Source organism: Leptinotarsa decemlineata, unplaced genomic scaffold (assembly GCF_025532065.1).
Source record: "Leptinotarsa decemlineata unplaced genomic scaffold, Ldec_3_MD MMD2_tig00026307_RagTag_RagTag, whole genome shotgun sequence".
NCBI classification, from domain to species: domain Eukaryota; kingdom Metazoa; phylum Arthropoda; class Insecta; order Coleoptera; family Chrysomelidae; genus Leptinotarsa; species Leptinotarsa decemlineata.
Window position 1 is genome coordinate 9482341 of NW_027412681.1, and position 288358 is coordinate 9770698.

Below are 288358 nucleotides of genomic sequence, written 5' to 3' on the forward strand. Positions count from 1 at the left end.
AAAAATAATTGCCTTAGATTTATTGATATTCAATTTGAGTTTAATCACTTGTAGATATGATTCGATGTTCTTCAAAGAAATAATGATATTTTGTATAGCTTCTTTCAAATCACAGTTTTTTGTATATACAAGGGTATCATCAGCAAATAAATTAATATTGTGGGAACCTCGTATATAGATGATATCATTTATATAAATATTGAATAGCAGTGGCCTCAAAACACTGTCTTGTGGTACACCTATATCATTTATAATTTGATCTGACATTACATTACAAATTTAAGTCCTTTGACTACTTTGCTCAAGATAACTATCTAACCAGTTCAAAGCTTTTCCACTAAAATCATAATACTTCAGTTTGTTGATTGAAGTTTTCCTATTGATTGTGATAATTATATAATATTTCCGTGCCTTTTTTTTCAGAATTTTATAACCTTTGCCAGCAATAGAACAGACCGAAAAGAGTATTTATCGACCAATTATTTTTTACAGATACTCTTTTCATAATTGTGTTTGTTTTATCTTATGTTTATTATTTTTCGAATATTATTTCAAATTCTCTTCGTTCAAATCTTCTGAATCCATCTAATAGTATCCATCCACACTACCTAATATGAAGAGAGAACCGAGTTTTTTAAACTCTGCCTGGCAAATTAGAAATAAGAAATAAAAATACAAACGCATTCAGAGTGCAACTACACCGATCACTCAACCACGAAGCAAAAAACTTTCACTCATTCAACTACTTACCTAATAACGAGGTCAACTCTTAATAAACTCAAGTGTGCATCTGCAATAAAGAGCCCCGAAGGCACCATATGCATCCCAAGCATGACGCCAAATATCATCGAAGTACCCCTATCTCGGCTAGGACATCAAGTCGCACTCATACATAATAAGTGAAAGAGCCGCATAAGACAGCAGCCCACTTGAAAATTAAATTAACTGCCTCAATGGAACGAGTTCACCAGAGGTGGCTATGACACGCAGTCGTTCTCTTGTTCTTAAGCGGCATTGTCAGGGCCTCCTACTCTTCAGCAAGCATACCTGGTGGAATTCCACGATGACTTCCACCGCTTCATGACTCAGAGATATCGGCTTTTCATTTGGCAGTCGTTCGGTAAATACCATCAAGTTCTAGCGTTTGTTTAGCGCGTTTATCGTCAGTGGCTACCGTGTTTGTTTACTGTGAAACCACAAAAAATGAATAATGTTTACAATGGCAGTTTTTACCCGGCTAGGAGCGACATGTGCTTCGTGAGTATTGTTTTTGTTCCTTCTATCGAAATGGTGTTATGTTTTGATTTCCATAAAATGTTTATTGGTCCTTTGATGCGTTCCGGAAGTCGATTAAACTGGGCCAGTCAGTGAGTACATAAACTCGCTCATTATTACTTGATTGTAATTTATTCCCCTGCTGTTTACATTTTTGATTCGTGGGTACGAGCCAATGCACTCTGGATTGTTTTGCCCTGATGTAAATGTTAGTAGTACCTTTTCAAACAGTACCTACAGTTTCTAGTTTCAGTCGTTCTAATCTAGGCAATTTACTGTACTTGGTGTTTGTGCAATCATTTAAATTATGGCAATTGGCAATTGAACGTGAACCAGACCATTTATTAGTAGGTATAATGTGTTCAAACGAACTTTTGGCTCAGTCTGATTGAGGCAGGTGAGAAATTGACTGGACAACACGAAAATATTTCTGGTACATACCATGGCTGCCTGATTACAATCATTAGTATGCCCTCTTCAGGACATCATGTGAGGTTTGTCCTTCGGGTAAGTCTTAAGAGATTCACTCAGTCCTTGAAGGAGGACCACATTGTATTATTGATTTATTGTGTGTTGACTCATCAAATTCAAGAAATCAATTTGGTACAATGATAAACTTTTGTACTTCGAAAATATCTATATTATCACAGTAAAAAACGATGAAAATAAGCGTTTGTCCCACGGGTTAAAGTTAAAGTTAAATTATGGGAAAATATATAATAAAGAATTCTCTGAAATGAGTATCATCTGGGTGAAATCTGTACAAGATTTGAAAAATTTGAAAAAACTAGATTTGAGAGTGAATTAATAGGACTGAACGGACTTAAGAACTAGAATTTCAAATTAAATAATAAAGATTCAAGTACTCAAAAACCAGTCAATACAAACATTAACCGATACGCTCGATATAATCCATCATAGTTATTAGTTTCCCAAAAATGGAAATAACGTCAGTCAGATAAGAAGTTGAAAATTACGTCAACACATGAATAAAGTAACTATAATAACCGCAGCCTTTTCATACATAGTCGTTTGATCACAGAGATTTGAAGGCTACCTTGGGGGATTCACTAAAGAAATTTAATGTTTCAAAAATTCGAATCCAAGTCTCGAAAACTGACACATGATTTGAAGGCACAAAATGAGAGTTTCAAGATCCAATTTGAAGATGTAAAGCCTGAATGACTCAAACGGCAGTTTCAAAGATTAGAAACAAGGATTCAAGAGATCAAAATATAACTGAAAATATTTGGAGATTTAAGGAATATATTTCTCAGTTGAAACAAAATTGGGAATTTCAAGGAATTTCAAAATGCTTTTCAAGCGACCCTCAGTACCACTTCAAAATTTTAGGGTGTTTATCACCTCCACTAAAAGGTTGAAGTGGTAGAATCAGAAGTGCTGAAAAAAGTATCAGCTACCCTGTATGTTCACCTACACTATATGATTTTCGAAAAAAAATGAAGGTACCCTAAATTAACGATTTAACGAAAATTGATCAATATCGTGTAGTATAATTTGGAATCAAGTCAATAAATTATAACCTCCATAGCACAAAAATGTAGAATACTCAGAGCAGATGAATTTCAAACCAAATATCACTCATCTCACAGTGGTAATTGGAAACACAATATATTTGCCTACATTTTTTTCTGCTATAGTGTCATATCAGCTTGCTCATGAAGAAAATTTCCGTTTTAACTTTCAGGGCGTGCTTATGAAGACATAAGAGCTGGAAGTTTCGCTATCTAGAAAGTTCTAGAATAGCACAGAACGTTCGAGGGTATCTGAAAACAGTTTACAACATTCCAAAAAATCCCGGAATAGTCCTTAAATTTGTGGAATGGTCTGGAATTTTTGGGAACGACCTGGAAATTTTCAGATCATTGTGGAACGATCAAGGGAGTTAAACGGTGTGGTAACCCTCTAATCCTCACCTAAAAAGAAGATTTTCTTTTTTACTTGAAGGACGTCCTTTAAATGATATAGAGTTTGGATGCTTTGCCCTCTAGACATTTCCAGAACAATCCAAAACATTCGAGAGTATTTCAGGGCATACCACAATATATCAGAAAAAAGCGGATTATTGCGGAATGCTCGGCAATAGTTTGTCAGGTTCAACAACATATCTGAATATCCGTGGAACATTCCAGAATAATCTGGATCGCTGTGGAATATTCCGAAATATTGCAGCAGAATATTTGAAGTATTTTCTTATGGGTAGAGGTATACTAAGCAAGTTCTGCCGATCTCTTATAAGTTGAAGTTTACCCTTTCATTCCAACTTCAATAAAATCTCATAAAATGTTCCTGTGCGAAACCGGGTATCTAGCTTGTAACCAATAATAGTGATATTGTATAAAATGCATTCAAACACAGCAATAAAAACGTGAAGAAAACAAAATATACGACCGTGTTGCATCGGTTTGTCAGGCCGGACGGAATTTATTTTTGCTATAACTCTTATAATTTGAATTGTGAAGTGAGGGCATAAAATGTTGAGGTACTAATGTAGGTACTTATATGATAAAGATAAATATCGTATCCGTCTAATCAACTTTCCAATTACCATCATTTGAACTTTATAAACGGTGTAGTGAGCTATCCTTCAAATATTGACATATGCAATTGCGATAGTCTTTGTAAATTTACGAAAGGAGAACAATGTATACCTAATGAATTGTTTTGTTCTATTTCAAAATCGTTTTTGATTAAAGCTCGCAGCCTAGAACCACCGCCTCGACTTCTTACAGATAACATCGTCATTTTCAACCTATTCACACAGATAATATACGTACACTTTTCATTGGTGAAAACCATATGAAAATCCGTTCAGTAGTTTTTGAGCTTATCGTGCTCAAACAGATACAGATAAGGCGGGGAACTGTATATTGGTGAATATTGATAACCGACTTAAAAAATGACATTGAGCGCTCAAAGACACTTGGAATGTTGACAGTGGCATATGGTGATTGTACTCTGAGTCATAAGAATGTTTACAAGTGGTATAAGCTTTTCCCAGAAGGTCGAGAAAATGTGGACGACGACGCTCGCCCTGGACGTCCCAACACATCAACAACCGATGAAAATGTTGTGAAAGTGAAGGAAATTGTTATAAAGAATCGTCAAATCACTACTAGAGAAGTTGCTGCGGAAAGTTTGGGCATCAAACATATGGCAGCGAAGTTTGTTCCGATGAAATTACTGAATTTTCACAAAAAAAAAACGTCGTATAAGCATCGCTCAGGAATTCGTCAATGACGTCAACGGAGGTTCAGATTTGCTTGAAAGGGTCATAACTGGTGATGAATAATCAGTATGTGGTTATGATATTGAAACCAAAGTCCAATCGGCCCAATGGAGAAGTCCGGGAGGGCCAAGACAAAAAAACCACGATGAGTTCGATCAAATGTCAAGGTTTTGTTGAATGTTTTCTTCGATTATCGATTACAGGAGTTCTTGCCACTTGGTGGTGCGGTCAATAAGGAGTATTATCTTTAAGTTATACGCAGCTTGAGAGAAGCAGTGTGAAGAAAACGTCCGGTATTGTGGAAAAACAAATCATGGCTTTTGCATCATGATAATACACCTGCTCACCCGTTATTGCTTGTTCGTAATTTTTTGAGCAGAAACTACACCGTGATCAGGCCCAGCCACCGTGTTCACCAGATTTGCCCCCGTGCGACTTTTTTTTCTGTTTCCAAGATTGAAGAAGCTTAGAAAGGACGGCGTTTTGCGACGATTGAAGACAACTGAATCACTGAGAGAGCTCAAGGACATACCAAAAAGTGCATTTAATTTGAAAGTATGATTTTATGGAGCTATTTACCGAAAAACGGACCTTGATAATACATTTCATATAGTGTTTTATTAGGTGCAGAAGAATTTCAAACTGTAAATATTTTTTGGGGACATTAGTTTTAAAGAAAAAACATGTTTAGCTTTCCTCTTCTACATTTTTGAATCTATTATTATTAATATAGTGATGGACTTCCCAAGAATGGAAAAAATCAAATGTATCAACAAAACCTCCATACAGAGATGTGTAGATCAAGCACTCCGGAAACAACTGAAAATATTTTTTACATTCTCTATCTCTCATGTATCACCCACTTCAACAATAAGTTGAAAAAAATCCTTCCATCTTTTGAAACCCGAGAAATTATCTAATAACCTTTCCTCAGCCTAAGGCAGCTGTTAATTAACCAACTTCCTGATACAATGCACTAGTATTGAAATAGATTAGGATCGCAGACAATTACATTTTTGAAATGTTTCGTCGTTCCACTTTAGCATGTCTGGCGTTTAAATTCTCTCCACATTTCCAATGATGAATGGCTAAGTACGTTACTAACTGAAGAAATATTTATGACAATCCCTCGCTTTATGCAATATACATCAGCCTGACTCATATAAAATAATTACCAATTAAATGAGTCGTTCCATTGTTATATTGAAAAGGAAGTGTTGAGGTTCGGTTCACGGACGGAGGTAAAGCTTACCATACACGTGCAGGTGTCACTTTTGCGAAATACAAAGACACTACAATACCTTTTGCAGACTACAGTAGCCTCAGCCCAGAAGTATGTAATTTTCATTCATGCGATATAGGTGACAAATATAGAGTTTGTGACAAACAAAGGAAGCTGTGTAATTCTTTTGTTCTATAGTTGATTTCTTCAAAACCTCAGATTCTAAAAGTCATAAAGAAATTATGAAGCTGTAACCGACATATATGAACATCTTTCATCTGTAATAAATCTATCTAAAGTGAAAAATTACTAGGGAAGTGATGAACGCATTGATAACAAATCAATGGGTCTTTAGTAAAATCCACTATAAAAATATTCTCTTTTTCGGATCTGTTTAGATAAAAAAATATCGAATTACCAAGTATTTATTAAGTAAAAATTTTGTTGTTTTGATATGACATAAATTCATTGTATTTCTTTAAAAATATCCTTTTAGGACGAAACTGCAGTAGCGTTAGTTACAAACACAAGTGATATAAAAACATAGGATGTTTCAATTCTAATCTATCCATCCATCAACATATATAATTTCCTAGAAAATAATCGTTTATAGAGCTATATATTATTTTATGTATACAGGGTGTTCATTAAACATGAGGCAAAAAATTAAGGGGCTATTCCTTGGACTATTCTAAGGAAATTTTTTTCCTAGATGATTTTTAATAGGGCGCTTTGTTTTGAAGATACGAGGCGAAAAATAATTTCGACAATATCAAATTTGGCAATTTTGAAATTGTTAATGTAGCCGAAATGGAAGTATAGCATAATGCACTGGATCTACCAAGTAATGCAAAATCTAACAATTCCCTTAGTACCTGTCAACAACATTCCGAATACTACAAACGGCTGCGCAGACATTCAATTTACTGTATAATGCTTTGATAAAATATCAGAATCAATAGAGTGTTATTTCAAGGTGATAGTTTACTTGAGTATGATTTCGAAAATAACTGAATTCAAGAAGTATTTTTTTTGTGAAAATGCATTGATATACGTTGTGAAATTCTGGTCATGTTAACAATGAACATGATTTTTTAATTTATCGTAAACCAGCACATACAGATATTAACATTCATAATTCGTCCACACACCCATATCAGCATAAAGTAGCAGCATTCAATAGTATGATCCCCAGACTGATAAATGTTCCCTTGTTATATGCGGATTTCAATAAAAAAATTAACATAATGAATTAAATAGCCGTCAACAATGATTACGATAGCATTCTCTATTATCAAAAAAGTTACACAGACAAGCTTTGAAGGAAGTTTTCCCAATTCGAATAGATGAGGATAAAAGTTATAGAAACATAATCTACTTAGGCCAATCCACTGCGAATATTTGAAATTTTCTGCACAACAAGGTGTAACTATTGCTTTGAAAACGAACCACAACTTCAGCATGCACATTATAATATATAACAAAGAATATAAATAATAAAAATGAAAGTTCAGTTTCAGAAATATCATGTGGATCAAGGCCAATGTTTCATATATGTCAAACTAAAAGGACGTTCAAAGCTCGCATAAAGGAACACAGAAATATTTTCCAGAATTAAAAAATAAATTCCTCATGCGCTACATATTTGATAACAGAGGGACATGAGTACAACCACGTAATCAAGCCCCTCCATTTCAAAAGAAAGGTTTGAAACCTAATCTGTTTATATATATCTGTCTATTTCCAGGTAAGAAAAGTTAAGTATATTCAAGGTACTTTTGAAAATTCAATTTATTAATTAGTTACTGAATTCATACCTGACTTTTTCATTAGAAAGTTGGCATACAAGTAGGTAATATGCTAGGTAATATGTTGGAGTATAAAATAGTTGTAATTTAGAAGTAACTTTTATTTTACACTTGATAAAGTTATTGTATAGCGAGACATGTGTCGAGGTTTTTGTAAAACCCTTCATAGTGAAAATACATACAATAAAGTATATTAGTTAGTTTGAATCTACAGTGCGGTCCATATGTATGGAATAACCGAGGCGATATTGGAATTCTCCTACAACATTTTGTATGACCTCGGGGTTATTTTGTTGATTTCTTTCGTTATCCTAACTATTAAATCAGCAATATTGTTTGGTCTATTAAAATATACTTCAGATTTTAAATAACCCCATAAGAAGTAATCAAGAGGAGTCAAATAGGGGGATCTAGCCGGCCATTCAATCGTTCCACGTCTTCCAATCCACCTATTCGGAAAAACCTCGTTTAAATGATTTCTAACTGTACGTACAAAATGCGGTGGAGCTCCGTCTTGTTGGTAGTAAATAGTTCGATCTATCTCTTTTGGATGATTAACATCAGGAAAATATTTGTAATGTGGGCACTAAAAAGTTAATAAGAAATCTAGATAAACCTTACCATTAACAGTGCCCTCAAAAAAATAAGGGCCAATAATTTCATTGTCTGATCCAATTTCTACAGTTCTGTCTGTTAACTGTTCCGTTTAAATGAAACGCCACTTCATCAGAAAACACTATTTTTTTATGAACTGCAAATCTGCGTTCATTCTGTCCATCATCAATTCACAGAATTCTTGCCTTCTATCAGGGTCATCTTCATTCAACTCCTGAACCAACTGAACTTTGTCAGGGTGGTATTTTTCTTTATGCCAAACTCTCAAAATAGATGATTTACTTACATCATTGTCGGCGGCAAGTTCTCGAGTTGTCTTATGCGGATTTTCCTCAATCTCTAGAAGTACATCTACATCATCAGTAAATTGAACATTTCTACCTGTTTTTCAATATTTTTTACATGTCCAGTTTCACGAAACTTTTTTTCAATGTTGCTAACTGTAGACTGCGACACGTGTTGACCAGGGTATTAAAAATTTCACAAACCTCCTTTTGAGTTCTTGTTTTATTACCACAACCAATCATAATCAAAATGTCCATTCTTTGAGTCTCGGACAAATGAGTCATAATTAAATTTATTACGCCCACAAATAAGTCTGATGTCTTTTAGTAACTTTAAATACCTAAATGACAGCAGCCTACTAGATTCATTTCAATTGTTCATTCGGCTTTTTGTCTAATATTTTAGTATCTTCAGAGATTTTTTACAGGATTCAAGGTTAGAAAGGAGCGTGTTACAGGGATGGTCTGTTTAATAGATCAGGTTATTGTCAAGAAGTGAATAATGGTGGTCATTTTGAACATTTAATTTAATTGTAAAAATTAATTTTCTCAGTTATGATCGCACCAAACTCAAAAAACTTCATATTGCTGAACAAAAGACTAAAATCCCTTTCCAACAAGGTGCCACACGACCCCCTTTGCTATTTAAAATTTTCGAGGGGGTGCTTATAATTCAGAAGGGATGCTGAAGGAGGATAATATTTTTATACTATGAATTGTCAATTCAAGAATAAAAATCGACCTATTTCAGGTTTTTTTCACATAGTACATAATAACGCTAAAACTGAATTTATTCCATACATATGGACCGCACTGTATATTTGTTTGGGTTATTCATTTCATCCATTAACACACGAATCTCACACACACAAAATTTTTGTTCTCAAGAAGAATTTTATTGAGGATAGAGATTATCGGAATAGAAATTGAGATGTTGAGACAGATTGTATCCCCATAATGAACCCATTTCTAATAATTTCCATCCAATTTTACGACAACCAAGTAATTTTAATGAATTGATGTTTTTCAGCTTCATGTTTGATTGAATGTTTTCTCCATATTGGCAAAGATAAGATGAATTATTCAAGAAACACTTTATTGTGAGATTTCATTCAAAAGCTTTACAAAACTGCAACAGGTTTTTCGCTTCTTCAGGCGTGTCTATACTAACTGGAGTTAGTACAGACGTACTTTTTCCAACACTAGTTTTTATTTTATCCTTTGATGGAAGGTCAATAGAAACTTTGATTTCTCTAGCATGGCAACATAACTGCAGTTTCTTGAGATCAGATTTGATGTTCATTCACCCTATGTCTTGAGAGAGCAATATTAAAAAACGAGCAGCCGCTTCAACTCAAAACATAGTTTGGAATTATATGGTATACACCACGAATATTTTTGCATTTCATATTTTATTGACTATTTATGGGTTGTTCTTGTGTGTACGGACACCTTAAGGTAAACATTGGAAAAAGTCAGATGGAAGGATGGCAGGTGTATAAGAAGTTTTCACACAGGTATTGTTGCCAGGTAATTTTAAAGCTATTTCGTCAGGGCTTCAGTGTCTTGAAGGGTATTCCGCAGGTAGATTCCCATGAATCCTTCATAACGACAAAATAATGGAACCACTGAAAAGTTTTTGTCCCGTGGCAACAATATCTATTTGAGAAATATTGGATAACTGTATCAATGAGAATTCGTCAGTGACTTCATGAATAATTCTTTATATATGATGAGATATATAGTGGAAAAAGATATATTCTTAGTCCGAGACAAACATATCATGTACAGCGCCGAAAACTAAACTGATCGAATATCTTTAAGATACATTTGTTGAATAAAAAAAAACAAAACTAGGTCGATATTTGATTCAAGGTGGATATCTTTCTATCATAATCTCAACTGTCATAGCTTCCTCCTTTAGAACGTGAATGGTGAAAGTACTAAGTGTGACGCATCATTAAGACAATAATTTTATAAGGAATTAATCTATGTGACTGTTTACTTTTGTTGTCCTTTTCGGTCAAAAGCAACTGTTCCGCATTTCAAATTATTATACTTTATTTGAAATACAGGGCTTTTCATGATGAGCGTTAATTTTAGACGAAGCGGCGTTGTCGCTTCTACTATAAAGTAGCGGCTTCTTTGATTTTTCAAATGGAACACCCCGTATATAATATCATATTATGATTCATTATCACTTTGTCAACAAATTCATATACTATTTTTCTATACCTATCTATTACCGTTTAGAAGATATAAATTAATTTCGATATTTTTTTTACCGAACATGAACTTTTATAAATGCTGATAATCTTGAACTCTCTTGCACTAAAACGATCAAATTTGAAATGGAGTGGAGTGATACAATGAGGATCTTCACTTCGAGTCGTATTTTCATTTGCCTCATACAGGGTCTTCAAAAAATGCAGATACTTTGATCTCATGAAAAAATGAGTGGAACTCAATTTTTTCAAATGGAACACCCTGTATATTTCAACATTTTTGAGCTCTACATCCAATTTTAGATTAACTTTGTTCAAATAATACTATTTCTATTTTGAACCGTTTTCGAGATAAATTGTTTCTAACGGAAACTGACGTGGTTTTCTTGATCGTTTTTTTGAATTCATCACTTATTTTGGATATTCAACATTTTTTTATACTCAGTAATATTTCTTTTTGATCCAGTTTTTTAACTGTCTCAGATCAGTCAATTCGAAATTGGTATATACCTACCTTAGAAAAAGTTACAATTTGTATATATTGAGGTATTGGTCTCTAACGTACAACAGTACACATTAATATTTTTTAATAGTATGTTTTGGAAAAATAAATAAACCAATTATTTAACGTCAGACTTTCATTGGTGGTTTCGACTAATTGTGATAGCTACCAATTATAATAGATCAATGTCAATGATCTATGAAATGTCAATGAAAATTTCTTGAATTTATTAATAATTTGTGGTGAGTGATGAATAGTGATAAATCAACTACTGAAAAACTGTAGGTTGAATGGAACCTTCCATCCAAAAATCATTCGTGAGAAGACTGAAGTGGATGATGATGACAATGGCATAACAGTTTTGGGATACTTTCATGCATTTCCAAATGCTTCTCCGCACGAGGCTGAAAGGGAGATAGGTATACCCTACGTAACAATTTGTCGAATTCCTTATAAGCATAAATGGCATCCCTATAAGTTTTACTGTGTCCAACATTTGAAAGAGACTGATTTACCTCGTAGAGTGGAATTCTTTGAATGGTTACTTGTCAAGACTCAAGAGGATGAACATTTCCTTGACAATATCATATGTACAGATGAGGCCAAGTTCACAAAAAATGGAGTTTTCAATAGACACAACAGTCATTATTGGGCGCCAGAAAATCCCCATGTTGTCCGCCAAAGGGGTTTTCAAGAAAGATGGCAATTCAATGTATTTTGTGCCATAAAGAATGAGTCAATTTTTTATATCGAGTTTTATGATGATAATTTGAATACACCAAAATATGAAGATTTACTGAGGAATGGAATTCAAATGATTTTAAATAATAGACCAGGAAGAGAACGTGTATGGTACCAAATGGATGGTGCTCTACCCCATAATCCTCATTCAGTCAACGAAGCTTTAACCGAAATCTTCGAAGACATATGGATGGGTAATAATGGACCTTTTCGTTGGCCTCCTAGAACACCAGATGGCAATCCATTAGATTATTCCGTGTGGGGTTTCATTAAAAATATGGTTTACTCTACTCCAATAACAACAATGGAAGATATGAAATCGAGAGTTACAACTGCTTTCAATAGTTTGACTCCAGACTTGATCAGAAGCGCTACACATGACAATCTTTTGAAGAGATCACATGTTTGTTTAAGTAGAGGTGGAGATGTGTTTGAACATATTCTGAAATACACTGACGGTTAAATTAACTCATTAATTTATGGATTTATTATTTTCAGCGTTAATAAAACTATTGTTTGAAGATATGTTTCATTCGATGGTTGAGGAGTATTTTAATAATTATCTTTTCATTGTATTATCTGTGACTAATTGAGAAACATCAAACGAAATCTGTTTTAGAAAAAATGAGTGATGAAAAAGGAAACCCTGTCAATATCCGTTTGAAACAGTTTATCTCGAAAACGGTTCAAAATAGAAATAGTATTATCTGAACAAAGTTAATCTAAAATTGGATGTAGAGCTCAAAAATGTTGAAATATATAGGGTGTTCGATTTGAAAAAATTGAGTTCCACTCATTTTTTCATGAGATCAAAGTATCTGCATTTTTTGAAGACCCTGTATGAGGCAAATCAAAATATGACTCGGAGTGAAGATTCTCATAGTATCACTCCACTCCATTTCAAATTTGATCGTTTTTGTGCAAGAGAGTTCAAGATTATCAGCATTTATAAAAGTTCATGTTTGGTAAAAAGACTTCCCCTTTCCCGTGACCTATAGTCATATCTTTTGATGCACTATGCCACGGTATGTCGTGACTCATCACCAGTTATGACCTTTTTGAACAAATAGAAACACAGTGTAAGGAACACTGACAATAAATACAACCGTTAATATTAGTAAATAATACAGTTGGAATATTTCAATATTTTCTGCTCAAAAGATAACTCCAAAAAACCTAAAAGGTACCAACTACATAAGATAAGAAATGACAAAACCGAAACGAAAAGTTCTACCAACAGACGAATTGACGACGATACCTCGAATTATGTTAACATTACGAATGAAGGTATGTAAAATCATTTCTATAATACATAATGCGAACCATATAATATTAAATGAAATGGGGCTTTTTTGCCGATTCCAGCCAAGACGAATGTAAAATAGTCATCAAAATGTGAAACATGTATTGAATTTAATATTCTCATGCCTTTTATCCGCGAAATTATCCTATATCCTATGGATAGGTATCTATTGTTCGACGAATTCACAAGCTTGCCTTTCACAGATATATTTAGAATATCCATTTCAATGCAAGGATATCCCGGCATTAAACGGATATCCATGGGATATCTGTTTGTTTGGAATAAAATCTCGGTAATATTTGTATAACACAAATCGACAATGATGTTTTGATTAATATATCTCTAATGCTTGATAAACCGCTGAGGAAATAATACTACCGCGATAAACAATGTCCGCAGGAAATGCGTTTTGAGTTTATTATTCGGGGTACTACTGAAATATTTATGGAAAAATGGAAAATTTAAATTACCCAAATATGATATTTAATGCTTGGCAGGATGACATTTCAACTCTGTAGCCATTTTACGTAGAATGGAATCCCCAGTATTGATCTTGAATAAGCACATACAGTCACAGTGATGGAAATAAAAAAAGAAACTGTTCATTTGAATTGAAGAGTTATATTTTTAGGAGTGACTAATTTTTGGGAAAGAAAGTTTTTGGCTCTCTACTACTCCATCTTGAAAAACAATGTGGGAATCTTCCAAAGAAAGGAAGGAAGTAACCAATTTGAAAATAAGTAACTCTATACATGGATGTGCAGATCATGCAAATAAGTAACTTTCAGACACAAACTGGAAGCAAGCCCTTCTGATACAACTACTTTCATATAAACATTGAATTACACGAAAGAAACAAATTCTTTCGAAACAAATACTTTTATATGAACACTGAATTATACGGAAGATACTTTTCTCTACTCAGTTTGTATTCCAAACATTCATTTTGAAATAAAATCAGATATCATTCATAGGAGTTCTACTTTAAATGAATGGTAACAAATTGCACTTACATGGAACACTGCCATCCTCACTGGTAGACATCGAAGTTTCGCCGTAAGACACTTGCCTTAAGACTCGTCAGTACCCAATTGGATAACATTATAGAAAATACACACAATTCATTCATGAATTACGTTTTTTCAATGTCACGGAATAAGTTTGATCTACTTATATCATCGATGATATCGTAATGGCATTCATTCACCTATTTGACATTAAAAAATCGTAATTGAAAAGTAGTTTATTTGAAGGTCGTTGACTTTGTTTTATGGTGCTTTTAATAATAAGTTCGGACTTCCATTGTGATTTGATTTGAAATCTCTGAAATAACAAGTGAAATTAAAAATTAAAATAAATTGCTGAAAAACTTAATTATATTGAGCGATGAAACGTGAAATGAAATAACAATAATGATATTTGTAAAAGATGCCCTATAAATTAAAAGGGTTATATTTTTAGGAGTGAATTATTTTTGTGAAAGAAAGTTTTTTACTTTCTAACACTCCATCTTGACGAAGTAGCCAAAAACTTCCCCTTTTCCGTGACCTATAGTCATTTCTTTTGATACACTACGCCACGGTATGGCGTGATTCATCATCAGTTATTACCTTTTTGAACTAATAGAAACATAGTGTAAGGAACACTCACTGTCGATCAATCCCAATAAGAATGAGATAGCCCTTTTCACCATAAAAAGAAGTTTATCGTGCTTGAAACCAGAAAACTTCAAAAGCAAATTAAACTTTTTTGAAGAGGTGAAATACTTTGGAACTATCCTCGACAGGAAGCTAACATGAAACTCTCACCTACAGAGTAGAGCAAAAAGAGCATATATGGCTTATGTGCAATGTCGGAGGACAGTGGGACGCGCATGGGGTCTTTCACCCCGTATGGTCACCTGGATCTACACTGCAATAATAAAACTTAAGTTCACGTACGGAGCCATTGTATGGGGACCAAAAGTTCATAGGCTTTGCCTATGGCGAGAAGCGCTTACTGCGTAACCTCTGCTGCAGGCAACCAGGGATGCAATTGAATCCAGGTTTGTGTTTAATAAACCCGTCAAAATACAAATGAAACAAAACACAAATGCAATACGCATATACAGGGTGTAACATAAGTACGTTAAAATATTCAAGTGACGTATTCCTGAGACAATTTTAAGAGAAAAGTCTATATGAACGCCATTTCGGAGATACGGGGTGTTGAAATTGAATTTTTTGTTCGCTTTTAGAAAATAACTCTTGCAAAAAATTAATTATCTGCACGAAATTCGGTACCCGGGGTTTTCATAATTTCGTATTAATTTTCATGTAACATGTAGAGGGCGCTGCGTACGCTGTCAATATTTATTTCTAATTGCCCTAACTTTTTTGACAGTGAACTTTTGGTACTTCTCATGAAAAAACCTAATTCCCACACTTTTTCCAAGTAAATAAGGTACACCTACCTCCTCAACAACATTGGAGGTGATCGTTTTCGAGATATTTACAATTTTCTATATCGATGCATATTACTTTATAGCTGAATTTGATTTCAATAATTTTTGTCACTCTCCGCTTGCAAATTAAGTTAATTGAATCGAGTAGGCTATGAAAGTTTGTTCATAAAAATAGAAGTTAGCTGTTACATTTTAACTATTAATTGACAAATTCACAGTTCGGAGTTTATAAAGTGATTTTTTGGTACCATGCATACGGCTTGGCTGACGGAAATTCAAGCGAGGCCAGACGCATCTATCAGGAAAGGTATCCCCAACGCGTGACTCCTTGTGCAGCGACATTTGCGAATATTTTCCGGCGACTTTCTGAATCTGGAAGCTTCGAAACAAATTCTGCAGTAGGCCAGCCACAAGAACTATAGAATTGGAAGAGGCGGTTCTCGAAGAAATTAGTGAACATCCAGAGACAAGTACAAGAAAAATTAGTCAAACTATAAATGGGAGTCACATGACAGTTTAAAGAATTTTAAAGAAACAGCAAATATATCCTTATCATATTCAGCGTGTCCAGGCACTTATGCTATGTGATTCCCAACCACGTATCGAAAGAAAAGAAAAGTCTAACAACATCCGCAAATTTTATCGAAAATCCTCTTCACAGATGAGACTTATTTTTCTAGAAAAAGGTATCATGAACTTCCATAACAACCATATCTGGGCGAAAGATAACCCACATGCGATAACGCAAACTCATTTCCAAGACAGATTACCTTAAAACGTATGGGTAGGCATAATTGAGGATTATTTAATTGAGCCCTATTTTCTCCCCTTACGTTTGAATGGAGACGCTTATCTACATTTTTTGGAACACGAGCTTCACCAATTTATGGAAGATGTCCCCATTGGTCTCCGAAATCACTCTTGGTTTATACACGATGGAGCTCCTGCTCATTTTAGTATGATAGCAAGAAAGTTTTTAGACGTAGCATATCCCCAACGATGTATAGGAAGAGGAGGCACTGAGCAATGGCCCCCGACGTCACCGGACCTCTGTCCCGTCGATTTTTTCTTTTGGTGACACCTAAAATCACTAGTTTATGCTAGCCCCATTGAAAACAAGGAAATGTTGAGGGATCGCATCATAGCTTGCTGCGAAACGACAAGAAACACTCCGGGCATTTTTCAACGGGTGCGGAATTCTTTGATGAGAAGCAGAAGCTTGTATTACTGTTGGGGTCGTCACTTTGGACAGTTGTTGTAATAGTTGTTTCGTTCAATTTTTATATGTTTATTTTACTAATAAATAACATAGTACTTCTCCGTATTTTTTTTTCAAACTCCGAAATGTAGCACTTTCTAATAGAATAATTAAACCTGACAAATTTTTTTAATTTTGATTGTTCGATAATGCTCAGTTTAGAAGAAGTCTGTAAGGGTATACTGCGTATAAAGTTTGATAAAAATAACTAAAATTGCAAAAAACTGTATTTCGAAAACGAATCATTCTTCTTTAAACATTTTAAAGAAAAATGTTGTTTATTTTGACAAGATCCACCACATACTTAGTTTTTGTAATGTTTTCCGCAACTTCACTTAGCGCCCTAGGAGCTAAGTAATATGCATCGATATAGAAAATTGTAAATATCTCGAAAACGATCACCTCCAGCGTTGTTAGGGCGTGGATTTTTGTTCTTGGCTCTTTCTGGGGCTCTTTCATTCGAATCTGCTTCGGCCCAGTGTCTGTACAGAACAGAGGAATATTTGTCTTGTACTTATTAGCCTTCGGAAATTACTACTGCATCCGGTGTTGAAATTGTTAGAGACAACAATGATTCTCTGGTTATCTTGTTTGTAGTATTAGCAATTAACAACCAGGATTTTTTATCTATCATGATTTTATATAGGTAGATAGACGGCATCCTGAGATAGACATGAGCGGATCATAAAGATAATCATAATTATTTTCCAGTAATTATCACACCAAATTCAGTGAGTGTTGTTGCATATTTATCTTTATGAAGTATACTAATAATTTCAATTTAATTCTCGTTTAATTTCCGGTGATTCAACCGTCCCTGCCAATCGTCAAGGTAAAGAATCTCATTAAAGTTACCAGAGTAAAACCGGTCCAAAACTGAATCGGTCAAAACGACCTTCCGATGCTAGTCAAGGCGAATCATCGGAATTCGAAGAATCCAATCTTAAGAAGCTTGTCGATACAGTATTGCTAGCTGAAGGTCCAGTTAGATTTTTCTGAATCGAAAACATCAAGTATTTCATCATTTTACTCAAACAATTTTCTTAGAAGGTATTTTGAAAAATTCAAGGCATCTACTACTCTCTAGGAATACCCAGTTATTTCATTGTATTCATTGACAATTTTTTCTATATTTTTCCACTATTTTCGGTTGGAACATTTTTCAAAGCGTATTACTGATCTAATCAACCGTTCCCATTTTCGAAGAATAAAGTTGGACAGTCTGTTTCATTAGGAAAAAGACCACACACACAATGTATAAGTATTTGAATGACCGTCAAATTTTCCGAAACAGTAGATGATGAGTAGAATGAAAAGTTCGATGATTGTGAAGCTCAAAAATGAACCGGTTTCCTATTAAAGTATTCAAACATTTCCATGGCCAATTTTTGAATATTCCTGACAAATGGCTTGAACTTGTAACTGGTGGTTTTTGAGAGCACTGATAACGAATCTGAGGTCAGATTATTGATATGGTGACCCAAAATCTGTATCTGTAGATTAGGGAGCACAGTACTTAGGCCACACCTGACCCATTGTACATCCTCCCAAGGAGTTGTCCTCCTAGGTCATCATCCATCCTGTCCTTTCCAGGAAATTAGACAGGTCTCTGGGAGACGTATTCTTCATGTCGGCAGGTGTAGGCCAAGACTCGCCGAACACATACTCTCTTATTGACGGTTACTCCAGATATTTGTATAGGACATGCCTGACAGTTTTCCTGTTCACACATCCTGCATAGAGGTGTGTCCACTAGTCCCCTATTGTGGATGTATTTCCTTAGTTGACAGTGGCCAGTCAGAAATCCTACTGTGGAGCCTGAATTTTTCCTGGGTCGCCCAAGGTGATCCTGGCAAGATTGCATCGTTTCATTTCATTTCATTTCTTTAGGGATTGAACATGGGTGTGACATTTGGCTAATTCCGCAATTATCGAAGTCATCAGGCCGTAAGTGCCACTGGGTCCTAAAATTCTCAGACCAGCAGCTTCCTTGGCTAAAGAGTCGGCAATGCGATTACCTTCACTCCTGTTGTGCCCTTTATTATTTGGTTATTTCTTTTGTGGTGATTGAGATACCAGCCTGTTCTGTTTGGACCACGCTGGTATTTCTTCCCATTCCCCACTTAATTCTTAGGCTTAGTGATCTGGAGTACACTCCACATCCTGAGCCATCTTTGGTTTTTGAGCCGTCTGTATATATGCGTATTGCATTTGTAGCACCCGACTCAGTGTTCTGCTTTATTTATATTTTGTGAGGTTTATTAAACACAGACCGGGGTTCAATTGCATCACTGGTTGCCTGCAGCAGAGGTTGCGCAGTAAGCACTTCTCGCCATAGGCTCAACCTCAATTGACGCATTCCTATTTCGAGGTTTACATCAGCCGTGCGCAATCGTAACATGGTCATTAACGCAACCTCCTTAACGTACAGGTCCAGAGGGGTCAGACCAGTAATTCATTCCATTGCCACCTCTGATGTTGTTCTCATGGCTCCTTTGATGTTTAAACAAGCCAGTCGCTCTATTTGATATAATATTAGTTAGTTTTATAAGTTACCGAATATCGTCTGTCTGTTGGAAAATTGAGGTAAATTTTCATGTTTTTCAAAAAATGTTTATTTTTTCGTCAATTTCTATTTTGTCCTCTGTGTGCGGCAATGCGTATTGCCGCATTGTCGAGCACAAGAAATACACCTAGCAAGGAGAAACCAGTAGATCACGAATAGGAGAGCATGTTTGGACTTATCAACATAACATCAAGTAATCCCAAGCTGAGATCTTCCACAAAGAGGAACACTGGTTCAGAAGGAAATTCAGCCAAGCTAGCATAGAAATACACAATATATAAAATCCGATAATCAAGCGGAAAACGGCCGTCAAACGGTCAGCTCCCGCTAAACCGATGAAACGTCAAGAAAGGGGATAGGTGAAAGCACTAGAATGACGTATAAATAGTCATCTTTGAGATTGTGGATACTAACAGTCGAAACGTCGTGAAGTATATAACTTGACTTGAAATTTTTTATTCCAATTTCTTTTTCATTGTTCAGTTTTCAATTGTTGCTTGTATTTCATTTTAGGGTTTTTTTGCTCAATATAATTGTTATCTTCAGCTATTCATTTCAATTTCATGAATTCTTTCAGGTATTTCAAAATATTTCATATCATATTAGACAATGGAAGTCCAAACAAATTCATCATGAAACATTGTTAACCATCCTCAAACAATACCTAGTGGTTTTTTTCGTATAACATAAAATAGTACCAAAAATATATATTTTCCAGCACAAACTCCATCCGGCATTTCTGGGCTATATAAATTCGATAAAATCAATACTCTCAGGTAAACAACAATCTTGCTGAATGAGAAGCCAAGATTTTTGTGATAATAGCTTGTTCAAGACAGTCTTTCACCATGGGAGTGTGGACTGTTTAAAAAAAACTCAATGAAATGTATTCAGTACTCATAAGGTAAAATAATCTACTCATCGTCAAATTGGTTCATTCGCCATCGATAGAAGTAGGTCATTATTGTATCAATAGGATAACTATTCAGCAACCTGTACAAAGTGGCACTACTGCGGTTGTTGCAGAATTTAGTTAGCTATTTTTGAACGACCTAATCCGTATGAATAACATAATATAAATATAAATGATATGGGGCTAGTGGACACACCTCTATGTCCACTCTATGGACGATGACCTAGGAGGACAACTCCTCGGGAGTATGTACAATGGGTCACATGTGGCCTAAGTGCTGTGGGCTTACACTCACCCTCCCTACTCTACAGATACAGAACATAATATAAATAATCCACCCGCGCAGAACCCGATCCCATGGGGATATCTGGATCTGACCCTTTCCCCTAGGTAAAAAGATGAAGTACTACTTCATTCGGATAAATACAATACAGCAATGCCTTATACCAAACATTTTTGTAGTGAAAATCATTACCAGTAACTCTATAGCTAGTCAGGTGTGATGAGGTTATTTTACCAGAATAATATTCTACTCTGCTCTTAAGTAGCACAAAATTGAAGCTTTTTTGTGAACAATAATTCATGTCTTGTGCTGGGAATCGCACATTAAAAGGCGATGCTCTGTTAATCTATATCACGCACAAGTTTCGATTTTTGTGGGCTGTCGTTCATGAGGAGCGATATGTGGTTAACTAAAAGACGGATTTCAACAGAACGGATGTCGGAACTACCAAAAATCAACATATTTTGCTATATACCACAAATTATTTGGATCAAAGTAACTTCCACAGTAGCGGTGGTTTCATTAATTCATCCCAGTAACCAACCGGCTACAGTGTGACCTTTCGAATACATTGATTGAAACTGAACGAATTGTTTTTAGCGACCTTCCCCGAATGTAAATGAAGTTTTTCATTATCATGAGATATTTTTAAACCTTGAGTATTGTTCTTTAAACCATTCACACTGTTTGCTTGAAAATATGTTCGCTACTTACAACCACAAACGTGGCGTTACAGCTTTCACTAATATAACGTAAACCGAATCATCTCGTCGACTTATCTTAGTGTATTTATTATAAAGATGAATGTATGTTTCTCATGAAGCTATGATGCAACGTTCAATCTCGTGTTCAATCGTGAGTTGTATTGTAGTGTGATCTGATTCATCAATGGATAAAGATATTCACTCATGTTTACGTATATACAAGCGGATTCCACACATTCGTACAAAATTTCTTGGTACCTGTTTGTATGCGGAAATCTCGATTGATGATTCATCTCTTTTTTTTTATTCACGGTAATTACCGGTAACCGTGACTTTCGGTGATGTTTTATCAAGGTGAGTCAACCATTATTACTTATAACCCGAAAATATTTTTGGAATTGCTAGCTACGAGGAAACCTCTATTATACAGGGCGTTCCAACGAAAACTTGACGCCCCTGTAAGTCAGAAACGGGTAATGGAAAATTTCAAAGAACACGTCATTGTCCATTTCCAAGGGGACTAATTCTAATATGGAAATCATACCCGAAACTTCACCCCCCTGCGGTCAGCAACTACCCCCCTATTTTTTTCAACGGCATGGGTGGTCGAGTGATACATCATTTGAAAGCTATTTTGTACCACTATTACTTCTGTAATTTTTTTCGAAATTGGTTCATTCGTTATTGAGAAATTAATATTGAACGTTTCATTTAAGAAAAAACAGAAAATTCGCTGTCGATCATTTTATCGATGAAATCAACAAGAGTATCATCAATGGCAACATAATCAATGGATAAATTGTTCAAAATGACCTCCAATGATACAATCTACTTTCGAAAGCGTTCCTTACATTGAAGATGTCCGGAGTCAGAAATTGGCATTCCCGAATAATTATCTGTCGCAGGTCTTCTAGATTTATAGAATTCATTTGATGAGTAGTAAACGTTTTGAAATGGACGACACTGTAAGTTTTTTCGGCACTGGTAGTTTTTGTTGAATATAGTCGCAGGACAAAAAGTAGATAGATAGTTGGCCACTGTCACTTCTTCACGAATTATTATTCAGTCATCCTTGGTCACTGTGTTCCAACATGATTCTTTCTACCAAAAAAAGAATAGAAATTGTTGCAACCTATCACCCAAATAATAAATGAGCTAAAGCTGTTGCAATAGTCATCTAGCTAGACCACAACGTGAGCCATCAATACGTTGAACAGTTAATGGATAAGTTTCGAACTTCAGGTTTTGTTCACAACAGAAAACATGAAGTATCCCGTCCTGTCACAAATGACGGAGTTGAAGTTGCAGTTTCAAGACATGTACGAATGAATAATAGCCAATCTATCAGAAAAGTAGCTAGAGCGTTTGGTGTATCAGCTACTAGTGTTTTTCGGATTTTGAAAGCCTACAAATTCCATCCTTTCAAAATAAGACTAGTTCAGGAATTAAACGAAGATGATCCTGATGGTCGACTTCAGTTTTGTGAGGTGTTCAGCGATCAATACATGTTTTTCAGACAAAAGTTCTTTCATGTTGAATGCTGAAGTGAATAGACATAATTGTCGTTACTGGAGCGATGTCAATCCTCATTTGGTCATGAAAACTCATTAACAAATTCCACAAAAATTGAATGTCTGGGCCGGTATTCTTGGTAATCATATTGTTGGACCATTCTTCATTGAAGGTAATCTCATTGAAGACACATACTTAAATCTATTACAAGACTATGTAGATCCTATGGTTAGGTAACAAATTTTGGAAAATGATGACAATATAGTAAAAAATAAAATAACATTCTAGCAGGATGGTGCACCCCCATATTTTGATGTTCGGGTGAGTTTCTGGACGAACGTTTTCCAATGAATTGGATCGGCAGAAGGGGTTCAGTGGAGTGACCAGCTAGATCACCTGATCCCACACCGATGGACTTCTTTCTGTGGGGGACACCTGGAGTCGAAAGTGTACTCTACTAAGCCTACAAATTTAGAAGATCTGCGACAGAGAATTGTTCGGGAATGCCGATTGCTGACTCCGGACATCTTGAATAATGTACCGAACGCTTTCGAGACTAGACTGTATTATTGTATGTAACTAGGTGGAGGTCGTATTGGTCAATTCATCTGTTGATTTTATTTCCACTGATATTATTTGTTGTTGATTTCCTCATTAAAATGAACGACAGCGAATTTTCTGTGAGACAGAGAGGGACAAAGGACCTTTCAAATGATGTGTCACTCGACCCCCCATATCATTGACAAAAATAGGGGGGTAGTTGCTGTCCACAGAGGAGTGAAGTTTCGGGTATGATTTCCATATCAGAATTAGTTCCCCTAGAAATAAAAATTGACGCATCAATTGACATTTTCGAAAACACGTCTATTTCTGACTTACAAGGGAGGTCAAGTTTTGAATAATGAGAAATACACATTTCAAAATTGCTATATGGAGAATAATTGTTGGTCAAATTAAATTTTCATACGAATCGAACAAATGAAATTATCAGTATCCTACAATTGAATATTCATTTCAGTGAAATAAATATTATTAATAACTATGGACTATGAATTTTGAATAGAAATATAGTCGTCTAAATAACCTGGATTTCTGGGAAAGAATGGTTTTTGCTTTCTACTCCTCCATCTCTATACAAAAAATTTGGAAAACTTCAAAGGTCTTGCAAAAGAGTAACTTTCAGACATAAACTGGCAGAAAAAGTTCTCTCGAAATAATTACTTTCATATAAACATGAATCACACTAAATAAATAATAATGATAATAAAATAAAATGAGAAAAGATATATTCATAGTAAAAACATGTATGTTCATAAAAAAATCGTTTAAAAATATAGGCATTCATTAAAATCAGGATGAGAGGTGAATAATTACGAAAAAAACACTGAAGTAACTGTGAAAGCTACTTGTATATGGATATGAAGTAACAAAATAAGTTCAATATAAGAGTACAAATATCCAATATGAATTCTGAATAATAAGTATAGTGAAATCTAGAGTTTGACATAATCGATACATTTTTTTCAGTATCTAACACCTTAATATTTTTGTATCAGAGCAACCGCGATACTGTCACATTGTAATTCTAAGGTTCTCTCTCAAATCAGTTATATTTTATTCACAATCCGGTTAATTTTACATTTTCGGGGTGACGTCGTTCAATACTCGATAACACGACATATAGACATAGATCCTTGTGAATTTATCCTAATCAACTGTAATATCTGTTATTAATTTTTTTCTTCATGGTTTTTGCTTGAAAGTGGTATTAATTATTTATTGGTCTATTACTGACAATTCATTTTTTTATTTTCGATTTGAATAACTCATAAACGAATAAGTTCTTTATCTCATTTGGTAACAAAATGTATATTTTGGAGGTAATTTGCACTTGTCCACTTTATCTTTGACATTGAGAAGGAAATCGGATAACCTGGCATGTGGTCTGAATGCCACTTCCATATTGTTTTTTCTGAAGAAACCCGCAATCATCTCTGTTCTTTTACCAAAATATGTTAGAGTTACCCATTTCTTGATTTCTGATTGTTTCATCTGGGGATATATTAATCTGTAAATAAATTGAAGGCTTTGTTTTCTGAATAACTTCTGGATTGTATCTGCGTTGAAACCATTATTATGGCCTGTCTGTGTAATTATATCAATTTCCCTAGCTAGATTGTTAGCAGACAAAGGCAGTGAGAATACTCTATGCAACATTGAATTGTAGGCTGCTAATTTATGACTGTCTGGATGAAAAGAATCACTTGGTATGGTAATGTCTGTATAGCTAGGTTTTCTGATAACATTGAACTCAAATTTATTCTGATTTTGGTGTGAGAAATTCATCTGTCTCTCTATCTCTGTTTCGAATGTGAACTAAATGAAGCTATTGAGATTATTCATGAATGTCATGAATTAGTTCAGCTGTCGTGTAGTACCCCTGAAATAGGCAAAAATATCGTCTACATATCAAAAATGAATGTTTTTCACCCAGGCCGGAATTTACTGTAGTGGTCTCCAAGCTGTTCAAGACTGTGTCTGCTAAAAGTGGACTGAGGGCTAAGCCCATTGGTAAACCTGAATCCAGTTTAAAACATTTGTTGTTGAACTGTAGGTAACTCTGATTTAGGCACACATCGAAAGTTTTGAAATTTCAAAGGAAGTGATATGGTCTACTTTGGATTGATCTAATATATCTAAAATGGGGGTCTTATATTCGTTTTACGATATGTTGGAGAACATGAAACTGAAATTGAATTATGTGGCGTGGTTTGGTTCCTAATGTTTTCCACTAAGTTAGTGAAGTTTAAATGCTGTGCCGGTAAGAAAACTAGGAATACGTCTTAACAAGCTGTTCAAAAAGATTACCAATTTCGTACCACCTCCCTTGGAAATTCACAAGAATAAAAATTGCGGGTGCAACCTGTTGAATGATCAAATCTAGTTAGTTTACTCACCAGTTTTCAAATTAGCATATCCACATTGTCACTAGTATACACAATTCAGGTACTCCTACAGTGGTATTATATGAGGGCTAATGTAATCAATCATTGTTAGTTCAATGTATGAGTTTGGAAATGTCTTTATAGGAAGTATAGGAAGTTTCAATTCTCTTTTCATCATTATGATTTCCTACCACGTAGTAACGGCCACATTCATCGATGTATTGTCTTCAATTTTTTTTTTCATTCAAATACATTGGCATTCCATTAACCCCATAATTTTTTTGCATTCTTTTCTCCTTTAATAAAACTTCCCAGGACTAAACACAATAATTCAAACCTCATACAATGAATACTTTACTTTATAACAGTGCATACATGGTTTAGACGCTGTACGGATAATCGCACATACATGATGTTATAGTATCAGCTTTTGAAAAACGCGCATTTTTAAAGTGGCGTATTGTATTCTGAATGAAAAGTACCTATAAGATTTATTGAAAAACCACAAAATGAAATTTGACTGAACGACCTCATTCAATTATTCGTTCAAATTCATTCTTTCAGTTCATCAACTTACTTGTAATGACATTTCATTTTCAATAAATTATAATTTTGGTATTGTTTCCCAGCATGTACCAACTGGAAGTAATTTTCAATATTATTTTTGGAATCAGCTTATCTAGGTAACTTTGGAAATTGAAGAAATAGACTGTTCTTTTTAAAAAGTCGGTAGTGACGTCATCAATGCTTGTTTTTAGTCATTGTTTTCGAAGACAGTAAATCAAAATCAGGGAATGTTGCTCATTCAGATACTGATGAGTTTACTGGTTGTACTTAATAAAAACAATTGAAGCAATAAATGACGTCGATACAGGTGTAAAACTTTTGAAATTCCAATAATGATCGACTTGACAAACATATGATTCAACCACTCCGTATCTTATTGCGTACAAATTATATTATTTGTTTCCACATTCGCGATTTCGAAAGGACTGAAAATATTCATTGAATACTCCATTGTATAGGTACATTTACTATTCCAGTTGCTACTTCCACTTTGTGAAGTGGATATTTTTTGAATTATCGTTTTCGAATCAAATTAACGAAAAAGCATTCCACTCTGTAAGTCTTTAAACTGATACTGACTGATTTAAATGGCCATTTTAAGTCGGAGAGAGGCCATTAGATTACACTAGTGTACCATTTAGGTGAAACATGATAATTTTTAAAATTCTTCCCATCTTATCACAGACTAAATGAAAATATTTCGTTGTGATAAAAATTAATTGAAAACCATTAACACAGACGTTTATACCACCATAATGAACGATAAAAAATCGACATTCATACAGCCTGCGATAAATTGAACTACTGTTATCTTAAAAATGAATGGTGTACTTCAGTGCAATTTACGAAGAATATACAGGGTGTTTCCTAAATACAGTACAAAACTTCAGGGGGTGATTCGATAGGTCGTTTTAAAAAAGTTCCAATGAACATATGTCTAGCGTTGCGTTGTTTCTGAGATACAGGGTGTTTATGAAGTGTTATCAATACCCTCACATTGATTCGGTTGAAATTTACTACAGTTATTTAAGGTAATGGGGCGCTTATTTACCCCGAACTAGATTGAAATTATTAGGTCCATTGGCGTGTCAGTTGGCACCAGAGCCAATAGTTTGAGAAAAAAAAAAGCCACTTTTTTGTAGTTTTCTATTTTTTCTGATTAGGCAACTGAAAATACGACTTTTACGTCACTTGCGTTTTCTTCATATCAAGCTCTGTTTTCGAGAAAAATAATCACTTCTAACAACTATCTATGGACAACATAAAATAAAAACCAAAATTGAATAATAAACAATATTGATCTTGAAGTAAATGAAAAAAATGTCCACCTTCTGATAAAATACACGACTGCAATGAACTTGTCATCGATTGTCTGACACGTTCAAAAATACCTGGTGTATTTCTTCTGACATTGCAATTGTCAATTATGCGATTCGTCAAGTCATCTACATCTATTTGATTTGAAAGGGTTATATTTTTTTTTTTTTTTTTTTTTTTGTGAATGAATGTCATTACGATGTCATCGATGACATAAGCAGATCAAGCTTATTCCGTGACATTCAAAATCGTAATTCATGAATGAAGTGTGTGTATTTTCTATAATGTTATCCAATTTGGTACTGAAGAGCCTTAGGGCAAGTGTCTTAAGGCGAAACACGTGTATACCAGTTAGGGTGACAGTGTTCCATGTGAGTACAATTTATTACCATTCATTCAAAGTAGAACTCATGTGAATGATATCTGATTCTTATTCCTCCACGAATGTTCGATATACAAACTGAATAGAGAAAAGTATCTTCTGTATAATTCAGTGTTCATATAGAAGTATTTGTTTCGAAAGAATTTTTTCTTTCGTGTAATTCAATGTTTATATGAAAGTAGCTGTTTCAGGAGGACTTTCTTTCAGTTTGTGTCTGAAAGTTACTTCTTTGCATGATCTACACATCCATGTATAGAGTTACTCATTTTCAAATTGATTAATCCTTCCTTTCTTTGGAAGATTCTCTCATCCATTTTTTTGTATCAGATGGAGTAGTAGAAAGCCAAAAACTTTCTTTCCCAAAAAATCTACATCTAGTTTAGGAGTTTCATAAACGAGAGCCTTCAGATGACCACATAAATAGAAATCTAGAGGATTCATATCAGGACTCCTAACTGGCCAATTTTGAGGTCCTGCACATCAAATCCAGCAATTATAGTAAGTGATGTCGAGATGCTGACGAGCAAGAACACTAAATGGAGCTGAAGAGTCCCGTTGTGCATCAACCACATGATTCCTACCACAAGTACCGACACTTCTAACAAAATGAGTGAATGACTTCGCAAAAAGTCCATTTAGGATTCACCTGTCAATCTTGCTGGTAGAAAAAATCGGCTAATTAGGTAGTCACCAATCATTTCTACCCAAACGTTCATCAAAAATTGTAACTGAAAATAACGTGGGAAATTTCGTCGGCCCAAAAATGGTCATTGTGAAAGTTCATAATAGCACCTGGTGAAAAATTTGCTGCCTCCGTAAATGAAATATTTGGTGAAAAATTATTACTGTGTGCCATTGTATGAATGAACCACCTGCAAAACATCAATCTTAGGTGGAAATCCTGAGGAAGTATAGCTTGGACCCGCTGTAGGTGCCATGGGTATGGAAGGTTTCTTTTTAGAACTGTCCATACGATTTTTGGGCTGACCTCCAGCTGCAGTACTACTTGAAGGACCTCCACTGGATCTAATGATTTCAATCTAGTTAGGGCTGAACAATTGCCTTTTACTTCAAATAACTGTAGCAAATTCTAACCAAATCGGTGTAAGGATATTTACGATTTTATAAATACCGTTTTTTTAAACATCAACCCCTATTTGTTAGAAACGAAGCAACCTAATAAAGCACCCTGTGAAGTTTCGTACCGTAGTTAGGAAACACATTGTATTTCCGTTTCTCGGGTAACTCGTGGGTGGAGTTTGTTGTCGTTGGATGGATCTTTGTAGTTGGGAGACGAAATAATCGTTTTCGTGAAAGGCGGCTGTGAGTTCGTATAGTTCCCTGGATTTATTGTGGTTGTCAGTGAGCCTTATAGAACGATGTATGAGGGAATTCAGAACGTAAAGACAGTATTCACAGCCAACAACTAAATCTCCACTGTGTTAAGAACCCCCAAGGACACGACACGCAATGGAGTATAGGGCATATACGAAATACCATGTTCTAAGTGTCACAGAAGTTACATCGGCCAGACCGATGAAAGAATTACCAACAGAGCCTATGAACGTGAACTAGCTGTTCGAAAATCTGATCCAGTATTATCTCTCTTCAAACACCACCAGGAAACAGTCCACACAATAAGCTCCGAAAACACCATGAACATTGCTATGAAAAAAAATATCCAGGAAAGGATAATTCGGGAAGCAATCGAAATTGAAAAACATTTCAACTGCCTCAATAAGCGAGATGATTCGCAAAGACTACCACAAACATGGAGGACATGGGACGACCTCGCCCTCGAGTCATGTAAATACAAATCTAAGTGATTCTTAAACACATTAACAATTCCGGAAACAGTGACCAAAATCAACCAAATTTTGCGTGCAGATCATCGAATGGGCATCCGGATGATTTTCCAGGCTGTAAACGCCGATAAAGAAACGGTTTGAAAAATTTTACACGAACAATTACACATGACAAAAGTCTGCGAAGTTGGTGCAAATAAAACTGACTCCAGATCAAAAGCTCGTGCGTCAACAGGTCTGCTCGGATTTCCTTGAAAGGTTAGAAGAATATCCCGGACTGATGAAAAACATTATTACTTGCGACGAAACGTGGATTTTTCAACACGATGTTGAAACGAAGCGACAGTCGATGCGTTGAAAGACGCTTGAATCGCCCAGAATCAGAACAGCAAGGATGTCTAAATCGAAATTCAAGGCAATGTTGATCGTTTTTTCTACATTAGCAGTAGGTATCGTGATAACTGAATGGGTTCCGGAGGGTCAGACTGTCGACCAGACTGAGTATTTGTCAGTTTTGGCAACACTGCGAGAACGAGTTCGTAAGAAACGGTCCGAGTTTTGGAAGAACATCTCGGACCAAACAACTGAAGTTAAAATGAACGAATATCCAAAATTTTCAACACCATGTAGTTCAAAAGTCAAACCGTTTAGGATATACGTTGCTGCTTGCAGATTTTCAAAATTTTCCTTGTACAGTATGTTCTGAAGTAATATGTATGCAAAAATACCTATATAGTTCAGTGAACAAAATACAGGGGAGTTCAATATGAAATATTTTCATTTTCTCTCAACCCATTCTCATGTTCGTCATAAATGAAATCAGTTCACAATGATGTCCTTTTTTCAACTGAAACTTGAATCAAATACAGTATTTAACAATGGGAAAGTAAGTCACATAATATTCATTCTAATTCAAAGAAACCAATACCACTCACGAAATGTTACTCAAAACATACTTCTAACGTCAAACTTCTTGATGAAAATTCCACTTTACAAATATCACCGTAATCATTCGTCGAATTATCTTCAGGTTAGGCGCCATAGTGTAACGACTAACAACGCTACATAGATTCCCCAATTAACAAATATTTCCATTTGCAAGAGTTGACCACAGATCAATCATGAGTAACGGTCTTATCAGAAGCAACAGCTTTATAATGTTTATTCAGACACACCTACTTAGTGTTCAAGAAGATATTTGAGTGACAACTAGTGAAAATGAGAAATTCGTTAGAAATAACAGTGAGGAATCTTTTACTGTGCCCTTTTGATTTTACGGATACGAACAACTATTTGGTGAGTTTTCTGTATTACATTTCGATAATTGAAGGTTTTTTCCAGTAAATAAATTCAAATTCACTTTGCCATTAGAGAAAGAATGAATTTGAGAAATATAAATACGACTGTTTGGCAACCAACTAAATACTGAGCCAAACACTACTGAGACTAGTGTAGAATAGTGCAAAAATATTTTCCTACTATTTGGTTGATGGGCAGAAATAGCAAGCTTAAGTAAGACAGGAAAAAATTTGTTTTGACATTCTCTGTTGGATATATTGTAAATGATGAAAGTGTCAACGAATGAATTTGATACTAATTTCCTTCCAGACTACATAAAATTCTTTTTTTCATAAGGAATCGACTGATTAGTTAGACATTAGAGAAAATTTTGAAAATATGGTTACAGTTTTCTTCAGCTTCAATAATTTGTTGAGGATCTGATGAAATAATTTCGATTGTAAGGGCTTGAAAACTTTGCAAGAGAATATCATTCATTTCATTTCTCATGTATCCAAATAGAAAAAAAGTTGAAAATAACAGTGCATTTCAGTTTGAAAATTTGGACTTTTTTTTTCTAATTCATATTTTGGTAGTGGAAATGAAAATAGTATATCATATCGAAATATTTGATAATTAACAAACTCATGGTTTCACTAGTCGAAACAAATATAACGTGACTGTTTGAATGTTGAGAGTTGTTGTTTTGAGAGTGTTGAAGAATATCATATCTTGTAGATCATCGAGAAGAAATATGAAATATTATGTAGTTATATCAAACATCAATTTATTGTTTATGAGAAAAAATGAGAGAGAATTGATGAACTATATGACCCAGGTTTCTCAAATTTATATTGCAATCATGTAAGATTGATTGTATTTGATTTCATAGTGCAGGCAGTAACAATAATCTTCAATAAAATACTCTATTTTCTAAACTAGAATATTTTTTTCAAAAGATCCTATCTCTATCTTACAATTGGTGAATAAGGTTACAATTATGCAAGATTAACTGTATTTAATCTCATAAAACAGGCAGTAACAATAATCTAAAATAAAGTACCCTATTGTCTGAACTGGATTAGATTCGAGATATAAACTTCGTTTCAGTAATCAATGAATATGCCACTGAAGGTTTCTGTTGAAGAAGCAGACGAACGTTTGGTGGTAGAAGTTTCATTTGACCACAACCTATAAGCCCGGTTCCTAATTTCTCTAATTATCAGTCTTTATCTCTTTTTGACGCCAAAAAGGCGAGTGAAATGATATCGACAAAATAATTCCATAGTTTTGGAGTTGAAATAACTGGGAGAATAGGAATAGCTCATCTTGAAATTTTCAACTTATATCATCATAATAGTATTAATTTGATTCTTTATAAATATATTATATTCCTGTACAAATTTTTGGTAATATTGAATTTGTTTCATCAGATTTTGGGTGAACAACAAAAATTGAAATGATTCATAAAATTGAGTTGAAATAAAAGAATGACGTCTTCTGCCAAACATTCTGATACGGGTATGATCAGTTTAGCTATTGTCCGCGACTTCCGTTACGTGAAATTCAGTTTTCCCAACTGCAAAAATTCTCATGTATTTTTCTTTCTTTGATCGATAAAAAAAATCGTTTCACAAACTATCAGTATAGTTTCAGACAGACTAACTGAACAGTATTTTCTTCAACTAATGTTGAACGTGATTGTTGAAATTGATATATTAATTATATTAATGAACAAATTGAAATGAATCCCACACTAAATGTGGGGTGAAGCCTACCACAAGAGGTCAGTGAAAACCGTACTTTTGAAAGAATTAGCACGAAAAAACACGCACAGACAAACAGACAAATCTATTTATTTAGTTCGTTATCGATATATTTGCCTGGCATTCCTTTGTATTTGACGAAAAATACAGATTTTCAGTACACGATGCAACGACTCAAAAGACTCAAAAAGACTCAAAAGATTGTCTCTGGTCTGGATTCCTGGCCATACTGGCCTGGAAGGCAGCTGACTCCCTTGCAAAGGAGGGTGCTGCAAGCAGCTTCATCGGACCAGAACCTGTCATCGCTTCAGGTTTTGCCAAACCAAGATTGAACACCTGGATGGCAAGAAGATTTATGGACTTCTGGCAAAATCTTCCAGGATTGGCTCACTCCAAAGCGATTATTCACCCTTCGAAGCTTGATACCAGACAGTTGTTGGACTACAGTAGAGATGAACTACGATGTCTAACAGGCCTTCTTACAGGTCACTGTCTGTTGAATCATCATATGGAGAGACTCGGACTGTCGGAAGACAGTGTGTGTCGCTTCTGTTTGAAAAATAATGGAACAGCAGAGTACATACTTTGTGCCTGCCCCACTGGGGACCGAATCCGGTTTTCAGAGTTTTTCAGAGCCGTATTCTTACCATCTGACCTAACCACTCACCATACAAACAAATCGGCTTTGTTGAAAATTTGGGTTTATTTGGTCGAGTGTGAATAGGTATTAGCCACAATAAACCATTGCGGGTTGCAGTGGAGGATGAAATAGACCCACTCACTTTGGACCTAACCTAACCTAACCCGGTGCAACTTGCGTTTGAATTTTTGTATCGGTATAACTTGTCCAAATTATCATGAAGTTAGTTTTGGTGGTATTCAGAAAGAGCTCATTTTGATCAAAACGAAAGTAATCAAAGTGGATGAAGAAATTGTTTTGTACAAGACTCATCGGTAGGTAGGTCTAAAGTGAGTGGGTCTATTCGACCCTCCACCGCAACCCATGAGGTTTTATTGTGGCTCACACCTATTCACACTCGGCCAAATGAACCCAGCTTCTTGACGAAGCCGATCAGTTTGTATGATGAGTGGTCTTTCAGGTCAGATGGTGAGAGTACGGATCTGCCGAACTCAAAGAACCTGATTCGGTCCCCAGCGGGAGAGGCACACAGTATATGCTCTGCAGTTTCATCATTTTCCAGACAGAGGCGACACACACTGTCTTCCGACAGTGATGCATGTGATGATTCAAATGACAGTGACCTGTAAGGAGGCCTGTTAGACATCGTAGTTCATCCTCACTGTAGTCCAACAACTGTTTGGAATCAATCTTCGAAGGGTGAATAAACGCCTTGGAGTGAGCCAATCCTGGAAGATTCTGCCAGAAGTCCATAACTCTTCTTGCCATCCAGGTGTTAAGTGTTTGTTTGGCAAAGCCCAAAGCGATGCAAATGACAGGTTCTGGTCCAATGAAGCCGCTTGCAGCACCCTCCTTTGCAAGAGAGTCAGCAGCTCCATTGCCTTCCAGGCCAGTATGGCCAGTAATCCAGACCAGAGACAATCTGTTTAGTCTTTCTATCGAGGAAAGACTTTTTTGCCAGTTTGCTACCAATTTAGACGTTGCTCGGTGGGAGCCAAGAGCTCCCAACGTCGCTTGACTGTCCGAGAATATTTTTATTGACTTGTGAGTGAGGATGGGTTTATCCAATCTCTCCGCACACAATTCAATAGCGTAAATTTTCGCTTGAAATACAGTCGCATAAGTTCCTAGGCAGGTAGATAACTCTGTCCTGGCTCTGCGACTGAAAACACCTGCATCAGAACCGGAAGGTGTTTTTGATCCATCTGTGAACCACCAACAATCTTCTCTTAATATTTCCTTCTCCCACAGGATCCAGTCCTCTCTACTCCGGAATAGTAGTTCATAAGGCAGTTCGTAGTTGACAATTGGAGGCATAAAGTCAGAGGTCATTTCCATAATGCTGTGACTTCCAATGTCAACCAACAGTATGTTGCACTCTGCATTGAATTGATTTGTGCAATTGGCAAATCTGTATGGAGTCCATCTAGCCTCTCTTTCCAGAAAAATGTGGAGAGTAGGTAGATCTAGAAGGATCTCCATGGCCGCTGAAGGTGTGGTACTGATACACACCACTGATAGCAAGACAAGCTTGTCTCTGTAAGCCAGAGAGCTTCGCTTGGGCCGTTTTCTGTAAAGCCTTTGGCCACCAAGCAATTGCACCATACGTGATCATTGGTCTGACAATCATCACATATATCCAGTGGATTTGTTTGGGACTTAAACCCCAAGTTTTACCACAAATCCTTCGACATGTCCATCGAGACAGTCTGGCTTTGTGTAAAACTGTTTCCAAGTGAGCATTCCAGGTGAGTATTTTATCAAGGACAATGCCAAGATATTTCACCTCCGTTCCAAATGGAATGACCACACCATTGAGGGAAAGTGGCGTTAGATCGTATCGTCTAATTTCTTTCTCTTGGTGAAGGGGATTAACACAGTTTTGCTGGGGTTGACAGACATCTGCTCCCTCAGGCACCAACTGTGAACAACGTCCAACGCACTTTGGCGGATATCACAAGCTACCCTTACCGACGTGAACCTTGCCAGAAAGACAAGGTCATATGCATAAGCTTGCAAATCAACTTTTCTCCTGTCGAGGGCATCAAGCAGACTATCCACCAGGAGCGACCACAGAATGGGAGATAGTACCCCACCTCGAGGGCAGCTCCTGGTAACCCTGAACTTGATAGCCTCGCCTTGAAGAGTCGTAGTTGCAGTTCTGTTTACTAACATGGCATAGATCCGGCCAGTTATGGTCGATTCTATACCCTTTCTAGCCAGAGACAATCCTATAGATTTAGGTAGTGCATTGTCAAATGCTCCTTCAATATCAAGAAATACAGCAACCGCAATCTTCTTGTTGTAATGAAACAACTGAGCACATACTTTGTGCCTGCCCCACTGTGGACCGAATCCGGTTTTCAGAGTTTGTCAGAGCCGTTCTCTTACCATCTGACTTAACCACTCACCATAAAAACTAATCGGCTTTGTCGAGTGTGAATAGGTATGAGCCACAATAAACCATTGCGGGTTGCAGTGGAGGATCAAATAGTCCCACTCACTTTGGACCTAACCTAACCTAACCCGGTGCAACTTGCGTTGGAATTTTTGTATCGGTATAACTTGCCCAAATTATCATGAAGTTAGTTCTGGTGGTATTCAGGAAGAGCTCATTTTGATCGAAAGGAAAGTAATCAGAGTGGATGAAGAAATTGTTTTGTACAAGACTCATTAGAGTACTTTGTTCGCCAAAATATCATATTTTTTCTGAAAGATGCATAATATGAGTAAAATATGTTAACCCTTTCTGGATCGGATATCTCTATTCGATTTTCATCACCCAAACATCCACGCAATGCAGCAGAATTAGGCTAATCAAATCTACAACAACCATTAGTCAGGAAGATGAAGGTAAAATATGGCGATACTGTCGCATATTGAGAAACAGCATCAATTTGCACTAAAATTCGAATCTCCATGGTTCTACTTACTCTCTACTCCAAAGTTGAGGGTTACTTTCATCCTGGGATGTATGCCACCCCTTCTCGGAAGTAAAAAATGGTTCATCAAAAATTAGTGGGTTTTAGGAAACTTTTGTTTCATGAAGTTTTCATAGGTTTTTTTCGATCAACCCAAAAAATAAATATTGTATTGAAAGTAATACCACAACAACTCAAAATTTCATCAAATAATTACCACTACCTTTGGTTATTTGATAATATCCTGAAGACAACTAACATGATGAATCCACGAGTCCGTAGGATGAATGGTTTCATCTATTTCTGTTTGTTCGATTGGTATTACTCTGGAATAACAAAATTTGAGTTAAAAAAAAGTACGTTTGTCTGAGGAAATCACCTTTTTCTACTGAATAACGAAATATTTCAACATTTGTTTGAAAGTACAATAATTGAAGACACCATATTCAGTGCAATAAACTCGTATTTTTCAATAATATAGGGTTTCATTATTGAAATTTATCATGTCTCGATGTGAGACCGCAGAGCCGACACCTGAGTCATCCGACTTACTTGACATGGCTAGATGCATTTACTGTACGTCGCGTATTCTTTTCGATTTCAATGAAATTGCTATTATCCAGAATGATGTTTTGATTCGAATCGAAAATGTTTTATTGTACCAATATATAATAAATATAATTCTCGAATATCATATATAAATTATTTGTATTCAAGGTGGAGTTTGAACAACTATAAGACAACAATTTTCCACCCAAGGATTGTTGTCTTATTTTCGTGGGGTTATGTAAATCAGTGACATGTAACAGTTCATCTTTCATTTCGGTCTCTTGTATCTGTTCATTCTATTAATGAGTTTTATTTGATTTACAAAATCATTTGATTTGTTTCAGTGGAGTTAGGGTGTAGTACTGTCATTATCATAATATCAAATCAAACATGTGAATTTCTGTAGAAGCATTTATGCAAAGGTTCAATATATATATTATTATTTATTTTCACAATCATACTTGAATGTTTGATTTTCATTTTTCAAATTATTAGTACAGTGATAGTGATTGAAATTGTGTGTATTACCAGGCCCGAAGAGTCAAGAATAATGACACCTAGATGCTAATTTCATAACTTTCAGTATTATTGATGTTGAGAAGAAGAGTTTTATCGCTGTTAAACTTTGTTTTGGTAGCCTAGCCTTATATTTTTCCAATATTTTACTACTTTGAAGGAGATAATCGTGAAAAACCCTCTGAAAGCAAGGGCTTATTTTTTTTAAAAATTACATTTTGACTCGCGAATGAGTTGAAAAAATTAAAATTTTGATAGAACATAAGTTGTTCAAAATGAGTCAATTTATTTACTATCATGCTCATTTTAAATGAAACATTTTTCTACTTTGGAAATGGATGGCATCTACTCCCATGGTAAAAGCAAAACTCGTTATAGGGTTAACTTTATAGTACAGTTTGAGTAGACCCTAATTCCAAATTTTCAGTTTGGCAAAATTATATAGGAAAATGATCATTGACCGCACTACAACAGAGCAGTATCAAACTAAACGAATCTACAACTATTAACGATCTCGCTGAAGTAGCCGTAAGCCCGTGCACAATAATAAAATCGGAACGATACAAACAAATAATTTTATATTTAAACCCTTCACCAGAGCTTAAATGTATACATCCTTTCCTCGCCACCAACTACAATATTCTGTTTGCTAATTGAACTCCATTGTAGCAGTCAGCAGGAGGAAATGCAGGGATTTAGTTTCCAACGTGTCTGTGAAAGAGTGGAGACGGAGTGAAAGTGCGGAAAATGGACGCCAAGTCTGATGATCATGGATATTCACCGGTAATTGTCATAAAGTATTCGATCGATAATTAGTAAGGCCTGAATAAATACAGGGTTATCTCGCAAAGTAATGAATTATATCAATCAATTATACTGAGGTCGTTATGTCGGTTACTATTTTCCTCATATACCCGAATAATTAGGACTCTCAGATGCTTTTTTCTGTTAAAATGTTTCACTAGATTTGCATTTTGTTTAGAAAAATAACGCCTCAGAAATATGGCCGATTCCGAGAGTCGTTTTTTATACAGGGCTATTCAAATTCGTTTCTGTACATGGGGATCTCGTAAACGATAAGATATAGAGTGTCGGTTGGATCATGGCAAAGTTGCGTATTTTAGAGACCTATTCAATGATGTGAAGAAATCAAATATAGCTCTTTTGGTTCTGGAGATATACAGGAAAAACCAAAAAAACCCAAATTATTTTTTGTCTATATCTTCTTTATTCGCAGACATATTGAAAATCTGTCCACATTTTGCTATTGGCACTTGATGTGGGCTCTCAGAATATATCCATGAATCTTTTATACAGGTTGTCATCAGACTTGGGCCACCCCCATCTTCGAATTTTTAAATACGGACCTGTATTTTTTGTTGTAGTTTTTGGATCGTAGACGTTCACTTCATACTGAGAAGTTAAATTCAATTTTATATTTCGGGAACCAATTTCCAGGGCCGTAATTTAAAAAGGAATAATTCACACAATTATAATCGAATATTACTGAAACATTCCGAAATATAAAATTTAATTTAATTTCTCAGTATGAACGTTTACGATTCAAAAACTATAACAAAAAATACATGTCCGTATTTAAAAATTCAAAGATGGGGGTGGCCTAAGTCAGATGACACCCTGTATAAAAGATTCATAGATATATTCTTAGAGCCCACATTAGGTGCCAATAGGAAAATGTGGACAGATTTTCAATATGTCTGCGAATAAAGAAGATATAGGCAAAAAAATTATTTGGGATTTTTTGGTTTTTCCTGTATATCTCCAGAACCAAAAGAGCTATATTCAATTTTTACACATCATTGAATAGGTCTCTAAAATACACAACTTTGCCACAATTTAACCGACACTCTATCTCTTATCGTTTAGGAGTTCCCCATGTACAGAAACGAATTTGAATAGCCCTGTATATTCTATGACATATATGAAAAATGTTTTGCTGAATATCTCCGAATATATCAACAGTGAAAAAAAATGACTTATGTCATATTTGGCATTTATAAGTTTCTGTTTAGCGTTTATATTCATATAAGGTACCATTATTGAAAAAAATTGCCATTTCACAGTTTTCATACACAAGTCACAAAGCTCAAAATACGTCCAATATAAAAACAATTGGGGATATTCAAAAAAATAATTGTAAAATAATATTTTTTTGAAGCGCACTGAACTGATGTACTTCTAAGAACGAAATGACTCTTGCTCACAATTAACTGTAGTAAAAGTCATTTATATCGTTATCATAATTATAATTTAATATTTATAAAAACCTGTCGCGCTATATAATAAAGAGGGTAGTGGTTGATTCCAATTGTTATATATGTAAATATCGATATTGCAAACAATTTGCAGTTTTCAACAATACTTCGAATTGAATGCGAGAACAATATCAGAGCATACTGAATGATATAGTCATTCAGTGGAAACGTAGGCATAATTCATTATTACTAGATTCAAATTATCAATTCTGAGAACATTTTTTTTTTATTTTTACGTTTTATTTTCACGCTTCAATTGAAACTTGTTTTTGAAAATATCTTTCAGCATTGTTATATTTCACACTCTTGAGTTTGTACGTCTCAACCTATTCGTTTCATTAGATATTTTATTAGAAGACTTCATTCACATTGTATTGTTGGTCGCATTCCATTTATCAAATATTTTCATTTTATACTTTTATCATTTCCAAATGTTCCAAATGGAGGTACTTCAGCTCCAATAGTTAACTGGTTCAAAACTCAGTTTCAAGATGTATCTTACACTAACATACTCACTACCTAAAAAATATACTATCATAATTGCACGTGAGGAATATAAATGATTCCTGAGACAAAAGTTGGATGACAGAAGAGGTATAGACTAAGTTTTTTGTGAATAAATATGCGGCATCAATTTTTTTGAACAAGAGATATATTAATAAGGGTTCAATAATAAAGAAATATTTCAAAATTACTACTAAAATTACATACCAAATCTTATCATAACCTTCATTTTCACTAAAATATCTCCTATGCTTCCTCCATGAAGTGGCTTTTTACCCAGACACAACTACTCGTTCTTTCAATGTTTTTCCAACGCTAATTTTTATTCACGATCAAAAACATTTTTATTGAATTAGTTTTAGTATGTGTTTTTTTAAGGTAGAATTGACATTTGTGAGCAACATTTTGATTCAGAGAAACTAACAAGTTCTATTGGATTCAAATCTGCGTGATAAGGTGGCAGTCTTAAAAGGTCATGTACACTGTCTCTTAATATTTTATCAATTTCGTATATTTTGAATTTTAGTTCTTTTAGTCTGATAAAACTATACACGTTCACTTTTCATATAACATGGGCAGAAAGGATGTTGTCCTTCTTTCATTATTTCTTTCCTGCCAAGGTTGAAAACTTTCCGCTTTCTACATTGTAGTAGGGTAGGTACAAATGTCTTTTATGAAACATTCTTCTGCGGCAAATTAGGAGTAAACTTTTCCTGAAGCATTTTTTTATAATTCATTTCACTTTGATCATCACGTTTGGAATGAAGTTGGTCTTTGTATACTTTCATTTGTGTGATCACTTTAAGTTTTCTCATAGATGTGTGTTAAAGGAATATATGCTTGATTCATTCAAATGACTGGTCCATTTTTTTCACAACATCTTTAATTATTCCTCAAAAAACTGTTGAATGAAGATGATATTCTATTGAAACTTCTCAATTTGTTTTGATATAAGTCTACAAGAACCCTGTCTCACGCATTTTTTTTAAACTCTTGGAAGAACCAGAGTGAATATCATCCTCTTTCAAATTTCTATACATGGTACGTAGGCACTTTCTTGTTGGTTGTTGCGTAATAAATTATATAACAGCGAAGAACACGTTCATTGAAGTCGTTTAAATATGTCTTTGGATTTTTGTTTTCGGAGACTTGAAAATGATGCACATTTGCCATTATCTATATTTTTGCACAGCTCGTTCTTGCTCGCATGTGTATCTTGCTGTATAAAATATATAATATCTAAAATAATTTCTCTATTTTTATACCACTTCTATTTGTAACTTGCGTTACTGCAGTTTCGTTCTATAAGGACACTTTCTAACGAATACAATATTTCTGAGGAAAGGTTGGTTCGGTAACAGGATAATTTTTTCTTTAAAAAATTGTTTTCTTGCCGACCTTTCGAATTCAATTAAATCACTCTTCAGGGCTCGAAAAATAGTTTCTTCGTGTTAATATCACTAGTTTAAAAACTATTAGACATATTGAATACATTTGGAAAGATTAAAAACATTGCAACAACCAAATTTTCGAAACAACACCAAACCAGAACGACATGAAACAAACGATTTGTATCTAATATGTCTAATGGTTTTTAAAATAGTGTTATTAACATGAAGAAACTACTTTTTGAGCCCTGAAGAAGAATTTATTCAAATTCGAAACGTCGGCAAGAAATCAAATGTTTTTTTAAGAAAAAATGTATACTGTTACACAACCAACCTTTTCTTGCAGAAAAATTATTGAATCACTAAACTAGTGAACTGAATACAATATTGTTTATTGTATTCGTTTGAAAATGTCCTTGAAGGACGAAACTGCAGTCCCGATGGATACAAATACAAGTAGCATAAAAACATAGAGAGTTTTATTTTAATTCATTTTTCTCATGATGATCTTCTACCCCGTAGTAACGACTACATCTATCAATTCATCTTTGTGTTTGTTGGAACTGCCACAGTACAAAATTTATCTTATTTCTGGGTCTGGCTGTACTTACCTCTCATATAGGTACGCAAGTTGAAATGTGCTGAGCTATAAACAATAAAAAATTGTATTGGTTTATATATCATAACTAGCTACCAGGTCTTTCCGCCTGGAAGAATTTCTCAAGTCAGAAGACATACTTTCAGTTTTTTTGAAAAGCATAATGCACTCATAAGCATATACACCGGGTATTGTCGTAAAACCTGTTTGAAAACACCTCTGAATGAATCTCCAAAACTCACATTTAGTTTTTTCCAAAAAATATTTCATAACAAGCCCAGATGGAAAAAATTGTGATGAACTATGCTTGCACAAGTCTAATCTAGGCTCCAAAAATTCCTTTCAGAGTGTAACAATCCTGTGGAAGTAGTTTTCTCGATAGACACCTAACAATGCCAAGTAAAAATCGTTTAACACATTGTTTCTGATGAGTTTTGAACACTATACATTGAGTTTTATCGCTATTCGAAATTGATTTGTTATTTCGACCTTGCCGTGATTACCCTTTATCTTCGATAATGGTTTTTTTCGACCCGTGTATTTTTTTTTGTGAATTTTTCTTCGTCTGTCCAAATTATATTGTTAGAAATGATATTTCCTCAATCCAAGTTATGATGAATTCACAGAGGCCTAATCGTTTGCAAAATCAGATTTTTTGAATTCTTAAAATGCGTATTTATGAATATAATCTCACGTTACAAAATGCTACGTGATAGTGATAATTTTTCGTAATTATTAGCTTCGGTATTGGTAACCACAATACCTTTCCTTCTTTCAATATTCTCAGAAACTACGCTTTTTCCAAGGTGTGGCGTCTGAGTATAATGCGCTGGAATTTTTCATATTCTGTATAAGTCAATATATTCACCATAGTCACACTTTTGAATACTAATATCAACATACTTTTTCGGTGAGAAAGCGGATGTACCAGTAGCAATGGCAGCAATGGAAACAGTAAATTCACTCACTAAACAAATTGCGTCTCAACCTAGAGTTGAATTTCTGTTGCAAACCTCTCTCCTCCCCAGTACAACCTCTGATGCCAGATATTACTATATGACGATAGCTTGATATCAACAAACTTCTGAATGTCTTCTACTTGTCTTACAAAAAGGAATTTTTGCTCAACAACGATAGACGAAGTATACTCGAAAATCACGAAGGAAGCTCCCACTCAATAACTTCCTGAATATTTAAAATACACCAACATCTTGAGCGATTATTAGTATAGTTTTCTGAAGCAAAGATCAACAGGAGACAACCTCATATATTTTATCTATCTTTGAAAAAATTCTATTAAGACGGATCATGTCTGTCATGATGCTGTAGCTCTTCAGCTTTCTGAGTTTCTCAAAAGTAGCTATCAATGGTTTTTCTTTTTTATTTCTTCATCATCAACTTTGTTGTTTCCCAATGGTTATGATGTTACCAACCATTTATCCTTCTCATTGTTACAATGTTCATTTGGGTTTGGGACTGTATCCTAACAATCGGCAGCATGAGTGGATAGCTTCTTCAGAGGTTTATTCATCTTGATGGTTCACTGATAAACCAGTCATCAGAATTACGAGAGGTTCATATCCACCAGATTTCAAGATGTACGTTACTGAAACTTCAGCTGAAGTGTTTGTGATAACTGCGGCAGAAGATATCAAACTATATTTTGAAAGATTATCTAATCAGAATGAAAGTCCTGTCAGAAAAGTTTTGAAACCTCATGGCGTAAACACAATCGAAGATGATAATGAAATAAGTCTCTGTCAGGGCTCGCTCCAAGTTTCTTTCAGAAAACAACTTGTACTAAAATTCATATCCAGGAAAAATCGACCTGTGAAACAGGTGCAGTAATATATACTCAAATTTGTGGATCTATGCAAGTTAACTATTCAGATAGTAGCAAATTTTAGGTATGCTTCAAAGAGGAAGTTTCGAAGTTTCACCGAGTTTTCTTTATTAAAACCAAGTCCGAAGTGGTGCAGCGTTTGCAGACATACCTGAAACAATACAAAGATACTGACAACATAATTATAGAGTCTATGAGCGATGGAAGGGAGGAGTTTAATATCGGCAAAAGCGATCTTTCATGATAATGGTATCCGTTGTCGTTCCTCGATGTCATATACTTTCCAAAAAATTAGCTCAGCTGACTGCCTTACTCTAGTGCAAGATTTATATTCTATACGAAGAACTTGTCAATCTGACTCCGGGCTGACGGTATCAATAAAGATGCTCAGGTTCTGAACCATGAATATTGAAGGAAAAACACCAATACAGCTGTAGCAAGGTGGATGCTTTTCTATTGATCAGTTTCGTACTTTTACAACGGAGTGCTATGTAAATGTTCCTTAACAAAAAATACAGAAATGGGACAAAAATCTGTGTAAGGACGATTCATGGTATACTGTGGAGAACATGATATACAGTATGGTGGCACAAAGAAATACCTACAGTTATATATTCGAGAGTTATCATCGAGTGGGGTTAGAGTCCAATATTCCCCGTACTTCGTAGAAAATGTGTTACTTCCTGAATGTGATGGACCAGATAGATGATGGAATCTCCTGAAGTGAGTTATTGGAAAACGACAATGTTAGAGGAGACGGAGTCACTGAATAAAGACTATACTTGAAGTTTGTCGGAATGAGAAGAATATTAGTAGTAATGAAAAAAAGAGAATTGAAACTTTCTATGTTTTTTACCACTTATATTTGTAACTAACGTTACTGCAGTTTCGTCCCATAAGGACATTTTCAAACTTATACATTAAACTAACAATGGTTTATTACATTAGACCTTATATAGCACCCCTGTAATAATAGAGGTAATTGGCTTGATTGAGTACCTGAATTTACAATTTACAATGCGGATGTGCTAATTTGAAAACTGGTGAGTAAACTAAATCGATTTAATCATTTAACAGGTTGCGCCCGCAATGTTTATGCTTGTGAGTTTCCAAGGATTCTAAATAATTGAGTTTGTAACCCTTTCTTGCATAGTGCAAAGTTTCCGTATCGTTTACATTCGGGAACTTGTGTTTGCATGCCAAGGAATGGTTTGAAAACGTCGAATCATATTTTCCTAGTCTGAAGGACCTTTCATGTTCAGCATACTGTTTTTGAAAATGTCGACCACAATGTCCCACAGAAACACTATTACACTACGGACACTTAAGCAAATAGACCCCAGATTTTTCCAACTTGTCCACCTTATTTTTGGCATTGAAAAGGAAATCAGATAACCTGGCATGTGGCCTGAATGCCACTTCCACATAGTTTTTTTCGGGAGAAACCCGCAATTATATCTGTTCTTTTTCCAAAATATGTTAGAGTTACCCATTTCTCGATTTTTGGTTGTTTGACATGAGGGTACATTGATCTGTAGAAAGTTGCAATTCTTTTTTCTTCAATATGATTTCCTACCACGTAGTAACGGCTACATCCATCAATTTATCAAATATTAGGAGTAGCCAGCAATGATTACGATACGTCAATTTTTGAGGAAGTGATGAAATTTTTAAAATAAAGCATTCTCCTGTTGATGTTTTGTTTTTTGCTATGGTTTAGTAACATTGGCAGTTTTTGATATATGGAAGGAAGTTGTCCCAAAAAGTTTCTTGTATATTTTTCAATAAGAAGACTTCTCGTGTTCTACATTGTATTTTTGCCTGCAAATCTCTATTATAATAGTCTGGATTCAGCAATTACCGATAACAATCGTTGGGAAGTATGCAGCGGGTTAAACTGAAACCACTATGAAAAATATAAGTTCTGATGAAAAATAAACTACAATATTGACCAATGTACACGAGCCAACTGCACTTGAGAAACCAATAAATATATGTTCGTGTAGTTATTAACAACAAACAAAAAATTGTCAAAGACAACTAAAGACAAAATAATGAAAAAATAATGTGAAATTCGAAAACAAAAGGTTCAGGATAGAGGATATCTACCTTAGATAAATACTCAGATCTGTTGATTTCTTTGAACTTGAAAAATAACGTTCCGATGATATTCAAAAGTATTGAGCAACGTTCGAATAATTTTATTATAATATCTTCCTGGAAATTTATTGAAGCAATTCAGTCTACTGATGACAAATCTGATGAAATTGTTTCCAGATAAAGGTATGGAATAATTCAGTAGTAGTTTTGAATCGTTATGAACATGAGGTGATTCTCGAACACTAAATGAATGTGTTGTGTTTTTGATCCTGAGAGGAATTGGGACCTCAAATTTTTTGCTGGGCTCCTCTGGGCCAATGAAAGAGCACGACCCATTAATGGTAAGTTCAGGTCATTCTCTTGGTTATGAATATTGTTTTCTCCCATTCGAAAAAGCCGCTGTCTAGATGTTACCACAATTATTGATTTTTTTGACTTTTTGCGTATATTCCTTCCTGAATTCAAATTCAATTTCATATTAGAATTTCAGCAGCCAATAAGAAGAAACTAACGTGAACATAATGAAATTGAAAATACCTAACCCTCAATGTGGATTCAGCATATTTTCACGTGAACAAATTTCTCATCAGGAACTTATAAAGTCAACTAGAGAAAATGCCAAAAAAATCCTATAGCGTATTTTTCCATTAATTTTCATATTCATTCTATATAATGTTTGGGTTTGTTTAAATGTTTGATATACCCATCAAATACTTGAGATTCATAAAAATTAATTTCTCTATGAAAAACAAAACATAAATTGGCCAGAAAAATGTAAGGGACTAACTTTGCGAGAATATCAGAAAACTGATAAAAAAGTAATTGGTAATGATATTTGACGTTCCTGAAGAAATAATTCAAAATACCTATTTCAAAAAGTTGGGTTTCTACTGTCTTTTCAAATATTGATTCATTTTCATGTTATATATCGCAACTGATATGAATACGATATCTTATCAATGAATTGAAAAATAAACACTTCGACGTATGTAAGAAACACAGTCTAGGTCAACTCTTATTTATACATGGTGTTAGTTGAAAATATGAAAAACATAAAATATATCAATTGATCTGATGCTAAATAACACATACAGTATACAAAATGTGCACGTGAGTTCAGACATAAATCATAATTCTTTAGACTTCTCTGTCAAAATCCATAAATACTTATCAACCTATAATAACAACAAACATAACCTGTACAATTTTTGTAAAGTTGACTGAAATCAGAATTATCCAAAATCGATTGGAATAATTTGTTGCATAACCTGAATAGTGAAGAATCAACTGATATGCTATATTAAACATTCTACTCAATAATCGAATCTGTTGTTCCAAGAAAACCATATTTTCACAAGCGGTACCCTTCATAGTATTCATATAGTACAATTATTAAAGTCAGATAAGAGAAAAAATTTCACGGATTATGGAAAAACCACAATTATCAAATTGACTATTTGACTGACATTCAAAATACTGCGTGGTCGTTCAAAATTTTTAATTCAGAAGATTGAAATGATTGTGAAACCACTATTACCTCCAACCCAAACATCTTTGGCAATTCGTGAAATAAAAAAACAGTAATACCTCAATTAATATCGGATGATTACAAGCCCTAATGAAATTTGCGAAACACTTTCAAAATATTTTTCCCCGTTTTCAATCCGAGAAGAATTATTCCAGCTCATAACGCAACACATCAAGAATCATCTTTCAACATTTCTTTCTACAACATTCCTTTACAATCGAGAGCGGGACTCGATGAGCTACCAACAATATTCATCAATCCTCCAAAACTGTGCTAAATATATTGCATTACCTCTTCAAATCATCTTTAATAAATCCCTTGAAGAGGGCGTATTTTCTTCTGTATGGAATAAGGCTCATATAATCCCAATCTTAATATCTGACAACAAACAACTTGTCAAAAACCATGGACCAATTTCAAAATTGTCAATCATAGCAGAAACTTTCAAATCCATTATATTTGATATCCTGTTCTTCGATGTCAAAAACATAATTAATATTGAATAAAGTAAATTGTTTATTCAGGTAAGCATAATCTACAATATGTATTCAAAATCAAAACTAGATAAGTTGAGAAACTAGAAGAAAAAAAAAAGAAAAGTAACTAAAACCAGAAATGGCGAGTCTAGGCTGAGCTACCTAAGCAGTGCTTGTGTTGTAGTCATCAACCTGGATCACATTGATTATTTATATAGTGAGTTTTCTTTTCGCCAATTTTCTAATGTATGCAGATGATCTAAAAATATACCATTTGATTTCTGATGTTATACTGGTGAGATTATTGACATAGACATCGCAAATAGTAGTGGCCCTACAATAAAATTTTGAGGTACTTATAGTCAGTGCACTAGAAATTGAATAGCAGATCTACAGTTATTGTTTGCAAGTCTTCAAATATTTTTTGCGATCCTCAAGGTAGGATTCAAACAAAGACAAACCATCATCGCTCATTTCATAATGGTGGAACAAATAACTAAATATAGACAAGAACAACGGCAAATTTTCTATTTGGACGAAACGTGGTATGACACTCACGAAACAGTTACGTAAGAGTGGCCTGATGGTTCGAGAATGTGTATGCCTAACATGCCTGCAAACAAAGGATTGCGACTAATCATTGTGCATTGCATAGGAAGTAAAGGATGGGTTCCGAATTCTTTGAAATTAGGTGAAAAAAAACATGAGGACTGCAATGTTGACTATCATAAAAACATGAAAGCTAAGATTTTTGAAGAATGGTTTGAAAACACAGTGATCTCAAATTTGGACGGGAATAATATGATAGCTCTTGACATCGCTTTCTATCATTCGCGACAGCTCATCAAAGTACCGAATGAAAATTCGAAAAAAGATGAAATACAAAGTTTTTTAATGGATAAGAATCTGTATTTTGAAGATTACTATACCCAAAACCAACTAATTGAAGTTGTACAGACAAAAACATTTGAAAAAGTGTATGCCCTTGAGAGTATTGCTGAAAAGCATGGTCACACCATATTGAGACTTCCCCCCTATTTTTGTGTTTTCAATCCCATCGAATTGATTTGGGAAAAATTGAAACAAAGCATCAGGCGTAAAAATAATTTTCCAAATTTTTTTACAAAGGTAATAGAGCTAGTTAAAGAAGAAGTATCTAATATTACCGAAGAAGACTGGCAGAAAAGGATTAAAAAAGTAATTTTAGTTGAAAAAGACTATATGGAGATTGGACACTTCCATATTAATGGTGGCCTTTGAGATGTCAATATCTTTAACTATTCACAATACAAGTTATACTTCGACTAAACTTGAAATTGCGTCGTGATCCGGAAGGGTAATTTCAATATACACTTTCAATACAAACAAAAATAATGATTACACTCACAGAAATACAATCAAGCATTAAAACATGAATAGAAATATAAAAGTGAATCAGTTATAGATCAACAACACCTAAATTTTCAATATTTACATATTTTATTTATAAAATTACTTTCATGGGTGGTGAACTTTATCTAGAAGTAAACATTTCACAGCCTTTTCGAATTTCTTATGATATTACTCGAATATGTAATACATAAACATTGTCTTTGCATTATATACTCGTATAATGAGTATTTTCTACCGACAGGTTTCCATTTGAAAACTAACCTACAGACCTGCAAAATAATCAGACTCGGTAAAAATTTATCAGAAACTCAATAATTTCAACTGAAATCTATTAATCATCAATACACTCACCGCCGCACAATATCCTTCGAAAATCAGAATAAAATCCATAATAACCGTTTTAAATTGTTTCAGGAAAACAAAGGAATGGTGTCACCAGCGCCATCTGACGTAACATCTCCAACAGTGCGTGTCAACATATCATCAGTTGTGGAGAAAGACCACAGCTCTCAGCCTACCAAGATAAAGTTCAAACGGTGGATTACCGTGCCGTACGGTTTGAATGCCCTCCTTTTAGTTTTTGGTGAGTGTTCATTTGTTCGTTGTTATCCTCAGCACTCTTTGTGAACTTTGTTATCGATTTGTTTGTATCAAAGTAGATATTACGACTGTAGGTAGCTTTGTCGGTGTTATAAATCGATGTGACTATTATCCTTGAAAAGCCAGTGACGTAGGAGTGGAATAGCGTCAATTATTAGTTATTTACTGTTGATGATAATTGTTAGGTACTAGTGGTTTTCGTAGCGGTCACGACTCAATTGTTTAAAATATGTGCGCGCAACCATTGGGAGGTGCATGAATTGCACTTAATATATTATTTATTTTGAATGATTTCAACCACTAATCCCTAACCACTAAGCCCAAAAGCTGCTTATAAGTTATTGTGAAATAGAGGTACTTGAGTTTCAGTTCACTTTCATTTTGTTATTAAGTGACAAAGTTTTGAAAAATATCAATTTTTTCGCCACATTACAAATTTTTAATAAGATTCACTCGTTTTCACTTTCCCAGTTCATTCTTTTATTCTTGTTCTTCATTAGAAACTATATATTTCAAATCGAACTGTCAGGTCAATGATTAGGTTTGACATTTGAGAACATAATATTTTGAAGTAGAAAATTCCCAAAGTTTACTTACGATTGAAAATAGTTGAAACTGTGAAGTTAGGAATCTGTTCATCTGGAAATGACAGATAAAAAATACCTTTTTTAATCAATGGGCCCATTTCAGACGGTTTTTGGCGAATACCTCACGAGGTAACTTGTGGTAGAAGTCCATTATATCTCGAAGTGAAGTGTAGTAGATTTACGATGCAGAAAAAGTTAAAGTCGTCTCCACAATTTGATATCACCCTCAGTTGTTAGATTGATGGTTTTACCGTTCAAACATCTGAGGGTGATATTAAATCATGGAGATGACTTTGAGTTTTTCTGCATCGTAAATATCACGAAGTGTTTTATCGAAAAACTCATTATCGGTGAAAATTGAATATTTCATCGTGAAGTAACCAAAAATATTGCATTTTTTGGAGTCAACTCATGAATTTTTTCATAATGCTTGGAAAGTTTTATTTTGTTTTTCTAAAAGTTACTAGGATCGAAACTAAGCGAGTCATGATGAAAATAAGTTTGATCCTCATTTCTTTTTATCGACAAAAATGTAAAATCTACCTCCTAATTATCACCCCAATTCAAAATTCACTTCATTGATGCACTTATAATTAAAAATTTCACAGGATTATAATGCTTCATTTTGAAATGAAAAATTAATTTAAGTTGAAAATACCATTCGTAATTTTGCAAAATGTTGCCTTTTTTGGGACAAATTAAAAACTATTGAAAACTATCACACTTCAATGTGTATTTATCGATGCTTCAAAATACGAAAAATAAGGGAAATTTCGACGAAAAAATAGACACCAATAATTATTTCTCTATATTTCTCTTGGTTTTCATGCTAATGTTTCAATTTCAATTGAAAAATGTAAAGTTTTTTGATCACTTCAAGTTAAAACTATTAAAAACAACCAACATTCAATAAACTAGTTTTGTCATAAAACAACTGTTCTTTCGTATTTTCATGATATATTTTCAGAGAGAATGATTTTCTCAATAACATATTCAATTTTGGTGTAAGTTCACTCTAAGTTTAAGTTTATTGGTTGGGAAATTGATACATGTTTATATCTTCTAGAATGTAGTGAAAACTAGATGTTTTTTTTATATATATTACTCTTTCCTTAAAAATGAACTTGAAGAATATCAAACATTGATATGAGGAAACCATACTTTCTCAATAATTTGCAGAAGAAAGTACTCTCAGTACTCAGTACAGAACTCTGTTCTGAGTTTTCTTCTCATTTATTGAATACTGTCCACAATCTTTATTCAACAATTGATAGCGTCATTTTGCGAAATCTATTTTGTGAACAAATATTTAATATTCAGATTATATTCAGTCAAACAGAGCCCTAAACAAAGCATTCCTGATCCAACAGACATCGATGTTTCAACCTTACAGAACAAGCCTGAGTAAAAAAAAACAGAAATTTCCCATTACGATTACACCATCTATGGGATCGATAGAAAATTCAATATTGAAGATAAATGAGGTTTCCAAATGTGATCTCTTGAAATGACCGCAAAACGAAATTAGTTCTATATTTGTCACTGCAAGGTAATAGGTTTCAAGGGTACTGCTGTATTGAACCTTCGTACCTCAGCTATACCTATTGAACATGCATTCAGGCGCCTGGAACTTCATTGATATGCATGAAATGAGTATTCTGTCGATCCAATAGATGACGTCTACGTCTACGTCTACGTAAGGGGAGATACCATGTTTTCCTGTTGTATTCAGCAAATCAAATAACACTCCATTGTTTCCATACTTTCGACTCACACTGAGGGTGCTAGGAGATATAATACCGTAATAAAACTTCCACTTGAAATTCCAATCACATCAGATAGCACCTCACAAACATATTCTCCGTAATGAGAGTGATACCAGTGTACTTTCAATTATTGATTCATCTAGTTATTTGTCAGGATTAAAAAAGCATGTTGCTCTTTTGATAAACAGTTTAGTTCTCTTGAAAATAATCACTTGGTGATCCAAACACGTGTCGAGGTGTTGAAATAACGGTTTGGTGTTGGGAAAAAGGTTCCAAACAGTGCATCACAAGTTCAGTTCTATGTTGGATATTTTCAACAATATCAATTAATGATTGTTTGAAGGTGATTGACAATGTCTCATGATGAATTTCAGTAGTTCGGACTTTCATTGTCTAATATTATATAAAATGATTTGAAATTCCTGAAGGAACCAGTAAAAATGAAAAATGAAAAAGAATAGCTCAAAATAACAATTATACTAAGCAAAACCGGTTGAGCGTGAAGGGAAATTAGTCCAGTCATCACCCGAAGACGATTGTGGATACTAACAATCGAAACGTCGTGAAGTAACTTGGCTTGAAATCTCTTAATTTTTTATTTTAATTTTTTGTTCAATTGTTCTATTTTTTACTTGTATTTTATTTCATTCACTGTAATTTCAATTAAAGTTTTTGTTATTTTGTTATTTTGAGCTATTCTTTTTAATTTTTAATTTGTATAGGTTCTTCCAGGGATTTAGAATCATTTTGTATAATATTAGACAATGGAATTCCGAACCAATGAAATTCATTAATTATTGAGCTTTTCTTTGACAATTCTGTATATCGCATATAATCGATTACGTCACTTCGATCATTACTGGTTTCAAAATATTGTCTAGCAACATTTTCGGTGCACAAAAACACTCAATGTCAACCTGAATTTTAACCCAATTTTTTTCTCAACGCAGGTACCCCTCCATATGCGAGTCAACAGGTTTTTTGTGTGTAAGTTTTGCTTGAATTTTTCGGGCTTCAAATTCACGTTAGTCAAAATCATCCTCAGACGTAATAATATATTTTTTTCATTTCAGTTCTATCCCTGCTGGTACTGGCGGAGTATGGTTACATTCCCGGCTCTAAACTGGGGTTCATCTGCGAGGATCCTTACATCTCCCACAAGTTCAGAGGTGAAGTCATCTCCCCATTGGTCCTAGGCATAGGATCCCTGCTGATCCCCATCATAACACTGCTCCTCACAGAAGTGTTATCGAACAGGACGTTCAGTAGAATTGATTACTGCAAAGTGTGGTACTTTTACAGAGAGTGCGCAATCGGGTGTGTCTTCGTCCTGACCATCACGCAAATCGCGAAAGTGTTAGTAGGGGAGCATAGACCCCACTTTTTCGACGTGTGCCAGCCGGACACGGCGAAGGACTGCGTTGTGGGCACTTTTATTGAGTCTTACACCTGCACCAATACAAAGTACAATAATTACTTCCTGGTGGATTCATCGAAGTCGTTTCCTTCAGGGCATTCATCGGTATCCTGGTTTATTGGATTGTTTTCAGCGGTAAGTTTGTCACTAAGTATAAGTCTTGAGTCAATAAAAATATTCTCGGACGGTCATGCGGCGTTGGAAGCTCTTTGCTCCTATCGAGCAACGTCTAAATTGGTAGCAAATTGGCAAAAAGAGACTTTTTTTGATAGAAAGACCTAACAGATTGTCTCTGCTCTGGATTCCTGGCCATAGTGGCCTGAAAGTCAATGAGGCTGCTGACTCCCTTGCAGATTTTCAGTACACGATGCAACGACTCAAAAGACTCAAAAGATTGTCTCTGGTCTGGATTCCTGGCCATACTGGCCTGGAAGGCAGCTGACTCCCTTGCAAAGGAGGGTGCTGCAAGCAGCTTCATCGGACCAGAACCTGTCATTGGCTTCGCTTTAGGCTTTGCCAAACAAAGACTGAACACCTGGATGGTAAGAAGATTTATGGACTTCATAAATCTTCCAGGATTGGCTCACTCCAAGGCATTTATTCACCCTTAGAAGCTTGATACCAAACAGTTGTTGGACTACAGTTGGAATGAACTAGTAACCTACCAGTCATTGCCACTAATTTCTCAACAAAACCAATGGTTGCCATCCCAATTATTACCATCAATCAAGCATAAATTAGCAGCTACATTTTACTTACTGATAAAACATTTTTATTAATAATCATTTATAGAAAATGTTTATAAAAGACAAATAGGCCATAAAAATAATAACAACATTAAAAAAAGGAACTGAAAAAGGAACTCTCACAAAAAATATTTTTGATTTCAAAATTGTTATCAAAAATTAAAAGGAATCTATGCTTCATAAACATCTACTGGTGAAGGAAACTAATAACGAATTCGTTCAACATTAGTCAGAAGCTTTGGTGTAGGCAACAAACCTAAAATACAATTTTTGTCAACAAATGATATGTCTTTTTCATCAGTCATAAACACATTTTTGTCTAAACTTGTAGTTCTCATACACATAACTTTAATGTCATTATCGTCCGCAATATCCTGCACAATATACACATATCTGTAGGACACAGATCTTCGTTTACCACCCAGAAATTTCACAAACACATGTGCTGCCACATTAACTTCGCCTCGAGTTATCTCGGTAAATTGTTTTTTATGATCTTCAAATGGGTCTACATCATCTGAGCTGCCTCCACTTTCCACCCAGTCTTCTTCACTCTCTTCATCATCTTCATAAAAATCATTTTTAGGATTTTTTTTTCAATAAATGTTTTTGTTGTCTTGCAATATTTCTTTGTTCTTTTTCTTCTATTTTCTCTTTCTTTTCATTTTCTTTCATTTGATAATATTGTCTCCAAGCTTCAGAGGTTACCACAGATAGAATTTTTTCTTTAAGTTTCCTCTTTTTTGTCTGAGGTTTCGGTGCCGGCCAAAACAACGCCTTTTTGAAAGACCTAGGAACTTTAAATTGACTATCGAATTGACTAGACTGACCACTTGGAGAAGGTGTGACTTTGTTGTTAATGACATAAGTACCAGATGTACTCGGTTGGGGATCAATTACTGGTGTTAGCTCATAATGCTATTACCAAGTGACGTTGACTGACTATGCTTTGATGGTGTGCTGTGAACGGGGGACGACTGTACCATATTTTCACCATCTTTGTCACTTCTCTGAATATCTTCGCCAATGGTTTTATCCGAATTTGTTTGGACATCCAGTTTCCATTCTTTCCATATGGTGAAAAGGGACTTTTCCTCAACCGGGCCCTTCCATTTATCATTTTCGTTTTCATTTAGAGATATTTCGAACATATTTATTCTTTCCTTACCCACCCTGTTCTCGAAGTACTTCAATGCAAGCACAGACTGTTTTATTGTAATACTAGATGTGACAGAAGACTCTGAATCAATTTTATCTGTATTGTTTTTAGCACTAATTTTTTTGAAGTGGACATTTTCAACATTAAACGGATGTAACCCGGAAGCTTCGAACCCATTTTGAATAGTTTCTTCAGTAATATGAGACAAATCCATACTTAATTTCTGAATGCCAGTTTTAAGGGCCTCAAACAGATACATCCATTAGCTGGAGTAAATGCATGGAATTTGGATATAAGGCTATCAATTCAATTCCATTTTGGGCACAAAAGTTAGACACATGCATGGTTTGATGAGAAACGTGCCCATTCACAATAAACAACACTGGTTTTGCGTTGTTTTCTTTTATTAGCCATGAAGAAAATATATTAGTCATGTATTCGTAAAAACCACTCCAACATATCCAACCATTTTCTGAAGTTCCTAAGCCCCAACCTGTTGGAACACTTTGAGATATAGCCTCTAGAATTCTTTCATATGCCAAAACAATCATTGGCGGAGCAATTTTTCCAGCACCATTGGCTGTAAGCAATACCGTTACGTTTTATTTCTCGTCTCCAGCAGAACGGTAAACATTTTCATTCCCTTTTGTGGCCAAAAACCTTACCCTCTTTCGGGGATAAATAGAACGCGTTTTCATCAGCGTTGAAAATATAATCAAACAAATGTTTCGACTCTAGGTATTCTTTAATCTCAGTAAACCAATTTCGAATTTGATTTTCAGTCACACTCTCTCGACTTGGAGTTAAATTTTGTGATACTCTTTGGGAGATTTCGGGATGTCTTTAAAAAAAAAAACGAAAACATTTGTCACTGGGGCGGTTCTTTATGAATGTTTTAGCCCTTGTTGTAGAATTTGTGATTTTTTGAACAGTATCTGAAAGTTGCTCCTTCGACACAGGAAAATGCCTTTTAGACAACTTTATGATCCAGTCTACAAGAGTGAACTCCTCTTCTTTCGTAAGGATTGTTGAAGATCCCATGGGACAAACCAGTGGCGACTTTCCATCTCTTTTATGTCTCAAGGTACCCCATGGTTTTTGGCTGCAACAGCTGCAGGAATACCCTTTTTAACGTCGGCTAGTGCTTTGGACATTTGTTCTGTAGTATAGTCCCGTTTGGGCTCCATTTCTGGAATTTAAAATATTGTTTGCTAAATATGACCAATTATTGCCACTTGCAAACCAATGATGGCCACCAGTGGCAATAACTGGTTAGAGTATTATGTGGGCAATAAAATAAATAGTGGCAACATTGCAATCTTAAATGCATTATTCCTAGAATATAGGTAGTAAAAAATATGCAAAACCAGTGATGGCCACTAATGGCAATAATTGGTTGTTATAATATTTTGTGATACCAGTTATTGCCAAGCTTGTTTTTTAAGGAAACCATTACCCTAAAATAATTAAAATACAAAATATTTATACTCTAAGGTACCTAAAATAAGTAACAATACACAAGTAAAAAAAAATTGGTTATTATAAATTTGTAGCAAGAAATTACAAATGTGCCTACCTTGAAATTTACACAGCAAAAACGAGAAAACACATCGGAATTTTACACTGACACCGATAACATGTGGTTTACAACAAAAGTGACGTGAACGAGAAGCTTGTTCAATTGTACATAGTTGCCAAATACTATCGGTTACTAATAATTGCATCAAATAATATACTATTTTGAAATGTTTCCTTAATTTTCAAGTTTTTCTGACGAAGTGGCAATGCATGGTAGAGTGGCGACGACTGGTAGTTTACGATGTCTAACAGATCTTTTTACAGGTCACTGTCATTTGAATCATCATATGCAGAGACTCTGACTGTCAGAAAACAGTGTGTGTCGCCTTTGTTTGGAAAATGATGAAACAGCAGAGCACATACTTCGTGCCCGCCCCACTGAAAACAAAATCGTTTTAAATTTCTGATTGGGCAGTATTGTTAACCTATTGCAAAGTTGAAGTTAAAACTGGGCACACCAGTTCACTTTCGGAGATACTGCCACTGGAAATTTGAAACTGGTGACTATTTTAGGAAACCATTTTTGCTAAAAATAAACTAGTGAAATATGTCGATCGTAAATGGCGGTTCTTTATTCACCCATTTGAAATATTTCTAGGAAACCTATTCCACCAAATGATTCCTTTTTTTTAAATAATGTTCTAAATACTTCAATAGAGTTTATTGGCAATACCGGGAGACATCAAATTTGAGTTACGATGCCAAATTTTGAAAATTTGAATGAAACAAAAGTTAACACCCAATCTGGAAAACTATTCAGAATTCTAACATCCGTTATAACTCAGATTATTATGATTTAACAGCACGTTTACGTTGTGAAACATAAAAAATAGACCCTCTGCAAGGTTTTTCCGCAAATTTGTAGTCGTCAAGAAGTATTAGTAGTGTTACGTTTTCCCCGAGGGTTGACCAATCAAACCTAACTTTATTTCACTTTGAATACAACAAACACTTCAACTAAAAGTATCAGTGGCACCCGACGTAATTTTTTTAGGGCATGATTTACGAGAGTCGATATGACATCACATAATTTTCTAGAAGATTACATTATAATAGCCACTTCTTAAGTTCTTGAGCAGTATAACTCCTCTGGTCGAAAACTATTTTGACCAAAAGAACAGAACAGAAAAAACATTACATTCTTGAATATTGAATAAAGAAAATAATTTTTGTCTAATTTCTAATAAGTATATAATTTGGTACGACCAGTTCAATATGAATTTCTACAAAATTAATAGGTCATCAATCGAACAAACATTACATTCTTAATGAATGTTGTAACGAGTGATACATTTTTTGTCAGTTCTAGTTATTCAAGTTGAATGTACCTTTAACAAGATTTAGTTATAGATTTGTTTTTGTGTCACTATTGATTAAAAAATGGTGTCATTTCACAATTATTTTTAAACACGAAGAAAATTTCTAATATATAGCCGATTTATCAATTTTGTTGTGGCCTCATCCCTGAAAGTGAACCGAAGCGCTAAAATTTCTTTTCAGATCCCTTATCATCGAAACAACATTCAAAATTCCAATTGAATGTTTTTCAGAAACTAGCGCGAACCACAAAAACGGAATTTTAAAAATCGTTACTTTGGAACTATGAACTGTCAATGAAAAACCAAAAATACGCTACTGACTTCATCAAGAGGTGAAGACAATCCGTCGTAATTACGTGATGATCTATGATCTCTTTCAATTGGAATATTATTCATGTGAAACCACATTCAACGTCTTTTACAACTGTCTTCAGGCTGTAACGGTCTAAATTTACTTGTAAATATTGTAGATATTGTTCGTTTATTTACTATGGAATCGACAGAATTGTCATTTATTGATGACGAACTTTTCGTCACAGCTAGGGACACATCTGGTTTGTCAGTGTGCCCGACCTACATTTTCAAAGAAGTTGTTACGTTTCAATTTAGCACTAGATCAAACTGCTCTTATGTGACCTTTCAAAACCACTACCTTACCTTTTAAGATCTTTATTCAGAGGATATTAACAATGTAATTCAGTTACAAGTTCATTTTATTCATTTAACATCATAGTAATGGGAATCTTCCGTTCCATAGAAAACCATACCTGAAATGTATAAGAATAAATGTATGCTCCCTGACTAACTGCTTTGACCAGTACTTACGCGTTCTCCTATTGCCAATCGACATTGGAGATCCGAAATTCCTCGCTAGGTTGAAATAGTTGTTATTGTTTGTTTCTCAGTTTTCTTCACCTATCATTTTTTTCAGCCGTTGTCTGCCTTATTCCCTATACCTTTCCGAGAATATTTCTTGCATAGATTGTTATTCATCACTTCCAGAAGGTTTACTGACATATTAGAGCCATATCGCCTGAAAAACAATATTAGTTACCTCTGGGTTTCTGAATACTGTTTGATATTTTCGGTAAATATTCTGCATAATATGAATGCTCTAATATTTGTACTGAAAGGGAAGGTTATGGCGACTTACCTTATATGTTTCTATTCCATCGCATGAATAAGGATTGGTAAATAGTTGAAAATAGGTTGGAACAATATATTTTGTAAATATTCGTAAACAAGGTTAAGAGACAGCTGTTGGTTGACATCTGCCGAACTTTCGTAGTGTCGTTCCGTCGACTTACACCGAACTAGTTCTACAGTTGTTCACGGGTGAGGGATTGATCGGTTACTCAAGTTGTCAAGGGTTGTTTTAGGGTTGCATTGCCTTGAGAAGGAGTTTTGATGGGTCATGGACTTGTTGATGATGTATCAAGTGGCTGTGGAGGAATTGTTAGATTTATGATGTTGTGCACAGCGCCCCCTTGGTGCTTGTAGTGTAGATTGGATGCACTGTGGCAACAACTGGTTAGCTGTCAGATGTGGCATTCTCTTAGTATTTTTGGAAGTTAGCCTTCGGTGAGCTTGGTTCGGAGTTCAAAGGGTATCATCAGACTGATTGTAGGATATATTTGGTTGTATTTGTGCCATCCTTCACGGGGATTATTTCTACAAGTCAGGATTGTATAGTGGAAGACTGATTGGTCATTTTGGTGTGGATATTTGCAGTCGGAAACTTAAGCTCTTTTGAGGATTTGTGGTGGATACCGAACTCGTGCCAGGTGGAAGGATTTCCGAAATTAGGTATGTCTGAATCACTGTCGCATCTCTCATGTGATCTTAGCTATGATATCACTTCTTCAATTCTACAACCTTCGTTTCTCGTCTCTAGATTCATAAGAAACAGAAGGCCCTCAGTCACTCATCAAGTCCCAGCAGGACTTCCGTGCAGAACACCGCACACGAAGAATCGTATAGAAAACCCCTTGGCCAGGGTAAGAATTTTACCATTAAATGTGTTTTAAATGATTTTAGTAATTTCTGGTTCCATCGTTATATCTCAACTGAATATTAGTATTGAAGAGAGGTTTCAACACTCATTCAATTTTCTTGATTTTTACGGATCATATGGTTATACAGGGCACCCAAAAATATACTCTTGTTATCTTGCTACTTTGCTTGATGAAAATATACCAGGGGTATTGATTAGTCAAATAGTCCTATTGAATGGGGGTTGAATCTCACCTTGTTTCATCTGATTCTGATTGAGAATTTTCTTCCGTAGGGTTGTTCTTCCTGTTTTTCTTCCTGCTTTTCTTCCTGCTTTTTTTGTCTTCGTCAAGGGTTCCTGTTTTCCTTTATTTTCTTTCTGGATCTTATTTGGTGATCCATTACTGGTCCAGCTTGTCGTGCCCTACAGGGTGATCTATCTTGGTGGTGCTACAGGGTGATCCATCTCCGCCGTACTACAGGGTGATCCACCGGTGCTACAGGGTGATCTATCTTGGTGGTGCTACAGGGTGATCCACCGGTGCTACAGGGTGATCCATCTCCGCCATACTACAGGGTAGCCTAACACCATATACCGGGTGGCCCAAAAGGAGCACGCAAGTTATAATTGATTTAATTGAATATTTGTGATATACTGAGATATTTGAATAATTGTTGCCCTTATGTTTATTGATACCTGTTGATATAGTGTTTGTTTATCGTTTATTGATTAAGAGTTTGTTATTGATACCTGATTGACATAGATATTTGTGAAACGGAAATTGAGGTATATTCTTCCTTTCACGATTGCTGATTGACACCGATGCGCCTACGCCTGAGCTCACGCGACGCAAACGAGTTTGTCTTACCATCCGATACTAGTATTTACGATTTCACCTACTCAATTTTCGTGGTAGTTTTACTCGACGTATTGTAGTTTTTTTTTTGAGCGTCGTTACTACCGTAATTTATGGCTGATTGAATTCGTGGTTAGATACACCGCGCTCTTGTATGGACATTTGAACATCGCGTAGTAGTGTGAATATTGCATTGTTGTCTTAGAAGCGTTGTTGGTTAATCCATGTAAGTTAGGATTACTGAATAAATCATATTGGGGATTTTTATCTTTTATTTCCAATATTAATTGGTAAGTTATTGATATTGTGAGTTACTTAGGGTATCTGGAGGATTAAATTTACCTGGCGCCCATTAAGATCTATTTGAAATTTGCTAAGTTGTTTAACCCACTCCCGTCTCCACTGTTTAGCTTAGCCGCGGATACCCATCTGTATTATTTGTTACCGACAGATGATTTAGTCCCCTCTTGTGACATTTACAACGTGGCGCCCCACGTTGGGCGCCAAAATGTCACCTCACAAACCACAAGAGGGGACTAAATCATCTGTCGGTAACAAATAAGACAGATGGGTATCCGCGGCTAAGCTAAACAGTGGAGACGGGAGTGGGTTAAACAACTTAGCAAATTTCAAATAGATCTTAATGGGCGCCAGGTAAATTTAATCCTCCAGATACCCTAAGTAACTCACAATATCAATAACTTACCAATTAATATTGGAAATAAAAGATAAAAATCCCCAATATGATTTATTCAGTAATCCTAACTTACATGGATTAACCAACAACGCTTCTAAGACAACAATGCAATATTCACACTACTACGCGATGTTCAAATGTCCATACAAGAGCGCGGTGTATCTAACCACGAATTCAATCAGCCATAAATTACGGTAGTAACGACGCTCAAAAAAAAAACTACAATACGTCGAGTAAAACTACCACGAAAATTGAGTAGGTGAAATCGTAAATACTAGTATCGGATGGTAAGACAAACTCGTTTGCGTCGCGTGAGCTCAGGCGTAGGCGCATCGGTGTCAATCAGCAATCGTGAAAGGAAGAATATACCTCAATTTCCGTTTCACACATATCTATGTCAATCAGGTATCAATAACAAACTCTTAATCAATAAACGATAAACAAACACTATATCAACAGGTATCAATAAACATAAGGGCAACAATTATTCAAATATCTCAGTATATCACAAATATTCAATTAAATCAATTATAACTTGCGTGCTCCTTTTGGGCCACCCGGTATATGGTGTTAGGCTACCCTGTAGTATGGCGGAGATGGATCACCCTGTAGCACCGGAGATGGATCACCCTGTAGCACCACCAAGATAGATCACCCTGTAGCACCGGTGGATCACCCTGTAGTACGGCGGAGATGGATCACCCTGTAGCACCACCAAGATAGATCACCCTGTAGGGCACGACAAGCTGGACCAGTAATGGATCACCAAATAAGATCCAGAAAGAAAATAAAGGAAAACAGGAACCCTTGACGAAGACAAAAAAAAGCAGGAAGAAAAGCAGGAAGAAAAAAAAGCAGGAAGAAAAAAAACAGGAAGAAAAAAAAAGCAGGAAGAAAAAAAAGCAGGAAGAAAAGCAGGAAGAAAAACAGGAAGAAAAACAGGAAGAAAAACAGGAAGAAAAACAGGAAGAAAAACAGGAAGAAAAAAAAGCAGGAAGAAAAGCAGGAAGAAAAGCAGGAAGAAAAACCCTACGGAAGAAAATTCTCAATCAGAATCAGATGAAACAAGGTGAGATTCAACCCCCATTCAATAGGACTATTTGACTAATCAATACCCCTGGTATATTTTCATCAAGCAAAGTAGCAAGATAACAAGAGTATATTTTTGGGTGCCCTGTATAACCATATGATCCGTAAAAATCAAGAAAATTGAATGAGTGTTGAAACCTCTCTTCAATACTAATATTCAGTTGAGATATAACGATGGAACCAGAAATTACTAAAATCATTTAAAACACATTTAATGGTAAAATTCTTACCCTGGCCAAGGGGTTTTCTATACGATTCTTCGTGTGCGGTGTTCTGCACGGAAGTCCTGCTGGGACTTGATGAGTGACTGAGGGCCTTCTGTTTCTTATGAATCTAGAGACGAGAAACGAAGGTTGTAGAATTGAAGAAGTGATATCATAGCTAAGATCACATGAGAGATGCGACGGTGATTCAGACATACCTAATTTCGGAAATCTTTCCACCTGGCACGAGTTCGGTATCCACCACAAATCCTCAAAAGAGCTTAAGTTTCCGACTGCAAATATCCACACCAAAATGACCAATCAGTCTTCCACTATACAATCCTGACTTGTAGAAATAATCCCCGTGAAGGATGGCACAAATACAACCAAATATATCCTACAATCAGTCTGATGATACCCTTTGAACTCCGAACCAAGCTCACCGAAGGCTAACTTCCAAATACTAAGCGATTGCCACATCTGACAGCTAACCAGTTGTTGCCACAGTGCATCCAATCTACACTACAAGCACCAAGGGGGCGCTGTGCACAACATCATACATCTATCAATTCCTCCACAGCCACTTGATACATCATCAACAAGTCCATGACCCATCAAAACTCCTTCTCAAAGCAATGCAACCCTAAAACAACCCTTGACAACTTGAGTAACCGATAAATCCTCCACCCGTGAACAACTGTAGAACTAGTTCGGTGTAAGTCGACGGAACGACACTACGAAAGTTCGGCAGATGTCAACCAACAGCTGTCTCTTAACCTTGTTTACGAATATTTACAAAATATATTGTTCCAACCTATTTTCAACTATTTACCAATCCTTATTCATGCGATGGAATAGAAACATATAAGGTAAGTCGCCATAACCTTCCCTTTCAGTACAAATATTAGAGCATTCATATTATGCAGAATATTTACCGAAAATATCAAACAGTATTCAGAAACCCAGAGGTAACTAATATTGTTTTTCAGGCGATATGGCTCTAATATGTCAGTAAACCTTCTGGAAGTGATGAATAACAATCTATGCAAGAAATATTCTCGGAAAGGTATAGGGAATAAGGCAGACAACGGCTGAAAAAAATGATAGGTGAAGAAAACTGAGAAACAAACAATAACAACTATTTCAACCTAGCGAGGAATTTCGGATCTCCAATGTCGATTGGCAATAGGAGAACGCGTAAGTACTGGTCAAAGCAGTTAGTCAGGGAGCATACATTTATTCTTATACATTTCAGGTATGGTTTTCTATGGAACGGAAGATTCCCATTACTATGATGTTAAATGAATAAAATGAACTTGTAACTGAATTACATTGTTAATATCCTCTGAATAAAGATCTTAAAAGGTAAGGTAGTGGTTTTGAAAGGTCACATAAGAGCAGTTTGATCTAGTGCTAAATTGAAACGTAACAACTTCTTTGAAAATGTAGGTCGGGCACACTGACAAACCAGATGTGTCCCTAGCTGTGACGAAAAGTTCGTCATCAATAAATGACAATTCTGTCGATTCCATAGTAAATAAACGAACAATATCTACAATATTTACAAGTAAATTTAGACCGTTACAATTCCCCCCTTGCCTCAAGAAAATTTACTAGCGTAAATTTTCATCAGCGCTAGCTGACTTTAGGTCTTTCGCATTCCATATCCCCTTATAATTACCGTCTTCATCTCTTAATTCATATGTCCACGGGGATACCCTTTTTTTTTTCAATATCAATGTTCCGTAGTGGTATCAATAGAATGCACAAAGATTACATACATTATCAAAAACGTCAATATTACAGTTACACTTAACAAGGACATGTCAACAATCACAAATTCACGTTTTCATGTATATATAAAAACATCAATACTATAGTTCAATAAAATAATGATAAAAACTTTAAAAACAAGCTTTTACTTAAGTGCCCTTCTCGTCTAATTCGATTGCCATCGTCAGAGAATGCCGCATCTCTTGAACAGTTCCTATAGCAATTTCTCTAACTCTAACCTCATACACGAGCTCATCTTGACTCAAACGGTTCACTAGCATTTTGCGGGACATGATAACAATCCCAATGAGACACAAAAAAAATATTAAAAAAAATGATCAAAATTTTTTTTTTTTCAAATTTATCAAAAAAAAATTTTTCCAAATTTATAAAAAAAAAAACTATGAAACGTTGTTTTAACGCGGCCCCAATTCCTGTGGAGGAATTGTTAGATTTATGATGTTGTGCACAGCGCCCCCTTGGTGCTTGTAGTGTAGATTGGATGCACTGTGGCAACAACTGGTTAGCTGTCAGATGTGGCATTCTCTTAGTATTTGGAAGTTAGCCTTCGGTGAGCTTGGTTCGGAGTTCAAAGGGTATCATCAGACTGATTGTAGGATATATTTGGTTGTATTTGTGCCATCCTTCACGGGGATTATTTCTACAAGTCAGGATTGTATAGTGGAAGACTGATTGGTCATTTTGGTGTGGATATTTGCAGTCGGAAACTTAAGCTCTTTTGAGGATTTGTGGTGGATACCGAACTCGTGCCAGGTGGAAGGATTTCCGAAATTAGGTATGTCTGAATCACTGTCGCATCTCTCATGTGATCTTAGCTATGATATCACTTCTTCAATTCTACAACCTTCGTTTCTCGTCTCTAGATTCATAAGAAACAGAAGGCCCTCAGTCACTCATCAAGTCCCAGCAGGACTTCCGTGCAGAACACCGCACACGAAGAATCGTATAGAAAACCCCTTGGCCAGGGTAAGAATTTTACCATTAAATGTGTTTTAAATGATTTTAGTAATTTCTGGTTCCATCGTTATATCTCAACTGAATATTAGTATTGAAGAGAGGTTTCAACACTCATTCAATTCTCTTGATTTTTACGGATCATATGGTTATACAGGGCACCCAAAAATATACTCTTGTTATCTTGCTACTTTGCTTGATGAAAATATACCAGGGGTATTGATTAGTCAAATAGTCCTATTGAATGGGGGTTGAATCTCACCTTGTTTCATCTGATTCTGATTGAGAATTTTCTTCCGTAGGGTTTTTCTTCCTGTTTTCTTCCTGTTTTTCTTCCTGTTTTTCTTCCTGTTTTTCTTCCTGTTTTTCTTCCTGTTTTTCTTCCTGTTTTTCTTCCTGTTTTTCCTTCCTGTTTTTCTTCCTGTTTTTCTTCCTGTTTTTCTTCCTGTTTTTCCTTCCTGTTTTTCTTCCTGTTTTTCTTCCTGTTTTTCTTCCTGTTTTTCTTCCTGTTTTTCTTCCTGTTTTTCTTCCTGTTTTTCTTCCTGTTTTTTCTTCCTGTTTTTCTTCCTGTTTTTCTTCCTGTTTTTCTTCCTGTTTTTCTTCCTGTTTTTCTTCCTGCTTTTCTTCCTGTTTTTTCTTCCTGTTTTTCTTCCTGCTTTTTCTTCCTGCTTTTTTTCTTCCTGTTTTTCTTCCTGCTTTTCTTCCTGTTTTTTTTTGTCTTCGTCAAGGGTTCCTGTTTTCCTTTATTTTCTTTCTGGATCTTATTTGGTGATCCATTACTGGTCCAGCTTGTCGTGCCCTACAGGGTGATCTATCTTGGTGGTGCTACAGGGTGATCCATCTCCGCCGTACTACAGGGTGATCCACCGGTGCTACAGGGTGATCTATCTTGGTGGTGCTACAGGGTGATCCATCTCCGGTGCTACAGGGTGATCCATCTCCGCCATACTACAGGGTAGCCTAACACCATATACCGGGTGGCCCAAAAGGAGCACGCAAGTTATAATTGATTTAATTGAATATTTGTGATATACTGAGATATTTGAATAATTGTTGCCCTTATGTTTATTGATACCTGTTGATATAGTGTTTGTTTATCGTTTATTGATTAAGAGTTTGTTATTGATACCTGATTGACATAGATATTTGTGAAACGGAAATTGAGGTATATTCTTCCTTTCACGATTGCTGATTGACACCGATGCGCCTACGCCTGAGCTCACGCGACGCAAACGAGTTTGTCTTACCATCCGATACTAGTATTTACGATTTCACCTACTCAATTTTCGTGGTAGTTTTACTCGACGTATTGTAGTTTTTTTTGAGCGTCGTTACTACCGTAATTTATGGCTGATTGAATTCGTGGTTAGATACACCGCGCTCTTGTATGGACATTTGAACATCGCGTAGTAGTGTGAATATTGCATTGTTGTCTTAGAAGCGTTGTTGGTTAATCCATGTAAGTTAGGATTACTGAATAAATCATATTGGGGATTTTTATCTTTTATTTCCAATATTAATTGGTAAGTTATTGATATTGTGAGTTACTTAGGGTATCTGGAGGATTAAATTTACCTGGCGCCCATTAAGATCTATTTGAAATTTGCTAAGTTGTTTAACCCACTCCCGTCTCCACTGTTTAGCTTAGCCGCGGATACCCATCTGTCTTATTTGTTACCGACAGATGATTTAGTCCCCTCTTGTGGTTTGTGAGGTGACATTTTTGGCGCCCAACGTGGGCGCCAAAAATTGTAATTGTAACGGTCTAAATTTACTTGTAAATATTGTAGATATTGTTCGTTTATTTACTATGGAATCGACAGAATTGTCATTTATTGATGACGAACTTTTCGTCACAGACTGCTCTTATGTGACCTTTCAAAAACACTACCTCACAAACCACAAGAGGGGACTAAATCATCTGTCGGTAACAAATAAGACAGATGGGTATCCGCGGCTAAGCTAAACAGTGGAGACGGGAGTGGGTTAAACAACTTAGCAAATTTCAAATAGATCTTAATGGGCGCCAGGTAAATTTAATCCTCCAGATACCCTAAGTAACTCACAATATCAATAACTTACCAATTAATATTGGAAATAAAAGATAAAGATCCCCAATATGATTTATTCAGTAATCCTAACTTACATGGATTAACCAACAACGCTTCTAAGACAACAATGCAATATTCACACTACTACGCGATGTTCAAATGTCCATACAAGAGCGCGGTGTATCTAACCACGAATTCAATCAGCCATAAATTACGGTAGTAACGACGCTCAAAAAAAAACTACAATACGTCGAGTAAAACTACCACGAAAATTGAGTAGGTGAAATCGTAAATACTAGTATCGGATGGTAAGACAAACTCGTTTGCGTCGCGTGAGCTCAGGCGTAGGCGCATCGGTGTCAATCAGCAATCGTGAAAGGAAGAATATACCTCAATTTCCGTTTCACAAATATCTATGTCAGTCAGGTATCAATAAACAAACTCTTAATCAATAAACGATAAACAAACACTATATCAACAGGTATCAATAAACATAAGGGCAAACAATTATTTAAATATCTCAGTATTGCACAAATTTTCAAATAAATCAATTATAACTTGCGTGCTCCTTTTGGGCCACCCGGTATATGGTGTTAGGCTACCCTGTAGTATGGCGGAGATGGATCACCCTGTAGCACCGGAGATGGATCACCCTGTAGCACCACCAAGATAGATCACCCTGTAGCACCGGTGGATCACCCTGTAGTACGGCGGAGATGGATCACCCTGTAGCACCACCAAGATAGATCACCCTGTAGGGCACGACAAGCTGGACCAGTAATGGATCACCAAATAAGATCCAGAAAGAAAATAAAGGAAAACAGGAACCCTTGACGAAGACAAAAAAAAAGCAGGAAGAAAAGCAGGAAGAAAAACAGGAAGAAAAGCAGGAAGAAAAGCAGGAAGAAAAGCAGGAAGAAAAGCAGGAAGAAAAACAGGAAGAAAAACAGGAAGAAAAACCCCTGGCCAAGGGGTTTTCTATACGATTCTTCGTGTGCGGTGTTCTGCACGGAAGTCCTGCTGGGACTTGATGAGTGACTGAGGGCCTTCTGTTTCTTATGAATCTAATTTCGGAAATCCTTCCACCTGGCACGAGTTCGGTATCCACCACAAATCCTCAAAAGAGCTTAAGTTTCCGACTGCAAATATCCACACCAAAATGACCAATCAGTCTTCCACTATACAATCCTGACTTGTAGAAATAATCCCCGTGAAGGATGGCACAAATACAACCAAATATATCCTACAATCAGTCTGATGATACCCTTTGAACTCCGAACCAAGCTCACCGAAGGCTAACTTCCAAATACTAAGAGAATGCCACATCTGACAGCTAACCAGTTGTTGCCACAGTGCGTCCAACCTACCCTACAAGCACCAAGGGGGCGCTGTGCACAACATCATAAATCTATCAATTCCTCCACAGCCACTTGAGACAATATCAACAAGTCCATGACCCATCAAAACTCCTTCTCAAAGCAATGCAACCCTTAAACAACCCTTGACAATTTGAGTAACCGATCAATCCCTCACCCGTGAACAACTGTAGAACTAGTTCAGTGTAAGTCGACGGAACGACACTACGAAAGTTCGGCAGATGTCAACCAACAGCTGTCTCTTAACCTTGTATATTATAATGTTTACAAAAGTATTCACTCCAACCTATTTTCAACTATTTACCAATCCTTATTTATGCGATGGAATAGAAACATATAAGGTAAGTCGTCACATCTTTCCCATTCAGTACGAATATTTGAACATTCATCTTATGCAGAATATTTACCGAAAATATCAAACAGTATTCAGAAACCAGAGCTAACTAATATTGTTTTTCAGGCGATATGGCTCTAATATGTCAGTAAACCTTCTGGAGTGATGAATAACAATCTATGCAAGAAATATTCTCGGAAAGGTATAGGGAATAAGGCAGACAACGGCTGAAAAAAATGATAGGTGAAGAAAACTGAGAAACAAACAATAACAACTATTTCAACCTAGCGAGGAATTTCGGATCTCCAACGTCGATTGGCAATAGGAGAACGCGTAAGTACTGGTCAAAGCAGTTAGTCAGGGAGCATACATTTATTCTTATACATTTCAGGTATGGTTTTCTATGGAACGGAAGATTCCCATTACTATGATGTTAAATGAATAAAATGAGCTTGTAACTGAATTACATTGTTAATATCCTCTGAATAAAGATCTTAAAAGGTAAGGTAGTGGTTTTGAAAGGTCACATAAGAGCAGTTTGATCTAGTGCTAAATTGAAACGTAACAACTTCTTTGAAAATGTAGGTCGGGCACACTGACAAACCAGATGTGTCCCTAGCTGTGACGAAAAGTTCGTCATCAATAAATGACAATTCTGTCGATTCCATAGTAAATAAACGAACAATATCTACAATATTTACAAGTAAATTTGGACCGTTACAATTCCCCCCTTGCCTCAAGAAAATTTACTAGCGTAAATTTTCATCAGCGCTAGCTGACTTTAGGTCTTTCGCATTCCATATCCCCTTATAATTACCGTCTTCATCTCTTAATTCATATGTCCACGGGGATACCCTTTTTTTTTTTCAATATCAATGTTCCGTAGTGGTATCAATAGAATGCACAAAGATTACATACATTATCAAAAACGTCAATATTTCAGTTACACTTAACAAGGACATGTCAACAATCACAAATTCACGTTTTCATGTATATATAAAAACATCAATACTATAGTTCAATAAAATAATGATAAAAACTTTAAAAACAAGCTTTTACTTAAGTGCCCTTCTCATCTAATTTGATTGCCATCGTCAGAGAATGCCGCATCTCTTGAACAGTTCCTGTAGCAATTTCTCTAACTCTAACCTCATACACGAGCTCATCTTGACTCAAACGGTTCACTAGCATTTTGCGTGACATGATAACAATTCCAATGAGACACAAAAAAAATATTAAATAAAATGATCAAAAAAAATTTTTTCAAATTTATCAAAAAATTTTTTTCCAAATTTAAAAAAAAAAGAACTATGAAGACGTTGTTTTAACGCGGCCCCACGACCCTGAGATTAAGAGTCTCATGCTCTACCGACTGAGCTAGCCGGTTACGTTACGCCCACGTTGGGCGCCAAAATGTCACCTCACAAACCACAAGAGGGGACTAAATCATCTGTCGGTAACAAATAAGACAGATGGGTATCCGCGGCTAAGCTAAACAGTGGAGACGGGAGTGGGTTAAACAACTTAGCAAATTTCAAATAGATCTTAATGGGCGCCAGGTAAATTTAATCCTCCAGATACCCTAAGTAACTCACAATATCAATAACTTACCAATTAATATTGGAAATAAAAGATAAAAATCCCCAATATGATTTATTCAGTAATCCTAACTTACATGGATTAACCAACAACGCTTCTAAGACAACAATGCAATATTCACACTACTACGCGATGTTCAAATGTCCATACAAGAGCGCGGTGTATCTAACCACGAATTCAATCAGCCATAAATTACGGTAGTAACGACGCTCAAAAAAAACTACAATACGTCGAGTAAAACTACCACGAAAATTGAGTAGGTGAAATCGTAAATACTAGTATCGGATGGTAAGACAAACTCGTTTGCGTCGCGTGAGCTCAGGCGTAGGCGCATCGGTGTCAATCAGCAATCGTGAAAGGAAGAATATACCTCAATTTCCGTTTCACAAATATCTATGTCAATCAGGTATCAATAACAAACTCTTAATCAATAAACGATAAACAAACACTATATCAACAGGTATCAATAAACATAAGGGCAACAATTATTCAAATATCTCAGTATATCACAAATATTCAATTAAATCAATTATAACTTGCGTGCTCCTTTTGGGCCACCCGGTATATGGTGTTAGGCTACCCTGTAGTATGGCGGAGATGGATCACCCTGTAGCACCGGAGATGGATCACCCTGTAGCACCACCAAGATAGATCACCCTGTAGCACCGGTGGATCACCCTGTAGTACGGCGGAGATGGATCACCCTGTAGCACCACCAAGATAGATCACCCTGTAGGGCACGACAAGCTGGACCAGTAATGGATCACCAAATAAGATCCAGAAAGAAAATAAAGGAAAACAGGAACCCTTGACGAAGACAAAAAAAAAGCAGGAAGAAAAGCAGGAAGAAAAACAGGAAGAAAAGCAGGAAGAAAAGCAGGAAGAAAAGCAGGAAGAAAAGCAGGAAGAAAAACAGGAAGAAAAACAGGAAGAAAAACCCTACGGAAGAAAATTCTCAATCAGAATCAGATGAAACAAGGTGAGATTCAACCCCCATTCAATAGGACTATTTGACTAATCAATACCCCTGGTATATTTTCATCAAGCAAAGTAGCAAGATAACAAGAGTATATTTTTGGGTGCCCTGTATAACCATATGATCCGTAAAAATCAAGAAAATTGAATGAGTGTTGAAACCTCTCTTCAATACTAATATTCAGTTGAGAAATAACGATGGAACCAGAAATTACTAAAATCATTTAAAACACATTTAATGGTAAAATTCTTACCCTGGCCAAGGGGTTTTCTATACGATTCTTCGTGTGCGGTGTTCTGCACGGAAGTCCTGCTGGGACTTGATGAGTGACTGAGGGCCTTCTGTTTCTTATGAATCTAGAGACGAGAAACGAAGGTTGTAGAATTGAAGAAGTGATATCATAGCTAAGATCACATGAGAGATGCGACAGTGATTCAGACATACCTAATTTCGGAAATCCTTCCACCTGGCACGAGTTCGGTATCCACCACAAATCCTCAAAAGAGCTTAAGTTTCCGACTGCAAATATCCACACCAAAATGACCAATCAGTCTTCCACTATACAATCCTGACTTGTAGAAATAATCCCCGTGAAGGATGGCACAAATACAACCAAATATATCCTACAATCAGTCTGATGATACCCTTTGAACTCCGAACCAAGCTCACCGAAGGCTAACTTCCAAATACTAAGAGAATGCCACATCTGACAGCTAACCAGTTGTTGCCACAGTGCATCCAATCTACACTACAAGCACCAAGGGGGCGCTGTGCACAACATCATAAATCTAACAATTCCTCCACAGCCACTTGATACATCATCAACAAGTCCATGACCCATCAAAACTCCTTCTCAAAGCAATGCAACCCTAAAACAACCCTTGACAACTTGAGTAACCGATCAATCCCTCACCCGTGAACAACTGTAGAACTAGTTCGGTGTAAGTCGACGGAACGACACTACGAAAGTTCGGCAGATGTCAACCAACAGCTGTCTCTTAACCTTGTTTACGAATATTTACAAAATATATTGTTCCAACCTATTTTCAACTATTTACCAATCCTTATTCATGCGATGGAATAGAAACATATAAGGTAAGTCGCCATAACCTTCCCTTTCAGTACAAATATTAGAGCATTCATATTATGCAGAATATTTACCGAAAATATCAAACAGTATTCAGAAACCCAGAGGTAACTAATATTGTTTTTCAGGCGATATGGCTCTAATATGTCAGTAAACCTTCTGGAAGTGATGAATAACAATCTATGCAAGAAATATTCTCGGAAAGGTATAGGGAATAAGGCAGACAACGGCTGAAAAAAATGATAGGTGAAGAAAACTGAGAAACAAACAATAACAACTATTTCAACCTAGCGAGGAATTTCGGATCTCCAACGTCGATTGGCAATAGGAGAATGCGTAAGTACTGGTCAAAACAGTTAGTCAGGGAGCATACATTTATTCTTATACATTTCAGGTATGGTTTTCTATGGAACGGAAGATTCCCATTACTATGATGTTAAATGAATAAAATGAACTTGTAACTGAATTACATTGTTAATATCCTCTGAATAAAGATCTTAAAAGGTAAGGTAGTGGTTTTGAAAGGTCACATAAGAGCAGTTTGATCTAGTGCTAAATTGAAACGTAACAACTTCTTTGAAAATGTAGGTCGGGCACACTGACAAACCAGATGTGTCCCTAGCTGTGACGAAAAGTTCGTCATCAATAAATGACAATTCTGTCGATTCCATAGTAAATAAACGAACAATATCTACAATATTTACAAGTAAATTTAGACCGTTACAATTGTAACGGTCTAAATTTACTTGTAAATATTGTAGATATTGTTCGTTTATTTACTATGGAATCGACAGAATTGTCATTTATTGATGACGAACTTTTCGTCACAGCTAGGGACACATCTGGTTTGTCAGTGTGCCCAACCTACATTTTCAAAGAAGTTGTTACGTTTCAATTTAGCCCTAGATCAAACTGCTCTTATGTGACCTTTCAAAAACACTACCTTTCCTTTTAAGATCTTTATTCAGAGGATATTAACAATGTAATTCAGTTACAAGTTCATTTTATTCATTTAACATCATAGTAATGGGAATCTTCCGTTCCATAGAAAACCATACCTGAAATGTATAAGAATAAATGTATGCTCCCTGACTAACTGCTTTGACCAGTACTTACGCATTCTCCTATTGCCAATCGACGTTGGAGATCCGAAATTCCTCGCTAGGTTGAAATAGTTGTTATTGTTTGTTTCTCAGTTTTCTTCACCTATCATTTTTTTTTCAGCCGTTGTCTGCCGTATTCCCTATACCTTTCCGAGAATATTTCTTGCATAGATTGTTATTCATCACTTCCAGAAGGTTTACTGACATATTAGAGCCATATCGCCTGAAAAACAATATTAGTTACCTCTGGGTTTCTGAATACTGTTTGATATTTTCGGTAAATATTCTGCATAATATGAATGCTCTAATATTTGTACTGAAAGGGAAGGTTATGGCGACTTACCTTATATGTTTCTATTCCATCGCATGAATAAGGATTGGTAAATAGTTGAAAATAGGTTGGAACAATATATTTTGTAAATATTCGTAAACAAGGTTAAGAGACAGCTGTTGGTTGACATCTGCCGAACTTTCGTAGTGTCGTTCCGTCGACTTACACCGAACTAGTTCTACAGTTGTTCACGGGTGAGGGATTGATCGGTTACTCAAGTTGTCAAGGGTTGTTTTAGGGTTGCATTGCTTTGAGAAGGAGTTTTGATGGGTCATGGACTTGTTGATGATGTATCAAGTGGCTGTGGAGGAATTGTTAGATTTATGATGTTGTGCACAGCGCCCCCTTGGTGCTTGTAGTGTAGATTGGATGCACTGTGGCAACAACTGGTTAGCTGTCAGATGTGGCATTCTCTTAGTATTTGGAAGTTAGCCTTCGGTGAGCTTGGTTCGGAGTTCAAAGGGTATCATCAGACTGATTGTAGGATATATTTGGTTGTATTTGTGCCATCCTTCACGGGGATTATTTCTACAAGTCAGGATTGTATAGTGGAAGACTGATTGGTCATTTTGGTGTGGATATTTGCAGTCGGAAACTTAAGCTCTTTTGAGGATTTGTGGTGGATACCGAACTCGTGCCAGGTGGAAGGATTTCCGAAATTAGGTATGTCTGAATCACTGTCGCATCTCTCATGTGATCTTAGCTATGATATCACTTCTTCAATTCTACAACCTTCGTTTCTCGTCTCTAGATTCATAAGAAACAGAAGGCCCTCAGTCACTCATCAAGTCCCAGCAGGACTTCCGTGCAGAACACCGCACACGAAGAATCGTATAGAAAACCCCTTGGCCAGGGTAAGAATTTTACCATTAAATGTGTTTTAAATGATTTTAGTAATTTCTGGTTCCATCGTTATATCTCAACGGAATATTAGTATTGAAGAGAGGTTTCAACACTCATTCAATTTTCTTGATTTTTACGGATCATATGGTTATACAGGGCACCCAAAAATATACTCTTGTTATCTTGCTACTTTGCTTGATGAAAATATACCAGGGGTATTGATTAGTCAAATAGTCCTATTGAATGGGGGTTGAATCTCACCTTGTTTCATCTGATTCTGATTGAGAATTTTCTTCCGTAGGGTTTTTCTTCCTGCTTTTCTTCCTGCTTTTTTTGTCTTCGTCAAGGGTTCCTGTTTTCCTTTATTTTCTTTCTGGATCTTATTTGGTGATCCATTACTGGTCCAGCTTGTCGTGCCCTACAGGGTGATCTATCTTGGTGGTGCTACAGGGTGATCCATCTCCGCCGTACTACAGGGTGATCCACCGGTGCTACAGGGTGATCTATCTTGGTGGTGCTACAGGGTGATCCATCTCCGGTGCTACAGGGTGATCCATCTCCGCCATACTACAGGGTAGCCTAACACCATATACCGGGTGGCCCAAAAGGAGCACGCAAGTTATAATTGATTTAATTGAATATTTGTGATATACTGAGATATTTGAATAATTGTTGCCCTTATGTTTATTGATACCTGTTGATATAGTGTTTGTTTATCGTTTATTGATTAAGAGTTTGTTATTGATACCTGATTGACATAGATATTTGTGAAACGGAAATTGAGGTATATTCTTCCTTTCACGATTGCTGATTGACACCGATGCGCCTACGCCTGAGCTCACGCGACGCAAACGAGTTTGTCTTACCATCCGATACTAGTATTTACGATTTCACCTACTCAATTTTCGTGGTAGTTTTACTCGACGTATTGTAGTTTTTTTTGAGCGTCGTTACTACCGTAATTTATGGCTGATTGAATTCGTGGTTAGATACACCGCGCTCTTGTATGGACATTTGAACATCGCGTAGTAGTGTGAATATTGCATTGTTGTCTTAGAAGCGTTGTTGGTTAATCCATGTAAGTTAGGATTACTGAATAAATCATATTGGGGATTTTTATCTTTTATTTCCAATATTAATTGGTAAGTTATTGATATTGTGAGTTACTTAGGGTATCTGGAGGATTAAATTTACCTGGCGCCCATTAAGATCTATTTGAAATTTGCTAAGTTGTTTAACCCACTCCCGTCTCCACTGTTTAGCTTAGCCGCGGATACCCATCTGTCTTATTTGTTACCGACAGATGATTTAGTCCCCTCTTGTGGTTTGTGAGGTGACATTTTACGTGGTAGTTTTACTCGACGTACGCTAGTAAATTTTCTTGAGGCAAGAGGGGACTAAATCATCTGTCGGTAACAAATAATACAGATGGGTATCCGCGGCTAAGCTAAACAGTGGAGACGGGAGTGGGTTAAACAACTTAGCAAATTTCAAATAGATCTTAATGGGCGCCAGGTAAATTTAATCCTCCAGATACCCTAAGTAACTCACAATATCAATAACTTACCAATTAATATTGGAAATAAAAGATAAAAATCCCCAATATGATTTATTCAGTAATCCTAACTTACATGGATTAACCAACAACGCTTCTAAGACAACAATGCAATATTCACACTACTACGCGATGTTCAAATGTCCATACAAGAGCGCGGTGTATCTAACCACGAATTCAATCAGCCATAAATTACGGTAGTAACGACGCTCAAAAAAAAAACTACAATACGTCGAGTAAAACTACCACGAAAATTGAGTAGGTGAAATCGTAAATACTAGTATCGGATGGTAAGACAAACTCGTTTGCGTCGCGTGAGCTCAGGCGTAGGCGCATCGGTGTCAATCAGCAATCGTGAAAGGAAGAATATACCTCAATTTCCGTTTCACAAATATCTATGTCAATCAGGTATCAATAACAAACTCTTAATCAATAAACGATAAACAAACACTATATCAACAGGTATCAATAAACATAAGGGCAACAATTATTCAAATATCTCAGTATATCACAAATATTCAATTAAATCAATTATAACTTGCGTGCTCCTTTTGGGCCACCCGGTATATGGTGTTAGGCTACCCTGTAGTATGGCGGAGATGGATCACCCTGTAGCACCGGTGGATCACCCTGTAGCACCACCAAGATAGATCACCCTGTAGCACCGGTGGATCACCCTGTAGTACGGCGGAGATGGATCACCCTGTAGCACCACCAAGATAGATCACCCTGTAGGGCACGACAAGCTGGACCAGTAATGGATCACCAAATAAGATCCAGAAAGAAAATAAAGGAAAACAGGAACCCTTGACGAAGACAAAAAAAGCAGGAAGAAAAGCAGGAAGAAAAACAGGAAGAACAACCCTACGGAAGAAAATTCTCAATCAGAATCAGATGAAACAAGGTGAGATTCAACCCCCATTCAATAGGACTATTTGACTAATCAATACCCCTGGTATATTTTCATCAAGCAAAGTAGCAAGATAACAAGAGTATATTTTTGGGTGCCCTGTATAACCATATGATCCGTAAAAATCAAGAAAATTGAATGAGTGTTGAAACCTCTCTTCAATACTAATATTCAGTTGAGATATAACGATGGAACCAGAAATTACTAAAATCATTTAAAACACATTTAATGGTAAAATTCTTACCCTGGCCAAGGGGTTTTCTATACGATTCTTCGTGTGCGGTGTTCTGCACGGAAGTCCTGCTGGGACTTGATGAGTGACTGAGGGCCTTCTGTTTCTTATGAATCTAGAGACGAGAAACGAAGGTTGTAGAATTGAAGAAGTGATATCATAGCTAAGATCACATGAGAGATGCGACAGTGATTCAGACATACCTAATTTCGGAAATCCTTCCACCTGGCACGAGTTCGGTATCCACCACAAATCCTCAAAAGAGCTTAAGTTTCCGACTGCAAATATCCACACCAAAATGACCAATCAGTCTTCCACTATACAATCCTGACTTGTAGAAATAATCCCCGTGAAGGATGGCACAAATACAACCAAATATATCCTACAATCAGTCTGATGATACCCTTTGAACTCCGAACCAAGCTCACCGAAGGCTAACTTCCAAAAATACTAAGAGAATGCCACATCTGACAGCTAACCAGTTGTTGCCACAGTGCATCCAATCTACACTACAAGCACCAAGGGGGCGCTGTGCACAACATCATAAATCTAACAATTCCTCCACAGCCACTTGATACATCATCAACAAGTCCATGACCCATCAAAACTCCTTCTCAAGGCAATGCAACCCTAAAACAACCCTTGACAACTTGAGTAACCGATCAATCCCTCACCCGTGAACAACTGTAGAACTAGTTCGGTGTAAGTCGACGGAACGACACTACGAAAGTTCGGCAGATGTCAACCAACAGCTGTCTCTTAACCTTGTTTACGAATATTTACAAAATATATTGTTCCAACCTATTTTCAACTATTTACCAATCCTTATTCATGCGATGGAATAGAAACATATAAGGTAAGTCGCCATAACCTTCCCTTTCAGTACAAATATTAGAGCATTCATATTATGCAGAATATTTACCGAAAATATCAAACAGTATTCAGAAACCCAGAGGTAACTAATATTGTTTTTCAGGCGATATGGCTCTAATATGTCAGTAAACCTTCTGGAAGTGATGAATAACAATCTATGCAAGAAATATTCTCGGAAAGGTATAGGGAATAAGGCAGACAACGGCTGAAAAAAATGATAGGTGAAGAAAACTGAGAAACAAACAATAACAACTATTTCAACCTAGCGAGGAATTTCGGATCTCCAATGTCGATTGGCAATAGGAGAACGCGTAAGTACTGGTCAAAGCAGTTAGTCAGGGAGCATACATTTATTCTTATACATTTCAGGTATGGTTTTCTATGGAACGGAAGATTCCCATTACTATGATGTTAAATGAATAAAATGAACTTGTAACTGAATTACATTGTTAATATCCTCTGAATAAAGATCTTAAAAGGTAAGGTAGTGGTTTTGAAAGGTCACATAAGAGCAGTTTGATCTAGTGCTAAATTGAAACGTAACAACTTCTTTGAAAATGTAGGTCGGGCACACTGACAAACCAGATGTGTCCCTAGCTGTGACGAAAAGTTCGTCATCAATAAATGACAATTCTGTCGATTCCATAGTAAATAAACGAACAATATCTACAATATTTACAAGTAAATTTAGACCGTTACAAGGCATAATTCAACTACCCAATATATTCCTACAAAATAGGTTAAAATAGACGTTTTCGTCTAAGGTGAATCGACCCATACAAACGACAACCCTCAAAAGCCGAAACTTGTTCAAACCAAGGACCGGCGTCTCATTTTTCAATGTTTCATTTCTAGTACAGATCAGAGGTACATACTGATCACCCATTCTTCAATAATCTATCCGGCTTTCAGAATAACTTGGTTCAATGAGTGGAACTAACCAGTCGCAATTATACCACACTCCATGTGGTATAATTGTGAAATATGTTGCACATTTTATACTACTCGTTATACTATGTTATACGTGTTATTTCGGAAAATACCCTGAAATGTTGGATCAATAACATGAAAACGTCCATATCTGTTTACTGATTATTCCTGGTAGTGAAGGTCAGTGAAAATTGAGAAGTGAAGTACAAAATTACGACAGCTACCAATTCGTGTTTAAGACCGTACATGCTCCTTGACAGCTTGAGCCACAAGGACGAGATGAAGTTTTGAAAGAAACACTACAAGGTTCCTCACACCACAAGCCGAGGGTTCCGGGCGTCATCAACAGTGCTAATTGATCCATCAGGAAAACCTTGACATCTCATTGGTTTTCAGTTTCGATCTCTCTAGTTTCGTCAGTATCTAATTCATCTTGGAACATTTAAACTAGTGCCAGTGTCTAGTTTGTCTCTTTACTTCAGCTTCAGTCATGTGTAAACTCTTGTTTACCAACCCAACGCTGTCAGACAGAATAGATTGATCGGTCGCTATTGTATTGTCAGAAACCTAATCAAATCATCTTAAGGAACAATTCATTCAGTTTAATGGACTGGCATCTATCAGAAAACAACTACTTCCCTGGCTAATACTATGAAGGGCGTTGGATTATATCCGGCAGCTGTCAGTGCAGAATTCTCCACTGAAGTTATTTCTGCGTATGCTGTTGGCGATATAACTGCCGCAATATATTGTTAATTATTGAAACACACTTGCAAACCGGTTTCGGGCTGATTGGCCACTCATCAGTGCGAAGTTGAAAATCTGTTGAAAATCTTTTTTTCCGTTAATCAGCTGTCGCCCCCATACGAACGACAACTCCCAAAAGTTGAGAAATTTGTTCGAGCTAAGGACTACCGAGGTATCATCTTTTAACGTGTGATTCCCAACAAGGTAGTGTCTATCATCAACATAAAGTCGATGATTTCTGATAATTGAAAATCGAAATCCGGCAGAGTATCATTCCTCGAACAAAGCTGAAGCGGACAACAAATACAAGGTTGCCTGTGAACGAGGTAACCAACCGCATATCCGAAACTTGCCCAATTCCTCGTATAAAGAAAGTAGGGAGTTGAGACTGGCCTGAACGAATTGTTTCTTTAGATTTTAGATGATTTGATTTAAAGCCAGTCTTCAAATCAAGAAACCTAATCTCCCACGATTGGAAAATCTTTGATCAACAATTCCGCTAATGAAATTGAAAAAAATAAATGATCTTCGTAAAATGGCTCATCAAAAATCATTGTTAATAGGGTACTGAAACATTTTCTCCGAGAAATAACAACATGAAATTTTCAATTGTAATGTTTTTTCTTCTTCCTCAAAGATTATCAGTTGGAACAATAGTGAGTTCAGTTTAAGAAATTGCGGGTCATTGAATACTTAGTTATGCATTCTTCAACTATTGTACTGTCATCTATAGACACGTGATAGGTAAACTTATTGTTGAAAATTACTAAAAATAGTACTGATTCACTAAGATCATTTTCGCTTTCTTGAGGGTTGTTATCTCACTTCTGATCGACAAAAGACAATGCCACTATTATGTATCTTTCAGTGGCGTCACATATAATTTCGTTCTTGCATTAGTCATATCCTCTAGTATTATCGTGAATAGTTTTGATAGATAAACACATTGAAGTACTTAGTTGTCCGTGATTGCCACATTCACAACAGCAATAAAACCCAATGATAATGTCGGTTTCATTTTATTTTATCATCGCTTCACAGAAAATGTGAATGTGTTTCAATTCAGATCATCTCTGTTTCGAAGATCATAAAATCAGTTTGCAAATATGAGATTTTAGGTATGGTTTGGCAGCCAAACTGCTCTTGCAAACCCAATTTTCAATATTGATCGCCGAGTGAGCAGCGCTTTATGCTTGTGAGCCTGATAAATAAAGATTTTCACAAACATGCGAGGTTATATTGATTTTGTAGGCATATCTACTAATGAAAACGAGGCAGCAATGTTAGAATTTCAAGTTCACTGGTTTTTATACCTCCGAAACTTGAAGAGTTGGTGTTGATTTTTTTGTTTCATTCAATAGTTTCACCACTATTTAAAAAACCATTTATTATTTACCATTTGAAAAATACCCAGGCATTGACTAGAATTTAAATGTAGCTCTGTGGAAAATGTCAATATATCATAATGATTTTAATTTGGAATTATACTTTATGATGAGATTTTTACTGAACAACTCACAAAACAGATGTGTTTCACTACACAATAGCATCTTCAGGCGTGGTCATCTGAGAAAAAACGTGTTGCGATTTCGTAAACTCTTCAGTAAAAATCTCAAAAAGTTTTAAGTACTTGAATACGTTATGAATTTTCACCAAGTAAGAGTTAGGCTGGAAAACTCGTAAGCTAACATAGAAAAACATGTTTTTATCAAATTTGATTCTATTATTCAATATAGTTTACTTTGAGGGCGATACAACGATTATTTATAGCTGTCATATTTTTTAAACCATTTTTATAGTACGATTTTTTTAAGTCTCAAAGTTGGCCTCAGTTTTAACGATTACCTGTTTATCGGCGCTAATTTCCTTTCCAGCATTCTCTTGAGATTCAAAAACAGGAAAAAGTCGCTGGGGGTTAGACTTGGGGAATAACGTGGATGTGGAAGCAATTTGAAGCCAAATTCGTGCAATTTTGCTATCGTTTCTTGAGAGGGTGTATTGTCTCGAGAAAACAGAACTTCCTTTTCCTTTAAATGGAGCCGTTTTTTCGCGACTTCGTCCTTCAAATGCTTCAATATAGCTCTATTATATCCGCTGTTGATAGTTATTCCCTTTTCAAGATATACGATGAATATTATTCCATGCGCATCCCAAAATACTAACGCCATAACTTTGCTAGCGGACTGTTGCCTCTATGCATGCATTTGAGTGGGTTCACTCAAATGACGATCGTTTTGATTCTGATGTTATACGATGGAGCCATGTTTCATCAATTGTCACATATCGATGCATAAATTCGTGTTTTTCCTTGTGGAAAGCTTCAAACACTGCTTAGAAGCATCAGTTCATTGTTGTTTTTAGTCGATTGTGAGCTCGCGCAACACTCACTTTGAACAGAACTTTCACATACTCAAAATATTCATGCACGATATGTCCAACACGTTTCCTTGATATCTTTAGAGCCTGAGCTATCTGGATCAAATTTACTATGCGGTCATCCAAAATTACTCTGTGGCTTTTTTCGTAATTTTCGTCGGAAACAGCCTCTTTGGGGGGTCCACTTCATGCATCGTCCTCGATGCTCATTCCACCTTGATTGAACTCATCAAACCACTTCTCAACGGTTGGTTTTCCTACTGCAAAGTCCACATAATATCAATCGATTCAAGCCTTGGCTTCAACGGTATTTTTTTTTCAAAAGCCAATGTTTCATTAACACACGTAATCAGCGCTGGATTTAGACTTCGGTGGCCCATAGGCAGAGCATGTGGTGGAGGCCCTCAAATCGTTCGTAGTTAACTGTTGAAAGGGAGCAACTGAATAAATTGGCTAACATAAATTCATTCAAAATTAAACTGAAGCTAAATTATTTTTCGTTTGATTTTCACATTAATAAACGTATCGATAATATCGTTGAAGTCTGTTTCCCTCAAAACATCACTCTCTAAACTTGAAGAGCCAAAATATTTGATCTGTCCTCGGTCATGGAACTTCGGAATTTATGTTTTATAACTTCCAGTTCCAAAAAGGATCTTTCAGCCATACACTTTGTCACCATTAGTTAGAGATAAATTCTCAGAATTATCTCAACTTTGGGAAAGCTTCTTTAACATTGTTTTTACACAATTCATACATCCATCTCCCATAGCTAATCTCTTCTCTTCTCTTTTGTTCAAATTCAAAATAGTTTGAAATGTATGAATTCGTTACCTAGAGTATCATCTACGTCGTCGTATAGTAGGTTTTCTTTCACCATGTTTTGATTAGCAGACATAATTTCTTGATCAGAAATAGTTGTTGAATTTTTCAAAAACCCAAATCGTTTATTTAGAAGTGAGTACGCGTTGATTACCATCTGAAGAGCGGTCATGAGCTGGTCAACAACTGGGAGGTAGCTTTGAGTTCTAAATTTGTCAGAGGGTGACAACTGAACTTCCGAAGCTTGCTTTTCTTCTTTTTTCTTCTTCATAGTTTCGGCAGACAACTAGTTTGAAAGTTTTTACTTCATATTCATTAAAACTGTCTGTTTTATTTTCAATGGTTGATTTTAATGAAGTAAGCAGTGCTGCAACAGTGTTCAAGTTCAACCTAGGATTTTGTAGGCTTTTGCTGAATTTGTTTATATGTCCCAAAATATCATCCAAAAAAACTGTATATATATATAATATGTATATATATATATATATATATATATATATATATATATATATATATATATATATATATATATATATATATATATATATATATATAAAATCACTTTGAAAATTTAATGGAGGGCATATTCGGACATTCTCTAGCCAACTAAAATATTTTCGACAATGCGGTGTTGCCGCTTCTATTAGAAAGCAGTAGCAACTTTGATTTTTCAAATAGAACACTCTGTATATAATATTATTTTTGGAATCTCCAACAATTGCCCGACAACTTTTCTTGATATTTCCCTATACCTATCTGTTACCGTTTTCGAAATAAAAATTAATTTCAATTTTTTTCTTCGAAAATCATGACTTCTAAAAATGCCGATATCTTTTAGTTAAGAAGTACTATGATATCGAAATTTGGTTTGGAGTTAGGTGATACTTGTACACTTCCCACACGTCAGCCTAATCTCCGTTACTTCAATACAGGGTGGTAAAAAAATACAGTTTTTTTCGTTTGCTTGAAAAAATTGCTGAAATTTGATTATTTTAAATAGAACACCCTGTATATTATTGAAAATTCGGAAAGCTGCTGAAATTTGCTTTCTTTCTATGTATATCCTACCTATACCTAACTAGTTAAGTTTCGGACTTATGAACATTTATTTGTGAAAATGTCCCTTCAGAATGGTATTTCCATTCGGTATTTGGTAAGCAGGCCATGATTACTATTTGACAGTAGCGTTGTGACATTCTCCTAATAATATCGACATTTTCGTCACATCAGAAGTTGCAAATACCTTCAAAACGATGGAACAAAACTATTCAAACGAAGTTCTTATGAATTTGTTTATTATTTTTGGACAGTGTGACAAAATTATCAGCAGAACATGTAGAAAGTTCAATGAAATGTATCCGAATCTACCGCCAATGAACCTCAAGAAATTTATACGAATTCAGAACAATTTCAATATGTTTGTCTTAGAGCAATATGTATGTATACTTTACTGCTTCAACTAACAGGTACAATACAGTTAGTCGCTGTTTAAGAGCAGCAAAAACTGACCAACCTATTCTTGTGTTGAAAAGAACGACAACAACTCGCTGGTCACGTCAAGTCACGTTAAAGGTTTTATAAATGCCTTCAAAGAAATTATTGAGGATGAAGAAGACATAGGACATAGCTAAATCAAGAGCAACAGCTGTCGGTCTGCATTATGGTATGGCAAAGTTAGAAATATATAGTTATATATATATATATATATATATATATATATATATATATATATATATATATATATATATATATATATATATATATATATATACAGGCTGATTCACGGTGGATGGCACATTAGACGTTTCTGGTGAACCAGACAACGGATCACTTTGAAAATTTAATGGAGGGCATATTCGGACATTCTCTAGCCGATTGTATGACAAGATTAAGTGAATGGCCAACACACGGCACCCAAGCTGCTAGGCTATTTTTTTCTTGTAATTATGCTTGTAGGGCATTATATCTGCCACTCATTGCAGACGCATTGTCGTACGATTGTCCACGAATGTTCTCCAGATGCAGCTCGTTTTGTTCTAGAAAATTAATCGAGCCCTCATACATATCCTTTGCCTTATGACCCTGGTTAGGCATAAACACAAGAAAACGCTAAACAGGAGCATGCATTCGCGCTTGGGCGGGTGGAGCGGAACGGGGCTGGCGCGGCGCAAGACTTTTTCAATAGATAGAGTAGGTGAGACGCCTTTTTCCGCGGCGCGGTAAAATATGCGAAAGGCGCCATTTGTGTCCATATTTCGTGCTGCTTGATCTCGTACTTTTTCATTGTTAACTTTTCCCTCAGTTTTTTTGTCTCTACTGAGCTTTTATCGATTTAATTTTAATTTTTTTGTGGTGTGGTGGCGGCCCCCTTGTGGTGGCTGTCCTTAGGCAACTGCCTATGTTGTCTATGCTTAAATCCGGCACTGCACGTAATTCCTTTTTAATAATTTTAGTCAACCTAACAAATGTTGCTTCATTCAAAATGTTATATTCCTCTAACCAATAGTCCTACAGCTGTAAAATGTGTACACATCAGTTTTGAAGGTTCGGGTTAACTGAAAATCTAGTAGCGCCAGCTGTATATTAGCCTACGTAATTTTTAGCCCCACCCAATTTCATCATATGATTTTATACATATTTTGCGATTTTCCAATAATTTATTGTTTCTTTCATTTTCCAGTACATCATCCAGACCAGACTTCCAACGTCAGAAACAGGTCGACTGCTCAAACCGTTCCTGATAGCCGTGTGCCTCACATGGTCTTTGATTTGTTCTTTGACACGAATATCTGACAGGAGGCACCATTGGTGGGATGTCTTAGCTGGGACGATGCTTGGTGTGGTGGGTGCCGTATACACCATCACTTTGGTACACAGAAAAATGAATACTTCCCACATAATTACAAAAGACTGTTCATCCACTACAACTTTGCTGGACGTCAAGAACAAAGAAGCGACCAGTGTGATTATATAGTTTTCTCACATCAACTTCCAGTTGGAACTTTCCTGCCACTTCTCATATTTTTCGCACCATTTTTAATCATATTCACTACTACAAAATGAGGTGATACTGTATGGCAGTAGGGGGGGATTCAGCCCCCGGATGCGATCAATGTGACTTCGAAAAACGAACTGAAGACAGGTTTTTCAATGACTGGTTCATTTTTGAATGGGAAATGATAAATGTAACTGAAGATGAATGGATCTGTGTCAGGATTTTTTTGACACTCGACAATTTTTTTCAACCATGTTGAACTTATATTATTTATTTATGTATCAATAATGTGAGGGACGGTGTTGTGGTATTATTCTTGTACATAGTGTTGCGATAGAAAGTAGATCAATAATTATGAAAAATGTTTTGAAAATATATAAAATAATATAAAAAACATAAGTTGTGTTTGATTTTTCTGAATAAGAATTGAATATTAGGAATGGTTTACAGTGTGATTTTCAAAGATCCCTCTCCAATTCACTTTCAAAGAAACTCTTCAGTCACCCTGATGGGTATATGTAAACAGATTAGTTTGAAAACATTACTGTTAAGTCCAAATGCCAGATAATTTTTCAGTTGGAGTTGTTATGATTCGGTAATTGTTTAACATCCAACTAAACAATTACCGACTCAACATCCACCAACACCTTTCACAACTTACGTTATACCTTACATTCCAAGACTATCTGAAAAAATAAGACGAATTGGAAATAGGTATTTTATGTTAGAACTACTTTCAAAACAAAAAATACACTGAGATCTATACTCACACATACAAAACCCAACAACACTGAAGAAAAAACAAAAAATTGTATTTATGAAATACCTTGTTCTTGTGGTAAAAGTTACATTGGTGAAACTTCGAGAACATTGAAAGTGCGTGAGAATGAACATCGAGATTACATAAAAAATAGACAATTGACAGGATCAAAATTATCAGAACATATTTTAAAATCAGACGGTGAACATCGGGTGGAATGGAATAGGACAAGAATGATTACCAATGAGCCTCATTCTAAGAGACGTAAGCTAAAAGAATCAGCGTATATTCTCATGTCTGGAGAGAATTGTATCTCAAATAGCTCCTCAGAAATAGACCGTACCTGGCTACCCATCTTGAAGAAAACTTTGGATAGTGGCGAAATGGCAACAGACTGATATCGGAGAGTACCTTGTATTACATCGAATGTTTCAGTTGTCAATCAAAAACATTGACATAATTTTATATTTCGAAACTTCTTTGACATCTGTCGAAGAAGTAAAGAAATAAACTATCTAAAAAGGAATAACTGCCAATATATTCGAATTTTTTATCCATTTCTGAAGACGGAGGCAGATTTTGGCCTCCGAAACGTAAAAGATAAGATATTTCTTTGTGAAAAATACTTTGATTTTTACGCAGTTACTCATCGGGGTAAACTGAAAAGTTTGCCCTTCTATACTTGTATAAAGTTCTCCATTATAACTTTTATATTTTTCAGATTGTGGAAGGTATCAAATACCCAAAAAAGGTTGATAATTTTTTTTTATGTTACACAAGTTATTTCCTAGTTACAGTAAAAAAGTGTAAGGGCGTATTCAGGAGCTTACTTCATGAAAATAATGCATGTAAACATACGTGAGGAATCACATCATTTGCAAGATATAGGGTTATACATTTTAATGAAAAATACTTTTTTCAAATAATATTGTGAATATAGTTTGCAGCAACAATAAAATTAAACAGGAAAACGTCTCAAACAATTACCTAGTTGTTGTTTTTTAGTGCACAGGATACAATAGAATAGACTAGAATAGTATAAAATAGAATGTATTAGAGTAGAGTGAAATATAGTAGAATGGAATAGAGTTAAATAGAATAGAAAGTTATGTGAGCCAAAAAAATATATCAACTAGGTATAATATTCAAAAAAATGTAGGTCATTTGTTTACCTGAATATTTGAATAGAACTGGCGGATACTTGATGAAAATCCATATTGAACAACTAATAAATACAGTTTATCGTATGATTTTCACTTCACTATAAAGGGTTTCACAAAAACTTCGACACGTGTTTCGCTATACAATAGCTTCATCAAGCATAAACTGAAAGTAATTTCTAAATTACAATACCTGTATACCTGCATTCAGACACCAATAATAAGCAAAAGTGGAGATATGAAGGTGTAAGGAAACGAACTTTTGGGTGGTCAAAAATTCATTTATACTGTAGAAACAGTTTTTGTAAAGCAATAGCTTCCACTGCATTTTGAATGCTGGAGGACGTGATTAAGGATTTGTTGTATTAAACATGTAAACTAGACTTTCAATAGGGACATACATCATATTTAGTTATGCAGAGGTTTGAATTTTCACCAGTGAAGTAATTATGAAATTCTGCACTAGTTTTCAGTTTGTATTTGCCCACAAAAGGTTTCTGTAGTCTGAGAATTGTTTTTTTAATTCATTTTAACAAAACAAACACTCTATTCACTTTCAGACTCTGTTCCTAGACAGTTGTGGACAATATTTGAATAGAATGGAATGAAAAAGTGTCCAATTGATTTTTCAATGATAAGGCTGTTCTAAAAAAAACTGCAAAAATAGTTTTAAATCAACATGTGGAAAGAACATTGTGGCTCCATCTTCCACAGGAAGATGGAGCCACATTTGACTGAACATAAACAAAACTGTTAGTGTTTGACGTAAGCTTCGTAAACAGGCTACAAGATGGAGGAAGAAAGATGTTTTGTCATAGTACTGAGTCTAAATTCCAATGGAAAGAAAATACGGGTTTAAAAAAAATCACTATACTGGGTAAAGAAATGTTATTGCTACATTCTTAATATACTTCATGAATTACATGAATAAAACTCAGTCAAAGTTGATTATAGAACTTACGGAAACAGTAGGAAATAATGAAATATTTTTCAAGAATAGGAGTTATTCTGAATGACTTGTTAATATTTGAAAATCGATAATCTATTTTTTGAAATATATTTGGTAAAATTTGTTCTATTCATTTTAGTTTTGTTGTTCAAAAGAGTTGTCAACTAACTTTCAATTATGAAGGCAGAATACTCCAATGATCTTCTCTATTAGGCAAGTTAGTTATCCTCAAATTACTTGATATTGGGGGTAGGATTGATCGGCTGAACCCAACAACTTATTGTTTTTGAGTATTTTTCATGATAATACCTTGAAAAATCAAATGCTAAAGATGTCCTACAGATATCAGAGTTGCCACTTGAAGAAGAATTTCATGAGACAAACAAGATGAGATTAACAAACTTGGTGATATGCTATTTTGGGTTTCCATAACTTGTCTTCGAACGGATGCATTTCCAATATCTTTTCATCAATCAATTTCAAATTCGAAACACTATAATAATATTGTATATCGAGTTCAATATACGTATATTAATGACTTGAATTGTGCTCTCTCACTGAATAAAAAGTTGCGTCAACTATAGAAGAATGATATCTAAACTGACAAATCCCAAGTTAAGTATTAAACGCAAACACTGATACCAGTTATGATGTAAATACTATTCAATTTGAATGTTTTTCATTTTTTCACATGGTAGTCGTAGATGCAAGAATGGCAAATTTTTTCAAAAAAATTATAAATGCCGTGAGGGACTGTGCAGAAAACTCAGAAGTGTGTGCACCGCCAAGAAAAATTTTTGTTTGGAGAGTTTTTGACTTGAACATTTCACTGGCCAATGTTTTGAATTTTTTCATAAGTGCTATTGGTGAGTCATATGTTTTTAGCCCAAATGAAATACTCGCGAAAATTTTACACAGTGGAGTATTGTGGATGTCAGATTGAAATAATTTGATGAGAAATAATGTGTTATAATATTTATTTCATATGAGTCGCTACAACAATGTGAGATGACAAAGAATGTGTTGGTGTAATGAGTGGAACACATAAATTTTAATGCACTTCAGTAGACAGATTACAATGAACAAAAGAGAACTGAGTTTCACTTTCATTTTGAAGCAAGTTGCAAAAATCACTAACAAAACGGGTTTCAGTACGAAACAATTACAGAAATAAGACATGATGGCTGTCATTAAGCGCATCTTATATGTAAACTCAAATAAAACAAAGTGTGTGTAGGAAAATATAGAAGTTCTTTATTCGTTTGAAATACCTATTGTGAAGCTACTTCGTGTTACTTTAGACCCTGAACTGAATTGGAATGCTCAATTATAACATAAACTGTTGAACATATTATTTCATCTGCGACAGCACAGACATATTTCAAACTACGAAACTTTGGGAACAGTTTATTTCTCACTGATTCAGTCTCATATGGGTTACGCCATTTTACTATGGAGAAAATCCTCGGCTGCTAATGCTATTTTCATTCAACAAAAAAAGGCAATAAGAATATTAGGTAATTTAGGGTATAGAAATACGTGTAGACCTTTATTCATCAAACTCAGAATCATGACTCTTTCGTCCCTTGTACATTTACAATTCACTCCTTGAAATACACAGAACATCGTCCAACCTCACTACACATGCTGACATCCACCATCATAACACTAGAAATTCTGACAATTTCAGACTTCCTAGATATGAGCTTTGTATTTCACAAAAAAATTCTTTAGATTTTAGTCTCTACAATGCACTGCCTCATTAAATCAAAACGATGAGTGTGAATGAGTTTGAGCGAACCATCAAATCGTATTTGCTAAAAAACAGTTTTTACGCAATCAATGAGTACTTGGAAGATATTCAAGAGTGACCTTTAGGCTCTGAGAACATGCTTACCGTTTACGTACTGTATGTTCAACCGTTTTGTTACTCCTTATATAAGCAATTATTGTTATTGAGAATACCATGACATATAATTTTGAAGTTATCACTTGAATATTCTGAATTCTTCATTTCGTAAATGTTGAAAATATACTAGTGGATAATTGAATTGTAATATTGGATTGAATTGTTTGAATTGTGAAAAAAATAAATTGTTACTTGACACATTCGATTCATACAATTTGGTTCAGCTAATAAATAATACCCCAACTAGAATAACTAATATAAATTAAACGCTCATAGATTTGATAATTGTCAATAACGCACAGTATTTTTCATCAATAAATGTTCTCGATATTGATGGTGTCTCGGATCACTTTGCTTTTCCATGTGAAATTAATTCACCTAAAGATAAATTCGTCAAATACATTACGTACCGCAATTTCAGTAACTTTCAAGGGTACTCTTTCAGTCTAGAATTATGCAATGTCAACTGGAATACCATCCATCAATTTGATAATGCAGATGAAACGCTAACTTGTTTCAATAACCAGGTTATAAATATATTCGATGTTCATGCGCCTTACCGTACGATGAAGGCAACCAAGTCACCATCACATTGGACAGATAACATAAAACAGATGCTTTTCTCAAAAATAAAGCGTTTCGACGATATAAAAAACTAAAAACAATTAGGTCATGGAATTACTAAAAGGACTTACAGAACTATAAGTAAAACCCAAAGACAAACAGCCCTGTTTGATAAATACACGATACCTTTACACGATCCTGATTTCAAATTTAGTACTGTGTGTTCGGAAACCATCTTGAAATGCCTCAATACAATCAAAAGCAATGCTGTGGGGAATCCCTATTCGCATGCTAAACTTGATAGTACCTCATTTATTGACGCATATCACCCTCTCTGTGGAAACACGCTAATGTCAGACCTTTAGCTAAATGTAATAATCCTGCAGAACTGTCTGATATAAAACCAATCAGTATTCTTCCAACTTTCTCGAAAGCGTTCGAAATGATAAGTAAAGAACAGGTTACGAGTTATATTAGTATGACTAATCTTATGACTGAAGTTCAATCTGGATTCCGTCCTCAATACAGTACAACTACATCATTGAGTCTGAGTACAGATGATATTTTCAAAGCAATTGATGAGGGAAATTTGACCTGTCTCATTCTATCAAATTATAGTACAGCTTTCGATACTTTGGAACCGTCTGTTTCATGTAAGAAACTAAAATATTTTGGCGTCTTTGGCGGTACAGTTTCACCCCTGGAGAATTACTTAACTGGACGAACTCAAATTGTTAATTTGAATGGTGAACAATCTTCTTCTTCAAGAAGACATTATGGCGTTCCACAAGGCTCTGTCTTGGGACCTCTACTCTTTGCTCTCTATATATCAAATTTCCACGAAAGCGTCAGATCAATCAAAATACACCATTACGCGGATGACACTCAATTTACATGTCGTTCAGTTTCAGTGAAGTAATCATTGCCTAGGATATCATAAAACCCCAAGTGATGCTGTTTGGTTCCAAAGGAAAGAGAAACTTCATCGCCAACTCACTATAAGAACTAATGACAGTCCTATACAATTCGTAAATGAGAGCATAAATTTGGATTTTTGGATCGATACTAGCCTGAGATTCATAAAGCATGTTAATCTGCTGTGTAAGACCTCATATAACGTATTACGGCAGCTATCTATACCCCAGTAGGCAATTGATGTCAAAAAAACTCAAATTGAATCTATGTGAGTCTTCAATATTCTCCCGATTAGCGTATTGCGACAAAATAGTTGTATTCGATTCGCATATGGTATACGGAAGTAGGATCATATTAGTAATTCATTCAATTACTCAGGTTGGTTGAAAATGAATCAAATGAGAGAAACACACCTCCTTACTGTAATCCATAAAGTTTTTGCAATCAGGAACACCATTATATTTGCGGAAAAAAATGTTTTTTTTGTCGCGGAAGAATAATTCGCGTAATTATTATCTACTGCTCATTCCGAAACATAAAACCGTATTATAAACACGTAGTTTTTTGAAAAATATAGCAAAACTTTACAATAGGTTACCCCATGAACTCAAAGACCTCAGTTTGAGAAATTTCAAAAAACGTTTGAAAGTCGTCCTCTGAACAAGGTAATGATGTCTTTATTATCTGATGACTCTTGCAATAATTTTTGGCACATGTACAAACAGGTTTCAATTCTAACGATATGAAATTATTCAATTATACAGCCACTTTACTTATTAATTTTATTATCATTAGTTTCTTTCCACCTACTCCTTGTATCTATTATACTATAACTATACAGATATATTAATATTGAAGGTTTTTGTGATCTTATAGATTAGGTGTGGACGTACAAGGATGGGTTTCAGAGCAGCTTCAATAGCTGAACCCCGCCCATTCATCATTCTTGTTGAACATGCATTTGTAAACCATTGAATATGATGAATAAAGACTTCTTATCATCATTATTATGATTCATGAAAATTCATTTCTCTAAAAAAAAATCTCATGACATTGCTCTTTTCAGTTATAATACTCACATGTCTGACGGAATATGGGATTATCCCAAGTAAAAAAGTGGGTTTCTACTGCAAGGATCCTCTGATATCCCACAAATATACAGGAGACACCGTGACTCCAGAAATACTGGGTGTAACAGCCATTCTTGTACCTGTGACGATGATTCTAACCACGGAAATGTTGATCCATCAGTCATTCAAGAGAATCAACATCTTTACGGCCTACCTGCTCTTCAGAGACTGTTTGGTTGGAACCATCACAGTTCTGTTTCTCACATCTATGGCAAAAGTACTCCTAGGAGAACACAGACCGCATTTTTTCGATGTTTGTGAGCCAGATACAGCAATGAACTGCACTGAGGGAACTTTTGTGGAAAGTTTCACGTGTACAAGTACCAAGTATGATTTTTATGTAATCGCAGATTCTTCCTTATCATTTCCTTCAGGACATGCCTCAACGACTTGGTTCATAGGAATGTTCTCGTCGGTAAGTTGCAAGAAACGTTCAAAAATATGGAGTTAATTTACTGAAACAATTGGACTAGTGGAGTGTCTCTTAGACAAAAACCACGTGAATCCACTGATAAAACAGGAGATTGTTGATTTACTCACCATTTGTGTGTCTCAAAATTATTTCCAGTTTGACGGAGAATTCTTTTCATGCAATGAAGGACTAATAATGGGGAATCCTTTGAGTCCCCTACTGGCGGAAATTTTCATGGATAACATAGAGTATGAAATCCATAATAATCAGTTAGCCAACAATTTTTTGTACTGGTACAGATACGTAGATGATATCTTAGTATGTTTTACTGGTAGAGATAGGCAATCAGGCAAGTTCATTGAATATGCCAATTCCATCCACCCGTAAATAAAATTCACCACTGAGAGGGAGGTAAATAATTCAATAAATTACCTGGACTTAACCATTACGAAAAATAACAATAAACATGAGTTTGCAACTTTCCACAAACCATCGTACACGGACATTATCATACATAATTCCTCCACACACCCGTACCAGCATAAAGTTGCTGCATTCAATAGTATGCTTCACAGATTATTGAATATTCCACTGTCTGATAGGGATTTCCAGAAAGAGCTGAATTTGATCAAACAAATCGCGATTAATAACGGTTTTAAGGTAGATATTGTAAGCTCCATCCTTTCCAAAAAACGACAAAAGCAAGCCATGGATCTGGTCTACCCATATTCAAGATGCGATAACGTTAGTTATAAGACATTGACATGTGTGGGGGAACCAAACAGGAATATTGCCCGTTTTTTAAAGAAAGAAGGCATAAACGTAGCTTATAGAACGAATAATAACCTAAGTAAATTTATTAAAAACAATAAGGACAAAACTTTGATGTCGGATAGATCAGGAGTATATAAGCTGACTTCTGGCTCTTGTCCAAAACTGTATATTGGCCAAACAGGAAGAACATTTTTCCAACGAATTAAAGAACATAGGAGTAGTTTTGTAAATAGAAAGACCAATTCCATATTTGCAAACCATCTTTTAGCAGAAGGACATGAGTTCAATCATGAGTACGAGGTGTTACATTTAGAAGAGAAGAGTTTGAAACTTAATCTTCTAGAATGTTTATAAATCAATAGATTTAGAAATTCGGGTAATTTACTGAATGATCAATTAGAACTCAATAACTCTCCGTTACTGAATATATTTTTTCAAATGTGAAAATGGAACATAAGTGCAGGTAATTTAATTCGTTAGAAACTCAGGTAAAATATCAGCTACTTAAAACTCAGGTACTTCGTTTACAGGTACTTTGATTTCAGGTACTCCATAAAATATATATATATATATATTTAGTATTGAATGTGTAGAATTAGTTGAAAGACACGCCAGATGAAGCCATTGTATGGCGAAACACGTGTTGCGTTTTTGTAAAACAATTTAGTAAAAATCTCACAATAAAGTGTTTTTGGAATACGTTAGTTATGGATTTTCATCAAGTATCGGCCGATTCCATCATATATCCAATGAAATTGTTATGTGACTAAGGGATTTTACATTTCTATAAAAACATCACGCATTCGAGAGAGACATAACAAATGGAAGTTATTTGTTAGTAAAATATTATCACTCAACATGGCTCTCTCATTTTGCTACTCATTTGGCTTTCGCTGAAAACACAATATATTCCAAAATTCCAGATTTGTCTGGTCTCTCAGTTCTGTGAACTTTTAGTATTAGTTAATCCACTTCTGCCTCCCCTGTTATTTAATAGTTTACAATAGGATAGTTATTGAGTTGTAGAATTTACCCAACTATTTGTATTTTTCCGACTGGGAGTATGAAAGTATCTATTTCTTTCTTTTTTCACCCCGATAAGAAGACGTTCTTATGGTCGAAGGATGGATCCATAGTCTTTCTTTTGTTATAATGCATCCGGTTTTTCGAATATATCATTGTAAAAATCCTGAACTTAGCAAGTTTTCATTGTAATTCAGGAGACGTAGTCCTCCAGAATATGATTCCATGAGAATGGAGAAAAAACCTTTCACTTGAAACACAATCGTACTGCACAGTCCGTTCAAAAAAGTAACCTCTTCACCTGCTGATGATGTTATCAAATACGCTAACGATATCAAAAAACAGTTTTTATTTTCGACCGTAGCCAAGCCTTGGTTCTTTCGAAACTATAAGTTTAGCTTCCTCCTCAAATCCCTCTTGGATTCAGTCAGGATTTTGAATATAAGGTTATAACTTTTCGTTCCTATCACTGATGTTTCAGTGATGTCTCCTACGTGCTAGATCTTAGTTCTAACTAAGGATATTCTTGATTGCTCCATGAATTATTATGGAAGAATATTTGTTTCGCGAAGATATGATGATTTTTTGAGCAAGCTTCAAGGTCTGCCTTATAAGCTCCCCAGTTTGTGTTCTATGTGTCTTAATGAGATAAAATTGAAGTGTTTGAAGTTCATTTGGAAATAATGCGTCACAAGTGTATGTAGTCACTCATATGTGAGCATGTAATTGCTTTCTCCTACATCTCCTGTTTATTAAAAATTACTGCTGTGAAGTTTCTGATACAAAATTACTGAACGGTAATAAATGTAATCTTTTCTGTATGAATTACACATGTTTTAAAGGTTTCTACAATTCTATTTTGAATCAACTTCGTTCTGATCTCTGCCAATGCCGTCTCACGGTTCTATTGTGTTCTATCTCCATTATCAAACTTTCCTATATTGTCAGTAAGGACCAACGAGATTCTCTTATCGTGTTGTAGCTTGGCTTGAACCTCATTGCGAGCCAGAGTTCTCAAGAGGAACGCGGATGAGTTGTTCCACATTCATGATGCCCTCTGCATGGGGGGCTGGAAGTGAAGCTACATATATACTCTGAAAAGTTGAACCCTCGCTTGATGGGGGACGTGGTGATGTCAAATATACCGGAAAAGAGTGTTCTCTTCCAAAATGTTTTACGGATTCTTATGCTTTTGTATCTGTAGAGTAGAGAGGGTGAATGTAGACTCACAGCACTTAGGCCACATATGACCAATTGTACATCCTCCCAAGGAGTTATCCTCCCAAGGAGTTGTCCTCCTAGGTCATCGTCCATCCTGTCCTTTCCAGTAAGGTGAACAGGTCACTAGGAGACATCTCCTCCAGTCCCCTGGCTGTTTCCCTTTCCGTCACCTGGGGACGCGCCTGATAGGTAGCCCAACCCAAAGAGGGTTCTTATGCTTATGAGTTCTTCAAAACGGCTTCATTCCGTTTTCATTCGGCTGCGCTATATGAATCGCTTTAAGAATAGATGATTGATTTCTCACATGTACCCTACTTTCGATTTCAATACATCAATTGATCTGAAATTTATTTTATTTTCAGTACATTGTCCATGAAAGGCTACCGACTATCAACGCTGGTACTTTGATGAAACCATTTTTGATATTAGTTTGTCTGACATGGTCGCTAGTCTGCTCGTTGACAAGGATAACAGACAGAAGACATCACTGGTGGGACGTCTTAGCTGGAACCACAATTGGAATATTGGCCTCACTGTATAGTATCACAGTAGTTCATCAAAAACTTTCAAAGATGGATTTGAGTTTCGTAGCAAAACACAAAGAGAATCCAATGGAAATGGAGTTTACGATTGAATGAATTGGGCTATTCGAAAGATAGATCTGAACGAATTTCAGTTTTTTGAAGATTTCTCGAGTATGAAGTTTACGATTAGAGAACTAAAATTCCGAATGAAATATTTTAGGTTGATGAATACAATAAAACACAGTAAAATATAATACCAAAATTTTGTGATTTCAGAAAAAACAAACTACGACAAGAATCAGAATGCTCATTTTCACAACATATCATGAAAGCATTTCCATAATAATACAATAATAATAATAATTTATTCGCTCATAATATTTAGATGTACAACAGAGTGAGTAACAATAATAGCAAATAAAATAGAAAACCCATAAAAGGTGAACCCTTGTGCATGGGTATGCTACTAAAACTTGAGTCTTATCTATAAAATGTAATAATAAAGTTGAAATAATAATATTGAATTCAAGGAAAGTGCAGATATACAGGGTGTAACTGAATAAGTGTAAAACATTCAAGGAGGTGATTCTTCATCGAAAAAAAGATAGGATCTTTCATATAAAGAAACTTCATTGGAGCATCCCTTGTTGAGATAGAGCCCCTTAAATGGGGTACATAAAATTTGTATAACAATTTTTTTCACAGGCACTGAAGAAGTTACAAAATTGAAATTCTCCTGACGTTTTATACTACCAAAAAGACATTTAGCCAGTAATTTATTTGGTTCACCCCATGGTTGTGAGGGGTGGAAAACGCAACCCCTAAATTTATTTCCAACATAACTTTTTGTCTTATTATTTGTTTCACATTTGAAAATTCATTTCCGATAGCCTGTTTCATTCTAAATAAAAAATGTCTCTTGAATTTTTTGCACAAAATAAACCAGTTCGCAGCAAAAAATTATTTTAGGAACAACTACAGAGATACTTGGGAGCCATTTTTATGTCACTTCTAGGTTTTTAATATAATTATTAGTTATCCCTCCCCAAACAAGTATGCCATAGTTCATATGTGTTTGGGCCAGGCTTGCATAAAGTATGTTCATTTGTGTCGAGTCGAATAATTGTTGATACAGTTTGAATTTTGTTATTAATTTTCTCAATTTTTTGTTACGTATTCATTGTGTCTGTTCCATCTGATATTTCGGTCTATAATGAGGCCTAGATATTTAACATGTTCTCTCCTTTGAATTTACTATATGTGGGTAAGTTGTTGTTATAAATTGAAAACGCAGTAACGTGGGTCTTAGATAAGTTCACTGTCAGTAGCCTAATGTCAAACCAATGAAATAAAGTTTCCAATTCCCTTTCGGCGATAAATTTTAGAATGTTCCAATTCTTGCCACGAAATGGAAGGGCGGTATCGTTGGCAAAGCTGATAATATTCGCTTCCACATCAATATTGTGGAGGTCATTGATATAAATATTGAATAGAATAGGTCCAAGCAGAGTTTCTTGGGGCACTCTACACTCAAAGACTTCATCTGAACTGAATGGACTATTAATTTTTACTCTCTGTTTTCTGTTCGATAAGAAACCAGTGAGAAGTTTCAATGGTTCACCTCTGAAACCTATATTTTCTAATACTCTTAGTATAGACACAGTGACTCACTGTGTCGAATGCGACTTCATTTAAGTGTTCTACACATACCCCAACTTACTAGTTATGGAGTCGGTATACAAGTTGACATTTTGAAAAGGCTTTTGGTGACTTCCGAAGTTCCCCAAGGTTCGCACATCGGCAGCTGCTTCTTTCGATTATGATCAATGGCATCAAGCAAGGCTTGAAATTCACCTCAATAGTACTTTATGTCGACGATCTCAAAGTCTTTGCCATCGCTGACTGAGCAAATTTGATTTGAATATCAATAAGTGTTTTTCTAGATACTGTTTTCGACACCTTGAGAATATGTCAATTATATCACTCGTGAAAAAGTGGAGATGTTATTAACTTCGTGAAATATAGTTGCAATTCGTGAGAACTTTCTACATTTGACGTTGTCAGTGATCGGGTAGGTGAATTTTGAATATTTCACACCCATCTTATTTGAATCCTATCGGCACATTCTGAAGACGATGTCAATCAATAATAGCAGGGATCTGACATGCTGAAATGATATTTTTCTTTCTTACATACCGGAATGAAAAAAACCTAATATATTAGCTGAAATTTAAAAATATTTCGAATTACTAGAGTGAATCATCTAATCGACGACGATAGCGATGAAAAATTGTACGCAATGATCGGAGGTTTGTGTCGAGATAAGGAAAACTGCTCTTGAATTGAAATTATAGATTAAAAGTTTATTATCTAATACAACGTCGTTATAATCATTCAATTTGATTCATATTGATTTGTTTTTCAATTCAGTCATAGATGTGACGATGCCGTTAAACTGTTTTGGAAAATTCAAAATTGAAAACTGTGCTGAAAAATCCGATAAGTGTGCCCCGCCTAGAAAAAAATTTGTAGGGAGTATTTTTGGCCTGCACATTTCCCTGGCTAATGTGATAAACTTATTTATAAGTGCTGTCGGTGAGTTATTTTATTTCTCTCTTGACCTGTGAAGTTGAAAAAAATGAACCCTCATAAGTACTAGGATGTTCACTGTCTTTCAACTGTATCACCATATTCATCAAACTTTCCTCTTTTTGTTTCATACATTACTTATATGTCACACAGGTTGCCACAGCTGATGACGAGATTTTTTAATTGAAAACAAAATCTGTTTTCAAAACAGATTGTGTTTCCTACACAAGAGCATCCTCACAAAAATATTTAATTTTTCTTGTATAACGTCGTACAGATATATTTTTGAAAGTGAAGAGATTGTTCGTAGTTACAACTGTTTATATTTTGATCTCATTGACGTACATAATCAGGAACATAAATAGTTATACATGACAGTGTGACTGTGATATTATCATACTAGTGATAGATATCACCCAACACAAAATCTGCAAAAAATAACAGAATAAACATCTTTCAACATCCCGCTTCTGGAATTGAAACTGTAATATCATAACATTTATTGTAATACAAGAGAATCATGAGACTAGTAGTTCGCTGAGGGATTATTATTATTTAAAATATGAAATGAAATACGAATACTTACATTGACTGGGCTATCAGTGCATCAAAATGGGAGGGATGCGAAATGAAGGTAGGAGTTGATTATAGTTGAACAACTAACGTGAAAATGTCAGAAAAACTCCAGAATATTTGGGAGTGCCACATAGTGGGCGACATCTAGGTATTACAATTCGAACATCATATTCAAAGAAAATATTATTTATTGCCAAGGGCAATGATAGTTACAATGGTTCAAATAATAGGTGTAACCATCTATTTGTGAGTATGCCTATGTATCTCCATGTTTATGCCATCTCAGCACCAAATTTGATCCGCACTATCATGTACCATCTCAGCACTGTATCGCGAATATCATTGCAATATCCCTCTAAGTAAGACGTACCATCTCAACGCCAGACTGTGAATTGGGCCCCACTATTTAAAATGAGCTGCAGGTATAGTTGTTCCATGGTAGCTCCTCATTCGGTTGAGTCAAATGTCAAAAGTCAAAAGTCAAATTTAGAGTCTTCCAACAGGAATTTCTGAACTTTAATAATTGGGAACGGTTATCTTGTTAAAACTACATCTGTCAAATTAGTTGTCGTTTATTCAGTCTGTTTTGCCAAATCACCATGGAACACTTAGAAATAATGAAATTGTTCTATCAAATGTAAGTTCAGGCAACGTACCGTGCGCTTCGCCTATTTTACGGTTGCCATGAAGCATCGTCACTCTGGAACCCGCTTTGAAAAAATCCTACCTTTTTTTTAGCCTACTTTACCTACAAACGATACTTATGAACGTAGTAATGTTAATTTTTTTGTAGTTTTATCGGTTACTGAGGAAGCACTATTGATATTATTCAAACTACGAAATACAAATAATAATGCGCTAAAAAGGTTTGAAGAAGGTTCTAAATTGATTGTAGTTTATTGTAGTAACAACACAATATCAATTCATTTCATATTATTATTATACTATACTTATATTTGAAGTATAGCAAAAAAACTACGATAACAAGACTTCATAAAATAACAATTGTCCTCAAATTACAAACGATGGAGTTGATTATAGCTGAAATTAAATGTTTGTAATTACCATTAAACACGTCAAAAATGAATGGAATAAAATCGAGTATTTTTTAACTGAACTAACCTTACATAACCTATCTCAACCAACATATGTAACCTAAAATCTGAAGTGAAAACTAACTTATTTTAGAAGGCTTTATTTGGAAAAAAGCATCTACCCTCAACATCTAACCTGACTTCCGAATTCAAAAACGAACTCATGTCAGTATGTTGAAAATAATTCTCAATCTTGAACATCTAACATGAGTTCGTTTTTGAATTCGGAAGTCAGTTTAGATGATGACGGTAGATGTCTTTTTCCAAAAAAAGCATTATAAAATACGTTAGTTTTTACTTCAGATTTCAGGTTACATATGTACATATGTTGGTTAGGATAGGTTATGTTAGGTTAGTTTAGTTGAAAAATACTCGATTTTATTTCATTCATTTTTTTGTGTTTAATGGTAAGTACAAACTTCTAATTTCAGCTACAATCAACCCCATCGTTTGTAATTTGAGGACAATTGTTTTTTAATGATTTGAAGTCTTGTTATCGTAGTTTTCTTGCTATACTTCAAAAGAATATAAAATAAATTGATATTGTGTTGTTACTACAATAAACTACAATCAATTAAGAACCTATTTCAAAACTTTTTATCGCATTATTACTTGTATTTCGTAATTTGAATAATATCAATAGTGCTTTCTCAGTAACCGATGAGACTACAAAAAAATGAACATCACTACATTTATTAGTATCTTTGTAGGTAAAGAAGGCTAAAAGCGAGTTCCAGCGTGACGGAGCTTTGCCATAATCATCCTATCATGTGTATGTGAACAAACAAAATTGTCGAATTTGGGACAATATCAATCCACATGAGATCCGAATATACAGTGCATCGCAAAATGTCACTATTTGGTGTGGATAATGGGCTGGCAGCGTTAGAATTTTTTTGGGAGATTTTCTTGAGTCGCAGATGTCTGCGAATAACCCACAAACCACAGCGGTCCTCGAATCCAGCATAACCCATATCATCGTTCAAATTCAGCCTCATTTATGTACCAAAGTCATGGAAAATTGGACGTTTCGAATGCACTTTACCCATAGAAGCAGTGGCGGAAATTTGAACGATTATATATTTCACACGTAATGGCATCAATAGGTTGAAATTTCAAGATAGGCAGCGATCAATGAAAGACCCTATAGAACAAGTGTTCAATCAAAGAGGGGAAAAATGTTATTGGTGGAAATAATAAATTTCGAAATCGCAAAGTTCAGAAGTGCGTTCCTGTTTAATGGGTTTGAGTGGTAGCAGAATGCAACAGTGTTGCCAATGTGCGGGTAATTACCCAATTTGTATGTAACCTGTGTAAAACCCAACCAACTAATAACCCCCGTCACAAAATTATTTCAATTATTTTTTTTTGCATAACCAAGTTGGGATGGATTAGTTTGTTAGAGATTTTAAAAGCCCTGAAATTCTTACAGAAATCATTCGAAACCTAAAGAAGAACTGTTTAAAAACAAATTCTCCATTTTGCATGTGAATATACGAAGTATATAAAAAATTTGATGAGATGTGTTAACTTCTCAATGAATTCCATTCTTTGAATCAGATGGTTATGACTCCTTTTATAATGAAGGAAAAATCAATCAAAACGATGGTACCACCTTATATATAAAAAAAATATTCAGGTGATTCAAAGATTTCTATCCAAAATCTGAGAATAATAAGAATAATAAAATTACTAGTAAAAATAAATGGTAAAAATATTATTTTGAACGCTATTTATCGCCCCCCATCCCTTTCACCAGAAGAATTCAATATTCATTTACAGGATTATTTAATTAAAACACAGGCTGATGGGGGAATATACAATTTATTGTTGGAGACATCAACATTGATATTAAATCAGATGAAGATCATTGTAATAATTATTTAGACGATTTGAGTGAACATGGATTCACGTCACTGATTAACACTTACACTAGGGTACAAAAAACATCAAAAACTTGCTTAGATCATATCCTTTACAGAACATCTCATTATAATGACACCAAATCCTTTGGTGTTGAAAATGATATCATAGATCATTTTCCAGTTATTGCCACTATTGATTTGGATGGTTCAGAATGTGCTGAAGAACCTAAAAAACGACAAAGAGTTAAAAAAATTAATGAAAATATATTTCTTGATCTGATCAAAAATATATCTTGGGAATCATTTCATGAAATAGATGATATAGAAGCATCTACTCTCGACTTCACAAATAAAATAAGTAATGCAGTCAACCTTGCTACCCCTGAAATAACGATTAACGAGAACAAATACAAAAAAAGAAACCCCTGGATGACAAAAGGTTTAGCTACAGCAATTCAAAAGAAACAAAATCTCTATAGAAAATTTTTAACGAACCCTTGTAACACCCAAATCGAACTTGAATATAAAACATATCGACAGTATCTTCGAGGTCTAATAAAAAGAGTAAAAAAAGAGTATTTTGCGAACCAAATAAAAAACGTTAAAGATAGCAAAACAATTTGGGAGGTCGCGAATAAATTCACTAATAAACAACGTCCAAAAACGGAAATCAAAGAAATAATCCATAATGATAATCTTATTTGTGACAAACAGGAAATATCTAATAAATTTAATGAATACTTTTCACAGATAGGTATAAAAATGTCCAATAAAATCACAAAACCAAAAAACTTCTACGTAAAACGAACTTTTGTGAAGGATTCTTTTTACGTGAACCCTACCAATGAAGATGAAATAATGAAATGTATAAATGAATTAAAAATTAACAAAGCTCCAGGACTCGATAAAATAACATCGAATGTAATAAAACTTATCGCGAGGTATATAACAAAACCACTTGAATACTTGATAAATAAAATTTTCGAAACGGGTATTTTCCCAGCTTGTTGGAAAATTGGTCTTATTAAACCGTTATTTCAAAAAGGCAGTAAAAAACTTAAAGAAAATTACAGACCAATAACGCTTATTTCCACTTCAGCTAAAATTGATGAAAAAAACATCAAATTAAAAATAAGATCATTTCTTGACAAAAATAAAATCATATCTGATAGATAATTTGGATTTAGGGAGGGAATATCTGCAGAGCATGCCATTGTCGATTTAACAAATCGATTATATAAAGACTTAGATAACAGTAAGGTTTCAATTTGTATTTTTCTCGATTTAGCTGAAGCCTTCAATGCCGTAGAGCATAAAAAACTTTTCGATGTATTAGAAGGCTATGGCTTCAGAGGAATAACTTTAAAATTACTGAAATCTCATATAGTAGGCAGAATCCAGCACGTGCAAATTGACGACATCGTAAGTGAACCAAGAGTAACTGAATGTGGTGTACCGCAAGGGACTGTGCTCGGACCTATACTTTTCACAATGTACATGAATGAATTATTAGAAAACGAATCACAAGGTTACATCACGTTCTTTGCGGAAGATACAACTATTCAGTATACTGGAAACACATGGTAAGAAGCCAAAAATATAGCAGAAGATGACTTTGAAAATTTAAAGAAATTGTTCGATGATATGAGCCTCACCATAAATTTTGAAAAAACTAAATACTTATCCTTCAGCTGTAACATCAAAAATAAACCAAATTTTCATTGCCTCAAATGGAAATATATTTAAAATAGAAGAAGCTGAAAATGTGCGTTATTTAGGTATCGAAATCGATCGCTTTCTCAAGTGGGATAACATATACAAAATATTGTGAAAAAATTGCTATCAATGATCCACAAATTCAAGCAACTCAAAAATATATTACATTTATGTCGTCTAAAAATGCTATACTTTGCATTAGTGGAATCACTAATCCAATATGGCATAACGGGGTGGGGTGGGTTATTCAAGAATCACTTGAAAACACTCGAAACTACACAAAAAATTATTTCAAAATTGATAATCAATAAAAATCGAACTTACCCAAGTCATTTACTGTACGAATAATCTGGAATTTTTTCCGTGAGAAAGCTTTATATATATATATATATATATATATATATATATATATATATATATATATATATATATATATATATATATATATATATATATATATAAGGTACTAATTCTTCAGCATAAACTGAAAATTAATTTAGAAAATATTTCAAACTCAAAATTTGGAATCTAATGATATTTCTCTTTTCAGTAATCACACTCATAATCCTCACGGAATACGGAATCATCCCAGGACAAAAAGTAGGTTTCTACTGCGGTGATCCATTGTTTTCTCACAAATATACTGGAGATACCGTTACTCTAGAAATATTGGGTATAACGGCAGTTCTTTTGCCGGTTATAATGATCCTGATCACAGAAACGTTGATCCATCAGTCATTCAAAAGAATCAACATCTTCACGACATATTTGCTCCTTAGAGACTGTTTGGTTGGAACCGTCGCCGTTCTGTTCCTTACGTCTATGGCAAAAGTGCTCCTAGGAGAACACAGACCGCATTTTTTCGACGTTTGTGAGCCAGATACAGCAAGGAACTGCACTGAGGGAACTTTTGTGAAAAGTTTCACATGCACAAGTACCAAACATAGTTTTAATGAAATCGCAGATTCTTCCTTATCATTTCCTTCAGGACATGCGTCGATTTCTTGGTTCATAGGAATGTTCACATCGGTAAGTTAAAAGGTACGTTGAGAAATGTAAAGTTCGATTCTTGATTTGAAAAAAAAAAGTACATGGATAGAATAGCATATATTTAATGAAAACAACTGACAATTTTCAAAAATTATATTGAAGAAGAAAGTAATACAAATCATGAAATTATGAAACATTGAAAATGTATTGGCGCTACGAGGCGACTTCATTAATTCCAGTGGCGTATTTGCTTTTTCAGCTGCAGGAAAACCCAAAAAAACCTGCAGCACCACATCATCTGAAGATCTTAATTTGCCAATGTCCTCTCTTTCGTAAACCCAAATGTAGGATGTCTCCAGGGGCTCCAATAAGTTCAAGACATCGCCAGAATACTTAGTGACACGACTATCGTCAAATTAGAACCAGTCTGTTTGGTATTTGACCAATGCGCAATAATGGTCAGAATCAACGCCAGAATCACATTGAACAATGACTGCATGGAGATTATAATAGTGATCTGCTTGATTGAAGTGTTCATCTATTTCGAATCTTCGTAAGAGTTTGGTGCTTCGTCAAAGGTTGAGTCATGTTTGAAGATCATCAGTGTTATTATTAGATTGACTGTTGCCTCAGGTATACTCGTTTTCTTGTAATAGTTATAATAAGGGAGCCCCAGCGGGGATTTCGGGATTTAATAAAGCGCGGCAGATTGATATACAGGGGGATATCTTGTACCGGGTTAAGTACCTCTACCAAATATGAGCCCCATATATAAGGCCGCCTGTGAGGGATAAAGAATCAGATTAGTAAAAAAATTGATCATCAGAAATTCTCGAGCGCGTCAGAGTAAGGCAGGGTGAGTTAATTATCTGCTACAAAGTGTATATTCCAGTGATCTGATGATTTGAGAGTGACGTAAAGAAAGGGTAAGGCAGCAAAGTTGTAAAAAAATAACGTCATTTCGACATTCTCGAGCGTAGCTAATTTTTTTTATTTTGAAGAAAATAATTCAAGGATAACGAAAAATATATAATCTGACGATTTCGGCAAGTCGAAATAACAAAAATTCGTCGATGAAGTTCAATGCGTGCAGCTGTGTGATACATATATTTCCCTATCCGAGTTTCTATTCCTCTATTCATGATTAATTATGATTAATAACGTTATAAAATTTCAAATATATATATAAGTTCGAAAATATCCTTATAGGACGAAACTGCAGTAACGTTAGTTACAAATGAAAGTGGTAAAAATCATAGAAAGGTCCTTTTCCCTCTTCTTCATTAATTAATCAATTGATTATAAAAAATTTAATTTTTTTGAGCATTTTTTAAAAATTATTTTCTTATAAATACAAGTATTCTACTCAAAAACATACACTTATTAATTTGCATGTCATTTCCTGAGCTTCTCAATTAATTAAGTTTAATAAATTGAAATTTAAAATAAGAAGTATTTTTTTTGTCAGATTAAGCGAATCCCTCTAGATAATCGTCAGATTGTGAGACAGCACGTCTAAAACATAAAGATGAACCATATGTATTTCAATCTGACGCGCTTGAGTATTTCAAAATGGCGAATTTTTTTTGCACATTATAATAATGGCCGGGAGTTTGCATCTGATCGAAATCGTCAGATTATTGAATGAGAGTTTTTTTCATTGCACTTAACACCCATTAGAAAATCTGACGCGCTCGATTAATTTTTTCTTTTCACTTTCAACCCTTACGTACAACCACCCACATCATGCAAGCGATCAGATTAATATACCAACATTATTAAAAATACGTAGGACATTGATGCTATTAATATCTGACGCGCTCCAGTATGTCCATGCAACAGTATTTTTTTAAATATTTAAAAATCTATATACGCTTTCCCCACCGATGAAAAGGTATATATTATATAACATTTTCTTTTTTTTATCATCTAAGCTTTGCAACCTAATATGTCTCAATGACGCTCGAGTAAATCCCCATTTTGCATAGTGGGCTCCCCTGCTTTGACGCATATTTGGTAACACAGTTGATCATATTTTGATGATATTTTATATTTCATTGTGGAAATATCAAATATCTTTTCAACTGAGCCTCACTTAGAATCGTTATCTTTCGGACGATAACCTTTTCTAGAGTTCCAGTTTCCAGAGTATCTGTTTAAAAAAATCTGTTTTTCCGTTAATCAGCTATCGCCTCCACACGAACGACAACTCTCAGAAGTTGAGAAACTTTTTCGAGCTAAGGACTAACGAGGTCTTACCTTTTAACGTGTTATTCCTTACACGGAATATAATTGAAATATACACAGAACATAGTTGATACACAAAAATGATTCTGTGAAGGATTCAATATTTTATACCATTATTTTAGGTTTATAACCTTTCAAAATCTGAAAAAATAAAAGCTGAATCAGTAGAGAATCTGCACATTTCTCATCACGAAATTTCCCATACATAACTTTTTAATTGAAAAAAAAAGTTTTTTTCCGTGAGAGCTTAGGTTTTGAGAAAAAACATTTCGACTTGTTAATTTCTCATCAACATGCGAAATATTAGGAAACATCGAAGAAAAAAGAAAGTGATCAATTACAAAATGAAATCTTCACCCCAATTTATAGGTCATGCAAAGAAGTTTTTATTAGAATGAAACTGAAAAAAGCAACTGCTTTCAAACATATGAACAATTGACTATTGATGAAAATTTGACTAACATGAAAAATTATCAGGTGTACCTCTAGACGTTTTGAGCAAGAATACTCCTTCTCAACTCCTCATCAGGACACAAAGTCGTAATTCCATGCAAGAAATGAGTGTTTTTGGTTTTCCATAATTATCCAGGAAGGTCCTTTTGAAGAAAAATGTTTTCGTGCACAACTTTTGAATGTCTAACTGGAGATTGGTTGTGTACCCGATTGATACAATTTACATGAATACTCTTCCATATATAATGGACATTATAAAGTAAAAAATTAATATGAAAAGCGATGTATGTGTTGTCCTAAATAAACTTCTGTGCGTGATCAACACATGAAGTGTTGATATTCTGCGTACAAAGTGTTATATTGGGAGTTGATATGTCTGTTACTTGAGATGGATCATCAGGAATCCCACTATAATCCACCTTGAATCCTCTTTCATTTGCAATTTATAATAGTTAGTTCGAAGAGTTTGTTCTCTTGTGAACCATATGTATGTGTACCTACTGGTGACATACATTAGTAAGACCTCAATAATGCAGCCAATGCAGAATTGAATCTCGAACTGGACTCTATTGTAGATGTTGCTGAAAATTACAATCTCGTGTTGAATGAAAAATTGTAGCTCCCATGTTTGGAAATGAATCTATTCAAACAAAATTTATTGTACTCATCATTGTTGATGATGAAGTAATTTGAATTTCTGATAATCTAAAAATATTCTGATTGACTTTTCAAATTTTCACGAATTTGTGAAATTTGGAAGAGTAGAGCTACCTAAATTCCCACCAAGCTGAAAAGATTGTTTGAAATATGATTAAAAATGAAATTTCATAGTTCCCTATCTTTCCTCTGAATGGAAAACTTTTTATTCGAACTCAAAGGTCAAAGAAATGAGTTTTTCGCGATTTTCAGCAAAACGGTAAGTTTTATCATAAAAATACTTCAGACCATAAAATTATCTACAAAAAATATATCAATACTTCTTTTGAAGAAAAGAGAAATGAAACTTTCTATGTTTTTACCACTTTTATTTGTAACTAACGTTACTGCAGTTTCGTCCTATATGGACATTTTCAAACTTATACAATAAACTAACAATGGTTCATTACATTAGCATAATTGCGGGTTTCTTCAGAAAAAATAAGGTGGAAGTGGCATTCAGACCACATGCCAGGTTATCTCATTTCCTTTTCAATGACAAATATAATGTGGACAATTTGAAGAGATCAGGAGTTTATAAGCTCAAGTGTCCGGAGTGTAACAGTGTTTATGTGGGACAATGTGGCCGAAATTTCCAAAAACGGTATGCTGAACATGAAAGGTCCTTCAGACTAGGAAAAAATGATTCGACATTTTCAAACCATTCCTTGGCATGCAACCACAAGTTTTCGAATCTAAGCGATTCGGAAATTTTGTACTATAAAAGGAAGGGTTACATACTCAATTATTTGTGGAATTGGCCGCGGTGGTAGTGTGCGCGACTCACGATCGGAATACCGTGGGTTCGATTCTGGCCCCGACCAGATATTTTTCTCGAGAGAATTTATCTGGTTGAAGCTGGAATGATTCTGCAACCGTGTTAGGAATCACACGTTAAAAGGTAAGACCTCATTAGTCCTTAGCTCGCACAAGTTTCTCAAGTTTTGAGAGTTGTCGTTCGTATGGGGGCGACAGCTGATTAACGGAAAAAAAGATTTTAAAACAGATTTGGAATCCTTGAAAATTCACAAGCATAAATGTTGCGGGTGCAACCTGTGAAATGATCTAATCGATTTAGTTTACTCGCCGGTTTTTTAATTGGTACATCCGCATTGTTAACTGTAAATTCAGGTACTCAATCAAGCCAAGTACGTCTATTAGTACCTACAGGGGTGGTATGTAATGGCTAATGTAATGAACCATTGTTAGTTTATTGTATAAGTTTGAAAATGTCCATATAGGACAAAACTGCAGTATCGTTAGTTATAAATGAAAATGGTAAAAAACATAGAAAGTTTCATTTCTCTTTTCTTCATTATGATTTCATACCACGTAGTAACGGCTACATCCATCAATTTTTCGAACTATTTTTCTATCGGTCATTGTAAGTTACACTATAGCAATAGAGCAATTCAATTTGACAAATACAACTATTGTTGACTTGTATGACTCACTGCTCGAACTCCAACTGAAAAAACTATTTTCTTCTTGAAACCAGGAAAAGCTCAACATCAATCGGAAATATATTCATCAAAAAGTGTATCTGCTATCTGCAAAGTATCAAAAGCATGTACTATTTTTACACGCAATAACTGGCTGTGATACGACATCTGCATTTTACAGGAGGGGTAAAATAATGGTTTTCAAAATGTTTGAAAAACAAAATTTAGTTCAATGTGTTGAAGTTTTTAAAAATAGTAAATCAACTCGACAAGAAATTATCACTAACGGCATTCGCTTCCTTCTTTCTATGCGTACGAAGCTCCTAAAAAACTACCTGCTCAAATAAGTATATATATATATATATATATATATATATATATATATATATATATATATATGCATGTTTCGTTAAAAATACCAAAAGTAAAAAACAAGTACAATTACCTTGTCTTCCTCCAAACTCATTTGCTGCTCATCAACATCTTTTTCGGGTATATTACCAAGTTCAAGTGTGGAACTTTCAAATTTTATTTTTAATCATATTTCAAACAATCTTACTGATTTTCAGCTTGGTGGGAATTTAGGTAGCTTTGAATGTCTGAATTGACGGGACTAATATACAATTCATCAAGAAACATGCAGCAGAGTTCATTGACTTCGAAATTCAGAGATACAATTCATCATGTCTTACATTAATTTTTAGATTTGAAGTGGCTTGCAAAAAACAATACTTTCAGAATTCAATTTCTGAACCAACATTCGTAACGTTGTTAATCAAAAATATATGATTCCTCTAAGGTATCCATCGTATCGAACTAGTATTTAAGAAATACATTTTTGGTTCAATATTTATAAACTCTTTAATATAATACTCCCTCAGTTCAGAGACAATAACATACTTTAATCCAAAATACAACTCATAGCATTTCCTTTCCATAAGTGTCATGAACTTCATTGTTTTTCTCTCTCGAAAGGTTGTATGCGATATAAGAACATAAGCTATAAAGATCGGAGTCATGTTCTAACAGATCAGAATCCGGGTTTATGGGCCATGGTCAGATGAACACTGAAGTATCAAACGTTTCGTCTACTACTGCGGTAGACCTAATCAGTGATATGGGCGTTGACTGTGAGGACGATGGTTATGTCTCGAAATCCCAGCAACGATGGATTTTTTCTCTCTAAACCTTCAATTTGAGTAAATGCCAGAATGAAATATTTGTTTTTGAAGCATTCATGAATGAGAACAGTTATCATTATTGAATTGATTAAAATTTTCCGAAGGTTGAGCTGGTCGTACCCTGTCTTCGAAACTCCGATACATTCGGAAGGGCTCGCCAGCATTATAAACCAATGACCAATTTCCAAACCGAGAGGTATTAGATTATTGGGTCCAAAAATCATGTGCTCCAAGCATGCGCAGTATGAGTCAAGACTGGCATTGCGGCAAGTCAGTATGATCCTAAGATTAGAGAGTAGTACTCTCGTAATTTGAACAACTTCTTCATCAAAGTAGTCTGGATGGAATATGCAAAGTTCGGATAAGAAGTATCGAAACTTCAGTTTTGTTTTTCCCTTCTTTCGAATGGTACACGTTTCGCCCGGAGCAGGGAATTTCATAAAGAAAATCGTCTCACTTTGAGGATCGACAAAAGCTATGTCGGGATCATTAGTTCATATCTGTCTGTGGGTGAGGAACGAGTGTTATCAATGAATCAAGCAACTCTCGTTCATCACAACGGATTCAATATTCCGGAGTTTCGTCATTACCGGAAGAGTGTCAAAGGCGGTTATAAAGCACTCTCAAGGTCGCGTTATATCGGTGAATATAGACTGAGGACGCATATGCTGAACATATCAACTGCAAATGCATAAAGGTTCCAAACACCTCAAGGCAGGCCCTTCATCTGGTATGAGGGACCTCTAGACACCTCTAGACATCTAGGCCCCTCAGTTGCTGACTTGAGCCCATTTGATCCAACGAAAGCAAAGGTCAGTTGCTTGAATGACCCGGTGTCTGCAACGTGTTTAAAGAAAACGCATAGGCGTATCCTTGTGTGAGTTTACTGCTGAATGGATTCTAACTTGGTTGTGGTCATCCCTTTCAGTGTCAATACTCTGTACCCTGCTTTTTCCTCCGTCACGGACTATCCAGAGGAGAGAATTCGAACTCCTGATAAATTTTCTGGCTCCAGCTGAAACCATTTTGTTATGGAGGCACTTGAAACTCAAAAGTCTACGGCAACCCAGTTGTCGGGGAATGAATAACTGTGGAACAGCTGATGCAGGATGCAAACTACAGGTCATTACGTCTAATTGGTATAGCTCCTCTCGAGTCATCTTGATTACTCCCAAAAATGATTATACTATGATAACCTTAGAATACTGTATAACCGCTATAGTTGGACACAGCGTATGGGTTGTATTTACACAAGGCTGAGTTATTGATCGCATATTTTCATATATTCAAACATTATGATGTGGGAGTTAGCGAAAATCGTTTCAAAGTTTCGAAAGTCTGACAGAAATATTCGGAAATGTATAAATTGAAAATAAAATCCTACATTCTTTTTGTCCCTTTCCGAATTATCTTCTCAAGTAGAAGAATCTGAATACTGAAATGATCTGAGTTGAATAGTCCTTTGATATAAGGGAATAAAATTTCTAATAAAGATCTACTATAACAGAGCAATCTATAATCCTTGAATTGTCCATCCTGACAGGATTCTTGAGCTTTTCCTGCAACGCTCAATTCAAGGTTTTTGGGTTCAACAAATATCTGCTGAATTCAAGAGTATTTTTCAGGAAAAGCTGTTCACTGATCGAGCAGAATAATTTTCCAAACAGAGTCCTTTCATGCAAGGAAAGGTCTCCACTTATTAGAAATACTGGTATTAACATACCTCAAATATTCGCCTACGAAATACTCCAATAACCATGTGGTTATTACTTCAAAAATATAATACATGTCACAGGTATTTTATTCGACAAAAAATATACAAATTACAATTCCATTTTCAGTATGTTGTTCACGCCAGACTGCCAACTACCAACGCTGGTTCTTTCATGAAACCATTTCTGATATCGGTTTGCCTGACATGGTCGCTTATTTGCTCTTTGACAAGAATAACCGATAGAAGACATCACTGGTGGGACGTCTTAGCTGGGACAACAATAGGAATTTTAGCTTCCTTGTATAGTACTGGCATAGTTGCAAAAAAACTTTGGGAAATGAAGTTCAAGAATTTCAGTGTTACAGCAACGAATGAAGAGGGTCGCGTTGAAATTGTTTAATAATTCTTCACTCAAGAAGAATATATCGATGATTTTTTTATTATTGTACGGAGTTCGAAAACAAAAGAAACCATTGTTCAATTTAATTTTAGATACATATTTTCCTAATGAAATCATATGAATAATAATAATAATATTCAATCAGTTCGGACTTCCATTGTCTAATTTAATAAAAATTGATTTGAAATCCCTGAAAAAATCTGTGAACAATTGAAAAGATTAACCGAAAATTAACAATTTTATTGAACAAAAACTGAAATTACAATGAAATAACAAACGAGCAACAACCAAAAAAAAATTTAAAAATTGAATATTAAAACGAGCTGAAAATTAAAATATCAAAAAATATTATCAACAAGAAATGAAAATTAAAAATTAAAAGATTCCAAACCTGTTATGTCACGACGTTTTGATTGTTGGTATACACAATCGTCTTCGGGTGATAACTGGACTTATTCCTCCGAGATCTGACTATTTGTAGGTCATTCGAGTGCTTTCACCTATCCCCTCTTCCCTCTCTCCGCTTCATTGGTTTAAGCGGGAGATGACCGTTTGGCGGGAGTTGGTCATTTTCCGCTTGATTAGAGGTTTCCATATGTTACGTATCTCTTACGCTAGCTTGGCTAAATGCGTTATTGGACAACATATACGCGGAATTTCCTCCCAAACCAGTGTTCCTCCTTGTGGGTGATTTCAGCTTGAGCCCACTTGATGTTATGTTGATGAGTCCAAACATGCTCTACTATTCCAGATTTGCTGGTTTATCCTCGCTGTGTGTGTTTCTTGTGGTCAACAATGCGAACTTTCAATGGCCTCTTAGTTTCACCGATGTATGATTCTCCGCACTCGCAGTCCGCGTTTGGTGGCCTGGTTTTCGTGGGACTGCTACGGATAGTGTTTCCAGATCTGGAACAGGTCCTGATGTTATACTTGAATCCAATCATACTTATCCTTTCCGATAATCATCTGATGTAGGGATTATTGGAAAGGATAAGTACTGGTTGTGACGGCTTCTCTTCCATGTCGAGCTCTTGCGGTCTCCTAGCTGAAGCCTGTCCTACCATTACTCTGGAGTAACCATTTCGTTGAAGGTCATTTTTGATGATGCCTAGTTCCTTTTCGAGACCTTTATTTGTATTACAGAGCCCGAAAGTACGGTCTACTAGACCGTGGGTCCTATCTTCGGCGGCGGGGCTACATAGCTCTTTCCTAGCCTACTAACGAAGTGGTGGAAGTGGTTCTACCACCCGTTGGCGCGGCTGGAGAGGAGAGTCGCATCTTGCCACCAATGGAGTCAATCAGAACACGCAGGGGCTCCACAGAATTAGGCCCCTGAAGCCACCAGAACTGGCTTGCTTGGATGCGGAGGTTGATAGTGTTCTAACAGAAGAGGCTGACATCTGGCAAATCAACACAACCGTGTATAGAGCCGTCTAATCGCTTACCGAATCGGAAAGACGCAATCCCGGCCTTGCGATTCGGAAGATTGAACGGCGTGTACATAAGATGGAGGCTAAGATCACGTCAGCGAGACAACACGCGTCTCGTATCCAATGTGTGATGGATAACAGGCCGGCCAACCAGCCTTTCACGCCTGCAGTGTGGCCAATAGCCGCCAAACTACGACGTACTCAACACTCTTCAAGTTAAGGCGTGCTGCTGACCACCATACAGCACTGCCTTGATAGAATACGAATGCTAGTGGCTGCTAAGAAGTCACTAGTGAGGCGAACGAGAAGTATCGCAAAGAACTTCAGGTTCCGTGAGAAACCTTCCCGCTTATTCCAAGAGCCTCCACGTGTTGTGGATAATCCGTCGACCGCTGATCAGGTGGAATCCTTCTGCGAGGATATCTATGAACACCCGCAGTCATTCAACTTAGACACTCCAGCCCTAGTGCAGTTCGAAGCTTTCAACAGAGAGCTTCGACAGCCTGAGCTCAATGAACTGCGCAACTCGATAACCTCGGATGCAGTTCGAAGAGCCCTTGTGGGTTCCAAGAACTTTGCTGCTCCAGGCCCAGATGGGTTGAACACTTATTGGTGGAAAAACTACCAAGCACCCACCGCCATCTGGCCAGAGTTTTCAATTCATGGCTGGACGGTGAGCAGCCGATTCCATATTGGTTGGTCGAGGGACGGACCTTCTCATCCACAAAAGCTGAGATTTGTCGATTCCTAAGAATTATAGACCGATAACATGCTGGAATTCGTGTTGTAAGTTGTTTACAAGCATCTTATACTCACGAATACTCACCGCAGCTGAACAAGTGATTGTACGGATATATGAGCAGAGAGGAGTCGCCGGATGTGAAAAGAACCTGCTCATCGTTAGATGTGTAACGCGTAACCTCTCTATGGTCTGAATTGATTACTATAAGGCATTTGATACAATATCGCATTAGCTCATCTAGTATTTGCTCAGATGCCTTGCGGTGCCCAACAAAATAGTGAGATGCATTGAACAATTGATACCACACTAACAAATTCACTTCACCATAACATCTGCATTAGTCCAAACAGGGTGGGTTACTTTCAGAAGGGGTGTATTTCAGGGCGATTTCCTCAGTCCCCTTCCCTTCTGCATCCCACTATTCCCATTATCCGTTGCGCTCAGAAATACTCGAGGGTATAACTGTGGCACCCCCGGAAACCGTAGGCACAAGGTCACCCATTTGTTTTATATGGATGATCTTCAACTTTATAAGGATATCCATCAGTCCTTGAGGGTAGTGGAAGAGTACACGCATGCTATCGATATGAAATTCAGGATAGACAAATGTGCAATGGTCCATCTCAGAAGAGTACGATGCGGGGACTACGGAGAGGATGTGCAGCTCGTAGATGAAAGCATCCTACACCATTTGGATGTCGGAGAGACGTATACTTACCTTGAGATGGAATAACACCCCTCACAAGTATCAGCACAAACTTCGACAGATCTGGTTATCGAAATGTCGGGAAAGAACAAAGTTGCTGCAACAAATATGCTTGCCGTTCCAATCTTACTCTTTTCGTTTGGGGTAGTGAAATGGACTCGAAGGAGCTGCATCGACTCGAAAAATGATGCATCTCTATAAAAGTTTGCATACCAAATCGTCGGTTTCACGTTTGTACTTTCCCCGACAACAGGGAGGCTATGGACTTTTGAGTTTGGACTGTCTACATGACAGAATGGTACTGAATGTAGCCTGTAAAGTCATCAGGAGTTCGGATACCCTTCTCTGCACGGTCCGTGACCATGAGAGAGCAGAAATTGGAGCATTTCTTTCTAGGGCAGCTGCCCGAGCAGCTGATGAACTTTGTTTAGTTTTCGACACTGAACGAGGTGACCACACCTCTGTCAACGAGTTGGAACCAGTTTAGCGAAAAGCTCATATAAACGTCGCAGAGATCACCTTACTCCTGCGGAAACACAAGAATAAGCCAATGCATGGGGTCTTCTTCAACAACGTTGGAGACCTTGGCTTATCAAAGCACCTGACTTTCCTCCGGTCGAGTGGGCTGAAGTCGGGAACTAAGGGGTCCATCATGGTTTGTCAGGATGGTGTCTCCAACACCTTAGTCTACCGCAGTCGCATGATGGGTATAGAGGTTCCTGACACAAGGTGCAGGGCCTGCCTCGAGGCGCCCGATTCCCTAATGCACTGTCTATCAGCATGTCCAACATATGCGGTCTCGGCCTATATCCAGCGACATGATGCGGCTCTAAGAGTGCTATAATACCATTTACGGCATTCTTACGGTATTGACGAGACACCGATGTTTCCCTACGCTCCGGGGGTATTTGAATCCGTTGTGGGGAACGAGAAGTGCCGTATTTATTGGAACTACTCGTTCCCCACCCTCAGGTTCATACAAGCTAATAAGCCTGATGTAGTCCTTCTCGACCACCAGAGCAAAACGATATTTGTCGTGGAATTTTCAGCTCCTGGCGAGAAAAATATCGTCAGAAAAGAGGAGGAAAAACGGTTAAAATATCGAGATTTTCTCTTCGAACTCCGCAGACTCTATCCAGATCACTCTGTCGAGATGGTTGTTCTGATTATTGGAGTCCTTGTTGGAATGATGCCCTTTCTACTCTAGAATCTTAAAATCATACCGTCTTGCCGCGCTAAGGCAGAAATCTTAGCCGCACAGATGCAGAAGGCTGTCATTCTTGGCTCACTGCACTTGCTCAGGGCACATGATTCTCGGACCCAATGATCACTCACCCCACGGTGTGGGGAGTGGTCATTGGTTGATAATGCTGGCACGCCCTCCCGAATGTATCGGGGCTTTGGTATACGGCCTGACCAGCGGACATTACGATGAAAAAAAATGGTCTTTATTTTACGTGGCGGAGTTTAGCGAAGCGCTATACTTCCACTCAACCACGTTTGAAAAAAAAAGAAACATTACAAAAAATAAATGGCAATTTCAGGACAATAGTAAAATGAAATACGAATGTTTATGTTTGAATCACTGTTGACTGAGCAATTCAGTTTTAAGTTTACTTTTGAATAGCGGTAGTGATGAATTTTTCAAAGATTCACTGAATGAATTATACACTGTAACAGCATGATACGTGTAGCATCGTTCATAGATAGTGCTGTCATGATTCGGAATGTCGAAATTATTGTTAAATCTAAGTTTTCTTGACAACAACTCACTTATTTACCAAATAAGTGTGTTGTTGTTTTTTATCTGTTTGTGAATGAAACAGGCGAAATGCAATTTCCTCCTATTCTGCAGTTTAAACCAATTCAATTGATTGAAAGGTTCACATGATCTCTGTAATTCAAGCTGAATATTAGTCTAATGCAGGCGTTCTATTCTTTCTGAATTCTTGCAGAAGTTATGGAATCGATACAAGGGTTATAGACGACATGGCAATAAATAAACATAGGTAGAATCACTACGTCTGAAAGGGTAATTTTGAGCTCTGTTACGCCAGCAACGCAAAGTGCGGAAATCGCATTTAGAAAATGCTTAAATTAGGTAGTCAAAAATTAGGTGCTCTGTAACTTACACCGCAACTCAATAATCAAAGTGGCGTTGCTAGCATCACATAATGCTAGCAACGCAACATAAGGAAAACAATAATACAATAATAAATATTAAGAGAACACTATTAGGTGCGCGAATAAGCGAAAAAAAATTCGAGATACCTGATTTGAGAAAAAAAATTAACAATAAGCAATGAAGTCTTGAGATACTCGTAAACTAATACATAGACAATCATTATAAAGTGCTAATTGAGTGCTCACTAGATATTTATAGTTAAAGTAGATTATTTAATGCCTATGGGGCCCATGGACCTGAAAACCACCATAATTGATGTACTGAGTTTTCATAGTACGTTATTTAATGAATGAGGGCAAGAAATCAAAGTGCTCACTAGATAAATAATAGTAAATCTAGATTCCATAATGCCTATGGGGCATTATGGAAAATCACTATGACTGATGGACTGAGTTCTTACAGTACGTTCCTCGATAAGTGAGGGTATGAGAATGAAGTGCTAATTAGATGCTCATTAGATATTTATAGTGAATCTAGATTTCATAATTCATATGGGGCTTATGGACCCGATAAACACCGTTAAAAAATGTTTAAAATATGTTATTTTCGTTAACCAGCTATCGCACCCCTACGGACGATAACCCTCAGAAATCGAGGCTTGTGCGAGCTAAGAACTAACGAGGTCTTACCTTTTAACGCGTGATTCCTAACACGCATTGGGCGATAGCAAGTGAAAATTGAGCGTTCAGCCTGGGGCTTGAACCATCGACTCACACATCGGCTGCTTGACTGAGTGAACAAAGCATCCACGTCGAACCGCCCGGCTACCGACCGAACGGTCGGTGAAAAGGACCATCTCAGTCTTCTACAGATTGATCGACAGTGAGTGTTCCTTTCACCATGTTTTTTGGTTAATTAGGACCTAATAGTGTTTCCTTAACATTCATTATTTTATTATTATTTTCATTGCGTTGCTAGCATCACATAATGCTAGCAACGCAACTTTGAGTATTGAAGTGTGTTGTAAGTTACAGAGCACCTAATTTTTGACTTCGGTACCTAAAAAGCACCTAAAAAGTACCTAATTTTGGCATATTCTTAATGCGATTTCCGTACTTTGCGTTGCTGGCGTAACAGAGCTGTAATTTTGAGAGACCTACTAAGATAGTGTCCGTTTGAATACAGTTGTTTCACAGTACCGTAACTCGAAAATGTTTGAATAACAGTCACTTAAACATGTGATTTTTTGACTACTGGTACGTTCGAACACTCACTCGCCCTGTATGAAAACCGATTTCAGAATATCCCACGAAATCGTCAACTCCTTTCGAAACAGCTCTACTTACAGGCACTCAATCATTATTTAATGGGAATCGACTAGAAGGCGACACAAAAAACGAATATGGAGATAATTCGACGCTACCATAAAAATAGCGTACTTATAACGTGTCAACCATCAGCGGCAACTTTGATGAGCTCGTAATGATCGTGAGGCATTACCAAGTTGACCCGTTGACCCGCGGTCAGTTCGCGGGCTGTCAACCTTGTCCTGTCGCCCATTCAGGTCGAATTGCAAAATCGACATTGAGTCTTGTTTTGTCTTTTAGCTGACTTGTAGATGGTCAGGAGAAACCGATTAAAATGGTCGATGGTTTCAAGAAGACAAACAATCACTGATATCAATGATAATAAGCACAGATTTTGATGAAGTCGAGAATGTCAAGAACCACAAAAATTTTTGTCACATATCTATGTTATGAATATACCACAAAAATCCCGAGTTTTTGTCATATAATTTTATAAGAAAAGAATTGGATACGTTAAACACAGAAGGGAAAAGCGTCATATAATGTTTCTATCAAATCTATTGAACAACAGAATTGTTATTGATATCATTCCGGTAACACTCATAAACAAACTTTATATAATATTCTCTAGTGACATCTCTCCAAATAAAAAAAACCGATACAACCAATACAATGAGCTTGGAAAAAAAATCTATCTGTTCCAAATATGTTTTTCCGTTAATCAGCTGTCACCCCCATACGAACGACAACTCTCAGAAGTTGAGAAACTTGTGCAGGCTGAGGACTAAAGAGTTCTTACCTTTCAACGTGTGATTCCTAACACGTTCAATAGTCATAGTTAATCTGCTGAATTGGGTGATACATTCTCAACAGATTTTTTTCAGAAAAATTTTTTTTCTTTAATGCATTTTAATGTACCTAACATGTAATTAGGTGTTTTTATAATTGTCTGTTTATATGTGCGTTAGTGCGTTGATTTTAAAAACGGCTAAACTGATTTAATGCTTTTTTCACCAAAATTTTGTCATACAGGGTGTTTCAAATTCGATCCTCACCATTGGGATCTCGGAAACTATGAGAGATACGAAGATGCCGTTGAGAAAGTTCTGAAATTCCCAGTATATCCGGAGATATCCAGGAAAAACAGAAATTTCTTTAAATGATTTTCATTTTTTGCTGGCCTTATTGTTCTAATTGCACTTCCACATTGCCACTTTTTTCCTACTACATAATGGTGTTTGCAGATTTGCTATCCGACGTTTCGTCTTCCAGCCACCATTATCAACTTATTTTTTTCTTATAGGCGCTACATTGGATTCTTTCAATTTTGAATAGAATAAAATTTGACCTTTCCAATGATGTATCATGAGTTATTATTCTTTTTCGAAAAATTAGAGATATTGAAAAAAATTAATTTTTATCATGATAGACTTTGACTTTGATGTTTCTAAATTTGACTTTCAATTTGTTACACTCAATGACATTTTGTTATTATACATGTCATTAAATTTTTGGCAACAAATGGCTTTCACGAATGAAGAAAAAAGAGATATGATACAATTTTATTACAAATATGATAGAAACAGTGTTAGGACATCGTGAGTGTCTTTGAACTTGAACTATGTTCGATTTTCCTGTTTTCCTGGAAAATGTAATTTGGACAGATGAAAGCACTTTTACTAATTGTGGGATATTCAACCGAAATAAGGAACACATTTTGGAGCATAAACAACCCCAGGCAGTTCCGAGAAATTCGACCTCAAGTGCGATTCGGTGTGGGCAGGAATTTTTAAAAATAGAATTTTGAGTCCTCATTCATTTGACGAAATTCTGAATGGAGAAACCTATCACCAGTTTTTAATGTCGATTTTCAAAGACTATTCGGATGATCTACCTTTGGCTAACTATAACAACATCTGGTTTCAACATAATGGTGTTCCACCACACACTACCAGGAGACTATCTAATTACCTGACTGAAAGGTTTGGGGATAAATGGATAGGGAATAATGGGCTGGTGAGGTGGCCAGCAAGGTCTCCAGACTTTTATGGATACATTCTTATGGGGTACAATGGAAAAAAAAAATTATGGTCAGAGGGAATATAAAAATATTGAGAACTTTCAGCACAGCATTGTTAGAGAGTTTGGAAGATTGAGGGGGAGGGAAATTAATCGTGTAGTGAATGATATTCGAAGAAGGGCACAGTTGTGTACATGAACAAAGCCAGAATTTTGAGCATTTGCTGTGATTTACTTTTGGCTTTATATTTTAGTTAATTATTGTTATTTGTTCGAAGTTCTATTTTCATTGAAAAGAACACAATGTCTAAGTTACCTCATACACATTTCATTTATCAAATTTTGATTGTTGATTCTGTCTCCGTATTTTTTCATTGGCTTTTCAAACGAACCAAACTCGGTGGGATTTTGATCCAATAACTTGAACTTACTTCGATGTGGTTGACGTCTTCCGATATACAAGTTTAAATACATTTCCGATGTCCTAACAGTGTTTCTGTCGTATTTGTAATAAATTTGTATCATATCTCTCTTTTCTTCATTCGTGAAAGCCATTTTTCGCCAAAAATTCACTGACTCGTACAATAATAAAATGTCATTGAGTGTAACAAGTTGAAAGTTAAATTTAGAAACATCAAAGTCAAAGCCTATTATGATAAGATTTTTTTTCAATATCTCCTATTTTTCGAAAGAGAATGATAACTTTTGATACATCATTGAAAAAAGAATCCAATGTTGCGCCTATAAGAAAAAAAAAGCTGATAATGGTGGCTGGAAGACGAAACGTCGGATAGTAAATCTGAAAACAACATTATGTAGCAGGAAAATAGTGGCAATGTGGAAGTGCAATTTATTTTCGAATAATTTGAAAAATAAAGCCAGAAAAAAATAAAAACCATTTTCCGAAATTTCCGTCTTTTCCGGATATCTCCGGATATACTCGAAATTACAGAACTTTTTCAACGACATATTGTTAGTTAGGTGAATGCGCAATTCCCCGCAATTCCCCAATTTAACCATCTTTGTATCTCTTATAGCTTCCGAGATTCCAATGGTGAAGATCGTATTTGATTTATTCAAATCGATTTATGAGGTAGTCAACTATACAGCTCTCAATGGTAGCATTAGAAGTATCGACATTTCAGCATTAAACAGGAAGAAGGATATTGCATTCGTTTTGGGTCCAACAAAAAAATTCGAAATAGGTAATTTCCAACCTGCTGACGTTGACACTGAAAGAAAATATATTTATGAACCAACCATCAAATTTTTCAATGAGATATATAAAATTAATTGTGGGATGAAAGTCATTATTTTTTTTATTATTCAGTTCAGTTCAGAATTTCTATGAAAACTGTAAAATCTATTTCTCTTGAAACCTTGAAGTATCCAATAAAAGTGGCTATTTTTCATTATTGTTATAATTCATACTGATGTATTCTCTATTACTATTTTTGATAGTATTAATATGAATGTATTCAATTTTCAGTACAAGGATCAGTCAATAACAATTTGAACAATCTGAACAAATTCAGGAAACCCACAAAGGACAGCCTATGGGTGGATATTACTGTTTTATTCGCAATATTCACATTATAAATCAGAACAGTGAGGGTAAAATGGATTTGACAATTTAGGTTATGAAAATGTAAAGATGTGGAAATCTCAAATGTTAGAAATCTTAAAATGTAAAAATGGAAATGCAAACATCTAAAAAGTAAAAAAATTGTAACAAAAGATAGGTTAGGTTAGGTGAAATGTGCTATTATTTGCCATGATTTCACAATATTAATGATGGAAAGAGTGTTTACTGTTATAATAGTTATAATTATTTTATTCCTTGTTTTTTACATACCACATTTTATGGGAGAATATTATTGGAAATTCTCAATAAATTTGAAGGGTAGTCTTTGCTGACGAGTCAAGAACAAACCTGCGAAGTTATTTGGGTAAACAGCAATACGAAAGTGTACTCTTATAATACAAGGTATTCCAATATATTGATGGGTTTGATTATCATCATCCACTACATTTCATTACATATAATAAAACAAGACATTATCAATAGAAATGGTAAGACTAGCCGTTTTCAAAATGAGGTTTACTAATAATCACATTTTGGAGAAGATAAAATTGTGTTAATAATTAATTTTGAAAATTGCAAACACATTGAAACTCTTGAATAATCAACAAGTGAAACAAAGCACGTAGGAGGCTCTAAAGTTGCAGTTTGACAGACTCTCAGTCATAGAATTTTTAATCTAGTAAAAAGAAAAAATTTGAAATTTGACCATGGAACCCTAAATGAGAGTGTGATTGGAGACAACTACCGTATGAAACCCTTATCTACAGTGAGGTAACCCCTTTTACCAAGGATGTGACCATTAAAAAATTTTGAACAACCCAAGTAAAATGGTAGAGTACATTACGAAAAAACAAATTGTGACATTGATATCAAATCATGGAAAAACAAAATTCAGAATTATTATCAATCTTATGAAACGTTGCATAAGCATCGCTTAGGAATTTTTGAAAGACGTCAAGGGCGGGAGTCTCGTGGTGGCCGTGGTAGTGGACGGACGTGCCGATAACGTCCGTCCACAAATAAGGTACGCGGATACCATGTGCTATCGTGGGGCTCCGTTTTGTGTTGTGATAGTCCATTGAATAAATATTGAAATGTGTGAGAGTTTTAAAAAAAAGTGAAGTTTAAGGGCCCCTTTATTCACGCCGGTATACAGGCCGGGGTGGTTCGGATAACCATGTAAAGGGGCCATATATGTGAATTTAAAAATCTGAAGGTCTCCAATAAATTTATGTAAAAAAAATCGGGTCTCCTGAGCAGGAGGCGACAATAAAAAAATTATGTTTTTTTTATTATAAAAAGTGTGACAAAAAAAGGGTGACCCATCCATACATCATTGTATGCGGACGATACGTCCATACTTATTTCCAAACAATCTAATTATTCTCTGGAAAAAATATGTAATGAAGTTCTTTCTAATCTCTATGACTGGTTCTGCATGGATTCGTTGCATCTAAATGCAGAAAAAACTCAGTCAATACATTTTCACAACAAAAGACAAAAACAAGTGCCTACCATTCAGGTAAATGTCAATAATAAAGTTTTGGAAAATGTATCGTGGGTAAAGTTTTTGGGCCTTTACATTGATGAGTGTCTTGACTGGAGGAGACACTGTGAATCAGTAATCTCTAAACTTGACTTTGTAAGCTATCTATTCAGAAACATAAGATCAGTTTTAACGGAGAAACAACTGATAATGTTATATTATACACAGGTCAAATCCCGACTAAGATACGGAATATGTTTTTGGAGTCCGTCGACTTGTTTCAATGATGTGTTCATATCGCAGAAAAAATTGATTCGTTGTATCGGTGGTGTCTTTCGTACATCTAGTTGTAGAAATTTTTTTAAAACCTATCAAAATCTTAACCTTGTCGTGTTTGAACATATTTGAAGTGTGTGTTTTTGTATTTTTTAATATTTGAACTCTTTTAAAACCAATACACAAATTCACAATGTTAATACAAGGCAGCGGAATGATTTACATGTGCCATTTTCAAGAACAAATCTTTTATATAGATCACCCACTGCAACTGGACAAAGGTTGTACAATGATCTTCCTCCCGGAATTAAATCATGTATAACACTGAAAGCATTCAATGTCTTAGGAAGTACGTGTTGAATGGTGGATTTTATTCTTTGGAAAAGTTTTAGTCTTAGTTTTTAGTTTTATTTTTGTGACAAATTCTACACATGTATCAGCATATCTTTGAAAAAATAAAGTATTATTATTATTATTATAAGGTTATGACAACGAAACCAAAATCCAATCGTCCCAGTGGAAGAGCACAGGAGAGCCAAGTACGAACAAATGTCAAGGTTTGGCTCACTGTTTTTGCCACATGGTCGTACGGTCAATAAGTAGTATTATCCTGGAGTTATGCACCGCTCGTGAGTAGTAATACAAAGAAAACGTCAGGTATTGTGGAAAAAACACATGACTGTCGAATTACGATAATGCACCTGCTCACTTGCCATCGCTTGTTCGTAATGTTTTGGACAGAAACAACACGGTAATCACCGTATTCACCGGATTTGGCCCCCTGCGACTTTTTCCTGTTTTCAAGTTTGAAGAAATCCATGAAAGGATGGCATTTTGCGACGATTGAGGGAATAAAAAACGATTCGTTGAGAGAGCTCTAGGAAATACCAAAAAGGGCATATAAGAACTGCTTCGAAGATTGGAAAAATTGCTGTCACAAGTATATCATATCTGAGGGAGAAAAATAGAAATTGATGAATAAATTAATATTTCTTGACAAAAATGAAGTCACCTTATGTTTTGAACAGAGTAGTATACATACATACCCCTTCACTTCAATATTATTGTCATATACCATACTATCCCCATGTGCTTAACTCAAAAGTAATGTTTTTGTTTTTGAACATATTTTTGGAATTGCCACCGCCTCGCGAATGTTTTGTATGCCGCACCCTAAGTACGAAATCTCGATTACTCAATTTTTCATCAAGTCGACCGTGGACTACACATAAATTAAAATATCGAAGCAAATTCCTCGATAAAGGTGTTGAAATATTTCGATCTCATAAATATTCAGTCGAGATGCACTTTTGTTTTCAACCTAGGGTTTTTTCCATAAATGAATCCGAAGAATTCGTATTTGAAATCCGACTCTAATTGAAACAGGTTGATCAACTGTTTCGTTATATATTTCAACCTACTTACTGGGTTAGGTTATTATGTATATCAAATTGCGACTAATAACGCACAACACAAATATCTAGTTTAGCAATATCTAATATCTGCTTGTGATATGAATGTTGAAAGTTTAATTTAATTTCTGCAATAAAAAGTAAACAAGACATTGTCCACATTTATATCAAACACTAGCGGACCCGTCAAACTTCGTTCTGCCTAATAGTCAATGAATGTGCAGCTTAAGGATTTAAAAATTGATACAACTTCATTGAATATGATGAAATAAATGATATTGGTATATAATAAAATGAATGGGAATTGGTAGGATGAGTGTACTTTTCAGTGAAGCACCCTGTGATATACATGTGAGCTGTCAGTTGCGTTTTATTATAACACGTCACTATTATCACTGATGTTTTGCCTCTTTCATCATTATCATTTTCATTGATGAAATATCATATTTAAATACTCATTATCCTATTCCCAACGAAGAAAAATGCAAAAACACAAAATTCGTAAAAATGGGTCAAGTCGTTCTTGAGTTCTTTTATTATTATTATGATTATTGATATTATTTATAAAATATCATTTTCAATCTTTATTATTTTATTCCCGACGGAAACAAATCTAAGAAACACAAAATTCATATAAACGGGTACAGTCATTCTTTAGTTCTTCTATTATTATTATTATTTTTACATTTACCCATCTTTTGGACCTTCCCTGGATATATATATATATATATATATATATATATATATATATATATATATATATATATATATATATATATATATATATATATATGAAATCTGAAGTTTTCACGGATAGGAATATGCTGAACTGGTTTTTCCGGGTATTTGATCCGTGTATGTGATATTATCTCTAATTTCACCGACGTTTCGACAAAATCTTATTTGTCATTATCAAGGTGTGCTGTTACGTGTTCAGAAGTTTGTTGACCTTGCTCAACTCACTTCTTACTATAATGGTAAAATGGTATTCGTTACTTGTTCAGAAATAGAGTAGTCCATAAACCCTCTACTACCTACTATTTAAATGTTGTTGAGTTTTACCTGAGTTCTTCTTCTTCTTAGTTGACCTCATCTCCCCGTTAAGGTATCGAATATGAAATCTGAAGTTTTCACGGATAGGAATATGCTGAACTGGTTTTTCCGGGTATTTGATCCGTGTATGTGATATTATCTCTAATTTCACCAACGTTTCGACAAAATCTCATTTGTCATTATCAAGGTGTGCTGTTACGTGTTCAGAAGTTTGTTAACCTTGCTCAACTCACTTCTTACTATAATGGTAAAATGGTATTCGTTACGTGTTCAGAAATAGAGTAGTCCATAAACCCTCTACTACCTACTATTTAAATGTTGTTGAGTTTTACCTGAGTTCTTCTTCTTCTTAGTTGACCTCATCTCCCCGTTAAGTTCAGCATATATATATATATATATATATATATATATATATATATATATATATATATATATATATATATACAGAGAGAGATTTTATCGAGTGTGTATGATACAAATCAAAAATGTAACAAATAGTGGACATAACATTCCAAAAAGGGGGGCAAACCGCGGACACGTGTTTCTGGCTATTGGCCTCATCAGCGCAGTGCAGCCAAGTGTAAAGATGGGCAACACTTGTTTGCCCATTGTCAGAACAAGAAATTCTGTCAAACTTAATGTTTTGTGTCAATCATGTCTGACTACCTGTTGAGTTCAATTTTCAAATTCATTGTTTCATATTATTCGTGCAATCATCTCACATTATTGCAAAATTCTGACTGAATATTACATGTTTTTAACCAATTTTAATCTTGACATACAAATATGAGGATCATCTTTGGTATTTATGTGTTAACTTCATTTTAACCTCACTTTCGTAAGTATGAACACGATGTCCATACCCGTTTGTAAACGCCTCGAAAGCTTGAAGAGACAGAAAAAAGAGTTTTACAATCTTTTTGCCTCTGACTGCTATATCCGATTCATTCCCTACGTTATTATATATATATATATATATATATATATATATATATATATATATATATATATATATATATATATATATATATTACAATGTAGGTTTTCACGGATAGTAGAATATGATGTGTTGTTTTTCCGGGTGTTCATCCGTTGTGTACTATTCGATAGTCGACGTTTCGCCATCATCTCAGATGGCATTAGTACACAACGGATGAACACTCGGAAAAACAACACATCATATATATATATATATATATATATATATATATATATATATATATATATATATATATATATATAGTTCTTGTTTTGTATGTTATAAATGGCAAATGGGTAGATCAACAGAAATGCATAAAATAACAATTTTACAAATGATTGGTTACGGAGATAAAACTCGAATACAACAGGAAGTAGCTCGCCTACTACATGAGGAATTTCCTAATTTACCGCCCATATCTCAAGGAACAATAAGCCAAATAGAGAAGAAGTTTCGCGAGCTTGTTCATGTGGAGCAGATAAAAAAAACAGCTGCAAATGTAATGAGTGATGAAGTCATATTACATGTCATGTTTGAGTTTGAGGAAAACCCACATACATCGAGTAGACAGGCATCCATTACATTCAATGTTAGTCATACATAGATAGTGAACATGTTGAAAAAAATGAAATGCATTCCTATAAAATAATACCTACTCAGGGGCTTATGGAAGACTATTTTGATATTGGATATCAATAGGTATCATCCAATTAGAAGGCGTTATGTTTCTGACAAGTGTACTTTGTCTCTTAACGGTCATGCTAATCGGCAAAATTGCTGCTACTGAACAATGGAATATCCTCACTGGATGAGGGAAGAACATACGCAATACCCTCAAAAGGTTAATGTTTGGGCAGAGATTGTAGGAATCCATATCATTGGTCACTTTCATTGAGGGCAACTTGAATGGCGATAATTATTTAATTATTTGGCACTTCTTCAAAATAATGTCATTCCAAGTTTAATACATTTATTTCCTGATCCAGGAAACCCTCAAGTTCCAGTAAATTTGATATGGTTTCAGCAGGATGGAGCACAACTACATTACCGACGTAATGTTCGGCAATACTTCGATAAAACATTTCCCAATCGGTGGATAGGGAGGCGAGGATCGATTGAATGGCCAGTGCGATCACCTGATCTTTCATAATCAGATTTCTTCTTATGAGAATATGTAAAGAGCAATGGGTACAAAACTAAACCTTCAGATTTGAATGACTTAAAAGAACGAATAATGCTTGCGATTAGGTCGGTCACGCCTGATATGTTGAATGATGATGTTAGAAGACAGTTTTATTTGAGATTAGGATGTTGCCAAGACGTTCGCGTTGAACATTCTTCTCCATTTCATTACATTTTGCATTATATTTCAGTTTTGGTGTGTATTTTATCAAATTTCGGTAACCACATGATTTTCACTTATTTTTTCTTAATTGTTGCAATGAACTCGAAAGCGTTAACCTTTTTGAATAGAGAATGAAGAGACCTTCCAAACGATATATCACAAACCTATAAGGGGGTTGAAGGTAGGGAGGCGTGTTTACGTTGAAGCGTGACAAAGCGAGTGGTTTGTCAGAAATTGAAGAATTAAGTATAAAATTTATACAACAGACAATACTATCAATCAGAAAATAATATTGTGTCTATTGTAGAGAATTGGAAGAAACACAATAAAATCATTGTACCTAACTAATTGAAAATGATGAAATGCTTCAAAAGAATAGTTTTAAATAGCTTCTTCAGTTACGAACATTGAATCCTGCTTAGATGAAATCGAGATATTCAGACAAAAGTGAGTATATACAACTGATATTTTTCGTCATTTTTATAAACCAAAAATAATTCAACAAACCTTATCGGTTTGTTGGAATTGCAATATGGCAGATAAAAAGGAATATTTCTAGAAATATCGATATTATTGTTTTTGTCTCCAGGAAGTTATTAAATGTTCCGCCATTCTGTATGTTAGTAGGTGAAAATATTGACTTCATTTTCTAGGGTTGTGAAATATGGCGCCCTGTCGCCATTTTGAAGGTTTCTTCTGTCAATTTCACTTTAAAATAAAGTATTCATGCATTAATTTCATTATCCTAAATTTCAATTTTTGAGTTGGCCCGTTCATGAAGTAAAAGGGGGGGGGCATTAAGAAATGCACTGTATATGAGCAAGAATCCACACGAGGTGTTGAAAAAAATGTCTACTTTACATTTATGGGAATTCAAACTCCACAAAAGAGGGAACCCAAATTTATAAAACTTGAATAATAAATAAAAACGACTAATTGTCTACAAAATTCAAAATTCATTACGGCATGTATATTAAAATTAATTAAATGTTACTTGAAATAATAGCAGAATACTCGTACGTATTTTCTGTTATGTAAGAATCCACCCGCATCACCTGCATTTGTTACAAGGGCACATGTCACTAGATTATTATATTATAATATTTTGTAAGATTATTTTGTTTATCGTTATGTAATACCCACACAAATGAAAGATTTTGTTGGTTTTCATTTTATTAGGTGACTGCCGTGTTTTAATAATTGGTTGAATTTTTTGAATATACACACGTGGTTTTTGTAAAACCTTCCATAGTGAAAATCATACAATAAACTGTAATAATTAGTTTTTGAACAATACGAAGTGAATACTGAAAATCTGTTCTGTTGACATCTATTTTTCCGTTGAGCAGTTGAAAATGATAGTACCAAGCTGTAGAAATGTACTGTGATGCTGAAAGTTTCTCAGCTGTAATAATTAGTTTTTGAACAATACGAAGTGAATACTGAAAATCTGTTCTGTTGACACCTATTTTTCCGTTAACCAGCTGAAAATGATTGTACCAAGCTGTGGAAATGTACTGTGATGCTGAAAGTTTCTCAGCACCCACACAAATTCTAGGAAGGCTGACATGGAGAAGTGGCTGCACAAAAAAAGCATTATGTTCACCCCTAACATGCTCAAACTCGAATTATACGAATCAATCAAGATAAATAAAGAACATGTTTTGCCTGAACATGGACATAACGTTTTGCGACTTCCATCATACCAACCGGGTTTGAATCTCATTTGGGCTACTGTTAAAAAAACAGCGGGTCTCAAAAGAATGTAACTTTCAAGTTGGAAGATGTGAGGAAACTGGCGGAGCATGAGTTTGATCAAATGACTTCCGAGGAATGGCAAAAGCGTTGCCGACATGTAGTAGATATAGAGCGAAAATATTAGGGACATGAAACATTCACAGACGTTCAAACAGAGGTAAATCCAGTGATCACAAATTTGAATGACGATAGCAGCAAAAGCACAAGCAGCATTGAAGATGAAGAAAACTCGTATTCAGATAATGACTGATTAAAGGTTATTTTTGGATGACTGTGTCATTATATAACATTTCAATGAACTGTACTTCTACCTATATCAGATCAGAGCAGATAGTAGTTGGTTCACAGATGGATCAGAAACACCTTTCGGTTCTAGTGCAGGTATTTTCAGTCGCAGACCCAGAACAGAAATATCAACCAGCCTAGGAACCTATGCGATTGTATTTCAAGCAGAAATTTACGCTATTGATTTGTATGCGGAGAGATTGGAAGAATCCAACTTGATACACAAGTCAATAAAAATATTCTCGGATAGTCAAGCGGCGTTGGAAGCTCTAGAATCTCACCGAGCAACGTCTAAATTGGTAGCAAATTGCCAAAAACGACTCTCCTCGATGGGAAGACTTAACAGATTGACTCTGGTCTGGATTTCTGGCTATACTGGTATGGAAGGCGTTGAGGCTGCTGACTCCTTTGCAAAGGAGGGTGCTGCAAGCAGCTTCATCGGACCAGAACCTGTCATTGGCATCGCTTTAGGCTTTGCCAAACAAAGATTGAACACCTGGATGGCAAGAAGATTTATGGACTTCTGGCAGAATTTTCCAGGATTGGCTCACAGTAAGGCGTTTATTCACCCTTCAAAGTTTGATACCAAACAGTTGTTGGACTACAGTAGGGATGAACTACGATGTCTAACAGGCCTTCTCACAGGTCACTGTCATTTGAATCATTATTTGAAGAGACTCGGACTGTTGGAGGACAGTCTGAGCCTCTGTTTGGAAAATGATGAAAGAGTAGGGCACATATTTTGTGTCCGCCCCGTTGATGACCAAATCAGTTCGACAGAGCCGTACTCTTACCATCTGACCTGAAAGACCACTCACCATACAAACGAATCGGCTTCATTGAGAAGCTGGGTTCATTTGGTCGAGTGTGAATACGTGTGAGCCACAATAAACCTTTGCGGGTTACGGTAGAGTGTCGAATAGATCCACTCACTTTGGACCCAACCTAACCTAACTACCTGTAATACTAGATAAAATATGAAAAGAAATTACAGAAAACTCATGTTCCATTTGCTACCCTAATTGAAACTAATTACAGGTACGGCACTGGCCGGTAAGACGCTTATCGTAATCCAATAGTAATTTAGTTGGGAGAGGCTATACCTGCGCGGTCGCTCGCCATCATTCGTGACGTGTACAGTACTTGATTTACATTTATATTTGGCGTATCCCCACAAGAAATCTAAGGGCATCATATCAAGTGACGCGGTTTGGATGATCATCTTCCATCCTCTCTCAAACCAGCCTGACATAAAGAAGAGGGATGCCTCACATCTCACTGAAACTTAACATTGGTTGAAAATTTGTTTGGGATTGTGTGAACTATTTTATCAAACATAGCCCTGACACGATTTTGCGGCATGTCCCAATTCAGAGGTGCAACATATGTTAAATTATTCTCAGGTACCACATGGGTACTACCTCACTATCATATTTCACAGTCCAATAGTACTTCAGAAATTACTTCAAGAGTACAGCATCTTCCAACACGGACTTTCGAACTTTGACAACTGATAGCGACCATCTTGTTAAAGCTACATCTGTTTTGCCAAATCACTATGGACGGATATAGTATTCAACAACTCGTGCAACTCATGGAATTGTTTCAACACAATGGGTGTTCTGTTCGGGCAACGTACCGCGCGCTTCGTCATAATCGTTCTACCGAGAGGACTATTCGCAATGTGGTGTATGAATTTGAGTCCACTAGTTCAGTAAACAATCAACCAACACCGGTACGTCGACGTAACGTATATTCTGCCTAAAACATTGTCACTGTCTGTGAGAGTGTGCAGGAGAATTCGAGGCAGTTGATTTTGCATCGCTCACAAGAACTCGGACTTACGCATACCACAACTTAGCTAATTTTCCTCCGTGACTTGGGCCTACACCCGTACACAATTCAACTGACACAGGAACTGAAGGTAAACGATTATAGACAACGACGTGAGTTCGCTGAATGGGCTCTGGAGCAGTTGGCAACTGACCTTCATTTCCATCGAGGCGATTTTTGGATGGCTGTGTACGTGAACAAACATACTTTTTCATGATACTACACATTCGTTTTTCTCAGTACTGAAGCCTTTTGAGGCTTCGATATCATTTTCTGTTCAAAAATGCGAGGTTTGAGGGATATTTACTTTACCACGTATGTACAAGATCACTTTTGAAATGTTGAGAACCTTTCACACTAATTCATCACATGATTTTCAGAAAATTACGAAATATTCTATTTTTGTTTTGTATATTGTTGCAATACATAAAATTTTATATTATATTGAGAAATCTACTCGAAACTCAATTATGATATTTGGATTTTTGAAAGATAACAATGGTCTCAAAGTATCGATCTTTCGAAATCGTAGATGAGAACGATTGCCTTTATTGATATCTGTGTTAGAAATCAGCCTTTGTTTATTTATAAGGAAATCGTGAATTGGAAACGTGATCGGATTATGACCACCTTCGATCTTGACCGGTATTTTGGAAGATCTGTGAACAATAAAAATTCGAATTCTCTCAGGGTTGTAGCGGATTGACACACATTTTCCTTGTCTGCCGTGATCAAACAATTACCTGCATGGCATTTGATGAATTTGTAAAGATTTGTGAATATGGGCATCGGCATCGTGATTCTATTGGAGTGAATACTGATCCGCTGAACCGGATTTATTGATAGTCTTCACAATTACAGTAAGAGTAAATAATTTGACTATAGATATAGATAGTCTGGAACTGTTTCGTCATTCACAAAATATAACACCAGTGTCAGGTTTGAAGCAATAAAACGAAGACATTTCTGAAACGGCGAAACAGCAATACCGATAATTATCTCACATCGTGGGACAACTGATCTCTGAATCCGAAATGTATATGCCCTGAGAAATTTCAATGAGAATTGAGATTTTTTTGCATTCGTCCGGGCAAAATTTCTTCCATAGTGAGGCAGACTTGATGATCCTGTGTTTCGATATTCATTCTGTTTTTTCGTCTGGACGATATTCGACTGGTCTGAAGCTGAAAATAGAGTTGCAGATAGCAACCAGAAATGCAGACTTCATAAACAAACGACTGAGTCATATGCCTTCTGTCGACAAGGCTCATGCACATCATTACAAGGATTTGTATTCAGATCGCTCACATGATAATGTACCTGACATTGTCGTGTTCGACTGAATTCTCCTGGTAAAAGTTCATGAGAAAAACAGGACAAATATTGAAATTTCTACAATATACAGGGTGTCCCTGGACTTCCTCTTTTCCTCTCGGGAATGTATAGATGGGGTCAAAATATCACCAGTACTTCATATAACTTTTTTTCCTAAAAGTCTCCGTAACCAAGTTACGGCCCTCGAAGTTACAAAATGAAAAATGTTTTTCTTTGATAACTTTTCAAGTGAATATTCAAAATCATCCAAATTTTGGTAATTGACTAAACAAATGAATTCCGTCGATGAGCTTTCATGCAGGAGTCAGTTGTTTTGCTACAAAGTCAGGAACGGACTACCCCCGATGGTCACACCCCAAAACTTTGAAATGACAGATATTTTTCAATATTTTTCAACAACATAAAATTACTTGGACAATTTTATGGATAAAAGTACTTTTGTGGAAAGTCGATCGGAGCAACGAGTCTTGATAAAAATGTAGTTCTACTCGACGACATCAAACCCGCTCGTCCACCATTATTTGAAATGAATAATTATCAAAGCAGAAATAATAATGATAACGTTAATTCAACAACATTTATAACAGAAATAATACAAAGTATGCTAAAATGAAGTCGTAAACAAAAAGTACAGTACCTATATGGAAGTTTAAGTCACAATTGTGATAGCAGATATTTTTTCAAAAGAAATATCAAGTTCTGTAGATTCGTGGTGTTTTTAAACTAACAAGCTACTCTACTATGAAATATCGAATTCATTCCATATTTTGTATGTACATAATACGTGTGGAATAATCACGTTTCGTGTTGATCAGTTATCTGAATCTCATGAAACTCAACATTCGAATGTTTCAAATTCTTCTTCACAGCTAAACTGTTGAGGAGTTTCACTGATAATCATAATTTTATGGGAGAAATTCTTTAACACTAATCTAAATTTAGCTGAAAAAACGCACATCGGAAAAAATATTTACTATACTAATAAAAAGCAAACGAATGAACTACAAAAACGGCTGCACATGATCAGGTGAAAAATATCCAGGGAATAATTATTTTCCATTTCTTTCACAAATGTTGACAAAAAAACCTTTTAGAAAGTTTTGATAAAAAATGAGAAACTGGAATGCGATTTTGTTTTGTTGAGTGGTGCGTTGTCATATGACTATCATTGTATTGTCAATATTCTATAGGATATTTTGAATTTTTTTGATATGGCCGAACAGTTTACATTCAATGAATATGCAGATATGCATGTATTTTATGGACGAGCATTTTGTAATGCTGCAGAAGCTCGTCGTCTGTATTCCGAGCATTTTCCCAATCGAACGGTACCGTCAAGAGAAACATTCGAGCGTGTCAATCGCAGCTTGAGGGAGACAGGTATGTAATAATTGATAATCAATTTGAGCACGTTGTTTTATTTCGATATTATTGTAGGTACAAATTTCCCAAAACGAGGTGGTGAGGGCGCTCCTAGAACTGTACGTACCGTTGTATTGGAGGAAATATTTTGGAAGCCGTCTCTGATGATCCTTCAATGAGCATCAGAAATATATCAGAACAGTTCCATACATCCAAGTCCACTATTCATAGAATAATTAGGGAACAACTGCTCCACCCATTTCACATCCAGAAGGTACATGCCATGACACCTCAAGATTTTCCAGCACGACTGGAATATGCCAATTGGTTCATGGATAGGCAAAGAGAGGATATGACTTTTATTAATCGAGTTTTATTCACTGATGAAGCAGGTTTCAGTAGAGATGGAGTTATCAACTCTCATAATCTCCATATATGGGCCGAAGAAAATCCCCATGGGATATTGCAAACCAAACACCAACGGAAATTCAATGTGAATGTTTGGGCTGGTATCATAGGAAACCATCTTATAGGACCATTCGTTCTACAGGACCGATTGAATGGAGAACGTTATTTGGAGTTCATTCAGAACGATTTGAATGGACTTTTGGAACATGTTCCATTGCAAACCCGAAGAGATATGTGGTTTATGCAAGATGGCGCTCCTCCTCATTTTAGTTTGATTGTGCGTGACCATCTGAACCATATTTTCCACAATAGATGGATTGGTAGAGGTGGGCCATATTCATGGCTATCGCGGTCTCCGGATTTGAATCCATTGGATTTCTTTCTGTAGGGGCATCTAAAAAGCCTTGTTTACGCTACACCTATTCACACAAGAGATGCATTGTTGAATAGAATAACATTACATTGTGAAGCCATACGAAACGACCCTGGAATGCTATTTCAAGTACAGAGAGGGTGTCTTCGCAGACTAAAAAAATGTATAGAGAGAGAAGGTGGTCATATCGAGCAGTTTCTGTAGCGGATTTTTCATTTCTGTTTGCTCTTGAGGCTCTTGAGTTTCGTTAGTTAAACGTGTTTGCATTATAAAAATTCGTTATGAACATTTTACCTATCATTTCCATTTTCCTTAAAAACTAATATTTTCGAATAATGGTAGACATCTCAGGATAAATGTTGTTGAATTAACGTTATCATTATTATTTCTGCTTTGATAATTATTCATTTCAAATAATGGTGGACGAGCGGGTTTGATGTCGTCGAGTGAAACTACATTTTTATCAAGACTCGTTGCTCCGATCGACTTTCCACACGAGTACTTTTATTCATAAAATTGTCCAAGTAACCTTAATTTGTTGAAAAATATTGAAAAATATCTGTCATTTCAAAGTTTTGGGGTGTGGACCATCGGGGGTAGTCCGTTCCTGACTTTGTAGCAAAACAACTGACTCCTGCATGAAAGCTCATCGAAGGAATTCATTTGTTTAGTCAATTACCAAAATTTGGATGATTTTGAATATTCACTTGAAAAGTTATCAAAGAAAAACATTTTTCATTTTGTAACTTCGAGGGCCCGTTACTTGGTAACGAAGGATTTTAGGAAAAAAAGTTATATGAAGTACTGGTGATATTTTGACCCCATCTATACATTTCCGAGAGGAAAAGAGGAAGTCCAGGCACACCTTGTATATTATCTCCAATTCGGTGGTTAAGAAGTAGTACATGAGTTTTCACATATCATACTTTAAATCAAATCGACTAAAAGAATTCAGGCCAGTCTAGACTTATCTACACTGATACCTATCAGAAAACCACTATTCCCCTGGCTAATACCACGAAGGGCGTTGGATTATACCCAATAGGTAGCATTACAGCAATGTTCACAAATGTAGGTCCTGTATATGCTGTTGACTATGCAACTGCTGAAATCGATTTTCAATTATAGAAACAGGCACACTTGCAGAACGGTTTTGGATATTTGGCCTCGCGTCAGTGCAAGGTAGTGGTCGTCATCAACCTAAAGTTGATGATACTCCATAATCAAAAATCTAATTTCTTTCATGATATCATTCCTCTAACCAAGCTGAAACGAACGACGAACAACAAATTTGTCATCGCTGCATCTGGTGAACAAGGTACTAACCAACCGCATATCCAAAATTCGCCCAATTTCTCGTATAAGAAAAGAAATCTTCACATGTATTCAGTGGGCATACTTGGCTGTAAATCAAATGAACTGAAAGAACAATTTGTTTTGGCCAGTCTCGACTTACCTACACTGTAAGTTCGAACTCGATTTTCAATTATTGAATATCATGAACTTTAGATTCATGATGGCCACTACGTGGCACTGACGAGAGGCCAAATAGCCCTAAACCGGTCTGCAAGTGTGCCCGTTCCTATAATTGAAAATCGATTCCAGCAGTTGTATCGCCAACAGCATATGCTAGTAGTACCTCTGTGAAGATTCCTGCACAGACACTTGTTAGATATTATCCAACGCCCTTCGTGATATTAGCCAGGAGAATAGTTGTTTTCTGATAGTTGTTAGTCCATTAACCTACAGGGTAGTTAAGTCAAGACTGGCCTGAACAAATTGTTCTTTTATTTAATTTGATTCACTTTAGTTTTATCAGCTGATACCATTCTGATGCTGAGGAAAAATCCTTTCAATAAATGTTTCGCATCTCATTACCCATAATGGATTGATATCTGGCGAAACACGAAACAGCATCAGTGTCTTGTTGATATATTTTGATTGTCGAAGGATTTCAGAATCCTTGTGGCAGCCCTTTTATCTAATAACAGGAACCTCTGTGCCAATTATGTGGCTACAGTAGATTGAGCTGTGGCAGATTATATCAACAAGCCGATGTCTCCGATGTTGTTGAGATCACATTCATCACCATATCCTTGAGAAGCCACAGAAATGCAATAAGCAGAAATGCAAGTTACTAATGAGAATACTGACACGTAATCAGGGTCACACACAAGCTCAGGATATAAAAACAATGCTTATATCCTCATGTGCTCTATTTCCCTGGCAGTTTCTCTTTCTCTGAGTCCACTTTAGAATCAGAGCTGTTTCCTTCCATGCACGCTTCTGATCGGTATAACTCCAAGTCCTTCTCAATTCAAGGCAAGATGGAGATGTTGCCAGTGGTCCCTACACCACATCTATTCCTGATAATATATCATGAGAGGAGGATGATCTGATCAATTTATAATTTCTTCTTTCACTACAGTCATTCAATTTCATCATGGATTTGAACCAGGCTTTTCTTTAAGAAGGCATACATGTGTACATGTGTACAATTCACAGAAATGCAGCCCTACAACAGAGATAGACCAACATGGTAAGGCTAGATTCAACTGATGTTACACAAGTGGGGCGGTCGGAAATGAAATCGGGAAAAATCAAGGGTGGGTGTAGAATATGTCGGTTTCTGTAAATCTCCATCTCAAAAAATATTTCAGGGTAATTTCCTGGAGAAAACAGGCCTTTAGGAAAAATTTACCAAATTTTTTACTTTGATTAATCCCCGTGAAAATAGTTCTCTAACACGAAAATGTTCTAAAAGCAAACTGAAAAATTGAACGATTTCTCCATCATTTGAAAGGAGTTATTCACAAGCTTTCGGTGTCAATAGCCTTCTACCCTCTGACTTCAATAAACAAGAATAATTTATTATCGATTTCTGCAATTATATCGTAATATATTATTATTATTATTATTTATTATCATAAATGTATATATCGTCTTGAAAATTCAATTGCTTTTTTGTACGTTATTAACCAATTGTCTCTCAACACAATTCTATTCGTTTTTATGATTAGAAAGTCTCTACGGAATCTTAGCCATTTCCTTTAGACTATCAAAGTTTTATGGACCCATTGAATGACCTTTGTGCTGCTATTGTATCATGTAGCGATCTTTATTCCAGTAATAATTTACAGATTCAAGGTACTGTGGCATTTCGCTGATAAATTCTTCATCACGAAAATATAGAAATAAGTAATGAAATAGGCATTGTCCTCAAGTTACAGATGTAATTAAGCTTTATTGGTCGATTTCTATACTTTCAAGTGCTTTTATGACAGCTACGTGAACTATTCGAAAGCAAATAATTGAATGACGAAGTTTTCTTGCGGAGTAAGATGCCTATACACTGATGTAGCGGTTTATGGCTGATTCATACACCAATTTGATATTATGAGAGAAAAACTATTCGATCGAAACACACTGGGATCACATTTATAGTTCACGCGCCAATTTTTCATCAACAATGGTTAATGAATAGCTCAATTTGTCAATCGAAGTAAACAGTGAAATGAAAGTAAAAGTTTGAGGTATGAATCAGGCATCATACAAATCACGACCAATATGACATACTCGATTTTATTTAGTAGTTGATTCTGCAGTGAAGTTTAGCAAATTTTCCAAAGTGATGATATCAATTTTGTGCTTCATTTCACCGAATAATAGTCAATGGACTTTGTATTTTCCGATTCACGATGAACACAAAAATAAAGTATCAGTTGATTGAAGTTCGCAAAATTGAAAATAGGCTCAACCTTGAAAGTCAAGTCAAAACACAAATATCGCAGAATTTTGCAATTTAATTCAAACTACCAAATATTTGGCGTCAAAGATTAGTTGATAATTCCAACAACTGGAAATTTCAACTGAGGTCACCATATTATCCCCAGACAACTTTTGAATTACTGCTTGGTTGATGTATATAATTTCTTATTTTTAATTGAACGGTTTCATTTAGCTGCCTTATTTGTTTGTTTGTGTCAAATTTAGTAATTGAAGTTTTACCCTCTTCCTGTTACTAATAATAATGACAGCAGTGATAAACTCACTCCGCGGCAAGTATCAGCACAAACTTGGACAGATCTTGTCATCGGAACTGTCGGGGAAGAACAAAGTTGCTGCAACAAATATGCTTGCCGTTGAAATTTCACTCTACTCGTTTAGAGTAGTGAAGTGGACTCGGAAGGAGCTGTACCAACTCGACGTAAAGACCCGAAAAATGATGCATTTCTATAGGAATTTGCATCCTAAATCATTCGTTCTACAGCTGTACATCTCCTGACAACAGGAAGGCCGTGGACTTTTGAGTTTGGAGTATCTACATGACAGAATGGTACTGGATACAGCCTGTAAAGTCGTCAGGAGTTCGGATCCCCTTCTCTGCATGGTCCGTGACCATGAGAGAGCAGGAATTGGAGCATTTCTCTTGAGGGCAGCTGCCCGAGTAGCTGATGAACTCGGTAGGTATAGTTTTCGAAACTGAACGAGGTGACCACAACTCTGTCACCGAGTTGGAACCCGTTCAGCAAAAAGCTCAGATGAAAGCCGCAGAGATCACCTCATTTCTGCGAAAGCACAAGGATGAGCCAATACATGGGGCCTTCTTCAAAAACATTGGAGACCTTGGCTTATCAAAGCGCCTGACGTTCGCTTTTCTCAGGTCGAGTGGGCTGAAGTCGAAAACTGAGGGGTTCATCATGACTTGCCAGGATGGTGTCTTCAACACCTTAATCTACCGCAGTCCGTGATGGGTATAGAGGTTCCTGACACAAGGTGCAGGGCCTGCCGCGAGGCGCCCGAGCCCCTTATGCACTTGCTATCAGCATGTCCAGCATATGCGGTCTCGGCCTATATCCATCGACATAACGCGGCCCTAAGAGTACTATATTACCATCTGCGGCACTCTTGCGGTATTGACGAGACACCGATGTCGCCCTACGCTCTGGGGGATATTGAATTCGTTGTGGGGAACGAGAAGTGTCGAATTTGTTGGAACTATTCGTTCCCCACCCTCAGGCTTATGCAAGCTAATAAGCCTGATGTAGTCCTTCTCGACCACCAAAGTAAAACCATATTTGTCGTGGAGTTTTCAGCTCCTGGCGAGACAAATATCGTCAGAAAAGGGGAGGAAAAATAGATAAAATATCGAGATTTTTCTCTTCGAACTCAGCAGACTCTATCCAAATCACTCTGCCAAGATGGTTGTTCTGATTATTGGAGTCCTTGGTGGACTTGATGGACTGCACCCCACACTGCAGAGGGATTTATTAATTATTAACTTCAACTTGTTGAATATGTACTTATGATGCAATGTTTGGAACCTTTGGTGTAGTAATGAATATTACTGGAGTTTTTTTTCCAACACCAAATCGTTATTTTAGTTTAGTTTTAATCTTCCTCTTTGAAGATGATCACTTGGTGATCGAAACACGTGTCGAGGTGTGAAAAATAACGATTTGGTGTTGGAAAAATAAAACTCCAGTAATATTTGTTAAATATGATTTATATATCAAAGAACAACCTTTCAACATTTTCAGACAAGAGTTATAATGCCTCAACAACATAGAATTTTTAGTTTGGCAGAGAAAATAATTCAAATGATATTTATTTGATATAACGTCAATTACCAACAGGCTGTTTTTCAATATCAGCTCCTTGTCAGTGTACAACTTTTTTCATATTATTCGGAAACAGTCAGGCAAATGGAGCTACTTGTTAGCTGCCAGAAAAATTAAAGAACGCTTTGGTGATTTTCCTTCAATTATTCCATGTACGAGGTCTGTTAAAAAAATAAGGTGAATTTTCATTTTTCTCGAAAAATATATATTTGTTCATCATTTTCTATTTTGTCTCCTTCAAAGTAGTCAACTTCAGATATAATACACTTTCGTCTGCGTTTTTTCAAATTCTAGAAGCAGTTCTGTTATGCACTTTTTGGTATGTCCTTGAACTATCTCAGCGATTTGCTTTTTATCTCCTCAATCGTCGCAAAACGTCGTCCTTTCATGGGTCTCTCCAATCTTGAGAACACGAACGAGTCTCAAGGGGCAAATCAGGTGAATACGATGGCTGATGCATTATTACAATATATTTTTCGACCAAAAAATTAAAAATAAGCAATGACGAGTGACTAGGTGCATTATCGTGATTCAAAAACCATTAACGGTAATGCCGGACGTTTTCTTAGTATTGTTTCTCGAAAGCGGCGCATAACTTCAAGATATTACTCCTTATTGACCGTAAGACAATGTGGCAAGAACGCGTAATGCACTACGCTATAGTAATCGAAGAAAACAGAGTGCACAACCTTGATATTGGATTGAGCTCGGCGTGCTTTTTGTGGTCATGGCTCTCCTGGGCTCTTCCATTAGGACGATTCAATTTCAGTTTCCATGTCATAGCTATATACCCATGATTCGTCATCAGTTATGACCCTTTTCAGTTAATCTGGATCCTCATTGCCTTCATTCAAAAATTCCCCAGCAGTGCTTATGGGACGGTTGTTTCAGGTCAAAATTCAGCAATTTTGGAACGAATTTCGCTGCCACACTCTTCATGTCTAAAATTAAAAAAAAAATGTCATGGTATGAGCTAACCGATACCTATGCCGATATCCTTAGCAACTTCTTGCGACTTGCGATAATTCCCCATATCAATTTTCTTCACTTTTTCACCACTTCCATCGGTTGTTGATGTGCTGGGGTATCCAAGGCGAGCGTCGACTTTCTGAAAAGCTTGTACCACTTTTAAACATTTTCCTGACTCAGAGTACAATCAGCGTATGCCACTGTAAACATTCTTAGTGTTTCTGAGCACTTTATCCCATTTTTCAGGCACAACATTTGATGCAAATTATTTTAGATTACAGAAAGTCCCAAACACACAAAACACTTCTAACTTTCATGCCTCTCGCCAACAAAATTACCATGCCTAATAACTGATACTAACAGAAAAACGCAATCGTACCACCAGAACAACATGGTTTCGTCAAAGGTAGATCAACCACCAGCAATCTACTACAATGCATGAACGATTGGACGACAGCTTACGATAGGAAAATACCGACAGATATCGTTTATCTAATGCTAATGCACAAACTTGACACACACGGTATTCGAGGCCAACTAAACCTATGGATTGAAAATTACATGACAGATAAAACTTTCTCGGTCAAAATGGGTCACTATTTTTATTCGCACAGACAAGTCACAAGCGGAGTTCCCCAGGGATCTGTTCTTGGCCCGCTCCTCTTCGTTGTTTATGCAAGTGATCTTGCTCTTCACCATAAGACCTAATACATGAATATTTCGCTGATAGGCGGCCTTAGTGCATCTTTTGTTTAAGAGCAGCAATGAATCATAAATAAACTGTCAAAATAGCTTGATCATTATTGTTGTGAGCTCATTGTTGAGAGTTGATTATTAATATTTTAACATTATATTATAATGGATTCTGATCATTCAGATATACGAAGTACCCCGCCGATGTTATGGATGCAGCCAATGAGGCTAGTAAGACTTTATTACCCCAAAAATCATTGAGCGTGTATGAAAATACGTATGAGAAATTCATGGCATGGAGGAAAACAAAGAATATCAATTCATTTTCTGAGAACGTAATATTGGCATATTTGTCAGAATTATCCAAGAACTTTAAGGCAGCAACACTTTGGAGTAATTTCTCAATGCTAAAAAGTACCATCAGCATTAAAAAAAAACATAAATATTGACTATCCTAAGGTACGTGCTTTTTTAAAAAGGAAGAGTGAGGGATACGTTTCCAAAAAATCCAGAGTTTTGGAGAAAGAACAAATACTGGAGTTTATACAAGAAGCTACTGACGAAAAATTTCTATTGACCAAGGTAAGTTTAATGTCTCACGGTAGTATTAAATAAATAGAAAATAATATCTATAAATTAAGTAGATCCTAATAAGTATAGTTGGCCAAATCAGATATATTATCTAAAACTATGTTAATGTGATATCTAACTATGATCTTCTGAATTATTTTGAATTGGGCGTTGAGAATTGCGTTTTCACACATATATTTGTAAATACGAATGGTTCAGCGGTAGTGCGTCGGCCTCGCGCGCCCAAGGACCTGGGTTCGATTTCTGACAGCCATAATCTTTTTTTAGTTTCTATATTGTAATTTCTTTTTCTTTTAGGTTATACTAATATTTGGACTTGCTGGAGCTCTTAGAAGAGATGAACTGTATAAACTGAAATTAGATGATATTGAAGATTTAGGTACAATACTCATAGTAAACGTCCATGATACAAAAACCAAAATCTGTACCTGCCAGATCGTTGGTATAAATGAAATTGGTAAAGTTCCTTCGGTAATCGCAAAATACCTAAATTTACCTCATGCTGAACAATATACAGGCCACTGTTTTAGGCGGTCATCCGCCACGTTATTAGTAGAAGCTGGAGGCGATTTGCTTACCTTAAAAAAACATGGAGGTTGGAAATCCTCTGCAGTGGCAGAGCATTATATAGAAAACTCTATTACTCAGAAAATTGATGTGGCAAATAAAATTTTATCGCCTCAAAATCAAATTTCCTCAGCCCCTATCGCCACTACTTCTATCATCTCAACTTCCAAGTCAAGAAACACACTAATAGAAAAATCAAATGCTGCAGGTGTAAGTTTTGGAATGGTCACAGGTTCCAATATTACTATTAATAATCATTATTATTCCACATCAGAATGAAAACCAAAAATAATTTTCTCAGTATGATAATCAATTGTTAATTTTATAATATAGGTACTTACTAATTATTCTGAAATTCAATAAAGCTCTTTAAACTAATAGTGCTTAATTTTCTCTGTATGGTCGTAGAAAAAGTATAGTGTGCAACATGTGCGTGAAGACTTTTTTACACTCGCTTTGTTTGCGACACTCGCCTGAGGGCTCGTGTCGCAAATTCCACGCTTGTGTAAAAAAGTCGATTTCACGGACTTGTTACACAATATACTATTTTGTTTTCAACAATGATTCGCGGTTACGTGGTCACACACTCAAATTAAAAAAGGAAAAATTCGCAACGAGGCAGAGACAATATTTTTTGATGAATCGTATTTTCGAAACATGGAATAACTTACCCAACGATGTTATGAATTTCGACTCGGTGAACATTTTCAAAAACAAAATAGGCATTTGCTTATTTGCTTAATCGGCTCTATGCATATATTGATTATTTTTCTTTTCTTTTTGCATGCATTGTATTAACTTGTTGATATCCTTCGTTTTCAGGCTCACATAGGACTTTGTCCTCAGCCTTTATTTATATGTAATAATAATAATAATAATTGTTCGATACGAGTGAACCAACATAAAACAATCGCTACTCGAATGTACGTAGCCAGCGAAATTTGAATATTTACGTTGTTTCATGAACAGATCTCTCATAATATTTCTGAGATTGTCAGACCTCTCAATATTGAATTCGTGTTTTCATAGCGTATCTGAATACTGACAAGTAATAAAATGGATCTTGTTCGTAAATTTTCATTTTGTTAATAAAGTATGTGTGTATTTTCATGTTTTGTATTGTATTTGATGAAGCACTTCTCTTCATGTACAAAGTTTCACTTCTTTTAAAATTTTGTGAAATGATAATGAGGCATTATCATTCTCATCATTAAAATGAGTAACCAAGTTTTTTTTCTATTTTCTGAACAAACTCGTTGTTTATAAAAACCTTCACGATCTAGGCGACCCACCCACGCAGCAATCTTGCAATGCCAAATTCCACTAATATCTGCATTTCAAATTATGCAAACTCTGCAACCAGACACAATGCCAGTTATTAGAGAGCAGAATATCCGGAAATCAAAGGACGTTTGACCGATCCGTCTTGCAACACATTCCTCCTTCCGCACGAGGTCAGCACTGGTCATTTCGTCTTCGTCCTTAGCAGTGTTACCAATCAGACCGTATCTAACTAATGACCCTACGAGCCATACGTTCGTTTTGCATAGTCGATCTTACAGTTGTTTTGATGCTTAATTGGAAGCATTGCGTATGCACGTCCTGCTGATCGCTGCTTTATGGGCGCAATAAGGCGTTCCAGTGGCGTTACTTGCAACAGGGGTTCTGGCATGACTGGGAACTGCTTTTAACAACCATTTTATGTGAATATCTGTTCCAGATTGCATGCTCGAAAAAAGATCAATGTACATGACTGTACGCCGGGAAAATAGTAATTGCAAGAGAAATATCGCAGGGAAGGTCTTGTCCCTACTTTTGAGAAGCTTGCGAAGAAAAACAAAATTCATTGCACAACAAATAATTATATTGACAGGACGATATACATTAAAATAGTTATATTCATGATACAATAAAAATAAACATGCATGAGTGTTTATCTATCACATACAATATTTAAAGAGGATGTGCTACATACTCTGCTCAACAATTCTTATGATTTTTCTGAGTGAATCAAAGTAGATATTTGTTCAGGTTCAAGAAAAAAAGATTTGTCTTCGTATTGTACCTTGAGGTATAGTATACAATGCATTGCTTATATGTCCACCCCCCTTTTATTTTCTGAACGGGTCAACTGAAAAAAATTGAAATTTGGGATAGTAAAGTTTTTGCATGAATATTTTATTTTGAAGTGAAATTGTTAGATGAAACTTCCAAGATGGCGACTGGGCGCCATATGGAAAAAAACTTGAATGGAAAGGGGCGTATTGTGACACATCTTTCTGAAGCTCCTGACAAATGCTTTACAACCCTGGAATACAATGTCAATATCTTCAACTACTTTGTATAATTACCTGAATACATTGACATTCAACTACATAAGAATATGAGGTAATAAGGTTGAGGTCGGTTAAGAAGATGCTCAAAATGGTTGCCTTGAATTTCGTAACAGATGAGCAGCGTATCCAATATTTCACGCTGAACATTTTCGAACACAGTATCGTCAATATTTCTACAAATATTCATAATTCTCTGCCGTTTATTCAATATTGAAACAGGTTCACTTTCGTACAAATTTTGCTTCAAATAACCCCATGAAAAAAATCTGGCGAGCGGGCTGACCATTCTGTGGGACCTCAACGGTCAATTCAACGACCGGGAAAAGTAGTATCCAAATAGTTTCTTACTTGTCTGGAGTGATGTGGTAATGTTCCACCTTATTGGAATACAATATCCATATCAAATTCATTAGGATTCGCTTCGAAGATTTCATTGATGAGAGGATCAACAGTAGTTTCAAGCATTTTGAAATACAGTTCCCTTGTTGAATTTTGATCAATAAATAGAGGTCCTACAATATGGTTTCTCAATATTCCTGCCCAAACGTTAATTTTTTCTGTATATTGGGTATGTGTTTCCCGAAAAACGTGAGGATTGGTGTCACTCTAATAAGGGCAAATTTGTCTGTGAACATTGCCATTGAAAAATGTACATGCATTACTAAAACAGATATTGTGGAGATAGGTAGGATGCCTTGCAATGGTTTCTGTCATGACTTCGCAGAAATCTGTTCTTTGTTTAGGGTCATCTTCAGTTAATTGGTGTACCATTTTAATTTTGTATGAATGATACCTATACCTCTTCAAAAGTCTCCACACAGTAGAAGGATGCACCTCACAAACATTCGCGACGGACCAAGTACACTGTTCAGGATTTACTACCATCTCACCAATTATTTGCACTTGCTGTTCTTCCGGAATGGACGGAAGACCTAGGAGCTTTTTGTTATGTACACTATCGGTAGTTTTGAATTTGGATACAAGTTTTCTCAAATATTTTCTACAGATAGGACGATTCGGGAAACTTTTATTGAAAATCCTTTCGGTGTCGTGAAATTTACGCGTCGCAGCGTAGATAAAAATTTCTTCAATTTTTTTTTTCAATGGACCGGAATTGACCACTTCAGAGATTGTTGACGTGGTCAACTCAAAAAATCTACTAGTAAAATCGAAAACTAAATGAGAATATTCTAACTACTGACATTTTTTGTCGTTTTTATAAACAAAAAAAAATATCGGGTTGTTGGAATTGCCATAAGGCAGATAAAAATTATTATTTCTAGAAATAACGATATTATTGTGTTTGTCTTCCGGATATTATTTAATGTTCCGCCATTTTGTAGTAGGTGAAGATAGTGACTTAATATTCTAGGGTTGTGAAGTATTCGTCAGGAGCTTCAAAATTATGTCTCGAAACCCCCCATTCTATTTAATTTTTTCCCCAGATGGCGCCCAGTCGCCATCTTGAAAGTTTCATCTGTCAGTTTCACTTCAAAATAAAGTATTCATGCATTAAATTTATTATTCCAAATTTCAATTTTTTTGAGTTGACCCTTTCAAAAAATAACAGTGGTCTGGGCATTAAAGAAATGCACTGTATACGTTAAGTTAACTCGAACGTCATAGAAACTAAATAGTTAGCGAACTTCGGCATTTTTTTTTTGTATGGCATGGACGGCGTGGTTCAATTCTTTCGTCGAATCATTATTTTATATGGTATTAACTTGCAAATTTATCAGACCCGGACATCTGTCTTTTATGCAGCTGTTCGGATTGACTCGTATAGACTATATAATGAGATCAATTTTATTCAGTGGTAAATGTACATCGACTATTCCAATAATCATTTTGAGCAACATAATTATGCTCGATGTTATCTCAACCTTTGTAATGAATCAGAGTGGTTACTATCTCTGGCTGGATGAAAACTATCAAATCTGAATGCAACGAACTTTAAAAGCCGTCTCTATACTATCTCCTACGATCAATCGTTCCCGTTGTTTTTATGTTTTTTTGGTTCCAATATCATAATGTGAATAAATGTTTAATCTTTGCTAAAACATAAAAACGAATTACCTTGGAAAGAACTTTATTCAATAATCATTCTTCAATTCTTGAAAATTCGTTTCGTCTAATACTGAAATAATTTTCAGTTAGGTTTAATCCACCTCCATCATTTTCCACTGACCTTTGCATTCAAATATTTTGATATTATCAATTCATATTGATTCGAAGAATCCACCAGATAACGGAATATCCATTATAACTAATTTCCGACAAAATATACGTCAGACAGTTCAAAACATTGACTGATGTGGAAGTTGAAAATCATCCAACTCCTCCACCACTGATTATTATCACATTAGATTACTTTCAGATGAAAACTCAACGAAGCTGAACAAAAACACATAAAAGGCGAGCTCTGCGTGGTGTTTACATGTGTTGAGAAAATCATTTATTTCATTATGAAGCATGAAATTATCCTTCTCAGGTCTCATGGATCATTAAAAACGAATGCCTAGTATGTTATTTCGCGAAATATGTCAAGTACATCAACATGACCGTTGACCATTTTTATATATAATGCCTAAGGTTTTAGAGGCGATAGCAAAATTTGCGAATTTTACGATAATTGGTTGAGAAAAAATGTTGATCCCAATTTTTTTTTCAGAAAACACAGTAGTTTACCAAAAGGAAAAGCCTGAAGATGAATGGAAGTGACTCAACTTCAATCATTTCTTGAAGTGTGTCGAAGAGAAATCAAGTCACCAATGTTTTGAGTACATCCTAACTGATTGTATGATTCACTAGCCAACAAATAAGAAAAAAAAATTACGACTTATAATTGAATAGAACTGGCCGATACTTTATAAAAATTCATATCAAAAAATTAATTGATACAGTTTATTGTATGATTTTCACTATAAAATGTTTTACAAAAACCGCGACACGTGTTTCGCTATACAATAGCTTTCTCATGCATAAACTGAAAGTTACTTCTAAATTACAACCATTTTATACTCTATTACCTACTTGTATGAATCTACCTTTTCAGGTAGATTCATCCATTAGGCAGACGAGTAGGTAATATATTAGAGTATAAAATGGTTATAATTTGGAAGTAACTTTCAGTTTATGCTTGAGAAAGCTATTGTATAGCGAAACACGTGTCGCGGTTTTTGTAAAACCTCTTAAAGTGAAAATCATACAATAAACTGTGAGCTCAGAATTGACTGTCAAAATGGGTGTACCACAAGGGACTATTCTGGGGCCACTTCTTTTTTTGGTTTATATGAATAATATAGTTCAAATACGAGACTTGTTGTCCAACATAATATGCTATGCCGATGACATATTTCTGATATTCACAGGCACAAGCTGGGAAGAAATCAAATCAACCGCAGGAGCAGATCTAAAAAATTTGAAAATTTGGCTGGACCTTAACCTTCTCACCCTAAACGTCTCTAAAACTAAATTCATACCTTTTACACCTACCGTTAATACACAATCCACTACAGATTATTCTTTAAACCTTCACAAAACAACTTGCACGGACACAAATACATGTACCTGCCCAGAAATAGATCGAGTATCATCAATAAAATACCTAGGAGTGAGTCTGGATCAGCACATTCGCTGGACCGAGCACATCTCGAATTTAAATAAACGACTGAGAGCATTACTGCACAGATTTTAACCTTCAAGAGATATCCTCTCACGCAAAAACCTATTAATGCTTTACATTTCCCTAGTAGGATCCATTCTAAGATACAGTATTATAATATGGGGAGGAGCCTTCGTTAACAACCTACGTCCTCTACATATCATACAAAATTCCATCATAAAAATCAATTCAGAAAAAAGAAACAGTATTCCACATAATTCCTATATGAAGAAACAAAAATCCTACCAATCAGTCTTTTGTATGTTCATCAATGTATAATTCGAGTTCACACAACTAAATACTCACTTCGAAGCAGATATGTCCAACCAACCAAACAAACTAGTAATGAAGAATTAGCAATACATACATTTAGAAAAGCTATAACCCAAAGAACGTTTCTATTTTGCGGTCCAAAATTTTACAATGAAATACCAGTACATTTAAAAAAAAATGACAAACTAAGAAATTTTAAAACTGAAATAAAGAACTACATCCTGAAAAACAAGGAAACTTTCTATAAAATACAACGATAGTGAATACACCCACCATTTGCTGCTATCCCTGTCCTTTACAAATCGTCGAATGTCTTTCCTTTTTTTTTATCTTGTAAATCCTTGCCCGCCAAAATTTTTAAGATAATTTTATGTACAATCCTAATAGTTTTTTCAGAGAAGCCCTGGAAAAAACACACACACAGGCAATTATGCCTAGGTATGTTTTACCCAGAGAGCAAATCTAACCCCATTTTGTGAAAAAATTGTAATATTTTTTTTGTACATGCAATACTTGAATAAACTTGAACTTGAAAAACGTGAAACTGTATCAATTAGTTTTTTTGCGACTAATATTATAATGGCTATACATTTTTCTTCTCTGAGATGTAGTTGCACATTATTATTATTTTCATCACTAGGTATAATAGAGAAAGGTTTAAAGACAAATTGCATCTCTGGAAAACACCAGCGTTAGTGACAAAACCACTCATGAGAAACGTGTTCAAGAAAGCTGGAGTGTCAAGACCTCTCAAACCATAACATCGAAGTTTAATAAGAAAATCCTCATTCTCAACACAGTTAGAGGCTAAGGCAATATCATGCGATATAGATCTGAGCGTAATTTTTTTATTGCATTATTTCTGACAGAAAAATTTGTTAATATTGAGTTGACAGTTCTGGTTCAACAAAAAACCGTTGCTATTATGGATTATTATTGTTTGGTTGGTATTTTTTTGCCTCAAAGTCAACTTCAGATTGGGATGGTGATGTTTTGCAAGTAAATTTTGCTTTTTTAATTGCTGTTTTCAGTTACTGATCAGAAAAATCAAGAGCTATTGGAACAGGCAAGATTTTATTTCTTACTCTTCAGTTGTGCCGTTTCGTTAGACCGTTTTGAAGTGGATGAGGTTGGGGTGACTTGGGTTAGCCCATTTGGGGTGGAAGAGGTTGGGGTGACTTGCGTGAATCATTTGGGTTGTAAGAGGGTGGGTTGACTTGGGTTAGGTCATTTGGGTTGTACGAGGGTGGGCTGACTTGGGTTAGGTCATTTGGGTTGAACGAGGGTGGGGTGACTTTGGTGCATTTGTGGTGGACGTGGTTGGGTGAATCATCATATGCAGAGACTGAGACTTGAACTGTCACAATACAAAGTGTGGCGTCTCTGTTTGGAAAATGATGAAACAGCAAAGCATACACTTTGTGCCTGCCCCACTGGGGACCAAATCAGGTTCTTAGAGTTCGTCAGAGCCGTACTCTTACATCTGATCTGAAAGACCATTCACCATACAAACTAATCGGCTTCATTAAGAAACTGGGTTTGTTAGGCCGAGTGTTAATAGGTGTGAGCCGCAATAAACCCTTGCGGGTTGCGGTGAAGGGTCGAATAGACCCACTCACTTCAGACCAAACCTAATCTTACCTAGGCCACTTGAGGTAGACGAGAGTAAGGTGGGCGAGGGTTAGGTCGTTTCAGGGAAGGCAAGGTAGCTCGACTTACCGACTTGGGATAGGATTGTGGGTTGGCTCTTTCCTGGTGTGGCCTGGGTTGGCTTTTTTTTTGGTTGTACCAGGGTAGGTGAGGTAGGTTGGGTTATAGACTTGGGATAGAAAAAAAAATCTAAAAATATATGCTGGCGCCATCTAGTGTACGGTAGCGTAATTATCATTCGATGGTAGCGCCATCTATAGTTTATTTTCAAAAGAGTCACCCTGCTGAAGGGAGTGAGGGTTGACAAACAATTGGGTTAGGTACGTCGAATTGGGTTAAAGCAAAATAATTGAGTTGGGTTTATACTAATTGAGTTAGGTCGAATTGGTTTGCAGGTCGGGGTGGACTACAAGAAAAGTTTTATACACTGACTGTTGTGGTAAAATGTTGAAAGTTTGCGATTCATTGATCGAATCGTTGAATCGTAAACGATTTCCGAGATTCAAATTAGTCGAATGAAGTGATTTTCAGGAATTTGACGAGAAAAATAAAAAAAACTTGTTTTCACATATGCATATAGTAACAAAATCTTCGGTTTTTAAACTGAATATTGTGTTTCCAAGAGGACGACTAGAAAAATGAAAAAATTATCATCCCTATATATTCGAATGGCAAGAAAATTGTCATTTTTTTATACCGAAAGTGTGAGATTCATTCTAAATTCACATTTGCTAGAAGCATTCAAAAACATATGATTTCAGGACTGCACATATGCACAGCACTGATAAATTGATCAAACAAAGTGGATAAATTCAGAGGGAATTTCAAAAATCGTCGAGTTTTTAGAAATATGTTATTTCATAATAACCGTGACATACTAATTAGTTGGATTATTTAGAAAAACTGTACATGATTTTTTATGAAATATTTATTATAATTAGTCGACAAACAATGAAGAAAAATGAGATCATTCATTTTAATAACATATTACTGAAAGCCCGGTAAACATTTATTTCATTTGGTTGACATACTGATAAAACAATTTGGTATGTCAAACAAGGCTTTCTCCTATTCAGACACGTATTGCCAATCAAGGCAGAGCATAACAAATAATGTTAGCGGAATTTTGCAATGTCCTAACGACGCAAACCTGTGATATTTTAACGGAATTCGTCGGTTGTGTAACAACCGTTTAAAGACCTCTGACCAGTTTATGGCGCCGAATGCCTGGCAAGGACGTTCTTTTCTAGATCAAGAAACCCACATCACATACTTTAATTCGTACGAAAACAAGACGTTTATGTGCATTCAATAAATTGGAATCGTTAATACATTTTTCTGAACACTAGAAGATATACAATAGAAAAGTAAGGATTTATTTTGTTATTGAACATGAACAAAATATAACTTACTTTTAACACGAATATCATACAAAGTTCTTTGTATGCCCTGTTTTCATAATGAAATAGATGATATTTCTATAAAAACACATTTTCACATAGAGTGCGTTTGTGCTCGTTAAAAATGGTGTTGATCACAAATTATAAATGCAATGCCAACCCACTTGGTATAAACACGTTTGGGAAAATGCCCTCTATCATTGCTGAGTTTCTGAATCACCCTGAACCAAAAGAATATACAGGTCACTGTTTCAGACGGTCTGCTTCTTTGCTAGCAGAATCAGGAGCAAATATAATGGATACTAGTGGTTGCCCGCGGCTTCGCCCGCGTAGAATTTGGCAGTTGTAGTACTAATTAGTACTATGTTGCTGTATCGCTACTGTTCCAATGTTTTGACAGAATCAGAATCAACAAACTTAGGCGTGCGCAGCGTTATAGAACACTGCTTTCAAAAAATTGTTCTGTGACGCCATCTAGTGGCGAGTTACAAAAAAATTGATAGCCTAAAAACCTTCTCTATGAGAAATTACTCATACAAGTTTCATCACGATCGGTTGAGCGATGTAGAAGTTTATCACTTACCAACCAACCAACAAACATCCATTTTTATATATTAGACTAGTACTATGTTGCTGTATCACTGCTGTTCCAATGTTTTGACAGAATCAAAATCAACGAACTTAGGCGTGCGCAGCGTTATAGAACATTGCTTTAAAAAAACTGTTATACAGCGCCATCTAGTGGTGAGTTATAAAAAAATGTATAGCCTCAAAAACTTCTCTATGAAAAATTACTTATACATGTCAAGTTTCATCATGATCGGATGATCGATGTAGAAGTTTATCACTTACCAACCAACAAACATCCATTTTTATATATTAGATTAAGGAACACGGAGGATGAAAGCCTACAACAGTAGCTGACGGTTACATCGATCAATCTATTTCTTATAAAAAGGCTATTGCTGAAAGAATAATCCCATCAGCTAGCTTCATCGTTACAGCATCGTTCTCTCCACTTCAAGAATTAAATGTTAATGCCCATGAAATTGTCAACTCAGATAGTTCAAATATATTACAAGGCTCTTCAACATCGCAAGGTATTAATATCAGTAGGTATTCTAATTGTGCTTTCCATATTAATGTTCATAAATAATAATAATAATAATGTAATTAATGTATATAATACCTTTGTAACATAATTTAATTGTGTCTATATCTATTGTTCATAACAAAACTTCCTTGAAAATTGAATAATTATGTTTTGTTTATTGTTATTTTGTCGAAAAAATCGTGTTGAAGATATTTTAACACGCTACTTTTGAACATCATCTTTTAATACTCTTGACAACCACTAAAAATGTCACTTTTGATGTACAGTTATACAAAAAACTTTTGATTTTTGTTCAAAATTGGTCTGAACACTAAGAAGCCCTTTCATACCATTTTAACTCATAGATTGTAACATTTCAACTATTTGAATTTCTTTTCTCGCAGATCTGGAATTCTTCTGAGCAGAATGCAGTAGTACTTCCACCATCAAATGAATCATGTAGTCTCTTCGGATAGCCGAGATATTTATAGCGGAGAAATTATTCTCCGCTATAAATATACCCTCTTCAATTCAAACATGATTCCTTTGGCTGGAATTTGATCAGATAAGCGAATGAATGTCATTACGTACTGTCATCGTGTGTTTTTTTCTTATAATGTTATCCAGATTTGGTACTAAAGAGCTGGTTAAGAAAGTGTCTTACGGCAAAATATCAAATGTCTACCAGTGAGGATGACAGTGTTCCATGTAAGTGAAATTTCACCTATTCAAATCACTATATTGTGTAGGAATCCTATGAATGCTATCTGATTCAATTCCATAACGAATATTCGGAATACAAACTGAATAGATAAAAGTGTTTTTTTGTATGTTCATATAAAAATATATGTTCATATAAAAGTAGCTGTTTCGAAAGTATTTTTTCTTTCGTGTGATTTGATGTTTATATGAAATTAACTGTTTCGGTAAGGCTTTTTTTCCAGTTTTCGTCTGGAAGTTACTTCTTTTCATGACCTTCACATCTTTCTATGGGATATTCCTACATTTTTTGTATCGAGATGGAGAAGAAGAAATTATATACGTACTGTCATCGACATGAGTAAATCGAACACATTCCTTGATAAAACCGTAATTTTATGAAAGTTTTGAGAACTATTTTTTAATGTAATACAGATTTGGTACTGAAGAGCTGATAAGCTACCGGTGGGAATGATAGTGAGGATGAATGAGGTGACTGTCCAGCAGCTTTTGCAAGTCAGACAGGCAAAAATTTCAACATCAGATACCGGGAGCATGTATTAGTGGATAAAAAAATCAGCTATTTATGGACATCTACAAGGAACAAACCACACAATAAATAAAGAAAACATGAAAAATTCTTCGTACATACAAGAAAGAAAGGGAAATGGGTTTGTTGAAAGCATTGGAAATAAATTGTACAAAAATCCTAATTTCAAAACGTTCAATAATCAAATAGAACTGTGCAACTCGTCCCTTTTGAATTCGTTGATTTTGACATCTAGTTTAGGATGCAATGAACAGTTGGTAATCGTGATGTAGATATTATAGATAATTAGTTATTGTAGTATTGGTATTGATTATCCAGGTAACATGAGTTATTACAGGTATCTGTTACAGGTTCTTGCCCTTATCAGAGTATATTTTAGAAATAATGTTGGCTTGATGTATTAGTTATTTGGAACTGGTTTAATAAACCGAAACCGGTTGCAGCAAATAATAAACTTAGTAGAATGGTTGGCAATGCCAAATAGCAACAATACAAAAAAAACTATTGACATGAGATGAAGACTAAAAAATTATTAACAAGAAATGAAAATTAAAATTTAAAAGACTCCAAACCAAGTTACTTCACGACGTTTCGATTGCTAGTATCCACATTAGAAAACACTCTAATGACCTATAAATAGTCAGATCTCTGAGGAATAAGTCCAGTTATCACCCGTAGACGATTGTGGCTAATAACAATCGAATCGTCGTGAAGTAACCTGGTTTGGAGTCTTCTAATTTTCATTTATTGTTGATAACTTTTTAATTTTTATCTCATGTTGATATTTAAATTTTTTGTTGTTGTATTGTTGCTTGTATTTTTTTTCATTGTAATTTCAGTTTTTTGCTTGATATAATTGTTATTTTTCAGCTAACCTGTTTAATTTTTTACAGATTCTTTCAGGGATTTCAAATTAATTTATATCATATTGAACAATGGAAGTCCGAACTAATGGAATAAACTTAGTAGAAACTTGACAAAATTTAATTTCTTCATTCTATATTCAATATGAATTTCTACGAAATAAATAGGTCATCAATCGAACAAGGATGAGTGTTCCATGTGAATGAAATTTCACCTCGTTCATTCGATATATTGTGTAGGAATCCTGTGAATGATATCTAATTCAATTCCATTACGAATGTTTGGGATACAAACTGGATAGAAAAAAGTACGTTTTTTTATAATTCAGTATTCATATGAATGTATTTGTTTCGAAAGTATTTTTCTTTCGTGTAATTCAATATTTATATGAAAATAGCTGTTCTAATAAGGCTTTTTTCCAGTTTGTGTCTGGAAGTTACTTTTTTACATGATCTACAAATAATTTTTTAAGTTGATTATCTATTTAGGAGATTCCCACATTTCCAGTGTTACTATCTTCATTCGGGTTGGAAGGCCATCGTAGTTTGGAACTGCATCCATGACTCAGTGCTAGCGAAACGTTAGGATGCAGTTCCAAACTACAACGACCTCCAAACCCGAATGAAGATAGTAACCCTGAAAATATCGGCGGCAAAAGCCTTAACCAAGATTCTCACAGTTTTTAGTATTGAGATGGAGAAGTAGAAAGCCAAAACAAATCTTGCCTAAAAATCATTCTCCCAAAAAAATGCACTCCTTTCAGTGTAATACTGTGAATTTCTGTAGATGACGTCCAAATGAAATCATTTAATTTAGTTACCTGTTTCAATACTTTGGGTTGAATTTCTATGAGCAACCATAATCGATATGCACCTCTGCCTCCGCAAAACAAGAGCTAGTATGTCATATCAAAATCAAATTGGGTTTTCTCAAAGTATTGATTATTCAGGTAACTTCAGCACTTCTCCTGCAACTCAAACTTTCTCATCAACTATACTACCGCATACACAAGTATGAGACACACAAATAGATGAACCCATCCTAAGTCTTACTGCTATTCTGAAAGATTCATAGTCTAATAGTGTTCCAAGAGATACAACAGGTAAAGCATCCAGCCAAGCACCTGATTCCTTGATCATTGCTGCTTTCAGACGAGCATTATCGTATATACTTGTAGATTTCAGAAGTGTTCAGGCGATGCATTGAATCTATTGGAGCCTCTGGAGACATCCTACATTTTATTTTATAAGAGAGAGGACACTGGTAAATCAAGATCTTCAGATGATGTGGTGCTGCAGGTTTTTACTTGTTTTCCTGCTGCTGAAAAAGCAAATGCGCCACTGGAATCAATGAAGTCGCATCGAAGCGCCTATAATTTTTATTGTTGTTTTTATTTTTATCGTTGTTTCAACATTTGTGATTCAGTACAAATTATGAGTGCAACGTTTTTGTAATTCATGACTTGTTTATTTTGTGAAAATTCATGATCACTTCAATTAAATTAATGAAACACTTTTGTCTGATTTCCACAAGTTATTTTATTCTCACTACAGTAATAATTGGCGGGTTGGCTGTCCTTGTTCATCTTTCACTGCCTGAACCATGCTGTTCTTGGTGATTGCATGGGCTTCGGATATGGGGGTTGAGCAAACCGACCATCGGGTGCCTGCTTCCACGTAGCCCCGCTGGATACGGAAATAACAGAATCACCTGTGGTTCTGTTATTTCCTAACTGAATGGCATCCCAACGATAGCTCAATCTTGAGGTGTGTGTATTCGTGCCGAGAGGATGAATGACACTGAGCCTGTCAGCTGTTTCTACGGAACCTTCGAGATACCGAGCGTCCTCTCGTCGAAGTATCGCCTTGAGTAAACTTAAAAATTCTTTCTGACGCTGAGTCTATAGACGAGATGGATGTCGAGCTCACGACTTCATCTGATCTCCCTGTGAACTTAGATCAGGAGCGAATCTACAGGGGTGACGGATTTCGAGTTTACGACTCCAACGGACCTACTTGTGAATTTAATTCAGGAGCGAGTCTACAAAGGAGATGGATGTCGAATTTATGACTCCAACTGACCTCCCTGTAAATTTAGTTCAGGAGCGAGTCTACAGAGGAGATGAATGTCGAGTTTACGACTTCATCTGACCTCCCTCTAAATTTATTTCAAGAGCTAGTCTACAGAGGAGAAGGATGTCGAGTTTACGACTCCAACTGACCTCTCTGTAAATTTAATTCAGGAGCGAGTCTACAGAGGAGATGGATGCCGAGTTTACGACTCCATCTGACCTCCCTGTGAATTTAGTCCAGGAGCGAGAGCTTCTCAACTCCTCAACACTGAACCTTAAAAAAAGGTTTGGTGGTGCAGCCAGGAAACGACTGAGTCATCTCCTTAAGAACGGGGTACCTTATGAAACCGCCATGCACCAAATTCTTGAGTGGCATATGCAGAATCTGTGTCAGGTGGGAGAACAAACCCCCCATGAGCAGGTTAGCAAATGTTTGCGCTCAAGTGATGATTCACCAATACCAGAGACGAAAAAGCCCTACACGGCTGAATCTAAGGCATCGTCAGGTGTAACTGACGTAAAAAAACCTCATATGGAAAGGTTGTCGTGGGTATCGAGGTGGGAATCTTGCAACTTGTCTATCCAACTACCTCATCAACAGAGCATTACTTTGTGCCTACCCCGCTGGGGACCGAATCATGTCTTTAGAGTTCGGCAGAGCCGTACCATCTGACCTGAAAGAGCACTCACCATACCAACTAATGGGCTTCGTTAAGAATCTGGGTTTATTTGTCCGAGTGTGAATAGGTGTGAGTCACAATAAACCCTTGCGGGTTGCGTTGGAGGGTCGAATAGGCCCACTCACTTTGGACCTAACCTAACCTAACAGTAATAATCAGTTCACTATCACTTGATAGTGAAGACTAACTGATAAACGGGGATAAAACCCGAAACCGGTCGTAAAAATAAAATAACTAGTATAAATTAGACAAGACTGTTTTCATTCATTTCAATTGAAGTAATTCAATAACGGCCTATTAGGATTTTAGTCAAAAATAACAGCAAAGTCCTTGATCACGGAAACTTAAAAATTCCAAACATTTCAGAACTCCTTGCCAGAGATCCAATTTGTACCTGTCGATCTGACTTTCGTTCAATATGTAACACATTTGAATCTAATTTGAAAGCACAATATAAAGAGAGACCACTCTGTATAAGCCGCATAACTTTTTTCGTCCATAACTAATGCTAATTTGATGAATCCGCCTCTACCGTTTATGAATCATTTCACACTTATGCGAAGTAATTGAAATCAAGTCATGCTACAGTTATTACAGCTTGTATTTAGCCTTACAGTTGTTTATACATTATAGCCAATTTGAGATTTTTGTAGAGGCTGTTCGGCCAGGTGTAGGTTTGTCAGCTTTCACTTATGTAATATGGCAAACGAAAGTGTCTAGTAGCGGCAAGTGTTTTAAGATAATATTATCGGGTGGTGAGACTGGCATTCATTGTTGAATAATAATAATATACTTTATTATCATTGAAAATAAATCTTGTGGAAAAAGCTTGTGAAAAATAAATATAAATGTAAGTATAGAAATATAAAATTTGACTATGGAAACATTTAAAAAAAGGAAAATTAGAACATACATAGTTCAACGTCGAAATTTTGTATAAACATGGTTGTGTACAGATTTGTTTAAAAATATTATCAACAGTTATTATATTATTATATTATCAACACATAAATAAACACACCGATTTCACCAGACAATCAAACATTTATATCCAAACAAGAATATAAATAAAAATCTTATGTAATCTAAATACAAATATGCACATTTTGTCACGTGAATTTATCATTATAGAACCCTTGCAAATTATAATAGGGTCTATCAGCCAAAATTGTTTTTACTCTTATTCCAAACATTTTTTGGTCAAATTTGCCTGTCTTATATCTGAGGGCAAGTGATTAAGCATCTTGACTCCATAGTATTAAATTGAATTCCTGGCCAATTTTGTTGAAGGAATTGGCAATTTCAACTCGGTGGAACGGGTGCTATAAAAATGACAGAAAGCCTCAAATAGGGACATATTTTTGTGAATGAGGCAAACCGATTCCAAAATGAACAAAGCAATCACTGTTAAAATCTTGTGCTCAACGAATTATTTGTGTCTGCAATAATCACGAGGTTTAATCTTACACATACCTGATAGCCCGTTTCAGCATTGCTAATACAGACATATTTTCTGGTGAATTGCATACTCCCCAAAACGATATTTCATAACGTAGGTGGGTTTCAACGAGGGCGTAATACACCGTTCTGGCAATTTTAATTCCCAAATTTATTGAAGTTACTCTCACTGCATAACATCCATATTAAATTTAACTTTCGAGTTGTTTGATACGTTCAATAAATGTGAGCTTATTGTCAATGTGAATACCTACAAATTTAGATTGAGTCTCGTTCTTGATCACTAAGTTATCACCAAAAGACAGGTCATCAAGAGCACATATAAATGATAAAATGTTTATTTTAGTGATATTGAAGGATGGCAAATTAGCACCACATAACTCCTTAATTTTTTTTATATCAGTAGTGTAAATCATTCGAGTTTTTGTTGTTCCACAATATCGTCGTGTCATCAACGAAACGAGTGAAATTTCCAAAAATACTCAAATTTGCAATGTAATTGACATATAATAAGAATAAGATTGCTCCTAAAACTGATCCTTGCAGAACACCACACGAAATTTCCATTTTTTCTGAAAGTTCTGTTGTTCTTACCATTTGATTCCTTCCTGAAAGATAAGATTCAAATTATTTGAGCGTCAATTCTCTGCAGCCGAATTGGTGGATTTTTCTTAGCAAGATCTTATGATTAACGTAATCAAACGCTTTAGAAAGATCACGAAAGACCGTAGCTGCTACATTGAATAAATATCATGAAGAAATGAAAACGTGGTGATTCGAAAACCAAACTGGCTTTAACTTAAGATATTGTGGTGTTATAGAAAAACCGTCAGACATATTTTTTCGATAACTTTGGCTTAAGTCAATGATTTTATACCAAAAATGGGCTGCAAAGTCTCGGGCATAGATGGCACTAGTCTAATTGCATTCACTGCTTTTTCAGATAGTGTTAACCTTCAAAAGAGAGCTGTTGAAATTTCATGATATTGTACTCATAAGTTTGTGAGTTATTGTTCTAATAGTGTTATTACTTTGGTTTTCTTCAAAACAATGAATCGAAAACAATTTGGTGTTTCGATTTTAAACTGCTTCTTGATGGGAAAAATACCGTTCAAGCAAAGTAATGACTTGAAAAGTTTTATAAGGAGTCCGCTCGTTCGTAGGAGTGCGTAGGGTTAACGGAAAAAAACATATTTTAAACATATTTCTACTTGATCGATTAGATGATACTGAAAAGTTGAATAAAACTGTTTTTTAACTTAAATTTAACCATAACTTCTCAATCTCCTGGTATTACTTAAAAAATTTCGACTCACAGTTTAGATATTTCATCGAGTTATCACACTGACATTATTTGATCAGCAAGATGTTGAAAATGATGGATTTGAATACATTTCAAATGATTGAATTCGAGATTCAGCATTTTATAAAATCCCTGAACCTTCAGTTTCGAAATTCCATCAAAGTATACAGTCCATGCCATCCACATAGCAAAATTTCGAAAATTCCGAATTTGGTACTCTCGGGATATGAACCTTGACATGACTAAAACTCCTGTACCGTATTAGAGTTACAGGAATCAACTTTCTACGTTGTACTGGGTTTGAAAGACTTGACAGTTTGCAAAACAAGACACTTATCGCAAACTTATTAGTGCACCAGTTCATTAAAGTTCCAAAAAATCATATTTTCAATAATTTTGGACACTCCGTTTAATTTTTAACAAGTTTCATAGTTATCAATTTGATGAAATATCAGAGCCTTTTCAAAATGATAATCAATTTGAAATACTCTCCAATTCAATTTTGATATAAATTCAATATCTGATACGTCTGACACTGAAGAAGTAAAAACCTACCAGAACTACCACAACTTTTACTATACTCGCAAAGTCTGTTACAATCATTTTTCTTTTGATAACGATGAAAATATATGTAATACATTATGTATTTCCATCAGATCACCCTGTACATGGTTGAATTTGTTTTTTTATTATAAGTGGAAAATGTTAATTAGGCTTCCACTAATAGAAAATTTCAATCAATTTATTGATTTTCAATACTCTATTCTCCTTATCATGATGAAACTTCTCCTGCTGAACTTTTCTGTAAAAAAACCAAATTTGTTCTGTAGGCCACCTTGTTGTAATGAAGGCTACATTAGATGTTTATTTTATATCTCTTCCAGAAAAATTAGCCTGTGAAATTTCTTGATTATTTTAGAAAAGTATTACCATTGCACAAGACTTCAAAACTTTATGAACAATTAATTACCAAATATTAGATTCAGAATAAGAAAACAGTAGTTCATGTGCAGCCTACATGAAAATCATTATGTCATACCCACATCTTACCTGTTATAAATATTAATTCGATCCAAAAAGCAATTTTTTTTCGCCGTTACATCGTTTGAAATTCGGCATGATCCCTGTTGCTATATTTTCGTGACCATTACTTGAATAATACCTACTTAATGAACCCATGATGTTATTTGGTGGTTATGCATTAATCAAAAAATCAGAAATGGCACCTGGTGAATATTTCAAACACCAGATGGATAAAACTTTGATTTAATGTATCTGACACCTACTCTGTGTGACATAGTTTTGTTATCCACGTGTCGCCATATTCAGTTTGTGATATTCATAATTTTTCAATAGCGATGGGTGAAAAATTAAAATGAATGAAATAGTTTATTCAGTTAGCTTATATGAATTTCAATAGAGAAGTAAGTAGATATTCTGAATATACAGGGTGTAACATACGTACGTTGAAATATTCAAGTGACGTATTCCTGATGCAATTTCAAGAAAAAAAGCCTATACGAAAAGATATCCGGATATTCTTCGTTTCGGAGATACAGGGTGTTGGAATTGATTTTTCTTGTTATTTTTCCAAAAATAATTTCTGCAAAAAATGAGTTATTTGTATGTAATTTGGTACCCAGGGTTTTTTTCGACATAGGAAATCATAATTTTGTATTAATTTTCATGTCACATCTAAAAATAATATGCATATTACTCACCTCCTAGAAGTGAAGTTACTGAAAATATTACAAAAACTAAGTATCTAGTGGATCTCGTCAAAATAAACTAATGATTTTTTGATGAGCATTGAAAACAGTTGTTTATTCTGACGAGATTCACCACATACTTAGTTTTTGTAATGTTTTCAGTAACTTCACTTAGCGCCCTAGAAGCTAAGTAATATGCACGATATGAATAATTGTGAATATTTCGAAAATGATCACCTTCAGCGTAGTTGAGGAGGTGTATTTTTTTACTTCGAAAAGTTGTGGGAATTAGGTTTTCTCATGGAAAGTACCAAAATTTCACTGTCAAAAAAAGTAAGGGGAATTTGAAATAAATAATAACAGCGTATACAGCGCCCTCTAGATGTTACATGAAAATCATAACGAAGTTATTTGAAGGTGATTGACAATGTTTCGTGATGAATTTCACTAGTTCGGACTTCCATTGTCTACTATATAAAATGATTTGAAATCCCTGAAACAAGTAAAAAAGAATAATTAAAAAAGAATAGTTGAAAATAACAATTATATTAAGCAACAATAAACCTGAAATGAAATGATAGTGAAATAACCTACAAGTAAAAATATAATAATTGAATAAATAAAAAATAAAGAAATGTATCTACAATCGTCTTCGGGTGATGACTGGGATGACATCACCCGAAGACGATTGTAGATACCAACAATCGAAACGTCGTGAACTAACGTGACTTGGAATCTCTACACTTTTTTATTTTTATTATTTTCTTTTTGCATTCCTTTATTTTTTATTTATTCAATTATTATATTTTTACTTGTAGGTTACTTCACTATCATTTCATTTCAGGTTTATTGTTGCTTAATATAATTGTTATTTTCAACTATTCTTTTTTAATTATTCTTTTTTACTTGTTTCAGGGATTTCAAATCATTTTATATAGTAGACAATGGAAGTCCGAACTAGTGAAATTCAATAACGAAGTTATGATTCCACCCTCACGTCACGTCTCATGTCAAAAAAATCTTGGGTACCAAACTTCATGTAATTAACTAATTTTTTGAAAAGTTATTTTTGAAAAACGAACAAAAAACTCAATTCCAACACCCTGCATCTCCGAAACGAAGCATTTCCGTACACAAGTAAATAAAGACTTTTTTTCTTAAAATTGTCTTAGAAATAGGTCACTTGAGTATTGAAACGTACTTATGTTACACCCTGTATACGACTGGTTAGTATTTATTTCATTCCATTTATTGAAAAATGTAGAAGTTAAATTTAACGAGGATATTATTTTGGTGAGAAATTAGTTTTTGGGAAAGAAAGATTTTTGCTTTCTACTTCTTCATCTTGATACAAAAAACATAGGGCTTCTGAAGAAAGGACGGAAGCAATCAATTTCAAAAAAGTTACTCTATACAGAGATGTGTAAATTGTACAGAAAGTAACTTTCAGGCACAAACTGAAATACTCTCACATTTTTTATCTATCAAGTTGAAGAAGTAGAAAGCCAAAATCTCTCCTACAACATACCAATTTCAATTTAAACAAGATTCCTATGGCTGGGATTCAATCAAATAAGCGAATGAATGTCATCACGTACTGTCAGCAATAACATGAGTAGAATAAACTCATTCCGTGACATGAAGTCATAATTTTATGAATGAATTGCGTATTTTTTCTCATAATATTATCCAGATTTGGTACTGAAGAGTTGGGAAGGCAAGTATTTTATGTCAAAACATATCTACCAGCGAGGATGTCAAGTAAGTGAAATTTTAACTCTTATATTTACTTCATTGTGTAGCAATCCTGTGAATTAAGTTTGATTCAATTCCAGAACGAATATTTGGAATACAAATTGAAAATCGAATAGTGTTTTCTGTATAATTTTGTTTATTTTCTTTTCATGTAATGCAATGTTTATATGAAAGTAGTTATTTCGAGAGGGCTTTCCTTTCACTTTGTCTCAAAGTTATTCCTTTGCATCATCTACCAATCTTTACATAAAGTTATTTTTTTAAATTCATTGCTTTCTTTCTTTTTTTTGCAGGATTCATAACAATCTACTGATATATTTTAAAGCTATATATCATGAGAAAACACAAAGAACAGTTGATTTATGTATGCCAGTTATATCATATTGAATATAGTATCTATAAAACAGAGACAAATCTCCAACATTTTTCCGATGTTCCAGACTATCCAGGTTGCGAGTGACGTATCCAATCAGGCGGGTGGCTCTTTTCTGGATGGAATCCAGCAGCTTCAGTGTATTCTTAGGGACGGAGCTACAAACATGAGAACAATACTCCTAAGAAGGTCTGATCTGAGCTTTAAAAAGCATCAAAAGTTGCTGAGGTGTGTACAGTTTTCTGGTTCGGAAGAGTGTTCCAAGCTTTTGAGAAGCAGCCGTTGCAATTCCAGCGACATGATTGTGCCAAGACACATTGGTATCCATTTTAATCTCCAAGAAATTAATCGAAGCAGAAAGCGGAATTGTCTGTTCTGACCTCATTATATTCTGTTTGGCGACATTTATCTTTTTAGAGAAAACAGATGGCTGGGTTTTCGTGGTATTGAATTGAACCTGGAGACTTTCACCCCAATTCGAAATCACCTCTAGATCCTCATTAAGATATGCAACCTCCTGCTGCCGGTGAAGAAGTGCATCCACATTCGATGTCCTGGAATCCAAATGGAATGTCGTCAGCAAAGCGATATATTGGATTCATGGTGTCCTTCAATAAGTCTTCGATATACAATAAGAAGAGGATTGGAGACAATATGGATCCCTGAGGAATACCAGCATCAAGAGATATCCATCGATGACCACTCGCAGGAAACGTTATTGTAGCCATAGCATCGAAGCGAAGCAAACCTTCATGTCACACACAGCATTTCACCCTCCATGTTTCTGGATTGCGTTATTCCAAATATGGGTGACATACGATAGAAGGTTGCCTATTGATCTTTGTTTCCGAAAACCATATGATATATTTGCTTTGGAATGTAATAACTTTACCATTCGTTCAACCCATTACTTTGTGTCCATTATAGTTCAGTCCTTCAGAAGGTTCCATATTCCATTTGCAGGATCAATTCCGTCAAAAAATCCCACTTGGAAAAGTTCTATACAAAGAATTTTTGAAAAATGTTGGGGAATTGTCCAAACGAATTCATTGGATATAGGAGTATGTGATGATTGTCAATTCAATGATTATGTGTGGATCATTTTTTTGATGGCAAACCTTTCCAGTGTGAAGAAAGAGGCTTGCCTTCTGCACCAAATCGTCTTCGTCCTTGGAAACTCTTCTGGATGTATCTTATCTTTACATATTTTTGGAAAGATACGCTGAATGAATAAAAACAAAAGCGTGCATGTTACCGATTGATCAGAAGGGCTTATACAGCTAGTCCACTTGTTTCGAATTCCTTGTTTTGGCAACTTATATTGTTAATACTTTGTCTGACATGTTTAATTATTATTTTCCTGTAAAGCAAATTAATCCTAAAACTACAGATTTTAGTAAGCATGTTGAAACAGCTCCTGAAATTAAATATCTTTAAAACAAGCTAGATGCAATACAAATCATTGCAGAAGTAACAAGGACCTTGGATAATTTTGCACTTCTCAATAAACTAAAGAAGGGATATAGAATACTTATTAATAAAACAAAAATCTTCTCAAATGACAAAATAATATCGGATTCTGATAATAGACAGAGGGCTTCCTGGCAAATAATCAATAAACAGCGCGGAAAAAACAATAATGTCAACAAAAATAACATATTACCTGACGATTTTGCCAGATTTTTTAATGACTATGTAGATAATTTGATGAAAACTATAACAGACTTCCATCACAGTCATCTTGGAATTTTAATTATGAAAATTCCTCTCAATACTTCAACCTTTTGGTTGCATCCCACTGATGATATGGAAATTCCGAGAATTGTCACCAACTTGAAAAATTCAAAAGCTGCTGACATTTATGGATTGCATGCCACTGCTATAAAACTAATAATTAAGGACATCGCAGCACCTTTGGCTAACCTTTTCAATGAGTGTATGTGTCAGGGAATATTTCCCGACGCTTTCAAAATAGCTAAGGTGACCCCTTCGCATAAAAAGGGTGATATTAACCTTCCTGATAATTATCGACCAATTTCTATCATTCCGCTAATTGGTAAAATATTTGAACTAATTCTTAAGGAAAGGTTACTCCAATTTTTCGAGTCAAATAGGCTACTGTGTAATGCGCAATTTGGCTATAGACCTAACCGGTCTACTGTATTGGCTCTATGTGAATTTTATGAAGTTGTTGTGGATGCCTTTGAGAATCGTCAGTTTTGTGAGGTGAAGTTTTACGACCTGTCAAGGGCATTTGATACGATACGACATGATTTCTTGCTATTAAAATTGGAAAGATATGGGGTTAGAGGCGTGGCTTTGAAGCTTTTTTCGTCATATTTGGAGGAACGAAAGTATTTTATGAGTGTCTCCGGCCGGAGATCTGCTGAGTACCCAGTTATGTTTGGGGTCCCACAGGGCTCCGTTTTAGGACCCTTGCTTTTTATTATATATTTCAATGATTTATGTATGATTATTAACTCTGATGTATCTTCCATTTTTTATGCAGATGACTCCCCACTCGTTGTGAAAAATTTAAATGAAAACAGTGCTTTACTGACCCTTAATTGTTCAGAACAGAATGCTAAAGTTTGGTTTCGATGTAATTTCTTTTTCTTGAATGAAAGTAAAACGCAGCATCTCAGTTTGAACCATGCGGAAAAATCTGAGGATAGAGTTAAACTCTTGGGCCTTCATATAGACTCTCAACTGAATTTTTCATTTCACATTCAGGATCTAGCAAAACGTCTGGCCAAAGCTTCTTATGCGTTGCGTCAATTGAAATATAAGCTGTCCTTTGATTATTTAAAAATAGCGTGCATTGCCATGTTCCACGGTATTTGCCATGGTTTGATTATTTGCGGAAGTGCGACTCATGCCAATCAAATATTCTTAGCACAAAAAAAAGTCATTAGAATAATTTCTTCTAGTGAGTATGACGCTCATTGTGAGCCGCTTTTTAAAAAATTCAACTACATGCCGCTGCATTGTTGTTATATATTGGAGTGCCTCCTTTATGTTGGGAGCAAAATTTTGGCGAATGAGGTAACCTCAAACTGCCATGTACCTAGGTACAGTACCAGAGGTGGTAGTGATCTGCGTTTTCCACTCTTCAGACTAACCAAATCTCATAATTCTTATTTGTATTTAGGTTTTAAAATGTTTAACGCCCTTCCACAAAAACATAAAAATTTCTTTACTTTAAAAACATTCAAAAATCAAATGCGCAAATATTCAGTTTATCATTGTTTCTATTCTGTGGAAGAATGTTCGCTTCATGGAAGTGCATATGTGTGTGAGTATTGATTTTTTATTTATTTTTTTTATATATATTTTTTTTGTTTTTTTTTATAGCATTTGATTTGTTTTGTGTTTAATGACAAATGTAGACATGTTTTCATTGTATACACGAATAAATATATCTATCTATCTATCTATAGGTTGCAGTAGAACATTGAACACTTACTTATGTTGAACCCAACCTAACCTCAACTATACCCATTGAAGTAGGAAATTAGACGCTGTGAATTTGGATAAAAAATATCAGTTTCCACAATTATTTTGTATCCCGTTTTGTTAACGAGAACTGATTTGATTTTCAAACCTTTCACGCCCACTTTCTACAAGTGAAGACATTAAAAAAGTTGAATTTGTAATTTTTGTTGTTCAGAAAATACCATTACAACCAGTTCAGTAAATTTCTAGCGTAGACTCGGAATTCTGGGATCAAATGTGATATTTGCAATTCTCACATTATATTGAAAGGACTTTTCCTGTTTGAATTCAGTCAATGAAGTTTTTGATTTTGATTTCAACTCAGAATTGTGCCGGGTTTGCTAAACACGAACTTTGCCACTACTTGATGGTCAAGCCAATCCTCCGTCAAAATCCAACCCCACTCGGAGAGCATCACCTTCGGCAATCTTCTGCACTTCTGCAGGCGACCAGCAAGCAGCATCGACTTCTTCGTCGCCACTTTCAGTTTCGTTGGTGGGTCAGAGCTAGCCGGCTGTTTCGCTGTTTTGCCGCCCGCGCACTCCGCGATCTCGACGCGCCACTTTCTTTTGTTTCGTCGTCGGTATCTTTTGTTTTGACGCGCGCTCGATTTCGGGTTGGGAAATTGCAAATTGGCTGTGATCGCTTAAGTTAATACTGACAGTTTTCAACCGGATTTCTTTGATGCCCGTCCATGGAGCAAGAGGTTGTTAGGGGGTTATAAGGTAATAATGGTGATCCTGAGTGCTTTATTCAGTTCTCTTGATTATTCTGCTTGCATATCATTGTTGAAAGCAGTTAGGTAATCTATAAATAGTCCTTCGTACCCAGACATGAATTTCGGCCTTTTTTAGAACAAAACTGTACAGACAGTAGTGATGTTGAGGTAGAAATGTCATCTTCAAAAATTGTATGTTTCATCGATATTGGAATTCAGCTCATAAATTGTGAAGAATTGAAAAAATTTGATGAAATATAAATCTCAGTAAGCAATTTCTGGACTGAGAAACTGGTACAATCATGAAATTCACATAAGTTCATTCAAATATGAATGAATGCTTCAATTATTTTCATCACATACGCTTTGTAAATATATGATTCCAGTATTACATATTTTTCTCATTGATCCATTTACTGATGATTTTAATACACCATCATTGGTTCAGTCCTCACATATGACGAGGTCTTCCCCATCTTATATTTGGAATGAGACAATATGTCGAAGTCTGATAAAAAAATACATTCTGATGGGAAATGCATCACCCAACAATGATAACGTATTCTTAATTTTTATTCCAAATGGAAAGGTAGGCCTTGTGATCACCAGTTTGATTGGTATTTCAATCATCTCATGTGCAATGTTTTATTTTTGGAATTCTAATCAGCCATTCCCGAGTAATTAGCGGTTTTATCTATTTAAAGATTCTGTACAGAAACGATGGATATTATATATAAAAAAAATCGTACCTTTTTTCTATACAGTTCTCAAATGAACTGCGATCGTACATCGTTCACTTCAGATGTCACGTAACTCATCAAAAGCATCTAGAAGCGTCATATCGAGCGGTGTGGTGTCCCTTCTGAGGGATCTTGTCATTTTATCTACAAGTTTGGATCAACAAATCCTAATGAGTTTTCATCTAACGTTACCATCCAGCAAGGAATATTCAAATCGGTGGACAGGAGAACGTAGTCCTTTAGAAAGGCCCGCTCGATCACCGGATATGACGCCTTTAGATTTTCTGTGAGAATTCCTGGAACCTCAAGACATAAATAGAGGTGCTCGTAATGGAATTACACTATAAAAATTTCATGATATGCAGAATGACTCAGAAACAACCCTTCATCATTTTCAGTAAATGAATGGTAAATATTCTAACAATGTATTGTGATAATGCATCGTTTGTTCATAGATTCTCAATAGGAATATGAAACTGTTGAGTATTTAGAAACGGTTGATTCATTTTAAAAATGAAAGGGTTGGATAGAGAATTGGAATACTTACCAAAAAGGGTATCACAAAACCCCCCTTTCCATTTGAAAAATAAAAAAAATATGTGACATCATTTTTTTTTCATCAAGCAGTACCCAAAATAATACCTTCCTACGTCAATTTTGACCAATTTTCATATCTTTGCCCTTTCAAAAGTTAAGCGAACGGAGAATTTTTCCTTCATTACATATCATTATTGAGTGTCTTGGAACCCTCATAAAGTCAAGAATCTCAATCTGTTCTTATCTTGCAGACACCCCGTTTAATTTGTTTGGTGTTCGTTCCACGTTATATTCCATGATTTATGTTTTGTCCAATCTCTTGTACTAGTAGTGGTCAGTATATACTGTAAACATCATTTGTGTTGTGAAACATATAAAATGTCATATGATGAAGAAGTGTTGTTGCATACGTTGACCTCCCTTACAAGATGTCAAGGAGAATATTTAAGGGCGTTACTGTTGTTGCTGTTTGTCTATATTTCATTGCTCCCTCTAACCTCAAACAAGAATACACGTTTTATATGGGACTTTGATGTATCAAATCAGAATATCGTATACAACAAATTCATTTATATTGCTTTCAAAAACTACACCTCACGATTTGATCTTCACAAACTTTATTTTGAAAAATATATCACAACATATTCAACGAAAGTCATTTTTTGTGAAGGAAAAAACTTTTTAGTTTACCCCGATAAGTAACTGTGTAAAAATCAAAGTATTTCTCACAAAGAAAAATTTTCTATTCATCAGTAACTTGTCGTATTTAACAATTTTGCCTATCAAAAAAAATTGTTAAGAAATAATACTTATCTTTTACGTTTCGGAGGCCAACATCTGCCTCCGTCTTCAGAAATTGATAAAAAATTCGAATATATTCGTCGTTATTCATTTTTTGATAGTTTATTTCTTAACTTCTTCGACCGATGTCAAAGAAGTTTTGAAATATGAAATTATGTCAATGTTGTTGATTGACAACTGAAACATTCGATGTAATACAAGGTACTCTCCGATATCAATCTATTGCCATTTCGCCACTATTCAAAGTTTTCTTCAGGATGAGTAGCCAAGTACGGTCTATATGTAAGTAGCTATTCGAGATACAATTCTCTCCAGACATGAGAATATACGCTGATTCTTTCAGCTTACGTCTCTTAGAATGAGGCTCATTGGTAATCATTCTTGTCCTATTCCATTCCACCCGATGTTCACCGTCTGATTTTAAAATGTGTTCTGATATTTTTTTTAAAATCAGACGGTGAACATCGGGTGGAATGGAATAGGACAAGAATGATTACCAATGAGCCTCGTTCTAAGAGACGTAAGCTAAAAGAATCAGCGTATATTCTCATGTCTGGAAAAAATTGTATCTCGAATAGCTCCTTAGATATAGACCGTACTTGGCTACCCATCCTGAAGAAAACTTTGGATAGTGGCGAAATGGCAATAGATTGATATCGGAGAGTACCTTATATCACATCGAATGTTTCAGTTGTCAATCAACAGCATTAACATAATTTCATATTTCAAAACTTCTTTGACATCTGTCGAAGAAGTAAAGAAATAAACTACCAAAAAAGGAATAACTGCGAATGTATTCGAATTTTTTATCCATTTCTGAAGACAGAGGCAGATTTTGGCCTCCGAAACGTAAAAGATAAGTATTATTTCTTAACATTTTTTTTTGATAGGCAAAATTGTTAAATACGACAAGTTACTGATAAACAGAAGATTTTTCTTTGTGAAAAATACCTTGATTTTTACGCAGCAACTTATCGGGGTAAACTAAAAAGTTTGCTCTCCTACACTTGTATAAAGTTCTCCATTATAATTTTTATATTTTTCAGATTGTGGAAGGTAACAAATACCCAAAAAAGGTCGATAAAAAAAATATCACAACATGTTTCGCTAGCACAGTAGCTTTTTCAAGTGATTTATACTCCTATTGTTCTTACATTAATATTTATACACTACAGGTAATCACAATTGAATCTACCTTGAAATTACCTAAACCTCTACCTAGGGTACCTGTTCAATTATGATTACCTGAAGGATATAACCTCACATCTACATCAATAATACTTCTTTCTCGGTTTTTAAGGAAACAAGTTCAATAATGGTGCGATCTATTCAAATACAATTGATCATTCATTAGTATGTTTGAATTTTTGAGTTTATTAATTTCCGTTGCTTCAAAATGGCTGAGCATTAAACCTTCATTTTCTATGTGCAAGATTTCGAACTCTCCGTCAAAGATATGATTCTCTTCTAGAAGATGATTTGAATATGTTGAATTTTTTTTCTTATTTACATAGCTCGTATGATTTTCCTGGATTCGATTCCTTAATATCCTGCCCGTTTGATTGGTCATTGATTGGTATATTGATGAAAATATGAAGAAGATAACATGAACTTTTGTATTGAAGAATTTCACAAAACTTTTGAATATTAATTTTCTGAAATTGTTTCAATTCCAAACTGCTGAAATCAGAAATTTGATGAAGTAAAAAACTTTTCCTGGTTTGGTGATCCAAAATATTTTCAAATGCGGCTTTTTATATTGGATGGGAAAGGGAACAAAAATGTTTGTAGATAAACAATTTAGTTTTGTGCCAACGTTTCGGAATTTATTAATTCCATCATCAGGGCTCAAACATTAGTTATCCATGTCAAAAAAACGTTTAAAATATATGTGTCAGACAACATAGGTACAAACGAAAATGAGGTTGGTCCTCATTTTCGTTTGTACCTATGTTGTCTGAGTTTAGTCCTGACACATATTAAATATTTTTTTGACATGGATAACTAATGTTTGCGCCCTGATGATGGATTAAATAAAGTCCGAAACGTTGGCATAAAACTGAATTGTGTATCTACGAACATTTTTGATCCCTTTCCCAACCAATATAAAAATCGCATTTGCAAAATACTTTGTTATTTTTACTAATATCACACTCACATTTCATCCCAGAGTATAATATCAATATATATATCAGTGTGGGAAGTCTATTTGTTTCATAAGTAGATTTTTACAAGTCTTTTATGATCAAACCTTTGGACAAAGTGATTTGAGTAAGGTCTGAATGGTTCGAGGAAAAACTTCATCAATTCTTTCCGATCGAGAAAAACCAAATCAGGCTCATCAGCTGGCATCAGTCGAAAGATACAGCGTATTTGGTTACTTAAAATGCATTTGACACATCTCATTGCCTACAACAGATTTGATATCCTTTGCAATGAGTGCACCACCAGTATTTTGGCAATAACATAGATGTGCTGGATATGATTGTAAATTCCTTGTAGCATTGGTACAAGATGACAGAAGAGTGGTGTTGAAGTTATTATCTGGATAGGCTATGATCAACCACTCTTCTTCTGACTTGGTCAATTTTGGTCTGAAAAAGGAAGAGCTCAGCTCCCTAGATGAGCTGATGTCTCCGATATTATTGAAGAAAACTTCATATATCGACTCATTTCTGTGCACTGGCGAAAGTGAAGATGTTTTGTGAGTTTCAGCATGTACCTTCTGTTGAACGGTTTCAACTTGGGACCGAGTCCATGTCACCTCATCCAGTGTCAAAAACCAATTCTAGTAATTGACCACTTATGCAGCTGGCTTCCAGCAATTGGCCTATACAAATTAGTATAGGACACAATAATATTGGATTGGAGATTTGGGAGAAACTGATAAGTCAGGTAAGGTTATAGAATCATTTTATTCATCACTCAAACTGTATTTTTTTCAGTTAGACCTTCACATATTGTAGTTTTCAGTTGGTCATTTCAAATATATGCTGAAAGAAACATCCAGAAACCTAATTTTATCGTTGAAGACGGCTTCACCTGCCTATCTAGAGGATCTTCTTTTATTCACGATTTATTTCCGCAACAAATGACAAGCAATCGCCTTCATCAAAGAGACGATTCTTCAGTTATTTCATTATCACTGCGTGACCATATGTGGGTACCGCTCACTCATAAAATTGGCGAGAAAAAGAGGTCATTGGCCTTCTACTATTAGTTTGTTCATCATTTGCTTTCTTGTTTGAATTTTTGAGAATAGCCCAATAGCTTTCATAGATTTATAATTCTATCCAGACTTTCATTATGATTTTTCAAACATTCCTTCATAGAATTTGGTATTTCAAATCGTTGTCTAGCTTCATCATATTGGACACAATTTAGTAAGATATATTTCACTGTTAGTCTCTGTCTACATTGTTGGCATAATGGTTGTTGTTCTCCTGAGAGCATGAATATGTTAGTTAAGTTGGTATGACCTATTCTCAAGCGTGTAATCACAGTTTGTTCTCTTCGTGTCTTTGGAATAGAATGCCTCCAGGGTGTGATTTTTGGCTTCACCTCTTTCAATTCTGCATCTGTTTCCTCCCATTCAGTTTGCCATACATCCATAATCTGTTGTTTAAAATAATCTTTCACGTCTTCCAGTCGAATAGGAATATCATTACAAACATCAGGTATTTCAGTAGCTCGTTTGGCTGCCTGATCTGCTAATTCATTAGTCGAGATTCCTTGGTGACTAGGAGTCCATGCAAATTCGATGTGTTTTCCATTCCCATTCGTCCAGTGTATGGATGCCAATATGGTCTGTACCAGTGGATCTTTATTGAATGAATTTTCTAGTGCGTGTAGTGAGCTTAAGGAGTCCGTACAAATGAGAAATTGTATTTCATTATGGAATTGACAAAACTAGGTTGCTTGTAGGATAGCGTATAATTTGGATGTGAAAATACTTGTTTATGTAGGTAATATCCAACTGTGAGTCGAACCTTGACTAGTGAACGCACATCCAGTACCTTCTTGGGTTTTTGATCCATCGGTGTAAATAATTATGAATCCAGTTTAAGTTGAGAGGAGTTTGTTGAATTCTGCCCACAAGATATCTTGATTACCATCTTTTGCAGTATGGCTGATTTTAAGATTCACTCTCACTTTTCCCAATTCCCAAGGAGGAATTTCTCCAGGTTTATAATTATAAATGGCTGGAACTGTATACTGAGTAAAGTTCAGTATTTCTTTGAACCTCATTTGAGCTGGCCTTGTTATCGTGGGTCGGTTTTCGTAAACGTCATCAGTGTCTTCATTGAATGTTGGGTAATTGGGGTGATTAGGCTGCGCTAAAATGTTAACAGCGTAATTCGAAAAGAGTCGTTGTCTTCTATATTTAAAAGGAGGAATTCTTGTTTCAGCCGAAAGTGATGAATAGTGGCTGGTTCTAAAAGCAAACTCTATTTAACTTTCAATTACTTTCGGAACAATTAATAGTGGAACAATGATAATTCAATATCCACATACCGAAAAAACTGCCATTAAAAGTTTTATCCTCCGGATATTACAATGGAATCCGCATGCTTCAGACATTCAATACGAACATGTCTACAAAACCACAAATGGAAAACCATTAAGATTCTGCAGGAAATAAAAATGACCCGTATAAGTGTAGCAATTATAAATGGATTAAAATGTTTGAGAAATCATGAGTAAGAGTGGATACGCTACTAGAGGTAGATAGCTTTAAGAATGGATTTATTTTCTGTTATTAATCAACAACAATCTAGTTCCAGTCCAAGTTGAAATGTATAAAAAGTGACCGTTTGATTCGGTTATATCATCGACTCGGTATATGTTACAAGTTCAGCTAGATTGTTATATAACTATCAATATGTCACTTGTAAAAAATACCCAGCTGATTCGTGCAAATGTGAAAACGTTCTTTGTTTAGGTTATCTACGGTCAAGGTTCAAAAATGAGCATGAATAATAAATCATCAAACGAAAATCTCTGAATATCGGAAAGATATCGATTCTATACTAATTATCAATAAAGTTAAAATGAAGAAGAAAGTAAAAATACCTATACTCCGTTTTTCTTCACAAAAATATCAAAATTATTTAGAAAATACACTTCTCCAAGGACTTAAAGCACCCCTTTATTACATAAATATCATTAGTTTTATTCATATCAATAGTAATTGTAGGACTCTGTGAACCATGATTCAGGTTGAAGTAAAATAGAAAAAATAAATAATATTGCAAACAAAAAAATGTGGTAAAGAACGAAAATGCACAAAGAAGTGTCAATAACAACGTCACATAGTCGACCCTTTTACATTCATTTGTATATATACTTCGGTCGGTCGGTAGCCAAGCGGTTCGGCGTGGGTGCTTTGTTCACTTACTCGAATTGACTGCCGTGTTGGTCGGTGGTTCAAGCCCTAGTCTGAACGATCGATCTTCACTTGCTATCGTCCAACCCGTGTTAGAAATCACACATTAAAAGGTAAGACCTCGTTAATCCTTAGCTCGCACAAGTTTCGACTCCTGAGTGTTGTCGTTCGTAGGGGTGCGACAGCTGGTTAACGGAAAAACAGATTTTAAACAGATTTTTTTAAACAGTATATATAAAACATTATGAACTCTATATTAATATTTCAAAAGTGCTCAGCTTTTATACATCGATATACAGAAGTGAGAAATAGCAACTTTATTTTATTAGCTTGCCTTTTTCGCAATATTGACTGTGTCGGGTGACAACAAAATCATTTTACATGGTGCCAATCATTCGTTTGTGGAGAGATTAATTTGAAATCAGGAACTGATGTACAATTTGTCGAAGCAAAACAATTGAAAATATCTTGCAGTTTGGTCAGAAATATACCAATGTTGCGAAGTTTGAATAAAACCCTGTATACATTTCTGAATGATTCCAAATATTGGTAAATTTTTTCTACAACATAAAACAAGTAGCCATTTTTTCCAAATGCAAAATGGCGGCACAATGACGGTATTTGTCAAAACAACTTGATGTGGTGACAAACAAAAGACAAAGTTTGTTCAATTTGTTAGGAAAAATTCAGAACTGGAATGATTCACATATGTTCATTTAATTTTTCACATTTACACTACATTCATCTCGAAGATATTACTGAAAGACGGCATTTTTCAAACTGTAGGTTAGGTTAGGTCAAAAGTGAGTGATTCTATTCGACCCTCCACCGCAACCCGCAAGGGTTTGTTGTAGCTCACACCTACTCACACTTGACCAAATAAACCAAGATTCTTAACAAAGCCGATTAGTTTATATGGGGAGTGATATTTCAGGCCAGATGGTAAGAGTGCGGCTCTGTCAAACTCTGAAAACCTGATTCGGTCTGTAGCGGGGCAGGCACAAAGCGTGTGCTCTGCTGTTTCATTATTTTCCAAACAGAGACGACACACATGCCAGATTTTGCCAGAAGTACATGAATCTTCCTACCATCCAGTTGTTCAATGTTTGTTTGGCAAAGTTTCAAGCGATGGCAATGAAAAAATTCAAAAGGGAAAATCTAGGCATGTTCATCATACCAAAAGAAATTCAGTGTATATTGGTTTTTCCAAGTGACTATTGCTAACAATGAGCACATTCACTGGCACCGAAGTGTCAGTAGGGTAATATTTTGTTAGTGAACTCCTTTTTCAACCTATGTTGGATTACTACAGAGATTACAAGCATTTTTCATTCTTGATGAATGAACTCAGTGCATGATGTTCCTGATTCTGAGAGTACTATCAGTTATAGTTTCTGATAGATTTGTTATTATTGTGATATGTGATATTGTGAAGAGTTTTCCTTAAGAAAATGCTGTTATGTAATCATCTCACGTTGAGGCAGACATTTTCGATTGTGATTACTTATCGATATTAGTAATCCTTTCAGGATGTGCGGTACGCAGAGCTACTGTAGTCGTTTCTTCACCGTGTTGTAGAAAATATCCCTTTGGTGGTCTATTTCATTTTTTTAGGAGAGGGTTTTTGTAGCATTTATAAAATCCTACTGTACTTTTTATTTAATTTTTGTGTTACCACTGTTGATCCCAGATGATTTTAAAGAAGGTTTCCTGAATAGTAGGCAACCCAAAAACATTTAAAATAAAACAATTATTTTTTTATTACTCATAGAAAGTTGTAGGTCTTCTCGAATGTCCTTTGTTATTTACTTTCTCAATTCACGTATGATAATTATTTTCGGGTAGAGATTGGTGACTTCAACTTTTTTATAAAAAAATAGGCACAATATCAAAGTTGGAAAAGTACCACAAGCTTTTAAAATTTTTGAGATGAATTAAAATTTTTGAACTTTCTCTGGGAAAGTCAGCAAACTTTGTCTTTTGTTCCTCAATACATCAAGTTTTTTAACAATATTTCAGTAGATCAAATCAATTTCTTCAAGACAATATACCATTGTATTAAAACAGTCAGGTTGGTTAGGTAAATAAGAGACGAGTTACATACATAGGTACTTAGATACAGTACACCGTGTTGTTGAGAAAATAAAGATGAATTATCACACATGAGGCGATACTCAGGTACATGTTTGGTAAGGCAACATGCCTATGTCATTACATCTGCTTTCATTCAGTTGTGTGTCTAATTCTTCATTTAGTCGATTTTAGAATATTGTTCAAAACTTCCAGACTGTCGATATAATATTCAGGTTTGTATTCTTCAGGATGCTTCCAATTTTTGATATCTTCAATTTTTGAAATTCCAATTAATACCAATAGTTTTTGATAACCTCCTGTGAAACCAAATTTCATATCTGGATCAATCCTAGAAATAATAGCCCCTTCGATTGCAAGTTCATATTTGAAGAATATGCAAATAATAGCAACTTCAACTTACTGATCTCCTATAAATAAAGCTCTTTTTGGATCGACAATATCGAATTTCTTGTTTATAAATTGAGCAAAATACGCAGAAGGTTTTCCTATAAAAGTCACTTCTCTACCACTAAAATCGCTCACCATTTCAATGAAGTGTCGAGTACCTGAAGTCATTGAAAATATTTTTTTGAGTGAGTTTTACAAAGAAACCATTGTGTTAACGAATTGAGAAAAGTATAAATATTTAGGGTTTCAAATTCTTATTACATAATATGAAAACTTGGCAATTTTGCAAAACCATGAAAATTGGTGAAAGTCGATCAAAAATTAAATCAAGTATACGAATAGTGACCGGTAATCTTAATGAATTGTATATCTATAAAATTCTGCAAATTATACGAATGATTATGGATGTATGTTATTTCAATTCGCATTGTTTGAGAGTGTTAAAGATATTTTATCAGACTGTAGACGGTTTATAGTTAGTGTTGTATTGCTTGAAGTGTTTATTGTTATTTGATTCCTGTTTGGAATCACACGTTAGAATGTGATACCTTGTTGAGTTGAGTTCAGACGATTTATTAGGTGAGGAAAACGAGGTTGGTGAACGAAAAACCTCATACAAGGTATCACAAAATCTATCTAACTATATTTATTCAACAAAAGTCATTTTTTGTGAAGGAAAATCAGTTTTTCACCGACCTTTTTTGGATATTTTTTATCTTCCACAATCTGAAACGGAAAGATAAGTATTGTATTATTTCTTAGCTATTTTTTTGATAGGCAAAATTTTTGAATACAACAAGTTACTGATAAATAGAACATTTTTCTTTGTGAGAAATACTTTGATTTCACGCAGTAACTTATCAGGGTAAACTAAAAAGTTTGCCATTTCTACACTTGTATAAAGTTCTCCATTATAATTTTGATATTTTTCAGATTGTGCAAGGTGAAGAATACCCAAAAAAGGTCGATAAAAAACTATATTTACTTTTTATTGAAGGTTGAAATATTTATCTAAACTATTCACATGGTAGGGCCTAATTGTATTATCAATATTTTTTCCTTTTGAGATGGTTTTCAAAAATATTTTGTTCTAGTATTTTGTGTTTTTGCAAGAGTTGAGAAGTTAATTCATTCCTGGTGACCAAAAATATACAAAAAAGCTTTCTTTTTTCACAAATGTCAATTTCGAAAAAGTTTTGATGAAATGCAGCCTATCTGATTCCATTTTTAAAATAATGCAGTCCGTCTGTAACAATTGGATAGAAATTGCATCTTCTCACCTATGATTGGTCCCATAGGTCCAATAGGTACCTCCTTGTCACTAGCCGTAGTTATGAACAAACAGTCTTTTCTTTTCAAATAGGTCAACACCTTCTGGAGTTTAATAAAGGTCATGCTGAGGTCCAATGAAAATATTACCGCACCTATATCTGCATCATCTGAAATGTGTTGGAAGGCAACAGAAATAGATTCTTCAATTACTTCAGGCTAGAAAAAATAATCAGAAGTTTGGAGCTGTTTTTAAAAAAACAAAAATACTCACAGGGTCTGAAGCAAGTTTGAAATTCTCCTTTCGAAGTTCTTCTTTCAACTTTTCTGCTCCAACGACGTATAATTTTTTATTGAAGTTGATGGACTTCAGATAGGAAATAACTGACAAGATGGGGTTGACAACGTCAGCAATTTCTGCGTTAAAACCTTCCCGAACTAATTTTTTCCATAAATCTACTACGTTGACGAGAGGGTTGTTTGTAGCATATGGAATGATTTTTCCTCGCTGTTTCAGTAAATTCATACATTCTACCGAAAATGGAAACGTTTTTTGTGTTAGCCATATAACTCCTGAAAAAATGATCAGAACTCGTATGCTTGTAGGCAGATCCTTATCGAATAGTTGAAAATAGTAATTGATATAGAAGTATATTCATCATAACTGAAAACTTTGAGGGGAACAATTGTATACAGAATGTCAAATTGAGATGTATGTGATATGCTGCAAGACAGACTGCGAGAAAATTGTCATCATAACTGCCTATGAATCACCAAAAATAAGGCAATTGGTTCATTCTTCGACTGCTTGATACAGGCACTACAGATTACTGAAGAATGACTCTTTTATAAATGATAAAAACTCAAGCATATTGAGAAATGTACTTTCATTTTTTCAGGAATGGGTGGTGTTAATGTGACATTTGTAAAGACGAGTGAGAAATGGATCTTGAAAATAATGCACGGAAATGATTATAAATACCTCGTAGATTCATTATACCAAGAGGAACAGATTTAAGACATCAGGTTACTCTGTGCTTGAAATATTTCAATTGCTATCAATAAAGGCAAACTTTTTCTCCGATATGAACAATATACTCATGACACAACGTATTAAAATATGACAGGGCAATGAAAAGTGAGGTGAGTTATTAGTGAAAGGGGTTATTTTCTCCCGCACCCAGATTGTTTGATATGCTGCCACTAGAAATCAAAAATACTGTTTCGATTATTCAGTTCCAAAAAATTGTTGAGTTTGGAATGGGAGATTTCTCGTACACCACGTATATATGGTCTTTCAAAAATACACAAACCAAACATTTCACTCCGTCCCATCGTCAGTGCCTTCGGCTCCCTCAAACACATATCTTTGTCAGCTTGCCCATCCTCAAAACGAAACACCTAATTCCCCAAGACACTCTTAAACTCATCAGTCACTGCATCATACAAACAAATAAAAGGCGCCCCATGAGGTCCCCACTCTCCCCAGTCTTTGCATATCTTCACATGAAAAACTTTGAAACCAGAGCCATTGGCATTTCTGACCTCAAACCTACGTGTTGGCTCCGATACGTAGATGACGTCTTTGTTATATGGCCTCATGGATTTGAAAGTCTCCATACCTGCTCAAACCACATCAATTCCTTATATTCTGACCTAAAATTCACAATGGAAGTCGAAAACTCCTGTTTACCGAAAGCCACCCCATACTAACCATTACGTTAGAGCTAAGTCCTACTATCATCTGCCCAATTGAATTCCATTCTAAATACCCTCATACACAGGTCTATCAGACTCACTAACAGCACTGACAGCCTCAATAGACCTAAGGAACTAGACGAACTCAAATCCGCGCTTCACCAAAACTACTATTCCAAATTCCGAATCCAAAGATTTATCCAACTTTAGCAAACCCGTACTTCACATCCCAAACGGCTCAATGTATATACGAACCAGCAGAAGTTTTTTTTCCATATATTCATGGAGTTACCGAAAAACTGAGTCAGATTCTGTTTATAATAGGCAGATGGTCATTGCGTCTCCACACAAGAACTACTAGAAATATGTTTTTTCTTTCTGATTGATTTGGCCGTTACTTGATGAAGATCCATAGTAATTTCAAAAACTACACCTCACGATTCTATGGTCTATGTTTCATCGATTGTCACATATCGATGCAAAAATTCCAGATTGTAATGTTTACACATGGCCAAACACTGCTCAGAATATTCAAGACGTTTTTGTTGGTCAACAGCTTTCTCATAGTCGAATGCTCAGGTAGTATGAAGTCAATACGTTCTTTCGATATCTTTAAAATATCATCTAACTTACGCAACTTCACTTTTCGATCATTCAAAACGATTTTGTGGATCTGTATTTGTAGAGTAGGGAGGGGGAGTGTAGACCCACATCACTCAGGCCACATGTGACCCATTGTACATCCTCCCGAAGAGTTATCCTCCTAGCTCATCGTCCATCCTGTCCTTTCCAGGAAGGTGGACAGGTTACTAGGAGACATCTCCTTTATATTGGCAGGTGTAGGCCAAGATTCGCCGAACACACACTCTATTTGGCAACTTTCAGAGGTTAAACGGTGGCCTCCGCGAAGGTTTTGGAAGGTTCAGTGACATTACTGGGGTTCTTTCCGTGAAGGTGCACAGGTGAGGAACTTCCCTGCGGAGGCAGCGGATTCCTTGCCTTTATTCAAGACGGAGCTCTTGATGCCTGCCGCAGGAAGGGCCCTAGCTGTTTGAGGTGGAGTGTGGGAGGAGGAGGGTGAACTTATAGTTGCTGCCACTCCTGTCTCATTCGATCCCTTTCTACTTTTGACCTCGGCGCCGCAAATGTGCTTACGCCTTAGCCTTTGTATTACACGAGGTGATCTGCTATGTTCAGCCTCATTTCAAGCGATAGATTGGGGTGGACATTTCTGTTCATCCTCAGCCACCGCCTTAAATTGAGGTGAGCACTTCTATCCACCCTCGGAATTGGTTTTTGTTGTTTCTGTTTTGTTTGTTTCATTCATGTATGTTACCACGAGTAGCAAGGGAATAGTTGGTCACCTCTGACAGAGCCCTGCATCACCAGAAGTAGGCTGATTACAATGAGGTTTCGCCCAGTTCCCCAAGGGGTTCATTCGTAACAGTATGTCACCCTGCGGCCATTTACCTGTCGGCACGATTCCTCACACCTTAGCTTGGGTAGGCTGGTCCACGGTGGCATGTTTTGCGAAGGCTTTTGGGTAGTTTTAGTTTCCCTCACCCTACGTATTCCTACCAGTGACCAGGATTTCGGCGACCCCGTCCGTGAAGCCACATTTGCTTTAGGTTGCCCAACCCACGGGACGATTCTGTGGATATTTTTTATGTTTTCTGGTGTTACTGCCTCATTTGGACGTCCACTGCTATCTGTATCATCGGTGTCTCTACGACTACGTTTGAAGTCAGAAAACCAACGTTTAATTATTGTTTCTGATGAAGCGCAGTGCTAATAACACTTTTCAAGCATTCGCTTCGCTTGAACGATATTTTTCCCACCAAAAATCGGTGCGAATCTATCGTTTTGAAAATAACAAAAGTAGTGTCACTCTTGGCACGATAACTCACAAACTGCTGCGTAGAATATCATGGAGTTTCAACAGCTTCCTCTTGAAGGTTAGTACTAACTGAAAATTCGGTGAATGCAATAAGACTAGCGACATCTATGTATTAGGCACAAAACTTTTCAGTCTATGCAGTATACTCATACTCCTGATGAAATGTATGTATGTACAGGAATATAGGAAAATCATATTTTTGATCGAATACATCTAGAGGAAAATCTAACTGGTGATATATATTTGGGAATGTGAATATATGAGCGGTAATTCATTCATGCGTAATATTTAAGTTCAGTCAACACCCGATAAGTGTAGCAAATAAATCCGTTAACTATAAATAACAACTACTCAGTATTATTCATTTTGTTATAAAATGAAATCCACTCACCATCCATATCCGTGAGGACATGATCGAAAGATTCAATAAATTTCAGTTGTTCCTCTTTGGAAACATCGGCTAAATTTTTCAACAATGTCATATCGATTCTCTAGTTTCAAATTCAGTTGGAAATCAAATGAACCATATGTCAAACTGTTCTTGTTTGAATAAGATTAGATAATGAGAGAATCTATGTAAACATTTACATGATAAATGCAGGCAATGTTTCAACAGTTAAAGATCCGGTGCTGTGAAAGATAAGTATGTCACTTATACGATGGGGGACTATTTTTTGTATTTCGGAACTGGCAACACTAATGTCTATAGGTACCTAAAATGCGGCAACACCATAAGTTTGACATTCTTTAGTACAAACGTGCTCACAACATTCTGATGTACAAGTGCTATTTGTTTTGTTCACAGTGAGTTAAAAAAATCAACTTTACCAAAGAATGGAAATTTTAAAAGAAGATTTTCGTTGGAATATTTTTCATAACTTCCGACGTGGATTATCTCAATAAGAATGTGTCGATGGACTCAGTTCTTTGTATGGCGATAAAGCACTATCAGAAACCACAATATATCGCTGGTATAGTGAATTCAATCGTGGTCGTAGTTTGGTCGCTGACGAATTCTGTGAAGGTCATCCAAAATCAGTTATTGTACCACACAACATAGATGCAGTGCGTGAACTTATAATGCAAGATAGTCATGTGACATATTGTAAGACAAAGGCATCCTTGTACACTAATTCCACTTCAATACAGTCGATTTCGCATGAACACTCATTTGTGAAAAAAAAGTGTTCTTGTTGGATGAAATTGTTCGTGCAAGAAGCACAGCGAAGCAAATGACCGTCTGTTTCTTCAGCCAAATGGATCATGTGGCCTCTGTTCCGCTTGAGCAACGTAGAACACTCAAGTCTGAGTGGTTCAAGAACATTATTTTGCCGGAAGTCTTCGGAGAAATTCGTAAAACCGAAGCATACTCCATCAGAGGAGCTCATACCCCAATTCAAGATTCCATAGCGCAAGTGACAGACAATCGTTACATAATACAGATTTAGGAGAATCTCTCTTCCACAATGATTCGACATAAATCTCAGTGCATAACAGTTCTTTCGTAGTGAATCTATATGAGGACTTCAATTGAGCTTATGACCTAGAATTAGACCTAGCACTTTTGTTTCTTGGTTGGATGTCACCTCAAGTTTGCTATTTTCATATATTTGGAAACTTTCAGTGGTATTCTGCATTGAGAATTTTACTAATGCTGCCTTGCTGATATTTAGTGCTAAATGATTTCTATCCATGAATGATTTTCCCATTTGAATTGAAGGGGTTATATTTTCAGGAGTGATTAATTTTTGGGAAAGAAAGTTTTTGGCTTTCTACTACTGCATCTTGATACAAAAAAAAGGATGAGGGAATCTTCCAAAGAAAGGAAGGAAGTAATCAAATTTGAAAATAAGTAACTCTATACATGGATGTGTAGATCATGCAAAGAAGTAACTTTCAGACACAAACAGGAGGATTTTGTTGTTTCCACAAGTGATAATGTATTTTGATCAGTGACCAGAACATTTGTATCGTCTGCATATGCGACTATATGTACCTTCGGAAGACTATTTAGGTATGGTATCAAGTCGTTTGCATAAATAAGAAAAAGCAGTGATCCTTGCTTACATGACAATGCAAGCTTCCACAAATCTCGTCAAACAGGTGAATTTTTGAGCAGTCAGAACATCGATTTGATGACTCATCCTCCTTATAGTCCTGATTTGCCACCCAATGGCGTCTTCTTGTTCCCGAATACCAAAGGTAAACTGCGTGGTAAACGATTAACGAGCGCCGAAGAAGTAGATGAAGCATTCAAAAACCATGTTTTGTAGGTGTCTCAAGAGGAAATGGAAAAACCGTTTCGACAAATGGTTTAAATAAATGCAAAAGCATATCGATCATCAAGGGGAATATTTCCGTTAAGGAATGTTATATATTATTTGCTATTCCTGAAACATAAATAGTATGTTGTAATGAACAATTTTGAAAACTACGTGATAGTTTTCGACTTTTCAGTAATTGAAGTTAGAAATGATACTCAATTCATTCAAATAGTAGGGTCAACAAACATGTAAATAGGGATTGCAATTCCGCACTACTTTCAATGCGGTAGTAACTCGACTTTTATTGAGGACAAATAGTGAATGAATGAATAATGAGGCAAATACCAAAGTCTGGTGACATTCTACTCAATCATCGGTCGGTAGGCGGGCAGTTCGACGTGGGTTCTTTATTTAATCAGTCAATCGGCTGATGTGTGAGTCGATGGTTCAAGCCGCAAGCTGAACGCTCGATGTTCACTTGCCACTTGAAAGTGAAAAGAAAAAAAATTCAATCGAGCGCGTCAGATTTTCTAAGGGGGTGTTAAGTGCAACAAAAAAAAGCTCCCATTCAATAATCTGACGATTTCGATCTAACGCAAACTCGCGGCCATTATTATGATGTGCAAAAAAAATTCGTCGATCTGAAATACTCAAGCGCGTCAGATTAAGATATATACGGTTCATCTTTATGTTTTAGACGTGCTGTCCCATATTCTGACGATTATCTAGAGGGATTCGCTTAATCTGACAGAAACAATATATTTTTTGATTTTTTTTCAATTCATTGAACTTAATCAATTGAAAAGCTCAGGAAATAGCATGCAAATAAATAAGTGTATGTTTTTTGAGTAGAATACTTGTATTTATAAGAAAATAATATTTTCAAATTGCTCAAAAAAATTTAATTTTTTTCAATCAATTGAATAATTAATGAAGAAAAGAGAAATGGAACTCTCTATGTTTTTACCACTTTTATTTGTAACTAACTTTACTGCAGTTCCGTCCTATAGGGACATTTTCAAATTTATATATTGTATATTATATTGTATAAGTTTGGAAATGTCTTTATATAATGTGTAAGTTTGAAAATGTCCTTATAGAATGAAACTGCAGTAACGTTAGTTAAAAATAAAATTAAAAATAAAAGTGGTAAAAAACATATAAAGTTTAATTTCTCTTTTCTTCATTATGATTTCCTACCACGTAGTAACGGCTACATCCATCAATTATTTGATTAATTAATCATCATCTTCATCTTCATCACGAATGAGTCTCTGTGATCAGATGTGATGGCGTCATGGCAACAGAATTCAGAGTAGAGATGGACTGGGAGAGTAGTAGATAGAGAAAAAGTGAATAGAGAATAGAGGAATAGAAGCTCAGAGAGGGAAATATAGGTATCACACAGCTGCACGCATTAAATTTTATCTACGAATTTTTGTTATTTCGGCTTGCGGAAATCGTCACATTATATATTTTTCGTTATCCTTGAATCATTTATTTCAAAATGAAAAAAAATTTGTTACGCTCGAGAATGTCGAAATTAAGTTTTTTTTTAAAACTTTGCTGACCTCCCCTTCCTTTTCGTCACTCTCAAATTGTCAGATCACTGGAATATACACTTTTTAGCAGATAATTAACTCACCCTACCTTGATCTGACGCGCTCGAGAATTTCTGATGATCAATTTTTTTTTACTAATCTGAATCTTTATCCCTCACAGGCGGCCTTATATATTGGGCTCATATTTGTTGGAGTACAAGATATCCCTCTGTATATTAATCTGCGGCGCTTTAGTAAATCCCGAAATCCCCGCTTGGGCTCCCCTATTATGTTGAACTGAATAATATAGCAAAAAACAATTAGAAAAGGTGTCGTCTGTGTATGGGAGAAGCTGATATACATTTCAAACACCTCCTCTGAATAAATATATTTGGTTGTTTATTCTTTATCATCATCATTATTATTGTTGAAGTTTCATTCATTAGTTTCAATTACTTTCTCAACATTTGATAGCTACTACTGAATAATTTTCTTGTTGTTTTATCGCCGCGTCGTCCAAAGCCTACTTGTTCAATATATATTCAATATATTTTCTGACAGAAACAACATTTAAAAACTCATTTCGAGTATATATTATTTGAATATTTCCTTTTGTGTAGAAGATTCAATCACACTGTAATGACATAGGGCCTGTTATCTGCTTTTATTCAGTTGTGTGTCTAATTCTTCATTTAATCGATTTCAGAATATCGTTCAAAACGTCCAGACTTTCGATGTAATATTCAGGTTTGTATTCTTCAGGATGCTTCCAATTTTTGATATCTTCAATTTTTGCAATTCCACTCAGTACCAATAGTTTTTGATAACCTCCTGTGGAACCAAACTTCATATCTGGATCAATCCTGGAAATAAAAGTTTCTTTGTTTTGTGAATTCATATTTGGGGAAGATGTGATAGCACTCTCAACTTACTGATCCCCGATAAATAAAGCTCTTTTTGGATCGACAATATCGAATTTCTGGTTTACGAATTGAGCAAAATACGCCGAAGGTTTTCCTATAAAAGTCGGTTCTCTACCACTAAAATCGCTCACCATTCCAATGAAGTCTCCGGTACCTGAAGTCATTGACAATACATTTTTTGGTTGAGTTCTACAGAGAAATTATTGTATGGATGAATTAAAAAAATATACAAGCATTCAGGGTTGCATATGACTATTACATAATAATGAAAAATGTACAGAACTATAAGAATTGGTCGAATAAAAATGAAAATCAAATATTTAGTGACTCGTTACCTTTATGGATTATAAATCTATAGAATTTTGCAAAATATATGGATTATAATGAAAAATTGATTCAATTGTATGTTATTCCAATTCGCATTTTTTCGGAATTTTAAATATACCTTATCAGATGATTGACGGTTCATAGTTAGTTTTGCGTATATTGAAGTGTTCTTTGTTCATCATTAGATTCGTGCTAGGAATCAAACGTTAGAGAGTAAGACTTTATTGAGTTCTTCAGAAGACTTCAGTCATTTGTAGGGAAATGGGGTTGGTACATGAAAAACGTTACACGAGGTATTCCAAAATATATATGTTGCTTCTGTGATCTACTTAGTTTCCTCAATACAGTTCAACTATATTTAATATTTATTGGAGGTTGAAATACTTATATGGTATCAGAAACAATGGTATGGAAATACAACAGAATTACATATTTTTCATTTATGACCAGTTTCTAAACAAAATGAAGCCAGGTCGATTCGCTAGTACACATATTGAGGACTAAAGTATTAATATTATTTTTCACTTATGAAATGGTGTTCAATAATATTTTGAACTAGTATTTTGCAGTTTCACATTGGGAAGTTAACTCACTTTTGGGGGCCAGAAAAGCTGATGTTATCGAAAGGTCAGTTTCGGAAGAGCTTGGATAAAATGCAGACTATCTGATTTAATTTTTTAAATAATACGGTACAATCAGAGGAGTTTGGTTTGAAATTGCATCTTCTTACCTATAAGTGGTCCCGGTGGTCCAATAGGTGCTTTTTTGTCATTAGCTACAGCTATGAACAAACAGTCTTTTCTTTTCAAATAGGTCAAAACCTTTTGAAGTTTGATGAAGGTCATATTGAGATCCCATGAAAATATTACTGCACCTATGTCTTCATCATCTGAAATGTATTTTAAGACAACAGGAACGGATTCTTCAACGACTTGAGGCTGGAAAAAAGGATAAGTTAAGAGTTTGGAGCGACAGAGAAAAATACTCACAGGGTCTGATGCAAGTTTGAAATTCTCTTTCCGGAGTTCTTCTTTGAACTTTTCTGATCCAATGACGTATAATTTTTTATTGAAGTTGATGGACTTCAGATAAGACATAACCGACAAAAGGGGGTTGACGACGTCGGCAATTTCTGCGTTAAATCCTTCTCGAACCAATTTTTTCCATAAATCCACTACGTTGACGAGAGGGTTGTTTGTAGCATAACGGATGGTTTTTCCTCGCTGTTTCAGTGAATTCATACATTCTACCGAAAACGGAAACATTTTGTTTGTTAGCCATATAACCCCTAGAAAAATGTACAGAATTCATATGCTAGTGAGCAGATTAGTTTCGAATAGTTGAAAATATTAATGGATATAGAAGTATATTCATCATAACTGGAAACTTTGAGAGGAACAATCGTCCTCATAATGTTGAATTGAAATATATGTAATATGCTGCATATGCCAAATGGTGCAACTGGTTTATCCTTTGACAGCTCGTTTCAGTCACTACAGATTGCTGAAGAAAGATCTGAAAATATAATCATTCGTGAGAATTTCAACAATGACTATTTTGTAAACGATAAAAACTAAAGCATATTGAGAGATTCATCACCCGAATTCCCGAATCTATCAATTCCTAAACATTCGGAAAGACTGGGTTTCAAACTTTTCTCTTCTAAATATAACACGTCATATCCATAATTGAACTCATGTCCTCCTGATGAAAGATGGCTTGTAGAATTGGTCTCTTCTTTCAAGAAACTACGTCTATGCTCTTCAATTATCTGGTTCAAAGTTCTCCCTGTTTGACCAATATAGAGTTTTGCAAAAGAGCCACAAGTGAACGTATTACTCCTGATCTATACAACAATGAAGTTTTGTCTTTGATGTCCTTGATAAATTGATAAATGATAAATTGATAAATTTAAGCCACCTCTAAGCATTCTTTTTCAAAAAATGAGCGATATTATTGGTAGATTCACGAAAATATGACAATGTTCTATAACAGACGTTGTCTTTTCTTGAATTTGGGTGAATTCAGTCAATGGCTTTTTTTGGTAGTTTTTTTGAGAAGAATGGAGTTGATAATATCTACCTTATAACAGTTGTTGACAGCGATTTGTTTGATGAAACTCAGCTCTCTCTGTGAATCATTTTCCGACAGTGAGATATTGAATAACCTGTGAAGCATACTATTGAATATTCCAATAGTCTGTGAACAAGGCCGTAGCCAGGTGAGATCAAGGAGGATTGATCCCCCCCGAGAGTTCTACAAGCAACTGTCATCCAAAAATTATATCAAATACAACGATTGGCTTTTTTAAATGTCACAGGGCCATAAGAACAACAACAACCGCGGCAATGGAATTAATTACTGGCCTATCTCCTCTGGACCTGTACGTTAAGGAGGTTGCAGTAATGGTCATGTCACGATTGCGCACGGCTGGTGTAAACCTCGAAGTAGGAATGGGTCAATTGAGGTTGAGCCTATGGCGAGAAGCGCTCACTGCGCAACCTCTGCTGCAGGCAACCAGTGATGCAATTGAACCCAGGTTTGTGTTTAATAAACCCTACAAAATACAAATGCAATACGTATACATACAGACGGCTCGAAAACCAAAGAAGACACAGGATGTGAAGTGTACTCCAGATCACTAGGCCTGAGGATTACGTGGGGAATGGAAAAAATACCAACGTGGTTCAAACATAACTGGCTGGTATCTCAGTTGCTACAAAAACATAACAATTTGCACTGATAACAGACAAGCCCTATCATCCTTGAACAGATAACGTGTTACCTCAGGGCTAGTAATAGAGTGCCACCAAGATTTAGCGAAAGCCTTGGTAGATAATAACATTATCCTGAAGTGGATTAAAGGGCACAACAGGAGTAAAGGTTATCGCATTGCCGACTCTTTAGCCAAGGAAGCGGCTGGATTAAGAATTTTAGGACCCAATGTCACCTGCGGTCTGCTGACTTCGACAATTGCGGAACTAGCCAAACGTTACACCCATGCTCAATTCCTAAAAAGGGGGGATGGAATCGAAGGATGCAATCTTGCCAGGATCACCCTGGACGACCCTGGGAACCTGGCGCCGAAGAAATACTATTGGGATTATGAAATCAGTTAGAAATTTTCAAGTCCTTGGCAAAACGAACCAAGTGCTTGAAAGAGAATATTGAAAAAAAACTTCCCCGAAACACAATGAAAAAACCTTACGGCAATGTGCGTACAAACTTTTAAATATCTTGGCGATACTACCTATTCCACACGTAGCCCTGGAAGGACTTTCTCTTTTCTGAAACTCCTCAAAACTCCACAAGCCTGGAACGACTAAATCGTTTGGCGTTAATGTCAATCCACCGTAGAATTGACATCGACACCAAGGAGTTAATTGATTTTGTAAAAAGATATTGATATTTTTGTAATGGTTTTATAATTAATATATATTTTCATGGTGCACCATTTTCTTTTATTCGTTATTTTTATATTTCATGTTTTTCTATTGTTCCACCAAACCCCCCGGAAATGGTTTTCTGGCTACGGCCTTGTCTGTGAAGAATACTATTGAATGCAGCTAAGGGTGTCTGGAAGGATTATGTACGACAATTTCTGTATGAGACGGTTTGTGGAAAATTGAAAAATCATGTTCATTATTGATTTTCGTAATAGTCAAGTCAAATCAATTCACTTACTCATTTATCTCTCATTCACTGGTGAATTTGATTAACAGGTGAATGGAATTGGCATATTCGACAAACGTACCTTTTTGCCTAGCTATACCAGTAAAACAGACTGAGATATCATCTACGTATCTGTACCAGTACAAGAAACGATAATAAAATGATTTTGGATTTAGATTTCTATGTTATTACTGTTACTGAATATTGTTTCAAATGTTGAAACAGGTCATTTCATTCTTCACAAACTTGGATAATTCATTGAGAATACCAGCCTCCTCTGAATTCAAAAACTCGCTATAACGTTTTATGAATTGCATAATTTTTTGAATAGCTCCAAATCGAACGAAACGATTTATCATTATTATTTAGTTTATGTAACTCTGAGATTCAACTTTCATCCTCACACTGTACGCACAAACCACCGATGGCATCTACCGCAGTAGTAGACGAAATATTTGGTACTTTATGCTCCTTTCGACAACGGCCTACTAGCCTAGATTATGTTTCTCCAATTGTGATTCACTCCGTGGGAGCCAATGTTCTTACATGATATTTCATAATGATTCTACAATATTTTTAATTGAAGAATGTTTTTTGTAATGAACAGGAGGATTACTCCTTTGATTGAGTTTTGTTTTAGATCAACAGAGATTTCTCAACTACATTTTTGTTCGTATTGTTTTCATAGTTTCATATCTACAACTTAGATTTCTATCTGTACTTAGTATAAAGGCTACCTATGACTGTTTTAAATCCGTTTCAAAATCTGTTTTTCCGTTAATCAACTGTCGCCCCCATATGAACGACAACTCTCAGAAGTTGAGAAACTTGTACGAGCTAAGGACTAACGAGGTCTTACCGTTTAACGTGTGATTCCTAACACTGTTGCAGAATTATCCCAGCTTCAACCAGATAAATTCTGTCGAAAAAAATATCTGGTCGAGGCAGGAATCGAACCTACGGTCTTCCGATCGTGAGTCGGGCGCAATACCACCGCGGCCAATACCACAACAACTTAGTTGACATATCATAACGACATAAGTAATGTTGACTTAGCTGCGTGGAGTTCTTTCTGAAGAATTGTTTGGGAGTTTTTAGGAAATAAGAAAGTAGAAAATTACGAAACGCACTTATAGAAAAAATATTTGAAAACTACTACAGAATGGAATGTCGCATGTCTCTCAAAATCCATTTCTTGTACTCACATTTGGATTTTTTTCCTTGAAAATTAGGGTTTTTTCAAAAACTACACCTCACGATTTTGGGTGCTGTCAGTGACGAGAAAGGGAAAAGGAACAATGCGAAAAAGAGGTACCAGTGAATTAGGTTCGGATATTGGAATATTGAAACACAGAGAGTACGTTTCAATGTATATAAAAATCTACATCTCAAGTTTGGTTTCATGGGAAACAAACTTTTACAAGTAACATCAGATTTGACCGAAATTCCTGGTATGTAAAATAGTCAAAAACAAACTTTATGAACGCAAGACGCGATGTGATTTAAGATTACCCAAACCTTTAGATGTTCATCTGATAAAATCATTGAAAAAAAATAATATACAAGTGTTACAAAAGTAGTGAGATTTCTATAACTGAAATCATGAGGAAGAAATTGAATAACAATTTTGAAAAATAAAAACGCGTTTTTTTCTTAGGTCCGCGACTTTTCAGTCCATGTTTATGTCTGGACAGGAATATTGGTAAATCATATTTTTGATCGAATACATCTAGATAAAAATCTGACTGGTGATTTTTATTTGGGAAAATGAATGTATAAGACTAACTCATTTATTACGTAACATCAAAATTCATGTGAACTTTCCGTCAACACCCGATAAGAGTAGGAAATAAACCCGTTAATTATAAATAGCAACTCCTCAGTTTTACTATTTTTGATATAAAATGAAATCCACTCACCATCCATATCCGCGAGGACATGATCGAAAGATTCAATAAATTTCCGTTGTTCCTCTTTGGAAACATCGGCTAAATTTTTCAACAATTCCATATCGATTTCCTAGTTTCCAATTTAATTAGGAATGAAATGAACCATATATCTTACTGTTCTTGTTTGAATGAGATTAGATAATGAGAGAATTTATATATACATTCACATGATAAAAACAGGCAATGTTTCAATAGTAAAAGATCCAATATTATGAAAGATTAGTATGCCACTTATAATAAACAATTTTCAAAACCACATGTTAGTTTTCGACTTTTTCGCAATTCATTCGAATAGTAGCGTCAGCAAGCAGAATTGAGTTTATACGAAGTCAATTCGAATAGCATAAAAACTAAATAGTTACCCAACGACGGCAGTTTATTTGTATGTCATGGGCGGCGTGATATAATTTACGAGGGTGGTTTATATGGTACTAACTAGTAGATTTATCAGACCCGGTACCATGGTCTTTTATTTAGCTGTTGGGATTGACTTCGTATAGGCTACGAAGAGGGATTTCAATCCCGCACTATTTTCAATCCAGCGAAATGTTTGCTGGATGGACTGCATTCCACAGAGGGTGTAGTGTTTTCGGGAAATTAAATGGTTACATTTTTTGATAGTATAATCAGATGTTTATTGAAAATAATAGAAATAAAAATAGTAATGACTCGACTTTCAATGTGGATGAATAACAATTAATGAGACTGATGGCGAAGCCTAACTGAGACTATTTTACTCAACCAATAGAGGGGCTCACGCTCCATATTTGTTATAGTAAATCGAGTATTGGAGCGATTACCTAAATATGAGAGGTTAAATGATTTGGCACGTGAAATTGACTTGCATTTCAATATTATACATTCTGAACTTTTCTGGTAATTTATTGTACATATGCTACCTTCACTATGCTCAAGCATAGTGAAGGTAGACTTTTTTCTGGCATTTTTTGAATGGATTTGCGATCGAGGAGTGAAACAACGTATCGGGTCTGGTGGTTCTCCAAAAGTTTTTCAACGAAGGTACTGAGGTGAAGTATTCTTCTATTTTCCATGTTGATCCACTTACATCCAATGATTTCATGAGAAATGGATAAATATTTCCTCGTCATAAAAATGGGTCTACAACAATTATTTTGTTATTTCGAACTAGCATTTTATCAACTTCATTCATTCATTTTATCAATTAAGCTGGCTTGTGGCTCTTGTACAAAACTGCATAGTGGTCAAATAGGGAGAACTTTATCCCAATGGATTGAAGAGCATGGAAGTAGTTTGTTGAATAGAAAGACCAATTGCACATTCGCGTATCACCTTTCAGCAGAAGGACATGAGTTCAGTCATGAATACGACGTCTTACATTCAGAAGAGGAACGCTTGTAACTAAATCTTCTGAATGTTTAGATATACACAAGTCACAGAATTTGGGCAATTTATTGAATGACCATATAGAATTGAATAACTTTCTGTTACTGAATATTTTATCAAATCAAGAAAACTGGTACACAAGCTCAGATACACAAGCTCAGACATTTCTCTTGAATGGATGACCAGTTATCTCACAGGCCGATCACAGAGGGTCAAATTGGATGATTACTCATGGTCAAGAAACAATCTCAGGTGTACGGCAGGAAAATATTTCAGGACCATTGATATTTTCAGTTTATTTTTTATTACCCCACTTTCATATCGCATTGTCAAGTACAGTGTATTACAATTTTATGCCGTAATATAACAAACAGAAGTTACAACGTATACAAAATGATTGCATGCGATTCGTATGCTTTATACCATATGGTGAACATCTCACACCATTTTTGTTGAAGATGAAGGAGCTGAATGTGAGGTACAGAGTCCAATATTTGATAAAAATGGTTTTATTCAAGTTGCTTCAAACTAAAACATCTAGTTATTTGTATAGTTTATCAAGCAGGCATTCTGACATACATATGGTCAATTGAGAATTAACTCATTCAACATACCTAGGCACCATTCTTCCAAATTTCAAGGATGTTTTTCTTATATAGCCCCTTCTTATCTGAATGAAATTTTATTTCTTTCAAATCATATTTTTCATCAATTTGAGGAAGAAATAAAAACACTTATGCTTACTGCTCAGTGCTAATTTAAAAAATTTGAAATTCAATGTATGGTAGTGCAATGAAATTTTTAAATTGACCAAAATAAAGTTAAGAACATTAAGAGTTATTCGCAACTATATAATCTATTTTTTTCTCTCTTCTCTATCATTGTTATGATAATAAATAAGTATTTTTATAATTATTTTCTCACCCTAGTTTTTGAGAGGGTGGAAGTTAGCCTTTGGCTAATTCTCTTCCTTTCATGTATTTTTTATGTATAATAAACGATATTATTATTATTATTTTTATCAAATTCATTACAAACTCAGGTACACATAAAACATAAAATGCCTAGGTAAAACTCAGGTACTTGAAAATTTACTGAAAATCTCACAATGAAGTGTTTTTTGAACACGTTAAACATGGATCGTCAATAAAGTCACAATTGAAGTGACTTAAAACAAGCGACTCATATAGTATACAATTCAATTTCAAGTTGGGAATATGCCGATTACACCACATGAGCTTGAGTGATACAAAAACTCTGCCTACCAGACTTATCTGATATAATACAACGCCCTTCGTCGTTTTAGCCAGAAAAGTAGTTGTTTTCTGCTGCTGAATGATGCAACACTATCGTGTTTTTCACTAGAAAGTACTGAATACGATGCCTTTTCACTCAATTTTTTTCGACCTCGATAGGTATTTAGTCCCATCCAAAAATTAGGACGGGAAGATCCTTTACGTCTGTTCTGTTCATCATAAGAACCTCCGGAAAATTTATGAATAATCCATTTCGAAATGTTCATTTCGTTCTCAAGAAGTTGAATGATACAATCAATAATGAATTGACATCAATATAAAATAATTCGTAAACATGTCAACTGATCATGAAAGTCTGAATTATCTAAGATCACTGTTGTCATTTATAAACATGATCTCATGAATTTCTTTTTCAACTTTAACCACTTTCTTCGATGATTCGAACACGCACAGTTTCACCAATCGTTTTTTTTCCGATTATTTCTCCAGGCAATCGAATACATTCGTGGAAGAGGAGTGGATAATAAATTTGTAAGTCAAGTGATTCTATACGATACGCTTACCATCAAAATCTTTTCTTCTTGGAGTAATTCTCCCGTTTCCCAAGTAGATATTCATATTGAAAATATAGTTCTTTCGGGGGTATATGAGAAATAGATTTTTCGTACAACTGTCATCAAAAGAGATGATATTTACGAAGTAGCGTCTTGAAAAAAAATTTAACACGTTTTTCTTTGGGCCGAATAGTATTGAACAAAAACGTATATATTCAATTTTCAAGGAAGTTTTATTATAAACATTAGATGAAGATACAATTAAATTCTGTTATAAATGTATTATATATATTAATTACACTGTTATCATTATTTATGAACATTAATATGAAAAGTACTATTAGAACATCTGCTGATATCAATACCTTGCAATGTTGAAGAGCCGTGTAATATATTTGAACTATCTGAGTTAACAATTTCATGGGCATTAACATTTAATTCTTGAAGTGAAAAGGACGATAGTGTAACGCTGGAGCTAGCTGTTCAGCAATAGCCGTTTTATAAGAAATAGATTGATCGAGATGTAACACTCAGCTACTGTTGTAGACTTATTCTATCATCCGTGCTTCCTAATATCCATTATATTTGCTCCTGATTCTGCTAGCAAAGAAGCAGAAGACCTTCTGAAACAGTGACCTGTATATTCCTTTGGTTCCGGAAGGTTCAGAAACTCAGCAATGATAGAGGGCATTTTCCCAAACATGTTTATACCAACTGGGTTGGTACTGCATTTATATATTGAGTATGTCAGAAAAAAACGTTGATGATAGATAACGGAAGGGCGTAATGCAACGTATTTATTAAAATAGGTTATGTTTTCTTGAACAATGCAAAAAGTACAACCTATTTTGTGTATTTGGAATTAGAACAATCAATGATTCATCCATTGGTTCAATGTCTTCTAATAATAAATGGCAGGCTCTATATATTCCGAAAATAGTAGCAACTTTTATCATCACATACTTTTCATCTGCTGCCTCATTTATAAACCTTTGGACTTGTTCAAACGTGAGAGTTTTTGATTTTTTGGGCCCATAACTTTCATTTTTCCGCTTTAAGAATGCTATTACCTTGAATTATTTGCTTGTACTTAACATGATTTTCAACGTGCGCACTCGACTTTATCACTGAAAACTTGCACAACAAAGTTGACCAGTTCCATATTTTTTATTTCTCTTCTAGATAGGCTAAGAAGACGGTTTCGCTGAAATTTCCTTCGACGTTTTTAAGTCTACACCAGCTAAGAAAATTAGAATATGGGATGTCGTACTGCTGAGCCGATTTTTTGATAACAATTCAATTGAACATCTTCTTGCAGCCTCTTCTATATCATCAGGATATTGTCGGTCGGTAGCCAGGTGGGTGCCTTGTTCACTCACTCGAACTGACTGCAGTGTTGGTCGGTGGTTCAAGCCCCAGTTTGAACGATCGATTTTCACTTGCTATCTTCCAACCCGTGTTAGGAATCACACGCTGGAAGATAAGACCTCGTTAATCCTAAGCTCGCACAAGACTCATGAGAGTTATCGTTCGTAGGGGTGCGACAGCTGGTTAATGGAAAGACAGATTTCAAACCGATTTTTTCAAAAACAGATTAAACACCACCAAAAACTTCAAATGTGACTTTAAATAAAACGCGTGAGCTGTAAACAATACTGGTTAATGGTAACCAGGTGATTTGGCGTCACCTGATACGAACACTTTAGAGCAAATGCGATTACTTGAAAATAGTTAACTGACAAGAGATGTCACAATGTGTTTCTATAGAAATATTACATTCATCCATTTTATTATGTAAACAGGACAGTTGTACAAAAAACTTTGTATGATATTTGTATTAAAAGTAAGTTTTATTTTTTTTGTGAAAATGTTCAACTCGCTACTTCCGTTTCGTAAACTTTTTCACTCACAAAATAAAACGTTACTTTTAACACCCATATCATAAATAACATATTTTTAATGAACACTAGTCCGATTCTTTTTTTTTCTTCTGATAATGCCAAAAACAAAACTGTTGTTAAGTAAATTGAAGTATTGAATAAATATTTTTCAAATTTTTTCATCGGATTGTCTTTACTCAGAGATGGGGTATCGAAGTTGTTTTCTGTTGATATCAATGGATGCAGCATAGATTAAAATATTCGAATCTACATTTTTTTATTACTTACAAAATTAACATAATGAGGACCGTCATTCCGAATGCGAAGGAGGAACGACTTCAAAGAGAGAAATAATGTGTCACGAACTTCATGGTTTCATGGTATTGAACTTCAAAGTTTCAACAAACTCATTACTGGAAACAATTAGGATGATTCTCATCAATGACTTCACTTCGAATTCTATAAATTTCTGTGGGAGCAAAATTTTTCAAGATTTAACTAGTCTTTACTGCAAGAATATTTTGATAGCCATGAAGAACGAGAGGAACAGAATTGAGGTATAATATTAGATGTTATCGACTAGAAGGAGGTTACTCATATGGTAACATTTCGTGAATGTTCACCTATACCTGACTATGTATAAAACTTAATAGTCAAGAAAAAAGGTACATGTAGATAACTTTTATTATACCATGAAGGCATTATCACAAAGGTATTTGGTTTTCCTGGCAAAATTTCCACAATGTAGTCTGAATTATCTAAAATGAATTCCTGAGAATTTCCTCATTAAAAATTTGACGTCTTTTTTAAAGAATTGGCCAGGAAGTAACCTTCACAAAATTCTATCGAATATTCAATTACAAGTAAGGTATATGAATACAATATGCTCATCCTAAGGAATTTTTTTATACAAAGTTATTGTTAAATAATATGAAATGGCAGTTAGATTAGATTAAATGTTCAGAATCATCAAAAAAAAGTTAGCATGAAAAATTGGTTTGAATTACTTCTTACACACTTTTCAAAAAAAGTGTAAAATGGCATATTGATGACTTCAGTACAGCACATTTGGAAAAAAAACTAACTTGTTGAATATTATTCACATAATGGACAATCAAATATATCTTTTATTTCCTTGGTTGAACCCACACGATCCTAATGAATATATTTCTGATAGCCAGAGCATAGGGGCATATCAGAAATTTCATTTTTCTGACACACTACACAATACCAATCTTGTCTGGAATGTATAGTGAAAAGTTAGTTATTTGCAGAGGGCTGCTTATGTGCATATTGTCAACTCCACATCTTACTACACACCAAATAAAATTAAGTTAGCTTATGTTTTTGTCCTACCTTATTTTGATCGTTTTTCTCCATCGTCTGAACTTCAATACCCGTATACAGTGCTATTACTAGCTTCAGGGCTAGTACTAGAGTGCCACCAAAATTTAGCCAAAGCCTCGGTAGATAATAACATTATCTCTTCAGCCAAGGAAGTGGCTGGACTAAGAATTTTAGGACCCAGTGGTACCTACAGCCTGATGACTTCGACAATTGTGGAACTAGCTAAATGTTACACCCATACTCAATCCCTGAAGAGATGGAATGTAATCAAAGAGTGCAGACTTACCAGGATCACCCTGGTCGACCCTGGGAAGCTGGCGCCGAAGAAATATCTGGGGATGACCAGGAAAAATCCACGCTTAACAGTAGGATTTCTGACTGGCCACTGTCAACTGAGGAAACACCTCCATAATATGGGTCTAGTGGATTCACCTCTATGCAGGATGTGTGAACAGGAAGATGAGACTGTCAGGCATGTCCTATGCGAGTGCCCGGAGTTATCGTCAATAAGAGAGTTGTGTTCGGCGAGTCTTGACCTACACCTGCCGATATAAAGAAGATGTCTCCCAGTCACCTGTCCACCTTCCTGGAAAGGACAGGATGGACGATGACCTAGGAGGAAAACTCCTCGGGACGATGTATAATGGGTCGCATGTGGCCCAAGTGCTGTGGGCTTACACTCACCCTCCCTACTCTACAGATTTAGGGAGAGGGACTATTCCTTGGATTATTCTATGGATATTCTGTCCTTTGATGATTTTTGATAGAGCGCTTTGTTTCGACAATAACAATGTATTACCAAAAATTACATGTAATGTTTCTACAAAAACTGTTGAAAATGATCACCCCCCGCTCGGATGCAACAATCCAATCTCTTCCTCATCGACTCCCGAACTCTTTCAAAAACACCAGGATCATTTCTGATTGCGTTACACCCAGTAATTATCCAATTACTCAAATCTTCCACTGTAATTGGAATGTTGTTGATAGGTATCAATGGAATTGTTAGGTTTTTTACTACTTGTTAGGTCCATAATTTTGAAATTTCCATTGTCAAAATTCTTTTTCGCCCCGTATCTTCGAGGCCAGGAATAGTCCCTTGATTTTTCCGCATGTTTAATGAACACCCTGTATAGAACAAATGAGAATGCAAGTCAATGACGCTTTTTGCACAATTCTATAATGAATAAATGTACGTGAAAATTTTATAACGGCTTCCTAACAAACCAATTATTAGCTATACCATACGATTGGCCCTTGCCGACATTAGTATAACCGAAAACTATGCACATAGTATTTCTTACCATCTTTGGTGAAATAGCCAAATTATATTCCGTGGCCATAGTAACAACATGCGTATATCGTATTCGCTTACTTCAATTTGAATTATTTCCGGTAGTGAATTAATTAAAGCTCAGGATCACATTTTGAAATGGTAAGCCATTTCAGAACATGACACATAAAATCCAAAAATCAAATTATAAGCGCAGAATTATGTAACTGTATCAAAAGTGGCAAAATGTGAATCATCAGTAGCAGAATGAATAATAAATCGTGGGCAGATGACAGGTAGGTTAGTTTCTGTCATCCGTTATATTTCTGCATTTGAATAACTACTCTCTCTCTCTCTCTATTCCTCTGTCTCGTTGGACCCACGAAAGATAGATCGATATTGGTGCTCGTGTGTTGGGTAGGTTAGAAAACACTACAATGGCGATAAAGTGAAGTCTTTTAAATGTCCCCTTGTAAATGACGTCATATTTGCATGAAATTTACAGAAATCAGTGAAAGAGTTGATATCATCTTCGATTTGGCAATAGCCTGATGATTTATTATTGAAAAATGCATGAATATGTCATGCGATACCTCCATTTTGGCTAGAATGTGATTTCTGAAATAATTTGTGAAATATGTTTGAAATCATGTGCGATTAGTTTCTATATTCTTTATCGAATTAGATGGTTATGAGGATTCACAAATGAAGGTTAGGTTGGGTATAAAGTGAGTGGATCTATTCGACCCTCCACCGCAACCCATAAGGGTTTATTGAGGCTCACACTCGGCCAAATAAACCCAGCTTCTTAACGAAGCCCATTAGTTTGTATGGTGAGTGGTCTTACAGGTCAGATGGTAAGAGTACCAATGTAGGAATAGTTATACAATAAGAGAAAATTTTGCGTGGCAATGATAAAACTTGTGATGGATGTTTATTCTTCTTGTGAGTGAATAGTTATTATGGTCACAAATTGGTGAAGAATTACTTGATTTCTGCTGATTTCAGACCAACATCATATAATGATTCTGGAAAAGAAAGTTTTGAATATCCATTTCTCCACTTCCATGAACAAAAGGAAAACTTCCGAAGAGGAGAAGAGAGCAATTGATTTCGAAATTAACTGTTTACAAAGATGTGTAGATCATGCAAAAGAGTAACTTCTAGACAAAAAACTGATAGAAAAAGTCCTCTTGAAACAACTTCTTTCAGATAAACATTGAATCACACAAAAGAAAAAGTACTTTTGAAATAACTACTTCTATACGAAAATTCAATTATGAATATAATATAACATTACTGTTGTTTATGACGAATGACTTGGATATACTCATGTCATGGACGACAGTTGTTTTTAGTGACATTCATTCGCTTATTTGATTCAATAAGAGTATAATATTTCGAAATATCGATGCCCGCCATTGAGGATAGCAGTGTTTCGTGTAAGTGAAATTCTACGTCTTCCACTATGTTATCTAGTAATTCTGTGAATGATATTTGATTCAATCCCATAACGATTGTTTGGAGTATGAACTGAATAAGAAAAGGTTTTTTTTTGAATATTTCAGTTTTCATGTGCAAGTAGTTGTTTCGAAAGTAATTTTTCTTTCTTGTAATTGAATGTTGGATGAGAGTACTTGTTTCGGGTGGGCCTTTTTTCCCAGTTATTGTCTATGAGTTATTTTTTTGCATGATTTTTGTGAAGGGACTATTTTGAAATCAATTGCTGTCTTCCTTTATTTACAAATTTCTCACATTTTCTTCTATATGTATAAAGAAGTAAGAAGTCGGAAATCAATATCTTCTAAAAATATATCCTTCAGAATTTGAATTTGAATCCTAATTTATTGTCTTAACCTTGTGGTTGAAATGTCCTACTATTCCAATATCCGAATGTTTTTCATACATTGGTAAATATGAGGTGAATATAACGTGAACATGTCTTCTTCCGCAAAGGTCGCCAACCCAATCAAAGTCGACTGACTTGTCCATTTCTCCCAAGTCTCCGGAAAACATCACAGCCTCATGATTCACAAATATAATATTTATATGTATAGTCGATAACATAGATTTATTTTATTTTCCTTTTAATAAAGCGATACTGTTTAGCACAGCGTTATGTGGATTTCAAAATGTCATTCAAAACTTTCAGGCTTTCAACATAATATTCTGGTTTATACTCTTCAGGAAACTGCCAATCACGAATGTGTTCTATTTTGGTTAAACCCGTAAGTACCAAGAGTTTCTGGTAACTTCCTATGTTTGCGAATTTCATATCCGTGTCTATCCTGAAATGAAAAATTCAAACTCAATAAGAGAAGTATTTAAAAAGATTCCCACCTTTATAACTACAAACGCATTATTCCAATTCAACAGTAAACAATGTATATAAAGGATATTATAACAGACAGATTCGTCCAAAGGAAATACACAATTTTCTGATAGAGTACTCGTCTTCTTTTCATTTCCATACAAAATATGTCTTTAAATCATCAGCCTATTTTATTATGTCTACTGAAGCTACTGAATGCCGTTTCAGCTTTCTTGTATAGGGTTCTTTATTGAGCTCTTCCTATTTTCAAATTTAAATAAAATAAAGTGTAAATATTACTGGAGTTTCATTCCAAACACAAAACATCATTTCAACACCTCGAACGCTAAGTGATCATCTTCAAGTGGAAGATGAAATCTTCACCGCTTTTGTAGTACCAACCAGAAGGCTCTTTCAATTCATGAGGATGCCGTTTGGTCTCCATAACGCACTGGCAACGTGGAAACGATTCATAGATCGCGCTATAGGATTTCACCTAGAGAAAGTTCGTATTTATATATTTGCTTTCCGTCCCAGTTTTGTGTTGCCCTGATTTTGACCAACCCCACACCATTGAAACAGACGCAAGAGATTATGGCTTGGGAGGCCGTCCTTACACAAGTCCAAGAGAGTGGTGAGAGAGTAATTTGCTAGCTGAGTCGTTCACTCAATGGAAATGAGAGAAAGTGTTACCGAGAAAGGATATCTTGCTGTACTGTTTGCGGTGGAAAACCCGGGACCCTAAGTGGAAGGTAGTAATTTTACGCTGGTGACAGATCATTTCAGTTTGAAATGGTTGTTTTCCATTAAGGACCCTGTTGGCAGGATCGCACAATGGCTCCTCAGACTCCAGCAGTATGACTTCGTCATTGTGCACCGCAAAGGTAAGGACAATATTGTACCTGACACCTTGTCGCGGGCGGTTCCTGATGTAGATACGATCGAAGATTATATTGCCGAAGTCGGGATTTAGGACCGCCGGTATCTGGCACAGTAGATAAAGGAACGTCCTGAGAAATACCCTCTTTGGCATGTAGAGGGAAATAGCTTATTCAAACGTAAATGTAAAACTGAGGTATCCGGAATTGAAAGATGAGGAAAACCGATGGTTGCTGGTAATACCGAAAGATTCCATAGCGAAACTAATAAAGGAATTCCATGACCCACCTACTTGTTGACACCTGTGGGTTTTCAAAACCATAGGGAGACTGTCTCACAAATTTTATTGGCCAAAAATGGCATATGATGTAGCCAAATACGTTCTTGCAGCGTGTGCATTCAGACAAAACCAGAACAAAAACGACCAACTGGGCACATGCTCGGTTTGGCATCAACAGCTACCAGACTGGCAAATAGCTATTTGCTTTCGTGACAATGAATTGAAAAAGATTATGTTGCATTTTTCCCTACACACTTTAGAAATGTTACTTCAATGACTAACTTCGAAAATAGAAAAAGGAAAATGATAATTATGATGGTTTTTATGGATTCCGTCTCACTGATAATGCACCTCTTTTCAGGATCCATTTCCATATAATATCTCTTATGATATGAAAAGTTATCAGTTATCTTGTATATCCTCTCAATTTGTAATCAATCAGTCTATATTCCTTACATGGACAAAAGTTACTTTTTCGAGAAAATGTTATTGAAGCAATATTGTATACGGCAAAGTTTAATCTTTTACCTTGCAAGAAAACTGCAGAAAGTCAGTTGAGCTGAAGAGTTCGTAGGCTAACATAGCAGAAAAATGTTTCTCATGAAATTTGATTTCATTACTCGATATAGTTACTTTCGAGGGCGACACAACGATCATAGCGGTTATACAGTATCTCGATCTCATTTATATAGTACTATTTTTCTTTAGCCTCAAAAAAGGACCCAGTTTCGAAGATAATCTCTTTAGCGGCGCTGAATTTCTCTCCAGAGAGCATTTTCTTGAGGTTTCAGGACAGCAGTATGTCACCGAGAGCCAGCTATGGGAGATACGGTGGATGCTGAAACAATTCGAAGCCCAATTCATGCAATTTTACCATCGTTTCCATTGATTTGTGACACGGTGCATCATCTTGATGAAACGACACTTTCTTTTTCTTGAAATGGGGCCAATTTCCACGATTTCGTCCTTCAAACGCTATGTGATAGTCGCTATTGATGGTTTTTCTTTTTCAAGATAGTCGATGAATATTATACCAGGCGCATCCTAAAATATTGAAACCATAACTTTAGCAGCGGACTGTTACGTCTTTGTTCGTTTTCGAGACGGTTCACCACGTGCAGTCCACTCAGATGACGATAGTTTCGATTCAGGTGTGAAATTATGCAGCCATGTTTCATCCATTGTTACATATCGACGCACATATTCGAGTTGTTCATCGTAAAACAGCTTTAAACTTTGCTCAGAACAATCGGTTTGTTGTTGTTTTTGGTCGATTGTGAGCTCTCGCGGCACCCACTATGGACCGCATTTCCGCATACCCAAATATTCATGCAGGATATGCCCAACATATTCCTTTGATACCTTCAGAGCCTCAGCTATCTTGATCAATTTCACTTTGCTCTCATCCAAAATTATTTTGTGGCCTTTCTTTATGTTTTCGTCTATAACAACCTCTTTGGGGCGGCCACTGCGTGCATCGTCCTCGGTGCTCATTTAAAGTCCTTTCAACTAAGCAAACAACTTTTCAATGGTGATTTTCCCGGTGCAAAATCCGTATAATATTGCCTTGGCTGCACCAGTTTTTGTTTTCGCCAAAAAACAATGCTTTATTGACTCATGAAATTCTTTTATGTCCATATTCTCCAAACTAATAAAAGTTTCAACTCAAAATGTTTTATCTTACAAACTTATAGTCCGAACGCTGTGAAATTCGTACCTGTATCTTTTGAAGGTTAGGGTTAACTAAAAATAATCTGTGTGTCAGCCAACAAAAATTTCAGCCCTATAATGAATCTATGATAACTTCAATGAGAAAACAATAGGCTGGAAAACCACTCAGAGAGAGGTAGTTCATACATTTCGATACTTACTGATCTCCTATAAACAACACTCGTTTCGAATTCATTACACCATATTTTTTGCTGATGAACTCAGCAAAATAGTTAGAAGGTTTTGCGGTTATGACTGGTTCTTTTCCACTGAAATCCGTCAACATTTCAATGAATGGCCCAGTACCTGAAACAGAACAGTGATATTTTTTGTAAGATATTCTCGTAAAGGAACCAACTTTTCCGGGTCTTCCACGAAGACAATGAATATGCCAAGAATAATGATAAATATTCTCAAGGGTAAACGTGGGAAAACTAGAAAGTATACTTCAAAAAACCTCACTTGTTTTGGGGAAAACATCTTACAGTCAATAAATCGCGAGTATAAACTTTGCCATCACCACTGGCACTGCAGTGGAAGAAAACAAAAACTATCATTTGAACCATATCGATTTTATCAATACAATTTTACATATACCTACATCATCTTCATTGAAAAATCATAGAAACGAGTTCAGTCATGATAACGGCTTGAAAAAAAACACAGAAATCCGAAAGAGTTCATATATATTTTTTTCAAAGTTAGTGATTTAGATTGGTAAAATATTGTTTAAAAATATTCTACTATCACTAAAGATAGTAAAAAGTAACTATTGTTGATACTCACCGATGAAACACTATGAGTAAGTAACTCAGTCGCAATTTTTTTTAATAATCTAATCTAAAGAGCTGTAAAAAGTTCGTCTTTTCAGAAATTGAAAAATAAATGTCTTTAATATAGTATTATAAATCCCCTAGACGTGTCTGTCTATCCGAACGCTATCAACTCAAAAACTAAGGAATTTTCATACAATGTTCATGTGTATAATATTTCAATATTTGATATGAATTTGTTGAAACATATCTGTGGAAAATACGTCAGTTACCTTACGCATTTCATGTACCTAATATTTGTCCTTCACATCATATAATCTAACATAATATCATAGAATGTATGACTATCGCGCGAGGAAATGAATTCAAGTGGCCTCACAAATTGATGCGTCACGCATTATGAAAAAAGTTTGCAATGGCCTTGGTTTTGTTTTACGTAGTGAATCACTTCGAGAGTTGAGATCTCATTTTTGTTTTTATATTCAGGTAGGTGATGACATATTTCTAAATGAAATTAATAGTTTTGAATATAATTTTTTCGTTGAATCTTATAGTGAGTGAGTCAGTGAATTAATTTTATACAGATACATATTCGTCTATGACAGAAGAAAAAAGTATACATTTAGATACATAAAATATAGAGATTATATTATAATCCTAGGAGAACTAATGGAAGTTACGTCTACTTAAATGAGCTTGTATTGTATCCAGCAAACAAAATAGTGAATCTAATCCTATATAACCAGACACACAGATTTTGCCAGGTGGAGAAAATGAGATATAGGAAGAAGAACAACCATGCTGTACAAATTTGATTGAAGCATAAGCAGTCCAGTTACAATAGGGAACATTTCGGCCACATCGTCCCACATAAATACTATTACACTACGGACACTAAAGCTTGTCCACTGTATCTTTGGTATTGAAAAGGAAATTGGATAAGCTGACATGTGGTCTGATTGCTACTTCCACATTGTTTTTTCTGAATAATCCCGCAATTTACTGTCTTCTCTCACCGAAATATATCTTTATTTCTGATTTTTCATCTAGGGGTATATCAATCCTATGAAGAAAATTGGATTAGATAATTTAGGAAACACTTCCTACATGAATAGTATTTCACAAGTGTTGTTCATGACGAAGAATTTCAAGAACATGATTTTAACGATGAACGAGAACGAGAATGTTTCCTACTTATTCACCAAATTCATGTACTCGTAGTTTCGTAAGAATGTATCATCTTCTCCACCAACCGTTTCCTAGAGTTTTTGAAGTCCACTAGATACTCATTAGGACAACAAGAAGATTGTTCCGAATCCTTGGGGTTCTTGTTGAATACTCTGCAGGAAAAAAGCAGAATCAATATTCCTGACCGCTCTGGATTAAATGATTGTGCACAGTCTATGTCGTCTTGTGTTTTAGATCTTTTTCTGGGAAAATCCTCAATTGTTCACTTTCTAGTAAATGTTCAAGAGGTAGCAAAAACGAATGTGATATTCCGGAACTTCAACTAGCATTTCCTAATATAACTTATAACCAGTCCGTGCAAAGCTTATTGTTAGATCATCTGAAAATGAAACTTTCAACGGATGATGATCAAACCAAACCAACTGACTATTATAAGACAACAATTATAGCTGAGGCACCAGTCAATCTAATAATAATACTGATGATCTTCAAACATGACTCAACCTCTGACGGAAGCACCAAACTCTTACGAAGGTTCGAAATAGACGAACATTTCAATCTAGCAGACCACTATTATAATCTTCATGCAGTCATTGTTTAATGTGGTTCTGGCGTTGTCTGGTCGTTATTACGCATTGGTCAAAGACGAAATGGACTAGTTTGAGTTTGACGATAGTCGTGTCACTGTTTGGAACCTTTGGTATAGTAATTAATATTACTGGAGTTTTTTCCCAACACCAAATCGTTATTTTTAACACCTCGACACGTGTTTCGATCACCAAGTGATCATCTTCAAAGAGGAAGATGATGGTGATCATCTTCAAAGAGAAAGATGTTGGTGATCGAAACACGTGTCGAGGTGTTGAAAATTTCGATTTGGTGTTGGGGAAAAAACTCCAGTAATATTCACTAAATATTCTGACAATATCTTGAATCTATTGGAGCCTTCGGAAACACCCTACATTTTATTTTATGGAAGAGAGGACATTGAAAGATCAAGATCTTCAAATGCTGTGGTGCTGCAGGTTTTTCTGAGTTTTCCTGTAGCTGAAAAAGCAAATGCGCCACTGAAATCAATCGAGTCACCCCGGAGCGCCAATTATTTTTTGTTGTTGTTTCACAATTTGTGTTACTTTTTTATATGTTTCCATAATTAAAAATTCCTTGAATCTGCATGTGAATTTGTTTTTTAACTAACTTCTGGTATGTGTCTGCGTTAAAACCATTATTTTCCAATCTATATAATTATTTCAGTTTCCCTATTAAGATTATTAGGAGACAAAGGTAACGAGAATGCTGTGTAACATTGAAATGTAGGTTGCTAATTTATGAGTATCGGAATAAAAAGAATCACTCGGGATTGTAATGTATGTGTAGCTCGGTTTTCTAGATACATTGAACTCAAATTTATTATGATTATGTGTGATGTTAGTTACAAATACAACTGGTGTAAAAACATAGAAAATTTTATTTCTCATTTCTCAAGATGATCTCATACATTCATCAATTTATATGATTACTATCATATTTTTTTTAAGTAAATAAACGGCTTTGTGGCTTTTCCTCAGTCATTCATTGGAATATAATAATTAGAATATTATCATTCATGTGGCAAAATGAAAATGAATCACAGATACATTACCAATCAATGGTCCTCTGGATCCTATTTCAAGTTTTTTATCAGGAAGTGTAACTATGAAGAGGCATTCTTTCCTCTTCAAATAAGTTAGGGCTTTCTGCAATTTGAGGTAGGTCATGTTCAAATCCCATGAAAAGATGATTGCACCTATGTCTTCATCGTCTCCAATATTTTCAATGAGAGTATGAAGCGATTCTGTTTCAGATGGCTAGAAATAGGGATAGAAATAAGTGGTGGATCATAACTCACCTATTGGTCAAAAATATTTTTGTGTCGGTATTATTTAAAAATCAACACACCATTTCATAACTTGATCCGAAATATTAAATTTCATCAAATTTTTTAGCGGCAAACACTGTAGAATATTTCATATATTTTTATTTGAAAATTTATCATGCATCTCAGAATGTTGAACTTTCTAAAAGCTACTTTTCTGATATGATATGGTATTAGTGGTATTTAATAATAATAATAATAATTGCTTTTATTGACAAAATGCAGTACAACATACAGTAGATATAAATAAAAAAACAGGCAGTTCTTAAATGATATCCTACATTTTTGTCAAAAGGCAGAATTCAGGTTCTGATTTTGTCATTTGAGTAACGCAATCAGAACTTGCTCTTCCATTCAACCGTCTTCATAACAATAATTACAAATAAATTCTAATCATTAACCACTTATGCTATCACCTATCCTTATTTCGTTCAATGAACGACAATGAAAAAATAATAAAAAAAATAGAAAAATGTAAACTGATAATTCGCCTACAAAACGATAATGAAAACTAATGAAGAAACAGAAAAATGTTGGCTAATTATTTTACCTAGAAACATATATTTGCTTGTATATACACGTAGGCATTCATATACACACATATATAAGTGGATCATTATTTACAGCTTGACAATAAATTTGGTAGAAGAAATTCATTTAAAAGTAAATCATCTTTCAGCTTTTTTCTGAATTTTGCAAGCGACAGTGACTTCAATGAGTCAGGGAGTCGATTATACAGCCGAGATATATTATATGAAAAGGAGCATCGAAATAATGAAGTTTTATAGGATGGAGTGGCTAGATGCTTGAATCTCAAGTTCAGGTGATGAACGTCGGTGCGGAAGCTGATCTTTTCATGACGATAACTCGGTACTTTCGTAGAGATTATATTAAGAAATGAAATGCAAGAGTGGAATATCCTTCGGGCCTCCATATTCAGTCATCCTAGACTACTCAAATGATGAGAAATAAGTTGTCGCCTTTTTGTTCCAGTGATAAGTCTTGAACAAGAATTCTGCAAAGTTTGTAGTCGTCCTTTGTCAGACTGTAACAAACTTGGGCCATATACAGTATCCGCGTAGTTTGCGTGAGATAGTACCAAGGCATCACATAGCAATTTCTTGGACTGTCTATTGAGAATCTCCCTATTCGAATATATAGTTTTCAAGCTGCAATATTCCCTCTTCAGGATTAGTGAAACATGAGGTGAAAATCTGAGAGACTGATCTATTGTGAAACCAAGATTTTAAGTGCGCTCAGACAAACTGAGATTTACATTATCAAGAAGAATCGAAACTTGATTTTGACATCTTTTTCTCATTGCTGTCCTCCCGAATAGCATGGCAACAGTTTTAGAAGGATTGATTGTTAGACAGTATTTTTTATCATTGCTGTCCTCCCGAATAGCATGGCAACAGTTTTAGAAGGATTGATTGTTAGACAGTATTTTTTAGAGGTGGTTAATAAAGAATTTAGATATTTGTTGATTTGTTGGCAAGCTATTGCAAGTGAAATTTCAGGAAATTGCATATAGATTTGAGTGTCATCTGCGTAACTGTGAATTTTAGTATACTTTAGACATCTGGAAAATTGTGACGTATATATCACGAATAATGCAGGGCCAAGGATAGACCCTTGAGGGACACCTGCAAAAACTCCAAGATAATCTGGAGGCTGATTATCCAGAATAACACATTGGGTTCGACTGTTCAAATAGTTATCAATTAGACCGGCAGAAAAGTTCGCAAATCCAAGATATTTCAATAAGGCAATTAAAAGCTGATGGCATATTCTATCGAAAGCTTTGGAAAAGTCTATTAATACAAGAACAGAAAGTTTATTGCTGTCGATTGATTTGTGAATATCATCTACGACTTTTAAAAGCGCAGTCGTGCAACTATGGCCTGGTCTAAAACCTGATTGGGACGATGGTAATATTTTATTTTCCTCCAGAAACTCACGGATTTGTTTATCGAGGATTATTTCTAGAATTCAAATATGGCACATAAAATGCTTATAGGGCAGAGGTCACTGAAATTCTGGGCATCGTTGATTTTAGAGGGTGAACGTGAGATTGCTTCCAGGTTGTAGGGAATACACTAAAATCGATACAGGTGTTGAAAATGTGTTCTATAAACTGTAATATAAAAGGACTAGAATGAAGTAGCATTTTAATGCTAATGCTATCGGGACTGCATTAGATTTCACCGAGAGCAGGAAACTTCGACCGTTTGAATACGAAGCTTAACACGGAACTGAGCGGATCTTCAAAAATTAAATCTGTTGAAATCTGTTTTTTCGTCATCCAGCTGACCGCCCTCCTTCGAATTCTAAATTGTAGTATCTGAGAATTATTGAGATCCCACTTTATAACTGACGATTTCTAGCAGTGGTTGGACGATACGCAGTGGAAACCGATCGTTTAGTCGTAGGGCTCGAACCGTCGTTTCACAGAGCTGTCGTTTGAATGCGTAAAACGAATAATTTACGATAACCCAACCGGCAACCGTCCTCTGTTCTTGACAGCTGGCAGATTTTTTTTCACTAATACTCCCTTGATACTTATGTTTATATAAATTCCAGACAGTATTTATTCAAAAATATGGATTGACCCTGTTTGGGTTTCGAATCTAAACAAGGTTGAACCTTGTAAAAGAACTGACGTTTAAAATGGCGGTAATTTAAAAACAAATACAAGTTCTGACAGTTTCATACAGATTACGTTCAGACTTATTGATGGTGCATTTCAGAAAAAGAATGAAAAAAATCGAAATCATTTTATACAGTAAAAATGTTACTTATGATTGGAAGATAATCCTGGTTGTGTATTTTGTTAAAACCATTAATTTGATAGATAATGCTGATAACGTGACTATCATTTTTCTGAATACTTTTTGTCTCAATTGGAAAAGAAATTGATGTTAAAGAGAAATTCTCAATGGAGCCGTTATTGAAAAATATACTGTTATTTATAAAATCTTCAGTATCGACGTTTCGTACTCACGTGAAATTCGGTCCTCCAATGAAACTGAATAACTGGATTACAAACGTTTAATTATTGTATGATATTATCGAAAATTTTCATTCTTTTTGGAATAAGAACTTCTCTTCCTGATCATTATCATTTATACCAGCATTTATATTATGTGATATAAAACTACCATCAACTCCGTTACTTGTTCGACTTATTTACAAAAAATCAAAATTGAATATTGAAATTTAAATTTTGAAAAATAAATCATTTGATATTTTTCACTCACTGGTTCTGGGGCAACTTCAAAGTTTGCCTTTCTAAGCTCTTCCTTCAGACTGTTCGTTCCGATAACAAAAAGTTTCTTTTTGAATTTTATGTCTTCAAGGTAAGATATCAATGAACCTACTGGACTGGCCACATCTTCAATTTCGGCATTGAAACCTGCTCGCACTAATTTTTTCCATATTTCTATGCCACTGACGAGGGGATTATTCGTGACGAACCGTACTCGTTTCCCACGTCCTTTAAGAGAGTCTATACATTCTTTGGAACCTGGTATTTCATTGTATACCTGCCATATAACTCCTGAAATAATACAATCTGTTTAAAAAATCTGATTAAAATCTGTTTTTCCGTTAATCAGCTGCCGCCCCCATACGAACGACAACTCTCAGAAGTTGAGAAACTTGTGCGAGCCAAGGGCTAACGAGGTCTTACTTTTTATCGTGTGATTCTTAACCTAACACAATCAGTAATATAGAACTTACTGAATTGAAAAAACTCAGAGAAATTATAAAACACAAAAAGGAAACTTTTGCGTTTCTCCTCATCTTTGCTTACTCTTGATTTCACGGTAATAGTTGGTGAAAAAAGAGCAGATGTCTGTGAATACTGGAAAAAGGACTTTGCCTATGGACCTATGCGATCATACCTTATACGGAAATATACGCATTGAATTTGTTTGTGTAGAGAATGACAGAAACCATAGAGGAATCCATGAAAATATTTTTAGATGCCCAAGCGGCCGGGAGATGTCTGATAGTGAGATCCAATGATTTTTTTGAATTCCTGGTCCCACTGGCCTGGATAATAATAAGCCTGCTGACTTCCTTGCAAAGAAGGGAACTGTAAGTGATTATATTGGACCAAAAACTGTCTCTAGTATCGTTTTAGGCCTCACCAAACAAACTATGGATATCTGATTCTTTAGGTTACAGCAGAAAAACCTACGTTGTCTAGCAGTCCAGTCGCTGTCGACTGAACCCTCATACGAAGAGCCTTGACCTGCCATTGTTTGGCAGCAACATTTCATTCTCTGTATCTGTCCCGTAGCGAACCGAATCAGGTTTCCAGAGTTTGACAGAATTCAAGACCCATTTTTCCGCTTGATCAAAGGTTTATATAGGTTGCGTTTCTTTATGTCAGCTTGGCGAAATAACTAAGATGAAAACACCTGAAAAGATCAATAACAAATTCTGATTCCTTTAACAAAAAATGACATTGGTTTGAAATGTAATGGTGCTATCATGTAGTAGGTCATTCGGATCCTTTGGTTTTTCATAGCTGATATTTGATGCTAGCAGTGGTTCTGGAATCATTTGCTTCTGATTCCCACCTGAATTCTGTCGTTTTTGGCTGATTCAGAATGGAACTGGCAGATTCTGCGATGACCATTTACAATGTGACAACATATGTGCTATACAAATTAGTGTTCCTATAATTTTGATTTTCGTAATCATAATTTATCGCTACTGATTCCTTCAATTATCCCATCTTGGTATTTTTGTATTTTAAATTCATAGTTTATTCAAACATGAAACACATTTATACTTCATATCAGGAAGCCACTCCTAATGACATTCACTGAACTATGAAATAAGAGGCCGCTTGAGTTCAAAATTCAGATCCAATAATGAGTAAAAATAGATTCTAACAATGAAGCAGGTCTAAACATATCAAAAAAGCGCCGGATTTTTCGAATCCAAGTTATGTTTCTGCTTGAAATATTCTTCAGAATTCTGGAATATTATAAGGATTATATTTCGGACCACTGTCAACATCGATTTCTGAATATGGAACTGAATTTTTCACAGCATTCTAGTTATTATTTTCTATCATGAATCTACTGTCGCATTATGAAACCCAAAAGAAAATTTTTGGATATTCGACCATTCAACCAATTTCCAAATATCAAAGGATCAATTGCTGAAATATTCCTTCGAATCAATCCATGAAACATGATGTGAACAAAAGTTTTGATACCAATTGTTTGTGGTAGGCAATTTTGGTATTCACGCCCTAGGTTGAAATTTCTCAATAGATTTTTTAACATTATCTTTCAAATTTGTAAACATTTACTATATATAGTTTATGACGCCTACATTGTTCAACAGGACAACTCACAGATCACTATTTCCTGAAACAAGACCTAAACTGTCATGAACTCGACGTGCCGTTTCAGTTTGAAAGATCAAGTAACCAAAACAGGTTCTCAGTGTTTGATAAAGTCCAATTCTCTGGGTTGGAATATAATTCATCAAATGAACTATTCGGCTTTTTTGGAGAGATTGAATCCAAACTTCACTTACAAATGGTGAAGATTGCAGTGGATGGTCGGACACTCTCTAACATTGAACCAAACTCCACTTATGGTAAATAATAATGCAGAATAGCAATCTTCTTTCTGAATCATTGCGATTGAACTTCTGATTGGTTTCAAAATCGAAGATTCCTTTCCTCTTCAGATACTAGATTGCTGGGTTGATCTGGAAGCAACGTCCTCAAAGAGTTGAGGGGAAGGAGAAGGTAGCATTGATGCTGACCAGATGACCCTACGGAAACACGTAGGGGTTTGAACCAGACATAATGTATTGGCTCTACCCCATGGTGTTCAAACCCATTCGTGTATATAGTCTGATTGCCAAAGATGAAACAACTCGTTTTTTACAAACGAAGCAGAATGCAAAGAATCGCATCTTTGAAATTGATGGGAGAAATGAAAGTCAGTCACCTATATTTGAGACAATTTCAAATCTTCCTTTTCCACATCTAGTAATAATGGGGAAGCAAATTCAAATAGGACACTCAGAGTTACATGTAGCTGGGTAAAACTGAATTTGGAATATGTGGAGGAACGAAACCAAACATATTCTTGGACAATGTGCCACAAACGCGGTCAAAGCCTTGAAATAATAAATATAATTATCCTTAGACCATGGTCGGCAGAAACACTTGATGAACAATGATACAAGAACCGAACATGGAACGGGATCTAGAATATTCTGTGCTGGGAGAAACCTTCATTTTAGTTACTCACTCGATCAGTACACATTAGTCTTCAAAGCTGAAGTGTATGCAATGTACCAATGCGCAAGTAATGATAATTAATTTGAGGCATCAACGAAATTGGCGGATCAATATTTTCACAGACAGCTAGTCTGCACTTGGATCACTGTCGAACCCCATCAATACTAATCTGGAAGTACCGTGAAGAACTGATGGAACTGGCGAATAGCGAATAGATTGACTATATACTGGGTGCCGGGGTACTGAGGCATCGCAGGTAACAGAAAACTGAGTACCAGATACGGATCATCATCCGGAAAAATCTATGGAGTGTGAGGGTAGCGCAACATCTTTGGTACAAAATGAAATAGATGGATGGGTCTATAAGAAACGTAGAGAGTACTGAAAAAGCTTTCCAATCCCAACAGGTCCAGATCCTTCTGCTACAGATTTCGATCATAATTTCACCACTAACACAAGTGGATAGTTCAATTGCAACAACAGCCATAGAAAACACAGCTGGGTCTGATGAAGTGCCTGACACAGTACTCAGAAAGTGCACCAATGAACTCGCACAAGTATTTTGCAGACTTTTTAACCTTTGTTAGAAGGAAGGCATTTTTCCTTTTCGTTGCAAGATTGCTCGCGAGCAGCCTATTCTCAAAAAGGGGAAGAAAAATCTTCCAAATAACTATAGACCAATCGCTAAACAATCAGTTATATCAAAAATCATATAGATAGCCGTACCACTATATCCTTGAATATTTGAATTACTTTAACATCTTGAGCGATCATCAAAATGTTTTTCGGAAACAAAGATCAACAAGCGATCTTCTATCGTATGTCACCCATATTTGGAATAGCTCAATCGAGGCACATGGAGAATCAACAGCTGTTGCGCTTGATATTTCTGAGGCAATTGACCGTGAATGGCAAGAGGGTTCGTTGGCGAAACTTTGATGCTATGGCTCTTTAGGTTCCTGAATGAACGTTTCCTGCAAGTGGACGTCAATGTATATCTCTCGAATACTTTTATCATCAACGCTGGTGTTCCTCAGGAATCCATGTTGTCTCCAACCCTCTTTTTATTGTATATCAACGTCTCACTGGAGGAAATCAAGAATCCAATATATTGCTTTGCTGATGACAGCACATCTTCACCAGCAGCAGAATATTGCTTGAAAGTAACCAGGTTCAATTCAATGTCACGAAAACCTAGGCATCGGTTTTTTCCAAAAAGATAAATGTCTCCGAACCGGCTATAATAATGTCAGGACAAACAATTCCGCATTCTGCTTCGATAAGTTTGTTGAGGATGAAATGGACACCAATATGTCTTGGTACAATCGTGTGACTGATATTGCAAAGGCTGCTTCTTGAAAACTTGAAACACTGGTCCGAACCAGAAAACTGTACACATCCCAACAACTTTTGATGGTTTATAAAGCTCAGATCAAACCTACTTTGAAGTATTGTTCTTGTGTATGAAGCTCCACCTCTAAGCATACCCTGAAAATGCTGGATTCCATCCAGAAGAGAGCCATCCTTCTAGTTGGAGACACGAACATCACTTGCAACCTTGATTTTCTGGAACATCGAGGAAAGGTAGGAGATTTGTCTCTCTTTCATAGATACTATCACAGGAGGTGTTCAGGTGATTTGGCACATTTCATTCCACCAAGAACAGTAAATATCACAAATACGTGACGAACTGTGGCTGCTCATCGTATTGAGATTCAACTCAGTGTACCTCGAACTTCACTGGATAAGAACTCTTTCATTTGGAGAACATCGTTTATGTGGATTCAACGTCTTGAGCACTTTTTTCCAATCCCGGGATTCAAATCCAACATGAATTGCTATTTTCGCACAGGCACCTTGAAGATATGCCTGTAGTGCTTGTGTTTTGCATTAAAAAAAAGCATACCCGGAAATACACGGGTATGCGTTCGACAAGACAACTGAAAAATTGCTTTCACATGAAGGGGATCCGTGCAGAACGATTACAGGGCTACAGTGTTTTCGGAAGACTTTGGATAGACGTTCAACAGATGATAGTTTGAAATCTATGTACATCAAGGAATGCACTCCATTCACCTATTCATTATCTGTCTTTAAATCTGTTAGAATCTGTAGAATTTCAGTTCATTAGTAAGTCAAAATTATTTTGATATTCTTGAAAAAGTGAAATTTTGTTACAACAAACTCACACATCAAAGTTTCTCCTAAAAAAATAGACTACATTTCACTCATTTCAAATGAGATAATACAGAATTGAAGATCAGCAATAAGAATATTATCAATGAAAATTATCTACTCACCATCCATATCAGTCAGAACATGGTCGAAGGATTTGAAGAACTTTGATTGTTCCTCTTTAGAAACTTCTGCCAAATTCTTCAGTGAACCCATATTCAATTCAAGGTTCACTTCGATAATGATCAGCAATCATTAATAAATGAAATTTCAAGAGCACGTTTCAGTGTTATCAAGTTTAAAAAAGATTAGATATGAAAACATCATGACGGATAATAAATAGTGCGGTGAATGAATACTTCTTTAAATCTCGTTGTGGTTTGAATATCAGGATCGACAACAGAAAAATATTGTTAGAGTTTGTGAAGAATCATCAATTTTCAGAAATGTAGTCTCTCCGAAACGAAATGAAGTATTTTCATTTACTTAACAAGAAGTGATTTTTCAATCACTTCAATTTTTCATCAATTAATTGAAAAATTGATAGAAATATTTATGAGTTACTTGGATCAAAAAAAAATAAAAATATGGTGTTGAAGTAATTGGAGCAACAAGAAATGAAAAAGGAAACATTTTTCTATATTTACTTTCATAATAACAAGAAATGAAAAGGAAGAAAGTAATGGAATGATAGAAAATCAAAAAAGAAAAACAACAGAAGAAATTAATTGAACAATCGAAAACATGGGAAAAATAGAGATAGAGAAAACTAAAATTAACAAGATGAAATAATTGAAGAAGAGCAGTACAAAAATTCAGAATGATTCAACATTCAGAAAAACAGCTGAATGATTTTTTCAGCAAAATCCGCAAAAAAGCAATTACGAACACATTCAAATCACCAGTCAAACTAACCACGTGCTGTGTCAATTAAAACAGTATCACTGGCCGAAAACAGACAAGACAAATGTATAGTAAGACTTGAAAACCTGCCTCTTTTGATAAACAGACATCATGATCAACAATTTGATCGATATGAAAAATTAACTTTTACATGAGTTCTAGAACTCGATAAAACACTAGACACAAAACCAGGAAAATAGTTATGATTCGAAAGTAATTTATTATCAACCCCTGAGAAAGCTTTTGTATAGGAAAACAGGTGTCGCGGTTTCTGTAAAACCTTTTATAGTGAAAATCATACAATTAACTGTATTGATGAGTTTTTTTACGAAACCATGAAGTATAAAAGCCCTCAAGTATAGCAATGATGCTAGCAATTATAATGAGAAATCGACCTTTTGGCATCAACATACGAACAAGATGACAGAGATTTTGTTTGAACTGTTTCGGGAAACCAAAGCATCTGTAGATGTATTCTCGGAAATGACTAAAATATCACACTCTACAGAAAATACAAACGGAAAATTTCTAGATCAAGATGCTGTAATACAGAGAGAAAAACCGGCTGGGTTTTGTCTGAATTTGACCGGCCAAAAGTAAGTGATATGACATGGACTCATTGAACCAAGGAGAAAAGAAGTATTTGTGGCTGAGAATTATTGATACCAGTTAGGGCTGCAATGCTCGATCCGCTTTGTGAATATTGAGAAGGAACAACTGGATCTAAGTGATTTTGAGTTAGTTCTATTGCTGAATGTGAAACCAAAGTGTTCAGCATTTACGAAGCAGATAAACATTCTTGGCCATTTCGAATAATAAAATGAGAACTAGAAGGGATAAGTACGAGTTTCTGAGTATTTGTGGATCATAATAACATAATTAGTTGGGCTGAAAAAGAGACTGAAAACAGCGTCAATTCTAACGCATCCACGAGAGAAAGCAAATTTCATTCTTGACTTCGATGGATTTCAGAATGGAATCTCATGAAAAATTTCACAGAATCTCATATAATACTAGTGCGCAAATCCTTGGGAAGAGCCAAAACAATTTATTTTGTTACTATCCTATCAATGTGAGGACTAATCATAGAGCTCTTCGGTTGTTCATGAAATTTCTGGCTTCAAACTGGTAAAAATACTAATGACTACCACTAATGAGGTGCGGAAAGAGCAGATCTATGAGTGGTAGATGAAGAGTTGAAAATCCAAAACAAAGAAACGGACCTCTGAGTGATACGAAACTGGATCTCATATGTGAGAGTCCAGATGATAGATATCACAGATCCCAATTCGTTGGTAGACATGCAGAGAGAAGTAATGGTATGAATATGTGCTTTTTCCAAGAAAGTCAAAGAGTCTCAACATATTTGAACTTTTTTTCGGACTGATGATGGCAACAGATACCTGTTAGTAGTAGAGGACTACCACCTTTCGTGTTTTCCGTTATTATTGAAAGAATTGTTCTGAATGAGCGGCAAAAAGATGATTCAATAGAATTATTGCAATAGTTATGTGGATCGATAGTTTATCGGGATGCCACTTATTTCTAGAACCTGCTACAACAAACCTACCTGTATCATTGAGTATCAATATCTTTTCTAGGATATTTCTCCCACGAAATGTCTAGTGCAACGTTTTTCCTAATGAAATAAAATATTATTCAACTTGACCAAACAATAAAATCCTTATACTCAATTCTGTACAGTTGGGTAAATACCACATAAATCAAAAACTAACCTCAAAGTGTTGATACAATAATATCTAAATTCAACAGTTGCTGAGAACAGAAATAGGATAAAGCGGGGTGTTGCATAACACTCGAAATGATTGTGAAAACAAACACTGTTAACATCTCGAACAAATACGTTTGATATGTTTTACAATGATTGCTGTTTATCGAGCATCATTGAAATACCTAATTAGTGGTAGCTCGATTTGGAGTTTGATCGCTTCTCGTTTTATAGTGATTATATGAATGAATTGATGTTATCGTAACCAGATAGTTTATATTTTATAATTTATGATTTGGAGACACATCACTACAACATGACAATATCTGAAAGACAGTCAGAATCAAAAATTAAATAAAAAAAAAAAACGATTTATCAGAAATATGGAATGTTTGAAAATAATTTAGAATATCAGGAAGTTAACAAGATGAGTATGGAAGAAATGGAAAGAGCTTCAAAAAAGAATACTAGAAGAAAAAATTCATGAAGATAAAATTGACAAGGAAGTGTATTATGAGACATCAAAAACTACAACACTCGAGAGTGTAAAAATAATAATAATAATATTTATTCACCATTCAATGAAATTCCCACTGTTTAAAAACATATGAGGATTTATAATACAATTATCAGTAGATTTATCACTTAAGCAAATAAATAAAGAAAACATACAAAGGCTCAGGCTACAATGCAATTTTTTTTCTCATAAATTAACAATAAATTAAACACTAATATATATATATATATATATATATATATATAATATATATATATATATATATATATATTTATATATATATATATATATTTATATATATATATATATATATATATATATATATATATATATATATATATATATATATATATATATATATATATATATATATATATATATATATATATATATATATTGTTATGAAAAGACTCGAAATACAACAGTATATGGGAATTAAAAAAAATATCACGAAGGAATTCAGAAAATTGATATATGGTAACTAGTGGAACGAGATAGATTTTCAATTGTTTTATCAACAAGAGATTCTTCTTGAGGCAACGAAAGAGACGCCACGCTGAAATTTTCTCTCCGTAAAATTTGAATTATATAAAGTACATGAATTAAGAATTAAACTGAATAGTAGTGAATACTGATTGGCAATAATAAAGTCAGTGAAAAAAACCTACCTGTCCAGCCAAGTCGAGTAAGAAATCCACGAGTTCCAGCTTCACAGAAAGATCACACCACACACACACACACACACACACACACAGCGTTGGAGGAAAGTAAGGTATTTACCTAAACCATTCATAAACAATATATGCATATATTAATGAAAAGACCTACGAACTGATTAAGAATAAAAAGTACTCGAAATCAAAACAAGAAATTGGACTCTGCCGAATTACAGTGACCTGCAATTCATAAACTGACAATTACCACATTTGTTCGGTGTTTCTATATTGAATAGTTCGTTGTTTGGTGTAGATTTAGGACTTTCTTAGAATTAAGGAATTTCTCTTTTGGCTATTGATAAATTTATATATTTCTGAATCAAACATATTTTTACTTTCACAATTAAAACTGTTCTATATTTCCTGACAACAATTGTGTCTTTTTCAAAATTTTTTCACAGGTGAAATCTACTAGAAAAATCAAAGTTTGGTCAGTAATAGTTGTGTTTTTGCCTGAATCCACCTGAGTGGTTGAGAAAAAACTAATGCAACTAATTTTCCTTTTTTGAGTGTTTCAATATTAAATTCTACAAAAAGGATTTGAAGCTTTATATCTTCTATTAATTATTTGCGAGCGCTTTCGACAGTTGGTAGTACTGTCATCTTCTAGGCACTCCTCAAAACAAAGTTTGAGGAGTGCCTAGAAGATGATACTGAGAGGAAATAGAGTCACACATTCTTTCGACATGGATACACACACCTATTTTATATTTTATCAGTTCATATGATATAAATTGATTTGAAATCACTGAAAGAATCTGTAAATGATTAAAAAGATTAGCTGAAAAATGACGAGTATAGCAAAAAAGTTGGAATTACAATGAAATAAAATACAAGCAACAACAGAAATATCAAAAAATTGAACTATCAACACGAGATGGAAATTAAAAAAAAATTATTATCAAAAAGTTAAAATTAAAAATTAAAAGATTCCAAATCAAGTTACTTCACGACGTTTCGATTTTCAGTATCCACAATCATCTCAGGGTGACAATTGGACTTATTCATCCGAGATCTGACTATTTATAGGTCATTCGAGTGCTTTCTTCTATCTCCTTCTCCCTCTCCACGCTTCATCGATTTTGGCGGGAGTTGGTCGTGTTCCGCTTGATTAGAGGTTATCTACGCTAGCTTGATTGAATGCGTTGTTGGACAACATATATGCGGCTTTTTTGAATTTTCTCCTAAACCAGTGTTTCTCTTTGTGAATTATTTCAGTTTGAGCCCACTTGATGTTATGTTGATGAGTCCAAAAATGCTCTGTTATTCCTTATTTGCTGGTTTCTCCTCGCTGTGTTTGTGTCTTATGCTCCGCAATGCGAACTTTCAATAACCTATTAGTTTCGCTGATGTATGATTCTCCGCAATCGCAGGGTATCCCGTAAATGCAATTCTTGGAGTCGCATTATGCGTTTGATGGCCTGATGTTCATGAGGCTGCTACGGATAGTGTTCCCAGATCTGAAGCAGGTTCTGATGTTATACTTGGACTCAATTCTTCTTATCCTTTCCGACAATCCTCTGATGTAGGGAAGTACAAGTACGGGTTGTGGCGGCTTCTCTTCCTTGTGGAGCTCTTGCTGTCTTCTAGCTAAAGTCTGTTTGTTCCACCATCAGTTTGGAGTAATCATTCCGTTGGAGGTATTTTATTTAATTGTAATTTCAGTTTCTTCAATATAATTGTTATTTTTCAGCTATTTTTTTATTTTTTACAGATCCTTTCAGGGACTTCAAATCAATTTATATCATATGAACTAATGAAATATGAAATAGGATCAGAATATTCATCATTATTATTATTTAATATTAATTGGATCCTTATTTTCAAGTTCTCACACAAACATTATTACTGTCAATATAGTTTCATATGCATTCGAGAGATGAGAAGGCGTTGACCGTTATTTCGTTTTACAGAAATCATACCAATCAAAAATTAATTTGATATTTCAACAACTAATTATCATTAACATTATTAACTGTAATTAAGTGAGTGAAACTATCTGAAAATCACTATTGGCAATCATTCATTCGAATAAAAATCGCAAATTGGGGACTTACTCGTTCAGTGAATGTTCTAATTGGCTAATTTTCATTTGGACTATTTTCAGTTGAAACGCTTTTACAATAATTGTCGCTCAATTTTGTTTTGTTTTGTCCTTTGTATGAACATGATCCGAAATACCTATTTCTCAGTTGAGATCATCCATAGTCGAGAGGTCACGCAAATTAAGTGATAATGGAATTCATTCCACGAAAAAATATTCCACTTGACCTACTACTTTCACATTAGCACATTTAAAACCGTAGCAGAATATAAATCCAGAATTCACCTCGTTCTATACTATGACGATTGCATTTCGAAATAAATTAATTTGAAACTCAGGTTAGATTTGAAAATTTTTAAAACCATTTCATTCGATAATGACACTCGTATCATACACATCTAACATATACCATCCTCTGGCGACTCGAGCAGGGTAGACGTTGCTGCATTCCAGCTGATTTTTTGCCATAAACTATGGAGTTTGTGGCAAGAACTTCTAATGCACCACGCCACGGTAGCCACAGTGAGCAAAACCTTGAAATTTGATCAAATTAGACGTGATGTTTTTGGCGTTGGCTCTCATAGGCTCTTCCATTAGAATGATTGGTTTCGATGTCATACTAATATACACCTGGGCGAGTTGCCTGAACCACTGTGCATGCTGTTTTTGGCGAGTGCATGGCTTGGGATGTGGGGTTGAGGGATGTGCTTGCTTCCACGTAGCCCCGCTGGATACGGGAATAACAGAATCACTTGTGGTTTTGTTATTTCCGTACTGAATGGCATCCCAACGATGGCTCAATCTTAAGGTGTGTGTATCCGTGCCGAGAGGATGAATGATACTGAGCCTATCAGCTGTCTCTACGGAACCTTCGAGATACCGCGCGCCCTCTCACCGTAGCATCGCCCTGTCACGGTAATACGGGGCTCTGCCGTGATTGACCTCCTCTCCCTAACTACTCGTGGGACTTTTATGGACAGAATAAACTTAAATTTTTTTTCTGACGCTGAGTCTACAGAGAAAATGAATGTTGAACTTACGACTCCAACTGACCTCCCTGTAAATTTAGATCAGGAGCGAGAGCTTCTCAACTCTCCAACTCCTGATCCAATAACTGAACCTAAAAAAAAGGTTTGGTGGTGCAGCCAGGAAACGACTGGGAGTACTTTAAAAACCCGCCATGCACCAAATTCTTGAGCAGCGTACGCAGAATCTGTCCCAGGTGAAGGAACAAACCCCCCATGAGCAGGTTAGCAAACGTTTGCGCTCAGGTGATGATTCACCAAAACCAGAGGCGAAAAAGCCCTGCACGGTTGAATCTGAGGCATTGTCAGGTGTAGCTAACATGAAAAAACCCTCATATGGGTCAAATAGACCCTCTCACATTGGATCTAACCTAATATAACTTAATATACACCTGAGGGATGCTCATGAGACGGTTTGTCTGGTCAAAATTTGGCAATTTTGGAACGAACTTTATACGGCATGAGTCAACCGATATGCCTGCATCCTCAGTATTATATCTCAGAGTGACTACTTTGAAGGGGATTGGAAATTGATTGATAAACAAATAATATTTCGAAAAAATTAAAATTCACCTTATATTTTCAACACATAGCGTATAATGTAACAAAAGATATTAGAAGTTCATCAATCAAAATTCACTTTGTGCCTGAATGATCATCATTTAAACAATTTTTTCATATTTCAACCATAGTGGAACTCCTACATCACATCTATAATGAATTTGGTGAGGTTCTCAACAGAAACAGATATTTTTATCGTCATCACATAATCGAAAACTAATTATTTTGTAGTCTCTCATAGATTTTTCAAATTATCCAACCTATGTCTCATGGACGACCCCTTTCATCTATTGAAGTCTCCACCACCTCTCCAAATGAAGTGGACGAATAACGTTTTTCTGCTACCCTCATCTGGCACTGATGCTTGAGCGAAAAAAAAGTATTTTCTCCTCATGACGCTAAAATAATAAAGAGATACCGAAATTATATCTGTAAATTCAAAATATTTGTAATATTGAGTGGAAGATAAAATATCTGAAAGAAATCAATGTTCCGGAGAATTTTACAAGGCTCATATCAACTATCAGCAATTTCCATCAATCATTGAAGAAATATATACATTCATGATTCATTGCAGGAACCCAGCTCCGTCTACGATGCCCCCACGGTGCATACTCCAATCTGAAGCTGCACAAACCTGAAACATGTTGAGATGGATGAACCCCACCAAGCCTCCGAAGCCTCCCGATGGACTGGTTGCCGTCAAAATCCAGGGAGACCATATCACGGACGATCCTCTTGCAGCAATAGAATCCGGACGGGACAATAGGACGCAGAATAAAATCTACTCAGTTAGCAGGTCAGTCTTCTTGCCAAGGGTTTCTCTCAAGAACTGTGCTGTAGGGTGAGTAGTGACCGTGAAAAAAAAAACAGATTGATGAAATCCAGATTTTGATTGCGTGCATATTTATATAACTGGAAATATCATGAGACGAATTTGCGAACAGGTAAGATTAGTCAAACGAAGCATCTTTATGTCAGTTCAAGAACAGCAGAATATCCTTACAAGAACAAGAAAGTACTTTCAGATACTTTCTTGGATGGATTGATGAGGGTGGATTCGATATTATTCTTCCAAATTTCATTATCCAGAAGTCGAGGAGAAGAGGAATCAACAATACAATAGGCTGGTAGATAAAATGTTTACTCAGAGAATAATTGGTTGACACGATGATTATTGGGCAAACAATAGTGGTATGGGAAGCAAAGGACTCTTCTTCCTACATTACATAGTAATCCTTGAACGAGTGAATATAATAATATTGTGGGGAGACCCATGCTGTAGAACCATTAGTTCACTCAAAATGACCATAGTAGCATCTACGGAGAGGATCGAGATAGAAATACGAGGAGCTCTATGATTCCAACTCCTGGAAGTGATGAACAATCTTAAAATGACCTGTGAACAATAATCAAACAGAAGAAGACGCACCTATGCTAAACATATATATGGAATGAAATCGGAGCTGAAACCAACCAAGCAGGGTGGAAATACATGATTGTTTGAAAATAACGGCAATAAAAATCAGTCCACAGCAGATTTGTATACAATGAGGTATACTTTGAGGTATCGAGCAGAATTCAAATCGCGAAATATGTGGAGAAACGATCATTGAAGGTGACATCAGAGTATACTTTCGAGATAAACTTCACAGTTGAAGTCACGAACAATAGAGTGTGGATGATGATCAGTCATTCTATGAATTTGTTTCGCAGAAACACCTAGTATACACACGGGTCAAAACACAAACAGGCAGGAGATGGAATATACTGGATGGAAAAAAATGCACATCATAGGTACTTGCTTAGTCAATAAACATCCTTCTTTCAAGGTGAAGTTTATGCAATTTTGTAATGCATAAGGACTTTGAATTCGAGGCTTTAATGAGTGGAACAATATTTTTGCAGACAGCTACTACACACGTAGCATCGGTGAACCCGGAAAGATATTGGGACTGTTGTGGAAAAAACTGAAGAAACTGGCCTACCCAAATATATTGACTTCTTACTGGGATACTGAGGTTCACTCAGATATCACAGGCAACGAAAAAGCTTATAACTCCGCCAAACGGTAAGGAACATAGGAATAGTGGGAAAATATATCTGATAATGCACAAGGAAAAACGTTCGTGGTGGAATTGTTAAGGCTACCCATTGAACGTTTTCCACCCAGAAGACACTTGAACAAAATAGAGTTTTAAAACGTCACAACAACAGAGACACAGAGTCAGCTTACGTGTCTTCTGCGAAAGTAGAAGAAGGTCCAGGAGAATTCAAGAGCATCTAATTAAATACATATACAACATATGATAAGGAATAAGACTATCAGAATGAGTGTCATGGAAAGAAAGGAGGAGAAATAAATGGGTTCAGTGTATTCTGAGCGGCGGCTCTTATCAAAGAGCAGAAAATTTCTTTGGAAAAGGAATACGATAACCTTTCTGCTCATCTGAGGCCAGCTCCTTCCTATTCTCATTATATCGAGTTTCAAATAATTGACAGAACCAAAAAAACGCATCGACTTTCTACTTTCTCGATTATCCTGTTACTTAATTAGACTCTCTCAATTGCTCAGGAACTGTAGTTATGCACATACAGTTCAAACCCACTAGTATGTGACTCTAGAGCTCTGAATGTTGACAGATTGATTCTTTTTTTTTGGGAACCGCTTTTTTAGAAGAATAGAACGGTGTAATTTGAATGTTTCATTGCTTGGAAAAATGACTGAATTTATTCAAGATTAAAAAAACAGCGCTGATAGACATTGAATAATAAATAGTGAGCTTCTTGGCCCTGGTAATATCTACTCTTTCCAAGAGATTGAAGGAGCTCTTCGAAATGCTTTGATCATTGGATGATGCATTTTGGTTCGATTGAGGGCCATAGTGGAAGAGCTAGACAGATAAAATAACATGCAGCTTTTCTTCCACCCCTAGCGAATAATTACTACATGGGCTGAAAAGTATCGGGTCCATCACATAGATGTCGCTAGTCTTATTGCATTCACCGCTTTTTCAGTTAGTACTAACCTTCAAAAGAGAGCTGTTGAAATTTCTTGATATTCTACTCATAAATTTGTGTTATTGTGCTGAGAGAAACACTACTTTTGTTATTTTCGAAATAATGAATCAAAAATAATTTCGAGTTTCAATTTTACACTGCTTTTTGATGAGAAAAAACATCATTCAAGCAAAGTAATGGCCCGAAAAGTGTTATAAGGACTTCGCTCCATCAGAAACAACAATTATACGTTGGGTTGCTGACTTCAAACCTGGTCATAGAGGCAACGATAATGCAAAATGCAGTGGACGTTCAAATGAAGCAGTAACACCAGAAAACAAAAAATCCACGAAAACTGGAGTTGCGTGAGTTTGCTGACATTGTGGAAATAGCAAAAGAACGTGTCGGCTTTATACTGCATGAGCAATGAGAAAGGTCTGTTCAAAGTGGGTGCCACGCGAGCTCACTGTTGACCAAAAACAAGAACGTCTTGATGATTCTGAGCAATGCTTGGCCATGTTTGACATAACAAACCAAACTTTTTGCGTCGATATGTGACAATGGAAGGAACATGGATCTATCACTTCACTCAGGAATCAAAACGATCGTCATCTGAATGGAAAGCAACTGGTGAACCTCGTCCAAAGCGCCTGAAAGCACAACAATCAGCAGAAAAGGTTATGGCCTTGGTATTTTGATATATGCGTGATGTAATACTCATAGACTCAAAGAAAATGAAATTGTTTCATCGAGACAACGCACCGTTTCACAAGTCAATCAAAACAATGGCAAAACTACATGAATTGGACTTCAAATTGCTTCCACATCCACCGTATTCGCCAGATTTGGCTCCCAGCGATGATTGGCTGTTATCAGACTCCAAAAAAATGCTCAAATGTAAGAAATTTCGCTCGAAGGAAGAGGTTGTTGATTGAAATGAGGCATATTTTGAGGCAAATGATAAATCGTTCTACAATAAAGCCAATTTTGAACAAAAAACGCATTCTCTTTCTTGGATTTTTCAGCCCATGTGTTATATGAAGGCTCCAGGCTCCAGGCACGACTTCATTTCATTTCTGAACTCAATATCTTCTGAATGAGTGGAACGGATGTCAAAATAGTTGGGTTCGTTCACCACTCGACTGCTGAAGAATCTTTGATTGATAACCGTACGTTGAATATTAACCAACTGTATTATGATCAAATTGTACAAACAAAAATGTGGCAACACTCATAAATCGCCGAATATTGACAGGCAGTTATCTCAAAGAAATCATCTTGTCTTGAAAAGTGTGCAGTATGACATAACACCAAGGCTGAACAATAAACTAATTGGGCCTTACGAGTATTACGAAGTTTTTCCGTTATTTGCATATAACAATTAAAATTTGCACATACAAGGAATAAATGGAGCATATCACATACACGTTCAAGAACACCATCATTTTCGTATAAAGTTGCGCTTTCTATTCCTTTGCCTGTAATATCTTTGACAAATAACGTATTGTTATTCATTTAATTGGCAGTTTGTTCTCCATTCTGTGGTAAAACTAAGAATCTCCGAGACACGCTTTTTTTCATCTTCTGGCTAGAAAGGAAACTACTTTACGGACCATATTTTGAACGATTTTGATAATGTATTTGAATATTTGAAAGTTTACTGGTCCATTGACTATTATGATGATGATATAATTATGGAAACATTAAATTTCACGTGACAAAATGAAGGTATGCGGTGTATTCACTGTTTGAGTTTGTATAATGAATAGGTTTCTGATAGTCAAACAAAAGTCATTCGTGATATCAAAAAGTATACTACTATGTCAAAAAAGTACTGGGAATTTGTCAACGAAATGCATAATATGAAACGCTTTCAAAGTAGGCTCCTTCCGAAATGATACACTTACACCGACTAACATCCCATTCATCAAAACATTTTTTAAACACATTTTTTTGAATGGATTCTAGTACTCACTGCGAATTCTCTTTCACGACCGAAATTGGGTACTGAAGCTAATTCTGACGTATCTACAAGATGTGAAAAACTTCAGGAATAAAAGTACTACCGTAAATATCATTCTCGATGGATAATCCTCACTGGTATAAACTAAAAATAATAGAGTCATCTAACTTCGATCACAACTGTATATTTTTTGCCTGAAGTCATATTTAAAAATTATTTTCTCTATCGTATATAGTCGAAGTAAACGGCATTGTGTATAGTCGAAGTAATCGGCATTGTGCACACTTAAAGTTGGCGGCACTCTCAAAGGCCGAAAAAACCAATACATAGAATTGAACCGGCAGCGAGCTAGTCCACAAGGACTGTTTGTATTGAGTCATTTTCACTAGCTGAGTTTTATGATTGGCTGAAGAGTCATGAAATTGAATTTGAAGTCACGTTACGGTGACGAATATAAATCGGGAATGCGTGGATGGTTATCGTCGTCGTATTGAGTTCAGGAACTGATCGGGACTCAAGTGTTGTAATTCGATAGTGGTGCAGTTATGATTAATACCAAAAAATGTCTAGTGTAGTGATTCCAATAGCGATGATGAACAATGCGAAAAAGAGATAACAGTGAATAAGATTCGGATATCATTCGTGATATTCCTGTGTGGTATGCTAGATAACTTTTCAAACAATTTTCCGGGTATAAATATCAAACATATTAATGAGATAGATATTATTAAGGCCACTAAGAAATTGAAAAACGAACTAATTGTTGGACCGGACCACATACCGAGTTTTCTAGTAAAAGATTGTATCCACCCTTTATTAAGCCCTTTGCTTCACATCTTCAACCTTTCTCTGAAAACATCTACGTTTCCGGAGATTTGGAAAACAGCACGAGTATGTCCTATCTTGAAGAAAGGGGACGCAACTGTTATAGAAAATTACAGATCTACTTCTATAATAAGCAATTTCTCGAAACTTTTCGAAATAATTCTATACGGTTTTATTTATAACTCGATCATAAATATAATATCGGACGATCAACATGGGTTCGTGGAACAAAAGTCATGTGTGACCAATCTTGCATGCCTTTCATAACATGTTTCAGATGCTCTAGACCAAAAGCAACAAGTTGACGTACTTTATACGGACATGCAAGAGGCGTTTGACCAAATTGATTTTTATATCCTCATTCAGCGACTATCATCGTTTGGCTTTTCTGGAAGTTTCATTTATCTTTTCACAAGCTATCTCTTTGACAGAAAGCAATACGTAGAACATGAATGTTTTCAGTTCTCTTTGTACACACCTAGCTCAGAAGTACCACAAGGCTCGAACTTGGGGCCTCTTTCATTTCTGCTCTTCATTGATGACCTGGCGAAAATGATGAACTGCCCAAAACTTCTTTACGCTGATGATCTAAAGTTATACAAAGTAATTGACAATTATGAAGACTGCTTAATTTTACAAAATGAAATTGATTTAGTATTCGACTCGTGTTCCAAGAAGCATTTACGTTTGAATATATCGAAATGTTACATTTTATCATTTTCTAGAAAAAAGAATATAATAGAATTTTCTTATGTTATTGACAGCATTCCAGTTAGTCGAATAAATGAGATGACAGATCTTGGAATCCCTTTTGATTATAAATTCACTTTCACTTCCCACATAGACCAGGCTATTTCATCAGCGAATCGAATGTTGGGCTTTATTATAAGGAGTAACAGAGAATTCAAGAATATTAATACAATTATAACACTGTTTGATGCCTATGCGAGGTCTAAACTAGAATACGCAGCTACAATACTACAATATCTTTTTTCGTAATATTGTAATATTAATTTAGGACTAATAGAAAAGGCACTATCATTAAATTAATTTAAAACACTCAACAGGTAGGTACTCAAAAGGAGTATGTATGTATGGTATAAATAAGGATAATATACGTATGTATACAGCGTGACTCACGGTCGAAGGTAGGTTAGACGTTACTGGAAAATGCAAAGCAAGATTCCTCTGAAAATTTCACCTCTCACGTTTCCTTACCTGTTCTATGGATCTAAAATATTTTCAGCATTGCGGCGTTGTCACTTCCATCAAAAAGTCCTAGCAACTTTTTTTTTGAATAAAACACCCCGTATATTAATACATTTTTGGAATCGCTCTGGTATTTTAATACTTTTTTGTTGATAATGTTCTATACCAATCTCTATCTGTTTTCGAGATAAAAAATAAATTGTGCTAAATATGGTCTGAAACATAGCCTTAATTGAAATCAAGTACATCAGTACTCTCAATTCACGAAAAGTTGATATTTTGATGATAGTTTGGAAAAACTTGAAATATTCAAATAACACCAGAAAATCGACTCCATATCATACAGGGCGTGCTAAAATTACTATTATTTCCATTGTGCATAAAAGTAGTCAAAAGTTCATTTTTTCAAACGAAACCCATTGTATATTACTCGGTAATTCGAAAGATAGTGAAAAATGCTTCAAGATGATATATCATGTCCCTATACCTCAATCGTCAAATTTTCTCAATAAAGTCGCTTCTTCTAGAAACATTTTTTTTTTAGAATTTGCATTTAGTGTAAAATTATCAAGCTTATAGCAGTTCGGTTACTTTTATAAGTAATTAACAAAGAGTTATCGACGGTGTTTCGAATCATCTTCCAAAATGAATGCAAATATCGATTATTCAAACGAAGTTCTTATGAAATTATTTATTACACACATGAACAAAGTGATCAAATCATTGTCAGAACGTGTAAAAAATTCAACCAAATGTATCCTGAATTAACACCAATGAACGAGAGGAAGTTTGTAAGGTTACAAAATAATTTCATTAACTATGGCTCAAAGTTTCCAGGCAACAACTGTACCAAAAATCAGTCATTTCTAGGTAAAAAGTAAGATTTTGTGGGCTAAAACATGTGAAAGTATAGACAATAACAGAATAGGATGATTCAAAATAACAAAATTGAAAACAAAATATCACATTTTCACAATGAATGCTGGAAATGTTGTCCATCCATTCTAAACACTTCAAAATGTTTTTTTGTACACGACCTGTGGTTGCTTTTTCAATTTCCTGGGGATCCAGATCTTCAATACTCCGCACTATTCGCCGTCGCAATTCTTCTTTGGTAGGCACTGGAGTACTGTATACCCTTTCTTTCAAAACACCACATAAAAAAGTCAAGTGGCGTGAGATCGGGTGATCTCGGTGGCCAATCCCACGGCCCTAAACGCCTAAACCAATGATCGTCGAAGAGTTCGTCAAATTTCCTGGAAACTTCCTGGGTGGAATGAGCTGGCGCTCCGTCCAGTTGAATCCACGAATTCCTATATTCCTCTAAAGGCAAATTTTCAAGAAAATCGGTTACAGTCGTCCTTAATATTTGGAGATATCTCTCTGCATTCAGTGTGTCTTCATAAATAAAAAAGCTAATTTTAGTGTTCTTCAGAATACAGAAAATATTCAGGCCAAATTTTTCTTGAAAACCCATTCCTTTCGTAACATGAGGATTATGATCAGCTCAAAAATGTTTATTCCTTCTACTGAAAATACCATCCCTCATAAATTTTGATTCGTCGCTCCAAATAATTTTTGACTAAAATTCCCGATCTTCCTGTGTATGAATCAAAAAGGATTCACAAATGCATTCTACGTTCGAAGTCTTCTGCTTTTAGAGCTTGAATTTTGGTAAATTTATACGGATGCATTCCGTGATTTCTCAAAATTCGTTGTACTGAAGCATGTGATACACCTAAATCTTTTTCTGCACTGCGAATGGAAGCTTCTGGATATGCATAAAAATATGCCAAAACGTTAACAGTATTGTCCTCATTTGAAGTAACAGGTTTTGGTAATGTTGAAGGCGCTTTTAACATGGAGCCATAGTTGAGGAAATTATTTTGTAATCTTACAAACTTCCTCTTGTTCATTGGTGTTTCATTTGAAAAAATGAACTTTTGACTACTTTAATGCACAATGGAAATAATAGTAATTTTAGCACGCCCTATATTATATGGAGTCGATTTCTTGGTGTTATTTGAATATTTCGAGTTCGTCTAAAATATCATTGAAATATAAACTTTTCATGAATTGAGAGTACTGATGTACTTAATTTCAATTAAGGCTATATTTTGGACCATATTTAGCACAATTTATTTTTTATCTCGAAAACAGATAGAAATAGGTATAGGACATTATCAACAAAAAAGTATTAAAATACCAGAGTAATTCCAAAAATGTATTAATATACGGGGTGTTCCATTCAAAAAAATAAAGTTGCTAGGACTTTTTGGTGGAAGTGGTAACGCCGCAATGCTGAAAATATTTTAGATCGATAGAACAGGTAAGGAAATGTGAGAGGTGAAAATTTCAGAAAAATCATGCTTTGCGTTTTCCAGAAACGTCTAACCTACCATCGACCGTAAGTCACGCTGTATATATTCAGTTCAATATTCCTCTTGAAGATTATCACTTGGTAATCGAAAAACGTGTTGAGGTGTTAAAATAACGGTTTGGTGTGAAAAAACTCCAGTAATATTCATTACTATACCAAAGAATCCAAACAGTGCATCATAAGTGACTTGATATTGATGACTCATCATTGGAAAGCCAGTGTAACAGCATCCAGAAGGATTGATGGGTCTCATCATCAAAGAGTTGTTATGATAATCAGCTTTTCATTCATGAGAGTCTGACTAAATTCTATTTTTCACAATTTTGGAATCACATTTTGACAATGCCATAGGATTATTTATGATAATTTTTTATATTCCGTGAACATATTCCAGATCATATGAATTCAAAATTGATTCTTTTTTATAAAGATGACAGTATACCTACTTGAAACCTTCAATTTGAGGTATTCACGAGTTTGTTTTTCAAAACAAGTTTGTTTTTCTACAACTTTCCATTTCATTTACCTCACTGATATTTTGTACATTGTGATTACAGATTATTTTAATTTTATTTTGTATTTCTCAGAATAAACCCTAACATGCGAGTTTCTTTCCGTTTTTCTCACAATTTTATCGATGTATGTTCTGAATTCTCCAATAATATGTTCGTATATTGATCATTCAACAACTGGAAAGACTATTGAGGTCACTTTGATTATAAACAAAGTTTGAAATACTTTCAATTGATCAAAAGATTTCGAGATCACCTGCATATATGATTATTTTTGTGGAATTGTACCATTTGCTCCACATCTCTGATGGATTTACCGATCAGAAACAGGCTTAAGTGAGAATCCTGAGGGACATCAGGAATAATGGGTTTTATTCGACTCGAAATTATGGACTGATTACAGTTTTCCAAGTGAACTTACATTCACTGAATCATTTTCTTCTTCCATAACTTCATGAATATATTGAACAATTTGAATTGCACTGGTGGATAAAAATCATTTTGAAGGGTTGTTATAACATAATGAAAATACACATATCATGGATTATCATCTGCAAAATTGAGTAAGAAATGACGTGCAATCGCGGTTTCGCCCACAATTTAGTACAACAACAGCACTGACCCTTATCACTGATGATATTTTCAAGTCATGCGATGGAAAAAAATTCATATGTCTCATTTTGCTTGATTACAGCAAGGCTTTTGACACCGTAGATTCTTTTATCTTGTGTAAAAAACTTCAGTTTTTTGGTTTTTCTCGCAGCGCAGTAACTCTTTCAGACACATATTTATCAGAACGGACTCAAAATGTCATACTGGATGGTGAACAATCTACTTCATTGGTCAGGAGATATGGAGTACCACAAGGTTCAGTGTTGGAACCACTTCTTTTTGCTCTCTACATAAATGATTTCCATAAATACATACAGACATGCAAAATTTACCACTACGCCGATGATACCCAACTATATACGTCTTTCAGTTTTCATGAAACTAAAGAGGTCGAAAAACTCATCAATAGAAATCTTAAATCGCTATTTGATATATCCTGTGCACACAATTTAAAACTCAATCCAAATAAATCGCAAGTTATGCTTTTCGGACCAAAAAATAGAAGAAGTACGGTGCGTGAATCTCTATCTATTCACATCGATAATCACGCTATCCCTTTTGTAGAGGCAAGTAAAAATTTAGGTTTATGGCTTGACACCGAACTTAGATTCACAAAACATGTTAATTACGTATGCAAATCTTCTTTCAATATTTTGAGGCAGTTATATCCTAACAGACTTGTAATGTCTAAAAACTTGAAACTCAGCCTCTGTGAGTCTCTGATACTCTCAAGACTGGCCTACTGTGATAGCATTTACGGACCAGCTTTACTACAAACTGATGATCGGCGTCTTCAGAAAATACAAAATAGTTGTATTCGATTTTCGTATGGAATCCGTAAATACGATCACATAAGCTCATCCTTTGAGAATTCAGGTTGACTGAAACTTAATGCCCTGAGAGAACTGCACCTTCTCACGTTCACTCATAAAATATTGCAAACCGGAACTCCACCCTATCTGCGTGATAAACTAATTTCACTATCTTTCAACAATAACAGTCGCAATCAACACCTCTTGTTTATATCCAATCATAATTCGGCTATTTTACACGTAGTTTCTCATACATGGCAGCTAAATTGTATAACGCCATACCTGTAGACTTCAAACCGTTACCTCTCAAGAAATTTAAAAAAAGACTCAAAGCTCTAATGTCAACGAGTCAATAAGTTACCATACTGTCCTCATGCTTATCAAATAGGTTTCGATTTCCCAGTTGTTGTTTTACCATATCGCGATTTTATCATTTTGTGTTATTTTATAGTTATTTTATTTTATAATAATTTATTATTTATTTACGATACCATGCATTTTTTTATAGTTTGAAAGGTTAGGTTTGAAAGCAGCTATAATAGCTGAACCTCGCCCATTCGTCATATTATGTTTCATCATATCTTTCTACTGTTTATTTTTATTACGATGAATAAAGACCTATTATTATTATTATTATTATTATTATTATTATTATTATAAAATTAAATATTGGTTTTTATTAACAACTACTCACTGAACAAATTTGTAAAATTCATTTCATTCTTCACTTTCAACACCTTAACCAGCTCATTCGATAAGCAGGAAGCTTCATAGACACGTACTTCTTGTGTAATTCACCTTTCAATACCGTTCCTACTAATTTAATGGTAATTGTTAGCTAATTCTGAAGTATTTACAAGATGTGACGAACTTCAGGAATAGAAGTACTACCGTAAATATCATTGTCAATAGATAATACTCACCGGTATAAACTAATAATAATAGAGTCTTCTAACTTTGATCGCAAGTGTACCTTTTCTGCTTGAGTTCTTTTTGAAAATTATTTTCTCTATCGTGTACTCGTATGATTTCGAAAGATGTACTTGTCAATGGAATGAGTTTCGGGCTCATACAAGCTAATAAGCCTGATGTAGTTCTCGACCATCAAAGCAAGACGATATTAGTCATAGAGTTTTCAGCTCCCGGTGAAACAAATATTGTCCGAAAAGAGGAGGATAGGACTCTATCCCGACCATTTTGTTGTAATGGTTGTCCTGGTTATTCGATTCCTTAGTCGAATGATGCCCTCTCTACTCTTTTGTCTCAGGATCATGCCGGCTTGTCGCACGATGGCAAAAATCTTGGCCGGACAAATGTGGAAGGTTGTCATTCTTGGCTCATTGCGTCTGCTTAAAGCACATGATCCTTAGACCAAATGATCACTTACCTCACGGTGTGGGTTGTGGTCATCGGTTAATAATGCTAGCGCGCCTTCCTGACTATGTTGGAGCTTCGAGAACAGGGCTCGATCAGCTTATCGTTTAGAAAACACTTAATAATAATGATAATGATAATATATTAAAATAATTTTACCAAAGATTTTATATACACTAGTGAGTGGCTTTGCAAGAAACAAGATTCTTGGACACGTTTTACTTCAATGTTCTCCACAGATATAAGTCGCAGGAAATCGAATCAGGTGATATTCGGACTATAGGACTTTTTTCCCGAGGACAAAACACAAGCACTACAGGAAAATCTTCAAGGTGCTCTCACAGCAATGGAAACACGTTCTCAGGAAGTTTATTTCACATACACGCAATTCTTCTGATGAAAAAGTTATTAAACAGTGGTGTTCGAGGTGTACTGCGTCAAACCTCGAAACGATGAGCGGCCACAGTTTGTCACATATATAACCCACGTTGGGGTCGGAGCTAAGTACAACGTCTACCACGCCGACGACCTGACTTCGATTATCATACCGATCGCTTTTTCCGTTACTTAAAGAAGCTATGGATTATGCTATAGACGATCCCTTCAGATTCAGAAGCCTTCGACACTCTGTAGAATGAGACCCTTATGCCCTCGTCAACAGATGAACTATTGTTCACCCACACACCTCAGCCAGGTAGTGGTACACCATGAATGGCAGTACTGATGTCTGAGAATTTTCATGCCGCCACCATCATTCACTCATAACTCATTTGTCCTTCTGACAAACGTCAGCCGTAAGGGTAAGGGAGCCAGACTCCAATCTGTTCAAAACCAAGATGACTTTAACAACCACCCGATATATAGTACCTAGTACTATTTCAGTCTCACACTGTGCAATAATTTTTTCATGCATTATTTCGACGAAATGTTTCTACTGACATCTCTCTTCATTTCAGGGTCAATCCTCTCTTCGTAGACAACAATGACGACAATTCGAAAAAACCACCATCATCTCATCGAAAATCACCTCCTTCCAGAGAGAAATCAACATCTTCAGGCTATGGAGGTAGCAACAGGGACAGCTCTCTTGATCCAATCTACCATGAACACCTCAAACTTATGGAAGATGTAGGAGTGATCCTTGAACAGAATCCAGCTTTCGTCAAATCCATCAGAATCGCAGCTAGAGGAGTGAAAATCAATTCAACAGTACCCTCTCATTCGAGCTCTTCAGGCGGAGGCACTCTTAGTACCATTCCAGAAGGTAAAGTGGACCAGCCCATACCCAAACCAATTTGGCCTTTGCACGACAGGAGGCTCATCGAGCAGTACGACTCTCTGGTAGACGATGCTCTGCTTCTCTATACTAGCTTGAGTTATATGCCCGATAAAAACAAGCCTTCAGAAACGTATCTGGATATATCCGTGAAAGACCTCCTGATGGAACTACTGAACAGCATTAATGATACTTTGGAAGGAAAAAACAACACAGCTCCGGAAGATATGCTGAAGATGATTGATGAGAAAATACGGTTGAAACTCGAATTATTAAAACACTCCTCAGAGGAAGAAATGAAACGGCTGTGTCTGAACCTAAGCAACTGTAGAAAGAAAAACTCGGTGTTACGAGCCCTGAGCAATTCCTCTTCCAGTGGTACTTCAAGGGTGAGAACTATTTCTTCGGAGACAGAAGATATTTATCAGTTGCCCTCGGGATCATCTAATAGTGATTTTAGTGATTCTCTCAAGGAGCCTCCTGGGGCAGCGGTTTTTGTCCATGATGACTTGGGGAGCGTTCCAAATTTGGTGCGGAACACTTTGATCTACGGGACTCTGTGCAGGGCTAAGGTTAGTACAAATGAAGCGTTGTTGAAGAGATCGAAAAAGATATCGACGTTTCCTAAGAAGAGCTTACTACAGGCTGTGAATGATAATAAACCGAGCGTATGGGAACAGTACTACGGAGTGAAAGCAGTTGAAGAAGGAGAAGTCAAATTTGTCACAAAACCGACTGATGTTCCTTTGTATGTGAGTAGTTATATTTCATAAATGTCACTCATATATGAAAAAACCCATTTCACAAAGTTTTCAGTACCTTGAACCATGATAGTAACTAACTTAGTTATTGGGTACTATTGAAAATTACAAGATAGTTTTTCCTTACGATTCAGAACTGAACTGGAAATATAACTTCAGCAATTGATTATGTAGTTACATATGTTCGAGTACAAACCTGAATTTGCGGAATATGAAAATCCATACTGAATACCAAAAGTTATATCAGAAAATATAAAAATTTCATGAATGAATTTCCATTTTTCAACGGCAACTTTGTTATTCAGCAATACTATGAGTGCAATCAGCATGATATAACCACGCCTAAGAATAAGTGGTTTAGTCTATTGCTTGTTGATCAATATTTTTTCTAAATAAGCGACAGGCGACAGGCGCTTGATATACAAAAAATGTGGCACTAAGCGCCCACGCTTTTTTCACAATAATAATAGTATTTTCCTTTCGTTTTTGTTTCAAGCTTATTTGACAAAAATATTTTCAACTTTTCAATTCGATCTTCTTTAAAATCATGTTTTTTAGTTTTTTAGACTATATTTATTTCTCATTTTCAGTTCGGTAAGCTGTAAAAGCGTGTTTTTAGTCTTTTTAAAGTATATTTAGCCGTATATTGTTTAGAAAAATGACCATTGATATTTTCGGTTACGTACAGCGCCATCTGCCCGCGATAGATCAATTAATAATGTTGATTTATCAAGGAGGTTATATACAGCGCCATCTGTCCGCGAATCGATTAAGCAATAATGTAGGTGATTCTATCAAATACAGATCCCAAACGTGAGAGTTACAAGCAAACTGACAAACAAACATACATACAGGTGAAGCTAATATATAAAGCGTGTAAAAAGCGTGTGAAAAAATAAGAAAGTTTGAGTTCAAACACTGGACATTTATGTGAGAAATCGTACGTCAAGTCGTATTTGAAAAAATATTTCCTGAAAATTTCTCAACTGAATGCATCGATATGCATACTGGCTATATGTGAGAAGCAAATTTCAGATATGCGGATGCTTGACTCGTTCACAGGCAGATGAGGCGATGACAAACATATTGTTTGTTGTATGCTTCAGCCTAGTTCGAGAAATGATACTCTGAAGGAATTAGATGTTCAATTATCGGTAATCATCGACTTTATGTTGATGATATACACTACCTTGCACTGACGAATGGCCAAACAGCCCGAAATCGGTCTGCAAGTGTGTTCCAATAATTGAAAATCTATTGCGGCAGTTGTATCGCCAACACCATATGCAGGAATAACTTCAGTGAATAATCCAGCACTACACCTGTCAGATATAATCTAACGCCCTTCGTGGTATTGGTCAGGGGAGTAGTTGTTTTCTGACAGGTGTCAGCGCGTCAACCTACAGTGTAGGGAGTTCAGACTGGTCTGAACGAATTGTTCTTTCAGATGATTTGTTTTACAGCTAGTCTTCAAGTATGCCCACTGAATATATGTGAAGGATATATGTGTGTGTTAGTCACTGACTGAAACACACTCTTTTATCTCTGTTTCTCCGTACTAGTAAGAAGCTCAAATTTGGTATGAAGGTGCTTCTCAGGTGTAAGCTGCGCTATAAGGAATTTTCAAATATTACAACTGGGACGTCTCCCGTGGGGGAGAAGGGGCGCGTTCACATAAGAAAAGTACTTTTTATTACTATTTTTCCGTACCGCTATATTTTCGGAGGCTGAAATTTTGTATGTAGATGTGCAATAAAAAAGGAATTTCAAATATTTCAACTGGTGCGCCAGCTGCGGAAAAAAAGTCGCGTCCATAAAACAAAATTATCTTTCCATTACTGTTTCTCCATGGCTTCAAATTTCCGGTTGGTAAATTTTTATTTAGTATCAGTATTGTACCCGTACGGAGCCAGGGTGGTTCGCTAGATTGGGTTTTGAAAACTTTCCCAAAAATAGTTAAGATCCTTAGTAGAACGATATTTTCAGTTTCTTATCTACATGTGATGTAGATAAGTTCATCAGAGCTTAGACACTTTTCAGAATACGTTCAGCGACATTTTCATCATTTGTGCGAGTTTTTAATTATCTATCAAGTGAGAGTGTGAAAAGCAAACTGCTGAAAACCTACTTAAAATCAATTATTTTTCTCTTGACAGAATGACCTTCAGTCAATACCAAGCAAAGGCATTCTAAAATACTGTACTAGACAGCCATTCGTACGTGACTAAACATATGTATACCTTTGAGAAAATATTAATTGGGTAATTATTTCAATAATTCACCTTAGAATAGTTATGTAAGAATAAATCCAAATGCAATGTTTTACTTTCAAATATCATTACAATTGTCAATTTATTCAAGTAAGTTGGTAATGGCTGTATGCTAATGGAAATTTCGATTTGACTCCTTGGAAAAACGATGTTTATTCAGATTATATTGATATGATTTGAATCTTTGAGTATTGGATTTGCTGCTGTTGGTGAACATAATTTTATTTAGTGATACAACATTCGATACATTTCGGAATTCACAGTCACAGAGTCAAATATGAAAGCATTTTCAGCAAAAGCAAAGATAATGCTTCAGAATGTCAGAGAATAGCCGGTTGGTTAGTACATATGACTCCTACTTCGCAAACTTCCATACCCAATACAAATCCGGAATTGTAGTGTGGGACCTTTGCAGAAATTCTCAACAAATCTACTAAAATATGCTACGATGATAATCATCAATTCGAAATTGGCACTACTTTTTTTCAAGAACACTTCAAAATTGACTACAGTTGTAGTCATCTACATTTTAATAAATATACAAATTCTCTGTAGTCATAGCTACCAATCCTTCATAGTCTGAATAACGGTACCCATCACTAGAATGTTCCTTCAAAAATATTTCCTTTTGTCGATATTCAATACAATGAACGTACCTACCTCCCCCATGCTTCCCTGGGGTTGGGTGACCTGAGAATATTTCCCACACGGTTACTGTTTGCAGAAGCTAAAATCTATTCCATCCATCCCACTCATCCCTGAGTGGATCTCAACCTCCTGATGAGCACTTTGACAAGTTTGACATCTGATTTCCCGCAGTCGAAAGTCAGACTTTAGGGGCTTTCACTCTCGTGGTCTGTTGATTTCATTTGTCGTGACTTTACTGTGTAATGATTGCAAGAAGATCCCCTTAATCTTACTGGATACAAGTTAATGTGTGTGTATCTGTAAGAAAGTGCGTGTTAGTAATCTGTATATAAATTTTTATACTTACCGGCCACCTGACAGTGACTCTCGGAAGTGGTCGCTGGTTCTGTTTCGTGGGCATCATGTGCTTATTCCTAGGGTCGTCCCTGTTGAGCGCTTCATGTAGATCACCCAGGTCCCGGTAGATGAATCTGTTAGGAATGTATATTGGAGTGTTTACGGCAGCTCGTAAGCAAACGTTCATGAACGTCTTGATACTGCGTCTGTATGTCGCTGCACACTGGCCCTAGGCAGTGGAGACATACAGAATGATAGGAAGTAGTACGGTCTTGATGACAAGCAGTATCACATGTAGACTCATGTTACTCCTGCGCTCTATGATTGAGTATCGGTTTTGTCGGGCGGCTCTCGCCAGTGCTAGTCTCTGCCGTATGTGGGACCTGGACGTCAGTCTCCTGTCGAGGGTGACTCCCATGTATCTTGCTTCCTTGGTCCACGGATTCTCTTGTCTGTTGAAGATGACATTTTCTTCAGGTGTACCAGCCTCCGGGTGAACAGTATCGCCTGACTCTTGTGCGGGTTTATACTGATTTTCCAAAGGTTGGCCCATTCCTCTAATCTGTCCGCTTGCTGTTGGAAATATTTGGTGACTTGTGCTTGACTAGTGGATCTCGCCAGTAGAGCTGTGTCTTCCCCATAGACCGCCAACTTGTTGAAGTTGATCTCTGGCTTGGGCATGTCTGCTGTACCTACCTCAGGTCTATTACTCCCTTTCATTAAATTTGAATTCATCACTCAGTTCGAGAGCAGATTGTTGAATAATTTTGTGTTGTGAAATGTGTTATTACGTACTGTGTAATTCATATTTTCAAGGATATATTCAAATATCAGCATTTATGTTCCATACTTGGCATGAATATTTTTTTCATGTTACCACATGGAAATACAGTGATACTATTATTATGATTATAAATAATAGGACCTGCAGTATTCTTCACAACTAAATCAACTGAAAACTGATAGGATTATTGAATCTTTTGAGAATATGTTTGTTTGCATATATTTCTGTACATCTTAATATTCAATTCAATCGTACATTTTTGTCAACGTAACACAAGTCGATTGATGGATGTAGGTGGGATATCACCACTTTCATTCGTAACTAACGTTACTGCAGTTTCGTTCTATAAGGACTTTCTGAAACTATAATTATAATAGTCTATATAGGACGAAACTGCAGAAACGTCTGTTACGAATAAAATTGCTAAAAAAACATAGGAAGTTTCATTTCTCTTTTTTCATAACACAAGTCGAATATTTGTTTTGAAGGGGTTATAATTTTATAATCTTACGGCGAAACATCGATGTATACCAGTGAGGATGACAGTGTTCCATGTAAGTGCAATTTGTTACCATTCATTTAAAGTAGAACTCATGTGAATGATATCTGATTTTTTTTCCACAACGAATGTTTGAAATACAAACTGAGTAGAGAAAAGTATCTTCTGTATATTTCAGTGTTCATATAGAAGTATTTGTTTCGAAAGAATTTTTTTCTTTCGTGTAATTCAATGTTTATATGAAAGTAGCTGTTTCAGGAGGACTTTCTTCCAGTTTGTGTCTGAAAGTAACTTCTTTGCATGATCTACACATCCATATATAGAGTTACTCATTTTCAAATTGATTACCTCCTTCCTTTCTTTGGAAGATTCCCTCATCTTTTTTTGTAATAAGATGGAGTAGTAGAAAGCCAAAAACTTTCTTTCCCAACAAGTCGAATAATTCCGTCAGCATGAAAATTTTGTGTTCGGGATTCGACAAAGTCGACGGGGGCCTTCTTGCCTTGTCCTGATTGACGAGGGTTCTACAGGTGAGAAGGTATTTGAAAAGATGGTATTCGGTTGACGAGAGGTCTGGAAAGTATAATGGGTGAGGCAAAACTTTTACACTCAATTTGTTCCAATACGTTTTAAACCAACAAAAAACGAATGGGAGCTGGTACCATTTTTTCAGCATTCCACGCACGGTTTGTGGTTAGTTGGTCTCCACCAGGGTCCTCAAATCTTCATCCTGGATTACTCTAGGTCAGCCACTTTGGGGCTCATCTTCAAGGCTAAAATCTCCGGAATGAAATTTTACAAAACAACGTCAAACAGTGCGTTCATTGACATATCATTGGCAAATGACTAGTTAATTTTTCAGACTGTTTCGGCAGTGTTTTGGTTCAATTTGAATTCGTATATATGATGATCTGTTTTAAAATCTGTTTTTCCGTTAATCCGCTGTCGCCCTCATACGAACGACAACTCTCAGAAGTTGAGAAACTTGTGCGAGCTAAGGACTAACGAGTTCTTACCTTTCAACGTGTGATTCCTAACACGGTTTCAGAATCATTCCAGCTTCAACCAGATACATTCTCTCAAGAAAAACATCTGGTCGAGACGGGAATCGAACCTACGGCCTTCCCATCGTGAGTCAGGCGCACTACCACCGCGGCCAATTTCACAATGACAAAACGAGCAAAACCTTTGAAACAACGTAATACCTTCAAATCCATGTATGTAAAAGGTGTTCAATCATAGTCCCACTGGAGTTCATTCTATAGGTCCAGATGGCGAGAAGCAAATCCTATCTGAGTATATCTGAAAACTATCGAACTAAATCAATTTTTCATCAAGGTTTAGCCAATTCCATCACATACTTTTAATATCATCAATATTCCATCAATAATTTCCACAGGAACAGAAAATGATTAAAAAAAATGCAAGGTACGACTTCAGTTGTGGAAAGTACCGATAGTTGAATCGATTATTGTTGAGTTGTGGTTATTGACTCGTAGTTGCTTTCTGTAGAAATTTTTGATCAATTCATGACTATTTATATACTGAAAAATTTGCATATGCATTTTTTTTTGGATCGATGACACTTTACTTCATATTCGCTATTATGGAGACAGTTCATGAAACTTTCTTAACGATTGAATGATGACTTGATGTATATTGAATAATTTTTGACAAACATATAGATCGCCAAACTTGTCAAAATGAATATAACTGGGATTGACGTTTGCCTCAATAGAGCATAAAATTGCGAAAATGAGTTCCAAATTAACGCTTCTCAGCCCATTACCGCTTCTCGATATCAAAACACCTACACGAGTGAAATTAATTGGTGAAAGATTGATTTCAACACTGGTAGCATTCCATTTCACGTTTCCCATTGTTATAAAGTGACCTCCTTTGCGATAGTCAGTAGTAAAAATAAGTTATTGTTCCAAAGTTTAAAAATTAAACAATGCCAAGTATTGCAATTTCATTTGACGAAATTTGAATTAGAAAGGGTTATGAACATAGATGTGATGATGGAAGAATAGTCCGGGTAATGTCAGAATCAACAAATTTTTGTTTAGTTACGTCTTCCGTTCAAGTGTCCCTTATTGCGCTTGTCTATTTTGGGTGGTACAGTTCTTTGAAAAGAAACCCTGTCAACATGATTTTTAAACAGGAATTGCAGTGCCAGCAGCTCTTACTAAAATAGTGATACTCAATTGTTTATATGGCAATCCTCAAAAAGAGGAAGGAGAATATTATCAAAACTTTATAGTGTCTTTATAGTAGAGGTAATCAATGGCTTTGCCATTGATTACCAATGGCTTTGCCATTGATTACCTTCACTTCAAGTTTCTTACCTATAATTTCGTAAAAAGACTAACAAATTCTTGTCTATCACACATTTCTGTTAAGATATGATTGAACCCTATGAGTTCTCATAAAAAATGAAAAAGTATGACTGCGAGATGTAGTATCATGTAATTCACGCTGATTGATATTTTCTAATGTTTTCATACCAAAGACTATCAAATATTTGACTTATCTGTTCGGGATCAATGGTTTAAGAGATGAAGTTTTTGGAGAACACTTGATCTTAAATGATATAACTAGCAAAAAAAACTCGTCAGGAGATATTGATAAGTGAATTATTGTTAGACCATTTGCAAATCGAGTTGTATTATATACACCTATGGATGAAGGCGCAAGTATTTGATATATTTAATTTTGCTACCTTTCGAGTACGTGCCTGCTGCTTTCATCATGAAGGATCAAATCGTCGATTTACTATATTGCTGAGAATGCTATACAACTTAGAAGATGCAGCAAAATTTTGGAATTGTTCACTTTTCAGTTGGGGTTGACAAAATTTATTTCTGTCGAACATAAAAATCGATCAAATTGATACATCTTCAAGCTGTGTTCTATAAAGTATCATTTAAGATCATATTCTTTGAATAAATACTGGATTGGAGTGACACATGTATCTACGATTTCTTTGAGATGCTTGGTTTCCATCATAATTGTTCGAAATAATCATGATCATTTAAAAACATCTCAACGTTAGTGCCACATATATGTTATTCTGATGTGATACCAATTGATGTAAAGAAAGTTTTTTCCAAATGAACCTCGCAAAGTAATTTTTTTCATAAAAATTATATACATACAGGTCTTTTTGTAACTATATTTTTAACTATCGTTATCTCGAAAACAGGAATACCTACAACGTTGGTTGAATCAAACAAAAGTTTCCTATTTTGGGGAACTAGAATTATACCTCCACAGATCGAGAATATCAATAGACGTTTTTGAAACATTCGCCAAAAACTAGAATTGTCGAGTTCCATTTTTTGGCTCTACCACCTCCATTTAGAATGATATAAAAAACAGAACTTCCATTACTGTTTCATATTTGTTATAATCTAATGTGAACCAATTTATAATGCGACGTTTCGTTCATAAGATTTCATCACTATCTTTTTTCAAATAGGGTATATCTTTGAGTTTTTGACCCAAAATAGATTGGTCCCTACTTCTTTGAGGTAGCGAATATTCCAGATCTGGAAAAAAATTATTTCAGGTCTCCAAAATAGGAAAGTTTTGTCCAATTGAACCGACCCTGTAGGTCTTATCGTTTCCGAGATAGCAATACTACTATCAGCTAAAAAACGGTCTTCATTATATGAGTATATATTTTATTTACATATGAATAATTATGTACCAGCTTCAAGAAGTTTCTGATTTTGAATGATATGAAAAATTTAAATTTCAGGACTTTCGACGATTGTTTGTATTTATTACGCTACCCATCAGCTTTTTGATATTATATTTGAAATAAATTCATTAAAGGATTGTTCTGACGAAATCCAAATTAGAAGAGCATTATATTCATTTGAAAAAACACAACTTTGAGACTTCGTGTTTTTTCTCTTTATATTCAAGAATTTTTCTCTCCACTCCCACGTTTTTGCATATAAACGCTCTAGAAAAACTAATGCCATTTGCACAAAATTTTGCCAGCCCCTATATACTGCGGATGCATGCTACAAAACATTGATTGTGCCGCAAAAATTTCGAAACAATTTTTAACGCCCCATAAAAAATTGATGACCCTTTTTGCGCAATATTTCTACTCTCATTTTTAATATATTTGTAATGAATCGACAAAAGGATAAATGCAACTACTATACTTCAACCTGTGGTAAAAGTCCATTATATTCCGAAGTGAAGTGTAGTAGATTCGCGAAGCATAAAAACTTCAAAGCATGCAGGTTGATGAACAAAATAACGTCTGTTGATCATCATTGTGAGTTTTGAAATAGTCAAGCAAAGCAGTGATGTAAATGAAAAATAATTCCCCTGCTGAAATTCCAATAAATAGATACCCTCCTAAATTTATCAATGTACAGGGTAATATAAAATTGAAACTTTCTATGTTTTTTACCACTTTCATTTGTAACTAACGTTATTGCAGTTTCGTCTTAAAAGCATATTTTCAAATTTATATCTCCCTGCACTACATTCATCACTTTATTGATATGAAAGTTATAATCAAAACTTTATACTATATATTTTCAGTGCCATGATTCATTGAGTGACACATCTTCTGAAATGTCTCTTGTTTCTCTATCAACAAAAACAAAACTCACTTCAATTTGGGGAACCTGACAACAAACAACTACAATAAAAACGAAATTACCAATAATGACGTCTGCTATTTGCTTTACAAAAATTCAGTCGATTTTCTGAACCCTTCAAAGGATTCAGCCATCGACATTTTTTAGGAATTCGCTGTTGCTACTATGATCAGTTGGCAGGAGTGGTAGTAAAAACTCCATACTTGAAGTATCTGAAAAGAATTGGAACCTTGAGAGATCAGGTAATGAAGCTGGCTTTTTTCCATAGATCACTTCTCGATCCAGCACCTTGAAAAATGTTTGCGAAATATCTCCCACGCTAATATTGAAACGTGCCACTATTTTGCTGGAACTTTATTTCGTGGTAAACAATCATCATCAGTTTCTGGAATTCAGGTGATAAATTCATCTCCACATTCAAGAAACACTTCATTGTGAGATTTTCACTGAACAGTTCCACAAAACGCAACACATGTTTCGCTAAGCAATAGATTCCAAACAATAGCTTCTTCAGACATGACTACACAGTTATACAATGGTTTCTAAACAATAGCTACTTTAGGTGTGTATATACGGACACATAAACGCAACACGTGTTTTAATATAAAATAGCCTCCATCCAATAGCTTCGTTAGGCGTGTCTATGCAGAGCCGCCTGAAGGAGCTACTGTATAGAAGCTACAGATACGTATTGGAGTTTTGAAAAAAATCTGTTTTTTTTATGAAATAATTTTCAGGTAAACGCTTTCTCAGGCATTGGTTGGTCAAAGAAATCCAGTATTGCAAAGCAGAAAAAATCAAAGTCGTTTCCACAAATTATTATCACCCCCAGATGTTAGAACGGTAAAACTATCAATCAGTATATGTTTCCAATCTGTGACAAGGCAAGACGAATTGTTTGATGGAATCGGCCGAAACTGTGAGATTTTCACTGAACAGTTTTTTTTTAAATCCAACACCTGTTTCGCCAAACAATGGCTCCTTTTGTATGTAGCTTCTATACAATAACTCCTTCAGGCACGCCTAAAGAATCTATTGGATGGAAGCTATTGCCCCAAAATTTCTTGTTTCGTCACCTGTACTTTTTGACCTTTTCGCAGGTAATAATTTATTCCGCATTCGTAACTGGTACTACTGGGGCCATAAAAGTCCGTAAACCTAAATTCTTTTTAATGATTATTTACAATAATGTTATATTGATCAATAATCTACACTAATATTATGAAGAAGAAAGATTTGATTTTTTGTTTGAATTGAATAGGCTCCCAAACTACTGGAACTGGAACTATCTAACCTAGCGCAGGTGCAAAGATGAGGTGACGAAACCAGAACACCTTAAGCAGGTATGTTTTGCAGTTGACGAAACAAGAATAAAATGGGTCATAACAGGTAAAATTTCCCTAGGTGACGAAACACGAATAGACGAAACACGAAACTACCCTAAAAAAGCTACAGTTTTGAATCTATCGCATAGCAAAACACGTGTTGCATTTTTGTGAAACTGTTTAGTGAAAATCTCATAATCAAGTGTTTCTTGAATGTGAAGATGAATTTATCACCTGAATTCCAGAATGTGATGATGATTGTGTTTTCCGGCAGAATAGTTTCGTTTCAATATTAGCGTGGGAGAAATTTCGCGTACATTTTCTAAGCCGTTGGATCGACAAGTGATCTATTGGGAAAAGCCAGCTTTATAATCTGATCTCTTAAGGTTAAATTTCTTTTCAGATACCTTGAGTGGAGAGTTTTTACTACCAATCCTGCTAACTGGTAATAGTACCAACAGAAAAATGACAGAATTTCTGCAAAGCAAATGGCAGACGTCATTATTAGTAATTTCGTTTTTATTGTAGTTGTTTGTCAGCTCCCTCAAATCAAAATGACTTCTGTTTTTGTCTCAAATCCAAACGTTCTCTGTCAGTTTACAATGATAGAGAAACAAGAGACCTTTTAGAAGGTGTGTCACTCGATCAACCATTCCTCTGAAATTAAATAGAATGAAGTTTTGAATATTAATTTCATCAACTTGGTGAATTAAAAAAGGACTTTATTTATTGGGATTTCACCAGAAGAATCATTTTTCAGCTACATCACTGATTTGCATGATTATTTTAAAACTCACAATGATGATTAACAGAAGTTACATGCTTTGCAAAGTGATTTTTATACCTCGTTATCTGAAATTATTACTTTCCGTACGCTAACAGTAAGCCCCTTGAATAGACATCCGTTACGTCATTTATATTATGAAATAGCTGACAATCTTAATAGATCTTAACTTATATGAATGTACGAACAACGTTTGTTTGTACGAGTTGTTGTAATACAATAATTTGCTCACCAAATTCAATGCATATCGTTTGATTTACTCCCATTGTCATTAAAATTGAGTTCTTTTGAAGACGTAACACTAGATGCGAAAATCGTAAGACAACAATTGATAGTTATCAGTAAAAAAATTACTCATCCACATGTTCATGAGAAAACTACTTGAGTATTATTTTGAAACCATCTTGAATGAATTGAAATTAAAAAATTCAAGTTGTTCATTTCTATGGTTGTAATGAATACTGAAGTATTGGATTTGAGTGTCAAGATATATCTACAGATTCATGCAAAATTTTTCGTGGTCATTGAGGTAAGAATCTCACACCTCAAACATTCAACAACCTTAATGCTGACCAATCAACTTGAGTCTCTTTGATGTGTATTTTTTGCTGCCGTAGAGGATATTCCAGAACAAGGTCCACAGATACGATTCCAGAGTTACATATTCTGGCTCGCTGACTACAGGTTACTTGACCGGATCAGAAGGCTGACTTCATGCTGATGATTTGGTTCGAACACCGATAGCATTTTCCCGAAATGCGTCAGAGAAGATCCATTTCCCAAGCCACACATTCATGTTGCTTACTGACCTGACGAAGGAAGTCGCGAACTGATCGACAATCAGGCCTTGGTTAAGATTATTCTTCACGAAGAAATTCAAGCCTTGGGAGCAGAGCAATCACTCTTTGTCTGCCTCGCCGCGGGCCTGATTCGGGTTTTAGCGTCTCACGTTTACTGGCTCACATGAAAGATCGTTAACAAAATAAATTAACTAATTGGATTCATTAAGGAGCTGAATATATTTGGTTGAATTTGAATAGGTGTGATCCACAATGAACCCTCACGGGTAGTAGGAGGTCGGATATATCCTCTCACTTCGCACCTACTCTCTATCATTGACTTCGATCTGGATCTGAATTCTTCCAATAATATAATTCTGCTAGATCTCTCAGTGAGAAGGATCAACTGAATATAGTTCTACAGAAGGAAACCTAAATGTTTCACCGGTTGCTCCTCTTGACACTCGCCTTTATAACGAGTATATTGAGATTTCTGACAGCTCCAGATCAGGTCGAATAGTTTGTTCTCCCCCACATACTTATGTTCATGAGGTTTTAAGAGGAGTAACATACTCCAGTTTCATGAAAAATGTTGATCGATTTTCTGGACACCGTCAAGTTACCAATATTATCAAATACGCTTTGATATCATCTGAAAATTTAACATTTGTGTTCAATTTTTGAAATGAGGTTGTCTAAAAGGCATATATTTTTTTGCATTGATAACACAATATTGGGTTTTCATCATCAGTGAATTTTCAAAGTATTCAGATCAATATAAAGCAATATGGAGAAAGGATTTTCTCAAAAAGATGAACGTAGATAGTAGGTTAGGTTGGGTCCAAAGTGAGTGGGTCTATTCGACCCTCCACCGCAACCCGCAAGGGTTAATTGTGGCTCTCACCTATTCACACTCGACCATATAAACCCAGCTTCTGAACGGAGCTGATTAGTTTGTATGGTGAGAGATCAGATGACGAGAGTACGGCTCTGCCGAACTCTAAAAACCTGATTTGGTCCCCAGCGGGGCAGGCTCAAGTATATGCTCTGCAGTTTCATCGTTAATGAGGTAGTTGGATAGTCAAGGTGCAGGATTCCTACCTTGAAAACCGTGACAACTTTCCCATATGAGGGTTTTTTCACGTCAGCTATACCTTAGATTCAACCATGCAGGGCTTTTTCGCCTTTGGTTTTGGTGAATCATCACTTGAGCGCAAACGTTTGCTAACCTGCTGATGGGAGTTTGTTCCTCCACCTGAGACAGATTCTGCGTACGCCGCTCAAGAATTTTGTGCAAGGCGGTTTTGAAATATTCCCCGCTCTTGAGGAGACGACTCAGTCGTTTCCTGGCTGCACCACCAAACCTTTTTTTTAGGTTGAGTTATTGGATCAGGAGTTGGAGAGTTGAGAAGCTCTCGTTCCTGATCTAAATTCACAGGGGGATCAGTTGGAGTCGTGAGCTCGACATCCATCTCCTCTTCAGGATCCCTCCTGATCTAAATTTACAAGGAGGTCAGTTGGAGTCGTAAGCTTGACATCCATCTCCTCTGTAGACTCAGTGTCAGGAAGAATTTTTGAGTTTACTCTGTCCATAAAAGTCTCACGATTAGCTAGGGAAAGAAACTCAATCATGACAGAACCCCACATTACCGTGACAAGGCGATGCTACAACGTGGAGGCGCCCGGTACCTCGAAGGTTTCGTAGAGAGAGCTGATTGGCTCAGTCTCATTCATCCTCTCAGCACGGATACACACACCTTAGGATTATGCGTTCAAAAGTCATTCAGTTAGGAAATAACAGAACCACAATTGATTGTGTCATTCCCGTATCCAGCGGGGCTGCGTGGAACCAGGCATCCGAAGGTCGGTTTGCTCAACCCTCACATCTCAAGCCAATGCACTCGACAAAAACAGCGTACACAGTTGTTTAGGCAATGAAAGATGATCAAGGACAGCCAACCCGACATGTAGATAGTAACTGACGTAACATATTCAGTGAACCTGCGACAATATCAAAACAACGCGACGTATTATCAGGTCATTTTCATGTTCATCAATCAGAAAAATAATAGGTTGATACAAAAACACTGAAAATCTATTTTCCAGATACATACTACATACATGATAATTTCTACAATTCAATGACTGTAGAAAGTGAACATAGTCATCAGTTGATTTTGTTTTTGATTTTCAAAGAATAGAGCACTAGATCTACCACAATAGATCTATGTGCTCTACTCTGCATGATCGTTGACCACAGAAAACCAGGTAGTTTTCAGAGGTAATGCGAGGTAGTTACCAGAGCCGGTGAGCAGGTTCCCGACAGGTAGAGCATATGGTCTTCTTCGAAAGCAATGAAAAACTTGGCTCATCCAAGAAACTGACATTTGCCTCATTAAGTCAAGTGAGCTGAAATTGGAAACTGTGAGATCATGTTTTCAACTCTTTAGTCTACCTTAGTCGCATGATGGGTATAGTAGGTTCCTGACACCAGATGCAGGACCTATCACGAGACGCCTGAAACTTTCATGCATCTGGTATCAACATGTCTAACACGTTATTTCAGCACCCATTCACCGGCATAACGTGACATTAGGAATGCTATATTACAATCTTCGGTACTTTTCAGACACTCCGAGACACCAGTGTGACATTACGCTCTGAGGCATATTGAATCCTTTATGAAGAATGAGAAAACACCATTCCTATCCTGGTGCTGATGTGTCTGATTGAGTCCTTCTGGATCATTAATGTGGAGCGATAGTTGCCATGGAGTTTTCTGCTTTCGTGAATTGGAAATGGCAAAAATATCTGGAAAAAATCTGATTTACTCTCTAGGTTAATTTTTTGAACTCTGCAAATTACCGGACAAATGCGGCTAGGATTTTTGTCCACGATTCTTGAACCTAGTTGCACACTCTACGAATTTGTCGGATTTTCTAAGACAGAGCCTGATCAGCAACCCATTACAAGATTGAAAACCTATTGAGCGTCTGGAATCTTACGGAATATCTCTTTTTCGTTTTTATTTATTATCATTAGTGATAGGTACTGTTCAATTTTTAATGATATATGTATTTCATTTATTCAAAAAATGTTCTTATTATAATGAAAGAAATTATTTAAAATTAAAATAAATATTTATGGTGGGTCCAGAACATAGCATAATAGTTACAAAATCTTGAGTTTAAAATTGAGAAATGACTTCATTAGTTTGCTGTTTTGCAGTATTTTTCAATTTGACGAGTGTACTAATAATGAGTACTTCAAAATTGTTCATTCCTAACGATTCTCTTCATGAAAAACTTCGGAAATATTTTTCACGAACGGTTTCATCAACTTGCCCTGTTTGTCCGTACGGGTCAAATTTAGTAATTGAAGTTTGACCCCCTTCCTGTTGACAGATTGATCTGCTATCTGGTACACACATTGAGTTTTGATGATAATACAATTTAATGAATTATGTGTCACTGTAAATCCAAGATGACTTCAGTTATATTACATATTGTTTCACAACTAACTCAATATGGATATCAAATGACAGGGCGTGTCTAATACCATAGTAGTACACTATGAAAGAGATGCTAATCCAATATAATCTATTCAAAGAACTTTGTCAATTCGGAATCGGGATACAAGCATGAATCTGCCACCCAAGACAACATTTTGTGTCGTATCGAGGACTGTATGGCGTTGGGAAATGATACGTTGTTAGCGATAAACCACCCAGGTTAAAAGGTTGAAACGTATCGAGCACTGTGTTGCATTGGAGTGGATAAAAATTCAAAACTGAAAACTTGAAATTAAAATAATTGAAAAAAATATGTTAAAAGGTTTTATTGAAATAATAATAACAATAATAATATTGTAAATAATTCGGAAGGTCCAAGGTAGCAGTCATCACACCACCTTTCTTAGCAATCTATGCTATTGATCAGATAGAGAAATAATAAAATTGTTGTGCGTAGTATTTACATATTTACTCAGATTAAGCTACGCCCACTGATTTTATTATTTTTATCTGATCAATACCGTAGATTGCTGAGGAGAGTGGTATAATGACTGCTACCTAGGACCCTCCAAGTTATTCTTCAGTTTTTAGTACATTATCTGCATCATTATTATCTTTAATTTTTCAATAAATCCGTTGAAAATAAATTTTTCTTTTTCTTATTTTATTTCACCTTTTACACCATTGCTTAACGACATAGCTAGGTAATTAATGATATTTTGAAGCTTGGTTTGATAAAAAATCTTATCGTCAACATGTATACAGGGTGTTTCAAATTCGATCCACACCATTGGGATCTCGGGAACTGAAAGAGATACGAAGATAGTTGAATTAGGGCAAAGTTGCGCATTTACCCGACATTTAATATAACGTTGAGAAATTTCTGAAATTCCGCGTATATCCGGAGATATCTGGAAAAATATGAATTTCAGAAAGTGGTTTTTATTTTTTTCTGGCTCAATTTTTCGAAGGATTCGAAAATGAATTGCACTTCCACATTACCACTTTTTCTCTGCTACATAATGGTGTTTTCAGATTTGCTATCCGACGTTTAGTCTTCCGGCTACCAACATCAACTTTATTTTTTCTCATGGGCGCTACATTGGATTCTTTCTGTTTTGAATGGAACCAGATTCCATCTTTTCAATGATGTTTCATGAGTTATTATTCTCTCTCGAGAAATTGGAGATATTATTATCATAATAGGCTTTGACTTTGATGTTTCAATTTGACTTTCAATTTGTTACACTCAATGATATTTTGTAGTTGTATGAGTCATTGAATTTTTGTCGAAAATTGGCTTTCACGAATGAAGAAAACAGAGATATGATACAAATTTATTACAAATACCAAAGAAAGAGTGTTAAGACATCGGAAATGTATTTAAACTTGTATTCCGAAAGACGAAAACCACATCGAACTATGTTCAAGTTATTGGATCAAAATCTCACCGAGTTTGGACGTTTGGAAAGTTAATAAAAAAATACAAATTTAAATACATGTCCGATGTCCTAACACTGAATTTGTATTAAATTTGTATCATATCTCTTTTGTCTTCATTCGTGAAAGCCATTTTTCGCCAAAAATCCAATAACTTATACAATAACGAAATGTCACGTGAGTATAACAAATTGAAAGTCAAATTCAGATACATCAGAATCAAAACCTATTATGATAAGAATTAATTTTTTTCGATATCTTCAATTTTTCGAAAAAGAATGAATACGTATGATACATCATTGAAAAAGTAAAATCTGGTTCTATTCAAAACAGAAAGAATCTAATGTTCCTCCTATAAGAAAAAATAAAATTGAAGATGATGGCCGGAAGATGAAACGTTGGATAGCAAATCCGAAAACACCATTATGTAAGGAAAAAGTGAAAATGCAAGTCATTTTCGAATCCTTCAAAAAGTAAAGCCAGAAAAAAATAAAAACCATTTTCCGAAATTTCAGTTTTTTCCGGATATCTCCGGAGAAACTCGAAATTCCAGAATTTTGTCGACGGCATATTGTTAGTCAGGTAAATGCGCAACTTTGCCCCAATTCAACCATCTTCGTATCTCTCATAGTTTTTGAGATCCCAATGGTGAGGATCGAATTTGAAACACCCTGTATAGCAGCGACCATTCCCTTTATCATACAAATGGACTGGTTGACTTGGTGTTTCAGGTGCATATCCTGCAGGAACGTTATTATCGTATTTTTTCGTTTATAACAATGACTAATAAATATATTAGTCGACTTCTAATAAGAAGTCGGATATTATTATTGCAATACATTATCACTTGGAAAAAATGTGGTTCATTCAGTATTATCCCATTCATTATTAGGCCCAGGGAAAATAACATTTTTCTGCCTGCGATCAATTCTGTTCCCGGAGATTTTCAGAGGAAATTTCTTTTTTCTTTCGTTTAAAAAAATCTGTTTAAAATCTGTTTTTCCGTTGAAATAAATCATTCGAATATTGCCTGAAAATGTTGAATCAACTTCAAATCAGCACACCCCATTTATTAGCTTATTTATATTAGGTCGACCATATTCGCGAATAGGTTTATCTTGTTTGAATAAACCGATTTCACTTTCAACGATCGCTTGGCCTACTATCCTACATTTACGGACAAAACATCTGAACAAAATGAAAATGAAAGTCGTTCACATCGTGCAATACACTTCGAATTCTGATTATTCATTTCTCGAAATACATTTTTGGATATTTATGTTATTTTTATTAGTGTTCCATTCGAATCTCCAATTGTAATTTCTGTTGGATAACATAAATGATTCTCAAGTTGGTAGTTAAAATTTTAATTAGGTGATCTAAGAGGTCTTTTCCAATTTAGCGGTTTCTGACATTATTGAATATCGAATATATTTCTCTGATTGATTCGGCCGTTACGCTAGTTGCACACACACCGATTGTGGACGGCCGATTTTATACCGGTCGTCCAAATTCCAATAGTGAGCCACATGTAGGAACGGGACACATACCTACCGGTGATCGACGCCGATCACCGGTCGGCGTGTGTGCCAGGTCCCGTACCCACACGTGGTTCACTATTGGAATTTGGACGACCGGTATAAAATCGGCCGTCCAAAATCGGTGTGTGTGCATTTAGCGTTACATGATGAAGATCCATACTAATTTCATGAACTGCAACTCACGATTTGATCTCCAACTTGAAAAATATATCCCGACATGTTTAGCTAACACAGTAGCTTCTTCAACAGTTGTTTGAATACTACAAGTTGCTTCTTACGCTAAAATTTATATACCACAGGTAACTACAATTAGGACTACCTCTATCAAAAATTATTTTCAGTTCAACAACAATATTTATTCCTCTTCAGAAGGTTTAATTATGGGAAATCCGTTACGCTAGTTGCACACACACCGATTTAGGACGGCCAGTATAAAATCGGGCAATATTTTGGTAGCGGGTGCTTGCAGACTCACCGGATTTTTACCGGTCACCCATTGAAATCGTAATTAGCACGCACTACTGAAACTAAGTTAATACGTAGTAGCTACAATTTCACCGAGCAGTCGAGACTGGAATGGTCGGTTAAAAACCGGTGAGTATCCAAGAGTGTATTTAGTCATATACGCCACTACTTCCCGGTACTGCCGGCGATACAGTGGCAGTGGACGGCTGCTCACCGGTATTTTACCGGCGACGATCACCGGTCGGCGTGTGTGCCACTTACTTGCAGAAATTTTCATGGACAACCTAGAGAAATCGATTTTTAAACATCCTTTGATTGAGAATTTCTTGTATTGGCATAGATATGTGGTATATTTTACGGATACTAAGAGACAATTAGATACTTTTCATAGGGATATTAACAAAATTCATGAAAACATTAAATTCACTATTCTAGAAGCAAACAACTCAATCAATTTCTTGGACTTAACAATTACTAGAATGAACAACAAACATGATTTTTCAATATATCACAAACCGTTCTATATGGATATTACTATACATTACGATTCTACCCATCCATATCAACACAAAGTAGCAGCTTATAATAGCATGATTCACAGATTAGTCAATGTTCCTCTTTCAATAGATGATTTTAATAAAGAACTTGATATCATCAAGCTAATTGCAGTAAACAATGGGTTTAAATCCGAATTAATAAACAAAATACTATCAAAAAAATTCTACGCAAAAGCGATTCGAGATGTTTTTCTAATTGATGAGTTAGATGATCAAAATTATAGAGCTTCAACGTATTTTGGACAACAACGGTAAAAGTGGCTTCATTTTTGAGGAAACGAGATATTAAAATTGCACATAGAACAAGTAAGTTGGGACAGCTAGTTAAAAATAATTAAGAAAAATATCCAAATTCGAAAAATCAGGAGTATATAAATTAAAGTGTAGACATGTATTGGTCAAACTGGCAGAACATTTAAGAATCGAGTCCAGGACATCATATGATCTATGTAAATAAAAAAACAAGTTCAACATATTCAAATCATCTTTCAGAAGAAAATCATATCATTAAGGAAGAGTTCGAAATTTTACACATAGAAAATAAAAGTTTGGAACTGATTTATTTGGAAGCAATGGAAATTATCAAACTTTAAAATTCAAATATTTTAATGAGTGACCAACTGGATTTGAATAGATCACAATTATTGAACTTGTTTTCATAAAAAACATGAGGAAGTATAATATATTATTATTGATGTAGAAGTGAGGCAATATGCTTCAGGTAATCATAATTGAAGAGGTACCTCAGGTATATGAGAATTGTATAGGTTTAGGTAATTTGATGGAGGTAGTCCAAATTGTAGTTACCTGGAGTATATGAATATTAGCGCAAGAAGCAACTTGTAGGATTCAAATCACTGTTGATGAAGCTACAGTGTTAGCAGAACATATGATTTATTTTTCAAATAAAGTTTGTGTGGATCAAATCGTGAGTTCTAGTTTATGAAATATCGAATATATCGATGCAATAAAAATATTTATTTCTGCCATAGTGCGGCAAGACGGAATGATTTTAAGATTCGAGAGTAGAGAGGACATCATTCCACCAAGGACTCCAATAATCAGAACAACCTTCTTGACAGAGTGATCTGGATAGAGTCTGCGGAGTTCGAAGAGAAAATCTCCATATTTCATCCGTTTTTCCTCCTCTTTTCGGACGATATTCGTCACGTCAGGAGCAGAAAACTCCATGACAAATATCGTCTTGCTCTGGTGGTCCAGAAGGACTACATCAGGCTTATTAGCTTGTATATGGATATTTTTTTTTCCACCGTAGTGTGCGTTGGTCAGGCTCTATCCCCCGAAGCCCCGATACATTCGGGAGGACGCGCCAGCATTATTAACCAATGACCACTCCCCACACCGTGGGGTAAGTGATCATTGGGTCCGAGATTCATGTGCCCTGAGCAAACGCAGTGAGCCAAGAATGACAGCCTTCTGCATCTGTGCGGCTAAGATTTCTGCCTTAGTGCGGCAAGCCGGTATGGTTTTAAGATTCGAGAGTAGAGAGGACATCAAAATAGCTACGTGCATCTATTTTAACATTTCAGAGAATAAGCTTCTACTGAAAGTTATGCTTCTGTTGAGTAATAAATTATTATCGGATCTCTGCTCTGATAAAATGTTGAATAATAATTTAAATAAAAACCTTAAGAAATTTCGCATTCTTGAGAAGATTATATAATGAAAGTTCAGAAATGTTTTTTATTTTGTTCATTATAATTTTTTTAAATGAAAAACTTCATAAATAATAGAGAAATGAGGGGAAAATTATGGTTTATCTTTCAATTTCAAAGTTCTTTTATAAACAATTTTGTTGCAATGAAAAAAAATTCTTTAACATTTTTTCGATTGTTGATAATGGTTTTTTGAATAAACATACTTCAAGTAATTAATTGAGAAAAACAAATTCTTAGGAAAATCATTATTGAAAAAACTTATCCATAATTTGATTATGATTAAGAATTAAGGATTATTCTTATAATTTTTTTCCTGAAAGTGAATGTAATAATAAGAACTGCAATATGCTACAAAATAAACAAAATCCATGTTTTTTATTACGTTTTGATAGAACACGACAGCAGCTACGTGATTAGTTGTGTAACAAACGGGTGTAACTTTTAAACAGTTAGAGATACAATGATGGACATTCAAGATACATCGATATTTTGAATAAGGTAATCATTTATAATCATGATTTCTTTATTTTGATACATATAGCTGTTCCAACTTCCAGAAAAATATTGAAAGAATAACCCTAAATTGTTTTAACAATTTCTTTACCTTGATATACAATTGAATTATGGATAGAACAATTTTTTTAATGGTGTTGTAAAACACAATCAATGATTTTTAGAAGAAATGTTTTTCTCAATCAGTTATTTAGAGTAAGTATAGAAATTTAACATTTTTAGTGAAAATTTTTCAATTTTTTTCATAGAACCATCAGAAAATCCCCCAAATTCTATTTGAAAACTACTTTTTTCATGAAGAAAACAATCTGACAGGTACCTTTCGAACTTTTGAAGTAACTATTGTAACTGTTCATAATTATTTTTGGAATTTTTTTCATTTTATTGCATATAGCTGTTCCTAAATTCTAAATTGTTTGTTACAAATTTTTTCCTCAATATACAATTGAGTTATGTATAGAACATTTTTTTTAATCGTGTTGAGAAACACAATTAATTATTTTCAGTAAAACTTTTTTTCTAAATAGTAATTTGAAGTATGTAAATGAAAAAACAATTAAAACTTATTTTTGTTGAAAATTTTTTCAATCACAATTTTTTTATACAACTTTCAGAAAATTCCTTAAAATCCTTTCGAAAAATACTTTTTTCATGGAAAAAACAATCTGATATATAGGTATCAAAATTTAAAAAAATGTGTGTTGAGAAACATAATAATTTTTAGAAGATTATTTTTTCTAATTAGTTATTTAATGTATGTGAATAAAAAAATATTATCAATAATGAAAACTTATTTTTGGTAAAAATTTTTCATTCATAATTTTTTCATACTTTATACTTCATATATATAAATTCTCCAAAACCCCTCTGAAAAATACTTGTTTCCATGTAAAAAACAAATCTGACAAATATCAAAATATTTAAAAAATGTGGAACGCTTCACGATTTTGCGTGTCATCCTTGCGCAGGGGCCATGCTAATCTTCTCTGTATCGTTCCAATTTTAGTATATGTACCGCCGAAGCGAGTACACAAGAATACTTTCAGTTCAGGTATATATAGGTAATCTGTCTGAGTTACTATCGGCAAGATGTAACAATTGATCAATATTTGAAAGTATCTTTGGTTATTTTTCATCGATTACATTTTCAAAAGTTTTTTAAAACAATGTATTCAATGCAGTTCAATTTGATTGACGTAAAGCAAAAACTTTTTATTAGAAATTAAACAACCAACATAACCAAGCATTGCTTCTATTTGTGGCGACATCTGTCTGTCAGTAGTAACACTATCTGAAGTGTTGGGACATAGTATGAAGATAAGTATAAAGATATATGTTTATTCAATGGTTGAGATGGGGATGTTGAATGAAAAAAAAGGTTCTTCAAACTTAATTGTATGTGTAGAAAATTGATAAAATGACTAGTTTATTTGAAGGAACAACTTTTTATCATCCCGGTCCTCAATAGTGAGTTATAGTCAATAGTTTTGATATTTTACCTGGATGTAATAAGTAATTGGTGAACCAATTTAACCCTCACAAAAGTTCATAAGTTCAAAATGGATACATGCACTATTTTGTAATATTGTTGTTGACTTCTGTATTTGTTTTCTTTATCCTTTATCGGCGTCCCCTGGTATAGAAAAAAGTATTGCCCCACATTAATTGTAGAGATATATTCTAAATATTCGTCAGCTCATGAAAATGTATCGACTATACCTGGTATAATCGTCACGCAGCATTCAATAATTTACCGTTTATTAAAAGTATTAAACTAACCAGCTGTCGAACATCGACTTACGTAACATCGATCTGTGGCACGCATATCAAAGTCTGCTGATGACAAAACGAAAGAATGAGATGTTGCTTCAAGGTCCTTCCAGTTCATGCAAGATTGCTCATTCTCAGTGAAAGTTGGGAAAAGTTTTGTTGGTCATATTGGTATGTGCTGGTGTGTGGGATCAACACGTGATGATATCGTGAAAATGAGCTAAAACTCTTTTTCAGCATATATAAAATTGAAAAATTTAGGATGTGAAAAATGATTTTCGGAAATATTTCAATAAGTGTAAAGAATTGAGAAAAAAGAAGATCCCTGCAGCGGAAGAAATTTCACCTCCATCTCTATCACTTATAATTTTGATATTAATCCATTACAAATCAATAAGGATAAGGGTGTATTCTGAATACTATAGAAAATCGATTGTCGTCAGAAAAAAAATTAAAGTGAATTATGGAAAAAGCTGAGTAATATGCACATTGAATTGAAAAGGAGTGTAATATTTATAAGAAAGTAATACAAATCATGAAATTATGAAACAACAAAAATTAATTGCCGCTCCGGGGCGACTTCATTGATTCCAGTGACGCATTTGCTTTTTCAGCTGTAGCAAAATCCTGAAAATCCTGCAGCTGCAGCCAATGTCCTCTCTTTCGAAAAACAAAATGTAGGGTATCTCCAGAGGCTCCAATGAATTCAAGACATCGCCAGAACACTTAGTGACACGACTATCGTCAAATTTAAACCAGTATGTTTCGTCTTTGACCAATGGGTAATGATGGCCAGATTCAACGCCAGAACCAAAGTGAACGATGACTGCATGAATATTATAATAGTGATCTGCTAGATTGAAATGTTCATCTATTTCAAACCTTCGAAAGAGTTTTTTGCTTCCGTAGGAGGTTGAGTCTTATTTGAAGATCATCAGTGTTATTACTAGATTGACTGGTGTCTCAGCTATACTTGTTTTCTTATAATAGTCAGTCAGTTTGACGCATGTTTGGCAATACAGTTGATCACCCGTTAAAAGTTCCATTTTCAGATGATTTAACAATAAACTTTGCACGGACCGTTTATCAGTTATATTAGGAAACGCTAGTTGAAGTTTCAGAAAATCACATTCGTTTTTGCTACCTCTTGAACATTTACTACGAAGTAAACAAGTTAGGATTTTTCCAGCAAAAGATCTACAAACACAAAACGAGATAGACTGTATGGAATCATTCAATCCAGAACGGTCAGGAGTATTGATTCTGCTATTTTTTGCTCACGAAGAGTATTCACCAAGAACTCCAAGAATTCGGAGCAATTCTCTTGTTGTCCTAACGAGTATCTAGTGGCCTTCAAAGACTCCAGGAAATCGCTTGATGGAAGAGATGGTACATTCTCACGAAACTGCAACTGCATGAATAATTGTTTGAGTTTGGTGAATAAGTAGAAAACATTCTCGTTCATCGTTGAAACCTCGTTTTTGAAATTCTTCGTCATGAACAACACTTCTGAAATGCTATTCATGTAGCAAGTGTTTCCTTAATTATCTCATCCAATTTTCTCCTCAACATTTTCAGAACAACTGTCTACTGATTCGTAGGGAAGAACTTTTTCCACAGAATCTGTATCAGAACCATTTCTCAAGCTGCAATCGATTGTTTTAAGTGATGAAGGGTTTTGTAGAAGGATCGATTCGGCTCTTACTTCATAAAGCTCTTCCACTGAAAGGTAACCAGAACCACGAGGACTGCAGCTCAAATTTGGAGGGCAAGAATGACCTAAGTCCATTGACCGCACTGAAAAAGAAGAAGGTTGTATCAATCACTAAATAATTATTAATTGACAACATTTCACCTGACTAGCGTCTCCATTAAAAACCACAAAAAATGATTGAATAATTTTTCAAAAGTGTTTTGCTAGGTAGAGGTCTTTTTATCCATGTACATGATAAGATCACGTTAATAAAATTTGAAAAATTTTAATATTTTGTTTATTATAATTTTTTATAGTAACAATAAATAAATAAAAGACGTATTTTTGTATTTAAAGAAGACAATTGCTTATGAACAAATAGACTATGTGAGTATTAGAAAAAAATCGTTTAATGATTCAATCTACTATCGATGCAGTTGTTCATCTGAAAATAATGTGGTCATTCATCTATTCATTTATTTTCTTGCAATTTGTCCCAAATTTTCATGTTCAAATTTTCCACTATTATTCGGTTATATTTGTGATAATTTTATTTACTTTTGATTTGAATCGCAAACTATTGTTATGAATCACATTATTATTTTTGAAAATAGTGTGAGGTCGAATAGGGTTTGGAATATTTTTTCGAATATGAGTAATAGGGAAATTTGTTTAACCTGAATTACAAAAATCAAAATGAATGATAAAAATATCAATAATAATAAAATCATAAATTGATGGATGTAGCCGTTACTACGTGGTAGGAAATCATAATGAATAGAGAAATGAAAATTTCTATGTTTTTTACCACTTTCATTTGTAACTAACGTTACTGCAGTTTCGTCCTATTCGGACAGTTTATTGTATAAGATTGAAAATGTTAGTGAAGGACGAAACTGCAGTAACGTTAGTTACAAATAATAATAAAAACAGTGTTTCATTATCAACGACATTTTCTAAAAGGTATTTGCGTTATTTATCATGCTAGAAGTGGAGCAATAACAAAAAAATGTCAAAAATGCCTTTTTTTTATAAACAATTTCAAATAACAATTAATCAAATTTGTAGCTGTTATACAAATTTGCTGAAGAGCTAATTTGAAAAATCTATCAGTTTTTCATTGAAAGTATTTAAAGTATATTTTTATAAAATATTTTGAATAGTTTCAAAGTTATATCAATTTTTTTCGAAAGTTTGGAATGTATGTTTGTTTTCTAAATTTTCATCAGTTTGGAAAAAAATGTATTTTATCAAAATGTTCAGTTGATAATTATAGAGGAATATCGATTATGATTTTGAAACAGAAAAAAAATTCTGAACTAATTATTTGAACATTTGGAATTTAAAAAATTGATTATAGAAAATCAAAAATTGTTAAGAAAAATATTTTTTTGGGAAATTATTATATTATGAAGACAACACAATGATGATTTTTTTAACATTCACAAAGTGCATTTGTTTATTGAATGTCTTTGATAGAAAAATGAAAATATCATAATGGATGTAAAAAAATGTAACACTATGTTGATTATTCATTTTTTGTTACTATAAAATTATAATAAACGAAGTATTGAATTTCATAACGTGATCTCATTGAGTACACTGATAAAAAGAGCTCCAGGAAGCGAAATATTTTTGAAAAGTCAAGTAAACTATTGTTTATTGATAATTACCTAGCTTTTTCAATAATTCACTTTGAAATGTTTCCCTAACGAGAATCAATTCTTTATAGTGTTCAGAATACACCCTAATTTCTATGAATTTTCAAATTGATATTCAATGGTTGAAAAAAATTATTTTTATGAAGTACTAGCTTTGAATGCCGCATCAGCATCCCCAAATTATGAATTATAGACATATAGAGTTTCGGTAGATGAAACTTCCTTTTAAAATTTCCTTTTCTTCAAGGAACTCCTTTCAAACATTCTAATTCCTCATAATTTTTGAAATATTTGCAAAAACCTAAATACCCTTCTTTTACAACTTAATTTTTTTACAAATTTTGCAAATTTTCATGTGCCAAAAAACTGATTTAACACATTTTTCTAGATATCATTCCGGATCGAATGTGTCATTGCACGTATCTCTATTTTTCATCATTTTCAACTATGAGCTAGACTAATATAACAATCTTTCAAAGTGAACAATTTGTTCATATCAGAAAAAGAAATCGAAAGCATCTGAAATACTGAAAAAACATGATAGATAATAAATAATAGAAAATTGGTCTATTTCAAGAAATAATAATTTCTTGGTAAAAGCTCATTAGCTTCCACTTCTCCACCTTAACACAAAAAAAAATGTGTAAAATCTTCCAAAGTAAGGAAGAAAGTAACTTCTTAGCATGAGCTACACATCTATAATATAAAGAAGGTGTTCTTTCTTCCTCTGAAAATTTTAGCACATTTCTTGTTTTAATATAAATGATCGCTTCTAAAAATATATCCCTTTCAATAATTTCTGAGTGTGATAAATCTTTTCAATGAAAAGTAAAATTTCATACCGATAACAATTGTCTTCATAAACATTGCTATATCTATTTATAAGAAGCCTCGCCTTATTGTCTGTTACGTTTCATCAGTGACACCCCAAAACCATAATGAAATGGATGTGGCAATACAAATTAATCAGATTTCTCACGAGATCGGTTTCTCTTTTCACGACATTCGCTGATTCGCTCTGGATACTTCTAACTCATGAAGAAATGAAGAAACACACATGAATTCGCAAATTATTGGGAAATACCTTCGTCAAGATTCACTGACTATGCTGTTCAAGGTTCGAGATTACAGTGTTCTGTTAGGATGCATATTAGGTTTCTTTCTCCGCTACTGGAGAGGACGTGACACAACGTATTATTAATTGCTGATTCGATTATATCTTCTAATTATAGATTGTTTAGAATAGGTGCCATTAGTATCCACAGAGTTGTTGAAACAGTGTATGAAAATACGGAAGTTGCAGATGGTGGAATGAGCCGGAGTCACACAATATCAAGTCTATGAGGAATTTTGCAAGTAACCCTGAAATATTCCAGAATTACAAAATCACTCAATATATCATTGAATACATCTTCTCTGAAAAAAAATTGGCTTGGACTGATTGACGAGTCTACCAACTACATCGCATTTCAATTTGAATAAGATTCCTTTGGCTGGGAGTTAATCAAATAAGCGAGTGAATGTCATCAGGATGCCATCGATGAAATTAATAGATCAAACTCATTCCGTGACTTGAAGCCGTAATTTATGAACGAATTGTGTGTTTTTTCTTTTAATGTTATCCGGATTGGTACTGAAAAACCCAAAGGCAAGTGTTTTACGTCGAAATATCGATGTCTACCAGTGAAGATGACATTGGTCCATGTAAGTGAAATTTTTACCTTTTATTCAGTATAGTTTGCAGGAATTCTGTGAATGATATCTGATTCAACTCCATAACGAATGTTTGGAATACAAACTGAGTGGAAAAAAGTGTTTTGGTGTATAATTCAGTGTTGTTTTTTGAAAAGTATTCGTTTCGAAATAATTTTTCTTTCCTGTAATTCATTGTTTATATGAAAGTAGTTGTTTTGGGAGGACTTTATCCTGGTTTTGTCTGAAACTTACTGTCAGCATGATTTATCATTACTATTATCTGGCCGAAATTTGGTCGGATTCAGATTCAAAACCTCTCAGAATGACCGTATTTCTGAATTCTAACATGTTCTCTATATTTCAACGATTTTCCAGTATGGAAACTATTTCAACACGTTGTTTTGAATATTTGGGTTAAAATACATATGTGACAATGAGATATTGTTTGTAAACACAAATGAACCGCCATAAAAGTGTCTGCGCCTACTATTCAACGTCCTTAGAAGGTCGTTTATTCACCACAGTGACGCAACAAATGGTGCCAAAGTGTTGCCGAGGACCTTAGCAAGGTACCGCAACCAGTTTCGATTTTGATTCGAGCTATTTGGCGCCTGACTGTTGCAACATGACCCTGATTTTTTTTCAGCGGAGTGTTAATTTTATGCCGAAATAATTTACGGGTTCAAGATAATTTTTATTTACTGTCATATCGTAATAGCTGGTGACTCGTATGGGTACTATTACGGAATATTTCGTCTCAGGAATGCCACTTGAAGTGTGTTGGGTCAGCTGGTTGTTTTGTTGTGGTGAGGTTATCATTCACTTTTTCATCTCTGTGATTCTGTTTCGATATTTGAAGTGAAACTGACTGTTGTCTCGGTTTCTTGAGCCGTCCTAGATGCTGTTTTTTTTGGTTTCTTGGAAAATAATGAATTCAATGATCAGGAAAGAAATATGGTACTACGGCTGTCGAGACCAGTGCATATCTGTATGGTATTGCTGAAAACTCAGTGGGAAAGACTGACCCACATGCCCTCAAGCAATGACATAATGTATTTCCTGTAAAATCGAAATCCTCAGTATTTTTTCATCTGCAATGAAACGGAATTATTGTTAATCCCTGTCATGAACTATAGCTGACAGAAATAACGTTAAGGGAAACTGCGAGCCTCCAGGAGTTCCTTACGATCTCTGAGCCTCAAATGGACACAAATACGCCATCGTTTCCTACCTGACAACGTTATTTATGAACACCCGTGAGCAGTTCCCGGAGTTGAAATAGTCGTTTGAAGTTGTAGTATTTAGGTGCAATGATTGAATCCGCAGGTATTCAATAATCCAAACACTTGCAGACGTCCCCAAGACGCAAATTCTGCCCCTAGACAAAATAAGTAAACTGCAAATCTTTCGTCAAGAGATGGTAACGCTACTCCACGTAATCGCTGCCCAAATAGCCTGAGAATCTCAAGAGTTATTTATTTGCCTCCAGGCAGGTTGTTTTGGTACAGGCAGTAATATTCTTCATTTATTTGAAAAAATAGTTGCCGTTGTACTTTCCTCAGAAAATTTTTGGTTCTTTCAAATAATGTTTGTGGTGCAATTGATTTTTTTTATTACTATCTGGTTGTCTTTTACACAATTATTCATACTTGTGATACACAATTTGGATCTTTTGGTTTAGTAATGAATATTACTGGAATTTATTCCCAACACCAAGCCGTTATTTTTTAAACCTAACACGTGTTTCAATCATCATGTGATCATCTTTGAAAGGAAGAATAAACAAAGTTTCATACAATATTTTCCTTATTTATACCCTAGATATCTTTGCTAGGTACCTGCGTCCTGATTGTTCCAAATTAATTTTGCATGTTGCCCTATCTACTAGTCTTAAATAAATTTTACAATATTGCCTTATCTAACAATCAGGTGATTGTGATCAGATATGTTCGGAGGCTCCGAATATTCGGTCTGAATTCAGTGGATCTTTTGTTTGAAGGTGATTGACAATGTTTCATGATGAATTCCACTAGTTCGGACTTCCATTGTCTACTATATAAAATAATTTGAAATCCCTGAAACAACTAAAAAAAAAATTAAAAATGAATAGCTGAAAATAAGAATTATATTAACCAAAATAAACCTGAAATGAAATAATAGTGAGATAAAATACAAGTAAAAATAGAAAGAAAATAAAAATAAAAAGTGGAGCGATTCCAAGTCACGTTAGTTCACGACGTTTCGATTGTTAGTATCTACAAACGTCTTCGGGTGATGACTGGACTGATTCCTCCGAGAGATGACTATTTATAGGTCGTTCGAGTACTTTCACTTATCCCCGCTTTCCATTTTCCGCTTCACTGGTTCCGTGGGAGATGACCGTTTTGGCGGGAGTTTGCCATTTTTCGCTTGATGATGGGTTTCCATATATTGCGTATTTCTACGCTGGCTTGGCTGAATACGTTGTTGAACAACATGTATGCGGCTTCCTTGAATTTTCTCCTAAACCAATGTTCCTCTCTGTGCAAGATCTCAGCTTGGGACCACTCGATGTTGTGTTGATGGGTCCAAACATGGTCTGCTATTTCGCGTTTGGTGGCCTGGTTTTCGTGAGGCTGCTACGGATAGTGTTACCGGATCTGAAGCAGGTTCTGATGTTGTCTTGGAACCAATTCTTCTTATCCTCTCCGATAATCCTCTGATGTAGGGAAGTGCAAGCACTGGTTGTGACGGCTTCTCTTCCTTGCGAGGCCAAAGTCTTTTCTACCATCGCTTTGGAGTAGCCATTCCATTGTAGATCATTTTTGATGATGTCTAGTTCCTTCTCGAGATCTTCCTTCGTATTACAAAGCCCAAAAGCACGGTCTAATAGAGTCTTGATGATTCGTCTTTTAGTCGATTGATCTGAACGGCCTACGTAGAGACAACACCATGAAGATCCTACCTGCAGATAAAGGAAACGCTACTGTGGTAATGGATACCGTCCTCTATGAACAGAAGATCGAACAGGTTCTTCAGAAGGGACGATACACAAAGATCGTACGGGACCCTACTGCATCAATCGAAAGAAAGTTGTACCAGATTTTGAAAAAACACCAAGTCTATTTTTCGGACAAGGAAAGATCATCGCTAACACCGAACCACAGTAAGCCCCGTCACTTGTATGGACTACCCAAAATCCACAAGAAGGACGTTCCGCTTAGACCGATCATCAGCTCCAGAGATTCGGCTACTCAAAACTTGTCTAGATTTTTACTTCCCTTAATACAACCGGTACAAGGAAAAACATCGTCTTTTGTGAAGAATTCAAAGCATTTTGTCGAACTACTAGGGTCAATTGAGGTCACACAGGAACATCAACTAATTAGTTTCGACGTGGAAAGCCTTAACACCAACGTTCCGGTCAAAGAAGCACTCCAAATCATACAGAGAAAGCTATCCGAAGACGGGAACCTGAAAGAGAGAACGAATCTACCTATAGAAGTAATCATGGAATTACTAGGATGCTGTGTACGAAACTTTTATTTCCAACTGAAGGACGAATTCTTTACACAAGATGAGGGACTACCAATGGGATCGCCACTTTCACCAGTCATAGCCAACATATATATGGAGTGGTTTGAAACTCCGGCCATTGAAGAAGCCCACAAGAAATCTCGAGTCTGGTTGAGATATGTTGACGACACCTTCATAATATGGAACCATGGGAATACTGAGCTAGACGCCTTCCTGAAACACATCAACAGCGTGAGACCTTCCATCAATTTCACAATGGAGAAGGAAATCCACAACGAATTGCCATTCTTAGACGTTTTGGTGAAGAGGACCGACACTTAGTGGGAAACATCTGTATACCGAAAACCCACTCATACGAGACAGTATCTGAACCACGAATCCAACCACCATCAATCGACTAAAAGAGGAATCATCAAGACTCTATTAGACCTTGCTTTTGGGCTGTGCAATACGAAGGAAGATCTCGAGAAGGAACTAGACATCATCAAAAATGATCTACAACGGAATGGCTACACCAAAGCGATGGTAGAAAAGACTTTGGCTAGAAGACAGCAGGAGCCTCGCAAGGAAGAGAAGCCGTCACAACCAGTGCTTGCACTTCCCTACATCAGAGGATTATCGGAGAGGATAAGAAGAATTGGTTCCAAGTACAACATCAGAACCTGCTTCAGATCCGGTAACACTATCCGTAGCAGCCTCACGAAAACCAGGCCACCAAACGCGGACTGCGAATCCAAGAATTGCATTTACCGGATACCCTGTGAGTGCGAAAAATCCTTTATTGGTGAAACTAAGAGGCCATTGAATGTTCGCATTGCCGAGCACAAGAAATACACACAGCTAGGAGAAACCAGCAAATCAGGAATAGCAGACCATATTTGGACCCATCAACACAACATCGAGTGGTCCCAAGCTGAGATCTTGCATAGAGAGGAACATTGGTTTAGGAGAAAATTCAAAGAAGCCGCATACATGTTGTTCAACAACGTATTCAGTCAAGCCAGCGTAGAAATACGCAACATATGGAAACCCATCATCAAGCGAAAAATGGCAAACTCCCGCCAAAACGGTCATCTCCCACGGAACCAGTGAAGCGGAAAATGGAAAGCGGGGATAAGTGAAAGTACTCGAACGACCTATAAATAGTCATCTCTCGAAGGAATCAGTCCAGTCATCATCCGAAGACGATTGTAGATACTAACAATCGAAACGTCGTGAACTAACGTGACTTGGAATCGCTCCACTTTTTATTTTTATTTTCTTTCTATTTTTACTTGTATTTTATTTCACTATTATTTCATTTCAGGTTTATTTTGGTCAATATAATTCTTATTTTCAGCTATTCATTTTCAGTTCTTCGTTTTTAGTTGTTTCAGGGATTTCAAATCATTTTATATAGTAGGCAATGGAAGTCCTAACTAGTGAAATTCATCAGTGGATCTTCATTGCATCAAGATGTCTTGGGAATATTATCCTTTGAAGGAGCCAAAAGAGACCACATTGCCTCTGAAGGAGTCCTCAGGGCATATCAGGAATTTGATGACACAAGATACAACTGAGTTATTCTGTGTATGCCTCTCAGGGATTCATTTTTTTGAAAGTCGATTTTACAGAGCAACTGAATGAAGTGGTCATGAAGAGACCACTAAGTTCCATCGAAACTAGCCTCCAAATGGATTACTTAGGACAGAAAGCAATACAATTGTTAAAGATATATTTGTTGTCTGGAAATACGACAGGGTAAGTCTAAATAATTTCCTCAAGGGTCAGCATTCGAATTTAAATTTCAAGGTGGGGATTAAGACATACAAACAATTAGCATTTTCTTATTTTCTGTCCAAAATAACCAAAGACTACTCAGTTCACAGAGTACATAGGAAGGCCACCCTCACCTAAATGAACGCTTGAATCACCTCTCCATTCAGACGCGAAAAATGATTACAACTTTGACCAAATAAGGAAAAGGATCTGCCCCACACAAAAACAAGGAGAAGAGCAAAAACAATTCAAAAAGTTTTTCTTACTAATGGCTACTCCAAACGGGATATCTAGAAAGCGGCAAATGTTAATCACAAATGTGAGCCTAAGCAGGAGACAACGACAAAGACCTTTCCACTTTTCCTTCCAAAAAATGTAACCAATAGTATTGGCCGTCTCCTCGAAAAATACAATATCATGACAATATATAACCCCATCAAGAAAATTCAGCATTGCCAAAAGTAAAGGATTGAAGAGACCCGAAATTGAACCCAGGAGTACCGTTATCTATTGGTTCTTGGCACAACTGAGCGTTCGTTTAGTATTCAGTAACAGGGGTGTAGAGCATGAAAGACTCTACAGATTAAGAGAGCTTCAAGGACACCCAACTTTTTTTTCACTCGTCAGGTTTCTACAACCGGTTAGTTTGTGAGGCAATTGGGTATGATATAAAAATCAAAAAATGAAACAATTAGTGGACACAATACTCCAAAAGTGGGGCAAACCGCGGACACGTGTTTCTGGCTATTGGCCTCATCAGCGCGGTGCAGCCAAGTGTAAAGATGGGCAACACTTGTTTGCCGAAAGCAGGAAACAACACATATGCACGGAGTCAACAACAGGAGCCAACCGCACATTTGTGGTTCCAGTTAGAAGACCTAGAATTCCCAGGCTATATCTAACATGACCACGCAGGTAGCAATAGCTGCCATATATATATATATATATATATATATATATATATATATATATACATATACATATATATATATATATATATATATATATATATATATATATATATATATATATATATATATATATGTTCATAAGTCTATTATATAAGTGTTGATAATATTTTTGAACAAATCTGTACATAACCATGTTGAGACAAAATTTAGATGTTGAACTATAGTGTAGTTTCTATATTTCTATACTTACATTTGTATGTATTTTTCACAAGCTTTGTCAACAAGATTTATTCTTAATGACAATAACGTATATTATTATCATTAAACTTTGTGACGATGTTGTTAATCAGCTATAAACAGTTTTGTGATCATTCAAATCAGTAAAAGACAAAAAAATAGACAGGAGGAGTCAGTTTTCAATCAACTGAATCAAATAGGTACATAAAACAAAGTCTCAAAATCCCGTTAGTTACAACATTTATATCTAAATAACGTCTGTACTGGTTTTCATGATTTTTGATTTGTTGGATTAGTCTCCGCACAGAAAATCTGAATAACTATTGAAACATTTGAAAAACTGAAAGAAAAACAAAATAGAAAATTGGGACATTCAGTTTGTTAGGTTATGACAGTTATCGTGGTGGTTGCGAATATAATTGAGGTTATGACATCTGTGAAGCAAAGTGAACAATGTCCCCCACAGATTTATTTACAATGCCACGAGCGAAAAGACCAAATTCATCATAACAAAGCTGTAATGCAATTAGACTACGGAATGTTGCAAAACAATCCAGTGCAGACGAAGAAGAAATTGCACTAGAGAAGCGCCGTGTTCTACTGTTTGAGACTTAAAATAACCAGTGAATGATTATAAATAGAGGAAACTACCATATATGTATTATAGTTCCTACTGATTTTTATATCAATCTATTATTTTTTTTGACAAAAATCTACTGCTGGGCATGTAAATGATCTGGCAATGCTAGCCGTGTTTCTTTCGCTCACCTTGTGCCTCAGAAATACGATATAAAAATTTGTTATGACTCAGCTGTTACCTTAAAAAACATTAATTTCAAAGCGGTACGACGTTCGCCGGGTCAGTTAGTAGTTTGTTATCTAGAGATGAATAATGATGACAGATAATATTTATAGTCGTTCCACATATACTCCAATAGAAATATTATATTTTTTTTCAAATTTTGCAGAGAATTTATGTTGAAATATTAATGTTTTTCATGACAGTAACGACGTTCAATCCTAACAAAGTTGATTGATTGAGTATCATCACGCTACATACGATACGATGTCGACATTCAACTCCCACTCAAACAAGTAATCTGTTCGAAGTGTAGAGAACGAGATTATGGAAAGTTCGAAGGCATTGAATAACGTTGCCAAAATATAAGTATTTAGGACATACCTACTGTCCCCACAAAATTTCTCTCGCCTATATATACGATGGGCCTTCGGCTATAAAAAACCAACTGAACTGATGGTAGCCCAAAGAAATTGAGTAAAAAATTTCAAACAATCTGAGCAGATTATTCACTCATTTCTTGAAATAAAAAATTAGATCATCTTCTTATAATTTTACTGAAAATATATTAGATCATGAACATGGAACAGCCCAAGATGCATGAAACCAGTTGTAACAAATGAGAACAAGAGAGTCTGGTGGAACAAGATTTATTCTTCTCAGACCTGTTCTATTCTTCGAAAAATATCCGGGGTACAATCTCTCGGAAAAGTTTCTAAAAAAATCGACTCATTCGACACTGTATACTCATGTGGTTTTCAATTTGTTTTTTTTTCTATTATGATATTCATTCCAATAATTGTATGTACTCTAGTTTGTACAAATCATTCTTTTGTACAAGTATGGCTTTCATTTCAGTTTTCTATAAATTTGCTATTTTGTTTCGGTACTCTCAAACTGAACAGTGTCCAGTGAGTAGCTTTGTAATCATTCTGTTGATTTCTGTTCTATTGAGATATCAACTTAACGAAAAAATAACGGGACTGGTTTTCTGTGAGACAAACAATGCAAGACTGAAGGTTGAACGCCATATTGCCAAGTCGTCTGACATCCCTACTCTTTAGGTTTGTGCTGGTTCTAACATCCGAAACTGTTTGGAAACAGTACGAAATAGTCTCGGATACTTTGTTCAACCAGAACGCATTTTGAGGAGACCACTGTGCCACCTATCATATATATGAAGAAATGAAGACGAAAAACTACTGTTGATCATGTCTATTTTGTTATGTAGGGAAACCAGTCGAAACCAGAACAGAGGATTTATCAATCCGAACTTATCCTCAATAAACCATATCAATTGCGCTTGATCCTGACGTCCTAGAACCTGAATTTCGTAGAACCAAAACAAACCTTTATTCCAGCCAGACGGGCAATGATAAAGCTTGCTTAGTTGGGCCACATGTGCAGTATGTTTGCTGATTGGTGGAAAAATGATAGTAGTTTCAATTGTGCAACTATTAACTTGTATGACACGGACACGGATTTTCAAGTGGTATAAAAGTGTCAAAGAAGACCTAGAGGATGTCGACGATGATCCACGTTCAGGATATCATTCGAAAATGAGCGAATTAACATTTGACTTTGACTGCAGTTGCAGTATAACCCATAAAATTAGCGCCAATCAATGCCATACATTATTTATCATTTGAGTTACTTAGTCATTCTGTCCTTCAGTACAGAAGTGTTTCCCGAAAATTCGAAGATCAAAAAAGTTGTACCTGTCCATATCTTTCAGAGAACTATAGCTCCGAGTATCCATCTGGATACTCAAAAATATTTGAATATACATACCTACATCGTTTAATTTCATAAACTACACCTCACGATTTGATCTCCACAAACTTCATTTGGAAAATATATCACGATGTTGTCAGCTTCTGATGTAAATTTTCCATTTGCAGTGCTCTTAGTGCGAATGATCTGTTCTACTCTTGAAGTTTTCAGAGGACGCAACTTCCAACTCTTCTGGTTCGTGTTTGTGTAATATTCTTGAATAGACTGTTCTAGACGGTGCTACTCCATACCTTCAAAAGCATGCTCTTCAGGTGAAAATAAGAATGTCCTTCAGGATATGGTTGTGAAATTGGCCGCGGTGGTAGTGCGACCGACTCACGATCGGAAGACCGTGGGTTCGATTCCTGCCTCGACCAGATATTTTTCTCGAGATAATTTATCTGGTTGAAGCTGGAATGATTCTGCAACCGTGTTAGGAATCACAGGTTAAAAGGTAAGACCTCGTTAGTCCTAAGCTCGCACAAGTTTCTCAACTTCTGAGAGTTATCGTTCGTATGGGGGGCGACAGCTGATTAACGGAAAAACAGATTTTGAACAGATTTTTTTTTAAACAGATATGCTTTTATGTAAACTGAAATTTGCGAAAACGTCTTTTCATGATTCCAGAGGATTCAGGTCATTTCTTCAACAACAAATAATGTTCTGACGAATGACAAATTTTACTGTACTATGATCGAATTGAATTGAGGATTTTTCGAGTTACATAACTGATTTATTTGGTTTACTCTTGGGCTTGCCGGATAGCAGCCAATTAATCTGTATACCACTGAGAAAAAGTGGAGTATATTTGTACATATTTGTAGTCCGTCCATACATGAGTCATGTGTCATGTGCCATGCGCACTGTTCATAGTATTGGAAAGTACTCAATCCATTTTTGTGAATTTATTCGAAATGAATGTGCAAAAATGTTGAAACTCATTGGTTTTGATTTTCTTTAATTGTATATCATTATCATGGAATCAAACCTGTCATCGCCGTGAAATTAGGTATTCAAGAATCTCAATAAAACTTTCTCTTCCTGAAAAAATATTTCAGCAAATTTTAAATACACTAAACTGAAAAAATATGGAGGGACTCAATATGGCAGTCAATCTGAATAATCGAAGCATTGACTCCATCTTCTTAGAACCATCTTTCGATTTTCCCGAATTTTAGCAAATTCGATCAATTTCTGTGACTTGTAATTTCTTACAGACCTACATTGAGATAATGAATTCCTTTGTGTCGACAGAGTGAGGGAATCTAAATGTGAGAAAAAATATTCGGATTTCAGGCTTTTTCAAAAAGGTCGTAATATTCAATAGAAAAAGTGTCGAAGACAATTTGAATCTCTGTGAAATACTAGCCTTGTGTTGATTCCGAAGCTATTCAAGAGAAAAACATCTATAGCTACTTGTAAGGAACCATATGTAACAAAACTGGTAGCTAGGAATAGTGAGTCACAACACTCTGAGTATCCATATATCGCGATACCTCTGTTCTGAAAAATCTGTTTATAATCTGTTTTTCCGTTAACCAGCTGCCACACCCCTATGAACGACAATCCTCAGAAGTCGAAACTTGTGCGAGCTAAGGATTAACGAGGTCTGATTCCTAATACGGGTTGGACGATAGTAGGTGAAAATTCATCGTTCAGCCTGAGGCTTGAACCACCAACACGGCGGTCATTTCGAGTGAGTGAACAAAGCACCCACGTCGAACCCACCGGCTACCGATTGATAACATGAAAGAAAGAATGGAGAAACTATATTGATGATCACTCAAGGCATTGAAACGTTCCAAATAGTCAAGAATATGTTGATATACAGCTTATCCATTGTGATTTGAATGATTTCACTTGTTGTTATTGTATATAGGCTTTTTACAGACGGTCTTCTAACAAAAAAGACATTTTCTTTTTTGAAAATAGGTTGACACTTTTCAAAAACATTTGTGTAAGTTTATAGGTGCATATTTCAAGTACGATGACAAATATCCACTTTGGCAGGACCAGGAACTTTGTACCCAGAACTAATTTGAGGAGATGAAAATATGTTCGAAACTGGTGCACAATGTTTCATGATGATTTCATATTTCTAAATGTTACGTCTCTCTACAGTAGCTTGACTAAATACGTCGTTGGGCAACATATATGCAGCTTCTCTGAACTTCCTCTCAAACTAGTGTTCTCTGTGGATTATTCTAGCTTGGTACCACTTAATGTAATGTTGATGAGTCCAAACATGTTTTGGTATTCCCAATTTGCTGGTTTCTCCTCGCTGTATATTTCTCTTGTGTTCGACAATGCGGACAATTGGTTAACAGTTTTACCGATATAGGATTTGCCGCATTCACAGGGAATCCGGTAAATGCAATTCTTGGAATCCCAGTCCACTTTTGGTGGTCTGGTTTTCGGGAGGCTGCCATGTATGATGTTACCGGATCTGAAGCAGGTTCTGATGTTGTGCCTGCACTCAATTCTTCTTATCAGTTCCGATAATACTCTGACATAGGAGGGGGGGCAAGCACTGGTTATGACGGCTTCTCTTCCTAGCGACGCTCTTGCTGTTTTTTAGCCAAAGTCTGTTCCACCATCGCTTTGGAGTAACCATTCCCTTGAAGATCATTTTTGATGATCTCTAGTTACTTCTCGAGACTTTCTTTCGTATTACAGAGCTCGAAAGCATGATACATTAGAGTCTGGATGAATCTTTTTTTGGTAGATTGATGGTGGTTGGATTCGTTATTCAAATACTGTCTCGTGTGACTCTGTTCACGGTATACGGATGCTTTCTACTTGGTGACGAACATACTTTACTTTTTTTTGTTTTTTCTGAACCAAATTCTCAACATTATAACGGGTAACACGCCCCCCTTATTTTTCTTCAGTTTTCGAGCTATTTGCATGAAATTCGAAATGTCGAATATATCAAATCAAATCAGTTTATTTATTCAAAGGACCCATTAGGGTATAGAACATGTCAGGTTATAATGTCTTAGTGCATGTATATAAATATAGTAAAGACTACATACATAACTACAAGACAACAAAAGGAACATCGATATAAGTTATTTGCTTAAAAAGTTACAATAAAAATTCATCAATGCTATAAAATAAATTTTCTTGCAGGAAGCGTTTCATGGAGTTTCGAAATTTGAAGTGTGTAGACTGAGTTTTAATGCCAGTGGATAATTTATTGTAAATTCTCAAAATATTGACTATTCGTGGACATAATCAATATTTTGAATTTAGTGAAAACAGCACACGATGAGCAGCCACAGTCCGTCGCGTATTTCTGACATGTACCGCTCTCGGTGGAATCAAATGTGCCAAGTCACTCGAACACTTTCTGTGAAAGTATCTATAGAAGAGACACAAATTTTCAACCTTTCTTCGATATTTCACGCTATCAAGATTGCACGTGATGTTCGCGTCTCCAATCAGTCGAATATCTCTTTTCTGGATGGAATCCAGCAAATTTATGGTATGTTTTATGGCAGAGCTCCATATATGAGAAGAATACTACAAAGAAGGTCTGATCTAAGCTTTATAAAGCATCAAAATTGCTGACGTGTTTACAGTTTTCTGGTTCGGAACAGTATTCCAAGGAAGAAAGTTTTTGACTTCCTACTACTCCATCTTGAT

General features: G+C 35.4%; 7 protein-coding genes, 4 long non-coding RNA genes and 1 other non-coding gene across 36 annotated transcripts in view; 4 read left to right on the forward strand and 8 right to left on the reverse strand.

Annotated features, from left to right (window-relative positions):
- Positions 1–986: 986 nt before the first annotated feature.
- Positions 987–87992, forward strand: LOC111512269 (phospholipid phosphatase homolog 1.2 homolog). Of its 11 annotated transcripts, none has more exons than XM_074180864.1 (4): positions 987–1257; positions 50110–50278; positions 53722–54200; positions 87279–87992. In XM_074180864.1, exons 1-4 carry the CDS (start codon positions 1204–1206, stop codon positions 87570–87572), a joined length of 996 nt encoding a protein of 331 aa, XP_074036965.1. In that variant the 5' UTR covers positions 987–1203; the 3' UTR covers positions 87573–87992. The 11 variants fall into 11 exon arrangements, with proteins under 11 accessions (XP_074036965.1, XP_074036968.1, XP_074036966.1 ...); XM_074180867.1 differs by having other exon boundaries at positions 1253–1367; XM_074180865.1 differs by lacking the exon at positions 987–1257 and adding an exon at positions 1631–1782.
- LOC141485024 (uncharacterized) lies at positions 56613–57630 on the reverse strand. Its single transcript, XR_012466967.1, has 2 exons — positions 57547–57630; positions 56613–57159 (listed from the first exon to the last, which is right to left on the reverse strand). It is a non-coding gene; the product is annotated as an uncharacterized lncRNA (long non-coding RNA).
- On the reverse strand, positions 62197–64063 carry LOC141485023 (uncharacterized). The gene is made up of 3 exons (XR_012466966.1): positions 63924–64063; positions 63733–63835; positions 62197–63442 (listed from the first exon to the last, which is right to left on the reverse strand). It is a non-coding gene; the product is annotated as an uncharacterized lncRNA (long non-coding RNA).
- Positions 72502–75431, reverse strand: LOC141485021 (uncharacterized). 3 transcript variants are annotated; one of them, XR_012466961.1, is made up of 4 exons: positions 75323–75431; positions 73234–75202; positions 73043–73145; positions 72502–72752 (listed from the first exon to the last, which is right to left on the reverse strand). It is a non-coding gene; the product is annotated as an uncharacterized lncRNA (long non-coding RNA). The 3 variants fall into 3 exon arrangements; XR_012466962.1 differs by lacking the exon at positions 75323–75431 and having other exon boundaries at positions 73234–74934; positions 74993–75007; XR_012466963.1 differs by lacking the exon at positions 75323–75431 and having other exon boundaries at positions 72502–72517; positions 73234–73464.
- Positions 78393–79281, reverse strand: LOC141485022 (uncharacterized). 2 transcript variants are annotated; one of them, XR_012466965.1, is made up of 3 exons: positions 79054–79281; positions 78863–78965; positions 78393–78411 (listed from the first exon to the last, which is right to left on the reverse strand). It is a non-coding gene; the product is annotated as an uncharacterized lncRNA (long non-coding RNA). The 2 variants fall into 2 exon arrangements; XR_012466964.1 differs by lacking the exon at positions 78393–78411 and adding an exon at positions 78557–78572.
- Positions 87993–91124: 3132 nt separating the features above from the next.
- Positions 91125–99196, forward strand: LOC111512271 (phospholipid phosphatase 1). The gene is made up of 3 exons (XM_023168373.2): positions 91125–91328; positions 94917–95395; positions 98773–99196. Exons 1-3 carry the CDS (start codon positions 91154–91156, stop codon positions 99046–99048), a joined length of 930 nt encoding a protein of 309 aa, XP_023024141.2. The 5' UTR covers positions 91125–91153; the 3' UTR covers positions 99049–99196.
- Positions 99197–101279: 2083 nt separating this feature from the next.
- LOC111512272 (phospholipid phosphatase 1) lies at positions 101280–127078 on the forward strand. 8 transcript variants are annotated; one of them, XM_023168375.2, is made up of 3 exons: positions 101280–101529; positions 107325–107803; positions 108024–108842. In XM_023168375.2, exons 1-3 carry the CDS (start codon positions 101379–101381, stop codon positions 108159–108161), a joined length of 768 nt encoding a protein of 255 aa, XP_023024143.2. In that variant the 5' UTR covers positions 101280–101378; the 3' UTR covers positions 108162–108842. The 8 variants fall into 8 exon arrangements, with proteins under 8 accessions (XP_023024143.2, XP_023024144.2, XP_074036969.1 ...); XM_023168376.2 differs by lacking the exon at positions 108024–108842 and adding an exon at positions 125716–127078 and having other exon boundaries at positions 101283–101529; XM_074180868.1 differs by lacking the exon at positions 108024–108842 and adding an exon at positions 125264–125638 and having other exon boundaries at positions 101283–101529.
- A 46955-nt stretch (positions 127079–174033) lies between these two features.
- LOC141485055 (uncharacterized) overlaps positions 174034–288358 on the forward strand; it is a 143150-nt gene continuing 28825 nt past the window's right edge. Inside the window, exons 1-3 of one of the 2 annotated variants that reach the window (XM_074180988.1) lie at positions 174034–174255; positions 232992–233258; positions 246058–247129. In XM_074180988.1, the coding sequence (XP_074037089.1) occupies positions 233059–233258; positions 246058–247129 (1272 nt within the window). In that variant the 5' untranslated portion in view covers positions 174034–174255; positions 232992–233058. The remainder of the gene's footprint in view (positions 174256–232991; positions 233259–246057; positions 247130–288358) is intronic. The other variant, XM_074180989.1, reaches the window with a different exon arrangement.
- LOC111512909 (glycerol-3-phosphate phosphatase) lies at positions 179225–192298 on the reverse strand. Of its 4 annotated transcripts, XR_012466968.1 has the most exons (6): positions 189449–190812; positions 185737–186035; positions 185474–185681; positions 184207–184351; positions 183817–184134; positions 179225–181897 (listed from the first exon to the last, which is right to left on the reverse strand). XR_012466968.1 is itself a non-coding variant. In XM_074180874.1 (5 exons), exons 2-5 carry the CDS (start codon positions 185986–185988, stop codon positions 183960–183962), a joined length of 780 nt encoding a protein of 259 aa, XP_074036975.1. In that variant the 5' UTR covers positions 185989–186035; positions 191125–192298; the 3' UTR covers positions 183757–183959. The 4 variants fall into 4 exon arrangements, 3 of the variants coding, with proteins under 3 accessions (XP_074036975.1, XP_023024834.2, XP_074036974.1); XM_074180874.1 differs by lacking the exons at positions 179225–181897; positions 189449–190812 and adding an exon at positions 191125–192298 and having other exon boundaries at positions 183757–184134; XM_023169066.2 differs by lacking the exon at positions 179225–181897 and having other exon boundaries at positions 183757–184134.
- On the reverse strand, positions 193432–199873 carry LOC111512465 (uncharacterized). Its single transcript, XM_023168586.2, has 5 exons — positions 199704–199873; positions 195102–195400; positions 194843–195050; positions 193795–193939; positions 193432–193725 (listed from the first exon to the last, which is right to left on the reverse strand). Exons 1-5 carry the CDS (start codon positions 199792–199794, stop codon positions 193551–193553), a joined length of 918 nt encoding a protein of 305 aa, XP_023024354.1. The 5' UTR covers positions 199795–199873; the 3' UTR covers positions 193432–193550.
- LOC111512464 (uncharacterized) lies at positions 209432–225202 on the reverse strand. Its single transcript, XM_023168585.2, has 5 exons — positions 225045–225202; positions 219725–220023; positions 216192–216396; positions 212750–212894; positions 209432–209696 (listed from the first exon to the last, which is right to left on the reverse strand). Exons 1-5 carry the CDS (start codon positions 225133–225135, stop codon positions 209525–209527), a joined length of 912 nt encoding a protein of 303 aa, XP_023024353.2. The 5' UTR covers positions 225136–225202; the 3' UTR covers positions 209432–209524.
- Positions 269821–269927, reverse strand: LOC111516741 (U6 spliceosomal RNA). Its single transcript, XR_002723723.1, has one exon. It is a non-coding gene; the product is annotated as a U6 spliceosomal RNA (small nuclear RNA).

Excerpts from the sequence above, each read along its gene's own strand:
- LOC111512464 (XM_023168585.2), bottom strand. The coding sequence starts at position 225,135 with ATGGGTTCACTGAAGAATTTGGCAGAAGTTTCTAAAGAGGAACAATCA. Across the intron at positions 220,024-225,044 it reads TGTTCTGACTGATATGGATG|GAGTTATATGGCAGGTATAC; the intron begins GTGAGTAGATAA and ends GTATTATTTCAG. Across the intron at positions 216,397-219,724 it reads TTGAAGTTGCCCCAGAACCA|CCATCTGAAACAGAATCGCT; the intron begins GTGAGTGAAAAA and ends CCCTATTTCTAG.
- LOC111512465 (XM_023168586.2), bottom strand. The coding sequence starts at position 199,794 with ATGGAATTGTTGAAAAATTTAGCCGATGTTTCCAAAGAGGAACAACGG. Across the intron at positions 195,401-199,703 it reads TGTCCTCGCGGATATGGATG|GGGTTATATGGCTAACAAAC; the intron begins GTGAGTGGATTT and ends ACATTTTTCTAG. Across the intron at positions 193,726-193,794 it reads GCTTTATTTATCGGGGATCA|GATTGATCCAGATATGAAGT; the intron begins GTAAGTTGAGAG and ends TTTTATTTCCAG.
- LOC111512271 (XM_023168373.2), top strand. The coding sequence starts at position 91,154 with ATGGTAGTCGTAGATGCAAGAATGGCAAATTTTTTCAAAAAAATTATA. Across the intron at positions 91,329-94,916 it reads TTTTTTCATAAGTGCTATTG|TTATAATACTCACATGTCTG; the intron begins GTGAGTCATATG and ends TGCTCTTTTCAG. Across the intron at positions 95,396-98,772 it reads TCATAGGAATGTTCTCGTCG|TACATTGTCCATGAAAGGCT; the intron begins GTAAGTTGCAAG and ends TTTTATTTTCAG.
- LOC111512272 (XM_023168374.2), top strand. The coding sequence starts at position 101,379 with ATGCCGTTAAACTGTTTTGGAAAATTCAAAATTGAAAACTGTGCTGAA. Across the intron at positions 101,530-107,324 it reads CTTATTTATAAGTGCTGTCG|TAATCACACTCATAATCCTC; the intron begins GTGAGTTATTTT and ends TTCTCTTTTCAG. Across the intron at positions 107,804-115,624 it reads TCATAGGAATGTTCACATCG|TATGTTGTTCACGCCAGACT; the intron begins GTAAGTTAAAAG and ends TTCCATTTTCAG.
- LOC111512909 (XM_023169066.2), bottom strand. The coding sequence starts at position 189,539 with ATGACATTGTTGAAAAATTTAGCCGATGTTTCCAAAGAGGAACAACTG. Across the intron at positions 185,682-185,736 it reads TCAAACTTGCTTCAGACCCT|CCTGAAGTAATTGAAGAATC; the intron begins GTGAGTATTTTT and ends TATTTTTTCTAG. Across the intron at positions 184,135-184,206 it reads GCTTTATTTATAGGAGATCA|GATTGATCCAGATATGAAAT; the intron begins GTAAGTTGAAGT and ends TATTATTTCTAG.
- LOC111512269 (XM_074180863.1), top strand. The coding sequence starts at position 31,139 with ATGAGAAATTCGTTAGAAATAACAGTGAGGAATCTTTTACTGTGCCCT. Across the intron at positions 50,279-53,721 it reads TGCCCTCCTTTTAGTTTTTG|TTCTATCCCTGCTGGTACTG; the intron begins GTGAGTGTTCAT and ends TTTTCATTTCAG. Across the intron at positions 54,201-87,278 it reads TTATTGGATTGTTTTCAGCG|TACATCATCCAGACCAGACT; the intron begins GTAAGTTTGTCA and ends TTCATTTTCCAG.